General features: G+C 36.2%; 5 protein-coding genes across 11 annotated transcripts in view; 3 read left to right on the top strand and 2 right to left on the bottom strand.

Moving 5' to 3' along the window:
- Window positions 1-13,968, top strand: part of sh3pxd2ab (SH3 and PX domains 2Ab) — a 118,509-nt gene extending 104,541 nt beyond the window's left edge. For 3 of the 4 annotated variants that reach the window (XM_073928449.1, XM_073928448.1, XM_003200342.7), the window contains 5 exons: window positions 3,765-3,882; window positions 6,809-7,305; window positions 8,450-8,499; window positions 8,626-8,745; window positions 9,985-13,968. In XM_073928449.1, the coding sequence (XP_073784550.1) occupies window positions 3,765-3,882; window positions 6,809-7,305; window positions 8,450-8,499; window positions 8,626-8,745; window positions 9,985-11,499 (2,300 nt within the window). In that variant the 3' untranslated portion in view covers window positions 11,500-13,968. The remainder of the gene's footprint in view (window positions 1-3,764; window positions 3,883-6,808; window positions 7,306-8,449; window positions 8,500-8,625; window positions 8,746-9,984) is intronic. The other variant, XM_073928447.1, reaches the window with a different exon arrangement.
- A 1,716-nt stretch (window positions 13,969-15,684) lies between these two features.
- neurl1ab (neuralized E3 ubiquitin protein ligase 1Ab) lies at window positions 15,685-32,453 on the bottom strand. The gene is given in 6 exon segments (NM_001076708.1): window positions 15,685-16,691; window positions 16,775-16,930; window positions 18,941-19,561; window positions 27,118-27,439; window positions 28,357-28,565; window positions 32,274-32,453. Coding segments are annotated over 6 exon segments (1,566 nt in total). The 5' UTR covers window positions 32,305-32,453; the 3' UTR covers window positions 15,685-16,464.
- A 66,890-nt stretch (window positions 32,454-99,343) lies between these two features.
- On the top strand, window positions 99,344-208,998 carry sorcs3b (sortilin related VPS10 domain containing receptor 3b). 3 transcript variants are annotated; one of them, XM_679014.9, is made up of 27 exons: window positions 99,344-100,061; window positions 134,748-134,815; window positions 148,333-148,432; window positions 148,535-148,693; window positions 148,855-148,928; window positions 151,693-151,757; window positions 157,574-157,692; window positions 164,747-164,836; window positions 164,921-165,100; window positions 167,592-167,738; window positions 168,739-168,841; window positions 171,567-171,643; window positions 171,711-171,802; window positions 180,261-180,368; window positions 180,633-180,750; window positions 184,852-184,985; window positions 187,126-187,239; window positions 187,421-187,592; window positions 189,082-189,268; window positions 189,499-189,632; window positions 195,769-195,892; window positions 196,003-196,115; window positions 196,824-196,955; window positions 199,330-199,429; window positions 201,724-201,829; window positions 202,013-202,248; window positions 204,472-208,998. In XM_679014.9, exons 1-27 carry the CDS (start codon window positions 99,477-99,479, stop codon window positions 204,531-204,533), a joined length of 3,699 nt encoding a protein of 1,232 aa, XP_684106.5. In that variant the 5' UTR covers window positions 99,344-99,476; the 3' UTR covers window positions 204,534-208,998. The 3 variants fall into 3 exon arrangements, 2 of the variants coding, with proteins under 2 accessions (XP_684106.5, XP_073784542.1); XM_073928441.1 differs by lacking the exon at window positions 151,693-151,757; XR_012393343.1 differs by lacking the exons at window positions 171,567-171,643; window positions 171,711-171,802; window positions 180,261-180,368; ... (11 more) ...; window positions 202,013-202,248; window positions 204,472-208,998 and adding an exon at window positions 170,133-171,453 and having other exon boundaries at window positions 168,739-169,932.
- LOC141378468 (uncharacterized) lies at window positions 122,212-134,545 on the bottom strand. Its single transcript, XM_073927895.1, is given in 2 exon segments — window positions 122,212-122,825; window positions 134,515-134,545. Coding segments are annotated over 2 exon segments (645 nt in total).
- A 31,824-nt stretch (window positions 208,999-240,822) lies between the features above and the next one.
- The window catches only part of add3b (adducin 3 (gamma) b), a 31,149-nt gene continuing 21,971 nt past the window's right edge, over window positions 240,823-250,000 (top strand). The window contains exons 1-4 of one of the 2 annotated variants that reach the window (XM_005158673.6): window positions 240,823-241,018; window positions 243,618-243,855; window positions 246,460-246,592; window positions 249,257-249,408. In XM_005158673.6, coding sequence (XP_005158730.2) covers window positions 243,634-243,855; window positions 246,460-246,592; window positions 249,257-249,408 — 507 coding nt within the window. In that variant the 5' untranslated portion in view covers window positions 240,823-241,018; window positions 243,618-243,633. 2 annotated transcript variants of the gene reach the window in all.

Below are 250,000 nucleotides of genomic sequence, written 5' to 3'. Positions count from 1 at the left end.
TGTGCCACAAAAAGATTGTGCTTGTCTCCAGTGAATAAAGATATTTAAGCTTATTAAAAAAGGATGTAAAAGTATTAAAAGTTTTCCCAAAATATAAAAGAAATCAAAATAAAACAGAAACGTGACAGAATTTGTGGTAGAATTTACGATGCGATGCTAAATTAACATCTGTGTTGATCCTGGAACATAATTTTTGTTGGAAAATGTAATTCATACCAATTCCCTACACCAAAACCCAACCATAACTGTAAATGTTTCTTAAAATCAAAGGGGAATAATAGTTGGATAACATTCATGTAGCGGATAAACCTAACCGTAAGCCTAAATTTAATATATAAACGGTAAGCGTATGCCTTAATTCTGATTGGCTGATTAAAATATTATTCCAGAATCAACATAGATGTTAACCCAGGAACATGTCCTCCTTGGTGAAATTAGGTTGGCAGAATTTGATCATTGGTGAATCGGTCATCTCGAAGCTGCTTGAAATATTTTAATCATTGAGGTAAACACATTCTTTTAAGGATTTATATTCACTGGTAAAATATGGAATTGAGTTCTTGTTCATATAGACAGTATTCTAGTTTCTATCAAATAGACATTCAGGTGCCTCATTAGTGGCTGTTTCTAAAAAAACACACTGTTAACAATTTTCAGTAGAATCTATAGAATCTACATTTTGCCAGTAACTTACTGTAAATTAATTACAGCAAAAATACTGAACTTACATTTACAGCACCATTTATTTTGCTGTATATGCATTTAGAGGTCTATGTATATCTCTACTGTAAAATATACAATAATTTTTATAATGCAACTTGAAAATTCAGTAACATACCACATAAATGTCTTACAGTAAAATACAGTTCTTGTTACATTTAAATACTGTGTTCTTTGCAAAAATCGTTATTAGTGTAGGGATGCACCAATAGGACAGTTTTTTTTGGCCAATACCGATTTAAACAAGCAAAAAAAAAAAAAAAATCCCCTACATAAATTAATTTTACTGAATATAGATTAGATCCATTCAACAGTCAACTGTTTACCATTTTAAGAGAACTTACAATATGACAGTGATTTTGCTATTCAATATTTTCTTAACCACAGAAACTTTTTATTTGAGATATACTAAAACATATTTATTTAATAAACTTAACAATTAAAGAGTGTTTCTATAATATATGTACATTATGAATTGTGTTGCTCCAGAAAAATATTCACTCACTAAACTGCAGGCAGTTTCTGTTATTTTCCGAGATGTTTTAGCCCAAACTTAGTGTTTTGTGCCAGCTCTTGAGCATGCCAACTGCACACCAGCTGCTTTCCTGATGCACATCTGACATTTTGCACATCTACAGTTTCTTTTTTGCTCTGAGAAAATGCTGCATTATTCAAAAGACAATATTTTACAACAAGACAACACACTGCCTCTGTGTAATTATTTACCATCAGTATCAGCCTTTTTATCACTTTATTGCTGAGGCAGATAGCTTTAAATTTATCCAGTATTGGACGAAAAATATCGGAGGCCGATACATCGGCGTATCCCTAACATAAACATAAGCCATTTTAGAACAGACAAAGCTGATCTGTGATCAATTTGAGAGCAAGTTGATTGTGCATCTAACCAACCACAATTTTTGTATGTATGAACACGTGTGACTTCTGCAGAAATTATTTAGTTTAATACACAACACAATACATAGCCTAACGCAACATTAATTTTCATACTGTAGTTTACATGCAACCAAATAATCTGCTAGTAACAGAATTGACAGTAATTTCAATTTGAACTAGAAGGTACTGCATGTGTAATGACATACAGTTGAAATGGTGTAATGACGTGAAATTTGGAATGAGCTGTTGTTTTGTAGAATAAAGTGTTAAAAATGACTGCCGTGATACTCTAAAACTGTCCTTCTGCTTGTGAAGCAAAACAACATCTGATTAGTGCTCTTAGCCACAAACGGCTTGTTTTGGCCACAGGAATAGCAGTTTTATTGCTTGCAACACAGCATAAAGCTTCATATGCTCATCATGTCCTAATTAGAGCCCAAAATAGATAAGTTCTGATCTTTAAAATAAAATACATTAATGTTAGTGAATAATACATGTAAACAGCACAAAAAAATGACCATGTAAGAACATGTGAATGCAGCCTTAAAGAACAAAATATCAATACATTTTTAAGACTAAAATATAGCACACTGATGTTTTCAAAAAAGTTCAAAATGAAAGCAAAAGTTCCTGGTTGTCTGACATCAGTGAAGCATGTTCATAATTGTTATGATGAACCTCACAGTGTAAATCAACTTCATCCACTGACCTCAGAGCAGCTGGTTAATAGTAATCTTGAAATGATATCACAATGTAGCCTCTTTTAAAAACTCAACACTTAACCTAAAAAAGTGGAACACTTTAGTGTGGAAGGACTAAAGTGGAACACTTTAGTTCTCTAACTAACTTTTTTCACCAAATTTATTTCCACTCCTGTATTAATGTTATTTACAAATTTGCCAGATTGATTTGAATTAAAGAAGACCTACTGTATTATGCAAAAATCACCTTTGTAAGGGGTTTGAACAGTTGTGTGGTGACAATCTGTAAATATAACCACCTTCTTAGGGTAAAAAAGTAATAATTATTATTTCTTTATAATTACACTTCATAAATAGTCTACAGAAACACTTTGTTTGTCATTCTTCATGTCATTGGAGGGGAAAAGCCCCACCTATTATTAGTGATGATCTCTCCCTCATTAGCATGCTTTGTATTTAAATCTGCCACTATGCTGCAACAGGGGCATTTGTAGCTCCGCCCTCTTTTGAAAAGTGGACTAAGAGCACAATCTCATTTGAATTTGAAAGGGACAGTCGTCAAAAAGGCACAATTAGGATCAAAGCCTAAAAGAAGCCGGTTTCCAAGAGTTATTAAACATTATATGTGGGGTATTTTGAGCTGAAACGTCAAGTACACACACAAGGGCAGGAGTGCCCAAACTTTTTTGTATGAAGAGCCAAAGACCAAATATCATTTAGATCCATAGGAAAAACATAACTGTACAAAACTATCTTACATTAAATATTTCAAAACAAATAGAAATATTACTTAAAATAATATTATCTAATGCAGGCTAACTTTTAAAATGATAACTTATAACAATATAACACATTGGAGTTTAATGCTGAATACACAGGTCAAGCAGAATCTGCCTTTGCCTTGATTTGCCTACCAAAGTGCATTGTCGGGTGACAGTACATTTAAACAAAATCTGATTAATGTACACCAGTTCATTGAAGCATTACATTTCAGTTAGCTTTTTCACAATAAAACAAACAAACAAAGGGAACATTAAATTTGAATTTACAGTCTCTGAACTATCCCCATTATTCTCAGATAGGATGGCGGGACAAATCAAAGGTTACCACGGACAACTTTGGCCTTAGTTTGGGCATCTCTGCTCAAGGGACATCAGAAACTTATTTTACATCTTGTAAAAAAGGGCATAATAGGTCTCCTTTAATGCTGAATTAGTGCATTATTATAATGCAATGACTCAAAGTGTTAATGTCAAGAAAAAGTGCATGTAACAGATGAAACGTCTTTGATATTTGCATAAACTCAATTAAAATGATAAATGTGACAGCATTTAAATCTATTTAGATATTTCTAGACATATTTAGAGTTGTGCTAACTTTATTTTTCTAAGTCTTCATATTCCATTTGTGTGTCTACTGTTATTGACGTGCCTTATTTCTTTGCAGCAGAGTGGTATATTACAGTGCAGCCGTTCAGCAGCTCGAGTCAGGATGAGCTTGGCTTCGAGAGCGGCGTCATTGTTGAGGTCATTCAGAGGAATCTGGAGGGCTGGTGGTTCATACGGTAAACTCTTCCTCCACATGTTTATTCTTCACGATGAGCTCCTTTAACACGCTTTGCTGGAATTTACTCAGTATTTAATGGGTTTTGCAGGAATAAAAGCGATTTAAAGCTTTGTTAAATAAACAGTCAGCGAAGTAAATGGCTGGAAAGGCACTCATTTTCACTTAATGTTATGGTCATTTGTTTTAGCTCTTTTTAAACCTCTTTCATCCTTAGAGGATAGAAAATATTGTACTAGGCAAATGCAAGATGAATTCTGATTTTTTTTTTTTTGTATTTTGGAATCAATTTGGTTTTAACTGTGAATAAATAGTTAGTTAAATAAAATACGTTAAAAAACCCAATGATAGACTCATATTTTTGGGTTTCTCAGCAGAGGAAATCATCATAGTTGGGTAAACCTAGAGAGCAGAGAATGGGAGAGTATCACGGATAGATTTTTGCATTCAAATCTGCTAAAAAGACTAAAGAAAGACTGCCTGATGATGTTATCATAACTTTAAAAAAGTCTGAAAAAGTGTGAGACTAATAACGGCAGATAGAAGTAAGAACAATATCAAATTTACTTTCCCACCTATACACTGAATTAAAAACACCTCGCATAACCGGGAACTAGTGATTTAGTAACTTGATGCAAAGATGATATAATTTAGCATATGCGTTAAATGTACATATATTTAATAAAAAATCTAAATATCAGATATGTTTCAATCCTGATTTTGCACCTTTTATTACACTATTACACTATTATTACACTAACTTTCCGTTAGGTGGATCTCGGCCTTGTATATAGTTCAAAATCTAAAATCTTCAATTGAAAAAAATCTAAATATTTAAAAGTTTAAAGGATTTAAGATGCTGATGACCATTAAAACAACACCAAATTGTGAAAAGGGCCCATAACAGTTTTGAAAATTACTATTTACACTACACTCATTCATTCATTCATTCATTTCTCCTTCAGCTTAGTCCCTTTATTCATCAGGGGTCGCCACAGCAGAATTAATCACCAACTTATCCAGAATATGTTTTACACAGCGGATGCCCTTCCAGCTGCAACCCAGTACAGTGAAACACTATACACACACATACACTATGACCAATTTCATCTCATCTCATTTTCGTCAGCTTATCGTGGGGGCAGCAGTCTTAGGAAAGAACTCCAGACTTTCCTTTCCCCAGACACTTCCTCCAGCTCCTACGGGGGGATCCGAGGCCTTCCCAGGCCAGCCGAGAGGCATGGTACCTCCACCGTGTTCTGGGTCTTTCCCGAGGCCTCCTCACGGTGGGTCAGGCCTGGAACACCACATCCAAAACAGATGCCTGAGCCACCTCAGCTGACTTCTCAAAATATGGAGGAGCAGCAGCTCTACTCCGAGCTCCTCCCGGGTAACAGAGCTCCATCTATAAGGGTGCACCCTGCCACCCTGCAAAAGAAACTCATTTCGGTCGCTTGTATCTGAGATCTTGTCCTTTTGGTCATGACTCATAGCTCATGACCATAGGTAAGAGTAGGAATGTAGATTGACTGGTAAATCTAGAGCTTTGCCTTTTGGCACAGCTCCTTCTTCACCACATTGCACCGATACATTACTGCTGCCGCTGCACCAATCCGCCTGTCAATCTCACGTTCCATCCTTCCCTTACTCATGAACAAACCCCAAGATTCTTGAACTCCTCCATCTGGCATAAGGACTTTCCTCCAACCTGGAGATGGCAAACCATTTTTTTCTGGAGGAGCGCCATGGCCTAATACTTGGAGGTGCTGATTCTCATCCCAGCCATTTCACACTCGGGAGCAAACCGCCGAAGTGCATGCTGAAGGTCCATGTTCGATCACGCCATCAGAACAACATCGTCTGTAAATAACAGATGAGATTCAGTGGTCCCCCTCCAGCCCAAGGCTGTACTTTGAAATTCTGTCCATAAAAATTATGAACAGAATTGGTGACAAAGGGCAGCCTTGCCAGGCTTTCTTTAATTAGTTCATGCAATTCACCCATAGCGCATGTTTTTGGCCTGTATGGGAAACTGGAGTACCTGAGGAAACCCACACCAACACAGGGAAAACAAGCAAACTCCATACAGAAATGCTTACTGACCCAGCTGGAACTCGAACCAGCGACCTTCTTGCTGTGAGGCACCAGTGCTAACCACTGAGCCACCTCTCTCACTCTCACTCTCTCTCTCTCTCCCTCTCCCACACACACATACACACACACACACACACACACACACACACACACACACACACACACACACACACACGCACACACACACACACACAAATAGTTATTATGCTATTATTATTAAGGAATGACATTCAAGAAAGTTTTGAACTTATGGAATTAAGCTAAACTTGAATTTATAGAATGAATGTCTGAATATATGAAATACAAATTTGTATATACGGATTGAAACTTGAATATAATGAAAATTTGAATATATGGAATGAAATTCTGAGTTCATCAGTGCATAGAGTTAATAGAATTCTTTTATTTTATTTAAAAAGACAATACAATTAGCAATGTTATGAAATAATATTAAAGGCAAGCGTGAATTTTCCATACACATTACTCTTCAGTGTCAGATCATTCTGGTCTATGAATAAAACATTTAAAACAAAAAACTTTAAAACATCACAGATGTCTTTACAGTTACTATGACCATTTATGTGAGGCTGCTTTGATACAATCTACATTGTAAAAGCGCTATACAAAAAAAGCTGGATTGAATTGAAAAATTACAGTCATTTTGACCAATTCAATGCATCATTGTATAATAAAAATGTTACATTTTTCAAACAATCAGTAATTCAAAGCAAACGAATGAATTAATCAATCTTACTGACCCCAAAACTTTTGAACAATAGAAAAACAAATCTGCTTGCTTACCTGAAGAATGATGTGTATCATCTGTGTTGTAGTTATGGCGGTAAGGAAGGATGGGCTCCTGCTGCCTACCTAAAGAAAATCCAAGATGGCGTCACAGCCAGTAACCAGCCAGCAGAGTCAAATAAAGCATCTGTTCAGGGCCAGGTGGAAATCATCGGGAACCTGATGGAGATCAGCAACCTCCTGAATAAGAAACCAGCTAATGAACGCCATTCACACACACAAACTGACAGCCACTCAGCAAACACATACAGAAACTCACAGACGGACTCGTACACTCAGTACAGCGGTGATGAAGATCAGACTGAAGTCAACACAGAGAGAGACTCTGAGGATCAGATCAAGACACACATTGAAACCAGTGTCTCAGACAGCAGCGGGTCTGTGTCTGTGTCAGACGCTTGTGTTTCTGCTGTAGCAACTGAGCTCTGTGTTTCTTCAACTGTGTCCTCATTTAAGGCCAAAACTGTCCCTGCGTCCCCTGCTATTGCACGAGTCGCCCCGCAGAGATTCCACAGCGTCGAGAACAGTGAGAGTCAACACTACTTTCATTCCATATATGCAGTTTTGGATTTGTTTATTTAAATTTCTCTTGTAATTTTTTGATTTATTATTCCCTTTTTTGTCTTGGGGTGGGGGTGGATTAGTTTTTGTTTGTTCCATTTTTATTATTATTATTTATTTATTTTTTACTTTTTGTCATTTACATTTTTTCTTTCATTTTACTTTTCATTTATTTTTTTATCTTTTTTGCTATGGTGGGGGTGAAGTAGTTTTTGTTTCCCCATTTTTGCTAACTATTTTTTCTTCCTTTTTAAATTTTTATTTAACTTTTTAAATGTTCTTTCTATTTACTTTTAATTTCTTTTTTCCTTGTTTTGTTGTGGTAGGGCTGAAGTAGTTTTTGTTTTCCCACAGTGTTTATTTACATTTCTTCTTTCTTTTTACTTTTTCATTTATTTTTTCCCTTTTTTGGTGGGATGGGGGTGAAGTAGTTTTTGTTTCTGTTTTTTCCCTCCTTTTTTCATTTTATCTTATATTTCTTTTTTCCTTATTTTGATGTGGTGCGGGTGGATTCGTTTTTGTTTTCCCCATTGTTCCTTATTTTTTTTTCTTTTTCTATTTTCATTTAATATTTGTATTTTAATTTCTTTAGTTTTTCCTGTTTTTGTTATTTTTTCCACTTTTACTTTTCTATTTCTTTTTAAAATGTATTTTTTCAGTTGTGTTTCTTTTTAATTCCTTTCTCCTCATTTGTCATTTTTGTTCTTTCTCTTTTTATTTACATTTTCATTTCTTTTTCTTTAAAGTCAGTTTTTGCTCTTTCTTTTTTATTGACATTATTTATTTTTTCTTCTATTTAGTTTCATCTTCATTAATATACACCTTTTTTATTTTTAAATGTTTTTCTTTTCTTTTCTGAGTTTCTTTAGTTTAATTCTCAGTTTTTATTTCTCACTACTTTTTTGTTTTCCATTTTTAATTTCTTACTTTTCTGATTTTTTTTCTTTTTATTGAATTTTAGTTTTAGTTTTCCCCTTTCTCCTTCTTTTAGTTTCATCTCTTGTACATGTCCTTTCTATTTTTTCTCTTATTTTGTTTCTTGTTTGACTCTTCTTCCTTATGTAAAGCAATTAAACATTATTTTTCAATTTGTTTCCCCTTCAATCCAGAACCACCATCAAACAATCTTAAACCGCCTCCCCGTCGTGAAAACAGCCTGGTCAGTGCGTCCTTCTCATTTTCTCCTTTCTCTGAATTTCTCTCTCTCCATCACAAACACACAAATAGGTCAGTCTGTGGTTTGTAATAGTGCTGAGCTGCATATTTATCTGCTGTTGTGCTTCAGGGTTTTCAGCTGCCGCAGCCGCCGGATCCCCCTACTGTTGAAGCGGAGTATTACACCATCGCGGAGTTTCGCTCCTGCCTGACCGACGGCATCAGCTTCAGCGGAGGACAGAGAGCAGACGTACAGCACCTCATTCATTTAACATTATTTAAATGATAGTTTAATACTCTGCGGTACAAAAGTCTGGGTTTAGTTGTCTAAAAATTGACCTACTTACTGAATACTAAATCCTTTTGTTCTGCGAGGTTTTAGTAAAGGTTTAATTCTATTCTATTAATTCTTCTTTACTTTGTATCAAATAATTCTGTAAAAAACATAAATTTTCCACAAATATATTGAATAGTGCAACAATTTTTGACTGACAATTATAAGAAAATAATTATATTAGAAGTAAAAAATTACTATTTTATGGCATTTCTATATTCTTAATTAATTAAATGCAGACTTGGTGAGCATTTGGACTACATCACATTTACTCATGGTATTGTAGAAATGTTGGTAGAGATAATTGGCATTTTTAAAAAATAAAAATTTTATTATAAATTTATATTATAAATTTTATTATAATTAAAAATATTTGCTCTTTTTTGAACTTCAAATACATGTTTATAACATTAAGATCAGTGTTGGATTTCACATGCATGAATAAAGAAGGATTCCATCAACATTAATACGAATGAAAACCTATTTAGACTACAGGTCAAAAATTTGGCATCATTTTTTAACTATTAATTTTATTTAATGGTTTAAAGAAAATTATTCTGTTGACCAAGGCAGCATTTATTAAAAATAAAAAATGTTAAATTGTTTAACACTAATTTATTTAATTTTTATTTGTTACTTATTGTATGTAGTTCCAAATGAAATTATTACTCTAGTCATTATTTCTTTTATTATTATTATCAATGATAATAATAATAATAATAATAATAATAATAATAATTCATATTCGAGTGATTTCTGAAGGATTATGTGACTCTTAAGACTAGAGTAATGAAGCTGAAAATTCATCATTAAAATCACTTGAATAAATTACTCAATTAAATGATAAACTAATTTTGAACAGTTATTTTTATAGTGCAATAACATTTCCCAATTACAATTTGTTCTGTATTTTTGATAAAATAAACGCAGCCTTGGTGAGCAGGAAAAGCTTATTTTAAAACATCAAAAAATCCAACTGACCCCAGACTTTTGACAGGTATTGTATATATCACCACAGATTAACCAGTATTTATAACAACCTGGAATGTAGTACAATTGTTATACAGAAATATTGTGATAAATAAGTGTGATAACTAAATTTTTAGATGCAAACAACACTTGCAAGCTTGACCTAAACACTGTATATGTTCACAGGTCATTGAGAAGAACTCTGGGGGCTGGTGGTACGTCCAGATTGGTGAGAAGGAGGGTTGGGCTCCGTGTTCATATATAGACAAACGCAAGAAGCCCACCTTGAACCGTCAAACCAGCACACTGACCCGGCCCAAGGTCCCACCTCCTGCTCCTCCAATCAAAAAGCAGAACTCGCTTCCATGTGTTGAGTCCGAAATCATGACCACAACATATCCTCGAGTGTATGAAGAGCCAGAATATGACGTGCCAACAATAGGCTTTGAGTTTGACCCTGATCTGGATTTTTTCCCAAGCGACGCACCGACTAAAGCGACTCCACCTTTGTGTCAGCGTACAGTTTCCTTTACACTGGGCGATGAAGAGGATGATGAGGGTGTATATGCTAATGGTGGCTTCAGAGCTGTACCTCATTGTAAGGATAACCACTCTCCCTCTTCGGCTCACCGGGCATCTATGTGGGATCCACCAGAATATGACGCCCCAACGATCGAACCCAGTTTCGAAACCAATACAACTCTCTACGCACAATCAAACCAACCTAAACTCAAACAGCAGGCTGATGAGTCAAAATCCAAACCATCCGTACGTCCAAAACCCACAAACCAAGACTGTAGTTCTCTCAGAAAACCTCAAAACCAGGAACAGCCAAGTCACATGCAATTCAGGACCTCCCGAACATCAGAAGAGTCTGATACTGGTTTGTCGGATGACTTCCAGAGCTGCTTGTCAGATTCGTCTTCATTCCTGTACCGTACTACAGCAGCGTACCAGCAAGAAGAGCCGTGTGAGCTCAGCTTTCCAGCAGGAGTGCAGGTGGAGGTCGTGGAGAAGAAGGAGAGCGGCTGGTGGTTTGTCCGCTGGGGGAATGAGGAGGGCTGGGCTCCCACTTACTACCTACAGCCAATCAAAAGCAGCTCTGAAACAAGCAGCCTAGAAGCCAAGACCACAGAGAAGATCAATTCAGAGTTATCTTGGTCTGCTTCTCCGGAATTGGAGATTTCGGTGCAGGTAGATAGTGGGAAAATGGGTAAATCTGTAAGTCTGGAGAAAAATGAGCAGCGTGTAAACCAAAGCTTGAAGGGTGGACTTCGATCTAACTCAAGGGTCGGAGTGAAGCAGCTTGCCGTCAGGCCTCAGAACGTCCTTAAAGACAACACTAATGCACATGCAGCCCCCGCGGGACGGAGGAACGACACACTGCCTAGTCATTCTTCACTCGTCAGCTACAATGATCAAAGCTCTTCTTCTCATGCAGGTAATACTGAGAGCATGAGGCGGAAGGTTCCGGTCTCAATGGTGAAGCCCAAACCTCATTTGATCCACAACAACTTGCGTGAGGAGTACGTTTCTATTGCCGATTATCGAGGCGATGCGGAGACCATGAGCTTCCCTGCTGGTACAAGGCTGGAGGTCTTAGAGAGAAACCCTAATGGATGGTGGTATTGCCGTGTGCTTGACACAACTAAAACACGCAAAGGATGGGTGCCATCCAACTTTCTAGAGAGGAAGAGTTAGTGCCATCTGAAACCAAAAAAAGGTGCTAGAACTAGTTATCCAACCACAGTCTGTCTTGAGCTTGACGCCAATAAAAACATCAAGATTCATGTGAGATATCTTGCTTCAAGCTGTCAAAGGGAACACAAATAGAGGGTTTTCACACTGAGCATGTTTATTGCTGTTCAAGTGCAGTAGTTCCTGGTGCCTGCTACAATATCGGTGTGGTTTCACTTTAACTTGGTGCATTTGCATTCATTTGTTTATCAACTTGAAACATGCTTGCTGCATGATAGGAATCTTTTGGGTGATTATTTTGTGTTTTTTATTGTTATTCAATTCATTTGGTGCTATCATGTGCAGAAAATCTGCAACAATTGCCTTTACAACAACACAGCAACAATTAGAACAATTTTAGTTCTAGGAACACTTCTTTGGGGGGAACTAAATTCACTCCTACAGAGTATAACTACCAGTGACATAAGTTTATGTTGACTGGCCAAATGCACCCCATATGAAACAACGGCAAAACTGTTATTTGTTTTGCAGTGCAAGATCCCAGCAAACGATTTTGTGTTTAAAAGACATCTAAATGTAGACAGCTTGGCTAAAACAAGACAGATTAGACAGACTTTATATGTGTAGTCATTCATTCCTGTTCATTTGATGACTAGTCTAGTTTTGGCCTATTCTTAGACGTCTATTCGATTTTCACTGACAGCCCAAATTTAGCCTTGTTTTAGTTATGTTTAGACATCTATTAGACATCCGTTAGACATCTTTTTAAAACAAAAAAATGCTTGCTGGGATGTCACTGTCAGCTGACTTGTCACTTTTCAGAGTTTATAGTGATGGTAAATACAACCAGGAAAATGGTCAGGGGAAAAATAGTTCTCAGGGAACCGGAACTGGTGGCTAGTCCCTATGACCAAGTTCCTATAAATGTCTTCTGGTAAAAGCCCCCATATATGTGCATTACATGTACAGAGGCTCACAACCTTTTTTTTGGTTTGCAAGCTTCTAATTTACAACTCTTACTGTGTGTTCACAACGAAGGCGGCGAGAGGGTCAAAATAGCTTGAAGTCATTTATTTTCAATGGGAGCTGACAACGAAAGTGGAGCATCTTTGCCAGTGTGTCCATCGAGGAGAGTTGTAATCAAGTAAATTTTATGGTAATGAGAAGGGGCCAGACGGAATCTGCAGACATTTTTTATGCTAATTTTTTTGCTAACTAACAACAGTACAAAACAATATTGCTGCTTCAGAATATTTCAGACATATGGACATATTGGATATGTGGAACAAAGCCACACCACACGCAACAACTTGATGTTCCATAGTTAAATGAATTTGATAAAAGGCGAGCGACATTGTCACACTATAAAGCACATTTTTAAGTGGAAATGTAAGTGATTTGCTGATATGCTGCAACAACCCCTTTAAATACGAGATCAATGTAGCGAATTTTGATGCAGTCAAAGTTCGCTCTGACCGCCCTGGTGACAACGCTGTCTGCTTTCACAGCTCCGGCAGCAAGAGTGTCAATATTTGGTGTGAACGCACAGTGAAAGGGATAGTTCACCCAAAAATAAAAATGCTGCAATCATTTACTCACCCTTCACTTGTTCAAAACCTATTTGAACACAATGGATATTTTGAAGATTTCTGGTTGCTAACACCCATTGAATTCTACTATGGAAGTCAATAGCTGTCAGCAACCAGCATTCTTCAAAATAACATTTGTGTTCAATAGAAAAAAACTTAAAGTTCATCCATTTTTGGGTGAACTATCCCTTTAATGCAAACACTCTGCAAGCTCACCCATGCTTGTATTCAAGATTAAACGTTCCCTACACGTGTCTTAATGAACAAATGATATCATAATTGGCTAAAACGCATGCACAGGGTAATTTATTTCCCTGACAGGTGTGCAGCCATTTGGATCAGGCCATAGTGCAACCAAACTCAGACCACCTTCCACAGGGTCTGCTATCTCAGTGTGCTCCTGGATCCTCATGACTGTATTCACATAATTACTTTTTCCATGTACGCCACAGCATTTCTAACTAAACTGCCAGTGTTAAAGCACCTTAGGTGACAAGTGCATTTTCTTGTTGATTGACACCGTGTTAATATGCTGTATACTCCTGCTTGTGCTGGATGATGTGATGTTATTGTCACTGAACACTGTTTTTAGTTGTTGTGCTTAGATGCTCTTAATATGCAGCATCACTTTTCTTATAAAATGACTGTTTTTACTCAAATATATCAAGGTTTGTTTACTGACTAGATGCACTTTTATCTATCTATCTATCTATCTATCTATCTATCTATCTATCTATCTATCTATCTATCTATCTATCTATCTATCTATCTATCTATCTATCTATCTATCTATCTATCTATCTATCTATCTATCTATCTATCTATCTATCTATCTATCTATCAGGTAATTTCTTTGTGTAATTAAAGTGAAATTCTGAATATACCAAGACTCAAGTGTATATTTGTATTGTACATTATACTGAATTATATACAGCTTGATCCATAAATATTTGGACATTGACACAATTCTAACATTTTTGGCTCTAAACACCAACACAATGTATTTGAAATGAAACGAACAAGATGTACTTTAACTGCAGACTGTCAGCTTTAATCTGAGGGTATTCGTTTAATTTCAAATCAATTGTGTTGGTGTAAAGAGGCAAAAATGTTAGAATTGTGTCAATGTCCAAATATTTATGGATCTAACTGTATATGAGCAATATCACACGAGTAGCAGTGCAATATGGCTGTATATCGGCACTGGTGGGAGCGTGTGTTGGCTTGATGCCGCAGACTGAGAGCCTTAGTGTTCCACCAGACACTATACAGCCATTTCACTCTGCTACGAGTGTGATATTGTGCTTACACAACAGTTCGACGGCATAATCGTGTATATAAAAAGAAAATCAAATGCAAAGAGTCTTAAAAACCCTTTTGTACAAGAAACTACTTTCTTCCTTCACATCTGCAGCTGACAGTCAGAACAGCAGAAACCATTGGCAATGTCTAAAGAGATGACAAAACAGGTCATTTTTGCTCACATTTTAAGAATATAAGGCTGAACGGCATGAAATACCATCAATCTACAGAGATTTCACAGTATTTCTCTGTTGCAATCACAAACACAACCAGTTCCAGTGGCATAAATACAGCACTAAAAAAACACAAAAGAGAGAGCTCAACTTAGAATGTCACTTACCTGATTTATAATGATTAGTTTAGCTGTAGTTGGAAATTTACGCAGAGAAAATGCTGTTTTTCTTCCCTAAAGACTTATTATGCTGTCTCTGTCGCCATCTTGTGGTGAAATGTCAACTGTCACTTTTATTTCTGCTCAGACAAGCTGATGGCGGCCGATGTGCTGAACTTAATGCTCCACAATTATAAATATTTTAAAATAGGCACTATCTTATATATAACCGTATATGCAATCTAAACAACTACATTCATAACTAAAAAAGCTTCGAAAGTACATTATGTTGCCCAACAGCAGCAATATTTGTAGACTGTAGAGTGTCCTCAGCTTGTTGTGCTGTATGTGTGTGTAGTAACACACAAAGGTGAAGAGGCTGTAGGAGTGCTGTTACTTGCAGAATATTGCATGGCTATCGCACACCTATCAGCCAATCAGATTCAAGAACCATATATGCATATACTTAATGGAGAGAAGATTTTTCCATTTCCAAACATAATAGTTTTAATAACTCATTTCTAATAACCGATTTATTTTATCTTTCCCATGATGACAGTAAATAATATTTTACTAGATATTTTTCAAGACACTTCTATACAGCTTACAGTGACATTTGAAGGCTTAACTAGGTTAATTAGGTTAACTAGGCAGGTTAGGGTAATTAGGCAAGTTATTAAATATTAATCACAAATATGTATAACTTAAAGGAGCAATTATTTTTGACCCTAAAATGATAATTAGAAAATTAAAATTGCTTTTATTTTAGCTGAATTAAAACAAATAAGACTTTTCCACAGTATATTTATTTAAAAAAAGAAGAAAAAAAATCAAAGGGGGACTAAGAATTCTGACTTCAACTGTATATATATAGGCTGTCACTAAAGCTTTTTTCCTACAAATTACAAATGCCAATTAAAATGTGAATATACATGTACATAGTCACAAAAATAACTAGAAGCTCTGTGATGGGTATCATTATAATTACAGCTTTATTCCACATAGTTAAACAAAAGTTACTGACACTTACAGTACAATGTTGCGGATATAATGTAGGTGTGTAAAAGCAAATTTGTGTTTTTTTCAGTGTTTTGTTTTGCAAAAAACTGCAAATATTTGGCAACACATCAAACCCACAATGCATTCTGACTTCAGATTGCTATACAAGTGAAAGAAACTAATTTTCGTTTAAATGTTATTAGATGGTGGAACAGTTCTGTAAGAAGTTACAAAAAAAACCCTGAAATCATTCATTTTACTTCAGTTTAGTCCCTTATTTAACAGGGATCACCACAGCAGAATGAACACACTCTATCATTCACACATACACTCATTTACTATGGCCAATTTTATTTATCCAATTTACCTATATTGCATGTCTGGACTGTGGGGGAAACTGTAGCAAACTGAAATCAGTATTAGTGTAACAGTAATACCAGATTTCCCATTATTCACATCTAGTCATATCTTAATACATATTTACAGAATCAGATATTAAAGTCATGACATATACAGTATTAACATAGTGCCATAAGCACATCATATCATATGAACACAGTCACTCCCAAGTTTTTTCAGCATTTTTGGTCAGATGCTTAGTAAATAAAACAGTCCTTTAACGCCTCTTGCTGAGCTCAAGCAGCTTTTTAATGGACTTGGAAACATCTCTCAACCAGGACACTGACCTTTGCCTCCTTAGAACCTTCCAGATTTAGTAAGCAGTATTTTGGAGTGATGCCTGCCAGGTCACATGCTGCGGTATATTTTAATGATGTCTCTGATAGGGCTGCGACACACAGGGCAGGATGGGTTGGACGTTTCCGTCAGCTTCACACCACAGTCGGAGCACACACACATGTGTCCGCACGCATACAGCACTGAGTCCACCGGCCTATCACAGCAAATCAAACACTCCTCTCCAGTCAAAGCACAGCAGGATGGAGACTCTGAGGATAGTGAACCAAATGCTGTTCCTGGAGATCAAAGAAAACAGAAAAGATGTTTTTAGTTGAAGAATTTGGTGAATAAAATATCAGAATGAGAGACAGAAGCATACCCAAAGAACTACTGAGGCTGTGTGGGCGGGGCTGAGAGCTGTCTGTACATCTCCTGATGGCTGTACTGTGAATCTGATTGGCAGAGAGGTGACTGGCATCACTAAAGATGGACCTCTGTGTTTCTGAACAGGAGGGAGAGTAACCACGGGAAGTGCCTGAAGACAAACACACAAACAAAAGATTATAAAAAGAAATGTATGTGTGCTCCTGCAATGCTTTCTATTGTTATGAAATGTCATGAAATAAAAATAATTCATTTTCATTTAATAATTCATTTTTTACTGTTGCAAACATATTGATTTTAATGACATTTGTACATCTAAATTACAGTTTAAATTATTTATAGAATTTAATATCTTTACTATTTGATTTGTTTACCCTATTCTTGCAATGTTTTCTATTTCTATTGTTGCAGTGTCATACTTTTAAAAATAAATGTACATATATTTTATTACTTAATTGAATTCAATCAAATGCTAATTTCTTCATTTTATTATATTATTTCAATTCAATTCTTGTTTATTTGTATAGCGCAGTGGTGCCCAAACTCGGTCCTGGAGGGCTGGTGTCCTGCAAAGTTAAGATCCAACCTCAATCAAAAACACCTGGGCTAGCGAATCAAGCTCTTACTAGGCTTTTTAGAAAGTTGGAGCTAAAATCTGCAGGACAACGGCCCTCAAGGACAGAGTTTGATCACCCCTGGAATAGCACTTTTCACAGTAATTATTGTTTCAAAGCTTCTTTACAAAAGGTGCCCATTATAGCATTACTATTGAATTTAGAACAGTTATTAGATATCATAACTTTATTAGTTACTAACTTTAACTAATTAACTAGTAACTAGATAGTTATTATATATAAACAGTGGTGTAAAGGAACAAATTATTGAGTAGTGTTTCTAGGAATTGTAATTAACTAAGCAGTTTTAAAAATGTGTACTTTTACTTTTCCTTAAGAACATTTTTAGTGCAGTATTGGTACTTTTACACCACTATTATCCTTCAGCCTGCAGTCACTACTTTATTTTTCTTGTCTATGGGGATTAGAAAATGTCCAACCTAAAATCAACCAAATAACCACGTCTAACATTACATCTTGACATTGTATGGAGGTTACACTATGACGTCTATCAGAAGTTGGTTTTTAGTTGCTATACCTGACGAATAAATGTCAGTATTTGATGTCAATATGACATTTGTCTAAGATGTTGCCTTGACGCTGGATTTTGGTCCATTTCCAAAACAACCTAAAATCAACCAAATATCAACGTCTAATGATGTTACAGCTTGACGTTGTGTGGATGTTAAACTATGATGTCTATCAAATGTTGGATTTTGGTTGCCATACTTAATGAATCAGTGTCAGTATTTGACGTTAATATGACATTGGTTTAAAATGTTGGCTCGACGTTGGATTTTGGTTACTTTCTAACACAACCTAAAATCAACCAAATATCAAAGTAATTTCACGTTGTTATTGGACATCAACATAATATTGTCCTTAGACACTGGTTAGACATTTTTGAGAGATTTAGTCACCTGACAACACAACCTAAGTCTAATCTAATATTAACGTCTTATGACATTGTGTGCCTGCTGAGCAATAACTAAATGCACTACAGAATTTTACGTTTACACATATCAACAAATGACAGGTAAATTCATCAGCTTTTCACAGCGTAATACTCACTACTCACCACTCTTGAGTACTTTTGAAAGGGCTACATTTTACTCATAAGTTGAGTAATAGTTACAACAGGTACTTTTACTCTTCTAGCACTACATTTTTAGGCAAGTAATGGTATTTTTTCTTATAATTTTTCTGTACTCTTTTTACCACTGTATATAAACATCAGTTATATTACATATTAATGTGCTGTTTGTTGTGGGGACACACAGCAGTAGTCGAAGCTTTAGGTTATTATTATTATTTTTTATTTTTTTTCATGATTAATTTACTTATAAATAAATTATATTTCTATGTTATTGAGTGTGTTATCTCTATGTTGTTGAGTGTGACTCGTTGCTGTTAACTGTCAGTTATTGCTGTAAACCTAATTGCCCTTCGGGGACCATACAGACGTTCTAATCTAATCTAATTTTATTAAATCAAAAAGGTAAAGTAAAATATGATACTTTATTATAATATTTAATAATTGTTTTTACCCAGTATGCTGATTTGCATGATGTGTGTCTGCAAGTGAAAGATCATCCAAAGAGGAGCTGAATTATCCACACACATCTCTCTACGAGCTCTGCCTCCATTATGACTCACAAGCACCTCCCCCTCCGCTGTTGCCCGGAAACCGATGATGTCTCCGCCGACAAGTGCTGAGGTCATGCTGCTAAAAGCCCAAAACTCCTTCCGGTCCAGCAGTTCATCCGGATCCACCGGCAGGTGCTTTGAGTTTACATGAGCTGGATTGCAAGAAGTGAATCCATAAGACAAAAATCCTGACGACCTGAGCGAGACCTTCAGGAACACACACTCTCCGCAGCGCAGTGGCCGGTGTGTGAACACCAAAGCGCAGGCCTCGCGTCTGTTGTAGTAACGCACAGCAATGTGTTCGGTCAGCAGACGCAGAGCACTGCCGTGGACGCTGTGGAAATGTAGGTCATCGCTGAGCTGATGAGACAGCAGCAAGTTTAGGGCGTTTGGAGAGCTGGAGAAAGATGGCAGATCCTCCTGGAGGTCAAACTCTGAGCAGCCGCTGGACAGATGCCAGTCATCCATGCCTTCGTGAGTCACTGCAGGACTGAGATATTCAGCTGGCAGCATCTTACAGTCTGGAAAACAAACACACAGTGTTTCAAATTACAATCATGTTGCTTTTCTGAATTTATGTGATTACTTACAATTTTTTGCTTTGCAGATAGTAAATTTTAGAAGGAGAGAATTATAACCATAGAGAGATGGAGGACTAAGCTACCTTAGGAAAACCCTTTTAATCACAACAATATGATTCTTGTTCAAGAGCATTCTCATTTTCCCAATTTTTCCAAGCTGTACATAGGATTTTTGTTTGTTTGTTTGCGTTTAAAAATGTTGGTCCCACTTTTTGAACATAAATGACACGTTTATCTTCAAGATTGCCAAATCGCAACACTTTTGTGCACAGATTTAAACTTGGTCTTACAGAAGATCAGTTTAAAGGTGAAATGAAGAAAGTGCAAAAATAATATAAGTTATGTGTTAAATAAAAATAATAAAACTATAAATTACTATTTATACATTACATAAAAATGATGTATTTTACCAAACATTTTTTATTCTTACATTGAGAAAATGCAAATATATAAGTTATATTCCAAATTTGAAGTTATCTCAAAAGCAAAATGTCTACAGTAATATTTTGTTTGGATGTAAAGACATCACCATTCAGTTTGCATTGGTGACCGTATAAGGGTGTCCTTTATTTCTGTGTAGGGTTTGAGCAATATGAACTAAAATATTTCATATTACTAGATTTCAATTGTAAATATAATTTTTTATGTATTTTTTTAAATAATCAGTTATCAGTGTTTAATAATCTTTCAAATATTAAAAAGTTTATATAAATATATATAATATAAAACATTTTATTACAAATATTGAAAATTGTAATACTGACAATTACAAGTTTTAACCCCACCAGACTGAATTTATAACTCATGATTGCTAAAAAAAAATTTCTAACATCCCTTCTAAAAAAGAACCACTCAAACCACATGACAAAATAAATCTAAAAACAAAAACTCCAAAAATACAGTGATTCTGCACATACCAAATGAGTCATGGCACACAATGCAAATCCCAAAACATCTCACAGCAACTCTATTAGCAATTATATTAGCAACAATTTGACTTTAGAGGCTTATTAATATAAATTTGTACAATCTTACATAAACATCCTGGTATGATGTTTTCATGATGCCCCCGTGATGCTGATGATTAGTTGTGGAATTGGGGGGGTCTTTAACAAAAAAACAACAACTCACATTTGATTACAAATGTCATGCAACATTATTGTACTTGCATAGCAACGCCCTGGCTACCATCCACAACACATTCAATGTGGCTGAGAGTTTTGCAAGAGTAAGCACCACTCATATTTCCTCCCCAGAATCTATTGCTCATGTAAGCCTGCAATCAGCAGCACCAATATAATTGCGCTGGGTGGTTTTTCATGTTGACCTCAGTCAGGAAAAATTCTGCAAATGGCCGTTAGCAGTGGACAGACGCTGATGAGAACACCAGAGCTTCCACTATGGAAATAACTAGTCTGCTATAACTTTCAGTCCAGCCGCATCAGCAGAAACAAATGCGGTAGATGTTCCTCTCTGAGTTGTTTTTAGTTTCCGGGCTTGACATCAATGCTTTCCACTCAACTTTAGCTGACGCTGACTGTTCTGATCAGGAACTATGGAGACATTAAGGCTTCAGTGACACTGGGGTCATGAATTAGACAACTAAAATGAAGGTACTTTTTCAGCATTTTTTATGGATGTTTAGACTATAAAAATACTTCATCCACACACAGGATGATTTTTGTTTAACCAAACAATGTACACCAATCACTGTTGGGTAAGTTACTTCAAAACAATTACTAATTACAAATTACATAATTACTTTTTTAATTACTTTGTCTGAAGAGTAATGTTATGTAATGTTTTTTTATATAGCGCATTTATTGGGTATGGCCATACACCCAATGTGCTTCACAATCATGAGGCGGGGTCTCTCCACACCACCACCAGTGTGCAGCATCCATTTGGATGATACGACAGCAGCCACAGGACAACAGCGCCAGTGCACTCACCACACACCAGCTATTGGTGGAGTGGTGAGACAGTGATAGAGCTAATTTGGTGGATGGGGATGATGGAAAGGCCATGATTGAGGGCCGATGGAGAGAATTTGGCCAGGACACCGGGGTTACACCCCTACTCTTTACAAGAGGAGCCATGGGATTTTTAATGACCACACAGAGTCAGGACCTTGATTTAACACAGGGGTGGGCAAACTCTGTCCTGGAGGGCACAGTTTAGCTCCAACTCTAATCAAACACACCTGCTTATAGATTTCTAGTGATTTTGGAAACACTGATTACCATGTTCAGGTGTGTTTGATTAGTGTTGAAGCAAAACTTTGCAGGACATCGGCCCTCCAGGACCGAGTTTGCCCACCCCTGGTTTAACATCTCCTCCAAAAGACAGCACTCATTGACAGTATAGTGTCCTCTTCACTATACTGAGGCATTAGGACTCACACAGACTGCATGTTGAGCGCCCCCTGCTGGCCTCACTAACACCTCTTCAAACAGCAAGCTAGTTTTCTCATGTGGTCTCCCATCCAGGTAATGACCAGGCTCAGTCTTGCTTAGCTTCAGTGAGTAACCGCTCTTGGGCTGCGGGGTGAAATGGCTGTGGCTAGTTCTCAATAATATAGTTACTCAATAAGCAATGTAATAACTTTTCTCAATTTTATTTTAAAACCCAATACATCTTTTAAACTATTTGCTTGCACATTTATAGAGGCAGTTCTTCTGTTGACATCAAGAAAAGGGCTTCCATAGCAACTACATATTAATACCCTCTCTCACCATTAGTTTGCTATGAGTGAATGATGCCCAAAAGAAAGCTTGATTGCTTGATGCCCCCTGAAGGACATCAAAATAAAATACAAGTTTAATAGGTAATAGATAACTTCAATATACATTTGACCACCCCATAATGGTTCATACCTTTGTGAATGCATGTTTAAAACCGGCAAACCTAGAGCACCTAGATCCTGCACATTGGTGGTGGACGAGGAGATTCTCCCCAAAAATGTGTAAAGTGTCCAGCAAAGCGATATTTAAACGTAAGGAATAATTATCAGGGCTTGACATTAACACCCGCGAACCCGCCAAATACAGGTAGACATGCACACAGCTAATGTGATGTACGCGAGTGTTTTAAAAGCTTACACGCTCTCATTTCCTTCCGCTAAGCAACCGTTGCAAAAATGCAACTGGTTTTCTTTGAAATAGACTGGAAAAAATGCAATGCGTGTGCACCCACAGTCCTGCTACTTTCGAGAGCTAGAGATTGTTTGTAAACTTTGTGCTTTCGCTTTAACAGGTTATTAATAGGCCAAAGGATAACCATGTGCGCGCGACCATCAATGTTAAAATAAAAAAGTGTATGTATACAGCTATATTTTGTTTGTTTTGACCCATTTAAAATTTGTGGCAAGGAAATAATTAGTTTGATGTGGCCAGAGAGAGAGAAAAAAGATGAATCCTTAGTGTTGAGCTCTGAAAATTCATGAAAAATTTAAATAATTGCAATGCGACACTTTGAAAACACAACCCATTTGCTCATGCTAATTGAGCAAGGTCTTACATGACACACAACAAAGTTGGTAGCACTTTATTTTGATGGTCCACTTGAGTATTAGTGGGCTGTCTGCTTAATATCTGTTGATACTTCTCCTTCAACAGCATTTAACTGACTATAAGACTGATTGCAAGCACATCACAACTTACACTAACCCCAACCTAACAGTCTAATCATAATCTAATGAGAATTAGTTGGCATGTAGATGCAATGTAACTTAAATTCAACAAACGTACCATCAAAATAAAATGTGACCAAAAAGTTGAACGAGGAGGCATGTGGACATAACACAAAATTGAAATCAAGTAATTTTAGCATCCCAAAGTCAAATTCATGCATATAAAACATATTTTCCCAACAACAAAATTGTGGCTAGTGAAAATGGCAAATGGCTAGTAACATTGGAAAACTATTAGCCATGGTGGCTGGTGATCAAAAAAGTTAAAGTCAAGCCCTGATTATTATTATTATTATAAATCTACATGTCTTCAGATGAAAAATAGAATTATTCTGCAAAATAAATCTGTATAACAAATAAAAATACAACAATACCATACTCTACTTCTCTGAACTGATTCATACAGAAATGTTGAATGAAGGCTATTTTAGGTAAGTACATTAAAAGTGTAATTGGATAACCTAAAAATGTAACCCCTTACTTTACATTTCAGTGAATAAGTAATTTAATTACAGTAATCAGTTATTTTGTACAACAGTGACACCAGCCCTATGACACAGTGCCAGATGTGATCGACATTAATGAGCACAGGAGGTTATTTCAGGCGTGACATCTGGCCATCTGACTATAAAGATGTTTTGGAAGTGGCAAAGGTAACGTGAGAGATCACAGCGTGTGCAGATCACTCGTGGCATGATTAGTGTTCATCTATAAACCAGCCATCCATGTTTATACAGAGGCAAAGTGCAACTGAAAATAAGCTTGAACATAAAATAGCCAGTAAATAATGGCAGGCTACTGTAACAGGAGTAAAATTTGATGGGGTGTGTGTGCACTCTGTATTTGTGTCTAGTCGGTTTGGAAACTTGAGATCTAGTTATATAATGAAGGTTAAATTAGTCAAACTGTCCCATGGGTTAAATGATGTTACACTCATACTGACCACAGATATCAGTACTACACACACACACACACACATGCTGTCTAGGCTTGTCAACACACCCACATCCCACTGATGAGACATACTGCCTGCTACCTGACTCTGTGGAAACATTGACTATTTTTACTCAAACACGAGAGAGAGGAGAGAATATATAGAGAATGGGAATGTGCTATTACAGTGCAAAGCATTCTGGGAATTTGGGACATAGGAATCTGGATGCAGTTGATTTCTATAGGTTTATTGCATCATATATATATACACTGACTAAGCGCTCACACTACGAATAAAAAGAAGAAAAGCATATATGGAAATGTTTTCTTTGATACTCTGTCACTTTCGTACAAGCTGGTTCATTTATTTGATCTGCTCCCTGTACATCTGTGGTCAGCTTCTCTAGCTTCTGGAATATTATGGAATGCCTATTTTCAGTTTGTCAGACACATAACGGGTTTATAAAGGTGTCTACATGTTAGTTAATTTCATTTAGAGTGTTTTTAAGATGTCTTTCAAATGGTGTTAATATAAAATGTTCATCTTTTCTGTGGAGATTTCAAATACGTAACTGGAGGTATAGCTGCCCGTTTTTGCCTTTTCAAATCCACCAGAGGCCACTATGTACGCTTTTTATTGGTCTTAAATTTATCTTGTACGGCCTCTTCTCGCATAAATCCATCAGAGGACGCAATAAACACTACAGGTGACCAGGCCAGCTTACTGTTAACTGACTGACTGACCCACCCAACCTTGTCTCTAAACCCAACCAATAGTGTTTTCAAAAGCAATCTAGAAAAAGAAAATCAGTAGCGGGTGTGTGATTTTACCATGTTTTCAGCCTGTTGTTTATTTATTGATTTTTTTTGCTTTTGTTTTAACTGGTTTCTGGAACCATTCTTCACCAGACTCTAACCTTGTCTTTATGGTCAATTTAGCTCTGTGTCTTAAGTCCATCAGCATATGCAGTGAACTACTGGTCAAACTGGTAATACAGGAAAAGCCGTCCCTATGGAGGTAAGTGGTCAGCCGTTATCGCTGAAAGGAACAGAAGCCGTTGGCAGAAGCATTTTATACCGCCTTGTACAGTTCATTTTAAATTCGTAATGCAGCCATTTGTAACTCTTGCTATATAATTTGCGTTTTCCAGTAATGCCAATAAGGCTATGTATCTACAATGAGCATGTGTTGGATGATTTGTATTGATTTAAATTGTGCGCTCCTGATCATTGCCAAAAAAATGCAGAAGATTCCCATTCTCAGTATTATACCCTACCGGTCAAATCCTTGGGGTTAGCAGAATTTTTAAATGTTTTAAAATAAGCTTATCCTTGTGGATGGTAATTGTAATAGCAATAAAAACAATAATGATTGGAGTAATAATTTCATTTAAAATGACATACAATAAGTAATAAATAAATACTGAACAATTTAACAATTTCTTTACATTTATTAAATGCCGCCTTGATGAACAGAACAATTTTTCTTTAACAAAAAAACGTGAAAAAAAAAATCTGACCCCAAACTTTTATCCGGTAGTGTACGTATGCATTTACTAAGATGTATTTCATTTACACACAATGTATTATTCTTATACCTCAGCTTAGTTTTATGTATTTATTAGGAGAGTGTTGAAGAGTGACTAAGAAGTACATTTTTTAGCTTTGCAACAGTAGCGTTCTTTCAAAACAATGTTGCTTTTCTAGCAATAAGCTACCTTTTCCAAAGAAACAGCAATGTGGCAAAACAATTGTGCATTCTTTGTTCATACAAAAGCTGAAACAACTGCTATATTAATCAAAACTTTACCCCTAAGTATCAGTAAAATAAATATTAATTTGATTCTTTGTTTGTTTGATTTTATAAAAATATTAAGCAGCACATTCTGTTTTCAACATATTGATAATAATAATAGTGTTTCTTGGTCACCAAATCAGCATTTTAGAATGATTTCTGAAGAAGGATGGGGTGTTAAAAACTGCAGTAATGGCGACAGAAAATTCACCTTCAACCTTACAATTACATTTTATAATAGATTTAAATGCAAAATAGTTAAATTCCTTATTATATTTTACTTAAAAATGAAAAACATATTTATCTCTCAAAATAAATCATCTTTTTGTAGCCGCATTTTTATTCATTTAGTATATCTACTTTAACAAAGTTTCTAAAGTTTCTTGTTAAATTCTGTAAACTGTTGACATTACGGCAACCAATCAGAAAACTGATGAATAATAACAACAAACATCAAAAGTAATTTGAGTCTGTATATGTTTACAAATGCTTTAAATATCTAAAAGTAAAACACAACTTCTTTCCATGTGGAAATGCATAAGTAGCTTAATGAAACCTGAAGTTGGTCTTGACAAAATTATGAATGGAACTTCGAGTTTATTAACAACAATTTGTTTTTCTCACTTTGCCCATCTGGAATTCCCCAGCATACCTTTTCCATTGTAAAAGTGAACTTGTTGCTAAGCAATTTTTCCAATCTCTCCCATCTTTTTTCCATTGGGCAGTTTTGTAATTAGGATAAGAGGGTATAAATCTACAATTCTATTTTTAAATGCTGTGCGTTTAAATTGTTTAAACATGCTCTGCACGGCGAAAACAAACTGACCTCAGTGAACTCTACAACTCTTCAAGCGGTCAGCACGTGTTCAGGGAAGCACAGCTCAGATACTGGCCTACATTACACACCGGCCTAGAGCGAAAACAATTCCACTTGCAGCAAACTCTGAATGGCACAACATCTGATGTGCGCAGAGACTTACTTCAACAACACGTCCAGGCAAACCAGCTTTAGGCCGTTGAGTGCTTCTTGGTGTAGAACATGAAGCGACATTATAAATTAATAAAATGTGAACTCACCGAGTAGATGTACACCACGTGTCAGCCCGTAAATGTCAATGATGCCCCACACTGGTTCTCCAGCTGGTACACCACTAAAGAAGAAGATCGGAGAGCCGCCGTTCACCCTGTAAAACACTCGGCCTATGTTATCCAGCCAGAACGACAGAATAGTTCCTTCTTCACAATGTTCCTCAGGAAGCGCTCTGCCCCAAAATCCCTGCTCGCTGACTAGATCTGGGCAAGCGAACCGCGGCAGCCATGCTGAACTTATATTAGATGGGTCCACAATACTGAAACCCACCCGCAGGGCACCGCTCCAACATCCCTGTGTCTTTGTGATCTAAAGGAAGACACAACAAGTGAAAGAGTTGACACATACACCTTATAAGCATTTTGTCATTATGGTCAAAAGTAAACAACACTAAATGCAGGTGTTACAGCAACTAAAATTTCTGCCCTCGCCTGATGATGCTAGCAGTTACAAAGTCTTTTCTCTCGTTTTACTCTTGAACAACTAAATCACGGGTGGCCAACCCTGTTCCTGGAAAGCCACCTTCCTGCAGATTTCAGTAGCAACCCATATCAAACACACCTGCCTGTAATTATCACATGGTGTTCAGGTCCTAATTAATTGGTTCAGGTGTGCTTGATATAGCAACTGAAATCTGCAGGAAGGTGGCTCTCCAGGAACAGGGTTGGCCACCCCTGAACTAAATTAATACTTAAGTCTATTTAACTGAAGGTATTGTAATTACAATACAAAATAGATGCTGTAAAAACAACCCTGTGAATTGAAAATAGCCACATGAAGCTTTTACCAAACGTTTATTGTTGACTAGCTATTCATAGAGCCCATTCACCTATCGAACATGTCTTTGGATAGTTAGGGAAACCGAAGCACCCAGAGAAGACCCATGCAAACACAGGGAGAACATGCAAACTCCACACAGAAATGCCAACTGACCCAGCTAGGACTCAAAACGAATGACCTTCTTGCTGTGAGGTGACAGTGCTAACTACTGAGCCACATTGCTTCAGATTAATCTGCTTTTGCAAAACTTCTTTATTAGTATGCAAAGCATATCACACTCGAGAAGAAGTTTGGTTTATATATATATATATATATATATATATATATATATATATATATATATATATATATATATATATATATCCCCTTAAGCAATACAAATACAATTGTTTAATGAAATAAATATGTTACTTTCTTCATTTTTCTACATTTTTATGTTACCATACCTTCAGCCGGACCTGCTCGTAAACCCCAACTGGGCGGCTGGTGAAGGTGATGGCATTGCAGAAGCTGGCAATTCGCCGCACACTGCGCTGTGTCTTGTCCATCACAATCTGAGAGCCTTTCGTGTTGGCATGGAAACAGAGAGGCAGGGGGGCTGGCAGCTGTGGGCACATGTTCGCCTTCAAGGGATGGCAGTGAAGGGTCCCTGTGTCTAACAAATGGACAAAAAATTAGCTGCTATGTATATTCAACAGGCACTCACAACCAATTCTGACAAGTGCTGTTATTCTTTCTAAGAGCTTTGTGCTGTGTTTACAGAACAGAGGGAGAGCAGTGGCAACCATCTCTGAATGAAAATCTTTATCAAGAAGAGTGAAACAACAAAGGAGAAAGAGATAGACAGATGGAGACAGAATGCATGTTTCTGTTATTCAGGATGCCAAAAATGAGGTTATGTCTCCACATGCACAAATGTTTTGCTAAGTCAACGTGTCTATTCAACAGCAGACAACACTTGTTGATCATACAGTTTAAATGTGTTTATTCATATATATTCACAAGGGTAAAGTGAGCTAGCTAAATTAGGTTTAATGAAGTATGTTTATTAATATAGCATTGCAGTATAATTTGCAAACATTGCTGGAAGATTTAACACTTCAAATTAAGTTTATAATATTTATTGTTCCAAAGCAGCTTCATAATAGGTGCACATCATTACATTGGAGTCAAAATCAGAAAAGTTAAGGAGTTGTTTATACGGTGAGCAGAATATAGACACAGTATATGCTGTCCTTCCAAAATAAATTATATTTACATGTAATAATAGTACAAGTTTAATGAAGTGTATTAATTTGTGATGCAAGTGAAATATGCCAAAACATTTTTAAGCTGAGCCAGTAATAAACTTTAAATACTAATTAGGTCAGAACACAACCTAAAATCAACCAAACATTAATGTCTAATCATGTTAAAGCTTGACATTGTGTGGACGCTACCACTATGACATGTATCAGATGTTGGATTTGGGTCACTTTCTATCAATCAAATATCAATGTAATTTGACGTTGTTGTTGGACGTGAAATTAACGTTGTCCTTAGACGCTGGCTAGACATTAAATTTTGGTCACCTGACGTCCATCAACCAAATATCAACAAAATTGACGTTAATATTGTACGTCAAAAAAACGTTGTCCTTTAATGCTGGCTAGACATTAAATTTTATTTATTAACACAAACAAACTATTAGTAAATATAATAACTAATTAACAAATCAACCTTAACTGGGCCACAAGTCTTTGGCATAATCAGGTGAAAGGGACAAGAGGATGATGAAAAACAGTGCCTGTTTAGAGAATGACATGGCTGTAATAAACAACAGAACTAACCTGCTATGATTAGAATTGCAATACGGTCAACTACCTTACAACTGTGCAATTACTATATATATAGTGCTCAGTATATACGAGTACACCCCTACAAATCTCTCATGTAAATTAATATTTTCTATTGGATGCTTTACAATATTATATTTGTGCATATACATTAGATTAGTCACTCAGTACTGAAGCCAAATCTGGAGTTTATCTAACAAAATAACTTACATTAATGGTTAAAAAATTGGTAGCCAATTTTTTATGTTAGCTAAAAATATTAAATAAAATTTTTAAAAATCAATGGAAATAAAATATATAAAAATGTGTTAAAATGTTATTGTTTGTAATTTTTTTTTGCATGAATTTAATTGTATTATCTTTTCATTTCTAAAGGTGTTTTGTGACTAAAATGTTATTTTATTAAATATATCTGTTTAATAAATCTGTTTTGTTCAAATGCACCACTATACATTACCCATATTAACAGAGAAATAAATAAAAATATTCATTTTTAAAATGGGGTGTACTCATATATGCTGAGCACTGTATATATAAACAAACTAGAATGTCTATGAACCAATCAGAATTATGCATTGCAGATTTTACATTGCTTTAAATGTGTAGCATAGATGAGTTAAAAAAGTCAGTGCTAATGACAATTAGAAAATAAATAATTAGAAAGCAAAGACATAAACAGCCATTAAAGAATACCAAAGCTAATGCAGATTCTCACAGATGAAACTGGCTCATGATCAATCTCGTACTCCTTTACTCCCTTTCATATTTTCCCAGACCTCTACAAAGCATTAAGTCAAGGACACTGCCTTATTTCAGAATTTTCCTCTTTAATTAACTGCTGTTGACATTTTATTGGGTGTGTATCAACTATTGATTCTCTCACTTTTAGTTACACAAGCACGAGATTCTGCATACTTTCGCCCACTTTATCTGCGCAAGTTCTGTGTGGGCAAATGAGGACATTCAGTTGCAGGTGTGAGTGTATTTGTGTACTGTATGTGTTTAAAAGGGAATCTGTTTACACACACACACACAGCCAAGTGGAACATAATATTCCAACCATAAACACCATGTCCTCTGTCTGATGACAATACAATAGAACTTATAAATGTGTTTTCACTGCTATATTATTCTTTTTTATGTATCTAATTATATATTCTATGTTAAACCCTAAACATAATAAATTAAGAAATAAATATTTTTTATGTTTTCCTTAAAACATTTAAGTGATGGTTGACTGGTACTTAAAAAAACTGCCAGACACAAACAAAAATAGCATGACAGATATCTATATTTCTTATTTTTTTATCTTGCTTTAAAGAGATTTTATAGGGGTGTTCTCTTAATAATGATAATGTCATATTCCTTTATATGTGTGTAACATCTCTCTCTCTCTTTCTCTCTCTCTCTTACTCTCCTGTAGGCAAATGCTGGCCTAAGTGTCAGATTGACTTAGTGTCAGCTTCGTTTACTAAGAGAGTATAAATCTGCAATGGTTTATTCAGCCTACTTTTCTTATTTAAAGGGTGAATAAACCTATAAAATGTGCAGGGGACATACTATTGGGCAAAATTGCTCAAAATTATTGTAAATCGGGTTTCAAAGCTGTTATGCTTGCAATTGTTTTAAAATAGCTTAATTGTTTTTAAAAATTAACTAGGTAGGTATATACAGTGCTCAGCTTATATGTAAGTACACCCCTCACAAATCTATTTTTTTAATTTATATTTTTAATAGGAAGCTTTAAAATATTATATTTGTGCATATATATTAGATTAGTCAGTACTGAGGCTACATCTGCAGCTTTTTTAACAAAATAACTTACGATAATGGTACAAAAACTAGTACACTCAAATTTATTTGTTATGGAAACTTTAAAATACAATTTTTTTATTTTTTAAAAAGCAAAAATCAAGAGAAGCAAAACAAGAGAGAAACAAATTAGTTGAATTTTTAAAAGTATTTTGCTTGAATTTAATTGTATTATCTTTCAATTTCTAAAGATTTTCTGTGACTAAAATATAACTTAGATAAACATATCTGTTTAATAAATCTGTTTTTTTTGAATGCACCAAAATACATTGCATATATTCACTGAGAAATTGATAAAAATATTCATTTTTAAAATGGGGTGTACGTAATTATACTGAGCATTGTATACACTATGTCAATATTTTCAACAACAAAGGTGTGTTAAGAATATATAAGTCTAGTTTTATATAAATCTTTGAGAGACAAATTGTTCACCTGCTCATCAACGGTACAGACAGTTGTCAGAAACACAATATTAGGCCGTCTGAAATGCATTTATTTTGTAGCTACAAAGAAATACGTTTTAAAGTCGTGTGTTAGGCAACAGGTAGGCTATGTTTAGAGCACGTTTTTCCAGTTATTCCAGCTCAGTAAGACGGCTCATTTTATTTAGAAATCTATTAAGCTAATTATTAAGCTAAACACAAATGTATATATTCATGTAATTTACGTTTATATATTAGCTGCTACTTTGACATTTTAGAATCATCACTTACCTGAAGTGGAGCGGGTTACCTGTCCACCCATTTCAGCACAGTAGCGTTCACAGCATAAAATCCTGCAGAAATGTTTTAATGCTGGTCTTCAGAAGCTTTTAACTCCAAAACAGAAAGTAGCTTTCAATGTGTGTTGCCAGTGAAGTGGTGTGTGGCAGCGCAGCGGCTGTACATACTGATAAACACGCACACTCGCCCCCATTCACACAGACCCTCACAGAGGATTCTCATTAGCATATGAGGCGGGGCTTTGGGGATTTACTTGCCAAGGATTGGCTCATGAAGAGAAAAGTTTTTTTTCTCTTCGTTTTTAAAACTAATTTTCCGCGGGTCTTTGTATACATGTGCAGCATTTCCGAATGTCCATTGCCAATCTTAGCCAATCATATTCGTTTGTTTTGGGTCAATTTTGAAATCCCACAACCACCACACTAAATAAGAGTCTCGGGGATCGAGAGAGGCTGGCTGGATTAACCTCCCCCAGATCCAGAGAAACTAGTTTCATTGATTGACTGGACGCTATCGGTAGTTACAAAGACCTGATTAATATCACTGAGTGTTCAGTTTCGCACCGTGAGCCGAACGTTTATCTGAGATCACAGTAGAGACTCACATCGCTGAGCTGTCACTGTCGGTTCTGAAGAAACTTTAATCGAGCAAAGTGGAAACTATGATACTGTGGCAATTGTTCCTATCTCTCATAACAGATAGAGCAGGCTATAGCCTACTTTAGGACGTCATTTTTTTCTTTATATATTTTTATTTACTATTATTATTATTATCTAATTAACATTTGTTGATATACAGTTCAGACACACAAAAAAAAAAAACTTTATGTTGAGTTATTTCACTTTAAAGACCAGGAAAATAACTTTGCCATAAAAGTGCTCGTTTTAGATTTTTTTAAACACTTTATTTGTTGGCTGTTTGTTGCAATCACGTTGTGTTCAAGCTGACATGTCGTGATCAAATCATCTTCACTTAAAACAATTATCTTATTGATAATCTCAAGATTTCGGACGACGGCCCATTCTGCGCGCGCGTGTGTAGCTACACATAACCATACCTGCAAGCGCCTTCTTTGTTTCATTAATGTATAGCCTATCATATTTCTTTCTCAACGGCTATGCTATTTTTTTCAAGGGTCAATAGCTTAAAAGTTCTTTGCAAAATAAAAAGTGTATCGACATGGAACGAACCAGTTTCAAATCAATGCAGACATGAAAACTGTAGCGAGCTAGATGTTGATTCAGAAAACGCTCCACACGTTTCAGGGAAGGATCATCATCATGAGGCCTATTGAGATCAATGGTCGCCCATTAGCGCTGAATAGTTTCGATTCTCTCCAGACAGTTCACAAGAATCATTTGTTAGCGATTTTAGCGAACTGCTAGTTGGTTTTGATTCACAATAAATAAATAGAAATAAAAATATATCAAATTAAAAACTTTATCAGCCCAAATTAGACATTTAGCAGCAGTTATGTTTTTTTTTCCCGTAAATCTTCATAGTCATTTGATTAGTGCCATCACTGATTTATTTAATGAATAACAAGCACAGCTGAACAAAACACATCCAGTATCTGTTATGGTCTTTTTTTTTTTAGTTATAATGGGAATTGTATTTCTTTAATGGAAACATATCTTAGTGTACTGGTAATTTGTTCTATTGGTACTGTGGCATGTCAAAAACATCTAAATCATAATGAAAAAAATGTCCCACATGGATTAATGATTAACAGGGGTTTGAAATTATTTTATTTTTATTTGATCATTTAGTTTAGATGATTGTAGTTCTGTCATGTGTTTTACTCGGGTAGCATTAACTCAGATTTAACTAAATAAATGCTTGTGGCTTTTTATTAAACACTGAGATTTAATGGAGCAAAAATATCAGTCAGTGTTGTTACTATTTAGGCTACAACATCTTTAAAATTATAGTTTACCCAAAAATGACAATTCTGTTATAATTTGCTCACCCTTTACATTACCTGGACCAGTTTGTTCTGTTGAACACAAAAGATACTCTGACAAATGTTGTAATTTTTTCCCAACATTTCAATATTTCACGCTAAAGAATGAGTAAATTATGATTGTAGGCAATCTTATTTTGGGGCGAGATAGCCTATCCCTACTGTAAGTTATGAACTATCCCTAATTACATCTTGTAAATTTCTTACCATTGCACATTTACTTCTATATACCTTATGGAAGTTGCAGGATTTAACTAAAGAAAAAATATATAGCTTAAAGGTGCTAATAATCTTAGTCTTAAAATGAAGTTTGAAAAAATAATAACTGCTTAACCAGAATAAAACAAATAAAACTTTCTCAAATAAAAAAATTATAAGACATACTGTGAAACTTTCCTTACTCTGTTAAACATCATTTGGGAAATATTTTTAAAAAGAAGAAAACTAATTTTAAAGAGGGTCTAATAATTCTGACTTCAACTATACATCTGTTAATACTGTCATTAATGAAACGGCAGAGTTTTTTATACAATCTGAATTGTTTCCAGGTTTACCAGTTAAGATTCCTGCACATTTGACTCCCGCAAATCCTGTATATTTAAACCAATCAGAGAACGACTAAGAATCTGCCAAAGTGTTTCCGGGAAAGTGTGCCATATGCACCAGATATTTAGCCACCGATCTGTGGGTGGTGCTTGGCATGAGTGCTGAGGTTGATACTGTATGTCATTACATGTATCAAGACACTAGGTTCTCATATATAGGATTTTGTCAAAGCTGTGCATTGCTTTAGTCTAAGATACATTATTTTTTATTATAATAACTCAAAATATAAAACCCTGGAACACATCATAGATTTTTAATTTTATTTTATATGGCAAATTGTTTATACACGTTGACTTCATTGGACATGGACCTTCAGCATGCACTGGAGCGGTTTGTTGCAGAGTGTGACACAGCTGGCATGAGAATCAGCACCTCCAAGTCTAAGTCCATGGTGCTCCACCGGAAAAAGGTGGCTTGCCACCTTCAGGTTGGAGGAAGGTCTTTACCCCAGGTGGAGGAGTTCAAGGACCTTGGGGTTTTGTTCATGAGTGAGGGAAGGATGGAAGAATGTGAGACTGACAATCTATGTTCTTACTCTCACCTATGGTCATGAGCTTTGGGTCAAGACCAAAAAGACAAGATCTCAGATACAAGCGGCTAAAATGAGTTTCCTTCGCAGGGTGCACTCTTACAGATGGAACAAGGAGCTCTGTCACCTAGAACGAGCTCGGAGTAAAGTTGTTGCTTCTTCACATCGAGAGAAGTCAACTGAGGTGGCTCGAGAATCTGTTTTGGATGCCGCCTGGACGCCTACTTAGGGAAGTGTACTAAGCATGTTCCACCAGAGAAGACCTTGGGAAAGTGTCTGGGGAGAGAGAAGTCTGGGGTTATCCTCCCATGACCAGACCCCGGAAAAGCGGATGAAAATGAATAAATGAATTGCTCATTCACAAACAGAAATTAGTTACCTATCATTTTCTCATTTTAGAAATAAATTAAACTAATTCCTAACACTTCATCTCAAACAAAATAAAAAATATATATATTTTTGAGCGCGGCATGGTGGCTCAGTGGTTAGCAGTGTCACCTCACAGCAAGAAAATTGCTGGTTCAAGTATCAACTTGGCCAGTTGGCATTTCTGTGTGGAGTTAGCATGTTGTCCCCGTGTTCACGTAGGTTTCTGCAGGTGTCCGAATTGGCCGTTGTGTATGAGTATGAGTGTGTATAGGTGTTTTCTAGGGATGTAACGGTATCAGAATTTCACAGTACGATAATACTTCGGTATGAATGGAACGGTACAGTATTTATTGAATAATTTAGAGGAAAAACAAAACTAATGAAAAGACTCAAAAAAAGTGCCAAAAGTGTTTATTTACCTTAGCACAGAACATAACATATCAATGACATACAAATTAGCCATCTATCTGTAAGTTTTGAAACAGGAACTTCATTTTTTCAATTTTAATAACAAAAAAATATTAAACCATATATATAAAAAAATAAAGTTTCAATTTAGTATTGTTGAAAACTCATCACATTCAACATTTAATCACTCACTCACTTAGATAGAGATGGGTTTTTAAAGGAAAATCATCATATAACTATAATCTGGTAAAAGCTGGGATCTCTGGGCACGTCCCCTGCAACAGAAAAAAAACCCTCTCATTTGGGACTGAGGTTTCTGGGACAGAGAGATATGATTTAGCCAAGGTTGACAGCAGTGGGTAATATTGTGCATTGTCTTTCCACCACTTGAGAGGACAAGCCATGAGTGAGACAGAGGTCTCTTTGCGGTACAAGTCAGTAGCCCCTTTCACACATACAGACCTTCCGGATATTTACCGATATCACTGTGTGAAAGGGACTAATGTCTGCATCAATCTAACAAGTGTGCTGTGTTCTGCAGTCCGCATGACTGTTTTTAGTCGTATTCCCCGACTTATATTTCACCACAGTCTGGCAGTGCCTGCATATTGTTTTTTTCTTTGTCTGTCACCTTTTCTCCTTTTTCGTATCTTTTTTTAGAGAGAAACTGAAATGCTTCCACACATCCGATTTAAAACCCGCTTTAGGTTCGATCATTTCCAGCTCTTTTTCTTCCCCGCTACTAGCAACACACTCCATTTCCGCATTACTGGATAGTAACAACAGAACGCAAAGGATGATGGCCATGCCTAGGCTTATGGGAATTGTAGATCCTGCTACCTCCTGTTCGCTTCATTCGCCTAAGCAAACTTTTCTCAGAAATATAGTTTTATTGAGTCATGAGCCTACTGTAATATTGAAAAAAATTACTACTGCGTTATGACGATATTTACAATATTGTTACATCCCTGGTGTTTTCCAGTACTGGGTTGCAGCTGGAAGGGCATCCGCTGCATAAAACATATGCTGCATTAAGCATATGCTGTGGCGACCTTTGAAATAGAGACTAAGCCCAAGGAAAATAAACAATTGCTTAAATATTAATATAAAGAGGTATTCAAAGGAAATCCATGACTGTTTGTTTAGTTGTCATTGTAATTTTATTCATTTGTTTTACACTGTCTGTTTAAAATGAATTTTATTTTTATTATTATTTTCATTATATTATTCTGTCTAGGCATATATTATTTGTATGTGTGTGTATGATTATAGTTTTTCTCATGACTGTATGTTATTGACCTTTTTTATGGATCTGTGTGTGATCGCTTGGGTTTTGTTGTTGAATAACTTCACCAAATAATCTACTTTAACGTCCTTTTAATAAAAAACTATCTAGCCCAATGGTGAGTAATATCCCTTTAATATGAGTGCATAAAGAATCATTATTTCCTCTTAGACACGGCAGTGCAGTTTCTCCTTCGTCCACTGAAGGGTGCACTTCCCTCACTAAACAATTGATGAGGCGTTAACATTTCAGTCTCACCCATCACATTTACGTTGTGCATAAATATTCAATGTATTCTATGGATCGTTATCACCCACAGCAGCGGCAGACGCTTGTTTCTACCAAGGACAAACTTTAGCAAAGGATCAGAATGTTACTGATGTAGCTGCTATATCTGATGCTTCATTATAGGTGTGCATAGAGTGTGTGCGTGTCCTCTGGTGATGTTCTGCCCCGTGTTTCCCCCCAGCACCCTCTCAGACACAGTCTAATTCTGTGTCCAGCAGTTTCAACAATTTCCTCAGCAGGGAAACAAAAGACACATATACGTGTGAGTGTGTGTGAGTATGTGTGTGTGTAAACTAATATGTCCACAGCTGGAGGCTCTGGTGAAGGCCGTTCTGACACTGATTAAGCCTCTCGAGGCCTTGACAGATTCAGAAGCTTAAGAGTGAGGGAGGCCAGAGAAAGACCAAATAAGTAAAAGGAATGAAAGTCAGACGGAGAGGAAAAGGAGAGAAAGACAGCGATGAGAAGTTGCAGGAGAAGGAGGTGATAGTGGAGACTACAGTCCAGACTAGTCTTGTCTTGTGGCTGACCTGAATGCATTGTGGAATGAAGCAACTTATGTTTTGGATTGTAAGGAGATTTTATCCACAATAACTACAGACCAATGACTGATGCAGTTTTCAATTTCAGATGATGCACTTTGAATGCTGTTTATACACACACACACAAACACACACACACAAACACACAAACACAAACACAAACACACACACACACACACACACACACACACACACACACACACACACACACACACACACACACACACACACACACACACACACACACACACACACACACACACACTATATTGACTTTTAGTTGAACTAGAATGCAAATACACTACCTGACAAAAGTCTCGTCATCAATCCCAGTTATAGAGCAATAAACTATAACTTTACTTCTTCAGACTTGATCATTTGAAAAGTGGCAGAAGGTAGATTTTTTCAGATAAATCGTTTGTTAAACTGCATCCCAATCATCACAAATACTGCAAGAGACCTATTGGAACCCTCATGACCCAAGATTCCCAGAATTATCAGTCAAGTTTGGTTAAGGAAAAATCATGGTTTGGGATTACATTCAGTATGGGGGCATGCGAGAGATCTGCAGAGTGGATGGCAACATCAACAGCCTGAGGTATTAAGACATTTGTGCTGCCCATTACATTACAAACCACAGGAGAGGGCAAAATCTTCTGCAGGATAGTGCTCCTTCTCATACTCCAGCCTTCACATAAAAGTATGAATATATATATATATATATATATATTATATTATTATTAATATATATATATATATATATATATATATATATATATATATATATATATATATATATATATATATATATATATATATATATATATATTGTTAGATGATTGTAAGCATACTATTATAAACTTTTACAATATGTTCTGTACAGTAATTTATTGCAAACACAATAGTCATACTTTAAAATAATAACAAACAATAAAAAAATAATAAACCTACTAATACTTTGCAGTTTAAACACATAATAATAATAATAATGATAATAATAATAATAATAATAATAATAATAATAATAATAATAATAATATCTGATGATACATATCAGACTCACATGTTAATTTGTTTTATTATTTACTATTATATACATATTATGAGTACTATTAGTATAAAGGTGTATTACTGATTTACTTTTAGAATCATTATTAAAGTTATTTTTTTTTTGTGTCTTGAGGGGTGAAGTTATGGCAATACTCATTCTCAAATTGTAGAGTAAATCTGAAATATAAATCATGCAGATTAATGTCTGGTCTCCACTGCAGCACCCGCATTTGATCTTTTACAGACAATTTAGACACATTTCCGCTTCTCTCCCTCTCTCTCCCTCTCTCTCTCTCTCTCTTTCTCTCTCAGCAAATAACAGTTTAACTATCTGACAGCAAGCGAAGTGAAAAGAGCATGGGTCAAAAACTCTACGATAAAAAGCCAGAGTTTGATTTTTACAAGTCTAAATGTCACCACCAACAAGCTCCACGAGACTCTCTACGAGACCATAACGTGACTCTGAACAGAACTCCAGGATCCACGCATAACATCAAAATCTTTCAAGAATACAAAATTTATTGCATTTTATCTACAAAAAACACTTCAGGACAACCCTCCAAATCTCTTAAAGTGTAAGAATTGTCCAAGGATGAAGACTAACATTTAATTGTAATGCTGAATAGCGCAGTGTGGGCTGTATTACAAGAAAAGGCAAATTATTCTTCTCTTAGAAATAGCTAAATTATATATAATTTGTGTTATTAAGGATGTGGATTAGAGAGGACTCTCTCTCTATCAATCTATGTGTGTGTGTGTGTGTGTGTGTGTGTATGTTTGTGTGGCCAATATGACCTTATTAGCAGTTTAGAGAGATGCATGCACTATGTCTTAGAAGACCACCTACAGTGAAGCCATCAGAGCCCCGCAATCAATATAGACACACACACACACACACACACAGCTCTCATGCAGAGTGCCGATTGCACTCTTTCATCAGTGTACGTCATAAATATCAAAGTTGTCAGTCTAAAGCGGTTATGACAGCATTGGATGCATATACCCACCCTGCCACTTTAACATGAAGAGTGAGGCCATGCCCTTACGATGCACACATCAAGGCCTTTTAATAGATTTCTTCTCTCTTTTATATCTGATAATTGCCATTTGTAAGCTTGTGGTTCACAAACGGTGGATCCAAGTCCTAAAAAAGTCCTAAACTTTTTATTTATGCACATTTTCAAAATGTATTCACATCTTGGCATTTCCATTAAGCATTTTTAATGCAATATTCAAATATACAGTAGCTGAATGGAAAATACACAGAAAAGTAAAGTTTCATAAACTAATTTCGAGAGTAGCACGTGATATGATTGAGCACCGCTGGCCACTCATCCGTAATCAGTAATAATCCAATCAGAGTGATCCTAGCTTAATATAAATGGATCACTTTCTCCTTATTGCTCTATCTTCGTTTTGGAAAAATCCCCCCTTCCACCCCATCTCCTCCTTTTTCTCCCCTTTCTAAAGGGGGAGCTATCGAGACCTACCTGATCTTGGATTCCCTGATATGCTTATTGACCGGGCGGGAGCCCTGGGCTCAAATATCTCTGAGCTCAGGGTTCTCTCCCGGGACAGCATGCCAAACCTGCTATAAATGCCAAGCATATCTAAGTGGGAACTCTTGAAAGAAATTTTTGCTGCTTGTTCTGACTATTTACTTAAAATGAGCTGAATTGTCAAATTTCTTGAGGTCTTTAAGAGGGTTGAACACTGGATGTGCCGCTCGGTGACGCGCAGCAATGCGCCACGCATTTTAGAATTCTAAACATAGATTTCAAGCTATGACTACGACTCAAGCCACCTTTCCACTGTACACGACATTTGAAAATGACTGTCGAAATACGCCCCCTTGTGGCAGTCGCACAGAATTTTCAGTGTTGTCATGCACCATGGGAGAGAAGCTGATTCTCGTGGTTTGCGAAATAAAGTGCAAAAAAAAACCTGTATTCTCTGTCCGTTTATCATGGTTGAATGAATGAATACTAGAAATTCATAAACAGAAATTTTTTTTTTTCATATAGACTTTTTTCTGATTAAAAAAATAACGAAAAAACCCTATTTCTCATTTTGCATGCACGGACCTGCTTGGACAACGCTGGAAAACATTACATCCGTTTGGCCGGTCACATGGGGTCTAGTCGCAGGAGTTACAATATTTCAACAAATCCGCAGTTCAAATCGGATCAGAATTTTCCGCACATGGAGATAACCAGAAATCCATGCAGTTCCCGGACTACTCTGTATTGGAAATTAATGACTTCCGGTCTGACGCTTGTCATATGCAGTGGAAAGGCGGCTTCAGGACACTGTTTACATTTCTGCCGTGCCACAGAGTGCCATCTGAATAATTAAATTATTTTTAAATAGCATGCGAATGTTTTAATTTTAAATAGCATGCGAATGTACTTGTGTGGTGTGCGATACTTCCAACTGTCATGTGCGTGCCGTGTTGCGGTGCTGAGCGGCACATCCGGTGCGTGATGCCCTTTAGGGACAACTTAATTGTTTTTTGTTCAGTCCACACAGCAGAATGAACTGCCGACTTATCCAGCATATGTTTAATGCAGCGGATGCCCTTCCAACTGTAACCCGTCACTGGGAAACACCCATATACACTCATTCACACACATACACTATGGACAATTTTAGCTCACCCAATTCACCTGTACGGCATGTCTTTGGACTGTGGGGGAAACCGGAGCACCCGGAGGAAACGCATGTGAACTCGGGGAGAACATGCAAACTCTACACTGAAACGTCAACTGATACAGCCGAGGCTCGAACCAGAGACCTTCTTGCTGTGAGGCGACAGCACTACCTACTGCGCCACCGCGTCACCTGTTTAGTCCACATAAATAAAAAAAAAACAATTAGGTTTACTTAATGGGTTTGTGTTGGGGCAACATGAAGGTATTGTGTGGAACCCAGATTTTTTTACAGTGTAGCTAGAGATCACAAAAACAGGGATCTATTAAACAGGTCTTTAATGAAGATTTAAAATTCAATTAAAATATCCCCCGCAACACAGGAATGTCACATTATACAACAGTCACATTATACAACAACAAAGCTATTTCTTCAACTGACCATTTGCATTACAAACAGTTTCTAAACCAGACTAAACCCTTCCCCAAGAGCATCCCGTCTCTATACACCTCCTCTGTTCTCAGCACTATATATTCCCTAAACGCCCCCCTGGGGTCACATCAACACTGTTACTGTGTGCCAGAGCCCCATCCGACTGCTCCACTGCACATTCTGTTCATAAACCTCATACATAAACAACATCAGTCCGCGCTTCTGATGGACCACAAGGCACATGTTTGTTGTGTTCGTGGGCTGGATGAGTTTCTTAACATCAGAGACGAGACGCTTCCAAATGCACACTGTGTCACATTGTCTGCTCTCATAATGTTGTGTTGAATTTTTTAATGCTAAGTGCCTCTCTAGGGTGCAAGTGTTTACTCTCAGGGGAAGACCTTTCACTCTCTGGGTTTGAAGTATAAGCTCTGTGTCAGTGATAGAAGAGTAATGTGAAAGCTTCTAATAGTCTTATAAAAGTCTCGAAACACAACCGTATATAATTCCTTTGGGCAAAGTTCCTATTTAGCAGCTCAGAAGTCACAATGTGTTGTGTGTGTGATTTTGGTTGAAATTAAATTGACTTGAAGGCTATTCTCATATTTCTCCTTTAATAAATTTTTCACTTCTATAAAAAAATGTGGACTTTAGTGGTTATGCTGCAAGAATGCATGTTAAATTAACATCAAATTCTGTATATTTTATATCAAGCTTATTATCAATGAGTTGCTACAGATAAGGATGGGAAATGTTTTGGTCACACAAGCCATAACCAGCCAAATACACACTTTCATTTAGAAACAGTTTTTTTTTTTAAATCTATGATTGGTCCATGGTGAAACAATAGCGTCTTTCACACAGTGATATTGGTAAATATCTAGAAAATTTCTGGCATGAACAGTAGATTCAAATATGCACTGTTCACACAGGCAAGGACCTTCTGGAATTTTTCTGGAAAGAACCATTTACACATCCATTCTAAAACATGGGTATATTCTGACTTCATTAACGAAAATTTAGATCTAATTGCACATTTCCACTTAGTGGTTCTGTATGGTATGGCCGTTTCCACTGTCAAAAGGAACTAAGTGAACCGTACCATACCACTTTTTGGGTACCTTTTTCAAAGGGTACCTAGCACAACAAAAGGGTACCAAAAGGCACGGCTGAACGCTGTTGGTTTACAGAGATACGTCACTAGCTCGCACAAGGGAGAATGAAAAATAAGAATATGTCACATTTGTTGATTGTCAGAGTGTGCAATTACTTTGGAAAAACAGTTTTTCTAATTATTCTGCAAAAAAAAAAAAAAAGCAAAATAAATCATTTGTTGATATGATGGTGATAAACTTTTTTTCCAATTTTGTTAATTTTATTATTTTAAATGGTAAATTCCTTTTCCAACAAATGTAGACTTTCAAAATCCCCTCCTTTGTACAAAGTTTTTTTCAATGAACTTATTCTGTTAATGAAGTTCATAAAGCTGTTAAAAATGTAAAACCAGTGAAGCACAAAAAACAAAGAAGAAAATGATTCTTTCAGCAACCTAAAACAAGAAAAAACTGCTACCATTACTGATGAAACTCGGAATGATAAAATTACTTTCTAACAAGAGGTTGCATGTGCTGGTGAAGATTAAAAATGCAGATGAGAAGTTTGTTCTGAGTGTAGGCCAGAGATGGGCAAACTTGATCCTCGAGGGCCGGTGTCCCTGCAGAGTTTTATTCCAACTCAAACTCAAACACACCTGCTTGTAGATTTCTAGTGATCTTGAAGACACTGATCAGCTTGTTCAGGTGTGCTTGATTAGTGTTGGAGCTAAACTGTGCAGGACACTGGCCCTCCAGGACCGAGTTTGCCCATCCCTGGTGTAGGCTATATGTTGCGTGCTGTTTACTCAAATAAGGACTAAATGGATATTGTGTGTAGAGTTTCTGTAATTGGTAAAATATCAGAGACTGTAAGGGGCTGTATGTGTTCATATATGCTGCATTTATTTATTTTATGTAATAGCTAGTAGGCTATCATTGATCTGCAGTTATAATCAAATTTAGTTTATAATGAACATTTATACACCAATATTTATGTGTATAAAGCATGTATTTTGTGAGAAGTGTTTCTCATATGATATGTAAACATCCCATACAGCTTTACTCTAGACATTTCCTTGAGTGAGAATGACGTTGACTGAATTTTACTGTCAAACACTATGCCCACCAAAAGGATACCATACTCTTTAGGCAGTGTGAAACTCAAACCTGATAAAGGTGACCCATACCGTACCGTACTGTACCACTCGGTGGAAACAAGCCATAAATGACCGCGCTTGAATTAAGCATGAAGGAGTACTTCTTTTTCACTTTTATTTAAAACATTGGCATTCATGTAGCTGCTTTTGTCTCAGAGACAGACCAAATAATAGATGTTGTGAACAACATCAATGAAAACATATAGACGAATACCATTGCATAACGAGATGTACACTTTAGTTTGTGCTGCAGCTTGTGAGATACTTTTTAAAATATAAGACTCCCGGTGTTGTAAGCTACCTAGATATCACTCACAGGAATTCTTCCCATACACGCACGTCATGCAGCTAAACACAGGTAAAGTCACAGCAGTTTATCTATTTTATCGATCATTTTTTTCCACTGAAAAGGAACATTGAAACTGACTCCCAAGCAGCAGCTAAATTAATCTGGAGAAAGATTTAAAGCCTTATATTTTCATAAACAGTATAGATGTGAATGCGTCTGAAGGTTCTACTTGGTCGGAGTGGACGTCCATGTCAGTGCATTCTAAACAAGAACGTGCTCTTTCCGGCAATTTTTCTTCTAAGGGTTACACCGAGCAGCGTTCTGGGAAATTTCCGTTAATGTTACAAATTTTCTTTTCGGAAAATTGCTGGAAAGAATAAATAGGTAAAAAGGGGTTAATGTATTTGTTCAAGTGGTTTAAAATGTTTTCCAAAGTTTATTTGGTTACATTATTAAAAAAGTGGACTATAAAAAAATTATGGACTAAAAACATTTTTAGTTATGTGATGCAGCAAGACGGTTGGTTGCTGTGCCAGTGTTGTTTTGCTCTCCAGTTTGCTAGTGTTGTTAAAAATTAAAGTTAGTTTGTACATAATTCAGATTGCATTTCTTTAACAGAGGCAGAATATTTACTCACAGATGCAATATAAATGCACAGTTGTTTCCCATTTTTGGGAAATGCTTAAACTATGGTGTGAACGGGGAGTGGTTTTCAAATGTATCTTGATTATAGTGTTGATGTAAAGCTTAAGAGGCAAGGTCAATAAAATCAAAAGAATTTGGGCAAAACTTAAAATGGTGACAAATTCTCACTTTAATGCAGTGAATTGTTTATTAATTGAGGCAAATGACAGTTAAAAGCAAATTGGTGTGACCCATACTAAAGTCTTCTTTAACAAATAAATAAATGTGACAAAAAGTCAACAATATTTAACTAATCAAAATAAAAATATAAAAATGAAAATCAATTCCAAATAGTAATACAGTACAATGGTATCTCTTTGACACTAAATTAACACTGCAGAGTGTTATCCAGCAAGTATTCTCCCAAAAGTTTCATCAATAGTACACAAACTAAACTCTACAATAAATTAGTTTAACTCTTCTACCTAAAACCAGGGAGGGCACGGTGTGTGGAGTTTGCATGTTCTCCCTGTGTTTGCATGGGTTTCCCCCGGTGCTTGGGTTTCCCCAACAGTCCAAAGACATGCGCTATAGGTGAATTGGGTAAACCAAATTGACCATAGTGTATAAGTGCGCGTATAAATACGAGAGCATGTGGCTGTTTCCCAGTACTGGGTTGCAGCTGAAAGGGTATCCACTGCGTAAAACATATGCCAAAATAGTTATGGTTTTTTCAGCTTTGGTGACCTCTGATAAATTAGAGACTAAACCAAAGGCAGTGCTTCCACCCAGTTTCACAAAATAGAACTTGTTTACACCAGGTCACTTCATGCATGTTCTTTACTTTGATCACATAAATGTGTCTGCTAACTGGATATAAATCCAGTTATCAAATAACTATATGCAAATTTAACTAGTTATATTTTTTACTCAGTTTTTTTCAAAGAAATTTAAGCAATATATTGTATTCGGGATACAAATAAATGTACTTGTAGCCTGCAGAAGTACCTCACTCATGTTCCAGTAAAGCATCACCACAAGTGCACAAAGCTCCTCCATTACTATCATAATTGAATCATCTATCATAGAGATATGCGAAATACATGATTCCAACTTGTAAAGGGTTTACTTTAATGTCTAGATTACTCACTAAAACAAAATATTGTGTCTTTCAAATGAAATGCTATTTTCTTGTGCACAGTCAATTAGGTCATGTTTACATAAAGTACTTGACATGTGATATCAAGCTTTGTTCATACTTTTGATGCACCAATATGCACTAATCACATAAAGAAAGCTTGGGCTATGGATTTGAATGAAGAAGTGGCTGATGAGATCTGGGAAGAAGTCCTGTCGAGAATAAAGAGAGGTACAATAAATTTGAGACATAAATGAATCCGATTTAAAGTTTTATATCGTTATCACTTCTCTAAAACCAGATTAAGTAAAATATTTTCCTCTGTATCTCCTACATGTGGCAGATGAGGTGGGGCAGAAGGGATTTGGGCTCATTTATTTTGATTTTGTCTTGTTCTTCATGAATTTTGGTTCAACATTTTTAAATTGTTTTCCAGTGCTTCTGGAATCAATTTCCAACCTGACTACAATTTGGCCCTTTTTGGATACTCTAATATACTGGACACCTTTTGGTTAGCCTAACAGCAAGCCCTAATGGTTAGCATGATTACAGCTAAAAAGATGATCTTACTTAATTGGAAATCTCCAAAGGCTCCCTATTATCGGAAATAATTGCTTTAAGTCATTCAAATAGGACAACTATGTCTTAAAATTTTACAAAAAAAAGAAAAAAAAAAGAAGAAGCTGAAATCACATGGGAACTTATCCTAAGACTCTTGTGAATCCAGCATTTTACGTTTGTAAATTCTACGTTTATAATTTCTTTCTAACCTATATATTCATGTCATTGGCTTTGTAAAATGTGAGTATTGTTATCTCGTTAATGTTTATGTAACCCTGCCGGTCCTGCGCCACCCAACCCGCTCCGAGCTTGTATCTAACCGGCGACCTTCCGCATGGGAACCGGTTGCTCTACCAAGGAGGCTAAAGACCATAGCCTCTAGCGTCTGTCGCTAGAGCACGTTTAGAGGTCAGGGGAGTGAGGTTTTACCTGCACAGTACTTACTAGCTGGTCTCCGTTACACTCACCCCCATAAACCTCACTCCAATCTGGGTCACGGCACCAATGTAACCCTACCGGTCCTACGCCACCCAACCCGCTCCAAGCTGGTTTCAAACTGGCGACCTTCCGCATGGGAATCGGTTGCTCTACCAAGGAGGCTAAAGACCATGGCCTCTAGCGTCTGTCGCTAGAGCACCTTTAGAGGTCAGAGGAGTGAGGTTTTACCTGCACAGCTCTTACTAGCTTGCATCCGTTACATTTACTATATATGCTTCATACTGTATGTTGTGTATATATGTGTGTATATACACAGTACATGTATAGTAACAGTGGGCCCACAGCCAAAGGGGGTTTAGGTGATTCGGAAAACCCACCCCTCACTGATAAAGGTCCAGATTTGTCCCATATATGAGCTCACTTGTCCTATTATGACTGCTATGCCATCAAATAAAAATAACTCATCGAAAAAGGCTTTAAGACCAACCAGAATCCTCTGTTGGCTGTCACTTTGGTGTGACTTCAGCTAATGATATTTGGCCAATGCTAACAAATATTTTCATTTTACAGTCTGACATGAGAGAAGTCATTGCTCGCTACTGCGTTGTCTTTAGGAAATAATTTTGGTACATTAGAAAGGGTGGTTATGGTGACCATCTGACAAGCAGCTAAAATAGAGCTTAAAATGTCACTAAAATGCAGCATTTAAATCTTATAATTTAAAAGAAAACAAGGCTTATAGCTGCAAAAAGATCTATTTTTTTGAGAAAAAAGAACCACCCCTTTTGCAAGGCTGGCTATGAGCCTGAACAGAAACAATCCCTGTCGTCGTCTTCCACTTTATTGGTATTGTTTTTTAAAATATTGTGCAAATGTTAAATAAAATATTAGAAAAAATAAATGAAAACATTTTTACTAAAAATGGATTAAAAAAAAAGATAAAAAAAAAAGTTTCATAAAAAAGCAAAAATGTTTTGCACAGAATAAGCCAAAACTACTAAAATGCTTTATTTTGGACACCAGCCCTTCTTAGACTGAACAAAAAACCATGCAAACATTTTCATAAAACTAGGTTTTTAGTTTAATAGTGTTATTTTCAATAACCTGCATTACAAACTCCCAAAATAATCTTCTTTTTGGTCCAAAGTCTGCCTCAAAACGCTTGTGCCAGTATTTTCTTGTTATTTTTCCCCAAAAGCTTTTATGCAAAGAAACTTTCATTCAAGGTTCATACATTCGATCAATATTCATGTTCCCTGGGAATCAATCCCACGACCTTGTTGCTAATGCCATGCCCTACCAGTTGAACAACACAAACAATAATCATTTTTTATTTAATGGCATGGAATGGAAATTTCTACCACTGATATTGATCCAGCAGCATCTGACTGAATCATAATGAAAACACAACTCTAAAAAACAACTTAATTTTCATGTTTTGAGGTGTTGTGATGCCACGACAGAGGCACACGGGTAAATAAAAATAAACAAACACAACGTGCCGCGGGAGTGCGAGACAGCAATCTTGAGGAAAAATAACCATGGATATGCATGCTCCCTTTCTCCCAAAGCTGGCCGGCCAACTGGTGTTTTAAAACCTTGCCTGCGCACCAAAACAGCTGTCAGTAATTGGCAGTGGTAATGACAGACTCTCTCTCATTGGTGGAGATGGCAGAGTGTGGCCAGGCCAATTAGAGAGTTATCAGCTCCTTCATTGCCCATTGGACACACTCCCAGCTTTCTCTCCTGCGGCACATGGAGCAGCGAAAACACAAAACAATGCTTCAGAATAATGCACTGCTATTCTACAAGCCTTGCTTTGCAAATATATGCCTAGAATGACATTTATTAAAATGTGAAGTGTACATATAACCAGGGCATATAATCAAAATGCTCATCCAAATATCTCCTTCGTTATTTATGTTATACTCAGTATATTAAACATGTATGTAATAAGGTCATACTAACATGGTAGGGTTTGAAATGTACTTTGGGTAGCATCGCTGCATAATGTAAACTGTTTTAATTAATTTACAATATTTATAAGCATTGACTGTTAAATATCCAATTAGATACTGAAGAAACAGACCACTGGACATTCATTCCTTGTGTATATATATATTTCATGAACACTGTAGCACACTTTTTTCTTCTCAACTAATCTACATAAAATGCCATAAAAATGACCTTAACCAGCACTAAAATGAGAGGCAGAACTGTTTTATACTTTCTTGGGGGAATAAAAATTTTCTAAGAGTAATTCAATTAAAAACTAAAAATTACACACACACACACACACACACACACACGCACGCACGCACGCACGCACACGCACACGCACACGCACACACACACACACATACAGTCACATATAAACAGCAAGAAAATGCTGTGACGATAATGCTGATCATATGAGTGACAGCAGGTAAAGGGCATCTGTGTCTCAGCATCACAGGAAATGCATTTGAGACTTTCTATCTGTAATTTGCAGGAATAACATGACATGCTGGTTACAGAACTGTGGTTGTGTGAATGGAAACTATTTTGGTTAAAATAAATCCTTCAAAAAATGGCTCACTGAGTAAAATGACAGGGTCAAACACATTTGTAGTTGGTAGGATTTTTAAAAATGTTTTTAAAGCAGGTCTATTATTGTAAGTGTAAGGACGCTGACAACGAAGTTGAGGATCCATGTAGTGACGTGACGTTGTGGTGTACAGTAACAAACTATACTCAACCTGTAATTGAGTAGTTCTTCTCAGAAATTGTAATTTATCAAGTCGTTTTATAAATGTGTACTTTCCCTTGAGTACATTTTTAGTGCAGTATTGGTACTTTTACTCCACTACTTTCCTTCAATCTGCAGCCACTACTATATTTTTGTCTTGTCTATGGGGATTAGAAAAATCAGTCCTGTGATTCCTGTCCAATCAAATTGCACATAGAAAGTTTTGAAGCATTAAAAGTGTCCAAGAAGACATCAAAAATCTTTACACGCATTGACCCAGAGACAGTTTAGATGCATGTCACTGATTAGAAGTTAACAGATGTCTATTGTATGATGACCAAAATGGCCTTAAACACCCAGCAGGTGTTTTGTTGGACATCACAACTCAACCTCAGGCTGACGTCAGTGTTTGGGTCACATTCTAACAATCTAAAATCTACCAAATATCATTGTCATTTGATGTCGTTATTGGACATCAAAATAATGTTGTCTTTAGAGGATGGCTAGACATTGAATTTTGGTCACCTGATGTCACAACCTAACCTATTAGCATCTTATGATGTTGTGTACCTGCTGCGGATAACTAAATGCACTACAGAATGTTACATTTACACATATCCACAAATGTCATGTAAATGCATCAGCTTTTAACAACGTAATACTGACTACTCTAGAGTAATTTGAAAAGGTCTACTTTTTACTCAATACTTTTACTCTACCTGCACTACATTTTTATGCAAGTAATGGTACTTTTACTTAAGTATGATTTTTTAGTACTCTTTCCACCACTGGATGTGACGATGTGAACCGAGGCTTCGAAGCATGCATCAAGAAGAAGAAGAAGAAGAAAAAAAAGATGCTTCGAATTTTGATTCAAATGGTTTAAACACCCTTGTTTGTTAGTAAAGTGTATAGCAAGAGATTAGGCATAGATTACATACATTGCTACTGTTTCAGAACACTCCACCGGTCTCATGCACCAGTAATTCAACTAATATATAATAGTAATTTATTGTAAAAAGCTTTTCAACCGTACCAAAATGTATTATTTACAATTTTTTAAAAGGCCACTAAATATTGTAGCATATAGTGTAACGTCCTATGCAGGGATCAGTCTTGAGTAGCTACCAGCTGTATGTGTGTAATCAATGGAGAACAGGTGTGTGTGTTGTGCCCGAAGGGAGTTGTAGTTCATATGGTGGCAGAACTGTTGTCAAGGTGAAAGTGAATGTTCTCCAACAATCTATAAGGGTTAGATTGCTGGTGATCATGACAATTATGCTCAGGAAGTATAGTTGGAATGTGCAGACAGATACAATACAATAGTAAGGTAGCATGGATGGGTGTATGGATAAATACTGTAAAGTGACTAATTGACACACACTGAAAAAAATGATTCAAATGTGATTCTTTGGATTTACTACTTTTTTAAGGTAAGTGGTTGTAAACAATATATATGGGCTGAATTTAAACAAACAAATTAAGTAACTTAACTTATATGGCTAACTTATGAAATCATGGCATAACTGAAAATTATAAGTGAATGCACATAAAGTGAGAATAATGAAATGTGAATTTATATATGTAGTTAACTTTTTTGAATGTATTTGTGTGTGAGTGACCCATCTGTCATTTTGTTAATGGTGCATTTCTATTATTATAAGGGCTGGGTTTTGTTTAGTTTGCAACCCTGAACCCTGTCTTGTAGTTGTTTCCTTTATGTGTGTTTTTTCTTTTACTCTTTTTGTATTTTCCCAAATCATGCCTTCTACATTTTTGGTAAAACCCTGACAGGAGGGTAGATGGGTGAATGAATGAATGAATCCATCCCTGTGGTTAGGTAGACAGATGAATAAACAACAAAATGAGACTGTCCCTTTAATTGCATTAAACTAATACAGTAGAATTTTTTCAGGTTTTACATAAAAATACAACAATGAAAACGAGAGCGCTGTGTGTATTTTGAGTATTGTGTGTGTGTTGTCTTATTAGCATTTGTTCAATGCTATAATCCCTTCAAAGCTGTTAAGGCAGCTCTGAATGTCATGTCTGGTTTGTGTGTGCGGGTGATTTGGGTGGTGTGGTGTCAGTGCTCGAACTGTTTCTGGCAGGTGACGCACCCTTTAGGGATTCCTCCTGAAGAGCTTGTTTGATGTTGTGGCGTATGAAATGTTGGCATTTTACCTGTAAGCCTTTTCTCACCCTGTCTTTAAAGTTTCAAGGTAAAAGAACCATAAGTAGAGAAGACAGAAAGACTAAGAGAGAGAGCTGTCAAAAGAATTACGAGATAAACTATAATCAATCACAACCACTAACCGTCTTGTCCGCAGAGCCAAGGTTGGCTCATAAAATATAGGTTTCATAACTGCAGACAGCGAGTGTGATTCCGTTTTATGGAGAACAAAATGTAAAGGAAATTTTACTGGCGCATTTATGCATTAGGACATCAGTCTTTTATTTACACTCTTCACTTCAAGGCATCGTCAAAAACTGGCAGGAAATTTGGGTCAATATAAAGCAATGCAACTTTTAAAGGATTTAAGTGTCGAGTACTCAAACACACACACACACACCCAGACACACACACACATATTCAGCTTATCTGAAAATACAGAGCAGAGAAATGTTCCATTAGGAAAAATAAACATGTCAGATTTGTACATGAGGCAACACGTACAACAGAATACAAAAAAAAAAGTGTGTGTGTACACTAATGTGTGTGTGTAAGATTATCTCTGTCAGTTCTTTTATCTCAAAGCCCACAATGCTCCTCTAAACTGAGTTTTACAGAACAGACAGGTCTGATCCGAGTGAAGGCATGACGGGAATATTCCTACAAACTCTTTTAATATGGGATAAACCTCTCATTTTACATGACATAAAACCTTTTTGTCATCTCTTCCTTTATTTTTGTACTCTCTCTCATAAGCGAAGAGAGCAGGGGGCGGATGCGAATTTAGATTTTCTTGTTAAGATCGGCTTGTTTGCGGCTCACTGATTTCTCTGGTGGAGGAAATGAGAATGAGCTCGGCTGAGAGATGACGGGATGGACATGAGCATAAACACAGACGCCCGAGAAGTAAAAACAAGCAGACGAGAAACAATTACGCACAGTGAGCGATACGCCGGTAAGCCGTCAGGACGGACAGATGGACAGGTGAAATGCACAGTTTAAGAAAGGGCAGAAATACGAGGGCCTGCTCTGACAGGAGAGAGTAATTGTCTTGGAAAAAGAGAGTAAAGAGCGAGGGGAAAAGCACGAAAGGGTGGGATTGAATGGATGGAGAAAGCGTTTCTGTAATTCAGAGATGAGATCAGACCCCTGGACCTTAAGCACACACGTGGACACACACACCTGGAAACCTCACTCAACCTGACGGAGAGTTTTAAGCACACAGCTCTGAGACTGGACACACGCCAACCTCATTACAAACACAGCCCCTCCACCAGCTCCATCTCTCTCCCTCTCTTGTCTCTCTCTATCTGCTTTTAACAGGTTACACCCTCTCTCTGCAGAAGGAACCTTTGGCCTCCACCACGATGAGTTCTGTAATGGATAAAGCTGGGCTTACACACACACACACACACTTAGATGATCCAATGAAACCAAAGGGAATCATGGTCTTGAAATACTGTTGGATGTCCCCATGTCCCTGAGGCCCTGATGGACACAGAACACAAAAAGATAGATAGATATATGAATTGATGGATGGATGGATAGATGGATGGATGAACAGTTAGACAGACAGTCGGCCAGATGGATGGATAGATAAACAGTAAGATGAATGAGACAGATGAATAAAAACAAATGGGTAGGGAGGTAGGATCTCATTATGAAAGTATTAATGACAATAACTGCTACCATTTTATTGAATAATTGGCACAATGTCTTTTTTTTATTTAACTCTGCAGTTCAAATGTGAATGAGTCTCCGTGGTCTGGATCTGAACATGTGTACATCACATTATAGCCAACAAAAACTATTCATGATGTAAATTATAAAGGATTTACAAAGCATAAATAGTCTTCACTTTAGATTTGGTCACAAAACTGGATGAAGTTTTGAACAAACAATGTAACTATTAATATATGCTGAAATGATAAGATATATAAATGGTAATTTAAATAGTTTAACTGCTTGCGAACATCTATTAATTAATGCTGAACAGATAATGAATTAACTCTTTGCTATTTGCTTAATAAATGAGTCAAAGTGTGTAGTTATTAAGTGTTACCAAATAACTTATCTCATAGCTGAGGTACTATTGTATTTATATCTTAAATAACCAATGAAATGGGTAGGGAGGGGCGGTGGGATCTTATTATGAAGATATTAATGATCAAAATTGCTACAAATTTATTTAAAACTTTTCACAATATCTTTTCCAAATGTAATAGCTCTGGGTGTTTTCTTATAATGTCAGATGAGACTTGAGAAATGTCCTTTTGAAGAGTTTTCTTCAGATTCTCTGGTTCACATGGGTCCACTCTTCTTCTCAGTTCACCCATTCATTCTCCATAGGGTTCGGGTCAGGGGACTGGGATGGTGTTTCTGTTTAATGGCCCATTTTTGTATTAATTTTTATGTTTGTGTTGAATCATTGTCATGATGGAAGATCTAACCATTGCCCATTATATATCCAGCAGAGGCAGTCAGGTTTGGTATGTTGGTATTTGATAGAATACACAATGGCATGTATCTGAAGAGGATGTCCAGGAGTTCTGACAGAATAACAGACTGAAAAAATAAAAAATTCAGCAGTATATTTAAACATAGACACATAGCATTTTATTTTTTTATCCTTTAGTGCACAAAACCCATCTGTGTTTTCTGGTAAAACACTTCTTTAATTTTATTTTTTAGCTGATCCCACAGTATAGAGAATAGCCAATGAACAGAATTTTTTAACATGTTAGCAGTGTTTCCTTCTTTTTCTGAAAACATTCACAAAGATCTCTGGTGATGTACAGTTGGTTTATTTTTTTTACAGATTTTCCTCAAATTTTTTAAGGAGGCCATTAGTTATGACCACACTTAATAAAAATTGCTAATTACCCAGTCTTCTATGGCTTGTGATTTATTTGTGTTTTAAGTTAACTTCATTTATGCTTTCAAATTATTTTATGAGATCTTTTAATTTAACTTTAAATAAATAAAAAAAATTAATAAACACTATTCAATAAAGCACAAGAACACTTATTCACTTTTCTTTGGCTTTTTCCCTGTTTTAACTACAGGACAGATTCATTCATTCATTTTCCTGCAACTTAGTCATATATTTATCATGCGGAATGATCCACTAACTATTCTGGCATATATTTTATGTTGCAGATGCCCTTTCAGCCGCAACCCAGTACTGGGAAACACCCATACACTCTCACATTCAAACACGCACTTATACACTACGTCTAATTTACTCAATTCACCTATAGCGCATTTCTTTAGACACTCGAACACAGGAGAGCCTGCAAACTTCACACAAAAATGCCAACTGGCCCATTCTGGACTCAAACCAGCGACCTTCTTGGTGAGGCTAATTGAGTCACCATGCCGCCTACAAGAAGAGATTGTGGTAATTTAAAAAAGCTTAATTCAAATGCAAATGTGTCTCTGTGGTCTGCATCTGAACGATTGTTCATCACATTATAGCAAAGTATTCATGATGTCCCAGTCAAAATGGTACATTTTCATGTTACAAATTTACATTTATCATTATTATTCAAGAATATAAAAATAGAACATGCCTTCCTGTAGTAAACTTATTTATAAGCCTTTATTGTTGCACACTGTGAACTGCTTTGCATGCAATTAAAATGCAGTATGCAGTAGGCAGTGTGCATAATAAACTGCGCAGTAAGCAATATGCCGGTTTTCCTTTCGGAACAGCCCAAATGTGTTATTAACTGCAGGCTTGTTGATCTCTATCATAATATAAAACTGCATGTCTTTTGTCTCTGCAGCTCTGACTGCTGTTAATGACATAATGATAGCGAAGGAAAGTGAAGGGTTGTTTCTTCTGTGTATACTCTCAAAGAGCGATAATCTCCATCCCCTGCTGTCTTTCTCCATGCAAACTTGTGTATATTGTGCTGCTCGTTCATGATGCGCTGTGAGAGTGCACCATTTCATCTGCTTTCTTTTTTGACATCCATTTAAACATCGCTTGCCAAATGGAAAACACACACATACACGCACAGACAGACTCAAAAATATAAACACTCATAAAACATCTTTTCATTCATAGCAGCATCTCAGAAAAGAGGAACACAACAACAGTGTATTGTATCCAAGGCTGCAAGAAGCCTCCTGTATTAGAAGCAGTATTTGAAGAACAAAAAACTCTGGGAAGTCTATATAAAAGCTCTCCGGTTCTGAGGGAAAAGAAAAAAAACTCAATTTTAACCCTTATAAAGCATTTGAGATAAAAAAAAATAAACAATCACTGACCTAAAGAATCCTTATTTTATAACTTGTTTAATATTTTTTTTTGTTAAAACTGTTGTTTTTTTTTGACACTAGCTTAAATTACTCAGTTAAAGAGCCCCTATTATGGGGTCTTCAAAATTACCATCTATGCAGTGTGCAACTTCATACACTAAGTGAATGAAAACATCCAGCTGAGGTTTAAATCTGAAAGTGCACAGTGTTTATTGATTCTTTGATGAAAAAGTCGAATAAATGAATGGTGTTGGGTTCAGATCTTTTACTTGAACATGTCAACGTCGACACAGTACATCACAAAATATGAAGTACCTTATCTGGTAAAATGTGAAGCATGCCTCTTCCTTTACTGATTTAAATGCGTTTCTGAACTCGTGATCCTCTGCCATTTGTCTTTGCTATGGCACCATCAGCTGTTCCATCCACACGCGCAACGCGATCAATTTTCAAAATAGTTCAACTTTTGCCACTGTGTGGATGTGGATTAATACTGAATGTGCGTCATTTACGTTATTTGGGGTAAGGGTTAAGAGTAGAGTATTTTGCTGGTGTTTAACTGTTATTGCTTTATTGCATTCTTGCATTGGGCTCTCACATGCTCTGTGCTACTTCATAGCTGAGGTGGTCGTTTCTCTCTGCCTCTTGTTGAACCCAGTCGACCATTCACAACAGACTGGGTCATCGGACCAATCACAGAAGATTAGCCTCACGCAAAGGAGGGGTTTGAGAACAAATGAATCGCTGAACAAATCATATGGGAGTCGTTGGGATAATTTGGTAAAAAAAGATGCATATTATAAGACAATGAAAGAGTTTTTTTTTACCTTGCATGAATATAAGCCTGTATTGGAGACCCCCAAAACCAAAATATGACCTTTTATATTGCAAAATAGGGACTCTTTAAAATGGCTCAAACATAAAATATGCACAAGTTCTTTACTAAAAACTATGTAAAAAAAACAAAAACAAAAAACAATCACTGGCCTAAACCATCTATATTTTATATAACAGTCGAAGTTTAATTAAAATAGCTCAAACATTGAAATGGGCAGAGGTCCCTTTCTAAAAACTTTTTTTTTTCACCTTTTATTGTATAAACATATTAAAATATTGATTAAAAATTTACTTTAAAATCAGCAGGTCAGCAAACAGGAAAAAAAATTTAAGTATTAGACAACCAAATGATCAATATTCAGTATTCACATTCAATACTCAAATGTTTAAATATAAATGATCAAAAAGTAAAAACAATACTGTAAAATACAAATACTATATTTAAAGGAGCCATATAATGAAAACTGTATATACTGGCATAGTTAATTTATAAGAGTTCAGTATGGAAATGTAATACATTATTGTTTTCTTCTTATGTAAATCTTGTTTGAACAAAAGATCACTGAAAGTCAGGTGAATCAGCACATAACACTGACTGCCATGACTCATGATCATTAAAATGATGAAAATAAATAAATAAATGTCCAAAGACCCCTTCAAGGGTATTCTGTAGTCTTTCATTACACCCCTAGCAGCATTTGATTCTGAAGACAGGTTAAATTCCCTACTACACAACCCACTACCAGAAAACAGTAATTATTTGAACCATTTCTTGTCTGTTGAATCAATTTCTGGTTCAATTGAATGCTGAAATTACAAGATGAATGCTAATTTACCCTGTGTTGTTAACCTTAGCTAATCAGCAAACTCCAACTATCTGTCATATCATGACAACACATTTATGTGAAGATTAATATTCCTGCCTGTGTATTCATATTGTGGATCAAGTCACTGCACGAATAGGTTTTATTTTCAACTATGATGTTATTATTCATTCATTTTCTTTTTGGCTTAGTCCCTTTATTACGGTGGACGGGAAGTGCAAAACAACATTACAAGTGTGAAACACTTTTACAAAGCTCGAGACAAATTTACATTTTGAAAAACATTTTTACTTATCATCAGACACAATTACATAGAAAAAAAAAATACCAAGGACAAAACAAATTTACATTTTAGAAAAAAAATTAACAAGACGCAAAACACTTTTACAAATCCCGAAACAAATTTACAACTACAGATTCCCTATGGAAAGGGCATGTACCACACACCAGAAGTGACATGAATGTACCACACCGGGAGTGACGCGGGGGAAATTTGTTGTTGTTGTTGGTGAGCGCGGTGTTTTGCGTCTTGTAAATTGTTTTTCTAAAATATAAATTTTTCTCGAGCTTTGTAAAATCGTTTCACTCTTTGTAATGTTGTTTTGCACTTCCCGGCCACCGTACCTTATTAATCTGGGGTCGCCACAGAGGAATGGACCACTGTTTAAGAGAAATTAACCTTCTGTGGAAAAAATGGTTGCCAGGCAATATCACAAATAGACACGCTCTATTTGCATGACTCGGCTATCTAATGCTATCGTCACCTTAGAATTATATGGTTCTATGTGTCAAAATTGAGTTATCAACATATTCTCATTAAATGACATCTTATTTACATTTTAAGACTTTTTATTTACAGTAATAACTAATGTTACACACATACTGTTTGCTATATATGGAATGCAAAAACTGTGAAGCTTATTTTCTCAAAATCATTTGAAATGCAAATAGAACCTTATAATTCCAAGGTGACAGTATATCAAATATGATTATCTAAATGAAAATTCCAGACAACTTTCATTTAGTAGTTTTTGGCGTAACATTAAAATTATTTGGACTCAAAAAAATTTGGCTACTGCTAAAAATATACCCATGCTACATAAGACGTTTCCGAGGTTTTGTTGTCCAGGGTTACCATTTTCTGTTATAGGACACATCTTAAAATACTAAACTAAAATTCAGTGGTGTAAAGTAACAAATTACAAATACTCAAGTTTTTAGTGCAGTATCTGTACTTTAACTCCATATTTTCCTTCAATTTCCTTCATTTTCCACAGCGTAATACACTACTCACTACTCTTGAGTACTTTTAAAAGGGCCACTTTTTACTCATATTTTAAGTAACATTTAAAACAGACACTTTTACTCTTCTTGAACTACATTTTTACATCAAGTAATGGGACATTTACTTGATTATGATTTTTTAGTACTCTTCCATCACTGCTAAAATGTAGAAAGCATACAAAAGATCTGTATTTCTCTCTTTTCTAATAAATTATTGCTACTTCAACATTGAAACGGCATTGAAATGCCCTTTTTTTAAATGTTCAGAAAGTGGTATCTTCAGAAGACACGTAATTACAATGCCTTCCTTTTGGATGTAAAAAGTTGAATCTTCGCAACAGAAGAACATCTATGAATCCTAAAGAAGCAGCATGTGAGAGAGAGACAGGGAGAGATCAATAAGGTATGATGGTGTTAAGCCCTTTCAAACATTTACACCAGGGTAGCTGGATGAAACATAGAAGCTAAATCTTTCTACATTACAAGTCATTTAATTAAAAAAGCAGCACAATACTGTCAACATTGTCCACTGTGGATGACAAGAGCTGCAATAGAAAAGCATCTGAGAGACATGCAATTAAGCAAATTAAATACTATATGGTGTGACTACACCAATCCATATGTGTCAAAGCAAGCCCATTTGAAATTCATACTTTTTAGCCGCTGTCACAGTTTTTTGATATATACCTTTGGTTCACTGCTCACAGGGTGAGAATTTGCCACATAAATATATTTGTATATTGTTATTTTCCCCCTTTCCGGAGATGAATGATGTGTGAGATGAATTCTAAGAATGAGGTGATGAAACGATTCAAGGATGAGAGAACAGAGTGATACAGAGAGAGCGAGAGCCGATGGAGAGGTGTGAGGAATTTCGGCATCGCAGAAATCAGACTTGTGTGTGTTTATTTACAGTCATCGTGATTAGAGTTTCTAATAGCAGCTCAAATATCAAGGTTCGACTCGACGAGATTGAAATGTGTTAGTACTGATACTGACTCAAAATTGATCAACAAATCTCTTTTTGGGTTTCTTGCATCAATAAAACACACACGTACAGCCGCAGGTACACAGGCAAGCAGACAGACAGACCGGCTGATGCACAGGTACAAAGATTCGCATTCGGGGGTACACAGGCTGGCTAGCAATTAAAAGTGTGCTTTATACACGACAGCCGTCCGAAACTTGTGTTTGGAGGTTATGAGCTAATTGATTTTAGTTTTTTTTCCATGAGTACATGAGAGATATTGCGATTCACAGAATGTGAGCTATCTTATCGGCTTCACCGCAGGTCAGCCCGAGGCGATCGTCTGCCTCTAATTTATGCTTCAGTCATATTGCAGATCCATCAGTATACAATTGCTGCAAAGCCAGCCGACCAGAGAAAGTCGAAATTCCTAGGATAAATTAAACCTGTGATCAGGGAGTCCTAGAAAATCAAAGGCTCCAGTAATGCTGACCGAGGGTCTATTGCGAAAATGGGTCTCTCTCATACGCACACACTTAGAGATGTAAGTCAGATGAGGGTTTAATTGGCTCTGTCGAATTAATTACATATTTGAGTGCTGCCGAAGTACATCAGTCAGAATTAGCGACGGCGTGAGGGGCTTAAACACCCGGCGAGGACCAGCCGAGCATGTGGACTCACGTTCCAGATGTATAAAGACAACAAGGGGAAAACAAATAAACATTAGCGCACTTTATTGCCCTCAAACTCACCTGAACCAGGCAATTATGGGGAGCTGAGAAATTGTAACACTGAGCTAAGGTAATTTGATGGAGTCATTATGGAGATAAAACTACGGGAGCATTTCAAACAACACCCAGGGGACGGAGTTTAATATTCAGTAGACATTTAAAGGAAAAACTCCCCCTTCGCATTCACTAACCAGTCTTCAGCGCTGGTCATTTTTCCGCTTGGTTTGGAGTTTGTTAATTAGGTGTAATCCTGGGGCAGGTTTACTATAACGAGCTCCCGCAAGGGCTCTAAACGAGACCTTAACGAGAACCCTTGATTAAAGTTCCCTCATTAGCATATGAAGAGCTGTTCAAAGACACTATGAGCCTCCTAAAGCTACGAAATACCTCTAGCTTTAAGGAACCGCAGTTTTCTGAGCCTCCCGTTGATGTGTTTCGCAGGTTTAACACATCTACTCACACACACATTTAAAGAAAGAAACTGTGCATAAAAACAGGGAGTTTCCAAATGCCTTGAGCAGAGTAAGACATTATTCTATGTTAATATCTACTACATATTTCATCCGTAACTTCATTTGTTAAATTATCATCAAATTAGTTAAGTAATCCTAATGAGTGGCGATACTCTGCAGATGGGTGTTTAATGAGTGGGTAAGCTTCTCCATCCCCTCAGGCTCCGAGAGATCAAGACTTTAATGTTTATATCAAAGAGCGAAGAACTGCGATTTGCGCATAATCCCATGGAATTCATTCTGGATGGCAAAAGAGAGGAATCCTGAAATTATGTAGCTGCACACGGCTCTGTCTCGACAGTGTGTGGATAAGAGTGAATGATTTCTTTCTTTCTTGGCTGACTTGAAGGATAGGTCATAATATCATTCCCTCTCATTCACACAGCGAAAGATCAATGGAACCCACTTGCTTTCATTTCTTTCTGGATCTTTCAGCGCAGACCTCGACTAAACGGCAGACCTCAATTTGTTTTGTGCCCGAATTGAACATGTGACATTTTCAGCAAGGGGAGCTGTGAGTGTTAGCTGGTGAGCTAAAGGCCAGGCTTCTCGCTCATTAGATGCATTCACAGGGCCCTGGAAGCTTTAACAATGCTGTTCCGGATATCGTAACCTATACCTCACAATCCAAAATGATAGTTTAGCTCTAAATGAATGTGAAAGCAGTTCAAGTGAATGAAGACTGAAGTTTAAGGCTGTAACACACCAAGCCATCTACAAACTAGTATAGATTGAAATTCTACACTTGAACACCCCAAAAGGACAAATGCAAACACCAAACTATCATGTTGTACCTGCATGTAAAGTTCATTTCTACATCAGTAGATGTCATGTGGAAACACTCTATTAAATTCTAGTTGATACATATCAGGACATAAAACTCATCCAATCTATGGTAAGTATTACAACTTGGGCAATAAAACCACAGGGAAATTTAACAACAACAGACTGTTACTAATAATTAAATGCCTTAAATGATTATCATTTGTCTACTCTACTCTGTCTTTAGGTGTGATTTAACACAAGGCCAATCTGACAGCTAAAGCTAAGCTAAAATTGGGTCATGCAACAACACAAAGAGTTTTCACGTTTACATGGACACCAATATTTCGATTTTAATACGATCAAGACAATACTCTGATTAAGAGTCCCCCATGTCAACAGTGATTTTTGATGACCTTATGCTAACTAAAATCATAATCAAACTAAACAGAAATCAAATTAAGAAATGTAGACTATTCCTGTTTTAGTCACATCATTGAAGTGCGGAGGTTTTTTCTTTCCATTAGGCTTATGGTATCAAATTCGATTAAAACAACACTCTCCCACTAGATCCTACTCTATACTCACAACCAATACCTCAAAATAAAAAAAATCAAAACCCAAAATTACATGAAACTTGGGAGGAAATGATTTATAGCATGGTGATGCAATGATGTTAATCTATCTACAGTTAGGTCCATAAATATTTGGACATCGACACAATTCTAACAGTTTTGGCTCTGTACACCAACACAATAGATTTGACTGCAAATTGTCAGCTTTAATTTGAGGGTATTTACAGCCAAATCAGGTGAACACTGTTGGAATTACAACAGTTTGCATATGTGCCTCCCACTTGTTAAGGGTCCAAAAGTAATTGGACAGAATAATAATATAATCAAACTTTCACTTTTTAATACTTAGTCGCAAATCCTTTGCAGTCAATTTCAGCCTTAAGTCGGGAATGCATAAACATCACTAGAGCGCTGGGTTTCATTGCTGGTGATGCTCTGCCAGGCCTCTACAGCAACTGTCTTCAGTTCCTGCTTGTTCTTAGAGCATTTTTTCTTCAGTTTTATTTTCAGCAAGTGAAATGCATGCTCAATCGAATTCAGTTCAGGTGACTGACTTGGCCATTCCATAACATTCCACTTCTTTCCCCTAAAAAAACTCTTTGGTTGCTTTCGCAGTATGCTTTAAGTCATTCTCTATCTCCACTGTGAAGCACTATCCAATTAGTTCTGAAGTATTTGGCTTAATATGAGCAGAAAATATTGGCTGAAACACTTCAGAATTCATCCTGCTGCTTTTGTCAGCAGTCACATAATCAATAAATACAAGAGAACCAGTTCCATTGATAGCCATACAAGCAGTAGCCAACATAGCCATGCCACTACTACCACCATGCTTCACTGCTTAGGACCATGAGCAGTTCTTTTCTTTCTCCTTACTCTTCTCTTCCCATCACTCTGGTATAAGTTGATCTTGATCTTGATCTGTCCATAGGATATTGTTCCAGCATTGTTATGGCTTTTTAGAACTCTAATCTGGCCTTCCAGTTTTTGATGCTTACCAATGGTTTACATATTGTGGTGTACCCTCTGTACACACATACACCTACCTCCTGGAGAGTGTCCTTGATCTTGCCAACTGTTGTGAAGAGTGTTTTCTTTACCAGCAAAATATTTTTTTGTTCATCCACCACAGTTGTTTTTGTGGTTTTTGGTTTTTTTTTGGTGTTGCTGAGCTCACAGGTGCTCTCTCTCTTTTTTAAGAAGTTCCAAACAGTTGTTTTGGCCATGTCTAATGTTTTTGCGATCTCTCTGAGGGGTTTGTTTTGTTTTTTTAGCTTAATGATGGCTTGCTTGACTGATAGTGACAGCTCATTGGATCTTATCTTGAGAGTTGACAGTAACAGATTCCAAATGCAAATAGCACACTTGAAATGAACTCTGGACCTCATCTGCTCATTGTAATTGGAGTAATGGGGGAATAGTACACACCTGGCCATAGAACAGCTTAGAAGCCAATTGTCCAATTACTTTTGGACCCTTAAAAAGTGGGAGGAACATATGCAAACTGTTGTAAAGCTGCGGTCACACTGGGCTTTTCCTCCCATAGACTTCCATTCATACGCACACGAATGCGTCAGACTGGAAACGCAGGGTCATGCTTAAGGTTTTGCAGGTTCAAGCTTGATGAACTCTAACCTGCAAAATCTTATCACTTGACTGCATGAGACCAACCGATGATCTAAACATGACCTCTCTGGACAGAAATTTAAAACATGGAGCAATTGCTCACTTTTTTAATGCCTAACAATCTTGTTTAATCCCGCCCCTTTTCGCAACGCCGTACGACAGAATTTCGCACACACAAACTCTAGTGTGACCGTAGCTTAATTCCTACAGCGTTCACCTGATTATTAAATGCCCTCAAATTAAAGCAGACAGTCTTCAGTTAAAGTACATCTTGTTCGTTTAATTTTAAATCGATTGTGTAGGTGTATACAGCCAAAAATTTCAGAATTGTGTCGATGTCCAAATATTTTTGGACCGAACTGTATTTAACTGCTGTAACATGCAAAACAGAATCATGAAAAACCTTCAAAAACCAACTCATGTAAATGTATTTAAATGCTCAGGTAAGATGTAATAACATTACAACAGGCCTCTATCTTTGCTGTCTTAAAGCTTTCATCATTTTTGCATTCAGTGCTGTGACATATTCGCTAAACTGCCCATTCAATCACAGTGATTTTTGTCATTGATTGCCCCGATGCCAATTACCCTAACCCTAACCTAACATGCTGAATTATTGGCATGAGTGTGAGTAGATCTGACTGTAAAAACTAGATAGATACTGTATATGCTTACTGGTATTGGCCCAAAGCTGTTTATCGGCTGACCGGCAGATTAGTGTGTCATGGCCCTTACATGCTTCAAAAAAGAATGCAAAAGCAGCAGCAGCAACAAAAAAGCACATATTTCTTCTGAAGTAATTCAGTAACTGGGTTAGAGATCTGTAAAACTGAAGTGAGACAGAAGCACACTGAAAAGGGACAGACAAAAGATCAGAGATACGAAAGGGATGATGAGAGTGGGACAAACATTAAAGCAGGAAGAAGTGTAACTTATTTTAGAGTGAACAAGACAGAATATTGCAGGACTGAAAAAGTGTTCCGGCACAGATATCTATTTTGTGTGATAAAAGACGGCTTTTGTCAACCAAAATAAACATTCGCTAGATCTGATTCAAAAGAATGAATTTTGAATGAACACTAAAGGCTATTTTTTGTGAACCAAATCAAAAGTTGATTGAAAAGATTTATTTAATTTTAAAATGTGACTGGTTTTGTATGTCGATTCAAAGATTCATTGAAAAGATTCAAATCAAAAGAATTCAGACTGGTTTTGTAAACCAAATCAAAGATTCATTAAAAAGACCTGACTTAAAAGAATGATTTCTGAATAATTTATACAGGGTGATTTTCTGGACAAAATCAAGGATTAATTGAAAAGATCCAACTTAAAAGGATTTAGATTTGAATCAAAAGACTCAGCTGGCATCATTTGGTCCCAAACTGATCTGATTAATCCAGCAAAGACATCATTCGTCACATCATTCTATGATCATACTATGGAAGACTTACAGAGCATGCTGTCTAATACAGTCCATGTTCATTATAGTGCATGGAAAATAATATATATATTTATTTTTTTTATTCACTATTTTTTAAAAGAAAAAGAACAACAAATGATTTGGAACAATGAACAAAATCCTCATTTATTACATTTAGCAAATATTTACCCTACCCTAAGTCTTGTTGTTGATTCCAGTTGTAAGAGCAACACATAATAACTTGACTTCTAGTTGATCATTTGGAAAGTGGCAGAAGGTACATTTTTCTGATGAATCATCTGTTGAACTGCATCTCAAATTCCCAATTATCACAAACACTGCAGAAGACCTATCAAAAAATCATGATTTGGATTTACATTCAGAATGGGGGTAGATGGCAACATCAACAGCCTGAGGTATTAAGACATTTGTGTTGCCCATTACATTACAAATCACAGGAAAGGGCAAACTCTTCAGAAAGATAGCACTCCTTCCCATACTTCAGCCTCCACATCAAAGTTCCTGAACGCAATGAAGGTCGAGGTCAAGGATTGATCAGCCCAGTCACCAGACATGAACATTATTGAGCATGTCTGGGATAAGATGGACTAGGTAATTGAAGATGAATCCAAAGAATTTTGATGAACTCTGGAAGTCCTGGGGTAACGTCATTGCAGAGATGTATGGATGCAGTCCTCCAAGCATATGGGAGTCATACACATTATATAAATTCTTTTTCTACTGCACCATGACTTTATATTCCATACTGTACATCATTTCTGTTAAGTGACAAGACTTTTGTCTAAATAAAGTCAGATCTTACTGTCCTAATTAAATAATTTAAAATTATAACATGATCATATTTTATTTTGGTAAAATAAGCGTAATGTAGAGGCCTTTGCCTTTCCACTTCTGATACAAAAAATAATCAACTAGAAGTCAAGTTATTATTTGTTGTTCCTAAAACTTGGATAGGCGACATGGACTTTTGTCAGATACTTTTAGCAAAAGCACCACTATCTAGATAACAACCTGAGAAATCAAAGCCTGTTTTTTTTTTGTACAGTTGTGATGTAACAGTTATTATCGCATTCTAAGAATTTATCTGCGTTTCTGTGGAATTTTTGTCAAATTGGCATCATAATGAGTCTGTTATTGATCCGACCAACAGACATCTCACATTCCTAGATCAGAGCGTCTCTCTCGCTGCCCTCAGAGACATATAAAGAGATTCATTTTCACCAGCGTTTGATCTCCCAGATCCACTCAGAGACTGAACGACAGGAGCCGACCAGCGCACGCACACATGCACACTCATTTTCTGTCTGTCTCTCACAAGCTCTCCATACTTTCATTCTCTCCTCCAGGGCTGTGAACTTCCATCAGAACTACTTCCTCTCTGATTTTCTGTGTTTCCTGTACAAGAGTCTGATATTTCTCATGTCCAGCGGCGCACCGCAGGTTGAAATTGTTGTCAAAAGTCGCACAAGAAAGAGAAGAAGAAAGATAAGGGGGGAAAAGAAGATCAAAGTCTGCTCTTTATTTTACTGCCTTTGGACTGGATTTGCTGCTTATCAGGTCTACAATGTATGCGTAGAATATGAGAGATTACTTAAAGGTTTGAGATGTTTTTAATAAATCATTGAATCATGAGTGAGCTGTCATATAGACAACCTGAAAACAGGAATGAGAGAGAAAGAGAGAGAGAGAGAGGCTACAAAATACACAATAGCTCACTGCATCAGATAGCCTGTTAAAGTCTGAATGCTGCACTCATGTGTTATTAGATTTCTGTTTCCCAGTCAGAAATCGGATATAAATGGCCTCTTAAGTTATATTCAGTGCTGATACCGGACTTTTGATACCTTGTATCAAATAAATTCCATACCTTACATTCTGAGCCATAAACTTTAAACATGAGAACAATTCCTGCATGTGACTAGTAGTTATTAGTATTTTTTTTTTCACAACAGCAACATCACCTCGCTTTATCACTAATATAATAGATATTTACATAAATAAATTATCTTTTGAATCATATTTTGTTTTGTAACATTTGTGAAATGTAAATGTATTTGACAGAAATTCCATAATCATCAGCTGACCAACTAGATGAATGTGGTCAAAGTTAATGAATGGGATGCTGCCTACTTTTATCCATAACTCAGTATTTGTATAGATCTTGCCTTTTATAAGATTTCCCTGTGTATCCCTTCCTTTATTATCCACTGCGTAAAAACATGCTGGATAAGTTGGTGGTTCATTCCGCTGTGGCGACCCCAGATAAATAAAGGGACTAAGCCAAAAAGAAAATGAATGAAGATTTCCATAAGAAATAGGCAGGATTAAACTTGGTGTCCATACATAATTGCTTTACTGTCTGACAACAAAACACTTGAATGCGACAAATGGGAAATATGAAATTTGCAATAAAATATGAAGGCAGCATGAAAATCATTATATACGCCAAAACATAAGAAACTAAGAGTCATTAGGAACCTGTGGGAACATTTTTACAAAGAGCAGTGCAGTGTGTTTCCAGTGTAAAAAAAGTAACAATATATCTCATTTAAAACATGCTATCTACACTAAACCCAAGCAAGAATGTCAACTAATGACCAATATTCAATTTAATTTTATTTATCTTTATTTCTGTAGCACTTTTAGAATATAAATGGTGTCAAAGCAGCTCAACAAAGAAGATCTAGTCAATTGAAACTGTGTCAGTCCAGTTTTCAGAGTTGAAGTTCAGTTTACTAATCACATTTGCTGTAGAAACAATGCCATTTTGGCTTACTATTACCATAAATTTAAGAGAAAGGTCTGGCTGCAGATGCGGGCTGAGCTGCATGCAGGGCTTTTAATGTGCACGGCTAACCCTGCCGCTAATCCTACTTCTAACTGTGATGCCACTTGCTCCCTTGAGTGCATTTAGTCTGAGATTGTCTGAGTCTCAGCTTGCATATGCAGGTCTGCAGTCAATAAAGATGAAAAAGATAAAAGAAAAAAGATAACCACATTTTAGAAACAAATTTCACGCAAAAATTGCTAATCATTTTCATAAATAACTACAAGTTACAAACTGAACAAAACATGAGATTTTAACATAATAAATGTGTAAACAGGTGACGCAGTGGCGCAGTAGGTAGTGCTATCGCCTCACAGCAAGAAGGTCGCTGGTTCGAGCCTCGGCTGGGTCAGTTGGCATTTCTGTGTGGAGTTTGCATGTTCTCCCTGTGTTCGTGTGGGTTTCCCCCACAGTCCAAAGACATGAGATACATGTGAATTGGGTAGGCTAAATTGTCTGTAGGGTATGAGTGTGAATGAGTGTGTGTGGATGTTTCCCAAAGATGGGTTGCGGCTGGAAGGGCATCTGCTGCGTAAAACATATGGTGGATAAGTTGGTGGTTCATTCCGCTGGGGCGACCCCCGGATTAATAAAAGGACTAAGCCGAAAAGAAAATAAATGAATGAATGTGAAAACAAAATTATGATGCAAACATGAAATTGTATTTGTTAAAACTCATGATAAAAGTGAGGTCATAAATATATTGTGCATGGAATTCTGTGAAAAAAGTCTTTTATTAATGATTTTAAAGCAGCAGCACACTGGCTGCCTTAAATTTTAAGTTGAATCAAATAAACCTCATGGGTCATTTGAATTTATATTTTATTAAACTGACTTAAAATAACTTGCGTAATTAAGTTAGGACATGATTAACTTAGTTTAATAAATTACAATTAACTAAAAACATGTGTTGTCATGGCTTATTGATCATATAATTTTTTACAATGTATGCATGTTTTTCTTAAATTATATAACTGGAAATGAACTTTTAACCAGATTAATTCTGTTGCTGTGGCTACCAGGTCTTGTCACAAGCAATCACGCTTGCAACTTTGGGTTAGTGACCTGTTATCTTAATAATAATAATTTTAATAATTTATTTTATTATTATTATTATTATTATTATTTAGCAAATTTAAGCACGTTGAAGCATTTATTTATTGTTTTGTTGTGAAAACATACACACATTTAAAAATCTTAATTATTCATAAATGTTTTACCTTTATTGATACTGGAAATTCAGCAATCGCTAGAAATCCTGGTGTATCTGATATGCAGAAATCCTTGTTCTTTTAATGTTACATCTACAATTGTGTTTATCAATCACAAGTGGAAGCCACAATAGAAAGTTGCATTGTCTTGCTTTAAATTCTGCCTCATAAATCATATTTTAAGCATACCTGCAAACACTCCCGTTTTTCTTGGAAGACTCCTGAAGTTCACAACCATCTCCCACCACCCTCACATTTTGTTATTTCTTCGGGAGAGCTAACATAATTCCACCCCACACACCATCTTTTTGTTACAGTCTCCAACCCCCACCCCTGGTCTGTAACTTTGGCATAGTTTTGCCATTGCTCGCCAGAACCCAGTCCTTGGTGCAGTTACCGATACCACAAAACCCCTGTCTTCCAGAAATTCACAGACAAATGTTGGCAGAATATAAAGTGTTGGTACTTACTGTACTGTACAGAAGCTGCCATAAACTGTATGTAGATGTATTTGTAGTTCGTTTTGAACTGCTCAGGATTTTATAAATACGTTTTGGTCAGTCAGTCTACCAATGGTTAATTTATAGTGGACTCTGTATGTTTGAGATGGAATATTATGAGGAAAAAATTGCATATTTTCAAATACTACACCACATCACCCACCTACCATCATTTTCTGAACCATAGACATATTCTTAATGGAACCTATCAGGAAGGTATTGTGCAATGAAAAAAGCCTGAAAGCAATTAAACAGAATAAGACTAAAATCAGGCTATTAGAAGGAGAGTTTCTGACAGCGTGATTTTCTTTGGATAATAGTATTCCTTTTCGTTCAGAGCTACATAATTCAATCTACGACAGTCTGAAGACAACAGCCAAGCCTTCAAACACTCTCCCTCTATCAGCCAGTTCTGAGGCCAATTAAACCAGCCGTACCAGAAATGTAGTTTAATAAAGCATTTTCTGAAGTCCTCAACTATTTTAGAACAGAAAGAACAAAGAGATAGACAGATTAAAGGAGATTGATAAATACTGCAAATTCATCAGGCACATACACATGCAGGCACATTTGTTCTTTCTTCATGTTGCGGACTTTTCACTGTTTTTTATGTGAAGCTAGTGATATTTTTTTTATTATTCTAAATCTAACCCTTACAGATCCACTCTATTCTCAGTCAAGCCTAAGAAAGATTTTCTCAGAACTCTGGAAAACATTTTCTTATATAATGTTGGCAGGATCAATAGTTAAAAAGCAATTAATTAGTTAGCAGTTTCAGTTCCATAAAAGCACGCTGGCTGGAGCATTGTTGGTCACTTCAAGTTGTGTTGCGGGGACAGACAGTGTTGTTTTAGAACCACTGAGAAGTAGTTGTTAAATGCTAAGTGAGACTTTTAAAATTGTTAACTAAACCATACAACTTCATGTATTTTAAATATTACATAATATTACATAAAACTATTAAGTATTATATTTTAATATATGAAATAATATGTGACCCTGGGCCACGAAAACATTTATAAGTGTCAATAATATTGATACATCATCTGAAACTGTGTTCGGAATGGTCGGAAAAAGAGAAAATATCCAGTGAGCAGCAGTTCTGTGGGTGAAAATTGTTCATGTCAGAGGTCAGGGGAGAATGGCCAGATTTCTGGTTTGAGTAGATAGAAAGGCAACAGTAACTCAAATAACCACTCCTTACAAACGAGGTATGCATCTCTGAGCACACAAAATGTCGAACCTTGAGCCGGATGGGCAACAGCAGCAGAAGACCACACTGGGTGCCAATTCTGCCAGCTAAATACAGAAAACTGAGGCTACAATTCACACACACTCATCAAAATTGGACAACATTTCTGCTGCAACATTCTAATGGTGTGATCAGACTTTGGCATCAACAACATAAAAAAGCATGGATCCATCCTGCCTTGTGTCAACAGTTCAGGCTGGTGGTGGTGTAATGGTTTGGGGGATTTTACTTTGCACACTTTTAGCCCATTAGTACCAATTTGAGCATTGTGTCAACACCTCAGCCTACCTGAGTATTGTTGCTGACCATGTCCATCCCTTTATGACCACAGTGTACCCATCTTCTAATGGCTACTTCCAGCAGGATAACGTTAAATGTCATAAAGCATGAATCATCTCAGACTGGTTTCTTGAACATCACAATGAGTTCACTGTACTCAAATGGCCCCCACAGTCACCAAAACTCAATCCAATAGAGCACCTTTGGGATGTGGTGGAACGAGAGATTTGCATCATGGATGTGAAGCCGACAAATCTGCAACAACTGTGTGATGCTATCATGTCAATTCAGACCATCTCTGATCTCTGATGTATATTTCCAATACCTTGTTGAATCCTTGTTGAATCTATGCCACCAATGTTTAAGGCAGTTCTGAAGGCAACAGGGGGGCCAACCCAGTACTATTGAGGTGTACCTAATAAAGTGGCCGGTTTACACATGGAAATTTACTAAATGTCTTCATAGAACACGATCTTTACTTAATATTCTAAAGATTTTTGAGATAAAAGAAATAAGCACCAATTTTCATTGATGCAACTTATTTACGGTTATTGCTGCCAGGAGACTTTGGATTTGTTCTTCAGGTTCACATATTAGTATGATTCTAAACAGAAATTTAGTGATTATTTCAAAATTAAATTAAATTAAAGCTTTTTTTTATTCAGAAAATATTAAACTGGGAATTAGAATATAACCGTAGCAATTAACTCCAATGAGCGCACACTACAAATGACTAAAACCATTTAAATTCTTAGAAAGAAAGTTAAAACTTAAAAACACTGGTTAATTTTACATTTATCATAGCCTCATACATCATATCAATTAATCATGACATTTTTACATGGATCTGTGGTACGTCGCTTAATGTCCTGACTCATGTCTACAGCGAGTTCACATAAGGTATTTCTGAGAGGACTAAGTGTGTGCGGTCGCATGTCAACTCAGATGAGTGTCAAACTGCACTTGAACAGTTGGTCATTTAAATAAGGGTAATTATATATGATCTGACCCAAATATAAGGACTACACGTACTCTTATGCGCGTGTGACTGCATGTAATTATGTATGAGGAGGCTCATCTGCCCCTAAAAGCATTTACACGTCAATTTTTCCTCGGAAGATTCACACACATACAGTAGGTATATCTAAATCTGGTATCACGGGCATATTAAAACCTGGAAAATAGCCCAGCAGTACATAACAAAAGGGTCACAGTAAACATTACAATACAATAATAAACAAGAAAATCCACAATAAAATGTTGGCATATTAGAAATAAACAAATCTTGACCCAAATACTACAGCCTGTGCAAAACAAAAAAAAAACTCCCAGATAAAAATTCACACACACACGGAATGCTCTCATATCAGCTTGTTATCATTCACATATTCACATGAGTGAGAGAAAGAGACATAAAGTCAGAGGATGAAAATGAAAGAGAATTATTCCCGCACAAGACATTCTCTCATATAGCTGTTGTAATATTTCAGACATCCTCGAGCAGAAGCACGTCAATCCCCTTTACGCGGATAGAAACGCAGAGTGAAGGGAAGGGAAAAGGGAGAGAAAGAGAGTAGTATAAGGTGTTTTGGGAATTTAGACGTGAGAACATAACAGCACTCTGCTCCATCTGTTATTCATGTTACTGTCTAATGTTGTCTGTCTGAGGCCGCTATTACACATGCCCTGAACTAACGCGGCATCTTGCCAGCAGTCGACTTATATAATGCTGTACGTCCACATCGGAGAAGTTCAGAAGAACTGGCTGGACAAAGACGTGGCCATCTGTGGGATAGTGCTTTTGCTGGATTTAATGTGGCACCTGCAGCGCTGCTTACAAGACACTTACACCAGTTTCAGTCTTCTCGGATGAATCCTGGTGGAAAGGAAGAGGGGATCTGAATCATCATGCACATAGGCTGTCTGACTTGGTGCGATACTGCTTTAACAGCTGTAGGAGACACACCCTTTTCCTCTTCATATGCACCAAACACTTTCTAATAAAAATTTCATTTTTCTGGAAACCACTGTAGTTCTGAGTGTACCTCATGCAGGTGAGTGGGTTTGACATACCACATGTGAAATACCCTCTCCTCTCCATTTGCACCATATTTTTTTAATCAACACTCTGGGGGCCTATCATACACCCAGCACAATAAGGCGCAAGACGTGTTTGCCATGATTTGATGTTATTTTCAGACCAGCGCAACCCTAATTTTCATGTTTTGCGCCACAATGTTTAAATAGAAAATAAATTTGCACCACTCTGTTTACTCATAGCCATGCTGGTCTAAAAGGGGGGTGTGTTACAGCCAAATGTTGATGCATTGCTATTTTGAAGAAATTACATAGACCATGCCATTGACCAACTAAAAGCTGCTCTAAACTCCAGCACAGAGCGCATTAGTTATGTGACTGTGCGGGTCAAAACGCTAATGCTGTGTTCACACCAGACGTGGAACGCACAAATAAATCGCAATATTCGCGCGGAAATAGCCACATGAACATTTGAGTTTACTCGCTTCATTCGCGCGTCAAACCCCGCTTTATTCGCACGTCAAATTCACTTCAGAACAAACGCGGATTTACGTGATGGGCAGGGGTTCTGTCTGCCCTGTGACTCTAGCTTCATTGCTAAATGGCAAACATGGATTTTATTAAGAAAATAACAGTGTTTATGTGCTTTATGAAGGCTGAAAAACAGCGTTGATATGTTTAGGCAGTGTCTGAGTCCACTAGATCCTTTCAGAGGTGCATCCAGCTCTGTGAGCTCAAAAACTCCTCCAGAAACTTAACCTGGATAATGGAGGCTTTCAGCGGTGCTTCTGACTGAGCCGAGCCCAGTTTGATGAACTGTTGTCGGTGTCAGCTGGAGGATTTCCCTGAGACACCAACAGGCGTACATCACAATCACACCAACCACAAGAGCAAGCCCCTGATTGGTTTACGTAGCGCGAATGTCCGCTTTGGTTTAGATTTTTAAACTCTTCCACGTATTGCGCCGCAAGATATCTATTTGCGCATAAGCATTGACTTAACATGTAAATCACTCGCTTTTGACGCTCCTTCCGCGTCTGTTGTGAACACAGCATTACACATTGGTTAATACACACAGGATGTACAGCAATACACAAATATCTTTACATATGAAAAAAATTAAAGGATTAAAATGTTTTTTTATTTTATTATCTACAGAAATAAAATAAAAAAACACTGTCTCTATGCCTTCTTCATCTCAGGGGGCTTTTTTCAGTTTATTCATGACAATTTGCTTTTGTATAATGTTATTATGAATTGGATAGGCTAAATTAGTGTCAACGTAGTGTATGAGTGTGAATGAGTGTGTATAGATGTTTCCCAGAGATGGGTTTCAGCTGGAATAGGACGTGTGTTTGCATATAACTCAGTTTTTGACCACACTTATTATTGTTCATTTATATGTTTGAGGGAAATTAGAACTGAATTTAAAAATAGTTTTGAACCAAACCTTTGTGCTTAACAAGCTAAATGAAATATGTAGGCGAATGGATGTCTTCAGTGGAGTGAGTACAACACCGTTTCCTTATCCACGAAAGTAAAGGAGTAAAGAGTAAAAGGAAAGTACAGAGACAGTAAAGAGGATAAGGCTTATTCTTTATCCTTCCTGCAGATGGACTGTTTAACTATTTTCTCACTAGTGAAGTGTGAACAAAGTCCGCCATGTAAATAGTTAAAGCATCATGGTGAGACACAACTGATTCTTAAAGGGAATAGAAGATGAGCCTCTGATTGGTTAAATGCATGTTATGCTCAAAACACACCCATAACTCATTAAGAGAAAAGGTACAACCCTGTTAGACAATGGCGCAAACTATTTTTCTATGCTTAAAAAAGCAAAAGTTAATTGGGACATGCCCTTAAAGGATCACAAAACATCAAAACAAATTTTTTGAGATGTTGACAGTCATATATGTGTCCTACGCTGCTATAAACCCTTTTAGGGCACATGTATTTTCACAGAAAATGTGAAAATTGGTTGCCACGTCACAGCGATTAGATCCTTTTGTGGATGTCTGTACCGGCTAGTACATCATGACGTCTCTGAGTGTGTAGCATTAATTTATGAGAAATACTTGGTTCAAACTAATAAGCATTCTCTTCTGTGAATAAGGTGCAACTTTATTAATATCCTGATATATTAATATACCTGTTACAGTGTTCAGATGGCGGAGAGACGTCAAAACAAGTTTGTGTTGCCAAAACAAGTGGAAGAACAAGAATTGCTTGGATACATGGGTCGTCAGTGTTGTGTTTATAAATGTGCTGCAACGAAGGTTTGTTTTCATTTCCCGCTATGGGAGTGCAGCTGGACTCATGTGTGGACTACAGTGCAGGCCACAGAAAAGCGTTTGTAAGGAACAGTTTTACTTGATCAATCAATGATCTTTTTTGTTTGTTCAGATGGCAAAGTAAGTTGATATTGTCAGCCGTACTCTTTCAGTGATTAAAGAAATACCTTAGGCAAAATGATTACTAGGTTTACAGTACGTTGGCATATAACATAGTTAACATCACTACAATTTTATGGACAGAAAGATCCGCTGTAAATGCTGCTCTCCAAGTGTAAACATGTAAACGGCTTAATCAAACTATTACCGCCATGCAGGATTTTTGGCACATTTTGTGACAGGATAGTCTATGGGCAAGTAATACGATTACTGATGTCCATGTAAACACAGTCACTGTCTTTCTCCCCTGCGGGCTTGTTTTTCCAACTGTGAAAATCAGTACGTGTCCAAACGGGAACTCCCATTTTTATTCAAAAACTTCCCTCTTTCCCCTTTCCCAACACTCCCACCTAAACAGAGCTAGACACACCTGACTTTTGCCACACTAGAGGTGTGAAAACACCCTGCTAAGAAAGGGGGGTTTCGTGCTTTTGAGCCATGCGCTATAGATTTTGCGACTAGCGCAATAAAAAAGATCCCTCCATTATTCTGTGGTTTATGAGGACATCATATACCTCATGTCTTTGAACTTTGGAAGAAACCTAAGCAAACACAGGGAGAACATGCAATCTCCACACAGAAACTCTACCAGGGACTCAAACTTGCGGCCATTTTGTTGTGATGCAACAGTACTAACCACTGAGCAACTGCAAGCACTACTAATGTAAATACATATAAAAATAAACGAAATTATAAGATTTATTCTTTATTTTAATGAAAATAGAGTAAATTTTGATTTCACTTCGACGTTAAGAAGTAACATTAATTTAAGCTAAATCTGCAGCCTTGTTACCAACTATTCTGCTCTCTAAAAGCATCTACACATGAATAATTACTTTAAGAGACAAAACTAACACACATTCACTTGCATGTATGCACACACAGACATACATGCATATACACAAGTAAGTAGAGGGTCTGTTATCTCAGGCATATTAAATCCCGACTGAGCGATAGCCCTGCGGAAAATGGCACAGGGTCACAGTAAACATTACAACAACATGAGCTGAAATAAAAAGCCCACAGTGAAATATTGTGAGATTTCAAATCAACAGATCTTGACCCGCATGTAATATGGTCTGTGCAAAATAAATGATCTCCCCCACAGCACACACACACACATAAGGCACTCTCATATTCACTTGTTATCATTCACATATTCACAGGAGCGAGAAAAAGATACAACGTTGAAAAGGAAAATGAAAGAGAATTATTGCTGTGCAAGACGTCTCTCTATAGCTGTTGTAAGACCTCAGACATCCTCAAGCAGATCTCAGATCTCCTCAGAAACCCTGTTACCCATTCTGGAGAATATATATATATATATATATATAAACTGTAATACCTGTAAAGCATGTCCCTAACAAATGCAAATAAATAGAAAGTAAAATGCATCGCAAAACATTTTCCGTAGGTTATGCATTTGCTTGTTGGCCATTTGTTGTATTATTTTAAGACCCATACACCTCACTTTGAGCCATATTTGGGGAAATTATTCATAAAAGAATTCAGGAACTTCCTGTTTTCGGCTAATGCGTAGCCTGTACATCATCGCAAGCTTTCTAATGGACCAGACAGCATTTCAAAATTAATTACTTTGTTATGATTTGCACTGAATATTGCTGCTTGTTTCTGACAGTTTGATAGCTCGCCTGGTTGTGGCATCTCTTTTAAGACAGCAATTTTAAAAAATCAGGCAATAAAGTAAACTCATAATGCATGATAATAAAAAACCCAACTAATACCCCTGGCTTTCAAATGTATTCCTTATTTTTGTCCTCCTCATTAAGGCAAAGTAAAAAGTACAGTATAATATAATGAAGCTCTATGAGAAAGGTTTCTGTCTTGAGTGAGACAAAATAATCTTCCAAGCAACTTCTGAGTGTACATGACCCGCATTAGCATTGAGTTTTTGCTGTATCTGCTTTAAAAACAGTTTTTTGACTCAACTTCAAGTCTTAAAACAGGATTAAACTGATTCCAAGACTGGATTACACTGATTAAGGAGTGACGCAACACAGACGGGTCTGCCTTTTCAACACCCTGTTGTTTTAAAAATCATTAGTTATTTTATCAGCCTCTCGGGCCCTGTGAACTTAAAAGACTCTCTTTGCTCTGATATCTAGAGTGGAAAACAGGGACTTAGAGACTGACATTTGCTCTGTCCTATCTCTTTTTCTTTCTCCATGCACTGGTTTAAACTGATCTGGACTCTAGGGTCTGAGTTTATCGATTTTTTTCTCAGTTTTTTTTTCTCAGAGAAGGTAGGAAGAGGACTTGTATCAGGACACATTACATGTCCAGGAGCTTCTCCAAAAGATCTGGTGCAGTTCTTCTTTGTGTGTTGTGCGACAACAACATTTCATCACTTCTTTGCAATCGTGTGCATTTGAAAAACTGATTCAAACTGATCCAAGTTCTTTCCATTGTAAAGAATTGTTATTTGTCCATACAATGAAAGTCATTTGGGTCTAAAGTTGTTTAGATTGTATTCTTTATATATACTTTTGCAAAATAAAGGCACCAAATCTTTTGATGGGGCGATTAAAATTATTTTTTAATGTTTACGTTTTAATACTACTCAAAGTCTATTCTAGTATTAATACTATTCTAGTAGGAATACTACTCAAGATCTATCTATCTATCTATCTATCTATCTATCTATCTATCTATCTATCTATCTATCTATCTATCTATCTATCTATCTATCTATCTATCTATCTATCTATCTATCTATCTATCTATCTATCTATCTATCTATCTATCATTACATAATAATAATCTATCATTACATAATAATATTATGAGTAAAGTAACACATTACTTTAAAAACTTAAGTAATAATATTTGAGTTGTAACGGGATTGTCACCGACTCGGTCCCAGTCATTCCCCTCGCTGGCCAGCAGAGGTCATCATCACCGGACTTCTAACATTACGTCATCCACTTACACTGATAGCATGCACACCTGCAGCTTATCCAGCTGATGACCCACGCTCACACATATAAGCAGCACACACACACTCACTCATTGCGAAGTCTAGTTCTGCCCCGGCTAACACTACTGAGCGTTTCTCATCCTCGCCTGCTTCCCCGTTGGTACTTTGCTTTGATTACCGACGTTGTCCAGCCTGCCGCCTGCCTTGTACTTTGCCTGAACCCCGACTCTGATCCACGCCACCTGCCTTGTACTCTAGCCTGCACACCGACTCTGATATCAGCTGCCTGCCTTGACCCATGCATGCATACTCATCCTGTGTTTCCCTGCTGCCAGCCCTACGACCATATACTACTGTGTTTGATGCGAGTTTGCACACGCATTACATCTGTGTGCTATTTGTTATTAAACTGTGTTTAATAAAAATACTGCAAATGGATCCCTCTGTGTCAGCCACTTCGTTACAGCGACGTAACAAGTTACTTTTTTGTTTTAAATAATTAGTTTTCAAAGTAAATTCCTGAATTAAAATTGAGATGAGAGAATGCGTGCATTATTTTGAACACATGGAAAAAAAGAAATTGTGCATAGAAGTATAAAAGCAGCAAACGCATTGCTGTAAACTTTCATTAATCTGTGTATATGGCATGCAGAGCTCAGGGCTCAGGAAGTTCTCAGAAGATAACATTATTCTACATTATTATTTTTCTGTGTTTTTTAGGGTAAATAAAGGTGTAGGTTTAACGGTTTGTTGTTAATTTCAGAGCTTCTATATTAAAAAAAACCCTAAAAAATTCTGACAGAGATTAAGCCTCAGCCAGGACAGAAAAAGTAAAGCAAAAGTAACTCAAAAGTATTGTAATGCATTTCTTACGATAAAAAGTCAATAGGAGAGTAACTCTATTGTAATGTTTACTTTCAAAAGTATCTTTCCACAACACTGTGTGTGTGTGTGTGTGTGTGTGTGTGTGTGTGTGTGTGTGTGTGTGTGTGTGTGTGTGTGTGTGTGTGTGTGTGTGTGTGTGTGTGTGTGTCTAAATGGTAGTTATTATTTAAAAATGAAGCAGTAAAGTCAAAACAAAAATGATTGCTCTGCTGTATAGTTTGAATAGTACAACAAATCTAATCGAGATGAAAACTCATATACAAAAAGAGCACAAATGCAAACTATAAAAGGACTATAAAATATTGCAAAATGTTTTTTAAAAATTGTTTGAAAAACTACAGAATTTAAATTAAAAAGAAATGTTCTGCCTAATACTGCACACACAAAACAGCTGTAGAATTTTAAACACTTCAAATATATATTACATTTTTTTTTTGTAAATGCAGGGTTGCTTCCCTAAGAACAGTTTGTTTTTTTTCCCAGGCAGTGTGTATCTTGGTGTGTTAGAGCACATCTCCACAAAAGCTCAATGTACTTTACTTAGCCGATCACTTTGACATGAAAAAATAAACATGACTGCAGGTTGAAGTAAAACAGTACAGCAAAAATACCAGTACATCCCAAAAATTGTCCTTAAGTAAAAGTACACCTTTTAAAAACCACTTAGTAAAGAACAAATCCTCAGGAAAACTACTCAATTACAGTAATCAGAGTATTTGTAATTTGTTACATTAAACCACTATTCCCCCATGAAATCCCTTTATTTCTGAGAGTGTGCAAAGAGAACACACAGTTGGAAGAATTGAAACAACATGAGGGCGAGTAAATGAAGACAGATGTAAATAATTTGACATAGGTTATTTATACTAAGTGTAAATAGTAGGCCTTGGACATCAGCCTTTAGACTCCTAAACATTTTAAAACAGTGGGAGATTTTTAAAACAATAATCATTAAAATGGACACACTGGATATTCCGTTTGTAGGAACACACACCTAAACAGTTTCACAGTGGCAATTCCACAGACAAATCAAATGACCCCAGAGAAAACTCTGGGGAGGTGGTTTTAAACTCAGCACGTGTGAGTCAAAAGTAACAAGACATTCTTCCATGAACACTTTTGTATTTCAGCTCTATTTTTCGAGTCCAGTTGCAGTTATAAAGTTGGATTTGTGCCATTTAGCATCAGACCGGTGTATGTGATAGAAACTGTGCAGGAGGTCAAGTCAGATATTAAAGTTGTATGTATATATAGCTTTGTGAACAAAAAAAGAAATTATGAAATAAAACGTAACATTTTTTCAAAAGTGCTATCTCTCATATAATCACAGAATCAGTGTTTCAGCCATGGAATAAAACATCAGGAAAGCCATTCAGAATCCAAAACTCAAAATGGAAAAATAATCTAAAAAGAAGCATTTTGCCAAGTATATAAATTTTTTATAGAAGAATGTATGAATAAACCAACTTGAAAACAAGTTGTTCATGATAGCTACTGTTTAAATGTTTACATTTCAGCAAACTAGAGTAGAAACTTAATTAGTTAATTAATATTTAACATCATAATGTTTTATTATTAAGGGTGTGTGGTCCCGTATTCCACTCTCTGAATCCTGGTCACCCTTTAGTCAAATAGTCACTGAGCCAAAACACTGTCTGCCTTCCTTTTCTGTGGAATCTTGCTTCTGCCAGTGTAAGAAATATTTAAAAGGTCAGTGTGACTTGTTATCTTGCTATACTGACCTTTTTCTCAGAATTAAACAATACTTTAAGCACTTTATTGCCACTATTACATTACCTCTAGACCCTTTATTTCCACTTTTGGAACATTTTCTTCATTTTTTTTAAATGAAACTTGATACAATGAACAGATATACAATGAATAAACTAGGAAGAAAAATGACTTAGAAAAAACATAATAATAATAATAATAATAATAATAATAATAATAATAATAATAATAATATTAATAATAATAATAATAATAGCGACACGGTGGCGCAGTGGGTAGACATGTCGCCTCACAGCAAGAAAGTCACTGGTTTGAGCCCCGGCTGGGTCAGTTGGCATTTCTGTGTAGAGTTTGCATGTTCTCCTCGTGTTCATGTGGGTTGCCTCCGGGTGCTCCGGTTTCTCCCGGAAGTCCAAAGACATGTGCTATAGGTGAATCAAATAAACTAAATTGGCCACAGTTTATGAGTAAGAATTTGCGATTATATGGGTGTTTCCCAATGCTGGGTTGCAGCTGGAAGGTCATCCACAGCGTAAAACGGATCATTCCGCTGTGGCCACCCCTGATTAATAAAGGGACTAAGCCAAAAAGAAAATGAATAGAATGAATGAATGAATTCATTAATAATAATAATAATAATAATAATAATAATAATAGCATGCCTCACTTTTTATGCTATGAATGTGTGTTTCCACCAATGAATACATTTTTTTTTTTTTATTAAAAGGTAGTTATGTCACAATGCTGACTTTTTTCCTCAGGCTACAACTTTGTATCTTGAAATATTTCAAGTCATAAACTCTTAGAACAATAATACTCCAAAAAAATTTATTAAGATTAAGATAAAGATAAAGATGAATTCTGAAATAAAACATGACAATTACTACACTATTGCTCATACTCAAGTATGGAATACTTCTGCAAATACTGTAAATAAACATTATACCCCAGACATATTAACAGCACAAAACCTCACAAGATTGTCTGTAATTCAGATATGCAGAGAAACTTTAGTTCTGAAAAGGTGTGGACACAGTGTTTATTTGCAACTGACCTTATTGCATATGCATTTGTAGGGGTTTCCCTTTCAGACACACAATGTATAATGTGTTTTTTACATCCACACCCTCTTTTCCGGTTTCACACCCTTCTTATTAACGTACTAGTTTTGATTACTGTCTCCACCCATTATCACAAGTTCCCCATTTGTCTTTCTGTATTTAAGCTCCTTTGTTTCAGTTGTTTGTTGTTCATTTGTTGTAATAAGAGGGCTAATTCCCTTTTTATTTTTGTTCAGTAAAAAAAATTATAAATACATCATTTGGCTGAGCGTTTGCTACTTTTTCTGACATCATGTTATGGTGTTTTAAATGAATCACACAGTGTGATTTAAGCTGGCAGCAGTCAGTTTACTGTTTTTTGCACCATTATATAGCTCCCACAAAGTATGTTTTCATCCATTTTGTTGTTGTTAGTACATGCACCTTTCACCAGCAACTCTGCTTGTTTCTGACTAGATTTGCACGTTTATGCATTGAAAATTATTGAAATAAGCTGGTGTTCTTTAATATACACATTGAGAGCATACAGTATATCACTTGCATATCCTCTCCTATATCAGCAATAATTATGGGATTTTTATAGGATACTGTGTATAAATCTGGCACTATGTTAAATTTGTGAGTGAACTATCCCCTTTATAGCTTCATATTCACACTATTTAATCAGTAACTATCCGAGTTGGGCCATAGCGTCACTACAATTAGTTTAACTACATTTCTGAGTAGTGAGCTGTACTTTATTGATGAAGCAGCGGGGCACTGCTGACAAATATAGCGCTGCATTTTCCCTGACAATATTTCAGCAATAAAGTTGCTTGTCCAGGATTTTCCGTCAGCTATTTTGAATCAGATCGAGCAAATGTGAATCATTCCGACAGCTCACACTCACAGTAATGGCATACAGCATGAGGTGTATATTTCCAGATATACAATCCACAGAATGCTGCAAAGGCATGCTATCATTAGACAGAGCTTGAGGTGATCTTCATTAGTTTCGACACCTGCATGTGCCGCTCGCAAAGAACAGAAAGGCAAGTAAAGCATTTTTCCACAAATCCAAAACAAAAAGAGCTACATTGTGCTCTATACACTACCTGACAAAAGTCTTGGCATCGATCTCAGTTGTAAGAAATAATAATAATGTAACGGAAATAATAATTTGACTTCTAGTTGATCTTTGTGAAAAGTAACAGAAGGTTGAATATTTGACTAGATATTTTTCAAGACACTTCAACACAGCTTAAAGTGACATTTAAAGGCTTAACTAGGTGAATTAGGTTAACTGGGCAGGTTAGGGTAATTAGGCAAGTTAATGTATAACGAAGGTTTGTTCTGTAGACTATTAAAAAATGTATAGCTTAAATAGGCTAATAATATTGACCTTAAAATGTTTTTTTTTTCTTTTTTTAAACTGCTTTTATTCTAGGCGAAATAAAAAAAATAAGACTTTCTCCAGAAGAAAAATATATGATCAGACATACTGTGAAAACGTCTTTGCTCTGTTAAACATCATTTGTGAAATATTTTTAAAAAATTCAAAATGGGGGCTAATAATTCTGACTTCAACTATATATATATATATATATATATATATATATATATATATATATATATATATATATATATATATATATATATATATATATACATATATATATATATATATATATATATATATATATATATATATATATATATATATATATGTTTGAATTTTTCTTATTATTCAAATGGTCTAATTCTGAGTTTTGAGTTCAGGAGGACACAAGATCGCTGAAGAACACATATTGAGAAACAGCCCTTATTCTTGTAACTTCTTACCTGAATGCAGCAACAGCCTCTCACATGACTTCAGGGAAAGGCTCAGCCTATCACACTGTTCATATGTGTTTGGGGACAGTACGACTTAAGAGACAAGATTTAACCCTTTCTTAAACATGTCTATGTTAATATTGACAACATATTTTTTTTAAGTGAATTAAAAGATTGGAGGGGACATTGCAATAGTTGGCGGATATTAGTGGGGATGCGTGCCCTCTGTCCAAGCTAAATCTATGCCTCTGATCTATTGGAACCATCGTGGACCTAAGACTCTAACACAAATCAGTTTGGTAAAGGAAAATTCATGGTTTGGGGTTTCATTCAGTATGTCGAGAGATCTGAAGAGAGGATGGCAAGATCAACAGACTTAAGTATCAAGACATTTGTGCTGCCCATTACATTACAAACCACAGGAGAGGGCCACCATTTAAGAAGAATTGCACTCCTTTTCATACTTCAGCCTTCACATCCTATCACATTACATTATCTTATATTGTTCCTGAAAGCAAAGAAGGTCAAGGTGCTCCAAGATTGGCCAGCCCAGTCACCACACATGAACATTATTAAGCATGAATGGGGTAAGATAAAGGAGGAGGCATTGAAGATGAATCAAAAAAATCTTGATGAACTCCATTCCAGATGACTTTATTAATAAGTTATTTGAGTCATTGCAGAGATGTATGAATGCAGTCCTCCAAGCCCATGGGAGTCATACACAATATTGATTCTTTTTCCACTGCTTTTTTTCTATACAGTACATTATTTCTGTTAAGTGACAAGCCTTTGGTCTAAGCAAAGTCAGACTTTACCCTTCTAATTAAATTATTAAAAATCAAGACATTATCATATTTTATTTTGGTAAAATAAGCGTGATGTAGAGGCCTTTGCCTTTCAAATAAGCCACTTCTGATATCAAATCATTAACGAGAAGTCAAGTTATTATTGCTGGTTCTAAAACTTGGACAGGCAAAAGGATTTTTGTCAGGTAGTGTAGAGAGCCGCACATCTGGCTTCAGCATTTAATATCCTCACTGCACTATATGCTACTGGCACAGTTGACTGCTTTCTGTAAAACTACTGCTGGGTTTTATGAATGTATTTTTTTAGTTATGGTTTGTCTTTGACAGCATGCATCTGGTTCATTTTTAATCACTCATCTATCCTCATTAACACACGCATCAAAAACCAACACAGTGAAAATGATTTCTGCACCAAACTTAATTTTAGTTTCATTTCATTAGTAGCTTAGCAAGTAATATTTTGAGTAACCCTGTTGACTAAGAACTACATAACCTAAGGGCAAAACCAGCATCCAATAAAGCCTTTTCTTTTTTATTGATTGTCATTATTTAAATATATGGTTATTGCGTGAGGCTAATAATTCTTACTCATATCGTTCTAGCCATTCAATAACAGAAAGGTAGACATCACTCTTCTCTTCTCTCTCTCTCTCTCTCTCTCTTTTAATCCATTGCACATCTCATAGGCTCTTCTTTTGATTTATGTCTATTAAGGGACTCATATAGAAAACAACTTATTTATTGATTTGTTTTCCCAAAGAGCCAAAGTCAATCTGATAGTATTGATTTATGCCATGCCTTGGAAAAACATTAGACGGCACAAACTGATTCACTACTTTCTATGTATGTGAAGAAGAATAGTATTCTTTTCTGTCCCAAATGGCACACTTATGAACTTCTGTCTGTCTGGAGCGTGTGCTGGTGTAAAACTAAGAGGGAGTGCATGAAACTAAGTGGGTCAGAGAGTTTGTTCATTAACAGATGGTGTTTGCTTTCCAGTGGCAATAAACAAATGCACTCGGCAGAGCCATAAAGACCTGTGAATATTTGTGAGCGCGCATGTGTTTGTATTGGTAATATGCATGGATGCTTGTATATAAATGAATAGGCTGCTCTCTGATTAAGATTTTGAATGGCGAAGCTGCGGCAGTAATTGGAGAGCGAGGAAAAGCAGAGAGAGAGAGAGAGTGAGAGTAAACATTAAAACACAGAGAGAATGAATCCAAAACCCCATTAAAGACGAAACACGTCTTATGTGTGCTGGTCTTCATTATCCATTAATAGTTAATTTGCCAGTGTAATTGTAACTGATAGTCCGGTCTGAGACTGATTGTGTTTATTGCCCTCAAGACGTCTGTCACTGTTTCGATATTCAACATTAAATTTGTTGTAAGAGGTACTCTTATTCCTAATCTTGTCGACTACAGTTTTGTTACGTAATAGACATTTTATCAATTGCTTCGCCTAACTGTTATGACAATGGGTCAATACAGCGGGCGCAATCACTGAAAGAATGTGTAAATGATGAAACCGAAATAAACATCAGAATAAAACTGATCACAGTGTTGGAGTAATTTAGTCCTGGGATGCAATTTAAAATGGCTTTACCTTTTGCATTTCAGATTGAACGCTTAAACTGTGAATAAGTTGAGTGCTAATTAAAGTAAATTCCATTGATCTCTATTAAGCGCTTTTACAATGTGCACTCATTGGTCACTTTATTAGGTACACCTTACTAGTGGCCCCAAAGGTGCTCTATTGGAATGAGATCTGGTGAATGTGGAGGCTATTTGAGTACAGTGAACTCATTGTCATGTTCAAGAAACCAGTCTGAGACGATTCATGCTTGATGACATGGCGTGTTATCCTACTAGAAGTTGCCATCAGAAAATGGGTACACTGTGGTCATAAAGGGATGGACATGGTCAGCAACAGTACTCAGGTAGGCTGTGGCGTTGACACAGTGCTCGATTGGTACTAATGGGCCCAAAGTTTGCCAATAAAATATCAACCCCACCATTACACCACCTCCACCAACCTGAACCGTTGATACAAGGCAGGATGGATCCATGCTTTCATGTTGTTGATGCCAAATTCTCACCCTACCATTCAAAAGTCGCAGCCAAAATTGAGACTCATTAGACCAGGCAACATCCTTCCAATCTTCTATTGTCCAATTTTGGTGAACCTGTGCGAATTGTAGCCTCAGTTTCCTGTTCTTAGCTGACAGAAGTGGCATCCAGTGTGGTCTTCTGCTGCTGTAGCTCATCTGCCTCAAGGTTGGATGTGTTCAGACATGCTTTTTCTGTATATCTTTGTTATAACGAGTGGTTATTTAAGTTACTGTTGCTTTTCTATTAGCTCATACCAGCCAGGCCATTCTTACAAAAAATTACAAAAAACACCAGCAAATGAAGAAGTGATCTTCATCAATTTGACAACACATGTGCTGAAAATTGGTCACAACACAAATAACTGATTTCCCAGAGATATGTTGCGGCTGGAAGGGCATCTGCTGCGTAAAAACTTGCTGGATAAGTTGGCGGTTCATTCCACTGTGACAACCCCAGATTAATAAAGGGACTAAGCCAACAAGAAAATGAATGAATGAATGAATGAAATAACTGAAGGAACGCGCAGCAAATCGGTCACATCACTTACAAATATGTAGTAACTCAAAAGAAATGTTTTTAGGAGACCCAAAACCATGATGGACCCTGCTGAGATATGGATGTATTATGCCGTGACTGTTGGTCAGTGAAGTGATTGGTGGTCTTGGAAAAGTGATTCATTTATTTTAATTTCCTGATTACACAACATAAAAAAAAAAAAAACACATCCACATCTCAGCAGGGTCTGTCATGCTTTTGGGTCCTCTTGAAACATTTCCATTGTGTTACGTCCATATTTGCAAGTGTTGTGACCAATTTGCTGCACGTTTCTTCAGTTGTTTGTGTTGTGAGAATTTGCAACACGTGTGCTGTCAAATGGATGAAGATCATTTCTTTATTTGCTGGTGTTTTTGTAATTGCATGTGCTTTCTTAAAATGCAGCACGTAAAGCTCTCTCGGCCACCGTACAATTGTATAGAAACCTCTAACTCACTGTCTGACAGAACACTTCTCAATCGAAATTATAGAAATAAAGTTCTTTTATTAGGTATTTCATCAAAATTGGCAATTCTGCCATCACTTAATCATCTTTCTAAAAACAGGGTTCATGCCGAAATCTGATATATGGGCATATATGAACATACACAAATGCTGGGTAGTTGTAATCCAACGTCAGGTCAAATATGCATAAACACAACTTTGGGTTAATTTTTTTTTCAATTAAATTGAAGTGACATAGGAGCCCAATCGCTGAGAAGGGTCTGGATGCAGACTTGATGCAGTTGCAAGCTGAGATGCATACAATGTTTTTTAATGCCCACACCTAACCCAACCCCTCACAGTGACATAACTAACTCAATTGAGTACATTGTGTTTGACATTGAATGTCTAAGATATGCAGACTCAGCTTGAAAATCCAAATCTGCATCCAGACACTATTGCAATCGTTGAGTATGTCCATATTTGACAAAATGTTGGGTTGCAAAACCCCCGCATATTTTAGTGTGTACTGTATACAGAATTATAGCTAATATATGTAAACATATATGTACACATTTGTAATTCTAATGGTTGAATAACATATGTAAAGGGTAATTTGTGCAATATTTTAAAAACATTTATATATAAAGCATATATTACATAGTGTATACCTTTATCTGTAAAATCCATACACAAAAGTCTATGACATAAATATGTAACTTACATATATAGGTTTCTGAAATAATTTTTTTTATGGGACAAAAAGTGATGCCAGAAAAGAAACAATTTTAGCTCCCCAAGGAAACTTTAAATGAATAGTTTCTCAATGTAAAAATTTTAATCCCCTAAAGCATCTTTTTTCCACTGTAAAGAACCTCATGTGCAATAAAAAGTTACTAGGGAATGTTTAAGGGTTCATGGAACCACAGATGCCAATAAATAACCTTTATTTTGAGTGTTGTTCCGAATCAGATTGGCTTTCAGCTGTGGAGAGTAAAGCAGACTCTTCTGAAGCTGTCTTTTTGATTCATTATTAAAATCATTATTCACTGAAACATCCCTCTCAGCATATTAAAACCACATCACAATTGGTTACATAATCATAACTGACGTCAAACATGAATAAAAATTTTAGAAATTCAGGTTGGAAGATTTTCAACAAATGGCATTGTCATTTTTTGATCCGTTTATCATAAATATGACATCATATGGCTTCAGAACACTTGGAATTTATCCCATATGTACTGTGTACAAATATTTATCATGCATATTAGAGATTGATAAAATCCCCCTTTTTTGCATCGTATGAAAAAGAACAGCATGAACATGTCTCAAAACTGCTTTTGTGTATAGTGGAAGAAAAAAGTAATACGGCTGGAATGACACGACAGTGAGTAAATAATGGCAGGTGGTTAAACTAACACTTTAAGCTTCAAACTTTCACTTGAGCCCAATCACAACAGCCAAGAGGAAAAAAAAAAACTGCTCTTAAAAGTTCAGTCTATAATGTTGCCACTGACAAGCTATTTTCAGTTCTGCAACAACAAAGGCTGATCAGGGAAGACCTTTACTGACCTTGCAGGAGACTCATGCCAACGTGTTTACCATCAAAATCCAAGCTTAAAATGCACTTTAAGACTGTCTTTGGATTGTTTTTCGAAATCCAGAGATTTCTTCTGACTGTGAACATTGCACAGATAATGAACCGTAATGAACAGAACGAAAAAAACATTGGGCAGATAATGAGCCGTAATGAACAAAAGAACATTGTCTTCGTAGAAACAATTAATCTAATATGGATTATTCAGTTTCAGGACAGTCAGGAATTTCATTGCTATTCTTTCCCTTCCCTTTGTTCAATTTTGTTTTAAATATATCCAACCAGTGTGAGTGTAGCTGCTTCATTATGTCAGTTTCTGGTCTCTTTCTCTCTCTCTCTCGTTTTCTCAGTTGACTGTTTCTGCGCAACAGAGAAGCCCATCCACTAGGACCAATGAAAGTACGTGTGTGTGTGTGTTTTCTACTACACACAATGGCAACTGCAGTGATAAAAGCTCTGCAGCACTCTCTTTCACATGTCTGCATAAGTGTGTGTGTGTGTGTGTGTGTGTGTGTGTGTGTGTGTGTGTGTGTGTGTGTGTGTGTGTGTGTGTGTGTGTGTGTGTGCGTGTGTGTGTGTGCAGGAGGAGGCCATTTCAGTGTCTGTCAGATCTCGTACAGGAGTGTCAGAGCTAACAAGCTCCTGCATGGACTGAGAACACTACAAATGGGACACTGCCTGCAGGCTGCGAGTCTTTGCATGTGTTTGAATGTGCATGAACATACGTCAGTCTGAAGAATGTGACATTAAGTGTCTATATTTTGCAGCAGTACTTCGTAAAAAGCTCAGAAGACTGTTTGTGTTTGAATATGACAGATGCGTGATATACTACAGTACAGGATTTGAGTGGACTAGGACCAATGAGCTGCACATATTATATAAAACCAGTGGAGCTGGGAATGCTGGAATTATAGGGAAATCCTGACAGAGACTGCCCTAAAGTAAAAATGTCACAGAGGAAGAGGTTATTGATTTATTTCCCTCGAATCTGTCAGAAAATCTGACAAAGCATTGACACAGCAAAAAGTGATTAGTGAAATGCCAATTATCCAATACATGCAAAACATTCCCGTCAGTCACCTTCACATCGCCGCTACACCAGGCGCTCCGCCAGGAAAGAGCTTCCTTTCAAAACACAAACAAATGATTTATGGAGACAACAAGGGCAAGGAATCCCATTGAAATACAGTATGATGCTGCAATTAGTCATGTGAAATGACACACCTTTAGTGCATTTAAAAGGTTTTGTTTTAGACGGATGATTGTCTTTGTTTAGGAGTACACAGCCATATTTCGATGCATTCATATGCAGAAATGCCTTATAAACACAGAGAATATGGCTTTCCTTTGCATAGTTTTAATACGTAGACAAACAGAAAGTCCCATTTGCTCCCCAGGGCTGAATTATTGTATACAGAATTTACAAAATCTATATTACTGGGAAATCATTTTGCAATTTAAATGTTTTTAAAGCATTTTTAAAGTTCAATGGCTAGGAAACATTTTATAAGAGATGAAATGTAAAAAAATTAAAAATAAATAAAAAATAATTACAACAAATGTTAAATAAAATATTTAACGCAGTGATGATTATCATTTAAAATATTTGGATAATATATATTTTTAAGTTTAAAAATACACTTTTTATAAAGCAAGAAAAAGCCAAAGAGCTGGAGGAAGTGTCTGGGGATAGGGAAGTCTGGGGTTCTCTCCTAAGACTGCTGCCCCCGCGACCCGGCCCCGGAAAAGCAGCAGAAGATGAATGAATGAATGAATGAATGAATGAATGAATGAATGAATGAATGAAAAAGCCAAAGAGGCCAAACGTCTTATATAGTTGCTGTAAGCATCCATTTTTCCTTTTTGAATATTTCCCAAATTATCTTTAACAGAGCAAGGAAATTTTTACAGTATTTTTGATCATATTTTTTACTTCTAGAGAAAGTCTTATTTGTTTTATTTAGGCTAGAATAAAAGAAGTTATTTATTTTTAAAAAAACATTTTAAGGTCAACATTTTTAGCCATTTTTAAGTTGTATTTTTCCGCCTGTCTACAAAACACACCATCGTTATACAATAAATTGACTAATTACCCTAACCTAATTAACCTAGTTAAGCCTTTAAATGTCACTTTAAGCTGTATAAAAGTGTCTTGAAAAAGATCTAATCAAATATTATTTACTGTCATTATGACAAAGATAAAATAAATCAGTTATTAAAAATGAGTTATTAAAACTATTATGTTTAAAAATTTGCTAAAAAAATATTTTCTCCGTTAAACAAAAATTGGGGAAAAAATAAACGGGGCTAATAATTCAGGGTTTGGGGGCTAATAATTGGGGGGGGGGGGCTAATAATTTTGCCTTCAACTGTATATATTTAATTTATAATATATATGAATACAGTTTTACAAGATGGACTGAATAGCTCTATTCCAGGGGTGGCCAACCCTGTTCCTGGAGAGCCACCTTCCTGCAGATTTTAGTTGCTACCCATATCAAACACACCTGAACCAATTAATTAGGAGCTGAACACCACTTGATAATTACAGGCAGGTGTGTTTGATATGGGTTGCAACTAAAATCTTCAGGAAGGTGGCTCTCCAGGAACAGGGTTGGCCACCCCTGCTCTACTTGATGCTTTTCCGGGGAGTCTCAAAATGCAAATTTTTTTAACAAATATCTAAAACTTCTCACAGGAAGTAAAAATATTGTTTTATTTTCACCTTTACATGAAATAAGTCAAAATTAAGAGTTATTCCTTAAAACAAGCAAAAGTATCTGCCAATGGGTTAGGTAAAATAGTCTTATTTTTTTGCTTTAAAAAGTATAATTGGTAAAAACAAGACAAAAAATCCAAGTAACTTTAATCAATCTTTTTTACACCTCCAAGTATCATAATGTTTTAAACTCTTTTAAAATGCACAGTAATGGTCCATAAAAACACATGCAAATGGTAAACTCACTCTGTTATGGTTAAGGTTAGCAGTGACTCTAGAAATCACATCAGCTCCTGGTCAATAATTCAGACTCAACGTTAGATATACTGTAATGTGACTATTGTGGATGCACACACTGCAATATCGATGCTGAAACAATATACTGTTTTGAGCTGCCTGATGCAGTATATATATATATATATATATATATATATATATATATATATATATATATATATAACAGAGCAAGAACATTTTCACAGTATTTCTTATTATATTTTTGTTCTGAAGAGTGTATTATTTCTTTTAGTTTGGCTGGGAAATTCTTTTAATTTTTTAAAATGATTTTAGGACAATATTATAACCCTTAAGCTTTTTATTGGCAGAACAGAACAAATAGAATAAACCTCTGTTCATTACATTAGTTTCAAGAGTTATTAAAACTATCATGTTTTAAAAAGTGTTGAAAACATATTCCCTCCATTAAACAGCACTCTGGAAATATAAAAAAAGAATAATAAAAATTTCCAAGGTGGGCTAATAATGTCACCTTCAACTTTATATCATTTATTATCACACATTACCAAATATCACTGCCAATCCATCGCACAAAGTGAATTCATTTTGAATGCACCAACAAATTAAATCAAGTTGATCAAATTGGTCAGTTGATGAGTTAAGACAGTGACTACAATGCAGTTCAATAAATCATTCTTGCTGTTAGAAAAGGTTAGAGTTCAGCTGAAAGTGTTGGAAATAAAGTAGAGCTTATGTAAATCCTTTGGGTTTTCAGTGACAGACAGAGCTAGGGTAATTTTCAGTACACCTTAATTGTGGCAAAAGAAAAAAGCATGGGATATTTCTGACCTTCTTTATGTCAGACTGAACATGCATGTGTTTGTCTGTGTGCGAAATGTTCCAGTTCATTCAAAGAGCCAGTTGTAATTGTGCATATTTTAACTGAGCTGCATAAAGAGCTTTTCCTTACCTCCTCCTGCTTCAAACAGCAGCCACTTCCTTCCCAAAGGAGAGCAAAGACATCTCTTGCCCTCTCTCTCTCTCTCTCTCTCTCTCTCTCTTTCTCTCATCCGTAATGTCTGTTACTCTCTCTAATCATGCTATCGACAGGTTGTTTTTAAATTAATCATGTATGCAAATGTTCTTCATGCTTGCCTTTTATAACCTTTCTCAAATTGCAGTTCACCAAAGAGACGTTCAATGTGTTTATACTGAGAATCAAGATGCTTTTAACTTATGTAGGTTACAGTTTATTGTGTCTTGCAGCGGTTCAATGCTAAACCTCTTTGTTTCAGTATAGAAGTCAGTTTGAGTGCAAAAGAAATCTATATCAACTTTAAAATGAAAGAAATAGCTTGTAAGAAAATGAAAATTCTGACATTATGATGTTATTTTAAAAATTTGACATCTTAGAAACGTCTTGAGGATTGAAGTCCAATGTAATGGACTTTTCTGTATTGATTTTTTTACATGGCGTTTGATCCATATTTTGAATTGTTTATTGTATCGTGTTAAAGGGTTAAAGGAAATGTCAGTAAATGGATAATATCCATAATATATTCAATCTTCAAATTCCTCAAAGTTGTGGCATTATGTCATACTTCTTCACATTTATATCTACCAGTGATGTTGTTTCTTCTTAGTGTTATTATCATTAGTTTTGTTCCCATATGGTGCAGTCTATAACATGTTTATAACCATTATTTTTTCACATCAACACAGACTGATGTAAAAGATTTTTTTTTGTTAGTTAGTCAGTAAGTTTGTTTGACCAAATATCCCTCTTTATATTACATGGTCTTAATATTTACTTATATTTCTGTGTGGCGTTTACACATTCTCCCAGTGTGGGCGTAGGTTTCCTCCGGGTGCTCCGGTTTCCCCCACAAGCCCAAAGACATGCACTAAGGTGAATTGGGTGAGCTAAATTGTCTGTAGTGTATGTGTGTGAATGAAAGTGAATGGGTGTTTAATGATGAGTTGCAGCTGGAGGGGCATCAGCTGAGTAAAACATATTCCTGGATAAGTTGGCGGTTCATTCCGCTGTGGTGACTCCTGATTAATAAAGGGACTAAGCTGAAAAGAAAATAAATGAATGATTTTTTTATACAAATTTAGGATTGAACATAAATAAAGTTGACCCAAAAAACTTATAGTTTAAAGTCATTTTTTGAGTACTTATTTTGTTTATATTGTATTGAGGTGGGACATGGGTAAAATTGGGGACAGGCTTGTTGGTATGTATAAGTTTAAGGGTGGGTTGAGGTGTAAGGGTTGGGCCAACAGCAGTGTTGGGGACTTTTGTAATGCATTACAATTTTGAGCTACTTCTCAAAATAATAACTAGTTGTATTACTTAAGTTACCTTTTTACGGTAAGTAAGCATTACGTTACTTTTGAGTAACTTTTTCATACCTGCCTGAGTCTTGATCTCGTTCAGAACTTTTCTTTTTTTTTTTTTAAACAGAGGAGCTCTGCATTTAACAGCACACTGTATAACCTTCATTCACCTTAAAAAAAACTTAGAAAAATTAGAATAATGTTACTTTATGAGAACTTCCTGATGCTATACATTACATGCCATAAATACAGATTAATGAAAGTTGAAAGCAATGTGTTTGCTACTTTTGTATTTTTGTCTTATTAGTTCAGTAAAATCACTGTTTATTGAGACTACCCCCTTTTCTTCCATGTGTTCAAATAATGAGAATACTTCCATTACAGAAATGATGGCTCTGCCATCTTGTTTTTTGTCTGTTCCCGCGAAGAGCTCGTTTTCACTTTGAGCATAATTCAACATGATTAAGCTCATTTTAATTCAGCAAACTATTTTTAAAAGCACATAAATTAATCTAAAAAGTAACTTGAGTTACATTTTTAAAAAAGTAACTCAAATAGTATTACTTAATTTATGTAGGTAATTCATTACTTTACTTGTTAATAAGAAAATTCATATTATTACGTACTTGTGTTACTTGTAATGCGTTACACCAGCACTGGCCAACAGTGTAATTATATTGTATATTTAATTACAGAAATTAATTACAGATGAATTTACATGCAGATATCTTTTTAAAGATAATTACGCATGAAATGTACCGTACATGTATGTACATAATAAGAACAGTGTACCAAATAAATTATTTAAATATAATTAAACAGTATTTAAAGGGATAGTTCAGCCAAAATTAACATTCTGTAATCATTTACTTACCCTTCATTTGTTTTGAACATTTCTTTTTTTCTGCTAAACACAAAAGAAGATATTCTGATGAAAGCTGAAAACATGTAACCATTGACTTTCATAAGAAAAACCCACAATATGGAAATCAATGGTTACAGGTTTTAGCTTACTTCAAAATGTAATCTTTTTTGTTCAGAAGAAAAAAAAAAAAAACTCAGAAAGATAATCAGTGTAGGGTGAGTAAAGATTTTTTTTTTAAATTTTGGGTGAACTACCCCGTTAAAGTCTACTTAAGGACCAAAAACTCCATAAAACTTGTCCACACTTCTTACATATTCTGACATAATTTAATTTAACTTCCTAGAATCTTAAAGCGATAGTTCACTGAAAATGTAAAATTACTAATTATTTTCTGACCATCAAGGGACTTCCTTTTCATTCACCATCACTTCCTTTTCATTCATTCATTTTCTTTTCGGCTTAGTCTCTTTATTAATCTGGGGTCGCCACAGCGACATGAACCGCCAACTTATCCAGCATACAGTATGTTTTACGCAGCGGATGCCCTTCCAGCCGCAACTTATCACTGGGAAACATCAATACACACTCACTCATTCACACACACACTATGGTCAAAATTAGCTTACCCAAATCACCAATACCACATGTCTTTTTGGACTTGTGAGGGAAACCGGAGCACCTGGAGGAAACCCATGCCAACACAGGGAGAACATGCAAACTTCACACAGAAAAGCCAACTGACCCAGCAGAGGCTCGAACCAGCGACCTTCTTGCTGAGGCAAACGTGCTTCCCACTGCGCTACCGCGTCACTAGCTCCTTTCTTCGGTTGAATAAAACATAAGATATTTTGAAGAAAGCTGGAAACCTATAACCATTGACTTTCATAGGAAAAACACTACACTACGAAAATTAATGGTTAGATTTCTTCAAAATATATTTCTTTTTGTTCAGAAGAAAAAATAAATAAATATAAACACTTGAGGGAGAGTGGGTAAATTTTCATTTTTGGCTGAACTATGCCTTTAAGACTACTTAAGAGCCACAAGCTCTATAAAACTAGTCCACACTACTTACATATTCTGACATAATTTATTTTAACTTCCTAGAACCTTAAAGCCACTGTTCACTAAAACTGAAAATGTACTCACTGTTTTCTCACCAGCATGTGGTTCCAAACGTTTATGAGCTTTTATTTCTGCTGAACAAAAAGATAAAGATTAAACCATTGACTTCCATAGTAGAAACTAGCAAATGTCTTTTAACAAACTAAAATTGGAGCAATGGTGATTAAACATACTGCAACAATTATTAACACAATATTGCAGTAGAACACAATACGCAATTCACTGTCAAAACCTTTTTAGTATCATTTTTATTAATCTTTCTATTATTTGTAAAAAATTATACATTTCTGTCAGTTTAAGAGAATAATAAATAAAAATGTTATATTATTTTCAATAAACTAATAGTTCAGCCAAAAATGAAAGTTATTGCAAGCGTTTTTACTACTATGGAAGTCAAAGTCTGTCTGGTTGTCAATGCTGAAAATACCTCCTTGTCTGTTTGAGAGTAATACTGGTTTGAAACAACATGAAGGTGAGTTTAGAACATGTAGATTTGCTGCTATCCCTTTATTCAATTTTAATATTCTAAATGTATAACAGAGATCATTAAAAAAAACTTTGAGATAATAATCTGTGTGTGATTTACATCAGTTACCTTCATCTTCAGCAGCTCATTTGAAGACATCTTAATTAAAACAGCTCCATATTTTTTTTTTAAAAAGGACATAAGGTACAAAAGATCTAAACCAATGCAATGAGTTCAGTTTTCACTTTTAATGAGAATAGCTGATGGTATCCCTAAGGTTTAGAAGGACATGAGTGTGCATAAAGGACAAAAGTTCTCTTATAACAACTGTTAGTCGCTGTAAACCTAATTCGTTTCTACTTTTAAAATGAAGCCTTACCAGCGGTTATCACTTGCTGTTTCTGTATTTAAAATCATCCTCGCATTGATGTGACAGCAGACGAGGTTATCTGTTTTCCGGCATACATATTAATATGAAAAGATGCAGTCTCTCCTGCTCCAGATGTCTGTGCTCGCGGAGACCCTCGGGGCCGTCGCTACACCCCGCGCGCGCACCTGTCACACACTCTGCTCCCGGTCTCCATCCAAGCCGGAGCGAGCGAGCGAGTGAGTGAACGCGTGTCAGTCAGCAGCTCCACCCCTCCGGTAACTACACCCGCTCAGAACCGACCGAACCCGCACATCAGGCGCACCCACGGTCATACAGGTATCCCCGCAACGTCACTGCCGTGGCCAAAAGTTATTCTAGGTGTCTATGCTAGGATTTTAAGAGAACTTTAGTGGACTTGGCAGGGTATAAAAGGCGAAAGGATGATTAATAAGAAGGATGCTTTGTGGTTCGAGTCAAGCCGGACGTACTGGACGCTGTTTTGTCTCTGCGTTCTCGTGCCTCTCCCAGCGCGCGCAGAAATCACTTGCGCCTCGTGTTTCGCACCAATACGGAGGAACGAAGAAGCGCTCGTGGAGGCAAAAGTCAAGCCAAGCAGTGACTTTGGAAGCGTACCGGATGACAGCACTGATAAAAACTGGATACAGGCACTTGATGGAGCTCAACTTACTTCTAAAGCGCACAGAAAGTCTTCTTCAGTGTCTTGGAGAGAGAAGCTTGAGAACGCACCCAAATCCAGTGCGGAACAGACTGGAGAAAAAGGCGGAAAAGTTTATCCAACGTGGTCTTCAGAGGAAATAAAAGTAAACAGGAGAGAAAAGCGCAGTATGTTTCCGCCTGACCACTCGCCCGGGTCTCGGTTCGAGTTCAGGCGTACCGGAGGAGTTGACGGGATCGGGAAGAGTCCGAGGCAGAATGAACCACACCTGATCACGTCCACCTTTGCGCTGTCCGGAGATTCGGCTCACAATCAGGCCATGGTGCTCTGGTCCGGACACAACAGCAGCGTGAGTGTAAACTTCATCCAATGTGTTTTGCTTTATGATAGCACAGTAACTGCTATCATAAACATGTGGGAAGTTCAAATGGAATTTCATCTATTGTTTTGTGTTGTGATGGTTTTGATATTCTGGAGTAGTTCTCAAAGAGGACTGGTGCGCGAGCAGCTGCAAATCCACCAGGCGCGCGCGCGTCACCTTTTTAATGGAGAAAATTCGTTTTATGTGCCTGTGAACAGAGGAAATGCAACCAGGGCGTATCATCCAAAGTGTCACTAAAAAGTGCACAAATTCCCAGCGAGATCATATAAAAGAGCACGAATTAGTATTCAGCACAAATTCAAGCAAGTCACCCTAATTTCCCTTACTCTGATTTATTAAACGAATGTCTAATTTCCATAAAGGATTGTTCTGATTATTTGCAGCCACTCTTTCTTATTTATCACATAGTCGTTCATATTTCCATAACTCTGATTAATTCAAAGCGTGATCATAAAAGCCTCTCATTTAGCTTGTTTATAGTTTGTGCTTGTACTTTCTCTGAAACACATTAATTATATGAGATATTTGAAGTTATGGATTTATTGAAGATTTTTAGAGATGCATTCCACATCCACAGTGTTGTTTATTTGATTTATCTGTAGTTTTACAAGAGCTTGAGATTTCATGTTTAATCCTCTTTAGTCTCCCACAACTCAACTCTAAATATGTGTTTGCATAAATCATTATTCCTTACCTCAAACTATGCATAAGGAGTAGCATGTCAGATTGTTTGTATCATTTGTGAAACTGGAGATCAGCAACACCAGGATGACCTATACTGCATCTGCCTAGATACCGAGGAGCAGAGCTTGTGGACAGTTTTCTGTCCCATAAGACCATCAGAGCAGAAGAAAGTATAAAATATAACTAAATTTCTGGTAGTTTTCCGCTGAGAGCTTTATGTTCATATTTATCCCCTTATTAATTCAGTTCTTACAGGTCAAAAGGCAATGTCAACATGGCGGATGAAGAATGGATACGTAGTTTGGTCTTTATTGAATGCAAATAAAAGTCAAGGATTTCAGATTCAAATCTCATTTTCTATCACCTTTGTTTAGGTCATCTTTAGGATGCAGATGTTTCCTATGAACCTGGCAGTAAGAAATCAACACACTGCACAAATTGATATTACTTTAATATGACTTCCAATTATCTGCCTGCACCACTTTACTTTATTAACAATCAATTTCTTTCATCAATAATCTACTTGCTGCATCTGCTAGATGCACCGCCATCTCTAGCCCCCTGGATTCCCTCTGTATTTCTCTACATTCTGCTGTGTTTTGAGTGTCAATGGCACCTATTTTTTGTAACCCAAACTCATTCCTTTTCCTTCACAATTTCTGTGCCTCATCTGAAATATAAATGACTGACTCTGTCAGCAGAGTTTTAGATTGGCAGGGTAATACCTGCAGAATTTATGTGTGTGTGTGTAGGTGTGTGTGTGTGTGTGTGTGTGTATGTGTGTTTCTGCAGTGCTGCTGATGCCATCGGTGAATCTTTTACCAAACCGCATGAGTGATGTTTTGCGAAGGCACAGATGCAAACTGAACGTCAGAGAACAGATAGCATCCGCATAAACCTTTTTCTGCCAGTGTGTCTCTATCTTGCCTTGACATACACGCATTAGACAGCCGCCCTATTGATTTGCCACATTTGACACTGCTATACATAATGAACCACCAATTTGTTTAAAGAATTTCACACTCGACAATCTATTAAAAAAAAAAAAAACATCACACACAAGCATGATGTTAAATGAAAAATGAGGCCCATATGGTATTTTCAAAATATCCGTTTAGAAAATGATGTTAGCATGAGAAGAGATGACACCGGTAGCCTCTCAGCGGCAAGCAACAAATGAAGCCCTCTGTCATGCCAGCTTTCATCAAATGTGAAACCTTTCCTGTTGCTTCCTGTACACACTCTGTCTTATTACCACACAAGTGATAAAGCTAATGTCTGGCCTTTCACACCTCTGTTGTATCTCACTCAATCACTCAAACACACACATGCAGTGCAGTATACACACTAAGACACATAGGCAATAATAATGTTGTTAATTGTTACTGTTAAAGTGCAGTCAGCCTAAAATTCCCTGGTTTGCTCCAGAAGGTGAGACCAGATGGACAGATACCTGTAGAGTTACCAAATACCGGGATATAGCTACACTCAAAAGTGTCATAGAGAGCGCGCCGCAGGAGTGCGTGTGTGTGATGACATCACGGAAGAATTGGTGACAAGGTGTGTTCCAATTGAGCCGAAGTGCCCTGAGAAGTGGACTTCACAAGGTGTTTCACCCAAGGTTATTATACAGTTGAAGTCAGAAATATTAACCCCCCTGAATTATTAGCCCCCCTGTTTATTTTTTCCCAAATTTCTGTTTAACGGAGAGAAGATTTTTGTCAATACATTTCTAAACATAATAGTTTTAATAACTCATCTCTAATAACTGATTTGTTTTATCTTTGCCATGATGACAGTAAATAATATTTTACTAGATATTTTTTAACACACTTCTATACAGCTTACAGTGACATTTAAAGGCTTAATTTGGGTAATTAGGCAGGTTAGAGTAATTAGGCAAGTTATTGTATAACAATGGTTTATTCTCTAGACCAGTGGTTCCCAACCTTTTTATCACCGTGGACCAGTCAACGGTTGTCAATTTCACAACGGACCGGTGTGGGCCGGTAGGGGGGGTCTTTATGGTTACAACAGCTGCTGCGCTCGTCCAGGTTAATCATGAACAACTCAGTGCGCATGCGCTAGTTGCACTATCCCGGTCTGATTATGTTTCAATCAAGGTTTATATGCATCTAATACATAACATCTGTGCCAAACATTTCAACTGACGAACATTTTAACAATAATACAACCGTATAGCCGAATTAAATGTATGCATTGGCATGTTACAGCCCTAATGAGTATGATTATGTGAAACTCCATATAGATACATATTGCAATGACTTTGGGTACTTACTTAGTGATGCACGCACACATATATGCACAATCCTTAAATGCTCTGCTGATTTGGACTCTATAATACCTGTTTTATAACTTGAAACTATCATCAACCACCACTGAGCTATATTCTAGCGATTGTTCTTCTCGCTCCATGGTGGATTTTGGCACAGTCCATTTCACGTGATATAGCGGGGGTGAGTGGAAGAAACCAAGTCGCGGAGGATAATATTTTCTACAGAAATAATTTATGATTTCTTATGTGGCCCGGTACCAATTGTTCCACGGACCGGTACCGGTCCGCGGCCCGGTGGTTGGGGACCACTGCTCTAGACTATTGAAAAATATGGCTTATAGGGGCTAATAACTTTGATTTTAAAATTAAAAACTTTTATTCTATCTGAAATAAAACAAATCAGATTTCTTCCAGAAGAAAAAACATTATCAGACATACTGTGAAAATTTCCTTGCTCTGTTAAACATCATTTGGGAAATATTTAAAAAAGAGAAGAAGAAAAAATCAAAGGGGGGCTAATAATTCTGTAGTTAACGAAAATGAACAAAAAACAGAAACTAGAATTGAAAAAACATTTTTGTTAATTGAAATAAAAATAAAAACGAGAGTTTTAAAAAAGCTAGGACTAACTAAAAATGTATTGTGTACATAAAAACCAACCGAAACTAATAAAAGATTATAGCAAAAAACAACCTTCGATTTTGTCTTTGTACATGTATTTAATACATACTTTAAGCCTTTTAGAAGTAAATCTATTCACTTCAGGCTTCCAGGTGATCCGTACGGCAGCTCCCGTCATTCTCGCTCTTGCTCCAATGACAAAAACAATGGCTTTATATCACAGAAAACAATAAATAACACTTAAAAGTGTTCATTAACACATTTGTGTCCAATAATGGGTTTTATTTCTGTATTAGTGATTGCGATTGTGAACGAAACATTCTTTTCAAATATTCAAATAAGTGAATTATGCTTCAGTTGGACTGCAAAACTTAATTGTAAGAAACTTTTTAGATCATGGTGATGTTTTAACTGACATAATTATTTGATGAATCAAATTATGATAAGAAATTGTGATTGCTATTACATATTTTTGATATGTTGAATCCAAACTTGGGAAGATTGTGACAAAAGATCTGGTTCACTAAAGTACACTGCTGTGTATTTAACCTCAGAAGCAGCCTTGCACATATATTTTACCTAAGGCTGCTATCTTGTGGCTGTTGTATTTTATTTGTTGGCTAGAATTAGCCAAGAATGGCTATTTTTCATCCGTAGACCCCTTTCAGAATATTAAAAAGCCACACCTAAAATAGAAGCACAACATTGAACATTAAATACACTTTCATATATAAAATAAAGTTAAAAAAAAGTAAAAAAAAAAAAAAAAAAAAAAAAAAAACAAGAACAGAATGATGGCAGCAGAAGAGGACAAAAAGCCAAAGACAACAGTACAAATGTGTCAAGAATACAGTACTAATGCTGACAATGCTGATTTGCCAATAACCAATTTTTAACATGAGATAGTAGTATTCGTGTGTCAAAAAAAGCCTATCTTTGGTTGAGTTTTTATTATACAATATTTATTATGATGACTTTGAATCTTGCACCTAACAAATATCCTATTTTACAATGAAAACAACAACAAAAAAATTACTAATACTGAAACTATTTAAAAAATTAAACTAATTTTTAAATTATAAAAAAAACTAGTAAATCTACCACTAAAAACTAATTAAAACTTACTGAATTTAACTTACTGAAGACAAAAAGTTAAAATAAAACAAAAACTAAAACTAATGTAAAAATCCAAAACTATTATAACCTTGGTTCTGCTAAAGTAACAGTTCACCTCTAAATGAAAACTCTGCCATTTGATTTCACACCCTGATTTACTGTTTATTTTTAAGGTTTTTATTCCACGAACCTGAGAAGTTTTTGTCTATCCATTGAAAATCCAGGTAACTAAAAACTTATTAAAGTCTTAAAGTCATTAAAGTTGAATAAATATTTTATGATTACTTGTTTTAGGATGTCAAAAATGAGCTGAAGTATACTTCAGTGTCACAAAAATTAATCATTACAGATGAGTATCAGGAGAAAAGACTATATTTCAATATAAACATTGATTTTTAGGGTTTTGATTAAAACCCTTTAAAAGTACAGTAACTTTAATAGATATATTGAAAAAAAACTATTTTGTTAAGTAACTTGTTAAAACACTGTCAGTGAATCATTTCTTTAAGAGAGTCATACAAAACATCTAAATGACCCTGTAATTAAACAAGTGAAGTCTTCATGGTTCAGTCATTAAATCAAATGTATTCAGTAAAGTTCATTTAAAATTTTCCTATAGCATATCTTCTATTGTGCTATTTTTGCTGCACTATATTGTTCCAGCACTGATAACGCAATGTGCAAATCTGCAATGTGCAGAATCTGCAATGTTAAGTTGGGCTTAGTTGAGCAAGAGCTACAGTTCAGAACACATGCGATTTGTAGAGGTCACTGCTCTGTTTAACCATAATGGAGTAAACGTTTACTATTTTGCATGTTTTTAAGGCCAGTGATTGTGTGAGCATTTCAAGACAGTTTAAAGCATTTAGGCACAATAAATTATACTATTTGTAACTCTAATAAAGATTAATTCTATTGAATTATTCATGCAATCAAGACTATACAGTGTTATTTTACATTCAATTTTTACATTTCTGTATCTGAACACAGTTTCACTTGTCACTGCCAGTAATTTGTTTATTACATTTCATGGATGAGTCAGTCCCCTACAAAATTACCCCAATCAATCTAAAATGTTTATTTCTAAATAAAACTATTCAAGTCATTTGATGAAATTGCATTTGAATCACAATACATATATGGCTACTGAGAATGCGCGAGTGATTTAAAGAAATATCGCACGGCTCCACAGTTAACCACAGTAAAGCAGAACGTGGTCTTACACAAGAAATACTGTACATGGCCAGGAGGAGACAGTTACAGTATTTAACATAGTGAGCAAATGAACTGATATACTGGTCACACTTTACAATAAGGTTCATTAGTTAATGTAATTAATGAATTTACTAACATGAACAAACAACGAACAATACATTTACTACAGTATTTATTCATGTTAATAAACGTTAGTTAATGAAAATACAGTTGTTCATTGTTAGTTCATGTTCACTAATGTTAACAAGCATGGACTTGGATGTTAATAATGCATTAGTAAATGTTCAATTATGATTATTAAATGCTGTACAAGTGTTTTTCATGATTAGTTCATGTTAGTAAATGCATTAACTAATGAACCTTATTGTAAAGTGTTACCGATATCAGCCAGAGCACGAGAGCTAAGCAGTGTGGAAAGCGGCATTCTTTCTTGTGCTTTTTTTAATAACAATTTAATAGGCCTAAGTGATCAACTGTGTATTTTTTAGCCTATTTATTTAAGCAGCTGTGTGTGTTATCTTATGCTATATAGTTTAACTAACTGTCAGCCTATTTGAAACAAGGAGCTATCAGTTGCAAACTTGCAGCACATCAAGGTACTTTCCCGCATAAAACATACTTTTTAGTGTGAAAATGTTGCGCACTTCTTATCAAATTCATTTACCAATAAATGTGGCTTTGCTTCACATTCTAATTATCCAAAATGTCCATATGTCTGAAATATCCTCAAGCAGTAATACTGTTTTGTACTGTCGCATATGATTCCCACTTTTTTAAAGAAAAAAAACAACAACATTAATGCACATCAGTAACTCGCCAGTTACTTTTTAAATGTATGTCCATGTTAGAAAACATTGTAAATAATTGGAAATCCTTTGACCGCAATAATCAAGCCTGTGGAAACAACTGTGGTCGGAACCAAAGTTCACAGTAACTGTGTTCTCTGAACTCCTCTCAAGCGGTGGACTTCTTCATTCTGATTGCTTGCCGCCGAACCGCGTCATAGCTCATTACCATAAAGTTAACTTGATTTTAACTCTCTTCGACACCCACACTGGCGAAGACGCGCCACGCTGCTCCTCGCTGCTTATCGCCGCCGGCTTTCATTGAAAATTAATGACTTGACTTCCGGCTACTTTGACGCTCTCGCTGATTTTGGAATGTACGTTCAGGCGAGGGAATGCGGCATTTAAAAATATACATATCACAGAAAAACAAAATATCACCATGTTCGATTTTACCAACATTGTGCAGCCTAATCTTATATTATTTTAAATAAGTTTGAACAAATACCATAAGGCAACGCAGTGGCGCAGTCATTTCTGTGTGGAGTTGCATGTTCTCGTGTTTGCATGGGTTTCCTCCAGATGCTCCGGTTTCCCCCGAAAGTCCAAAAACATTTGATATAGGTGAATTGGGTATGCTAAAATTGACCATAGTGTATGTGTGTGAATGAGTGTGTATGGATGTTTCCCAGTGATGGGTTGCAGCTGGAAGGGCATCCGCTGCGTAAAACATAAGCTTGTGGTTCATTCCACTGGACTTATGGGGGAAACCAGAGCACCTGGTGGAAACCCATGCAAAAACGAGGAGAACATTCAACTCCACACAGAAATGCCAACTGACCAAGCCGAGGCTCGAACCAGAGACCTTCTTGCTGTGAGGTGACAGCGCTCCCAGATAAATAAAAAGACTAAGCCGAAAAGAAAATGAAAGAATGAAGAATTACATTGCAAGAAAAAATACCCCAGAAAAGTATGAAAAACGTTTGCACAATTAGCATAAGAATGTTCACTTTCACCATGAAGCTAACATTGGAAATGTATTGCATTTTCTTCAATTGTTTAGCAAAATTGAAAATATTGAATTTTGAATATTCGTAATTTTAAATATTAAATATGATGTTGGCGAGGCAGTGGTGCAGTAGGTAGTGCTGTCGCCTCACAGCAAGAAGGTCGCTGTGTCGCTGGTTCTAACCTCGGCTCAGATGGTGTTTCTGTGTGGAGTTTGCATGTTCTCCCTGCCTTCGCGTGGGTTTCCTCCGTGTGCTCCGGTTTCACCCACAGACCAAAGACATGCGGTATAGGTCAATTGGGTAGGCTAAATTGTCCGTAGTGTATGAGTGTGTGTGTGAATGTGTGGATGTTTCCCAGAGATAGGTTGCGGCTGGAAGGGTATCTGCTGCGTTAAAACTTGCTGGATAAGTTGGCGGTTCATTCTGCTGTGGTGACCCTGGATTAATAAAGGGACTAAGCTGACAAGAAAATGAATGAATGAATGAATATGATGTTTTTTTAGGTGGTTATTGATACATTTTGTATCAATAATACAAATGTATTGATACATTTTGCTTAACTTCACTATTGTGTAGTCTCGTGATGAGCTGGATTCAGTGAACTCTACATAGGGACCCTTCCGATTGGAACACATCTACAGTTTGCATTTTATGTTGGCACTCATTTGGCTATTTTGAACTATACGGCTTTCAAATAGAGTAACATTTGAAGCATTTTCTATATTTTGATGTTAGTGGCTTTGGCGACCAAATTGATCTGTAACGTTCAGCAGTTTTCCTGAAGTGGAGTGAGAGTGTGTGTGTATGTATGTGTGTGTAAGAGAGAGAGAGAGCTTGTGCGTTCTGCTGAAAGCATACTCTCTTAGGCCTAATGTCACTGAAAGCTGAAAGCTTTCACTTTTGATTCACGGCAATGGAGAGGCTGTTTGGCCGCTTTCTCAATTGTAAAAACAATCAATGAAAATCCATAAAGATGATGGAAATGCAAGAGAATCATTTTGCGGCCCCTGCTACGCCTGCCCTTGGGTCCTGATCCATAGTTTGCCCTCCAAAGTCCATGCTGACATTTTCTCTGAGAGGAGCCCCGCAGAGCAAGAAATCATTGTGAAGGTGGGGTTTGTGTATTTTGTTGTCTAGACAAAACAGATCTTATGCAAATTTGGCTAAGGAAGCACATCTCCAGGGGAAGTCTCACCACGGGTGTTTGATTGTGATCAAGCAGTGATTTTAGTGTTCAAAAAACTCCACCGACCTGCTGGGAGAGAATCGCAGATTATGGCTGTACAATCATAGGTTGCACTGGGTTTATTTTGTTTGCCTGTCTGTTGCGCTGGAGTCTCATGTTGATGCTCTGTTGATGCCCTACAGAAAGACGGCAGTCAACTGCGTCCAAGTCCAATAAAGTTTGGGCTCTTGCGTGCGCTCATGTGAAACTTTGCTGGAGTGTGTGTGTGTGTGTGTGTGTGCATGTGTTCATGTGGGTTCGCATGGCCTGCGGAGAGCATGAGCGATGTCCTTGAAGAGTTTGGCTGTCCGTCCAAATGTCTACACATCCTCCAACAGATTCACTCTGGAGTGACAGCCAAAGTGGTTGTGTGTGTGCAAGGCCCATGTATCTGTGTGTTCATTTGTGTGTGCTCACTTGTGTGTGCGAGGCCTGTGTGTCTATGAGTGTGTGTCCTCTCTATCTCAGGGCAGCAGAGTGGCTGTGCTTGTAGCTGTAAATACTCTGACTCTGGGACACATCAAGCCTGGTTAGTTTTAAAGGACTTTTCGATATTAGGATGGTTTGAGAGCAACCCTGTGTTTTAGTTTTACTGCAGGACTTTATTTAAAGAGTATGTATGGTCATTTTTTGTCTGTTATGAGGAGCATTACCTTAGAAAGACTGGATATATTTGAATAAAAAGGCAATATTGAGAAATAATATCACAATTTTTAATAAGTTATTTCTGTCGTAAGAGTATCGTGATCCTTCAGTACTCATTTTTAATAGGCTGATGTGTACTCAGGTAATATTTGAGTTGATGAAATTAGTTCAAAAGAACAGCGTTCATTTGAAATAGGTGTATTTGTAACATTGTAAAAGGCTTCTACTACCACATTTGATCAATTTAAAAAGCTCTTGTGAGTGTAAGTTGTAATCTTACTGAAACTTTGAATGGTATATTAATATTTCTTTTTGTTCTTTTGTTATTTTCTTTTTCTTTCATACTGTATGTTCAAAGGTGATGAAAGATGTAAGAGCTGCTACAAACTTTGCTTTAATAATAGTGTAATGAACTACCATGTAATCTTGCCTCCTTTGATATCTGCCTGTTTTTTCTGAACTAACTTCTTAAAACTTAGAGTCGTCCAGAATAAAGTATTAAGCACACAACATGTACGAGTTTTATATGATAGAACTTTAAAAGTCGTAATTTGAATCATTTTTATTAATAAGGTATTAAATCACATAATTATTACTTAGTCATGATTCCAATTAATTTAGTTTTAGTAAGTCACAATTTTGACCTTGTTCTTACTAAGGTAATAATAATGAATTCACAGGCTTTTTTGTTTGTAGTTTTTGTGCTGAAATTTTTGTGCACAGAGCTCAATCAGACAGGCCTTAGGCAGAAATCGTGTTCATGGATGTGGTACTGAATTAAAGTTTTATAAACATTGCAATGCAGTTTGATCCTCACATTATTAACATCATTTCATTTCACTCTAATTAAACAGTCAGAAGTAACTATGTTAAATGCAAATGCACTACTCATGCAGGTTAGAACTATCGCACTAAGGTCGCTGGTTCGAGTTCCTGCTGGGTCAGTTGGCATTTCTGTATAGAATTTGCATGTTTTCCCAGTGTACGTGTGGGTTTCCTTAAGGTGCTCCGGTTCCCCCACAGTCTAAAGACATGCAGTATAGGTGAATTGGGTAAAGAAAATTGGCCCTAGGTTATAAATGTGTGTTTAAATGAGAGTGTTTATAGGTGTTTCCCAGAACTGGGTTGCAGCTAGAAGAGCATATGCTGTGTAAAACATATGCTAGAATAGTTGGTGGTTCATTTCGCTGTGGCAACCCCTGATAAATAAAGGACTAAGCTGTATGAAAATGAATGTATGTGTTAGCTCAGATTGCAGATTGCAGTAAGCTAGATCAACATCAGCATATCTATCTAATAAAACCCATGCACACTAATATTAATCCTAATTTTCCACTCCATATGTCCCAAAATCTTCTTTGAATTAGCCTTATGCGTCCACTTTATAGTGACAGAATATGAAGTAAGACCATCATCCAATAGTGGTAACTAGTAATCTAAAGATTCACAGTAAGTCAGTTGAAAATCCATTGAAATACTGTATGTGACTATTCAAACCAGTAGAAATGTTGAACGAACCATGATACAATTTTTGAACAGAGGGGGCGCTGTATTTACAGTTGCAATCTCGCTTTACCTGCACATCAGCAGCGAGCAAGAGGTGGAGCCCCTGGGTAAAACGACAGTGATGAGGTGCGCCAAACAAACAAATCAGCGGCGGACATTGTAAATGTAGTTGTGGAAGAAAATATATTATATTTTGCAAAAAAGTGCAGCATTTAAGATAAAAAATTAAAGGGCTTTCAAATAATTTCAAAAATTTCCAACGTTTCAAATAATTTTGTTAAAAAATTGTAAAGTTAGTATCATGAATCGAATCGTAAGTCAGGTGAATAGTTCCATCCCTAGTGGTAACCAAATACTATGCCACTAACAGGCAACACAATGACACAGACTGTTAAAACTGCTGAATTTTGAACATTTTCAACTGGAATTATATGGGATAATGCAAGGTCACACATCATCATCGTTATGGTGTTTATTGGTTATTGGAATGAAAAGATCTGGCATATTGTGCCTCCAAAGCTGCAGCCCCTCTTTTTAGGTCAGCAAATCCAATTCATTTACCTGTATTACTCTACAGAATTAGATGAACAAGTGAATCCGTGCACTTTTGTCTCCTATAATCTGTCACCTAATGTGCAGAGCTGCTTGCATAACCTCGGGATTTATTCTCTCAAACTCCGAAATCTCATCATCGTTATTAGAATCTACCAGAGCAATGTGAATATATTTTTGTTAAACTCCATGGTTTACAGAATCATGTATTATGCCACTAACTAATCATTTTAAAATCATATGATTTATGAGACACAGACATTCTCAAACAAAAAAAAAGTATAATATCCAGCACCAATATAAGTTTAAAACTGAAATAATTTGTCATTTGCTCATCACAGAGATTTATGCACAAAGCCGAGGGGAAATGAAATAAACAGCCTTACTCTTTACACTTTCAGAGCAGAGGATTACAAATATCTGGAATTAAAAAATCCTTCTCTTGTCATTGTAAAAACAAAATGTTGATGTAAAGCTTAGCAATCTTTTAATATTACAGGATTACATGCACAAATCTAGTAGTGGTTCCTTAATGTCATACTTAAACCTAAATAATTAGACTTGTGATACTTCTGATCTTCTTTTCCAGTTATCCTGCTAAATGCACACATTTTTAAAGCTCCTTCACTCAGATATTTGCTGAAACTGACAAATCTGCTGGAGATAATACTGTAAGTTGAGTCAAGTTCAGATTTCAGACTGTCACTTTGTAAAGGACACTGCAGTTTAGCAATTTAGTCAGTAGAATAATTTTTATGTGAATGTTGATTCTGAAAGAGAGTGACCAATAGAGGATTTTACTAACACAGAGATAAAAAAAATCTTTTTTTTTTTTTTTTATTTATCATTTGACAGTTTTTAAAATCCCTATACTGAACATGCTAAAAATGTCCTTGTTTTTATTTTAAAAAGCCCTTTATGCCTGTGGCAGGCCATCTGAATGCTTAGGTGCAATTTATTGGTGTAAAAATCTTCTGCCCATAATGCAGAAAGGTCATGTAAAACCCCTCTTTCAGTTTGAGTCTGCCTCTGAATTTATTTTAAAAATGCTTCATGATGGGCGTAGATCGCTGTGAGCAGAGTGAGTAGTGGGCGTGGTCGGCAGAGCAGGGGAAAAGGTGGAGAGCAAACAACTGTCAGTTGGCACACAAAATTATACTGAAAAACAATCTGACACAAAACATGAGATGACACATGATTTTATAGTTTACGAAGTTACAATGCAAAGAAATAAACAGTAAGTAATTTAAAGCACTTCTACATATACGATACGTTATTCGTAATTTCATATAATATATACACATAAATGGGGACCTCTGAAATGGAGACTAAGCCGAAGAAAAGTGAATGAACGAATGAATGAATATGCACATAACCATAATTTGTTATATTATTATAAATACAATCATGTTTATATAAACACTATAAATGAAGAGGACATCTCTCCTCCTGAATCCCTAGGTCTGAATGCAGACAAAGTGGATAAAAGTGCAGCAGGTCTCTTGCCCTATCTATTTCAACCATTAACCCTGTCGATAATCTGGAGGATTTTAAACATAGGCAAACACAGCAGTGTGGATATTGGCGATATGTCTGAATGGTAACAAACTCAACTGATAAAAGACAAAGTCTGCCATTCTCCAACTCTTAAATAGCTCTCCCGACAAAAATGCTTGCTACAAACCAACAACTTTGCTGTATAGGCTCTGACAGCATCATGGGGAAAAACATACAACAAACCCTGTGGATCATGCAAACATACACATATGACCCTTCACAAACACCTAAATACTGCGTGCTGTGCTCAGCCGCGGTCTTACAGCTTGGCAGGTCTGTCTTCGAAAAAAAGCCTGTGCTGTCTTGAAAAATTAAGAAGCAGGGTCTTCTTATAGGACAAGAAAACTCTAATAATAATCAGAAATCGACACTCTGTCATCTCTGGACAGGCAGATTAGCGCTATGTCACTGATTTTGATCCTACCACAAAAATGATTTTTAAACCAGAAGATGAAATTAGCTGACAAAAGCTCAAAATTATCGAGAGGGTGCTCGCTGCAGAGCCATTTGTGGAGAGGTGAGCTCCAGAGAGGGGGAGCATGAGCTGTCGCTCCTCCTCCTGTAAGCTGTTTTAATGCGTACACCAACCCCACCCCTAACCCTACCCCCAGTGACATCACTCGTAGAAGAAGTGCAAAAAAGGTGGAGCTCAAGCTTAAGCTCCCCCTCTCTGGAGCTCACCTCTCCTCAAATGGCTCTGCAGCGAGCACCACTTGAAATTATCCAAGTTTATCTACAATTAAAGCTAACAAGTGCTAACGTTCACAGCAAAATCCTCGGAGTAAAATTTACTCAGTTCAGAGAATATTTGGCCCCTCTCTAAATTGAGTAAAATGTACTCAACAGCAGAGTTAAAGTTAATGAGACATTGAAGGGGTTAATTAAGTGATAATTGAGCACTGATGTCGAACAACTGCTGTTAATAAGCAGAAACAGAAGTGAAGCAGCAGCAGCTTTGCTCATTGCTTACCTGTTTGACTTTATTTCTGTCAGATGTTCACAAAAGTCCATATGAGATGTTTTGGTTATTTACATTTTACAAAAAACAACTAAATATTTTTCCCTGTCACCATCAAGGTGAAAAGTTTGCCCTTTACTTGGGCTCTTGACTCGAATTCTATTGTTGATTTTTCTTTGCTTTTTATGACATGTATAATAGAGAGTAAATATGATCTGGTTGGCTGATTCTGTTTTGATTCCTACTCTTATAAGGAATGTAAGAGATTATATTTGACTGTGGAAATTATATTTAAATGATGGTTTATCATTTTAGAAACAAAATTCAGTGTTTTTCAAGAGAATGGACCTCAGCGGTTGTTTTTATAAATTTTTAAAACACATTGAGCATCACTTTAGAGACACAGACATCAATAATCAGCATGTCTATCTCAACAGTGGTAAGAGATTTTTATTTTTTTATTTTTTAGCTGCAGTGTATGGTAAAAAATCATACAATATTCATCCATAGTTCCCAGCAGTTAGAAAAAAAAAAAACTTGTTTTGTATTCTGATAACAGTATTGCTGAGTTCCATTTTCTTGATACAGGGCTATTTTTGGGGTAAAACATCATTTAAACTTAATAGGTCAAAATCAGTTTTACTCATTTGACCAGAATCAGTTAACCAGAGCACAATTGCATTCTTTATACAATATTTGCCACAATACACTATTTGGCAAACAAGAGAAACATCATTAGAAATTGAGTCAAAGTAAAAGCAAGTAAAGCAACTACTGTTCTCCTCAATGGTGACAGCTTAAAACACAAAAAGTGGTTCTTAATATTATCACTATATGGAATTTGCGAGCTTGACAGAAATAAAGCCAAACAGGTTGTTAATAAGTAAAGCTGCTGTTTGTGGAGATACTTAATGATCCTGTGCTGAGATTTTGAGAGATTTGACGTGTTTTATTTCACTTTATTTCATCTATGGCTGTGATCGATGTCAGTTGTAATTTTGTGTTTCCCTTCTCTGTTTCTGCTTATTAACAGCAGTTGTTCGTTCAATCAGAACAGAATCAGAGCTCAATTATCACTTAATTAACCCCTTCATTGTCTCATTAACTTTAACTCTGCTGTTGAGTAAATTTTACTCAATTTAGAGAGGGACCAAATAAACTCTGAACAGAGTAAATTTTACTCTGAGGATTTAGCTGTGTTGTCTTAACTGATGCTCAACACACACAAATCTAAAAAAATCTAAAAAAAAAAAAAATTTAAAAAAGTACTTAAAGTTTTCTTGAACCATTAACTGACAAATAACAACTTTTAATCTCTGTCAACATATAAGCAACTCACTGGAGATATAAATCATGTAGATGCTTAATTAAATAACATTTCTGTATTAATAATTACGCAATACTAATGATATTACACTATAAAGTTTGATGGAAATTTATGTTCTACATGTAATATTTATGATTAATTTTCCCCGAGATGAAGTTGTATGTGCTGATGGTGCACATTTCCATATACTCATATTTTTGTTGGCATGCTCTGAGTTTTAATTTAGAGCACTTGGTAATTACATAATATCCTTTCAAACTGTGAAAAATAAGAATATATACTACATCGTATGAATGAAGATGCATTTTCATTAATATGAGTGGGTAATTCTGACTATGTCCAAAACTGTTTGAAAATACATTATGTAGTGTTGTTTTTATAGTTTAAAAGTTCAGACTTTTACTAAAAATATGGGTTTGTATGTGTTCATATATGTGACATTTATTTATTTATAGTAATCGCAGATTTTACAGTAGGCTATTTCACACTATCATTGATCTGCAGTTATAATCAAATCATGTTCACAGAAAAGTCAGTAATGGTCATTTATGCTCAAGTATGTGTTTAAAGCAGTGGGGGCAAACTTGGTCCTGGAGGGCCGGTGTCTAATCAAACACACCTGAACATGCCATTTAGAGTCTTCAAGATCACTATATCCATAAGCAGGTGCGTTTGATTAGAGTTGGAGCTAAACTGTGCAGGAGTTTGCCCACTCCTGGTATAAAACATCTGTTTTGTGAGAAGTGCTTCTTATATGATATGTGAACGACCCGTACAGGTACATTTCCTCGAATGACGTCATCTGAGAATAACGTCGTCTTTCTGACGTCGTTTCTGTCGTACACCACACCCACCAAAAGGGTACCATTAGTACCCTTTTGGCAGTGGAAATGCAAGCCTGATAAAGGTGGCCCATACCGTACTGTGCTGTACCACTCAGTGGAAACAGACCAAAAATCCACTACAGAATGTTACGTTTTCACATCGCTACACAAATACACCTTTTACAGTGTAATACTCACTACTCATTAGTACTTATACTCATATTTTAAGTAATATTTACAACATACACCTTTATTGTACTTGTACAACATTTTTGGGAAAGGAAGGGTGCTTTTTCGGCTTTTTATGATTTACCATTTGTACTCTTTCCACCACTGGCCGTAGGTCACGCCGATTACTCGATGCAGTATAAACCAGCCCTGGGCCACAGGAAAATTAATTAATTTTAATACAAAATTGTGACATTTGATGTATTAAAATGCTGCAATTTCTTTTAAAATATAACTTACATGTTATTTATGTCAAAGACACCTTTAAAATGATATTAATGAAAACCTCGAGGCAATAAAACCATGATCTTTACTGGGGACAGAAAAGGCACCAAAATCCCAATGATGACACAAATAATGCCACAATGTAAATGATGTGCTGTGTTTTGAGCCACTGTATATGTCTCAATAATGAAACGCTCTCAATAATAATAAGATCCGTGAGTGCAGCCGTGTACCCTTCACATTCAAATGTATGCAGACCAGTGACCTGTTTTTCCTTCCAGTGGGATTCGCGGTGACGGATTTATTCATTATGAGCTGCTATCCATGTGTTGTCACAGTACTGAATATTAATGAGCATGCAGATTAATTGTGGTTATTGTACACTTTCCAGGGATGTAGAGAGCAAGTGTCAGAAGTGACCCAGAGATGAGAGATGAGAGCATTTGTCATTGGTCTTTAGAGAGAGAGAGAGCGCGCGTGTATGTGTGTGAATGTCTTTGAGACCTGTGTGTGTCCGTGTGTGTCTCTAATTATTGGTCTGTAGAGAGTCAGCTTGTCTCTCTGTCTTTTTAATTAAAGGCAGAAGCAGCGGAGGTCGAGTGGGTATCCAGACTCTAGAGAACGGCGGTGAAAGACATAGAGAGCAGCAAAGCCGGGGAACAAGAAACAAAGGAAGTGAGATCAAACTAAAAAACCATAACATAGAGGTCACGGAAAATTTATAGAGCAAGCTATTATAGCACAGTTCTGCCGCCAAAAGGAAGTGACATCACAGAAAGCGTGTTTAGAGGGAGCAGGGATGCATGCGTATAAGTCAGAGATAAAACCCCTGAGTGCCTTTAACGCTAATGATGCAACCTTTTTTGTTTAAGCCCGAGTCTCTTTATTTTGACTTTGATGCCTCTGTTCAATCTATTTTTACCTCAATAGCAAAACTTTTGCTCATCATTCTAGCCCTTTAACCCATGTGACAGCTTGTGCTAATGTTCAGTGGCAAGTCGGAAAAATAAATCTCCTCTAAAAGGCTCCGTCCTTTTAAAAGTGACTAACACCTCTGTTTAACATTGTGTGGAAAGGGCCTATGAATATTTACAGCTTTGCACAGGCTTATAATCTCACAGTGGGTTTTCAAGGAGCTAAAGAGCTCATTGTTCATCTGATACTTGTAACAACTATATTTTTTATCAGGCATCTGAGGAACAAAGCGCTATTCCTTTTTCTTCATACTTGTTTTTGCTGGATCTTTACACAGTATGTGCTTCTATTATCAGCTTCTCCTTAATGGGCATTAAGAATAAAACATTTTTCTTTCTCTACTTATTATTGTGGTTTCAAACTAAATTACAGACAATTTTGCAGTCTGTTACACTAGTTAACACAGCCATTAGGGGGTATCATTTCCCTTGAATTTCCCTAATTTAGTTGATCAGAAAAAAAACATAAGTCTACAATTATTCATTTATTCATTTTCGTTTCGGCTTAGTCCCTTTATTTATCAAGAGTTGCCACAGCGGAATGAACCGCCAACTTATCCAGCATATGTTTTACACAGTGTATGCTCTTCCGGCTACAATCCATCACTGGGAAACACCCATACACTCTCATTCACACATTTAAACTATGGACAATTTAGCTTACCCAATCTATAGCGTATATCTTTGGACTGTGGGGGAAACTGGAGCACCTGGAGGAAACCCACACAAACACGGGAAGAACATGCAAACTCCAATTACAAGTAGTTTAAAATAAAAAAACGATAGCTTAACTGAGATGTAGCCAGTAAAAATTGGTTTCTATTATACTGTATTCACAGAGTAAACATTAGTATATAATATAAATTAGATTAAAACTTGCATTCAGTTTGCATACGTATTATTAATACATAGTTCTGGCAAGGAACTCTAATAACTGCTTATTTATTCATTCATTTTCCTTCGGCTTAGTCCCTTTTTTCATCAGGGGTTACCACAGCATAACTATTCTAGCATATGTTTTACACAGTGGATGCCCTTCCAGCTGCAATCCAGTCCTGGGAAAACCCATACACACTACTATAGCCTACTCATACTACTATTTGCAATATATACAGTTTTTTACACTATATACTGTACTGCATCTGCAACAACTCCTTGCCAAGTGCCCTTAAGTGTAATTGTAATGTTTAGATTTTTTTATTTTTACTTATATTTTATATTATATTATATGTGTTATTGTATTTATTCTACATTTTGTATTAATATTATATGTTAGGCAGGTCTAAGAGTAACACAATTTCGATTCTCTGTATGTCCTGTACATGTGGTATTGTAAAATGGTATTTGTGTTTGTGACTGTGATTTCAGTACAAGTCAGATTGTTACGCCTTTAAGCAAAGCCTATCAGATTAAAAGGGGAACAAGGACTTTATCTTTACTTTTAACAAGATGCAACTAATGTTGCAATGGAGAAATATACAATAAATATATCTAAGAAGGATTGCTTACCACAGCAGATGCTCATTCATTCATTTTCCTTTGGCTTAGTCCCTTTATTTATCAGGGGTTGCCATATCCAGCATGCCCTTTCAGCTTCAAGTACTGGGAAAAACCCCAAACACTCTCGCATTCCACAGCAGATGTTTTAAAAATACTTTTTTTACTGTGAAAACCATGAGGAGACCAGCCCAATCTCACAAGAAAGCATAACTATTTGACATATTATCAAAAAAAGTGGCTAATTTACACATATCAAAGCATATCGTCACCTTGGCATTATAAGGTTTTATCTGCGTTCTGAATGATTTTGAGATATTGAGCTTCAAAGTTTTTGCATTCCATAGCAAACAGTATGTCTGTAACATTTGTTTTTAAAGAAAAAAGTCTTAAAATGTAAACAACTTATGAAAAAAAAATCCCATAATGTAAATAAGTTGTCATTTAATAAGAATATGTAAATAACTAAATTTTGACAAAAATGTCAGATAGAACCTTAGAATTCTAAGGTGACGATATTTTAAATTCAAATTTTAAAAGGAGGCCTAAATTTAATGGGGATAAGCAAGTTGTACTAAATTGTCATCAATCATACAAATTTATGCAAATTACTAAATAACTAAATTAAAAAGTTACAAATTGTTGTAAGATTGTGTTGAATGAGATGTTTCTTTTTATGTATGCAATACAATAAACTCCACATTTCTGGGTTACTAGTTCTAAAGGGATGATTTCGAATTAGCAATGAAGGCTTTTGCTCAGCTGTTAAAACTATTTTTGATTTAAGTCCTTGGTGTATGTATAGAGGGGTTTTTAAAAACAACCAGTGGTTGTTTCATGTTATTTACACACTTTTTCCAACAAAACAATATTATACTGTATCAATCCATCAGGTTTGAAGGCAGCACCACCTACACTACATGTGAGACAGTAGAGCACTGGATTTATTTGGGTGAAGAGTTTAGATTTGTATCTCCATTCTTCAGTGGTTTTATTGTCTTTGAGGTGGCCTGGACTCAGAGGACTGACAGTCCTATTCTTATGAGCAAAGAAACACTGAAAGGACATTGATTTTGTGAAGGTGAAAAGGCTTCTTTCTTTTAAGTCAGATTCTATTTACTGCTTTTTTGACATACGGATACACACACATGCATCACATGTACACCCGTGGTCCCTGAAGGCATTAGTCTAAGCTTGTTTACTTACTGCTGAGTAGAATCTTAGAAAATGCTTGACACACACAAAAAAACTCAGCAGGACTGAAAAGGAGAGGTTTTAGGAAAACAAAAGCATACTTAAAGTCATAATAACACGTCAATGCAAAGTACTAAAGGGTTTTAAATCAGAAATATGAATTATCAAAAATGTTAGAGCAGTTACATATGTAATATTTCAAAACAATATGATGAAACGTACACATTTAATTGTATATAATGTTCCTAATTAAATTGCAAAGCTACATAACTTTTGAATTTGAGCTCCATTGGTGCATTTGAATAAAATGAAACACTAAATAAATGTCTTTCTTAATTCTTGTCAGTAACGTGTTTTTAAACCGAGAGATTTTTAATAGCTGTAATATTTTGGGAGGCATTAGTCAACACCTTTTCACTACTATATCATGTATGTTCAGCTAAATTGTACATAATTATGAAAACCTCCATCTGTTAGTGTAAAAAATATCCATAGCCAAACATTTTTAAAAACATGGAACTGCTTGAACTGCTTTTTTTCCATTTTATAATCTCAGAGGCCTATAATTTCAGCAAAATTTGTACATCCAGAACATCATTATTTAGATGCGATGTTCTTTTCCCATCAAATTTGTCCTTTGAAACACTTTTGATAGGCATGCTTCTTTCAGTTTCAATCAGGTTAATGCCACTGCTGTAATTGGGCAGCAGTTTTGGATATTAAAATAATATATAAAAACAACATTTTCATGTACTCTGAAAAGAGAATAAATTTTGGCTTAAACCTTATTGAGGTCATTTTAAACAGAATGTACCAGACTAAGCAATCAACAAATAATGAAATGAGTCATTTTGGAAAAGCTGGTTTTAGCATAATAAGCAGGTTTTGAATTCTGGAACATAAAATGTGTTTTTATGCTCACAATGGCCACAAAAGGTCAGGGAAATTGTGATTTCTTAATTCATGACCTCTTTGGGACTTTAGCTATAGCCTATTTATGGATGTTTTTTTTAAGAGCAATAAAATGAAGGCATACAGTGCATCCGGAAAGTATAAGGCTTTACTTTTTTCACATATATATATATATATATATATATATATATATATATATATATATATATATATATATATATATATATATATATATATATATATATATATATTTTATGTTACAGTCTTATTCCAAAATTAATTAAACTCATTTATTTCCTCAAAATTCTACACACAATACCCCATAATGACAATACGAAAAAGGATTTTTTGATATTTTTGCAAATTTATTAAAAATAAAAAAGCTGAAAAATCACATGTACAAAGGTATTCACAGCCTTTGCTCAATACTTTGTTGATGCACCTTTGGCAGCAATTACAGCCTCAAGTCTTTTTGAATATGATGCCACAAGCTTGGCACACCAATCTTTGGGAATTTTTGCCCATTCCTCTATGCAGTACCTCTAAAGCTCTATCAGGTTGGATGGGAAGCGACAGTGTACAGCCATTTTCAGATCAAATAGTTCAATAGGATTCAGATCAGGGCTCTTCCTGGGCCACAAAAGGACATTCTCTAAGTTGTTGTGAAGCCACTCCATTGATATTTTGGCGGTGTGCTTTGGGTCATTGTCTTGCTGGAAGATGAACCGTAGCCCAAGTCTGAGATCAAGAGCTCGGAAGCAGGTTTTCATCCAGGATGTCTCTGTACATTGCTGCATTCATCTTCTCCTCTATCCTGACTAGTCTTCCAGTTCCTAGTGCTGAAAAACATCCCCACAGCATGATGCTGCCACCACCATGCTTCACTGTAGGGATGGTATTAGCCTGGTGATGAGCAGTGCCTGGTTTTCTCCAAACGTAATGTCTGGCATTCACTCCAAAGAGTTCAATTTTAGTCTCATCAGACCAGAGAATTTTTTCTCCGTCTGGCCACTCTACCATACAGGCCTGATTGGTGGATTGCTGCACAGATGGTTGTCCTACTGTAAGGTTCTCCTCTCTCTACAGAAGAACGCTGGAGCTTAGACAGAGTGACCAACCGGTTATTGATCATCTCCCTGACTAAGACCCTTCTCCCCTGATTACCCAGTTTAGATGGATGGCCAGCTATAGGAAGAGTCTCGGTGGTTCCAAACATCTTCCACTTATGTATGATGGAGGCCACTGTGCTCATTGGAACTTTCAGAGCAGCAGAATTTTTTCTGTAACCTTCCCCAGCCTTGTGCCTCGAGACAATCCTTTTTCGGAAGTCTTCAGACAATCCTTTGCCTTTGGTTTGTGCTTTGACATGCACTGCCAACCCTGGGACCGTATATAGACAGGTGTATGCCTTTTCAAATCATGTTAAATCAACTGAATTTATCACAGGCGAAATCCAATTAAGCTGCTGAAACATCTCATGCATGATCAGTGGAAACAGAATGTACCTGAGCTCAATTAAGAACTTCACGGCAAAGACTGTATACTTATGTACATGTGATTTTTCAGCTTTTTTATTTGTAATAAATTTGCAACAATTTCAACAAATCTTTTTTTACATTATCATTATAGGGTATTGTGTGTAAAATTTTGTGAAAATAAAATGAACTTAATCAATTTTGGAATAAGGGTGTAACAAAAAATGTGCTATGAACACTTTCCAGATACACTGTACATGAAGGCATTCGGGGCCTTTCTTTCAGAAGAGTTGCCCTCGCAGATTTAGCAAAACAAGTACCCATAACACTAAGTGACTTGTTTATGGTTTTTATATATATATATATATATATATATATATATATATATATATATATATATATATATATATATATATATATATATATATATACTGTATGTATATGTATATGTTGGGAGAATCTCATGTGTCAATGCTCTGTGAGAAACTGCAGGAAGGAACATAACTAAAGATTCAAGAAGTTTTGCCACCAGAACTTTGGAATTCTTGGCCAGTTTTCTAAGCAGTAGAAAATCTAGAGGAAGACTCAAAATAAACAAAACAAACAGCAAAACATGGAAACGCACAAGAATACAATATGAAACCATATAGCAAAAAAAAAAAGAAAGAACGTGTAATGCCTTAAGTTTGATAACACACACATATTTCAATGTGTGTGTTTATGTGTATGCTTACATGAAGGTTTCTTTTTATATCATGCAGTAAAATAAACCTCCCAGCTGTTGGTAGCGTTATGAAGGCTGCTGCTCTCAGCAGAAACTTTATGCACAGCATGTGTATGTGTGTTGGGTATGAATGCCTGCGCGTATGTGCACCTGCTTTTGCGCTCTAACTGAGGATGATCTCAGAGTGATGTCGATGAAGGTCATTTATATTCATACATGTATATTCATATGCAGATGTGCACTTGAGGATGATGTTTAAGGAGCTGGATAATGTACAGAGCTTTTATTATGACCCTGTGTGGCCTCCAGGCCTTCTGTTAAATAAACACAGAATAAGTGTGTGAAAATGATTGAAATTTCCAGCAAGGCAGAATCGAGCAATGCAATGATTTGTGGATTTTCCTAAGGCAAAGCAGTGAGCATTAATAAAACATAAATATGAATAAGTATTTTCCTTTTCTAGGTGTGTGTGTGTGTGTGTGTGTGTGTGTGTTTGAGCGCACATCTTTTCTTATTTGACTGATGAAAAAAAAACGTATCTTGCCCCAAAGCACAAACTCATTCTTGAATTCATCTATTGTGTGCATTATCCCTATAAACTCTATTTCATGCTATGAGTGTCTGCATTTCAGATCAGCCGCAAAGAGTAAACACACCCCATCTTTCATTTACCTTCACAGTTTATCATTAGAGTGTGAGCGATACAATACCCCACAGCCCCAAATCAACCACCGGATGGACACAAACATGGACATTCAGAAGTACAAATGTAGCTGAGATTTGATTGTGATATTAAATAGTTAAAGTCAGAATTATTAGCCCTCCTGAATTTTTAGCCCCCTGTACCTTTTTTTTCAATCCAATTTCTGTTTAAGGGAAATAATATTTTTTCAGCACATTTTAAGTTTATTTATAAACTAATTTCGAGAAGATCACATGCTTATGATTGATCATCACAGTCATCTTCATCTTGAAGAAACCCCTCCATCATCCCCTATTCCTCCCCCTTTTTTCCTAGATTTGGCAGCATGGTGGTCTACTGGTTAGCACTGTTGCCACACAGCAGGAATGTCACTAGTTTCAGTCCTTGCTGGGTCAGTTGCCGTTTCTGTGTGGAGTTTGCATGTTCTCCCCATGTTTGCTTGGGTTTCCCCCAGGTTCCCTGGTTTCCTCCTAACATCCGAAGACTTGTGTCATAAGTAGGGCCAAACTGAATCTGCAGGCATTTTTTGAAATAAATATTGAAATAAACACTGCGATCAGTAAATATCAGCATGTAGGAGTTTTCGCCATATTTTCCTACAAGATCTACACACAAGGCTGTTAGTAAAGGACCGCACACACGAACACACACACACTTCGCGAAACGCATACATTTTTTTTTCCATTTGGCGTACATTATTAAATTCCATAACACCCTCACCAGTCCTTACTCCTTATTTGCGTCTAATACCCCAGTTTCTCACGGCGGCATGAATGAAATGTTCATCAATAAATTGAAACTGCCGAACTGCAGATAAAGTCAGGCATCCTGCTGATTTGATTCAGAAGGGCACTTTTTTGTCAGACGGCTCATCGGTCAAGTATACATCCGCGCTAAAATATCAAGGTGAAAGTCATAATAGCTTGCATAGAATAGACCTAGCTCCCAACCCAACTTTGAGAATAGATTAAAGGCGATGTTTTTTTTATTGTGCGATAAGAGTCTCACGTTAATGCAAATAACAGCCCACCACTATATATATATATGTATATATATCCATATTAAATTACCAGAAAATGATTAAAATTTGTATAAATTGTTAAAATATTGGTGTTTCTGATGCAGCAAGTCTAAAGACTGTGGAATACACCATGATTTTATATAAAATTCACTTTAATGTAAGATATGACTAAAAAGTGGTCATTAACAAACATTTTCTCAATTCAGATGAGTAGCCATTACGTCATGACTTACCAAAGTGGATATAATGTTTTACTAAATATTATTTCACAATGCTAGTATTCAGCATAAATGCAATTTAAAGCATTAACTAGGTTAATTAGGCAAGTTAGGGTAATTAGGCAAATCATTGCATAATGAAGGTTTGTTCTGTAGACATAAATAAAAAAATATATAGCTTAAGCGGGTTAATAATATTGACCTTAAAATGTTTTTAATGCTTTTATCATAGCCAAAATAAAAAAATTAAAATAAATAAGCCTTTCTCCACAAGAAAAAAAATTTAAGGAAATACTGTAAAAAATTCCTTGTTCTGTTAAACATCATTTAGGAAATATTTAAAAAAGAAAGAAAAAATTCAAAGGAGGGATAATGATTTTGACTTCAACTGTATATTCAGCCCTTCAATTCAGCACCCTGAGGTTTTTACCCCATCATATTTAAATATGTGAAGCGTACAGTAACACAGTTGTCTTTTATTAAAATAAATCACTTTAAAAAAATCAATTCTACTTCTTCGTCCCATCCCCTCCCTCCTTTTTAAAAACATATTTTAATGCCTTGAGGTTTATTGATTCATACGGCAGCATCTAAACCTGATACTCGGAGAGCTCTAGAAGACAGATTGAGGAGGAAACACTATAAAAGGCAATGAAAAGAGAGAGGAAAATGAAAAAGTGAGGAATGTCGGATTGATATTCCACACACTCCAAGCACGCATCGAAACTGATTGTTTCAATTCCACTAGAGTTAAACTGATATATTATGCCCAGTCTGTTCATGATCACTGGATTTATGAGAGAATAAAGATTCCTCCGTCCTTTGTATTTTATTCAAATTGCTAGCATAAATTTGAGTTTGGGGCTAACTCAGGGGCTGTATTACAGTACACAGAAACAAATTAGTGCCAGAAATACTGAGATATGAGCTGCGAAGTCCACCGGAGAGAAACAAAAGTCTCAATGTGCTGCATGGCTCCTCAGAGAGCAGAATCGCAATGAATGCTTTGGAAATTCAGTGTTGTGTAGAACATTCAGTGCTTTACTTTGCCAGCATTTTTTTTTCCTCTTTGCTGTTGCCATTGGAAGAATGAGCAGGTAGTTCCATTTCATTTCACCATTTTAATTGAATTCATCTGAGTGTTTGAAAACAACGTCTCTGACCGAAAACCGACAACAGAACATATAGACTTTTTAATCACCTACCCGTGTTAATGTGATTTGGTTGTTTAGGGGTTCGGAAACGGTTTTAATTATGGGCTTCATCATTTGCAGTGAAATTAGCACTTAAAATGGCTCTTCTTGTTTACTTGATTGTTTACGCATGTGCTCCCGGATTGCAACTGTTTTCTTTCAGGTATACGCGTGTGGTACTGCTGGGTTATTTTTACCTCAAACATCCTGCTGCATGGTGAATCATAAGTCCCTAGTCTGTTTTACTCTCTCAAGGGTTGATTGGTACACCAGCTCTAAAAAATAAAATAAAAAAGCAATTTAGCTAAATGTTGTTACCTTCTTAATCCATAATGGTTAGCACAGTTAAAGACTGCGCAATATTGGAAAAAAATGACTTTGCAATATTTTATTTTTCTGCAATATTAAGTATAATTTTAACAGAAGAAATTAATAGCTCTATTTGAATGGAATTAATAAATTTAGAAAAACTTTGGATGATAATAGGATGATTTTATAGTGGAGCGTGTCGGCATTAAACCAAATCACAGGCAATGATAAATATTAAAGCAAGTTATGAATGAATTAAATGCGTTAAAGTTTGTCTGGGAGACTAAACAGTATTCAGGTACACAAATTAAGTAATTAAATGTAAAGTAAATAACACTGTAATCTTAATGGGCTGTATAGTGTTTTTCAGCAAATAATGAACTTCCACTGAAAGGTTTATGTGACTATTTTTAATTTCATAAGGTTCCTTTTACAACACTGATGTTGAAATGATATTCAAATACAACCAGTCAAACAGATGTAAGCATCCATTTGGTTTTAAAAGCATAAAAAACGACGAAAGACCATTTAAATGCAAACGTCATCATTAGCTGCAGGCCAGCGCAGAAATTTTATTGAAAATACTGGGGTAAAATTAATTTCTAGATTTTAAAGACATGGCATGGAAAAATATAATCTAATGCAGCGCTTCTTGTTTGGTCTGATACCCACTTTATATCGTATAACAGCCAGGCAGTGAAGATCGCTGTTTTTTAAAGAAATCACATCTTAAACATGCCGATTTTGTATTGGATGACTATTAACCGGAAGCCTTGAGGCAGGCTGACTGAAATTAAAAGTCCATGTGCATATACCTCATTGAATATATACTTTACATAAATGCAATTAATGTTTCTTGAAGTTACTTAAATTCTCATTTCCCTGTGCCTGAATGTGTATACGGTCTGTGTATATGGTAACTTTATAATTAAACTTTGCAATTACTCAACTCCTACTTAACTATAATCCTGATGCGACATTGCAGATCCTGAAATGTGCCTGTTGGGAATGTGCACATTGCAATATCGATGCTGAAACAATATGTTGTGCAACCCTAGCGCAGTTTAACAATTTTTGACTTGAAGAACAATCGTGAACATGCCGATAAGAGAGAATTATTAAATATTTTGTTCTTTAATGTGTCCATCTTTATTTTTTGATATGATTGCTGATTAATTTTAAACTTTAAATATCTATAAATGATTAGCAGAAGTCTTTTGCACTCTTTTTTATGGTGGAACTGAATTGTCATCAAAACTCAATTATAAAATGTCACATTTTGAATGTTCAATAATAAAACAATTTTCTAAGTTAAAAAATAATGACTTACTCAAGAAACCTAATAAAATCGGTTGTAAATAAGTTGAATTATTTACTTACTACAGTTTTTAAAACATTGTGTATTTTGAGACTAAAATGCTTGATTTTTATTTTACCTGTTATATGCATTAGAGAAACCAAATCCAACACTTATAAAAAAATGTTTTTCACTTCTTTTAATATAATAACTTTTTTAGTTAAGTAGTTGTTAATGAAAATTTAAGAAATGAAGAGATTCACTATAAACAGTGTTGGGTAAGTTACTTTAAAAAAAAAGCAATAAGTTACAAATTACTGACTACTACTGGAAAATTGTAATCTGATTAGATTACTAATTACCTAATGTAAAAAAGTAATCGGGTTACTAATTAGTTTACTGTGAAGTTACTTTAAAAACATATAAAATATACCTATAAAAATACAAAATAAACTGCAGCTCTTCTGTAATTTAATATTGACTGAAAAACATTACAATGGGTTGATCACAGCAGCTTGACATATTCAACACACTTGGAGTTCACCCAAAACTTAAAATTCTCCCATCATTCACTTGGTCCTGTTTGGCTTTTTTCTTTTTTTTTTTTGGAACACAAAAGAAGAAAACTTGATACCTGTAACCACTGACATCCAAACTATGAAAAAGCACTGCAGTGTTTGGGCGTTCTGTGTTTGTCTTAGGCAATTAGATTCCTAAATGTGTATATTTCATACAAAGTATTAAGCTGATAGGTAATTTCTTGTCACGTGTCTTGCAAATTTTAACTGGGAGCGCCTGGGAAATGTGAGCATGCACGCAAAAGATGCGAAATGTGAACAGCCCCATAAGCAGCTACGCTTCTCTTCACTCCAGATCCTGCACAAAAATCTAATTTGCCTGTTTAAGCTGAGTTGGTCAACCGTGCTTTTTTAATGCCAGTATTCTTCTTGGTGATGAGTATTGTCATAGAATGCTTTCTATTCAAGTTGAACAAGTTGTTGGTCGAGTCAAAAGCAGTAGAATGTTCTTTAGAGACTGGCATTTCACAGCAATATTTTTGTTTTTACGCTCAATGAAATCAAAGTAATATCTGTATTTACAATTGAAGAAGCAACCACTCTTGACAGTAACTATTTTAGATCGTCTTCTCCTGCAATTTAAAAGTGCATGCTTATGAAGTGATGTTGCAGCAGAAAACATTATTTAAAAGAAACCTTTATTTCTTCTAATAACTATATTTGTAACTCAGGTAATGGAATTAAATTGACTTTAGTAACTGTAATCAAACTACACACATTGAAAATGTAATCCGTTACATTACTGCGTTCTTTAAAAATGTAATTAGAATACAATACCGCATTAATGTGGAACGCGTTACACCTAACTCTGATCATAAATTATTGACACTGGATGCCACAAATGTTTGAGTTTGAATCTATTTGACAGTCCAAGTTTGGTTTCGTATGACTGGTTGCCTAAGGCTGTTATTTGTTGCTTGAGATGTTGGTTTAGTTGAGGTGCCAGAGGCTGCTATTAGACTTCAGCCAAAATATTGTTATTGATGCAGCAATACTACCCGGTTCATGTAGATAAATCATAGTCTGTGTGTTAATATATCGTATGTTCTGTGGCTGGAGACTAGAAAATCTCATAGACCTTATTCTTCTCTTAGGACAACAGTAAGAATGCCACATAATGGATATAAAAGAGAGATGGAGAAAGTAAGACTTTCAGTCAACAAATTGATTTAAAATGTCAACCTGTCCCACTCTATATATTATTTCATTTTTTAAAAAGTTAAAAGCTGAAGTTTACAAGTGTATCATGATTTCCCACGAGTGGATTTTAAAAGGCTTATGGACCACTTTGAGAATAGCCTTGAGTCGTCTTCAAAATGTCATGATCCACAGCAACATAAATAAAACAGAATAACTTTAGTAGGGAAGGCTCTTGGAAAACAGTAATCCAGGAGGGAAAAACTCTTTTATTATTGCTGCTGAGTTGCTTTCAAAGGTGCTTGCTTTGAATAATAAGAATATTATAATATTATTGTGTATCTCTGAGTCAAACCTGCAAACATTTTTCATATTTTCCATACTTATGAGAGGTTAAATATTATAATTGCAGAGCTCTAATGAGTTTATTAAAATATTGCAAAACATGTTAAATTGAGCTTAGAGGACTGCACTTTTATTGTTTTCTAAAAGCATTAATCAAATTCTTTAATAACTAAGCCTGCAATTTATATGTTATTCTGCAAAGGCTTCTGCAGGCACTTGTTCTTTACTGATTTACTTCTGATTAAAAAGACTAATAAGACTCAAAAAAGTAAGCATCATTGTTATTCAGGCCACTGGCTACATTCTATTTTAGCTACAATAAATGAAAAGGACTTAAACTGAATTGATTTCAGATTTTATTAGATACGGCTAGAACACACACATGCATTAGTTGTTAAATATTCAGTTAAATGTTGTTGCATAATGATTAAATCCAATAATAGAATTAAAATGTTTTTTTTTTCAATACAGGCCACCAGAATAAAGTGTTATAGACATAATAGGCACACTACATGTGTGATTTTAAAGAGATAGCTCAACCAAAATATTAAAATTAGCTGTAATCTACTCACCCTGAGGCCATCCAAGATGTAGATGACATTTTTTTTTTCAGTAGAAGATTAAAGAAGATATTTAAATGAAATTGTAAATGTTTCACTTTATGCAAGTCTATAGCTACCGGTACTTTGAGAGTGGAAAAAAGCATATCAGGGAATGCTAAATAAAAATAATCCTAATGATATATTGAGGGCAAAGGAAGTGAAATGACATTAGGCCCAATTACAATTCTACCCTTAGCTCTTTTCCTTACCCAATTGTCCCAATTCTCTTTAGCTTAAAGGTGTAGGGCTAAGGGGAAGGGCTAGATTGTTGATCATGTTTTATAGTGCTTTTATTGAAAGTGTTGCAACATTTTGTGTAATCTGTTGGTATGGAAATGCCTCTGAAGCCCAGAAGAGGTCACTGGGGAAGGTGATAACAACAGCCAGTAAGTTGTTGGGAATAAAACTAAAGAGCATTGATAGTATATATAAAGAAAGAGTACTTAAGAAAGCTATCATGATTGTCAATGATGAGAGACATCCTATCAAGCACCGTCCAATTGTTACCATCAGGTCGTCGATATTGTTTTCCCAGATGTGTAAGGAAAAAAAATATCCTTTATCCCTCAAGCAATTAAGTTTTTAAATTCCTCCTCCCTTAGTAGCAGTTGATGGCCAGTAGATTGAATATTTAGAGTAGGGGAAACATGTTTTTAAATTATTTATTTATATACACCAAATGTGAAATGTCAGAAGTCACTGTGAGTGTATGCTGTAAATGAAACTTCCCTATGGGGACAAATAAAGTTAACTTATTAACTAACTAACTAACTAGCTAACTAACTAGATAGCCTTAAAACAGAGATTTTCCATGACCACACTAGAAACCAAGGGGTACAAACAATTTCTCAGAATACACCAGCTACAATGGCAACATGGCTGCATATGCAAGTCTGGAGATGCACAAATTGATATATTTTTTGGCATTATTAAGAATTATTACAACAAACAAGCATGTAATCCTTATAGCCACTGATAAATGGGGAACTTCTATTCTTTTCTGCAAACTGATATTTTTTGTAGAGATTTTTTTCCACCTAATCTGAATAAGAAAATAATTTGATTAAGGTGTTTACAGAAGTTGCTTAATCGGATTAATCAGAAATTGCTGTTTAATTCAATTTAATTGACCTTTATTTGTATAGCGCTTTTACAATGTAGATTGCGTCAAAGCAGCTTTACATAAAAGATCATAGTAAATTGAAACAGTGTAGTTCAGTTTTTAGTGTTTAAGTTCAGTTTAGTTTAGCTCAGTTCAGTGTGGTTTAATAGTCACTACTGAGGGCCTAAACACTGAACAGCAAATCAATCGATGCATAGCTTTACTGATCCCAAACCGTGCAAGCTAGTGGTGACAGCGGCGAGTGAAAAAAAAAAAAAAAAAAAAACCTTAACCAATTGGAGTATATTGACATTGTAGACTCTTGATTCTCTTGAGGATATTGTCTTAATCATATTAAAATCGGGTTATTGGTGTCCATGTAAACATACTCAGTATCTTCCAGGTTTTTCTCATTAGTGCATGCCTAGTTGTAAATAAAGTTAAATTTCTTACACAGACTTATCGTGTGGTTTTATAAAACCTAAATGCATTGTCAGAATCATGGTATTATTCGATTGTTTTTGTCTGTATGTATTATGTATTTTGTTACTCTCAATTTCAGTAGCCATTGACTTCAAGGGGTTTAGGGGTAGGGGTGCAGGAGAGCTATCCTAAAAACAAAGAATTACAACAATCAATTTCAAAGCCAAAAAAAGTGGTTTATATTGAGTTGAGGACAAAAAACTAACTCATGCTGTTCTCAACATGTTGTTTTTGCGATATGAAAATATACACACATGCAGTTCATTTCTGAGTGATTCCCACTGCTTTCGAATGCTCTTAGGCAACAGAGTAAACATCAGTTCAGAAAAAACGAGTTCCTAAAGTGATGCGTCTTGCCGTTTCAGTCTCAGGAGCTGTAAAAAGTATTGTCAGCTTCCTGTGGAAGAAACATCAGCTGTGTTAGTAGTACTACGCCATCTGTTCTTACTGCGCTTATTGTTTTTGATTTCACTGCTACTTGTTGTCACTGTCAAGTGAGCAGCCTTCAGTGGATAATGATTGGTCCTAGCTGGAGTTGTTTCCATGGCATCACGCAGAGCACAACAAAATGGCCATACACGACACTTCACGCTGCAATTTAGATAATCATATTTCATAAGCAAATGCAATAAAGCAAATGAAATAGATATGGGAATTACGTAAATGTGAGATTCAGCATGTACTACGGATTTTACAACACGCCAGCTGCGGCCCAAAACGACAGGAATGTCGAGTCTTCAACAATGTTGACATGTTTCGCATGTAATGAAACATTTATTTGAGAGAGAACAAAAGATAGAGGAACAAAAAGATGAGTGTAATGGTGAAGCTTTTTCATGTATTTGAGGTTAGGAGAATAAAGCGGCTGAACAGACCTCGCCGCGTCCACTGTAATATGACACAGTAAGTCATTCATGTTTCAACTGAATCTGATCTTAGCTTGAACATGAACTGATCAAACCCAGCATTCATATGCAAATGTAATTAGATCTGCATAACATCCCTGCACATATTATTGACCTCATAGAAACGGACAATAGAAACCTCCGCTTTGATATTAATATTCATTTTCAGCCCCATGGACACTGCTCTCTCGCTCTCTCCCTTTTGCTCCTGCTTTCAGGAGATGTAATTAGTTCCAGTATCGCGGTGGTTTTGCTGGTTCAGGAAGCTGAGTGAGTTTGACTGGGGTCCTGCTCTTTCAGATATGCTGTATTTGGATATGCTAATAGTTTGTCCTCTTCTGATTGGTTAATTAACCCGAGATGAAGCCGTCCCGTCACAGGTGGAGCCGTGAGAAGTGAAGGTTGCACACATGCACGCACACACATAAAGCAAACACAAGACCCGGTAAAGTCAGCGACTGCTGATGGGTTTTCCTATTACAGCTGTGTTTGCGTCCGCCTGTGCCTGTTTTCTGATTTCTTTTTAGGTTAATGACGACACTCCTGTTGACTGAACTCTCATTAGGGAACAATCATGAAGTGTGAAATGAAATATTAGACCTTTTAGACTAATATTCATTAGTGTGTGGACGCGATACTGAAGACTGTGTTCTTCTCACACAGACACGGACGCAAAGGGACCACTTACTGTCTGCTTTTGATTCAAAGTCTCTCTTTATCCCTCGTCTTTTTTTTTTCCTGGTAAAAACTCACAGTGGAAAGACAGATGCTCGTTTGTTCGCTGTTGTTTATGAGAGTGTGCTCCGAATGTTTTGTCAGGTGGGAAGAGCAAAACGTTTTACCTGTCACGTTTTCAGCGTGACATTTGACAGCTTGAGCGCGCTTGTGTTTTAGGGTATGTGTGTATGCCGTTGCATGTTTTTTTTTTCTGTTTCCCCCCTCTCTTCCTCTCTTCTCTTCCCCCTGATCATCATTACCTCCATCAGGCTGTCCGGGCTCTGAGTGCATTGCCTCTTATTCTGCTGTCATCTCAAGATAATAAAATTCACACCTGATATTTACTCTCATCCATCACTGCGAGGCTGCCTGACAGACATTTTATCATTTAGCGTAGCACATTAAGAGCGCTGTAGCTGGGGAAATGTGTAAATGGAGATTGCTGGGTGATTTGTTAAATGTCTGCGTGTTTTTGTTTTTTTTTTTCTTTCAGGTGATCCTGATTCTGACAAAACTGTTCGACTTTAACTTGGGAACCGTGACTGAGAGTTCACTCTGGAGGTAAAGACACTTCTCTGAATGAAAACACTGAGTTGAGTCTTTGGGCACCAGTGCTTGTGATAAAAATGAAGTGCACTTTAACACAAAGTTTCCCAACCCTGTTCTTGAAGGCATACCATATTTTGGATGTCTCCTGACCCACTCATTTGAGGTTTTGGAATCTCCTCTAATTCCTTGATTCCGGAGTTTTTGATTAGAAAGAGGTTGAAAATGTGTACTGTTAGTGTGTCTTCTGGAACAGGGCTGGGAAACACTGCTTTAAATACTACTTTAAAAATATAAATTAATATGATAGTTGACATGAAACAAATTTAGAGATTTAATGTGATTGTCCTGCCAATAAACACTATCAGACAAGAAAGAATTGTCAAAGGTTGCAAGGACATATGAATTAAAAAAAATTCAAAATGTTCACAGTTTAATTATTCAAAAAAAAAAAAAATTCAACAATTTAATTCTATGATGACAGATGATTTAAGTTCAGACTGCACGATTTTCAAAAAAACTGTCACAGATCTTTTCACACTGCATGACTATCTGGGGTAGTGTTTCATCGCTGCTCTGTTTACACTGCACGAAAGGGGGTTTTCACACTGCATGGCTTAAACACAGGAGGAATCGCCCACAACTTTGTCTCTGTCCACAAACTACATCTCACAACCAACACATGCGAGAGGTGACATGGAAACAAGGCGAGGTCACATAGTATATCTTTTGTTATTAATTGCATAATAAGAACAAATCCTTTAGTGGGGTAGAAAATGTACTTAATTTGCTCACCTGGCCTTTGAAGGGAGTTTATAATAACCTCAAAATCCTCACCTTTTTCTTCTTTAGCCGGTTGTGGTATTGCTCAGATGACATGTCAAACAGACATGGGTGCTCCTGCCAAATTTCAAATAGACTGAAAAGAAGCCCTTTTAACTTCTTCCCAACCTCCCGCTGGCCGCTCATTGGCTGTACTGTAGGTGATCGCCGATGTTATTTTTAATCTGCACATTTCACATGGCATGAATTTGATTTCAGATTTTTGAACATGCCAAATATTTTACAGGCATCAGCGACTCATTGGCCATCCTCTCAGATCATGTCTTAGATAGTTCATACTGTGTGATTGTTACTCACGTGAACTAGCATCGATTTGGCTGTGACTTCAGGCTTCTGTCTGCAAGTCAAAATCGGGGCTAAAATCATGCAGTCTGAACTCGGCACTAGATTTCAGACACTTGGTTGTACATTATGTACAAAATATATGAACATCTAAAGGTTTCAAAACATGACATTTTATATCAAATACAATTAAACACACTTGAAAGGTGTTTTAAACCAAGTAGGAATTACACCTTTATATGAATTTCAGTTAAAGTGTACTGAATGTATTGCCAAGCATGTATACATATACTTAAATCATGTAATTTTCGTCAAAATATTTTGTGCATTTACATATATTTAAAATTGCTAATTTGTAATGATAATTTTATCATTACAAATGTGCCTTTAATTTTTTTATACATATCAGTATTATACATACATGTATTATACATAATCTTAATTATACATACAATTGTATGAAAAATATTTGAATTGTGTCACTTTATTTTGATGGTCCTTTTGTTAAATGTTAGTTACATTGCATCTACATTCTCATTAGATTATAAGTAGACTGTTGGGTTGGGGTTAGGGTTAGTGTAAGTTGACATGTTCTTGCAAAGTTTCTTATAGTCAGTTGAACGTCTGTTAAAGGAGCAGTATAAACATAATAAGCACAGAGTCTACACAATACTCAAATGGACCGTCAAAATAAAGTGTTATCTTGAATTGTTATTAACACTTTACAGTACAGTTCATTGGTTATTGAATTAACTAGCAATGCATTTTATGTAATAAGCATTTATTAATCTTTGTTAATGTTAGTTAATGAACATGCAAGGTTAGATCATGCTAGTAGTAGATCAGTTAATATTTACTTATATATTATTGCAATCGAAAGTTTTATTATATTAACTTAGCAGTTAATAAATGCTTAAAACGTATTTTCAGAAGTAAATATATTTACGTGATGTTAACCAAAAGAACCTTATTGTAAAGTTCTGCTGAATTCTATATTGTTATGGTGCACTTTTTAAAAATGTACAGTACTGTATTTAGAAATGACTAAGAAAATGTACTCTTTAAGTGCACTTAAAGAGGTGCCCTTTTATATCATTAATATATCATCTGCAAGCACAGTTTCATATCCTTTTATAACTTGAAGTACACTACAAGTGGACACTGAATAGAATTAAGCATCATAGATTGATCATAAATTCATTTATGCCAAATGTACAGTATGTAAGGTTTACCGTCCCTCAATGGCTATCCGATAAGAACTCAATATTTTTTACTCAGTAGTTTATAGTGGTAAGACAGGAACAATTTTCTAACAGCAGCAGGAAAAGGGCAGAGACATAAAGCTTGCCTTCCTCCAGTTGTAACTAGTGTGAACCTTTAACTGCTGACCCAGCCTGAATGAAATGATCTGATAACACTGAGATATTATAGCTACGCTTCCAGCTCATTACAAATCAACACACATTCTTACATTAGCCACAAGTGCGTTTGTGGCGGGTACAGCCGACTATATAAATGGCAAAGATCTGGGCTGAAATTCAGCTGGGAAGCACTTTCACTGACCACTGCTGATATGCCCCATGGTGAAGTAGTTAATCCCTGTCTTCTCCTGGGACGTTCTGTACTCTGACCTGACTCTCTCTTTCTCTCTCTCTCTCTCTCTCTCTCTCTCTCTCTCTCTCTCTCTCTCTCTCTCTTTCTCTCTCTCTCTCTCTCTCTTTCTCTCTCTCTCTTAGTGCATAGACAATAGAAAGAAAAGGACTGCAAGGTAGCTGTGTAAGTCAGGCTTATACATAGAGAAAGAAAGCACTGACTGTACATTCTGTCACCCCACTTTCTGATTTTCTATCGAAATTTGTATGTCATGAACTATTTACATATATTTCATATTACACAGTTATATATATAGCAATACACTGAAAAAGTAAACTGAATTCAGTTCTCACACGCTGTCCTGCTTTTTTACATTTTATTTTGCTGCTCTAACATGCATTATGAGTACTGTGCTGCAGGGATATATTTACAGGTGAGCTTGGTAGAAAATGTTTATTGACTGATATTATCATATTGTCCAATGCTGCTGGCGTACCCTGGACAGAACCCCCCTACACTTTGAAAGCCCCTGTCCTAAAGCATGAAAACTGGGCAGACTTCATAGTCCCAAGACATTGCCATATTTTGAAATAACACCACTTTATTGGCGCTTTAACACTTATAAGACATCTATGTAAATGTACAGCTTGGGAAAGAATTGAGCTGAACCTGATCAGTTAACCTGTTTGGTACCTGATCCAGCCTAATACCAAATCTGAATAAGCGGGGGGAAATGAATACGTATACTCAATACGTTGCATTGAAATTCATACAAATTTTTTACCCTCAAACTGGTACCTGACACTGCTATAAATCACATATTCCCTGGTTTATCAGGGGTTGCCACAATGGAATTAGCCACCAATTATTCTGGCAATTGTTTTACATTCCAGCCACAACAAACCCCAGCATTCACCCATTCACCCAACACCCAGCATTCACACAGTACACCTAATTTACTTTATCTAATCCACCTATATTGTGTCTTTGGACTGTGGGAAAGAGTTTTCTATAGATGTTTTCTTTATAAAATATTATAAATATTATTTGTAAAAATGTGTAAACATACAACATAATATGAGGTGACATGGTGGCGCAGTGAGTAGCATGTTCGCCTCACAGCAAGAAGGTCGCTGTTTCGAGCCTCGGCTGGGTCAGTTGGCATTTATGTGTGGAGTTTGCATGTTCCTCGAGTGCTGCGGTTTCCACCACTATTCCAAACACATGTGGTATAAGTGAACTGGGTAAGCTAAATTGTCCATAGTGTGAATGAGTGTGTATGGATGTTTCCCATAATGGATTACAGCTGAAAAGAAAATTAATGAATGAACATAAAATGGTGTCTTATTAACTATTAAACATGATGGATTTGATTAACTATTAAACTATTTTTATTAACTATTAAACTAATAAACATGATGACAACCTGATGGATTACAGCATGATGGATACAACATGATGGATTACTTATTTGGAGTGGTAGAGTATATACTTATACTTACTTATTTGGAGTGGTAGAGCAGCTTTATTTGTAAAATCTAATTTCAGTAGAAAATTTTAATAAATAAATAAATAAATAAATAAATACAAATATATTGATAAGTATATAAAATATAAAATCACATCCTTTTTCTGGGTTATGAAATAGATATGACATGATTCATGATATTTAATATGCTGCAGCATTTATTAACAAAGAGAGACTAAATACATGCAGTAAGCCTATAGCTACTCTATAATATGGTTAAAACACTATAGTATTTTCTTTTACTATGTTTATGTTATTTTAACATGTTTTAATGTTTAGCATTATTGGCAGAATTCACAGATGATTGATGTCTTAATATTTAGCAAAAAAAAAAAAAAAAAAGTTGATGAGTAAAACTTTCCTTCAGATTTTTCTCCAGCTTCCTAGACTCTTGCTTGTCATCCTCCAAAAAAACCCTCTAAAGGACTTTATTTTATTTTGGGAAAATTCCAATGAGGTTTATATCATTAGCTGTTAAACAATCAGATTTCTGTATGCTATCTAATAACCAAATTGTTTAACGGCATATCAGCCATAAAATTAACTTAAAATAAGCTGGTTACCGTGACACACATTGATCTATAAAACAAAATAACGGAAATTTTGTTGTTAAAGCATAAAAATCTACACAAAGTCGCAGCTCTCCTGTTGTTCCAGGGACTGACTTGACTTTCCCTCATGTGAGGAGATATTTAAGTCTGTTTACCATCTCTAATGGTAGGAAAACAATTTATTAACATAATGAGATGAAAATCAGGAGGTGTTATGTACCTAAAGTAAACCCAAAAAAGATTCTTTGCTTAAAATAATAAGGTAGTGTTAATAAAATCATTAATTTCAGTATTTGTCATGTTATAAATGTAAACTTAGAGCTGTATCCCACAATATAGATATTTAATCTTACATTTATAAACAGAAATAGCATATTTTTGTCTTTTTTATGGCTAAAACTTTAATGCTCTTGCCCTCTATAATAGATTATGTGACTTAAGAATTTCACAGAGAGGGTTACAAATATAGCAAAATGTATTGGCATTTCAACATAATATCAAATAAATCGCATATTTAATCAGTTACAGGTATTTATAAACTATTTTAGGCAAGTACGTTATGTAAGACATCACATTAAAATAAGTGTACACTAAACAAATCATTTTTAAACCAATTATTAGAAATGACTTTCAAACTTTTAATTTCCCCATCAATTTTGACTCCTCATCAAAAAGTACAATCATTTAGTCATTTATAAACCTTCGCTATTCACAAAACACTTTTTTTCTGTCTTTTACAAGCTGCTGGAAGCTGGTCGTAGTACTTGAGTATGCTTTTTTAAGTCTGAGATTAGACTGCTGCGGTGAATTTCTCTCTGGCTGTCTGAGAGGGCCTGTTTAAAAATTCCTTGCTCAACTGGGCCGTTTCTCACTTGAGCATTTCCAAACTATTTTATCCATTAAAATGGCTCCCAGTGAAATGTGCAGTTCACTGCGATTAAAGTACCCTTTAATTAAATTTAAAAACCCGAGACTCTCAATTTTTTAGTGGCTAACTGGTCCTTCCTCAGTTAATGTGCTCCCTTTAGCTGCGTGAAGACTGCAAAAATAAATTCAATTTTAAACAGGCTTGTTGCGATTAATGATTAATTGTGTGATGCTGGTTGATTATTTTTTAATCACAATTATTTAATGCAATCACAGTAATTGTGTGGTTTATAATATTGCTATCCAAATAAGCAAGATTCAAAATAGAATAGAATAAAAATTCAAACATTTTGACTATGAATATATATTATACAGGGTGGGCCATTTATATGGACGCACTTTGATGAAATGGGATGTTCTGTTTGTGGCATATTAGGATATGTGAGGGGGCAAACTTTTCAAGATGGGTGGTGTCCATGGTGGCCATTTTGAAGTTGGCTATCTTGGATCCAGCTTTTGTTTTTTCAAGAGGATGAGGGTCATTTGACACATCAAACTTTTTGGGAATTTCACAAGAAAAACAATGGTGTGCTTGGTTTTAACGTAACTTTATTCTTTCATGAGTTATTTACAAGTTTCTGACCACATATAAAATGTGTTCAATGTGCTGCCCATTGTGTTGGATTGTCAATGCAACCCTCTTCTCCCACTCTTCACACACTGATAGCAACACCGCAGGAGAAATGCCAGCACAGGCTTCCAGTATCTGTAGTTTCAAGAGCAGCACATCTTGTATCTTCACAGACAACAACATTAACATTGCTTTTTTGTCCTTAATTTAATTTTAATAATAATTATTAAAGTTTTTTGGGACAAAACTGTAATAATTACAACTTATTTCAATGAATAATAAAACAACATGTTGTTCTCAGTTTATTTTCAGCGTAATAACTATAATTGTTTTAATTTAGTGGGTGCCGCTATGATCATTATCCACTTCCTAAAGCTGTGATTTACACACACAAAAACTCTGAGGTTTACCTGAAGGTAAACAGAAGTGAAGGAAAGAGTAATTGCAGCCATGAGCACAAAGCGATCATCATCAGTGCAGCTGATATTTGGATGGACTTTTGTCCATTTTAATTAAAAGATTAATGAAAACAACGTTGCAATAATTAAACAGAATCTGGGAGATATGTAATATGACATCATCCTTTATCAACATGCCATCACTGCAAACATTCACACAAACACGCACACACACACGCTCTCACTGCAATCACCTTGAAGGAAGGCTTTGTTTAATTTCTTTTTGGCTGCGAGCCCTGATGAGATTTCCTCTCCTGGTGTGTGTCACTCAGAGAGGGAGGTGAGCTGGGGGGGTTTACAGAAGGGGGAAAAAAAATAAAAAAATAAAACAGAAAGCCATTATCAAAGTTCCACAAACAGAAATGGCATAAACAGGAAATGAGGAAGAGGAAAGTGGAGGAATGGAAGAACTGATGAGCGAGAAAGAAGGTGGAACAAAGAGAAAGGCTGAGAGAGAGACAGTAGTTGGGGGAGGGATTGGCATCGTGTTATTAAAAGAGGTGAATGTTAAAGCTCAGCTTGCAGGCTGTAGTAAATGATGTCGGTAATAACAGTATGAATGATTAATGAATGTTGCTGTCGGCGGCATAAAAGGAGAAAAAAAATATGAAGACAGATCACGGCTCATTCAGAGGAGCCAGTTAATCACGCTCTCCTGTGTTTTAAAATAAAGATACATGCTCTAAAAAGTATCCAGTCTGCCCGTGCAATTGTTCAATCGCACTACACACACATACCCAGGTGGATTAGTCCTGCAAGGAGGAGTAATGTCCTCTCGAGTACAGTGCAGGCCTGGAGAGAAAGAGTGGAGGGCTGACCGGACCAGAAACGTCAGGAGCTTTTTAGGGCAGCCACTCAGCGAGGGTTCGAGGGTTCTCAGAAAACTCTCTTCCTCTTCAGCGGCTTACGCAACCCAAATAACCTCAACAGCTCGCAACGGCCGTGTAATTGTATCCAGTGGTAAAAGTGTCAGAGTACGAGCACTCTTGGCGCATTCGGTGGAGGAGATAATGCTTCAGACGACACATACACGTGTGCCTCTCCGGCGGCTCATGGCATAACTGTCTGCCTTAAAACCATTAGCGTTATTATACTTGTAAGAGTTCGGCAGACTCTCCTGTTTGCTGTCGTACCTCTCCAGAAGAGACGGTGTTAATGAGTTATGTTGGAAAGGAGACATGCGCATACACAACAGCTTCAGTTAATTATGCCAACAAGTTGTGGAAATCTCAGATGTGGCGCGGCGAGCTCCTGACACATCGTGTTCTAGCGCTCCTGTGGGCGATGCAGGTTCTAACACAACCCTGTCAACCCTCTATTGTAGATGTCTAATGAAAATGGCAAAGGCTGTGTCCACATGTCTGAGTTATTTTGTGTTTTCGTCCAAGCAAGCTGTGGACGATCTACTAGATATTTTGTACACTTGGTTTTTGTTTGTGTTCTGCTGTCCTAATCTATTCACCCTCAAGCTATCCTCGGTGTCTATGACTTCTTTCTTTAACTTCTTTCAGTCGGAGCTGTTTTAAAATTTATCCTGGGTCTTCCATGCTGTATATAGTGCTGTTGGATAGTGACTTTTATTTTGAAGCTTCTAAAAGTGCTCAAATCCATCGTAAAAATCACCCATATGCCACTAGGGGGTTGACAAATGTCTTGTGAAGTAGATCGAAGTGTTTGTTGTAAGAGAAGTATGTCAAATGACTTCTGGTGGCTGTCGAATGAATGTTAGTTTGCGTCTGATGAATACGATGTAAGACCGGAAGAAATATGTTCGAGGAGTTGTAAGTAATATACTGTATAATGTAATATGTTAACGCCAACCCAAGTTTACGTGTTTGTCATTAACTTCAGTGATAAACAAACTAAGTGGTTTGTGTTTCCTTTGAGGCATGTCAATTCCTGGAGCTTCAACTACAAATGTCATACATATCAGTGATTCACAGTGGAATGAACAACCAACTTATCCAGCATATTTTTTATGCAGCAGATGCCTTTACAGCCACAACCCAGTACTGGGAAACACCCATACACTCTCACATACAATACGACCAATTTAGTACATTCAATTCACTTATACTGCATGTTGTTGGGCTGTGGGGTAAACTGAAGCACCCGGATGAAACCCACGCCAACATGGGGAAAACATGCAAACTCCACACATAAATGCCAACTGATCCAGTCGGGGCTCAAGCTAGTGACTTTCTTGCTGTGAGGCGACAGTGCTAACCACTGATACACCATGCCTCCTATGTCAGTGATTGGAGTTTATAATAAAAAAAAAATAAAACATATTTTGTTACAAAAGCACATCAGTCTGCTTCATAAGACATGCATTAGCCCCCTGCCGGTGTATGGGTGAGTTTGACTAATTTATACTCTTTTGGAAACTTCAAAATAAAAGCTACTAACCATTATACAGCATGTGGAAGAGCCAGAATAAAATTAAAAAGTACTTAGGAGTTGGACTGCCAAAAAAAGTAATAGACACATAGGATGGCTTGAGGGTGAGTAAATTATGAGGTAATTTTAATTTTTGGGTTAACTATTGCTAGGATAGGCAGCTACTGCTTTGCAAGGGGAATTTACACTTAGCAGGGTTGGTCTGATTAAAAATAAATATTTAAAGAATTATTTTGGTTAATTTGAATAAGTGTTAACACTCTTGTGCAGTTTAACCAAAATATCAACACACCACAGACCAAAGATGACTAATTACACCAAAAACAGGACATGATATAACAAGATTTGATGGTAAAAAGGACAGAATTATTAAACGCATATGTGTTATCTTGTCATAATAGTGATGCTGTTCATTACAGGGTATTGCATCTTCTAGCTAATTTCATTTGTCTGTGACTCAAAAATTCTGGACACGGTTTTGTTTACAACTGATAAATATGTTTGTATTTATTGGCTGCACAATATATAGTTTCACCATCGATATTGCAATGCGATCATTCACAGTCGCAGATTGCATCGCACTGCAAGATCTGCAAAGTTGAGTTTGTATTATAACTTTTCTTTTTTTTACTTAGGCATAATAAATTGTACCATTTGTAGCTTTAATAACAATTAACTTTATATAGACTAAATACTGACAGACTCAGAAAATGATAACATTACATTTACTTCTAAACTTTATTTCAATTTTATTTGTTTCTTTATTGTATTTATAGATTTTTATTAGAATTTATGCAAATGCACTCCTACTGCAGAATCCTCCCAAATCAATCTAAAATGATCTACTCTTTACTCTTAGAATTTTCCAGTATCATGCAGCCCTAGTTTGTATGCACATGCTATGGCTTATGTAAACATATCACTTGGTTTATTGGTTTGCTAGGCACACAGCATTAATCTGAATGTTCAGTAATAATAGGTAACAAAATATATGTCATAAATCAGTATGATCTGTATGTTATCAATTATTGTTGTGTCTTTAAGTTCAAGTCTTAAAAATGACAGTGAGTGATCATGGAGTGAACCAACTCTAAATACATCATATTCTTATCCAAAATCAAACAAAAAGTGCTTAGAGGTAGCTTAAATAATGTATCGGTGCTCTTTGGGTAAAGGATTCATCAGAATAAACAGCAAAAATCAGTCCAAGGCATTTGGAAAATGTGGAAAAATTATTAAAAAGCCATGTCAATAAAGGCTTTTTAAATTTTTCAAGTGCCTTGAACTGATTTTTGCGGTTTATTTCATATTCTTGTTTGGTCTGAAGTGTGAACACACCCTGAAATATTAAAGATGTTGTATAACAAAATCACTAGTAACCGTGCTATTTCTAATCACTCAGAGAAAAAGTTTAAAAGCAACAGAAATACTGTTTTATAATTTTCTCTGATGGTCCACTATGTTAAGTGAATCCTCTGAGCCCCTAAAAGAACAGAGCAGATGCAGAGAGAGACCTGCGGCAGGAGAGCAAGACCTCGCTCTCATAGGGCAGTACCGCAGAGTCCTGGAAACTAGATGTGTCCAAGAAAATTGCTAGATTTATTGGGGGTAAAAAATATGTATAAAATGTATATGAAGATGCATAAAAGTCACTAAGTGAAGTTTCATAAACTAATTTCGAAAGGAGCATGTGATATGATTGAGCACGACTGGGTGCTCATCTGTAATCAGTTATAAGCCAGTAATAAGCCAATAATCAGAGTTATCCAAGCTTACAATAAATGGATTGTTTTTCCCTACTGCTCTATCTTTAATTTGGAGGAATCCCCCCTTCCACCCCCTCTCCTCCTTTTCCTCCCCTTTCTAAGGGTAACTCTCAAGACCTACCTGATCTTGGATCATAGTGAACAGGCTCTCCTGGAAGGAGACCGATTTAAAATGTTTGTGCAAAATGCTGCTCCTCTTATCTGTATATTCAGCATTGCATATTTCAGCATCATAATATTCATTTTGCAGTTTGCACAGATATTTTTCACTATTGTGTTTCACCTGGTTGAGATGTGCAGCACATCTTAAAAAAATTAAATAAAAAAAACCTCAGGTCTTTTTTTGTGTTTTCTCAACACATGCAGTTTTATTCTTTGTTTAAATTAAGTATATTTGTGTTTTTATTAAAGTTATGTATTTTTACTACTTTTAAATAATTTATAAAAATCAGTGACTTTAATCTACCATTTGTTTTAAATGTTAAAAGAATCCCTGGTCTAGGGCAGAACTGGATTGTAAGTAATAAATTAAGAGTGTGGGAAAAAATGCAATTGGGAAGGAAAAGGCAAATTTGTGTGTGTGTGTGTGTGTGTGTGTGTGTGTGTGTGTGTGTGTGTGTGTGTGTGTGTGTGTGTGTGTGTGTGTGTGTGTGTGTGTGTGTGTGTGTGTGTGTGCGTGTGTGTGTGTGTGTGTGTGTGTGGCTATTAAAGGCTATTGGGTACAGATTTGTAGGACATTAAATCTTGTATTTAATCAAAGATATGACTTCTACTATCTTAAATTTTTTGTTAGGTCTTGCTGATAATAATTTGAACTTTCTTATCTATGCTACCCGTAAGAGTATATTTCTTAAATGGATATCTGATAAACCACCGACAGTATCAGAATAGCATAATGTAATATTTGATCGTTTGTCATTAGAATATATTTTCCCGCTGGATATGAACTCATTTTCTTCAGTATATAGGTCCCATGGTCTTTGTGGTTGCTAGATCGGATATGGTTGCGGCCAGAAGTTAACAAGAATTATTGATATTATTTATTAAATTTCCCATTTATTGTATTTGATTAATGTCTACCCCCACCCCAACCCTAAACTCAATCATCACAGTAACATAAAAACAGTATTTGTACCTTGTATTATTTATGCTATCTATTAAATTACCCAATAAATTGTATTTTTTAATGTATAACCCCAGCCCAACCCTAAATCCAACCATACGGAGTCATAAACAATGCTGCTATAATTAATGTGGGGGTAACGCGGTAGTGCAGTTGGCATTTCTGTGTGGAGTTTGCATTCTCCCCACGTTTGCGTGGGTTTCCTCCGGGTGCTCCGGTTTCCCTCACAGTCCAAAGACATACAGGTGCAGGTGAATTGGGTAGCTAAATTGTATGAGTGTATGAGTGTGAATGAGTGTGTATGGATGTTTCCCAGAGATGGGTTGCAGCTGGAAGGGCATCTGCTGTGTAAAACATATGCTGGATAAGTTGGCGGTTCGTTCTGCTGTGACAACCCCAGACTAATAAAGGGACTAAGACGAAAAGAAAATGTATTAATTAATAAATTTATAATTAATGTGCATATCGCACCTCCGGCCGGCTGCATCCTATCTGGACTTTACCCAGGATCTTAGGTACTTTTTTGCTAAGCCTTAGATCAACATTAACCTTGATTAATTTATGTATTCTTCTATTTTTTATTTGCTTGTATATGTATATTTGCTTTTTTATCTTCATTATGTGCTGTGATGTTGAGAAATATGTTGGTTGTAATCTGTGGTTATTGTTCTGTTGTTTTGTTGAAATAGATGCAACAAAAAAAAAAAAAAATGGAGATGAGTCAGTAGCTACATTTCCATGCGCATTTTGGATATGAACATAAAAATGGTTGATGGAAACGACAAATGCGTATAAATTTTTAAAATGCGCATAAAATCTGAGCAGGATACTTTTTATTCAATAAGAAAAGATGCGCATAAACTATGAGGAAAACACTTTTACCGAACAAATTTCAGTATGCTCATTAAAAAAAAAGTAATGTGATTTTGTTAGAAGAGAACATATGATGAAAAAAATGTGTGGGAATGGATAAACCAGCAGGCTGAGCACACTGTAAAACATCTGAAATGTTGTTTTGGTCATTCTAAAACGCCTAAACTGTTTCAGTATTTGTGTTATTATTTTATTAATGACCTCCATAATCAATTAAGAGCTTCTGTGCTCTGCATCTCAAGCCTTCAAACGCCACCGCATGTTCAATGTGTGTCAGGATTTCCTTCTGAGGCGCAGGTCATTTATCAAATGAAGAAAAGATTCACGCAGCTTCTCCTACCACAGCAAATTCCATTTTAACTGTTCATATTTGGCGCCAGATAATCAGAAAGTGACGTTTTTGTTCACTTTGACTTGTTGGATGGAAACGCTGCTTTGTTCGCACCTCTTTTAATCGATATTCCAATTTTGCGCATTAAGTTAATTCACGTTTTTGGATGGAAACAGCTAGAGAGACACCAAAAGTGCCATCAAAACCTGAGTTAGGGTTAACTGAATTATTTAAGCAACAATTCACAATAAAACATTTCATGGCTGACCTTTGTATGAATTCGTAGGTCGGTCGATTTCGGCACGACGTACGAGAAGCTGACAGATAAAGTGATGATCAGAACGATGCTGAGCTATCTGTACGTCTGTCCGACCAATAAGAGAAAGGTGAGTGTCTTTAAAACGCATGAAAGATATGGACATATTAAGCTGTCAGAGAGCAAATATCCAGCTAATAAAACTCATGCTCCCACTCTTTCTTGTCCTCAGATCCTGATTTTATCCGATCCAGAGGTGGAGAGTAGTTTACTTATCAGTTCTGACGAAGGAGCCTCGTTTCAAAAGTTCAATATTAACTTCTACATCATGAGTCTTCTGTTTCACCCTACGCAGGAGAATTGGATACTGGCCTATAGCCACGATCAGAGGGTATACACACACACACAGACATGCTCGCACAGCCTCAAGAGGGCCTGCTGAACAATTAAAAGCAGATAATGTGGATAATTAAGTGCGAGCGAGATAATTACCTTTGTTGGCTGTAGTTAGGGATCTTAAAGTGAATGTGTCTGTTTCTCTTTTGGCTGTAGCTCTACAGCTCTGTGGACTTCGGGAAGAAGTGGATTCTTGTTCACGAGCGAGTAACTCCAGGGCGATTTTACTGGTACGACACACATACATACACAATCTTTTTTTTTTTACTGATCATCAATCTCATATAACACGCCTACAGTGCAATTTCACACTGAAAATTAATCTGACTGCAAGAATACACCTGCACACACACACTCACGCACAATCACATACTGAAAATTAATCCAATATTAAACCCACTCTCTACATCCACTGACACTGATAAACTTACACACACACACAAACACACACACACTGTATATGTCTCTTTCCCTTCTTTCTTTCTATCTATCTATCTCGCTGTCATGTCACTTCTCTCTCCCCTGTGCTTCATATTCCCGTACGTGTGGAATTTTGATCAGGTTTTATATTTTAATCCCATCAGTGTGAGTTTGTGTGTTTGTGTGTGGGGTGCATCAGAATAACTGGTTGCCTGTCACATGCTCGATGAGCTGTGGAGACAACACGTCTTCACCTCTGGGTTTAACATCCTTGTGCACACACACATTTTTCTATATCCCTTCAAATATATGTATAATACATCTTTGCTTTGCTGCTTTATACAGCAACACACACACACACATACACTATTCTGTTTGTGCCACTGAAGCCCTGCTGTGTCAGGGACGGTGAGTACAGAAGGAGAAAATGGAAAAGTTTAACCTTAAACTGTAATAGGTCTCTCAGGCCGGGTTTGAGATGAACGTTTAACCCTCTTCAATTATTTAGGCCTGATCCGAACGTCTGACGGATTGAGAGATGTTTTAATCTCAGACAGACAATTGAAGGAGATTTAAACAAGTGGTTTCGTCTTGGACTGAGATAGATGTTTAAAAAGGTCTTGAACTGCTTATTTTCCTTTTACATTTTCTACTGTCCTTTGAACTCCACTTATTCTTTGACGCACACTCTTACATACTTATTAAGAGTTTTACGTCAATAAAATCATCATTTAGAAGTAATGGATTATTTTCTGTCCTGCTCTGACCTCCTCATCACAATTCAGTTCATTAGTTGTAGTGGATTGTAAAATGCTTCTAAATGTTCTCATGTTTGAAAGGACAGTGTTGTGCAAACCGACGTAAGGTTAAAAATACCTAATTGTTACCTTACTGTGTACTTAAGTAACAATCTGTTATAGCAGACAAAACAATAGTGTTCAAACAATGAAAACAATTTTTAATTTGTGTGCTGTCAGATTCAAAACATTAAGAACAGCATCATCCTTTCATTACAATGTTTGTGAAAATCTTGGGAATTGTGACTTGTTTTTAAATTAATCAGCGTTAAATTAAGTTAACAGTTGACCAAGTTCTTCAGTGAGAACTTAGTCAACACATATGTGTGTGTGTGTGTGTGTGTGTGTGTGTGTGTGTGTGTGTGTGTGTGTGTGTGTGTGTGTGTGTGTGTGTGTGTGTGTGTGTGTGTTCAATTATTGAAAATAGAGCTTAAGTATTCAAAATACAGCAGAAAACTCAATTTAATATAAATATTCTTTTTAAATGTTTCAACATGATTACTCCCATCTTTAGTGTCACATGATCCTTCAGAAAGCATTTTCATAGGCCAATTAGTGCTTAATAAACATTTATTATAATGTTGAAAACAGTCAAGCTGTTCGGTATTGCTGAAGAAACCCTGATACATATTTAATGCGCAAGGGTTTCCACCAGATGGTTTTTATCCATGATGAATTTTAATGAAATACAAAAAAAGAAGGAGTATTTTAGATAGAAACTAAGTTTTTAACTTTATAAGTGTTTGTTTTTTTTGTCACTTTTGTCCAAATCAACATAAATAAAGTATAATGTTACAATGTAAATTAGTGAATTACATCAGGAACTCACTCCAGCTGGTATAACTCAATGTCTATCAGTGATGGACCACATCCAGATCACTGTTTGACACTGAGATTGAAGCTATATCCTTATCTTTAATTTCATTGCCTGTCAACTCAAGGGACATCAAAGTCTACAGTTTGCTGCCGGCCATAAAAATGGTGACCGACATGCAGTTTTCAAAGTCCAGATCATGAGAAAATGTGTGATGAGATCAGAAGAAAACTACGCAGCAATCTGAAAAATAAATAAATAAGCGATTTAATCTCAGACTGGAGTCTCAGAGACATTGGAGCTTTAAAATAAGACATGCAATGAAAATGATTCACTTCTCAGTTTGAGATTAATATTAATCTGAGACTGTTAATAGGGCTTAATATCAATCTAGCCCTCTGTAGAGGTGGAATATCAGATTTGAGCTGAAAGGTTTCATTTTGGATTGTGAAAAGGATTTTAATATCAGATTGTGAACGTGTTCAAACTGACTCAGAAGAAAATATGGATAACAAAAGACAAGACGTTAAGATGATTAAAAACTTCAGAAAGAGGATATGATGGTAAATGTGTGTGTGCGATGCAGGTGAAAATAGGCAGGTAAGAAATGAAAGTGTGTGTGCGATGGAAGATGGTTTGTGAGAGTGAAATGTGTGTGTGTGTGTGTTTTTGTGTGTGATTAATTGCTATCAGAGCAACAATAAGGATTCACTGGAGACAGACTGTCTCCTACTGGAGCGGTGGAATTATGCTGTCCATCACTTCCCCTCCATCCTTTCCCTCTTCTCTTCCATCACTCCATCACTCTCATGCTATTACCGTACTCATCCGTCCGTCCCCTGCTGGCACCTCCTTCTCTTTCCTTCCTTCTTCATCTCCTCTCCACTGGAGCCCTTCCTGATTGTTTTCCTCTCTTCTGTTCTTTTTTTTGTGTTTTCTGTCTTTTTCTTGTTTCATTTTCAGGGCGCTGAGTGGTCTGGATAAAGAGGCAGACCTGGTGCACATCGAGGCTCGAACTGACAGCGGACGTTAGTCTCTTTCCTTTCCTCTGTTTGCCCCTCGGATTTCATCTTTCTTTCTTCTGCTTTTTTCGGTTTCTCTCTTCCTCCCTCCCTGGCTCTCTCTCTCTCCCTGTCTTTCTTACTTTCTCCTCAGCCCCCTGTGCTTTTTTCCCCCCTTGTGTCGCAGTGAAAAATGAACAGATGAATTGTGGACAACAGTAAATTCGATAGTAAATGGTTCTGGCTTGGTTCTGGCGCTTGTGTTTTATCCTTGTGGGACAGTGTTGTGCATTAAGCGCTATTGATATGAGCCTGACACAACACAACAGGCCCTGAGCTACAGACAGTCTAACAACAACAATACATATAAATGTGTTATGAGTGATGCGGTGGTTACACCAAGCTGAGTTTCAAGCGCAGGCAAATGGTGGAGGCGGCAAAAGCTTCTTTAGTTTTTCAGACTGTCAAATCTGGAAGAAGGATTTGGAGCAGATCTATCAGTCTGTTCTTCTTAGAGCAGCCATGTGGATTCAGCAAATTTCAGAACTGAAGAACTGGCTCCTTTTCAATTGCAGAATAAATTAAATTGGCCACACCCCAAATGAAGAGGAATCAGAATGACAGGAAGAGGAACTTAGTGATGTTCACATGAGAAGTGCATTCTGGGAATTGAAGTGCTCCTCCATTCTAATGAATGAAATACAGTATTCCACATGATTTTTGGTTTCGACCAATGTATCTAAGGGGGCCAAACTACAAGTTAGGGCTGGGCCGACAAACAATGAAGACTTTTTTTTTATTCTATATTGGGTAACACTTTATTTTGAAGGTCCATATGAGTATTGATACTGCTCCTTCAACAGACATTCAACTCACTATAAGAAACTTACAGTACATGTCTACTTACACTAACCCTAACCCAACCTAACTGTCTACTTATAATCAAATAAGAATTAGTTGACATGTAGATGCAATGTAACTTAAGTTCAACAAACAGACCATCAAAATAAAGTGTCACCCTATATTGATCAAAGATTCAATCACAGAGCAGAAATGTGCAACAATGGGAATCTAAAAGTGTGTTGATATGAGATATGTATTGAATTTTCGGCTACCAAAAACGTATCGGCCGAAAATGTTAATGAACCGTCTAATTTTTGTGGCTTCAGTCATTTTTGGGATAATATTTTAAATCTGGAAGCATTAACATATCGAAATAAATATTGTTATCTTTCAATATGAAAAATAAATATCGAGATTACTGTCACAAAATACTGTCTTGAACAGAGATGCCCAAACTAGGTTGGCCAATGGTAACCTTTGATTCGGCCCGCCATCCTATCTGAGAAAAAAGAGACAATAATGGTGAGGGTTGGGGCAAATGCCTTTAAAAGAAATCGTATTTGACGATGAAATGAATCAGATTTTTATTGAAGTTTATTTTTAAACTAATTTTGAGAGGATCACGGGCTCATGATTGACCACAGCTGGTCCCGCATTAGCTAACATATGATTCAGATGATTATTAACTCATTACAAATAACCAGAGTTTATTATCTCAATATCATCGTCTTGAAGAATTCCCCTTCCCTCCCCAAACTCCCCCTCCTTTCTAGACTGAGCAACACAGCAGCGATTAGCACTGTGGCCTTACAGCAAGAATGTCACTGGTTAAAGTCCTGACTGAACAAGTCAACATTTCTGTGCAGAGTTTTCTTCTCCTCGTGCTCGGGTGGGTTACCCTCGGGTTCCCCGGTTTCCTCCCACAATCCAAAAAACACGCAACCTTAGTAAATTGAACAAGCCAAATTGGCATCATAGACTACGTTTACATGGACATCAGTAATCAATTTTTTTGCCTTAATCTAATTAAGAGAATAATAAGACTAAGGTGTTTACAAGAGCTGCTGTTTGAATGTACCTTTCATGATCCCGTTTAACATGTTATAGCACATAATTCGATTAATGTCATCGCGTCATCGCGCTATTCACATTTCCTCTGGACTTTCATATAATTTCGGGTGCTTCGATTTTAATTTGTTGACTTTAACTGCAGTTTGACACTTTTATTTTTACTGGATGAACTGCTGGAAGTGTGTGTTTGTGTGTGGGTTTGGGGGGTCTGTGTGTGGACTATCCTGTCGCAAAACGTGGTGAAAAGTCCTATCACGACGGTAGTAGTTCGGTTGTTGTGTTTACATGTCTGTACTGCACTTCAATAATGCGCCATTCTCCACATGTCGATTTCTCTTTAGTTTGATTATGGCCTTAAACTGATTAAATTAATCAAAAATTGCTGTTTACATGGTCAACTACTAATCAGAGTATTGTCATAATCACATTAAAATCAAACTATTGATGTCCATGTAAACAGACTAATAGTCAAGCTCTTGTAAGTCGTATATCTCTTTCTAGCAATCCAGGTATCTGTCATTAGCCAGAAATAAGTCGGGGAGTTCATCGAGATCTACCTGAGCTTAAACACCCCTCTCGCCCTGCTAACAGAGCCCCAGGGCAAATCAAGGCAAAAGCAGCTTTACTAGTGTAACTCCATTCTGCTACAATGGGATTGTTTTTATTTTTACTGTAACACACACACACACACACACACACACACACACACACATATATATATATATATATATATATATGCATTAGTTAATAAGAGTTTGATATATTTACCTATGGCCCACCACCCTAAATTAAGTTTGTTTTTTTGCTCTTCATAAGAAAAAGTCTGGGCACCCCTGGTCTAGAAAATGCTTGTGCATGTGAAAATTCCTGCAATTTCCTGTCTAGAAAATTCATGTTATTTAGATTTGACATTTTCGAGTAACCTCTGTGTTAAATACAAACCAAGGAATTTTCTAGTTTACTGAACTGGAAAACCAAACCCAGAACTAATGAAGAGAAATATAGCACAATTAAATTTGGTTTAGACTAAACGTTCCACATCTGAGATGTTTTCATTGTTAATTTGGTCACATGAGTGAATTCATCAAAAGTTGGAATACTGTAATTATTTACTCTCAGGCTGCTTGGGATTTCATAGAACACAAGAAGAAATGTTTCCTAATAGCCACACATTCCTTTAATCAGTGGAAACAGAGAGCACTGTCAAGCTCCAAAAATGAAAAAAGCAACTTCAATTTAGTCCAAATTATCAAACATTTTCTTATTAAACATTTTACACCACAATTCAAATCCACAGTAAGAGTGATACGGGTTTTTTTTTAGATCACATAATTAGGGCATAATTAGGGCCGCATGATATTGAAAAAATCTGACATTTTGATATTTTTTTCTGTGATATATATATATATATATATATATATATATATATATATATATATATATATATATATATATATATATATATATATATATATACTGTATATATATATATATATATATATATATATATATATATATATATATATATATATATATATATATTGTGATATACTGTATCTATACAATTCCATTATATGATTATATAGCGCTATTTGAAAAGAATTTTGGTCACACTTTATTTAAAGGTTCAATTCTCACTCTTAGCAAACCATTATGACTTTAGCATCAATGAACTCCTTATTTTAGCCCTTATTAATAGTTATTAAGGTAGTTTAGGTATTGGGTAGGACTAGGGATGTACACTACCTGACAAAATCTTGTCGTCAATCTAAGTTGTAGGAACAACAAATAGTAACTTGACTTCTATTTGATAATTTAAAGTAATTTTTTTAGATGAATCATCTGTTGAACTGCATCCCAATCATCACAAAGGCTGTAGCAGACCTATTGGAACCCACATGAACCCAAGATTCACAGAAAAATCTGTTAAGTTCGGTGAAGGAAAAAAATCATGGTTTGGGGTTAGAGATCTGCAGAGTGAAAGGCAACATCAACAAACTGATGGTCCATTACATTACAACCCACAGAAGAGGGCAAATTCTTCAGCAGGATAGCGCTCCTTCTCATACTTCTGGCTCCACATCAAAGTTCCTAAAGACAAGGAAGGTCAAGGTGCTCCAGAAATGGCCAACCCAGTCACCAGACATGAACATTATTGAGCATGTCTGGGGTAAGATGACTTTGCCATTCTTCACCATTCCAGATGATTTTATTAATGAGTTATTTTAGTCATTGCAGAGATGTATGACTACAGTCTCGTGGGAGTCATACACAATATTAATTGTTTTTCCACTGCACCATGACTTTATATTCTATACTGTACATTATTTCTGTTAAGTGACAAGAATATTGTCTAAGTAAAGTCAAACCTTACTCTCCTAATAAAATAATTAAATAAACAAAACATGATCATAATTTATTTTGGTAAAATATACACAATCTAGAGCCCTTTGCCTTTCATATAAGACACTTCTGATACAAAATGATCAACTAGAAGTCAAGTTTTTATTTGTTGTTCCTAAAACTTGGATAGGCAACAAGACTCTTGTTAGCAGGTGTAGAATAAGATCATACAGAATATGTGCTTTATGAGTACAAATAAGCAGCCAATATCTCAATAACCTAGCAACTATGTAATACTGAGAATTGGTCCTTGCGTTACCAAATGTATTCATTTAGGTTGATTGGGATGATTCTGTAGTGCAATGAATCATGTATAAAATGTAATAAACAAATTACAAGCATAAATAAATGCAAAACTGCAAAGATAAAAGTGAAATAAACCATGCATGCTTTATCGTTTGGTATATGTAAATGTAAAAATTACACTGCAATGTGAACTCGGCATTGCAGATCTACAGTTGAAGTCAGAATTATTAGCCCCCCTGAATTATCAGGCTCCCTGTTTATTTTTTACCCGATTTCTGTTTAACGGAGAGAAGTTTTTTTTTTTTTAACACATTTCTAATCATAATAGTTTCAATAACTCATCTCTAAAACTGATTTATTTCATCTTTGCCATGATGACAGTAATTTGACTAGATATTTTTCAAGATACTTCTATACAGCTAAAATTACATCTAAATGCTTAACTAGGATAATTAGGTTAACTAGGCAGGATAGGGTAATTAGGCAAGGTATTGTAAAACGATGGATTATTCTGTAGACTTTCAAAAAAATATTGCTTAAAAGGGCTAATAATTTTGATCTAAAAATTCTGACTTCAACTGTATGTGCGGATGTGCACACATTGCGATATAGATGCTGAAACAACATATGCACAACATATAAACAACCTTACACGTAATGCATATCATGAACATGAAAGGAATATAATGAACTATTCAGTGAAGTGATTTTGAACACGTTAAAATTCTTTTCCAACATTGTAAACAATAGTTCACAAAAAACTAAATCCAGTTTTAATTAACATAATGACAATGCTAGTTCAATCCTTTAAGGAAAATCTCCCTCTCCAAACACAGAAAAACTAAAAACAATAGCTTTATCCCATTTCTAAAAGACTTTTTATCTCCTCCCGCTCTTTATTAGAGAAAAGTCCACAGATAAAACAGGTATAAATCCTAATCTGTTGTTTATGTCTCGGCCTCTTATTTTCTTCTCCTCCTTGCTCTCTCTCTACATCTTTCTCTGTGCTTTTCCTCCCACCCCCTCTTTTCTTTCTCTTCTGAGTGAGGATGGATGGCCAGTAGAGAGACTGATAATGGAGAGCACTGATTAATTTGGCTAGACATAGAGATGTGTGGGAAGTTTGTGTGTATGCTCTAGATTGTGTTTGTTGTGTGGGTGTGTGTGTGCCAGTGAGAGTGAGAGATATTGATCATCTGTTTTTTGTTTGGTGTAGATCAAGGCGTTCCTGTGCACAAGCGTATCCTGCGTTGATAAATCTATGTGTGTGTGTCTCACAGAAATGCAGTATATTACCTGCCGAGCACAAAAGTGTTCAGAGGAGGGTAGGCAGTATCCATTCATTGGCCGAATTGACACCAACTCACTTGTGGTGCAGGACCAATACATCTTCTTACAGGTACAGATATGTGTATGTGTGTGTGTGTGTGTGTGTGTGTGTGTGTGTTTTATGAAGTACATAAGCGTGTGTGATTTGGGCTGGGAGAAACCAAATGTGTGTGATGGTAATCTCTGCCTGACTCTTTTTATAGCTCTCCTTTTATCTCTGTCAGTGGCGTGTAAGTGAGTGATAACCATTGAAACCAGCCTCTCCATCTTTAAAAAGCGGTTCAGGGGAGGACAGGATGGGGTTTTGAGCGAGAATCCCAAAACCCGGACCCTCCTATGCCAATAAAAGCCGACTTTCTTTTGACTTTTGTGGTTTGAAGCCGTTGGATTTGAGTTGACAGAGAATAATGAGGTTATCGATTCAAAAAGCGGAGGAACAAGAGACTGTCTGACACCCCACATCTCTTGCAGGAAAAACACAGTGTTGCTCCATCCTCACCCTGTAAAAGTGGACACACACAAACACACACACACATTTACACACTCTGGACATCTAAGCTCTATTGACACTGGATCAATCGGAGCATTAGAGCCTTAATGCTCTATAGTTACAGCCTAATAGCTACAATCTACTTGATAAGAGTGTTGACAACATGTGCTTTTCTGTACGCTTCAGATTTGGGCAACATTTAGTACATTTACACACACACTAAACGTTCAATATCAGTCTGACCAAAACAACACTTTGTTATCAAAGAGCGTTTTATTTTTGTTAAGTCAGACTAATACGATAGTAAAATCATAAAAACAAGCAATGGTTGCTTATTTAGCATCAGCATTTTTTCTTTAAAGGGCACCTATGGCGATAAATCTGTTTGGACAGACATGTGTGTAAGTTTAGTGTATAGACCGTCATTTTGGGGTGATATAAACACACACAGTCCTTTTTTTTTTCAATTTAACAACATAAAAACGGTGGACCAATTGGAGCGGTTTTCAGACTGACTGCAACTTTACGTAGGAGAGCGGTCCCCCCGCCCACCAATATTGATTGACAGCCTCGCGTCACGATCATATCCTCAGTTTCTTGTTGCACGTCCACCATTTTCAGCATGTGAGTCAAAGCCATATCACTAAAGAAACATGCATGCTCTATTTTTTGATGAAAAGCTCATTGGGCTCAACACAAGATCAATATTCTCCACATTATTGCTGTAATCGGAATTATTGCTTGTACCTTTTGTGTGGTGTGGCGCTGTGCATTTCGAAGTTCTGTGCGTGGGTTTCTGTCTGGGTGCATGCGGCGGAGCTTCGGGTCAGCGGCTTGGTGGCCGTGGCGCCGTTGTGTTTGCCCTGGTGGAAGCTTGTGTTTGGAGTTCTGGAATGCGTGGCGCGACGATTCAGGACACTTCATGTTTCTGCCGCGTCACTGAGTGTCTGGTGTGCCGTGTCATGGCGCATTCGGTGCCTTAGTCAAAGTTAATTCAGTGTCTGTGGTTATTAGTCTCAGAGAACACGCTCGGAACTTGTACACCAAGACTATACAAAGACACAAATTATTTTGTACTCTCTGCTTTGTCTGTGTTCGAGTCATACATGTATGGCTGAATGCTCATCCTAGCTTAGCTTAGCTTCTCTCTCTCTCTCTGTCAGCCTGTCTGTTGCAAACACAGAGCGTGGGAGCCCCTTGTTATGTTGGGCAGGAAGCCGAAACTGTGAAGCAACATGCCCTTAAAACAGCAAACTGTGTAAATGCCCCCAACATGACACTTTTTAACACATTATAATAAAAACATCTGAACTGTGTGTTGAACTGAACCTAAACTGGCACACTCAGAAGAACCATAATATTAATATTAAATCATAAAAAAGGGGTAAACTATGTGCCCTTTAATGTAATAACATATATAATAGTACCATTTCAGATGTACACACTGGCAACTAGTGCGTGTTTGTGTCTTTGTGAAATAGATGAAGGGTTGAAGGTATTATCTAGTGAAACAGAAAGCATTTATTATTAAAAAAAACAAAAAAAAAACATATTTAGTTATTTATTTACTCGACCAAAATGTTTTTTTCCTTGTTCAACTTCCTATATCATGCTATTTTAGCACACTGCCTGACTGTATACATGAGGTAATTTGCTTTCACATACTCATTGCTACAGGTTCGGTGTGTTTTTTCCACACAAAAGGGTTTTATGTGTCCCCAATATGCAGAGAGTGATTAGATAAGAAGATATAAACTGCATATTCTTGATTACGTGTGAAGTAGTGGACGTGTGTGTCACAGCACATAGTATACCTTGTATTTTAATGCTGGATCGATTAAAATAGTTATCAATGTGGCCAGACGGAATCCCCAGACATTGTTTTGTTATTTCTTTGCAGAATTTAGCTAAATAAATCTGTGAATTTATGCGGAATGATTTTGGGAGTATCAATTAAATTCTTTATTTCTGTAGCACTCTTGCAATGTAGATTGCGTCAAAGCAGCTCAACATAAAAGTTCTAGTAAATTAAAACTTTCTCAGTCCAGTTTTCAGTGTTTAAGTTCAGTTTACAGTAGGTCGGATTAAATTTAGTTTAGTTAGAATTAAATTTCACTGCTTAAAGTCCAAATTAAATATTCATCAAAGGTAGCAACACCAAAGCTACATAAATACAAATTTATTAAATTAAAAAGACTGACACAAAGCGTGTAACGTTTCGAGCCATACGGCTCTTCATCAGACAGTGTTCATCACAATCAGGTGCTCCTTTTTGTACTGTTCCGAAACTTTTTACAAAAAGGAGCACCTGATTTTTGATCAAACCGCGTGGCTTGAAACGTTACACGCTTTATGTCAGTATTTTTAATTTAATAAATTTGTATTTTTGGAGCTTTGGTGTTTCCGCCTTTGATAAATGTTTAATTAGCATCTTTTGCATTTTTTTGGGCTGAGCACCCAGTTAAGAGGGATATGCGTCCTTTTGTACAGTTTTTCACTGCTTAAAGTCCAAACAATGAAGAGCAAATCCATCGATGTGCAGCTCCACAAGACCCAAACCAAGCGAGCCAGTAGTGACAGTGGCAAGGAACGAACTTTACCAATTAATAAAAGTAAAGAAAAAAAACCTTGAGAGAAACCAGGCTCAATTGGACACAACTATTTCTCCTCTGGCTAAGTTGCAGTCTAGGCACCTAGTATCATAGTATCATAACTAAAAAATTTGCATTTGAAATAAAAAATAATACATGTTTAACTTTAACATTTAAAATCTGTGCACACAGATCGGCAATTAATCAATCATCAAGTAATCATTTGCATCCCTTGTATTGAGTATACCTCATTTGGTAATATTATACACAGTAGACTTACCTGACACAAAGAACAAACAAACTGCACAAAGTCAGTTCTTATTTAAGAAAGAAACAATTGACAGAATTACAATACACAAGGCACAGATACAAACTGTATCTACATGCTCAATTTGGGTGCTGTTGCAATGGCAGATAAACAGCAGAAGGGTATATTAGGCTGCTGGCACTTGCAGATCAATACACTGTTTCCAATGTTTCAAACTGTTTTTCCCCCAAATGGTTTGACATTTTGCCAATCATATGCACAGAGACTTACAGTGAGACTGACTTACTGAATTTACTTCTCTGCAGTATATTTTAAATACATATTTTTAGTACTATCAAGCATATCATAAGGTGCGTCCCAAATCGCACACTTATGCACTATTCTACGCCATTTTGTAGTATAAATAGTGTAAGTAATGCAGTCACACTGAAAACTCAAAAAAAATAATAAGTGCACTTTAAATAACCAGATAATGCACTTATATTTAACCAGTAAAAGGAAGTGTGGAATGATGGACACTTCACGCACACAACAACCACTGCTTTGCTCACGTATTGGAAGGGGCGGAGCTATCGGGCCCACATGCTGGATTACTGTATTTATTTTGTATTGTGAAAGCAAAATTCTCCTACGAGAGTGATTATACCGCTTCCCGATGGTGAATGCAGTTATACTCATGGCAGTTGTTATTTGGTAGTTTGGTCATTTATTTAATAATTTGGCAACCATGAAATGTCATTAGAGAAATGGTTTGAATTTCCGCTTAGTAAAACTACATACATATACTTTGCTGTTGAGTGTGTAAGTGCATAGTGCATAAGTGTATATAGTCTGCCACTTGGGACGCAACTATACTTTTTTTTTTTGGTACTGACCACATATTTTACAAGTTATTAAATGTGTCTAACACTCAGGATCTGTTAGCCGATGCAGTGGTGGCAATTAGTGTAGCTAAGCATTGTGTAACCTTTAACCCCAACTACTGTTCCCCTTTCAAAATGATCCAAGACATTTTTAAAAAGAAACCAACATAATTAAAAAGAAGATTGGTCAGAGGAGAAATGGTCGTGCTCAACTGAGCCAGATTTCTCTCTAGGTTTTTTTTTTTCACTTTTGTCAATTGGTTAAGTTTGTTCTTTGCCACTGACTTGATTGGTTTGGGACATGTGGAGGTGCGCATCGAGCGAGTTCCACTTCAATGTTTCAGTAGGGAAAATTAAACTACACTGAATGGAATTAACAGTAAATTTTCCATCTCAAATGGCACCCTGGACGAACCACCTCATATACCCCCCTCAATTCTCCTACAAATAGTTGCAGGGTTACATCTAGTTATGAAAAAAGAAACTTCTAAAAATGTTTGTTGTTTTAACCCAATTTTGGGTAAAGTAGGGGCAAAATCACAATTGGGATTATTAAAAATATTTTTATTCAATATAAATACCATTTTTCTAAATAAATTACAAAAAACAATCCTAAATGTAACAGGAAAACCATGTAAATAATAAACTGGTGTGATATGCTAAGATCACTTAAGAAACATTTAGCATAAATATTATGACAATTCTATAAAACACAAAAAATATATGTTTTATAGAATTATCTGTTCATCTTAGACCCGACTCAAGGCCGAGAATTGTTATTAATTGTTACTAATTGTTATTATTCTTATTAAGTCTTACCTCCCTGACTCAATATCCCTCCTTTCTGCTTCATAACAATGCTTAGTCAAAATTCGATCATCATCATATCATATACACTTATTCTGGAATCACCACTCTAAATTAATATATTGATTTTTACCGGGGCATGTTTTATTTATTTATTTTTTTTCCTCAGCAAGATGCCACCCTAGGCAATCCCATATTGCCCATGCCTAAAACCACTGCTAAGAATTAAACTGAACTTGACTCTGAAAACTGCACTGACACAGATTCAATTTACTTGAACTTCTATGTTAATCTGCTTTGTCACAATCTACATTGTAAAAGCTCTAGAGAAATAAAGATGGATTAATAACATGTGTATCAGCCAGACCTGCTGTGTTAACAAACTTGTGCATTATTTTGCCACTCACTCTGGAGTTTTTGTTTTTTGTCAGTGACTAATGTCCAATGTAAATTTACTTTGCCAAAATATTAGTTTATTTTAGTGGTTCCCAAACTTTTTGCTGTGTGCACCCCTTTCTAATATTTGACACTTGTCCTGCAACCCTTTCTCCACTAAACTCCACATTTTTACTACAATAACTAAATACACATATTTTGTGTGTACGTGATTAAAATAAAAATAATAAAATGAGTGAATTTAATATATTAGCTTTTACGAATTTGATAATTTTCACAGCGCCATTAAGTGCAGATAAAAGTTAATCTGGCATGTTTTACATCGCTAGAGCTTCTTGGTGGATGCTGTAGTGTACCCAGGAAACCCATGGTGCAACTTTTCAGATGAAGGCTACTGCTGCTTTTTGCCTCCTATTTACTTCTTCTGCAATTTCTCCAATCTTCCATGAAAAAAAAAAAAAACGTACAGGCTCGTCTTGTAAGTGGCCGTGTCTTATTTGTAAGTGCCGGACCATAAATGAGGGCTTAACACTGCTATTAACTAAAACCTCACCACAGACTACAGATTGCACATTTGGATTTTTCGGCATCTCCAATCCATGTAAACCTGAAACCAATGAAACTCTTGCTATATTGGCATTTCTTACTTGACATTTTCTCACTCTCTAGCTTAGGCCTAATTCTCTTCATTAGTACATCTCTGCTGGATTTCTCTGTTTCCGCCTGAGCCCCTTCAACTCGTTCGCTATCCTCCAAGTCTATATATTCAAGGCTGCTGCACGTCTCCATAGAAGAGGCTGATGTAGATGGTTTATCCCTACTGTCACTTGACTTCTTTAAAGTGCCAGTTTTTAACCAGGTGTCCATTCGGATGAATATAGTCAATGGAAAAAAAATCTTAATGTACTATAAGTTAGTGCCTAATGTGAAAGGGTGGGGCTTTTGTGACGCAGACGTGAAACCGTGAGATGAGTATGCATAGGTTGTAAATAACAATTTGTAATGTGATTTTTTTCTCTCTCAGTGAATTTCTTTTCTCTCAAAAATATGACATGTGGAGTTTACCCAAGATAAATGCATGAAAATAATAAAAGAAAAGTTTCTGCCATTACAAACATTCTCTCACGCACCCCTGGTGGTCAGACTGCGCACCCCAGTTTGGGACCGCTGGTTTAGTTGATAATTAGAAGACAGCTCTTGTAACTTCTCTAACATATTTTTTATGTTGCATTATATTTGTTATTATATCTAAAATCTGTTTCACTACATGTGTCAATTCTTTTATTACTAGTGTAAAAACAGACGATAATGTCTTCACTGTCAACACAAACACACTGGTTTAAATTTGACAGAAAACTGCAGTTTCTGCGAGAACAGGTTTACAGTTGTGTGCCAACATAAATCTAGTGACATGTCATAATATTCTGCAGAAATGTAAAAAATTGTATAAATGCCAGACACTGCTTTCCCAAACACTTGCAGTACATGTAGAAACAGTTTGCTGAATTCTTGTGAAGCAAGCACGCCTGAAATGCTGAAAACACCAAATCAGGAGCAATAGGACGTGTCTTCGATGATAGACAGGCAAACATTAGTCCTGACTGGGGTGAAGTGCTGATCTGTTGTAAGTACTTGTAAGTGCTTTCTCTGACGGTTTCGTGTGTGTGTGTGTGTGTGTGTGTGTGTGTGTGTCTGCTTTTGTGTCTCAGCTAACTACAGCAGGAAGAACTACATACTTTGTGTCCTATCAACGAGGGCCCTTTAGGACCATACAGCTCCCTAAATACTGTCTGCCCAAAGTAAGATACATGACGCAGCAGGAGCTGTCACAAAAAGGTTGTCAGATGAGATGTATGTGGCTCTAACAGCTGTTCTCCATACAGGACATGCACATTGTCAGTACAGATGAGGGCCAAGTGTTGGCAGCCGTGCAGGAGTGGAACGAAAATGACACCTACAGTCTGTACATCTCTGACACACCTGGTGTCTACTTCACCCGCTCGCTCCCAAACCTCAGAACATCCCGCGGCCTCGCAGGAAACCTCATCGTAGATGTCTACAAGGTCTGCCATTTTCACTGCATAGCCTGATTTAAGCTTAAGGATAGGAGCACCATCGATTCGTTCTGTGCAATTAGGAAAACTTTGATAATTAGCATGGCTTTCTCCAGAAATACGTGAAAAGTAGAACAGGGTATAGTGCAATGCAGCATAAAACAGCTGTGTTTGAAGTTCTACCATTAAACATTATGAATACAAAGAGAAGAAGAAAAATCTGATAATGAGAGCAACCGAAAATATCCAGAAACTGAGGTGTAAGCAGAAATGCAAAGAGAAATGAATGTTTCTGCAATAATATACAACCTGATATCTTCTCGTCCTTACAACCAAACAACACAAACTAGTATCTGTAACACTAGTTATCTGTAATACACACACAGACAAGGATGATATATTTGAAATATTTGTTTAAAAGTGCTGTATGTACGTTTTTGACTCTTCTAAAGTATAAAAATATCATAATACGTTTGCAGATATTTAAGAAACATGCCAAGTGAACATTCTTGTTTATCTGAAAAACAACCAACACAGGCTGATTCTGAAAACGCAGTCCCGAGGATGTTTCTGGAGATCGCAAATTATGTAACACCGAGGCGGTATAACGCTGCTCCTTTTGGCTGATTCAAAAAACGTAGTCCCGAGGATGTTTCTGGAGACCGCAAATTACTTAGCACGGACGTACCTATGGCTGCATTTAATTTTTTTAAGTGAACACTACAAGGCGGTATGACGCCATTCCTTTCGGCGCTTACCAGCTGACTGCTTACCTCCATGTGGAGGGCTTTTCCACCGCAACCAGTTTGTCCAGTTAGCTCGTCGTGTACGTCAGCGGATTTGAGGTGCAGAGAGAAGTTGACCAAGATGACGACGATGACCGGGATCGAGTTCCGGGAACAGCGGTTCCAGAAATAAGATAAGACAAAAACAGAATCCAAAAACTAAAAAGAACGAGTGAACAACAGGGTGAGAATGTGGTAAATCTGAAAACATGGTAAAAATCAGACGAGGGCTTTTCTTTTTCTGGATGGCTTTTGTAAACCGTAGGTTGGGTTTAGGGAAGTAAGCGGGCAGGCAGGTCAATCTTTAAAATTGGTTATGTTTAGGAAAGGAGGAGGGTGGGTCTGTCGATTGGCCAGTCGCCCAATCAATCATTCAGTCATTCAGTCGGTCGACAGTGGCCTCTAATGGGTTTACGCGAGAACAGCACAGGCGTGAACGGCACTTGCGAGAGACATTTGAGATGCAAAAAAGTGCACAGAGCACCCTCTTGCATTTTCGTGAAAACAAATACTGCAAAAATACATACCTCCCGGGACGTATTTTGCGGGCTCCAGAAACGTCCACAGGACTACGTTTTTAGAATGAGCCTGTGTTGGAAACAATGCTGAAGTCAGATATTCTGCTTTGAAAATGCCTGTTATGTGCCAGAACACCTGTCATTGTTTTGGTTCTTTTAACCCAACTTAAGCCAATTTAGCGTATTTTTTTTTCAGCTCCCTGGGTTGCTTTAGAGGAAAACCCCGTATTTCATTCATTCATTCAGAAAGGCTCTCAAAGCATGCACCAGTGACCGAAATGCGACCTCCAAGCCGAATTCAAAATAAGACGCAGATTCAGAGCTCCACATGAGGTTATAAATTAGCAAATAATATAAATATTACGAACGTAAACATTAGACGAGCAAACTACATTGTAACCTCATATGCACTCACTCACAAAATGGTAAGATGTATAACAGCACTATTCCATTGGCAGCCCACGGGTCGAACTAGGCCCTCGAGGCAATTTGCTCCAATAGTGTGACGAAGACATCAAAAATAAATTTAGTTTAGTCGAAAAACTGCCACAACAGTTATGAAGAGATGTGCGTCTGTTTAATACAGCACGAGCTGTAGTTGAAGGCTACACAGAGCGAGTGTCACCAGACATTAAGCGAGTGATGCGAGCAGCCGAAAACATTTCGGTCTTTAACAGTCTTTAGTAAGTAATTTACTAACATGTTCATGATCTATTACTAATGTATTAGGTATAGTTATAAATCATAAAAAACAGTTAACAAGTCAATTTTAACTTGTTAACTAACAGCTTATAAATTATCTGTTGGCTATCTATAAGGCACAGTTATAAATAATTAACAAACTATTAACTTTTAAGTCAGTTATAACTCATTAACTAACAGTTTATTAATGATCTTATAACTAGTTATAATGGATATTTATTCTAAAGTGTTACCAATAATTCTCTTCTATCTTCCCAATAGTAATCCAGAATAATCCCCATAATCTTCCAAAATAATTCCAATCAGTCAAATTAAATGAATTGTTTACAAATAGAGCTATTCAAGAAATCTGGTGAAATTGCATTCACATCGCAAAATAAATTGTAGCAAAACAAAGTATTGAATGTCAATTTATTCCAATGTCATGCAGCTTTAATTTGTACATTATTAAAAATCCAAATATTTTGGTTCAGATCATTGTTTCCTGTTCTGTAGGTTTCCGGCATAAGTGGGATGATAATAGCCAATAAGAAAGAAGATGCACAGATGAGAACATATATCACCTACAACAAAGGCCAGACATGGAGTTTACTACAGCCTCCAGCCAAAGACACTACAGGACATGACGTCAACTGCAACCTGGTGAGACCATTTTAGACCAGTCATGAAGACACTGCCAAAAAGTCATAAATAACCAACATAATAATTATAATAAAATAACGTTGATACTAATACAGTAACATACCTACTTTTATTAAAAATAGCAAGCCCATCATACACAACCACTATATCCATTACATTATAGTCTCTCTCACACACACACACTTGACTAGTGTGATGAAAACAAGACATTACAGTATTGACACAGTTTCCCCTTTCACACGTTTTACAGTGAAGCTCTGCAGAGAGGATTTCCTAACACAATAGCTCTGAATTCAGTGCTTTCTGATGGTTTGATTAAGACATACTACCTGCTCTGTATCTTTGTAATGACTTTCACTGATGTTTTACACTGTTCTGGAAGATTGGTGATTTCAATTAAGACACACATTGAACAACTTGAGTTCATTTATCGGTAAATCTCGGAAAATCTTAATTACTTTTTTCCCCGCTGCACCAAAAGACAGTGGCTTCCGTGTTTGCACATGTGTTGTGATTCTTTAGAAAGACAAGATGAAAGTTTTTTTTCCCCCTCAGTCCTTGTGGTTTGGGTATTTTGGGACTTATTACTAACTTTAAACAACCGCTGGTACAAGAATTCAAAAGCTTGTTGCCTTGTGAAAACAAGTTTACCGCTTGCTTGCATACGTAATTAGTTTTGAATCACTAGGTGGTTGATTGCGTTTGTTTAACTGCACTGATTTTTGACATGGTGACTTGATGCTGAATTCTAATTGGGGTAATTACATTATGAGTTTTTGAAGCTCTGAAATCGACTATTTGACTTTTGTTGGTTTTCAGAAAAAGAACTGGGTCACGCTAATTGTAAGGGATACTAAAAATATGGACAGAATCCGAAACGGATTAATTTGCACAGCTTTTGAAAGCAGATGCTACAGTCTATTGATGCAGGGGAGATTATGGAGATCAATGTAAATGCATTGAAATATGAGTTAATACTGTGTAATGTTCTGATTTCCAGCCGTCGTGCTCCCTGCACCTTCACCTGCAGATGTCTGAAAACCCCTATACACCTGACACTATCTCCACCAAACAATCCGCTCCAGGGATTATAGTGGCCACAGGTGTGTGTAACTGTGCCACTTTCTTTATTTGTTTTTATGCCTCTGGCATCTCGAGCGCGTTCCCTCAGGAGTCTCTGATAAATTACAGTGTAAACGTGCATGCTTTTAAATGCAGATGGAATTTTGGTAGCCACATCATGGCTTTCAAGTTGCTACATCCTTCTGCTTTTCAACCGCAGAGTTTGGCACGATTGGAGGAAAAACTCATTTCACACTGTTCTTTTGCTTGTCAGACTCATTATAAAGTTATCTTCAAAACTCAAGCTCAAATAGCTTCCTGCGTGAGTCTAGATAGATGCACGCTCAAAAAGTTAGCCATGCAGAGCACGCAGAAAATATGACCGGTGTCTTCCACATTCATAATTGCCTGTCATGTCCGACAGCTGTTCCGCAATCACTTTCCCATGCTCAGAGTGTATAAATATGGGATTTGAAAAAATATGTTTTTTTTGTCACTGCAGGCAGCTTTACCAAACATTCTCCATCAGGTGTCATGATGATTGTGGTTTTGAGGGCACTCAAACCCATCTGACATTAACCCCAGCAGACAATGTTTACCAGGAATTCATAGGGGAAATCATATAAAATACAGTATGTATTTACAAGTATACTGATGTGCATTGGCAAAATGTAACACAGTCGGGTTAATCTAAATGACTAATCTCAGACTAGGGGCTTTCAAATAGTGTCCAGAAAAAGAGTGTATTTACATAACATGTATTTTTATCACTTAAGATATTAATAAAATACATAATGATTTTTTACAAAATTTATTTAAGACTGTTTAGAAATTATGAGATTGCTAGTTATTATTCTGTCAGTTTTGTACAAAACAAAAATTTTTTAAGAGAAAGAAACTATGCATATGCTTAAAAAATAGGGTTTCTCTCATACATGCTGTAATGTATTATGTGGGTGTCATGGTGGCGCAGTGGGAAGCACGATCGCATCACAGTAAGAAGGCTGCTGGTTGTCATTTCTGTTTGGAGTTTGCATGTTCTCCCTGTGTCTACATGGGGGTTTCTTCGGTTTTCCCCACTGTCCAAAAACATGTGTCGTAGGTGAATTGAATAGACTAAATTGGCCGTAGAGCACAGGTGTCAAACTCAGTTCCAAAAGGGCCGCAGCTCTGCACAGTTTAGTTCCAACCCTAATTAAACACACCTGATCAAACTAATTGAGTCCTTCAGGCTTGTTTGAAACCTACAGGTAAGTGTGTTGGAGCAGGGTTGGAACTAAACTGTGCAGGGCTTCGGCCCTCCAGGAATTGAGTTTGACACCCCTGCCGTAGAGTATCAGTGTGTGTAAACAATTGTGTTGGGTGTTTCCCAGTACTGAGTTGCAGCTGGAAGGGCATCCAAAGCGTAAAACATATGGAATAGTTGCTGATTCATTCTGCTGTGGCGACCTCTAAAATAGAGACTAATGAATGAATGAACTTTTTTTGTTGTTGTTAGAGTCTTCGCATTAAGGAGTTTGAAAACCTCTGCTTTAGCTGTAACCGACAAGTATGGCTCATCTAACATCACTTTAAAAAAAAAAAAAAAAAAAAACATGTCTATTAACAATTATAATTTACTAGTTTTGCCTTTTAATTCTATATAGGTCTTTAAAGTATAATAGGGATAATTTACCCACAATTAACATTCTGTCATCATTTACTTACCATTGAGTGGTTATAAACCTTATAAGTTTCTTTCTTTTGTTGAACACGAAAGAAGATATTATGAAGAAAGCTTTAAACCTGTAACAATTGACATCCATAGTAAGAAAAACAAATACTATGGAAGTCAATGGTTACACATTTTCAGCTTCTTTCAGAATATATATTTTTGTGTTCAACAGAATTAAGAAACCCGTAAGTTTTGAACAAGTAAAGGGTGAGTAAATAATAAAAGAATGTTCAGTTTTGGGTAAACATCTCTTTGATTCTGTAAATGTTCTTGTTTGTATGTTCAAAATTACCCAAATTCATTTAATACATCTGACTTTCTCAGAGACCTCTGACTTCTGCTCTCTTCTATTTTGTTTTCATTTTTCTTTTAGCGTTAGAATTTCTGTTATAATCTAATGAACTGATTTAAATCATCTCATCCAATCTTCTAATATACAGTTGAAGTCAGAATTATTAGTCCCCTTGAATTATTACCCCCCTGTTTATTTTTTCCCCAATTTCTGTTTAAAGGAAAGAAGGTTTTTTAAACACATTTCTAAAAATAATAGTTTTAATAACTCATTTCTAACAACTGATTTATTTTGTCTTTGCCATGATGACAGTAAATAATATTTTCCTAGATATTTTTCAAGACCCTTCTATACAGCTTAAAGTGACATTTAAAGGCTTAACTAGATTAAGTAGATTAATTAGACAGGTTAGGGTAATTAGGCAGGTTATTGTATACTGATGGTTTGTTCTGTAGAATATCAAAAAAAATACATAATAATAAAAAATAAAATATTAATTTTGACCTTAAAATGTTTTTTAAAAATTGAAAACAGCTTTTATTCTAGCCGAAATAAAACAAAAAAGACTTTCTCCAGAAGAAAAAAAACATTATCAGACATACTGTGAAAATTTTCTTGCTCTGTTAAAAATTATTTGGGAATTATTTAAAAAAGAAAAAAAAAAAAGGGGGGGGGGGGCTATTAATTCTGACCTCAACTGTACTGTATACAGGTATCTAACAATGTATGGTTAATAATAATCCAAGATTTTTCCTCCCAGGTAACATTGGACCTGAGCTTTCCTTCTCTAATACAGCTATGTTTATCTCCTCTGATGCCGGAAACACATGGAGACAGGTAAAGCCCTCACCTGCTTGAGTGCTTACTGTATTGCATTTATACTCACTGTAAACACTGTCTTTAGATTTTTGAAGAAGAGCACAGCGTCTGGTTTTTGGACCATGGAGGGGCTTTATTAGCTGTTACACAGTCTGCTGTACCCACACGCTATTTATGGTAAGACGTTTCATACACATTTTTTTCATACAAACACATATTTGGAAGACAATATTTTACACTGTGTGAACTTAAATTGTTGGTGCAAAATGACTAGTCTGGATAGAAAAGAAAATTAACTTACAAATTAGGGCTGTCAATTTAGCGCATTAATTATATCAAAGAGTTACAGGGGAAAAATTATGTTTAAATTTTTAATGGATTTAATTAATTCAAGATACTGAGGCATTTTTGAAGTATTTCCTCACATTTGTAACATTTGATAGATTTAAGCAATATCACACAAGGGCTGTTTTATCCTGAATAGCACAAGTGCAAATGTGACATTGATTCTGTACAACAGTAAATAAGTTTACATTGAGTTATAATTTTTACACAATATTGTTTGTGTGTGTGTGTGTGTGTGTGTGTGTGTGTGTGTGTGTGTGTGTGTGTGTGTGTGTGTGTGTGTGTGTGTGTGTATATATATATATATATATAAATATATATATATATATATATATATATATATATATATATATATATATATATATATATATATATATATATATCAAATGAGGGGCGGCATAGTGGCTCAGTGGTTAGCACGGTCATCTCATTTCTGTGTGGAGTTTGCATGTTCTCCCCGTGCTGAGTTTCCTCAGGGTGCTCCGGTTTCCCCCGCAGTTCAACACATTCATTAAATTAATTAATGAACCTACGAATCAACACCTTGTGTGAATGAGCTTTGTTTGGTAGCTTGTTTCAAAGTTAAAATAAAGCAGAAAATTTCAATTTTGTGTCTTAAATGTAACTTGTCAAATATGAACCGCTTGTTTATATAAAATCAGGGTCATATTTGAAATTGTACTGACACAATTTACTTGTTACATCCTGCTGCAATGTTACTTAAATGTACATCACAATCAATTTAGCAGCTCAACAGTTTATCTAAGTATGTTTTCCTCTGAGAGTTTTTGTTTGCTATATGTATTGATTCAGGCCCATTGCCAGGGAGGGTTTGGGTGGCATGAAAGACCCACCCCTGACTGATAAAGGTCCAGACCAAGCAGGATTCTATGTTGGCTGTTGGTACAGAGTTTGGGATGTAAAATTTGGCACAGCATGACTTCCCGCTCTAAAATCACATCATGCCAAATTCGGCATCCCAAACTTTGACTCAGGAAAGCTAAATTTGCTGGTCAGTTTGTTGTCCTAATAAATGACACTAGGCTATAGTTTTTAATTTAAAACTTTACAGATTCCTTTTTTTTCCCCCTAATGATATATGATGTATTACATTTGTATTTTAGGCAAGGCAAGTTTATTTATTTCATATTATTTTATTCTAAATCTTTGGGAAATGTTTTTGGTACATCAAAAAGTATGGTTGTAATGACCACCTAACAAGCTAATTCAGCAAAAAAAAAAATGCTTAAAATGTCACTAAAATGCTGCATTTAAATCTCATAATGAAATAAAAATTAAGCGAATAACAGGAAAAAGGTCAATTTTTTGAGAAAAAAAAACAACCCTTTTACCAGGCTGGCTACGGGCCTGTGATTTGCACACAAGCTTCAGTTGTGTCTCAGACAAGTGAATCTCACTCTCTGCAAAGCTCTAAAAAATAATACGTACTTTTAACCCTACTGAATTATTAGCCCCCCTGTATTTTTACCCCCAATTTCTGTTTAAACAGAGAGAAGAATTTTTCAACACATATTTAAACATAATACTTTTAGTAACTAATTTAGGCAAGTCATTGTATAACAGCGGTTTGTTCTGTGGAATATGAAAAACAATATTGCTTAGGGGGGCTAATAATATTGACCTTTGAATGGTTTTTATAATATTAAAAATGACTTTTGTTCTAGCTGAAATAAAACAAATAAGACCTTCTCCAGAAGAAAAATATATTATAGGAAATACTGTGAAAAATTTCTAGCTCTGTTAAACATTATTTGGGAAATGTGTGAAAAAAAAAAAGGATCACAGGAGGGCTAACAGTATATGATAGAGAACACTAGAGAGTTCATTACAGTTCATCTCTAACTTTTTGGGATTTTTATTTTTTATTCAGACTACATTTTTGAAGTTCCCACATGCTTTAACATCAGCTTTGATTTGAGGACTGGCAGATAGAAACAGCAGGCAATAGGTCTTATCATATCAAACATTTGGAATCCTTTCAGCAGAAAGTGCCTGTCATGGCTTTGTAGTGCAGGTGCCAGTGTTTGTCAGGGCTTTTATGCTCATGTTGGGAGGGTTAAGGTTTGAAACAGAGGTGGGATTCGGTGGGCTTCCGTTCACATGTTGTTCCTGCCACGTCACACATGCGGCTTTGATGTGCTAAGCTCTGAAACGTTGTCAGGATCAATTAGACTGCAGCGGATAATTTGTATCCTCCTGTGGGTTGCTGATGCTAGAGCAGGAGTGTGATGTGTGTGTGTGCGGGTGTTCAGCCATCAGATCGCATGAGTTTGACCCATATCTTCAGTGACAAAAACTCATTCCTTTCTTCATGAAAAAAGGACATAAAAAGATTGTTAGAAACAATAGAATGTAGAGAACCGTAAGCTCGTGAAAGCTTATAAGTGGATGTTCAAGAGACATTATTGAAAGCACTTTAACATGATCTTTCAAAAACAATTTGGGCCTAAAGAAAAATGGAAAACAGTTGCTGCTTGTGGATACTGTGGTGTTAGATTTTTTTCCAGCATTTTTTATGAAGTGAAGTTTATTCATAAACTAATTTCGAGAGGATCACGTGCTTAGGATTTATCACGGCCGGTCTCGCATTTGCTAATCACTATCTTCCAATGATATGAGCCCTAAGCTACTATAAATAGCCACAGTTTTCAGTTCACTTTATCTTCGTTTGGAATAAACCCCCCTCTTCCCCTATTCTCCTCCTTTACCTGTGATTGGGCAGCACGGCGGCCCAGTGGTTAGCACTGTGAGCCCCACAGCAAGAACACTGCCAGCTCTGGTTCCACAGGACCGGTGGGTGCTTCTGTGAGGAGTTTGTATGTTCTCCCCGTGTCTGCGTTGGTTTTCCCCGGGTTCTCCGGTTTCCTCCCACCATCCAAAGACATTCAACATACATAATAATCAAGCTTTGTTTAACCCCTTGTGTTCCCTTAGCTACCGCAGCAGGGGAGTTCTGAGATCCACCGAGCTCAGGCTCCCCTCTTGCTCTGCCAACGGGAGGAAGCCCCGGGCTCGAGGAGTGCTTGAGCTCGGGACTCTCTCCCGGGACAGCATGCCAAACAACCTTTTAGAAATCCTCAGCTAAGTGTGAACTCTTGAATAGAAATTTAAAAAGGCCCACATTTATCACACCTTTCATCAATTTAATCTTGATACGTTCAGATTTTTATGTCTAATTTAATGATTGTACAAACTGTGCTAAATTATTTAAAGCAATATTTCTACTTTGGCCAATAAATATGCCAGGACAATGCTTTTTTTCTTTTATAGGGATGCTATGCAGACTGGGGTAGTTCCAAATGCAACTTTGTTTTGAGAATGTTCAGACAGTCAGGGGTCAAAAACCAGCTTAAACAGTATAGTAGACAATCCAAAAGCGTAATCCAAAAACAGGTGAGACGTTCAGGGCACGCGCAGTGTTTGCGTGCGTGCTGCGTAAGTGTGTGCGTGCATGTCCAAATCACTATCAGCTGTGGCAGGTGTGATTGGTGCTTTTGGGATATGTAGTTCAGTAGGAAGTGATTTCCAATGGAGAAAACAGCTGATGATTACAACAAACTAAAGGAAGAAATCTCCAGCTGAGCACGAACATTCTTGTCCAGGAAAATGTCATTTAATAACACAATTACAAAAGTACCAATTCTCACTATTAACTAATGGCTTGTTCACTTTATTCTTCACAAAGACTCCCAGTTTCATTTACGTCTATTCGTTTTTAGAAGTAAATAAAAGCTTGTTGTGCTGCTTGATGTTGCAGACTTATGTTTTTTTATTATATAATTTTACATGGTCTGTACAGTCATGCAAACACTTGTTTGTAAAGCAAGTAGTTTGACTGTTTTCTGCGGTTTATTATTATTATTATGCGGTTCATCTCTCTCATAGACGACTGAATCGAAAGTTCGCAAAACGATCACAAAAATGAGCGTACTTCTGCATTGAAGAACAAGGTCAATTTCTGCCTATTATCAAGATATTGGTGCAATGGGTAGCACAATCGCCTCACAGCAAGAAGGTCGCTGGTTTGAGCCCAGGCTGGCTCAGTTGGCATTTCTGTGTAGAGTTTGCATGTTGTTCACTTGGGTTTCCTCCAGGTACTCCGGTTTCCCCCACAAGTCCAAAAACATGTGGTATATAAATGAGCAATATCACACGAGCCATATCGCAGCAATTTTGCACTGCTACGAGTGTGATATTGCGTTTATACAACAGTTTGATGGCATAATTGTGTATATAAAAACAAAATCAAACATGGAGAGTCTCAAAAACCGCTTTGTATGAGGAACTACTTTCTTCCGGATTCAAATCATAAGCTGACAGTTAAACAGTTGAGTGTGCATCTTTTAAAATTTAGATCTGTAGTGTCTGCTTTTTACTGGTTGTATGTGGGCGGAGTAATACACAAAGGGTAAAGAGACTGTAGGAGTTCTGATATTGCAGAATATCGCACGGCTATTAGCCAATCAGATTTGAGAACCAGGCAAATCTCGAAAAATGTAAAACTGCTCTTAACAGTCTTTCATTTATTTTGTTTTTGGCTTAGTCCTTTTATTAATACAGGGTCACAGGTTTATTAATACAGGGGATGCCCTTACAGCCGCAACCCAACACTGGGAGACATCCATACACACTCGTTCACACACATACACTACAGCCAAAACTTATTCACTTATTTAGTTATAAACTAATTTCGAGAAGATCACGTGATTATGGTTGAACACGGCTGGTTCTGCATTAACTATGTATGATCCACCAATCAGACGATTTCTAACCCACTATAAAAAGCCAGGGTTTTTTCACTACAGTCATCTTCGATTTGAAGAATCCCCCCTTCCACCCCTACTCCTCCACCTTTCCCTTCATAGGGCAGCACGGTGGCCCAGTGGTTAGCACTGTTGCCTCACAGCAAGAACGTCACTGGTTCTAGTCCTTTGAAAGGCTGGCTGTCTGTTCTGTGCAAAGTTTGCATGTTCCTCCCGTGCTCACGTGGGTTTCCCCTGGGTTCTCGGGTTTCCTCCCACTTTCCAAAAACATGCAGTACAAGTGAATTGATTAATCTAAGTTTAGCACTACAGTCAAACTCTCATCCAGCAGCATATCTCTTCACAGCATTCATTTTAGTCATCAGCTTTTGTCAAAAAGGACCTTTTGAGCTCAGGGCTTTCTCCCGGGACAGCATGCCAAACTTGCTTATAATCAATCATCAGCTAAGTGTGAACTATTGAAACGTATAGCGCATGTGAAACCGGAGCACCCAGAGAAAACCCACGCCAACACGGGGAGAACATGCAAACTTCACACAGAAATGCAACTGGCCCAGCCGGGGCTCGACCCAGCGACCTTTTTGCTGTGAGGCGATCGTGGTACTTACTGTGCCACCATGACACCTGCTCCTAACATTCAACTCAAAAAATGTAATTTGTTCTTTGTTCAAATTACTTATGTAACATGAGGTGAAACAACACAATTCTTGAGGTTTTTTTTGAACAATTTAATTGTTCAATCCACTTAAATTTGTTAAAGCTAATAAGTTAACTTAAGTCTTTCATGCTGTCCCAAAACAAATCGATTGTGTGCAACTCAGCATTTTTACAGTGTAGATCAAAACACAAAACAATAACTCAAAATATTGGCAAGATAACAACAAATGCAAATGAAGGTCAGCAAAAGAATATTCTAAAGAACATTCAATCATTCGTTTTCTTTCGGTTTAGTTTCTGATTTATCAGAGGTCGCCATAGCGGTATGAACCATCAACTACAAGCATATGTTTTATGCAGCAGATGCCCTTCCATCAGCAGCAGCCCAGTACTGTGAAACCCCCATGCACTCTCACATTGACACGCACACTCATACAATACGACCAATTTAGTTTATTCAATTCACCTATAGCGCATGTCTTTAAACAGTGTGGGAAACTGGAGCACCCGGAGGCAACCCACATGAACACAGGAAACATGCAAACTCCACACAAAAATGCCAACTGGCCCAGCCAGGACTCAAACCAGCGACCTTCTTGCTGTGAGGCGACAGTGCTTACCACTGAGCCACCGTGTCACCAATCTAAAGAGCGAAATTATGAAAATTAATTGGGGCAACATTTCGAGGAATTCTGTTGGTTTTCGTAGTTTCAAGAAGAGGATTTCTTAGTATTCGAGACTCAAAAGGTTTCATAAAATATGTAGTTACTTTTTTTTAAACTGAAAAGTATCTTAATGACTCCAAACTTCTGAACAAGGCAGTGTGTAAAGTCTATAAATGATAGATGTTTTTTTGCTATTAAAAGCAAACCCAGTTGATTTATGTATAATTCTGTAGAATCAGCTAGTGAAAGTACAGTATAAGAACAAATGGCAAACTGTGCTTTAAATCCAATAAAGGTCCTGAAGAACACAAGTTGACTTTGAAAATACGACTATGAAAATAAGTTCAGCTTAAACATTCAACACTCATGTCAATATGCAACAATAACCGGCTGTTTCCATCTCATGTTGTGAAATTAAATTTTATGAAAAAAGTCAGAAATTTGGCATAATACATGATAAGAATCTTTACTGTTAAGTGAGTTAAAGAAAACTAAACTGTAAATATCACACAGACAAACAGAAGTTGTTTCAATAGGAGAAGCCATGTTACAGCTGATATGTTAGCTTGTGTTTGTAAGTCTAATGTTTGATTACACAGTCTAGTAAGATTCTAGGAGATAATTATATCAAATTATTTTGATGATAGACTTTGACTCACAAAATAACATGAAGTAATTAATCCACTTGTTAAACAATCACATCATCTGTTAAAGCAAAGTCATCTGCTTCGAATGTTATCACTGGATTGAATAGGTGTTATCAGTGGTTATCAGCTGATAGATATGGGTCAGTATAGAGGCCTTCTGCACCTACTGGTAGGCTTAGAATACAATATTCTGGGAAGATAGAAGAACACATTTTCTGTCCCAGCAGACCTGAGATCTTTCTCATCTCATCTTACTCATAAACTCCTGTAAATGGTGGACATCATATATAAACCATATATACAAGCTGCGATGACGGCCCTTTCCGTCCTCTTCCGCCTCAAAATCTATTTAAAGTTGGGAGAACTTTTTTTTCGCAGAGCTAAAAGCACGACAATTTCTTCTATCGTGGCTAGTGTGGGACAGATGCTAAAGCCCGCCCTCCTAAATGTGCGACTTCGTAAATTCTATGGCAAGTGTAAACACATGAATCGGACATTGGTCACAATTAAAAGAACAGGACAGGCAAAAAAATCTGATATAGGCAACAAATCAAAATTGAGCATCAAGACCTGACAGTGTAAATAAGGCCATAGAGAATACTCCAGATCTGTTTTAACATAACTGTGACAGTTGGGTTTAGGGTTAGAGTAGCGATAGACATTAATAAAATACAATTAATCGTAAATGTAATAAATATTACACATAATTCTAGTTAACTTCTGGCCGCAGCCGTATGCAATCTATAGCTGATTAGCTATGTGGAAGGTTGATTACAGCCTTCTCAGCCTACCAGTAGACACAGAGGCCCCTACTGGCCCATATCTATCAACTGATAACCACTAATAACGGCCATTCAATCGAGTGATAACATTGGTATCAGCTAGCAAAGTCATATATTTGTGTTGTGGATTAACAACTTTATTCAATAAATGTATTTTTGTGGTGATTTATAAGCATATAGCGCATACATTTTTATATTTTCAAATGTATGCTCATATTGGCATTTCCATTCAGCATTTATATATCTCAAAATTTGCATACAAATAGGTAAATGTAAACAAACGCAAGAGACACAACTACCTTCAAAATACAAGACAAGATTGAAGTAAAAAAACACACTGAAAAGAATAAACCACACATAAGACGGAAAGGAAGTAGAATAAAGAGATGCGACACAAAAGCACAACGAAATGCAAAATAGATTGAATGTATAATGAGACTTCATCTGCATTTTACATGACTAATAATGATTAGAGGCTAATGTAAACACAACTGGGGTATGGTGAATAATTTTGTCCTGCTATTTTTCAACGAGCATATCTTAGATTTGATTTTAATGTAATTATGCAGATGCAGCCCACATTAAATGTTAATGCGGTGACTCCGCAACGACTTGTTTTTGTGCATCTGCAAAATATTCTCAGATGACTGAACAAATGCATCTTCTATTTTTATGTCTTTGTCAAATGTGCACAGTACAGTATATGAATCAGACGAGTGCTTTGCCAGTGATATGATTTGTGTATGTGTGTGTAGGATTAGTCTGGATGAAGGCCGCCATTGGGACAAACTCAGCTTTTCGTCGACACCCTTATTTGTCGACGGGGTTTTGATGACTCCAGAGACTGAGAATCGCATCATTACGTAAGAATCATCTTCTCTGCCACACTGATCTCAATGGTCCAGAAGGGGTCAGTAATGAACCTTCACCTACTGGGATCATTATTATCAGATTAAGTGTTTGCATTTGCATGTCTGGATGATGATCATTAGCACTGCTGTTTTACTAACACTTCCTTCTTATTAGTTCTTTATGGATTTTATAGAGCTAGAAGTCACTTTGTCAACTGTAAAGAATAAAAGTAAACAGATCCTGTTGTTTTCAAGCATCTCTGTCTGTCCTCGTAGATTCTTCGGGCACTTTAGTTACCACTCCGACTGGCAGCTGATAAAGATTGACTACAGCTCCCTGTTTGGGCGGAAATGCACAGACGGAGACTTTCAGACATGGCACCTCCATAACAAGGTTGTCACCTCACATTTTTCAGTAGCGCCTTACTGTTCGCTCTCAACAGCAATGCACTAATTCACTCACTCAACATTCAACATGAGTTTCTTTTGGCACTGGGTTCGTTAGTAATTAGGGCGGCGAGGGAGATTATTTTCACCTCCGGGGTAACATGCCCAAGCAGAATGGATATTAATGGAGTCGTAATGGATTTTTGCAACAGATCTTAGCGCGTAATATTGGTGACATGTTGTCCATCAGCCTTGAGTCATTCGTGGTTTTAAGAAGTCAGCGTTTATAGCTTGTTTAATCAGTTTCCTGGCAAGCATGATATGCTTTCTATAATTCAGATTAGACAAAAAGATTTGTTTCTTTTATTCTGTGCTTCAGGGTAAAAATAAGGGTGAAATACTGTTAGTTAACAACCTAACATTAAGAAGTACTAAGGAAGTCTCTGGAGCTAAAATTTAGATATTGTTACGAGTGTTTCATTTTAGGCTTGCTTTAACTGGTTGACCAAGTTTAGAAAAGAGCAGATCCTTGAACAAATTGTTTCAGACATTGAGGTGAAAAGAGGTGATGGTGCAGTGTGTATTGTGAGAAGAGTTGTTTGACCTCAGGTGTATGTAGTCCTATTGTAGCAGACCTCCAGAACATAATGAGGAAAAAACACTCCAAAAAAGTAATAAAGGGAACTTTAAGGCACTTTAAAGCTTTACAGTATTAAACATGAAAAAAACAGTCCAATGTATCTTTCAGTTAGAATTACAACTTCAAAGAGCTCCTTCATAGCTAAACCTGCTGTGTTCAAGTTTTTCTTTAAATCTGACCTCGACATACTGACCAGAATAAATGAACTGAAGAAGATTTCCACATGCAGAGCCACACCTACCTACAGTATCACAGGAAAAACTTTATTTTGATGGTCCATTTGAGTATCAGTAGACTGTCTACTTAATATCTGTTGATACTGCTCCTTCAACAGACATTTAACTGACTATTGCAAGTACATATCAACTTACACTAACCCTAACCCCAACCTAACAGTATACTTATAATCTAATGAGAATTGTTTGTAATGTAACTTAAATTCAACAAACGGACCATGAAAATAAAGTGTAACCGTATCACATAATTGGTATAGACCAACGGTAGTCAAAAGGCATTTATTAGCCAGATGAAACGTTTCTGGATAGCTTCAGGATTGTTTCATGAAACGTTTTAAAATGAATTTTAACAATATATTTTATTAAAGCTCCCATTCATATCTTAGTGTGCACCATATAAATAAACCAACGCCTTTAAAAAGTGGGTCTTGGTCTACTTCCAAATGAACTCTGGTTCAATTTGAATGAAAATGAACTCAACGAGGACCAAAAAAAAAAAAAAAAAGAACATTACAAAATGTGGCCATATAAAGGACAAAATGGTAAAGCACATCTGTTTCCTTGTCATTGTCTTGATGCTACCCATTACAGTTCAATACAAGTATTAGAATCACATGTCCTTGCAGCAGATATTCATTTGTGTGTTTGATGGAGAAGTCTCTGACACTGAGTGCCTTTACATGTACAAAATAAGCAGAGAACTATCAAAATTCTGATTGTTTCAGATAGTGTTTTTATGCGTTTACATGCTAATCAGTTAACCAGCCACACACAAAGACACTTTTAGGAGATTTTAGGTTTTGCCAAATTTCGAACCAGTAAAGATGTCATATCCCAAACATCAACGTCAGTAGCTCAAAAATGTCAGCGAGACTTCTGTTAGAAGCGGTTATCATGTTATCACTTATTTACACTACCTGCGAATGCAGCACATTATTATTTTGGGGGAAGGGGATGATTCTGCATCAACAGTGTGAGTCGATGAGACAATTTTGTGCTTTATTAAGATAAGAAAGCATCAAAGTGTATGAAATATTACCACCACCCCTGTCTAGAATTGCCTGCTCAAGCTGGAAACGTGTTTGTAGGAAGGATTAATAAATTGTTAGAACCAAAAAACCATTTGCTCCTATCTTATTTTGTTGAAGAAAGATGTATTTGACATTTAACTGAGAAAAGAAATCTTGGTAATGCGTTTACATGACATTACTCATTTATTTATAAACATGCATGCTTTGTTTTGACTCACATCTTGAATAAGGATAGGAAAACCTTCACATATATTTAGGGATGTAACGATTTAACCAATTTCACTATAAACCGTGCTTTAATTCTTCACGGTTAATTAATCGTAAAGGCTTCTAAACACTGTGTTTCTGCATAAAACAAAACTGCTGCAACTAAACAAAGTTATGCTAGTTTAAAGTTCCGAGCTTGAACCCCGACGCTAATACGCACAAACATTGGATTAAAGGCAGAAGCAACCCACTCGTGAAAAACATTCACTTAGGCCTCGTTTACTCTAATATGTTTTAGTTTTAAAATGGCATTTTAGAATGAAAACGACCCATGTCCACACTGGCATTTCATCTAGCACACAATACCACTGAAAACGCACATCAAGTGACCACACATACTCACAAACACAAACACTCTGTCATGCGCAGCAACATCTGAGCTTTAGCAGTCAGCAGGTCCTTTGAGCACAAAACCTCAGAGAGCATTGCAGGTCGGACAGTTTATCAAGGATGTACAGCTGGATTGCATCTCACTATAGTTGTTAAATGTGATATTTAATTCATCTGCTCTCTATCTAACGACTCTTCGGTCGTCAGGTAACATATCACTCCATTAGAACACTGATTCAATCTTTCGCTTTCATGCATGTACTTTCTAAATTTAGCGAAAGCTTCAGATACTGTTGGTTAGTTCCTGTTGGTTGTGCAACTTTTGACGCAATTATAACAACACAGATTACTCTGCCTGTTCATGTCACAGTCTAAGCAGAAAATGTGATTGACAAGTGGCAATTTGTGTGCAACTTAGCTTTATTTATTTATGATTTGGTTATGGGTAAAACAAAGACCATGCGGGTCAGGTAGTTGAAACGGTAGGCTACAAATAATTAATTCACTACAAATTAATTAATTATTTATAAATAATTAATTCACCGCTGCCAATGATGACGATGCCATCGTCCATCATGATGTTTCACATTAGACTTCGTACGATGCCAAATTGGTCGACATCACCCAACCCTAGCCTTTATCTTAGATTTATATAAGACAAAAATTATTCGTAGTTTTATTTATTTATTTATTCATTCATTGTTTTGTGAATATTTTCATTGTCAAGTGATTACTTGTGTTCAAATGCCAAAAAAATGCTTTAATTATTTTTAAGTCAAAAAAGAGAAATTCACGATTGTTCTTTTTTATTATTATTATTTTGTGCTGCATTAACTGGTCAGTGCGCAGCAATAAATAACACTTTCATGTCATTTTCTAAACTATTTGTTTGAAATTACTGAATGCATAATAATCATGATAACCGGGATTATTCCTCAGACTATAATTGTACAACCAAAATCTATAATCGTTGCATCCCTACATACATTTAAAGTGAGAGTTATTAGCTCCCCTGAATTAAAAGCCCCCATAAACAAAAAGATTTTTTCAACACATTTTTAAGCATAGTAGTTTTAATAACTAAATTTTAATAACTGATTTATTTTATCTTTGCCATGATGACAGTAAATTTTATTTTACTAGTTATAAGTGCAATTTAAAGACTTTATTAGGTTAATTGGGTAAGTTAAGGTTATTAGCCAAATCATTGTATAACAGTGGTCTGTTCTGTAGACAATCGATAAAAAATATTGCTAATAATATTGACCTTAAAGTTTTTTCTAATTAAAAAATAAAAAATATTATAGCAAATACAGTGAAAAATTCCTTGCTCTGTTCAAAGATCATTTGGGAAATATTTGAAAAAGAAATTTAAATTCACAGGAGAGCTAATCATTTTGACTTTATCTGTATTTGCTCCCATTTGCACATATTTACTCAAACTCCAATTAAACTGTTTTTGGCCGTACCTTGCTGAAAATGAGTCCACATATTTCACTTGAGGAACATTGGAGCCTTAAGTAAAAAAAAAATCTAGTTCTAATAAGTTGGGAAATCCTACGACTGTGTCCGTATGTGAGTGTCTGCATATTTTTGCATTTCAGGGTGAGGTGTGTGTGATGGGAGAGAGACAGGTGTATATGAAGAGGAAGCCGGGCACGCGTTGCACTCTGGGTCGGGAGTATTCTCGAGTCGTTTCAGCTGAGCCCTGCATCTGCACCCTCTATGACTTTGAGTGGTGAGTCCCACACATGCGAAAACACACAGCAGCTGCTTTTCCAATGGAGCAAATGAGTGACAGTAACTCTTGCAGATCAAAGGACTCAGTGTTGCATGCAGAGAACAAAAGCTGCAGGGATCCAACCAATTATACAGATTAATTAAGTGGCATCTGAATATGAAAAAAGACAAGTTTTTTCACCTCATCTGTTGCTTTTTTTAATGTCTGCTCAACGCAGCTTATGATTCTGTTGCAGTTGCTACATTAAATTAGCAAGGTAAAAGCCTGGTTTTACATCCGCCAGCTGTAATCATTTCGCCATACTGATGGAGATGTCTTTACAAGCCCACCACGATGCACATGGAGACACACTCCTGCGCTGATCATAACGACGACATAAATCTCCCTTGTACCGCACACAGGCTCCATTAGAGTCGTCTGCTCTTAGGCAAATTACACGTATGAATGAGAGGCGCGCAGAATTAGCATAATGTCAAATGATTAATTATCTCCAAATGAATAAGTAATGAATATTTAAATGGATGATAAATGTGGCAGTGATCTGATTAGCCTGGAGGAGCTGGTGTTACTGAGTTTAGCCCTGATCCCTTACAGTCATTTTTACCTTGGAAATGCACAAACCGATCACAACTCAAGATTACCGGGCTGCTTGAAATGTTTGCTCACCAGGGTTCCATCCAGATGAGTTTAAGTGTTATAGACTTGAAGCTGACTTCTGCCATTAAAACAGCTTTGTTTATCGCTGCAGTACATTTCCCATGCTCTACACTACATTTACTATAATAGCTCCAGTTAATACCAAAACTGTTTAACAGCCCGATTCAGCATGGTTATTTGGAACTATAACCAAGACTATTAAACTGTTGAACTTTTAAACTGTTTTTGTAAATTGAAATATAGCTGAAATAAAATATATTGTAACTGCTTGATAGAAAAATGTCAATGTAAAAAAAACTGATTGATAATAAATGTTGCCTTTGCAATGAATGGGGAAAATGGGGTTTTTAGAGACATTGGGCTTTATCATACACCTGTCACAATAAGGCACATACGTGTATGGCATGATTTGTTGCTATTTTCAGACTAGCGCAACCCTAATTTTCACATTTTGCATCTTGCTGTTTGAATGGCAAATCCATTTGCACCACTTTGTGAACTCAATATTTTTTCAACACATTTCTAAACATAATAGTTTTAATAACTCATCTCTAATAACTGATTTATTTGATCTTTGTCATGATGACAGTAAAAAATATTTTACTAGATATTTTTCAAGACACTTCCATACAGTTTAAAGTGACATAAGGAAATACTCTTTAAAATCAATCATCATTAGATTATTAAAAATAACAACTAAAAATTGGGCTGCACAATTTATCTTTTCAGCAATAGTATCGCAATGGGTGTGTCCACAACAGTCACATGAAAAAATATGCAATTTTGAGGGATTATAGTTGATCAGCACAGCAATTGAGAATACATTAGACATTGCAATGTATAACCATAAGAGAGTGAAACGTTCACAGTTGCATGTGTTTTAAAGGACATTTCAAGAAAGTTAAAAGCACTCGGGCACAATAAAGATGTTGTAACTTTAATGGACAATAATTTTACTAAATTATTAATACAACAAAGACTATACAGTGGTATTTTACATTTCATTATTCAATATCTGTACCTGAATACTGTTTGACTCTCTGGAAAACCAGTACAGCTTATTTCACTATTTCTTTGCTCTGTTGTGATTACTTATGCTTGAAATCTTCAAGCAAGATTTACAGCCCAATTCTCACACAAAATCACCCCAATCAATCTGAATTCAAGACTTTTTTCCCAAATAGAGCTATTCAAGTCAGCTGATTAAATTGTATTCATATCGCAATATATATAGCAAAAAACAAAATATCGCAATGTCAGATTTTTCCAATATCGTGCAGCCCTATCTGAAAATACAGAGATTGAAAATACATATTTAATATCCTAAAATGCATTGAGAAAAGTATTGAAGACGCTCTTTTTAAAGATGCTTTCTATATAGTATATATGCAAGTCACTTCTCTCTACAGCCTGCTGAGGCATCCTAGAGAAAACCTTAACCAAACTGAATAATTGATGTGTTTTCTTGATTTCCTTCCAGTGATTATGGGTTTGAGAGACAGACCAGTGGAAAATGTGCACCTGCATTTTGGTATGATGTCAATTTACCGGCACACACCTGCAGTTATGGACAGCGCTACCGCAACAGTACAGGGTAACACACACACACACACACACACTGCAGTACGATTCATATATGCAATAGAAGACTTATTGAGATGAAAATATCTAGCTTGTACAAGAGCGTTTGAGTAAGCATCTTTTGTATATGAAGTGCATGTCCCTTTTTGTCTTACATAGAGTGTTTTCTAAAGCATCCGTATCTGTTTGTGCAGGTACAGGAGAGTGATGTTGAATAACTGTAGAGAGGGTCTGAAGGATACACTGAGTCCCAGAATGCAACAGTGTAAACCCATAGCACCCAGTGGCCTTCAACTGAGCACTATTAACACACAACTCACTGCTGTACTGGGAACCAACATCACCTTCAGAGTCGCATTGCAAAATGTGAGTTAGCAAAACACCAACTTGACCAAATTTCAATGGTGTAAATGCTGATCAATGTTTGAGGCCAGGACACACCAAGCTGACTGTTGGCTGTTGAGTAGCATCAAAGCCATTGGTTAGCATCTATCAAGCTAGTTTGTTTGGTGGGTTTTACACTTCCTCTTGTCAGGCTCACATCATAGGGAGTTTGCCAGATTCAGCATGTAGAATCGATGTCGGCATCCAAAAAATTGAGCGATGTGATTGGCTGATTAGCTATGAATTTAAAGCGATAGAACAAACACTAAAGTGACGAAACCAAGCAAATGATACAAGTCATGAGGAAACACAATGAACCCAGCTGTTCTTTATTTTGTTTTGTTTTTTTAAATATTTTCAAACAATATGGACTGTCAGGTTATCAGACAAATTTGCAAGATCGAATCTCTCTCTGGTGAGCGAGAAGCAGTGTGAATTAATTAATAAAGCATTTATTAATATTCAAAGTAACTATTACTACAGTATATGCCTGAATAAGAGGATATATATAACTTTTAATTTTAATAGTTTATTATTCATTGAGGGCAACACAGTGGCGCAGTGGGTGGCATGTTTGCCTCACAGCAAGAAGGTCGCTGGGTCGATCCTCGGCTCAGTTGGCGTTTCTGTGTGGAGTTTGCATGATCTCCCTGCGTTTGCGTGGGTTTCCTCCGGGTGCTCCGGTTTCCCCCACAGTCCAAAGACATGCGGTACAGGTGAATTGGGTAGGCTAAATTGTCCGTTGTGTGTGTGTGTGTATGGATGTTTCTTAGAGATGGGTTGCAGCTGGAAGGGCATCCGCTGCGTAAAAACTTGCTGGATAAGTTGGTGCTTCATTCCGCTGTGGCGACCCCGGATTAATAAAGGGACTAATCAAACAAGAAAATGAATGAATGAATTATTCATTGACTAACGAATTCTGACTGATCAGTAAAAATACCAACACACTTCTTCAATAACTGCTTTGTAAATAATGTGATACTTAATTGAAAAATGAATCATTAAAGTATGAAAACACAATCAATAAGAACATTACACATGCACTTATAAGTCAAGAATACAGCATTTGTAGTTATACTCATAAACTGCTTACTAACATCTATTAATGTAGAAATAATGCTTAGCAAATGATGAATGAACTATTTACTAATGCTTAATAAATGATTCATAGTGTGTAACTAGAAAGTGTTCTCAAAAAATCTTACTGATCCCAAACCTTTAACTGATTGTTGTTTTAATATAAATGACTATATTAAAATATTCATAATTAGTATTATAATAATACAATTAATTTAGAGTTCGTACCTCTGATCATTTTATCATTCTTATTTTCTTTTTAATCAGATTCCCATCTCCAGTCAGCCACAGTTTGAACTGCTGTAAATCACCCTTCAGTTTCCCAAAGCCTTTACATGCAAAACCATACAATACATCAGTCCTTTATCTCTCTCTGTTATTGTTTTCTCTGCAGGGTGACTCACTGTCGACCAGTCTCCATGTGGACTTTGGAGATGGCATCTCGGTGTCATACTCCAACATAAGCCGCCTTGGTGACAGCATCACACACACATACAGGGTCGCTGGGATATTCAGGGTCAGCGCACGTGCTCAGAACAGCCAGGGCTCTGACAGCAGCTCGCTCTATCTGCACATCACCAGTACGTACATAAGCACACACTTATTCCAATTCTCCATAAGAATCCACCATACAAAAAGCTCTTTCCTGTCACAGCAAATTACCTCTATACAACTGACTGCACATCGAGACAATCTATTTCTGAAGCAGCTCTCAATAAACAACATAGGAAAAGAAATCGCTGCTCAATGTGATCGTTATTGACTTCATATTGCGTCTGATAAGATCTCACGTCCGATGTGTTGTTGTTAGGTCCTGTGGAGCGTATCTTTCTTTCGGCACCGGTGGTCGTGGCCAGAGGAAGAGAAGCCAACCTGACAGCAGTGTTGTGGCCCAGTCAGCCCAGGACGGCCACCTTCTACTGGTGGTTCAATAACAACACTGAGGTTCGAACATTTATACGCATGCGGCCCAGAGGCCCACATCAGTTAGCCAGCTATTCCAGTATTACTTCTGACCTGCAACAAAACAAGGGCTCGGCCAAAGATATTGTGCTTGCCAAGGCCAGAAAGGTAAACCTGTTATTAGGATGGATTGGAATTGGGGTCAAGTAAGTAAAAAGCTCGATGTTTGGGCCGGGGCGATACTGTGACACTGTGGGTTTTTTTCGCTTTGCAGTATGAAACTTGCTGCCAAAATAAAAAGAATAACTGAATTTCAACTCTGTCAGAATAGCTTTTGTTGAATGACAGGCATAGCTGGGAAAATGCATTGGGGAAAGTGCTTCCAGCTCAGAGATCTGGAATAGATTAAAAGCCCACATAGAATTTTAATTGTAGATTGCTTGTCAAAAGGCAAGATTTGATTGGGCATTTAGCCTACTTTTCACAAGTTTGGTCACACTGTTTTTTTAAATGACTTTTATTATGGCTGCTTAGCATAATTAAGTAATGAAAATTGATATTTTTATCAATTTCTCCATGAAAATAGGCAATGTATTTTGGTGCATTTAAACAAAACAGATTTATTAAGCAGATATATTTATTAAAATAATATTTTAGTCACCAAACATACTTAGAAATTGGAAGATAATACACTTAAATTCTAGCAAAATATTGCAAAACATAATTACAACCTACAAAATTTCAACTAAATTATTCAGTTTTTCTGCTTCTCTTGATTTTTCCTCTTTTTAAAATTTGTATTTAATTTTTTTCTATAACATATAGGTTTGTGTGTACTCCTTTTTAGACCGTTATCGTAAGTTAATTTGTTACATAAGCTCCAGTTTTGGCTTAAGTACTGACTAATCTAATGTATATGCACAAAACCTTGGTAGTGGCTAAATGGGGATCCTGATAAATAAATAAATAAATAAATAAATAATAAAAAATATTTTAAAAAATAAATAAAGATGATATTGAATAACTTCCTATTAAAAACTAAGCACTGTATGTCATTACAGTGACGATACTGAAATGTGTGCATTTGCAATAGTCACATCGCAGCATCTGCGTTGGGATGATTTTAGTTGATCAGCAATAAAGAATGTACAGTGTTATTTTACATTACATTTGATTATTTAATAACAGGGCCAGGACAAAATATTGATTCTGATTTATTGTGATAATTCCACTTGGGATACATTATTGATGTAGCCAAGTATCAATATTTATTTAAAAGTACAAAAAAATCTGAACTAATTCATCAGCCTTGCACTGCTACTGTATCATTTAACATTAACAACAATACATGGGGGCGCTTCTCGCAGTGTGGGATTGAACACATATCAATGTTGCAATTCTACAAAATATATGTGCTGTTAATAAAATATATCTTTTTGATGCGTTTTCCCCCTTCATTTAAAAACATCATGATATATTGTGGATGGTTTTCTTGTGATATATCGCTGATATTAAGACTACATGATTGGGGGCAAAATATAATGGTAATATCATATCGTATTGTATCATATTGTATCGTATACTGTACCTAAATATCTGATTACTTAATTTACTTTTATCTTTGCTCTTATCTTATTTATTTACACTTAGAATTTATTTTATTAACTCCTTTACACGATTATTCCAATTAAAGTTAATGATTTCATTCCAAATTAAGCAAAATTGTATTCATATCGCAATATATAATCGCAGAAAAATAAAATGTCGCAATGTCATATTTTTCCAGTATCATGCAGCTCTAGCTTTTATAATATTATAACAGGGTATCTACAGAAACTTAAAAAGTCTGAAAATGTCTTAAGTTTTAAAAAACAAATTTTAGGCCTTAAAAAGTCTCAAATCCATGGACATATTGTCTTGTAGGTCTTAAATCATTTTAAACGAGTCCATGTAAAGCTATACTTAATTGAGCCAACACTCGTCCAATGACTAACACTATATTTCAATATAAGTTAAGAAACATTTATTTATTAACTCTGTTGACTTTTTAATATGGTTTAATTACCTTCCTTACAACAACATTTGTTTTTAATGTTTAAGGTTTTAACTTGGCCATTAAATCTTTAGGGTTTAGCCTTGTGTAAGTCTGAAATTTCATGAAACCTGTAGAAACCCTGTATAAAAAAAAGTAAGATTTCTGTCTCAAAAGATCTAAACAACTGTTATTTTTAACTTAACTTAAAAATATTTTTGCAGTTTCCACACTGTAAAATGAACAAGCATTTTCAACTGTAAAAATAAAAAGAATAACTGATTTTTAACTCTGTCAGAATAGCTTTTGTTGAATGAAAGGCGTAGTTGGAAAAATGCATTGGGCAAAGTGCTTCCAGCTCAGAGATTGGCTTAGATTAAACGCCCATATAGAATTTTAATTGTAGATTGCTTGTCAAAAGGTACAATTAGAATGGGCTTTTAGCCTACTTTTTCACACTGATTTTTTTAAATGACTTTTGTAATGTTATAAATAGGGCTGCACGATTAATCGAAAAAAGATTGTGTTCTCAATTCGACCCCATAGATGATCTTAATCTAGCATTTCTACGAATTAGCCTATCATATTTTCAAGTTCAAGATGGAAGCATAAAAGCAGTCGCCCAAGTATCGACAGGAAAAACTTAAAGTCCATTCAAGTCCACCGTTCAAACCGTTTGCATGATAACTAACTGTAGAGCTACACACAGGTCTAATATTATTATTGTTTATCTACCATGTTTGAGTAAATAACAATAATAATAGCCTACTCATATTAACCTTTATTTTATATCTACAAAATCGTGAGAAAATCGTGATCTTTATCTTAAGCAAAAAAAAAAGAAAAAATCGCGATTCTCATTTTAGCCAGAATCGTGCAGTAAGAAGTAAGAAATGTAAGATTTCAGTCTCAAAAGATCTAAATCAGTGTTTCTCAACCATGTTCCTGGATGACCACCAACACCGCATGTTTTGGATGCTTCCTTTGTCTTTTACACCCATTACAGGTCTTTCAGTCTCTGCTAATGAGCTGATGATCTGAATCATTTTTTCAGTTTCCACACTGAATTAAGATGAATAAGCATTTTCAACTGTAAAAATAACACAAGCGGCAAATTAAGTGGAGTAGAGACTGCTGAAAATTAAGTTTTCCATCATATTAATTAATTACACTTTTAATCATATTAAAATAGAGAATGTTTTTTAAAGGATAATATTCTTTCACAACACTACTGTCTTTTTGATCAAATAACTGTGACCATGGTTAGCATAAAACTGTTCTCAGAAAATTAAGCAGTTGCTGTAGGTTCATTTAATTAAAGATCATTTTGCTGACACTTTGTTTTTCATTTTGACATCATTATATTGGCTTCTTATCTCATTTGGTATTAGGACAGATTTAACCTACAGTTATAATAGGCAGATGAATCACTGTTTTATGATGCTTTCAAACATCACTGAATGTTGTTCCTAATCGCACCATGAGATCATTCAGTTCAGATCTGCTTTTCTGAGGTGAAACACATAAAAAGAGAAAGAGCAGCTTTTAATGATTATGCATTTAAGTTCTAGAGTGCTTTCCTCTGGAAACCTGCCACAGAGCTGAGCAGTTTAAAAGCATTTAAAAGCTCACTTGTACAGAAGCTTTGTTTTGTCATTTAGTATAATTTGGACATTTCGAAATATATGCCTATATGCTCCGATATGCACTCACCGGCCACTTTATTAGGTACATCTGTCCAACTACTCGTTAACGCAAATTTCTAATCAGCCAATCATATGGCAGCATGTAGACATGGTCAAGTCGATCTGCTGCAGTTCAAACTGAGCATCAGAATGGGGAACAGAGGTAATTTAAGTGAATCTGAACTTGGCATGGTTGTTGGTGCCAGACAGGCTGGTCTGAGTATTTGAGAAACTCCTTGGATTTTCACGGAGAACCATCTTTAGGGTTTACAGAGGATGTTCAGAAAAAGAGAAAATAACCAGTGAGCGGCAGCTCTGTGGGCGCAAATGCCTTGTTGATGCTAGAGGTCAGAGGAGAATGGCCAAACTGGTTCTAGCTGATAGAAAGGCAACAGTTACTCAAATACTATCGTTACTATCTCTGAATGCACAACACGTCCATCTTTGAGGCAGATGGGCCACAGCAGCAGAAGACCACACTGGGTGCCACTCCTGTCAGACAATAACAGGAAACTGAGGCTACAATTCACACAGGCACCAAAATGGGTCTGATGAGTCTCCATTTCTGCTAAGATGGTAGGGTCAGAATTTGGCATCAACAATATAAAAGCATGGATCCATCCTGCCTCATATCAATGGTTCAGGCTGCTGGTGGTGTTGTAATGGTGTGTGGGATTAGTACCAATGGTGTGCCCATTAATACTAACTGAGCATCGTGTCAACGCCACAGCCTACCTGAGTATTGTTGCTGACCATGTCCATCCCTTTATGACCACAGAGTACCCATCTTCTGATCCAGCAGAATAACGCGCCATCTTATAAAGAGTGAATCATCTCAGACTGGTTTCTTGAACATGACAATGAGTTCACTGTACTCAAATGGCGGGAGGTTCACATCATATATATGCAGCGGACAAATCTGCTGCAACTGCGTGATTGTAACTGGGAGACTGACACGGAGGGATCCATTATGCAGTATTTATTAGTCACACTTTCACTCAAACAATCCACACGCACCAAGGTGCGAACACACAACAACAATAGTAATAAAGGTCTTAAGGCTGGTGGCTGACAGACACAGAGTGATTTACCAGGCATGGATCAGAGGCAGGCGGCGTGATTCAGAGTCCGTGTATCAGGCTTGGGTCAAGGGCAGGCAGCGAGTATCAGAGTCTGTGTAACAGGCTTGGGTCGATGGCAGGCAGAAGGCAAAGCAGAGTCAGAAACGGGCTGGAGTAATACACAGGAGATCAGGCAGGATATAACGCTCAGTAATGATGGCCGGGGCTGAACAAGAATTCGCAAAGACTGAGTGTTTAAGTGCGTTTTATAAAGGGTACGTGGGTCATTAACGGGATTCAGTTCAGGTGTGCTAGATCAGTGTAAGTGGATGATGTAATGCTTAGAAGTCCGGAGATGGTGGCCTCTGCTGGCCAGCGAGGGGAGTGACTGGGACCGAGTCGGTGACAGTGATGCTATCATGTCAATATGAAGCAAAATCTCTGACGAATATTTCCAGTACCTTTTTTAGTCTATGCCACCAATGATTAAGGCCAACCCGGTAGTAGTAAGGTGTACCAAATAAAGTGGCAGGTGAATGTATAATACAGGCATTCAGGCTATTGGGAACATGCGAATATTATACAGTCCTCTTGAAAAGCAATGATTTCCCAGTGCTGGGTTGCGACCAGCAGGGCATCCACCGCATAAAACTTATACCAGAGTAACTGGCGGTTTATTCCCCTGTCGGACTAAGCTGAAGGATAGTGAGTGAGTGAGTGAGTGAGTGAGTGAGTGAGTGAGTGAGTGAGTGAGTGAGTGAGTGAAAAACAAAAAGAAAATTGCAGTTTTGTATTTTTATGTGGTTGCTTTTAATGTTTAATAAAGTAATAATCTACAGCAAAGAGTGCAGCCAGGCAAAACCCAGACCCTCCGGTGTGTTAGCAATATTAGAAAATCTGCTTGTAAATAATTTAGGTGAAGTAAATGCATCAACTTAACCCATTATACACTGAAAGTACCTTTTCCTATTCACTATTGCCATTACACAGGAAAACAAGACAGCATTAAAGAGCAACTGTGTTGTTTTGAATGAATACGAATGTTAAAATGCCATTCATAAATGCCAGTCTATTTGAGTGCTCCCGCCCAACATCATGTGCTGCAACCAGACAAAAAGACCCCAAAAATGAGATCAGCAAAGCCCATAAATTACACAGAGAGTGGCTTGTTAAGGAATACTAGTGAAAAAGCAGGAAGATCTGCAAGACCAATATATCTACGACAAGTCCTAAGATCAAAAGCACGACAACTGAACCGTGAAACGCAGCGGGAGTTTGGCCATATAGGGCTGTAAATGGTTTCTGCTATAAATGATTCTGCCACTCACATATCAGTCAGAGTTAGGATTTGCTTTCCCGTTTCTCCGTGCTGCTACATCTGAATTGCATGTGTTTTTCAGCCCCTGATCACACTGGAAGGAAGCGTTTCACACACGTTCACGCGAGAGGGACTGAACCCTGTCACAGTACAGGTGTCGGCGGGAGGTACAGTCCTACAGGATGTGAAAATCATCACCGTCAAAGGTGAAGACCTCCCGTAGACATGAAAATTGCTGTGCTTTTTGATATAGAGAATGTGATATTTTTAGCTTCGCTGAAAATTAAGACGTTTCTCTGTCTTCTCTGGTTTCCAGATGTCTTTCGTTCTTTGCTTCTGTCGTTTTCTCCAAACCTGGAAGAGCACAACCCGTCTGTTGCCGAGTGGAGACAGGACGTGGGGCGTGTTGTCAGGGCAACGCTCGCTCAGGTACACCGCGCTTAAAGTCCATCATCAGCTACCGCTGGAGTGCTCTGTTCATGCCGGTGAACTGCTGAAAAGAACTCCTGAAATTTCTTGAAAGGCCGCTGATAGCTCACCACGCTTCCTCTCTCTTCAGCTATTCTCTTTCCTCTCTCTCAAACGCTGCTGGTTTAAAGCCTGATGGCTCTTTCTGGGCTCTCCGGCGAGGTTCTGTGTTCGGCTGAGAGGCTCTACGCGCTCTCACGCATCCATCTGATTTCCCCTCAGTCTGAGCGCGAGAGATAGGGTAATGTAGTGCTATTGGCGAGAGTGAATCACTGGAGTTCAGAGTGAATATTGATGCGGCAACAGAGAGACTCTAAAGCCAGTCAGCCAATTAAAGAACAGAGCCAAAGAACTGCTCCACAGAACTCCATTACAATGAGTCGCTCAAGCACAAATATAATGGCCTCCCAATACCTCTGGATTTTCGATGTGAACTGAGTGCTTTCAATGCGCTTACGCAACATCATATCGAAAATATCTCCAGATTCTCCGGAATGGCTTATTATGCTTCGCAAACATTAATGGAGATTTTTATTAATGTGCAAACGGCTGTGAAATGATTGACTAGCGTTTATGCATGAATACAGTCTGTCATGAATGTTGCATGCTGATAAAATTGCCTTAATTTAATGTTTAGTGGCGTGTGTTTATTTGTGTGCTTTTCGGCAGGTCTGCAGCTTCCCTGAGGACCAGTTGTTGGTGTCTGTGTTTCCTGGATCTCCAACAGCTGCTGAGCTCTTTATCCTACCCGAGACCAACCAGTCAGCATTCAGATCACACACAGAGGAACAACTTAATAAGGCAAGAACCATACACGCACATAAACACACACACACACACACACACACACACACACACACACACAATGGAATAAAGTGATTCTCCCAAATGACAAGGTCTTATGATTGATACAATCTGTTAAAATAACCGATTATTATGTTCTGATGGCTAAATAAATTATAGCGGCGATAAAAGTTGGCTTTATTGCTAGTGAATAAACCTGCTGAAAAATACATGCACTTACTTTTAAAATGTCATGGGCTGAATTTGTAATGCCCGGCAACCACAAAAGGAAATTAAATCTGTCAAATTTATTAATGACAATAATTCAGATTTATGTTAAAACCAGCAGTATTTTTTTGACTGCATTCTCTATTTATATAGGGTGATGATCTAGAGTTTTCCAAAAATGGAAAATTTTATTAAGATGATTTTAAATGGCTTACGCAAGATTTATGTTCAAAATCACTATTCAAATAAAGCCTTTTTGCAGACCATTTTTTTAAAGTTCATCAAAAAATCTGAGAAAGAAAAAAAAATAATAACAATAAAAGCTTTTTAGTAGGGCTGCATGATATTGCAAAAATCATCATATGTCATCGTGATCTCTTCATATCAGATCAGACGATCGCGACTGCTGCAGTTACTTCAGTTGTGTTATTTTTTGGTATTTGTCTTTATATCATGTTATCATAATGATCTAATGTGCCAATAAGATCATAACTGTACTGTGCATTTACACAGTGGCCATATTCATCTATGTAAACACACAAAAAACAACATTAACATTATAGCAGACACTGTAAAAAGCTCATTCCCAGCCACTAGACTTTTCTGACATGGTATTCGAGTGTCATCGAGTGTCAGAATGTTTTGGGACTGCTATACAGGAGTTATGATTATGGATTATAAATTGCGAAATTTTGCGGTTTTTATTTTAGTGTTTTTTTTTTAAAGCATGACGGTAAAACAGAAACGCCGTGATGAATATATTAAAACATGTGCTTGTTTGTTGTAAAAATTTCGTAATAATGACAAAAAAACTAATTTCTGGATCTCCTTACCCGGACGTGCTGCGATCCTGCTGTTGTGAATGGTGTATTCTGGCAAATTTTCTTACCCCTTGGTTTTAAGTGAGGTCCTTAAAAAATCTTAGTTCGAATGGGTAAATAGCAATTCCCCTTAGCCCTACGCTTTCAAGCTAAACAGAATCAAGGTAAAGGGAAGGGCTAAGGGGAAGAATTGCGGTTGGGCCTAACTGTATTCATGTACAGCAATTGAATAAAAAGTAATTAAATAAAATTCACCTTTATTAAATTTACAAACAGAACAATTTTTTATTCCTTAAAATATGCTTTTAAAATCATGTAACATCCATAACGAAGCCTTTTCCTCATAAATACAAAAATATTAAATAAAATAAAATCAATAATTTTTGTTTTATAGAAAGCCAACTCTTTTCCTTATGATTATCTTTTTGTTTCTTTTGGGTTGTGCAGTTTAATTCACAGAAATTCTACAAAGCATGTTGTACACTGCAGACTCGCAGACTTTTTTCATGACATCCATAACGCATGTTCATTTTTCTCATTTAAATTATAAAAAATGCTTACAGTTTGATATTTTTTTGATCCCATACAGTAACTCTGTGGTCAGTTGTTTCAGAAAATATAAACAAATGTTTCAATGTAAAGTTAAGATAAACTTTCTCTGTGAATTTATGTTTTAAGATTTTACTCCAAATGTCACATCCATACCGCTGGAATTGCTCATTCACATTAATTTTTTAGGTTAGAACTAGGTTAGATTTATCATAATATTATTGCCAGAAGACGAGTTAATTTAATTAAGCTTATTTATTTATTAATTTAATGATTCGTTTACTCATTGAGTAAACTCATTGTTTTTATCTGAGCATTTGTTTTTTTACTAGCTTTTATTTTTATGTGAAATGATGTGCATAAAATCTGATTTTTTAATTGAAGTTTTAATCCTTGAAGGCAAGCCTGTAGATTTCACACACTTTGCAAACTTTGCACGAGAGTCATGGCAGTTAAGGAGCCTCTAACCACAGTCAATTATTCACAACAAAATCTGACAAAAAAATGATGGTGCTTTTGCAGTCTGTCGCCGCATTACCTCCACATATTGAATGAAAAGAGCTGAATCTACGTTTAAGGCATATATATCACCTTGATATTATAAAATGCATTAGCTATTGCCATTATTTCTGACACAAGCATTTTAAGAACGAAACTTGAATACTGCAAGTGAAATAACTGACTGTCAGAGATGGGGCATTATTTTAAATGATCCAACTCCCCAAATTCAGTTGAACCTTTAGAAATATAGCAGGTTTCCCTTGCTCTTCATCATCATCTTCCTCTTGTTTCAGATGTCGGAGGTCTTCATGAACGCTTTAAATCAGAACCTGATCCAGTTTGATCTGAAGCCTGACACGCGGGTCACTGTGTCTTTGTCTCAGCTCACATTGGGTAAGACCCGAACACTAGTTTCTGTTATTAAGGCTTTAACAGGACAATTCTTGTTCTCTGATGACCCTTCCCGAAGACCACAAATGTCTATCGCATTGAGTTCTGGTTTAATTGCACCCTCACTGTAGTAAAATACAGGGCTGTCAAGTGATTATGTGAGGTGACTTTACTCCTGTGTAGTTATATAAGATACACGACCTAATCACATTGGTGACGATTCGTTGTGGCAAATCTTTCAACCCTCTCTTGGTGCTAAAAATCATAGAGAACAGGTACTCCACCTTGGACTTTAGATTAATATTGATAATGCGGAGCCTGTCTGAGCATGACCAATATAGTGAGTTGGAAATGACATTACGGGATCATAAAGAGTGTCTCTCTGCCACATATAATTCTACCCTTTTCAGACACGGCCATTTGTCTTCATTGCTCCGAACAGGAAAAGGTTCAGATTGCCTCCTGCATTCTGCCGAAAGGTCACAATCATCATGCGTCAACCCTCAAAGGGCTGAAGGATGAACTGCAGTGTGTTTGTGTGTGTCTGTGTGTGTGTTTGAGAGAGAGAGAGAGAGGAGCAACTGAGACAGTTTTTTTGTATTACTAAAATGGATATGCTTTTCATACTACCATACATGCTCTGAAAAACAGCACAGTGTGTGTGTGTGTGTGTGTGTGTGTGTGTGTGTGTGTGTGTGTATGTGTGTGTGTGTGTGTGTGTGTGTGTGTGTGTGTGTGTGTGTGTGTGTGTGTGTGTGTGTGTGTGTGTGTGTTTGTGTGTGTTTCAGTTGATATACCAAACTATATACATAGTCTTCCTTTATTTCTACTTAACCAAAGATTTTCAGCAAAAATAGTTTAAATCATTGGTTAATTTGAGCTAGATCTTTCCAGATCATGTTCCGAAAAATGTCTGATATTCCTGTTTGCGTTTGAACACCGAAAATAAATAATGGCATAGTGGCCAACCTAAATAATATTTGTATTTCAAAATGGCAAAGAGGCAGTCAAGCATATTTTCATTTTTTTTAAACCATGAGTAAATATGATATGACCTGCTCAAATGAGATCTTGAGAAGATGAAATTGTGCGAATGGATCAGGGTAGCAGGAGACAGAAGCAAAGCGATCTCAAGTTAATCAGAAAACATGACAGAAGAGCTAACTGTGGGCTCTTCTTGAAAATTAGACTGAGTGAGTCTTTTAATTGTTATTTCACTTGGCACATAACACTGAAATCAACTGAAAAGTCAATGTTTATACGATTTATGTTTGTAGCTACATGTCTTTATTATTTATGACTGGCCTACATTGTTGTATATGGCACAAAATAATTAAAGACCGTTCAGAAATGTGAAGCTCTTTTTTAATGACATCATGTTCCGGGAAAAATGAAATTCGGTCATGGTAACTTAAATTTTCTGGTTTTGTTCTGTGAATTATTCATTTACAAATTAAGCACTGTTTAAAAACAATTGTTTAATTGACATTTTGAGGGAGTAAAATTATTTTACTAAAGATATTTACCTTAACTACTTGCTAAATACTAGCTATACTACTTATTAAAACTATTTTTCAATGCATTTCAAGTCTTTGAAGATTTGTTTGTGCTATGTAGCTGTTGAATTAATCTACTCGGTAAGTTATTTAATAATAAGTTGTTATTTATTATACTGAAAAACCACACTAACATTTTTTTGTAAAATATTGTTCGGTTGTGAAATTTTCAATTTTAAATATTAGATTTTAGTCTTACTTTAGGTCTCATTTTACTTTGTGGTAGTTAAAAAAAGTGCACGCAATGTGGTCATTTAGGAAATTACAGTACATTAAAAGTTTTAAAGTTATAGACTAAACATATTTAAGGAAAGTTTTGATTATGATGACGAATACTTAAAAACAGTTTATTTAAAAATGGTTAAAATCAATGACATGCAAACTCCACACAAAAACGCAAACTGAATCAGCCGAGGCTCGAACCAGCGACCTTCTTGCTGTGAGGCGACAGCACTACCTACTGCACCACTGTGTCACCACATCATTGACTTAAATACATATAGTAGTTTTATAAGGTGTATGCATGAATGTACAATTTATTACATTGATTAATGAAATGACCAATATATATTATATAATGTTTGTATTTATAAACATTTTATATAATGCATATAAGGTAAATAATGTATGATACATTCAAAATGCACACATTACATTATATATATGCATATATATAGTCTATCAGGACATGTGATGAGACATTGAGTTTAACTGGTTCTGCATATGTATCATTGCCTGCAGCACCTCTGGTGGACTCCAGTGTTTTGCCCAGTGGCTCTGCCATGCTCTTACTGGTTTCTCTGGGCCTGCTGGGATTGGCCATTCTCTTCATCTACAAGTTCAAACGGTAAACCTCAACAAATCCCACCTAATTATGCACAGTCATTTTGATATGGCAGCCGATCTTGACAAATGCTGCACACGCTTACTCTTACTGACATCGGTTTCCTCGTGATAGTCTACTTGGACTAGAATGAATAAATGCATCAGTTTTTTCTCCTCAAGCCTAGTTTTGCTTCTGTCTGCTCAGTAAGATTCCTTGGATCCACGTTGAGACAGAAGACAGCCATGAGAAAGAGCCTGAGATGATCAGCGCTGTCGGACAGGAGAAGAACGGCACACGTACAACAGCCACTTCCTTCACGTCTTGCAGTGCACACAACACACACACACCGTGTCCATTAAACACAGGAACACACAACAGCTTCAGCCATCTGCCACCACCAAGAGAACTGATGGAGAAAGAGCTGGAGGCTCACAGCACAGGTCAGACCCCTGGTCACACCATACACTCTCTAAATATTTGTTGAGTCTTTGATAAATCTGATTAACAACTTACTGTAGTTCCAATAAATACTGTTTTAGAAGTGCTTTAGTATAATTAAGTGAACTTACACAAAGTTTAAATGTTTAAAGCTCAAAGGGTGATATTTGACACTGGATAAATAAAAAAATATGTGCTTCAGCCTACATTTTTGCAAAATCACAATATAATACCCTTGAACATAAATATCATACCCTTTATCATCCTTAAAGATATATTTGACTGCACTTTCTTAACAAAATAAACGCTATGATATTTACAGGGACATCTAGCCAAATAAAGGATTAATTTCAAGCAGTACTTTGCACAACACCAAATAAACACAAAATGTCCAATACATTTAACTCGCCCATATATCTCCATATGTACAACTCTTGTTTGGGCTCGGGTTTGCGTCCAGTCAATCAAATTTCCACAAAAGAGGACAAGGCAATATAAAATCAAGGTGAAACTATATGCAAATGCTCTACATGCACTTTTCTCTTCTGTTTGCTTTTGAAAACACTATTGGTTGGATTTAGGGAAAGGTTTAGGTCAGTGGTTCGCTAGATGATCTGTACGACAAGCCCAGCCTTGTGGACATGTACAAAAAGTACGAAATGCACCCTAAAGCCTCCTTTCCACTGCATGTGACAAACGACAAGCGTCAAACCAGAAGTCATTAATTTCCAATGGAGAGTAGTACGGTAGCTGCGTGGAGTACTGATCACGTCTGTATCCGGAAAATTTGAATCGGAACTGAACTGCGGATATTTTGAATTATTTGAACTACTTCAAATAGACCGTATGCGACAGTATGCCTGTCCAAGCAGGTCTGTGCGCACAAGATGAGAAATATTTTTGTTATTTCTTTTGTTTATCAAAAAAAAGTCTATATTGAAAAAAAAAACATTTCTATTTATAAACGAGTAATAATAAATATTATTTTTTTATGTTGTCTCCACATTCCCTCCAAAATTTGTTGAGGTCTATGAGTTTCTAGTATTCATTCATTCTACCATGGTGAATGCACAGAGAATTAAGGCTCTATCTTTTGCACTCCTTTATTTCAAGCAGCTTCTCTCCCATGGTGCACGACAATACTGAAAATTCTATGCGACTGCCACAAAAGGGCGTATTCAGTCAATCATGTCTAAATGTCATGTGCAGTGAAAAGTAGCTTAAGAATCAGGTTTAAAAAAAATTCATGTAAACAGCGCCATCTAGTGGATTTGTAATCTGAAATGTGCAACAAAACATAACTGGAGTATTTTACCTTTCGTTAAAAGGTACATATTTCCAATATGTAATATGGGACATATTAATGTCCCTAGGTTGAACAACTTCTATTCCAGAATTTGCTCTTTATAGCCTACAAAATACGGCTAGTATGGACTACAATGAAGATTACTTCTTTCTGAATTTGAGACATCACAAAACCAAGCATTTACATAACCCCAGATGCCCGGGTGTAACATTTCCTTTCAAAGGGCACTAGACATTTAGCAGATCAAAACACAATTTAATACTACTTCAATCTTCTTACTACTGTGTTTAATTCAGTATTAATTCTGTGTTTTGCTGGCCAATTCTTTTTAATTAATCTTGATATTTACAATACAATACAATATTTGTGTAAAAATTAGTTCTTTAAGTGTATTGTCAATCAACGTCATCCCTTTAAATACAATTAAGTGACTTTTTATCATTTCACATCAATAATGTGTTACATAAAAGTACATATTTAAAAATATATATTTTTAGAAGTGAAAGTAAAGTACAAATGTTCATTTCATACAATTAAGTGTTCTTTCTTTTCTGTCAGTTCTTTTCTGTCGGCTTTATGTTTATAAAGATGCAATTTGTGCTCAAGGAGCAGAACGAGAGACGTGCTTGTTTTAGTGTGTATCTGTTGTTGTTCCTATACGTGAGGTCAGTGGATGGACCCCAATTCATTCATTCTACTTTTATTACTCCGCTGTCAGAGAAGGTGATTGTCTTCTGAGTGTCCCAGGACTTTTTGATTCACAGTAATCAAGGACTGATCCCATGACACTGAAGTGGAAAGCATTGATCACAGACTTGCCCTTGCTTGTTGGTTGCAATTACAGTGATTTTCTGCTTTTCTGTGTTTCTCTGTGTGTTTGTGTGTGTGTGGGGGGGTGGTGTGTCGGTGTGTGTTTTAGGCGGCCTTGGGGCTGGAGAACGCTTAAGGACCAGACAAATTCCAAACTGCACCAATGTCTGAAATGATGAAGGTTTGATGATGAAACATCAATTGTATTAGATGTATAATTATAAAGTTTTTTATGAAGGGATAGTACACCCAAAGATTTATTCATCCTCAGGCCATCTAAGGTAGAACACGAGAGAAGATTTTTAGCTGTAGCTACAGTTCTTGATAATTCATAAAATGCAAGTCAACTGTTACTGACAATCTAAGAGTATGAAAACATATACAGGTAAAACAAAACTCATACACGTGGCTCCTGGTGATACATTGAGCTCTTATTAAGCAAAACTGAGCATTATTTGTAGCTTTATTATCTTTAACCCGCATCGTCTGCAAACAAAATGCATGAGGCTGAAAAGATAAAAGATAATACTGTCAATAATGTTTAGTTTCAGTTCAGACTGCATGATTTTAGCCCTGACTTTGACTCGCTGACAGATTTTGAGAAATCGCAGACAAATGCCTGAAATCACAGCCAAATTGGTGTTGTTCAGGTGAGTAACAACTATCAAAGACACGATCTGAGAATCGCTGATGAGTCGCTGACACCCGTCAGATATTTGTCATGCTAAATATCTGAAGCTGTCTGCGATTTAAATTATGTTGTGTGAATGTGTTCAGATTTTTAAAAAAAACAACTTGATTACCTACAGCCAATCAGAGAGCAGCATCTATTAGTGTGGGTATCTGCAGGCCAGTGGGAGGATAGTGGAAAAGTTAAAAGTGCTTCTTTTTAGTCTATTGGACCCAAAAAAGGGTCATGTAAATGTCATGTAAGCAATACCACAACTTCAACCGGGTCAAAAAAGAAAATAGTTGAAGAGAAATTCAATTCCCTTCAAAACCCAGATGAGCAAAATGAGTACATTTTCTATCCCTCTAAAGGCTTCTTTCTCATTATTTAGTTAATAACAAAAGATTTACGACCTGAGCTCGCATTGTTTCCTTGTCACTTCTCGTGTGTGTTTGGTTGTGAGATGTAGTTTGCAGACCGGACAAAGTTGTTGGCGATACTCCTGTTGTAAAGTCATACAGCGTGAAACCCTCTGCCAATTCATCTTGCAGTGTCAACACAGCAATGACGGAACAATACCCCAGATAGTCATACAGTGTGAAAACATCTTTGACACGATTACATTGAAAATCATGCCGTCTGAACTCAGCATTGCACAGACTGATAAAAAGACCTTCATTAGCCATTGGTGTTAATTTTGTTTTGCCTACATTTTTTTCTCTCTTATGTTCAACTAAAAAAAATAAGATCTTGGTTGGCCTGAGGTAAGTAAATTAACAGCATTTTTTTCATTTTGGAGTGAACTATCCCTTTAGATATTTCTGTAATGTGGTACTTATGCCTTTATATTATTGTGGTGTTTTACATTTGCGCTCTTTAAATGAACAATTCCTTAAGTGTTAATGAAGGTATTATTGATTACGGGTGTAAATTAATTTCTATCAGAAACTGTAAGATTATATCATATTAGCACTTAAGGAGTATTTATTTTTCACCTGTAATCTTTCCTAAAGGAATAGTCCAAAATGTAAAAATTTGCTCAAATATTTTGCTATCTTGTGTATAGATTCACTAAAACACTGTGTGTGAGGGAAACAAATTAAACACAGCGGGTTTAAAAAAAAATAAACACAGGCCCATTCTGAAAACGTAGCCCTATATACATTTCTGGGGATCGCAAATTATGTCGCCAGAAGTACATATGTATGCATTTTGTCTTTAATACGAATGGTACAGGGCGGTATAATGCCACTCCTTTTCATGCTATCACTGGTTTTCTTGCTGCTACCTGTTTGTCCAGTTAGCTCGCCATATACATCGGTGGACTTGAGACTCAGAGAAGTTGACCACCACAATGGGGTTCGAGTCCGGCAAAGAACGGTTCCAGCAAGCAGTTAAGACAAAAATTAGAATTCAAAAAATAAAGTAAACAAGTAAGTAACAGGGTGACAATTTGGTAAAATCTGTAAACAGGGTAAAAATCAGGTGAGGCCTTTTCTTTTTCTGGATTGCTTTTTAAACTGTGGGTTGGGTTTAGGGAAGTTGTGGGCGATGGTCAATCAGTGCTTTTGAAAACACTATTGGTTCGGTTTATTAAAGAAGGAAGGTTGATCAGTCATTCAGTCAGTCAGCCGACAGCAGCCTCTCGTGGATTTACGTGAAAACAGCAAGCACGAATGGCACTCATGGGAGTAATTTGAGAAGTGTACACAGCGGCCTTTGGTGGATTCGCAAAAACAAAAACTGCAAAAAAAACTACCGGCTGGGACATATTTGGCGCTCTCTAGAAATGTGTATATCCATCATTTTCAGAATGAGCCTGGGTTGAAAAAAAATTAACCCATTGGTGACCACTTTGACATCTGTGTCAAATACACAAAACCTTGACATCAATTTGACATCCACACTAGGGCTGAACAATATATCATTTGAGCATCGATATTGCAATGTGGGCATTTGCAATAGTCATATCGCCGGATTAGATTATTTATTAAAGATTAAATGATAAAGATATTATTAATTTTTTGTATTTTTTTATTATTTACACAACAATAACCATGTTATTTTACATTTGATTGTTCAATTTCTGTGCATAACTACAGAAAGCCATAAAACACTGTTTGTATGTTTATTTATTATTGCTAGTAATTTATTATATTTTTTGCAGATGCACTGCAATAGAAAAAAGACTTGTTCATCCCAGTCGATATAAATTAATGAAATATTTCCAAATAGAGTTGTTCAAATTATCTGGTCAAATTTTATTCATAATAAATCGCATATATTGCAATATATTTCAGATTATTAAAATATCGTGCAACCCTAATGACCATCAAAATCGCAACACAAAAAGTATCAAGATATAACAAATTGAATTAATCTAAAACATTGGCTCCCGAAGTGGGGGAATGTAGAATGACCATATTTTATCCATAACCTACTGAAGATAAAAATATTAGTTTTTTGTTACAACTTTTTTTTCAAAGGATTGCGTCCCTTAAGGTAGTTACATTATATTATAGACACAGCAATAGCATCAGATGCAGCAGATTGATTTTGTGGCACAAGGTTAACCATTCTGGCACATTAACAGTACTCACATACATAAAAAAACTAACAAAGAATAGACATTGGCCTATTGGTGTGTGTGTGCCATTGCATGCAAGGTTTCTATATTTATAACCACCTCAGATGATATTGCGGTCACGAGTCACTGGTATTAGGGCTGAGCGATTAATCGGAAAGTAATCAAAATCGACATTCAAAAACTATAATTAATCTAATTTTTCCAGGTACATTTTTCAAAAACTTTACCTACCGTGTGTGTAGTCACGTGACTCCGCTTTGTTAAGGCTAATTTATACTTATTATATTTTTCTGATATTATACTTCACATACCAGCACACCTCTCAAAAAAATGAAACTACACATCACAATGACACGTAGCACAAGCGTTGTGATTGGTCTGTTTTAGGCAATGATTGTTTTAATTTCACACTACATTAAAAAATCTCTCACTTATAATATGTGAGCATATTTACTGTACAAAACTTGTCATTGAACTATGAAGGCAAAAACATAAAATAAATAAACAAAATAATCATTTATTCATCGAAATCGAAATAAAATGTTCAATAATCGCCCAACCCTGGTACTGTTATTGTGGGGTCACGGGCTGAAAAGTTTGGGAACCCCTGATCTAAAAGTTTAAAATCCAAATTAACCCTGGATTTTGTATCCCTACAATGCATGAAAACTACCTTGATGTCAAAATGACATTTAATTTCTGCGTCAAAAATGAATTATAGAACAGAAACTTCAGAATCTGCTCTGATCAGAATCTGCTCTGATAAAGGAAGGTATGAAAATTTTGAGCAAATTTAAACTTTTGGGTGAACTATTCCTTTAAAGTGATCAGCCAAACTGACTTATACTTTCTTAGCAAGGCACCAAATTCTTTTTGTAAAAGTACGAGATCATTCTCTGCATGCTAACTTGTAGATATTTCAAGGTTAATTGCCTCACATTTGTATAAAAGCTCACTTTTAGAGATCAACAAACATGTTACGCTCTCATACGCAATCGATATTTAATCTTTTGAAATCTGCTTATAGCTTTATGTATGTTTATATTGATGCTTACCTCATCTTAATTAACGTCAAGAGGTCGTAAGGAGCATGATTTTAGGATCGAGTAGACGTACATGGCACAAATAGAGGTTGGTAACTTCATCTGTGTAGAAGCCTCATCTGCTGAACGTGTCCATTTGTGCCTTGGCAATGTGTGTTTCTATAGTAAGACGGCAAACATATGACATTTAATTTGGTTAGTATTCACAATACTGTACTCCTGGAAGTATACTCATTTAGAGCGCATGTTTCATCACTGCTAATAGCTGACAGCCAGTTTTATATTTGACTGTGAACTGAAAGTCACTTTAATCTGAATAAATGTATTTTTACATTAGTGACTGCCCACTGATTCTTTACAATGGCATTTCTGCAACAGCCGAATGGCCTGTGTGTCCCAATTTCTCAAAGCAATTTCCAAACACCCATCATCTTTTCATTTCTCCAGTAAATAGCGTACAGCAGATGACCTGTGACACTGAGAAATCTTTAATAGGATCACATTAAATGAAAGGATACAAAAGAGCTGCTCTGCTCAAATGAAAGTAAACACTGGGACCAGACATAATCTGCATTTTTCACCATTCCAGCTATATTTTATATTCACTTTTATTTTTACTTTACTCTGTTTTTTCAAGTAATGAAACATGGTTTGCTTCTTGCAGGGTATATGTACAAGAATCAGAATAAAATTCAATTAAATTTTTTAAGACTCTTTCCATACATTTTAAGACCTCCTTGCTGATATTTTAACTTACATATTCACTAAATACTGATAGTAAGAAACTAATCCTAAACTAAAACATTTATTCATATACTGAATAAAAATGCTAATCCAGCAGGTAGCACCTATAGTACAGCAGGAATAACAGTGAGTACATTTACATCGGCACCAAAAATCTGATTTTAACACGATTAAGATTGAGGGCTCTATTTTGACAGTCCATGCGCAAAACGGAAAGCGCAGGACGCCAAAGCTTTCAGGGCATGTCAGAATCCATATTTGGTAATTTAAGGACGGGAAAATCAGCTTTGCGTTGTGGCGCATGGTCTAAAAGGGTTGAGTTTATTTTCATAATGAGTTATAGGTGTGTTTTGAGAATAAACCAATCAGAGTCTCATCTCCCTTTCCCTTTAAGAGCCAGCTGCGTCGCGCCATAAGTGCATTTGCTATTTACAGGACGTAAAGTAAGTGAAAGTGTAAAAACTGAGCATTTCACAAGCAAACAGTTAACAGTTTTTTTTTTTTTTTAACAGAAAACAGTTAAACAGAGCATCTACCGCGCAAGAAAGAGATAATCGCTCTACTTTCACTTTCGGTCTAGGATAGGGAAACCTTTACACACAGACATCAATTAGCCTATAAATAATTAATTTTTGTTTGTTAAGCGCAAATATTTGCTTCAAAACTATTTCTAAATTCAGTTCTAATTTCCAGCAAACGAATAAATGAACAATAATAACGAAGTATGTTCAAAAACCTGAGTTATATCCTAAAACACATGCTGTGCCCCATATGGTCTAAAACCTGACAGGTGGGCAAGTCTAAGCTTGTTTTTAATAAAACAAATATAAATATGAATATAATAAATAATACTGCTAATAAAAATAACATTATACAAAAGCAAATTGTTATGAATGAACTGAAAAAGCCTCCCGAGATAAAGAAGGCAAAAAACTGTGGTTTTTCATATTTATGTAGGCTAGAAAATAATATGTTTTGTAATATTTTAATCTTTTATATTTATATCCTATATATATTCTCATTATATCCTACATATAGGCCTATCTTTAATATTAAAATTTTTTCATATGTAAAGATGTTTGCGTATTGCTGTACATCTTCTGTGTAGGCTATTAAGCAGTGTGTAAGCGAGGCACAACTCTGCGCTGTAGTTTAGACTGGGTTTGTTTTGGTCTAATGAAAAATCTATTATAGTTTCTCAAAATAGCAACGCGCCAGCAGTGCGCCTCCGAATGTCTTCCTTTTTAGACCAGAATGCCTATGGGCGCACATATGAGCGCAAATGCATTTGCTATTTAAAGAGCGTGGCGCAACGCCTCGAAACGACTCTTGCGCCAAGCTGAAACCAGCAAACAAGTATTGCACCGCGCCTTGCGCCACATTGCGCCAAGTGTATGATAGGGCCCTAACACTCTCATTAAGAGTCTACCATGTAAACAGCAATTTTTTTACTAATTTATTCCGATTGAGGTCATAATCGAAATAAACAGAAATCGAAATATTTTCACCTTATTGAAGTGCAACACAGACATGTAAACACCTTAATCAAACTATTACCGTCATGTAGGACTTGTCGCTGCATTTTGTGACAGGATAGTCTATACACACAAGTTTGTTTGACCCAACATTATGAAGCTGCACCTACTGAGTCAGTGAAAGTCCACAGACATAGCGAAATGCAGAGGTTTTTTTCTTTCCATTGGGAGTGCGGAAGGGTTGGGCTGATAAACGATGACATCGTCCATTGCCGATGGCTGACAGACACCACGATGCTGAGCTGGCATCGCGACCCTCTGCCCCGCCCTCGTTGCAAATCTGCTCATGAAAAATACCCACTCAGGCCTCATTTACACTTATAGGTCTTAGTTTTTAAAAGGCCTTTTAAAACGAAAATGATCCACATCCACACTGGCAATTAGTATTTCTGAGCAGCCCTCCTTCCACACTACCGCTGAAAACGCACATCACGTGACCACACACACACAGGCACATACAGACGCACACACACTGTCATGCGCTCAAGGCAGCGGGTCCAGGCATTCAGCGGGTCAGTAGACTGCTTCAATCTTTCACTTTCACACTTGTTCTTTGTAATTTTAGCGAACACCTCAGATACTGTTGGCTGGTTCCTGTTGGTTGTGTACCTTTTTTATCGACGCCATTAAAACGACATAGATCACTCTGCCTATTCATGCCTATTCAAAAAGTGATTGACAGGTGATAATTATGTGTGTAACATCTTTATTCATTTACTGTATAATTTGTTTATGGGTAAAACAAAGACCATGCGGGTCAGGTAGTTAAAACGGTAGGCTACAAATAATTGATTCGTTATGAATTAATTAATTATTTATAATTATGACGATGATGCCGACGATGCCATCGTCCATTGTGATGTTTCATATTAGACATCGTATACGATGCCAAATTGGTTGACATCACCCAAACCTAGCGTGCGGTATCAAATTCCATTAAAACAACATCCATTAAAACTGCCGGACTGCAGTTAAAGTCGAAAAATATATAATGAAACACCTAAAATTACATGAAACTCCAGAGAAAACGTGGATATCTTGGTATCTTGGCAATGATATTCATCGAATTATGTGTTATAACATGCAAAACGAGATCATGAAAGGAACATTCAAAAAGCAACCCATGTAAACACCTTATTATCGTCTTATTTAGATTAAGGCAAATAATTTGATTACTGATGTCCATGTAAACATAGTCAGTGTTTCCCTGGTTACTGCAGTAAACAAAGCAGCATGATGTCAAATCTAGCAGGATTTAATCAATTTCCGAAAAACTACACAACATCCCAATATTCAAAGAATAATTTTAGGCAAATTGTAGCATACTGATACAAAATGTTATACCTTGTAAAATAGCATATAATACTTTTTAATACTTTTCAAGGCATTAAATTTCTCTAAATTGATTTATCAACTTTTAATACTTTTTAAGACCCTGTGGACACCCTGTTGCCAGTCATTGTCAGGTGGTAAAGCACTCTCATTTTAGAAAACGTCTGATTCTGATTGCACAAAAACTTGTAGTCTTGCATGATCAGACAACAACATTCTGTTTTGAATTTTCCACAGACAAAAACTTTTTTGATAAAAGTGAAGTTGGTCAGTTTTTAAACCCAGCGGGCACCTGATGTCAAAACAACATAAAAAAAAGTTTAGAAATGCAAATCAATTTGTTGTCAAAACCTTATTATGCATTTGATATACACACATTGATGCCATTTTGAACACTAAAATAATGACAGGAAAAGTATTATAATATAGGATGTAGGAGCCATACATTGTATATTGGCGATTGGCCACAAGGTGTCAGTACGACACTATATAACTGTGGCTTCACTGCATGGAGGAAGACAGTGTTGGTAGGAAGCACACAGTTTTTGACCGTATCGTATGGTATCATCTCGTAATTGAAGGTAACAGAGAAGTGTGCTTTTAGATAAAGGAAAGCGATTGAGTAATTCTGTTGATTGGAAGTTGATTGGACAATAAATATGTTTTTATTTGCATCTATTTGCTTACGGACTCTGACTTTTTACGCGTTAAAAACTTGCTCACTCTACCAACAATAGCGGCATTGGTAAGCCGCTACATAGGAAATGTTATTATTCTAAAAGCTTCGATTTCAAATTTACGCTAGATTTTGTATCCCTACAATACATGTAAACTACCTTGATGTCAAAATGAAATCTTACTGACATCTAATATTGCTATGAAAAATCAATTACCAGACAGTCATGTAATTTATTTTTGAAGGGTTTTTGATGTTGTTTTGACATCAATGTAGTTAATTTACATCAAATCTATTAGCATTTTTGACATTTTTTGATGTCGTTTTGACATCAAGGTGCCCTAAGGGAAAGCATACAAAGTTGAATGAATAAATACTTTCATTCCATAGGGATGCATTAAATGAATTAAAAGTGACAGTATAAAGACTTTTGAATAAATACCTTTCTTTTGAACTTTCTATTTACACACACAAACACAAAAATATTTCCTATGTTCCACACAAATATTACACAGCAAATCAATTTAATTTAGCACTATTTAGTAGTAAGAATTACTATTTTACACAATACTGATTGCAAATTTATCATTGATAAAAATGTTTTAACACAATACTACCCCATTTACCCCTTTTGGATTGATTAACATATATATATATATATATATATATATATATATATATATATATATATATATATATATATATATATATACATAAATATATACATAAATATACACACACACACACACACACAATTTAAATCACAATTATTAGCCCGCCTTTGAATTTATTTTTCTTTTTTACTTTTTTCCATACAATGTTTAACAGATTAAGGAAATTTTCACAGTATGCCTGATAATATTTTTTCTTCTAGAGAAAGTCTTATTTGTTTTATTTCAGCCAGAATAAAAGTAGTTTTTACATTTTTTAAGGTAAAAATTATTAGCCCCTTTAAGCTAGAATTTTTTCTCAAATGTCTACAGAACAAACCTTCATTATACAATAACTTGCCTAATTACCCTAAACTGCCTAGTTAACCTAATTAACATAGTTTAGCCTTTATGTTGCACTTTAAGCTAAATACTTGTATCTTGAAAAATATCTAGTAAAATAATATTTACTGTTATCATGGCAAAGATAAAATTAATCAGTTGTTAGAAATGAGTTATTAAAACTATTATGTTTAGAAATGTGTTGAAGAAAATCTTCTCTCCGTTATACCGAAACTGGGGAAAATTAATCAAGGGGCTAGTAATTCATGGGAGCTAATAATTCTGACTTCAACTGTTTACGTTTTATATTAGCCATGTGGATAAATCCCAAAAAAATGACATTAAAATAACAAACTTTCAGAAATCACAAAAATACTAAATTAATTTGACAACATTTTTCCGACATTAATGTAACTTCAATAATTAATTTTACAAAACAAAATGGTTACTACATGCCTGCCTGCCCTGGTCCAAAATGATCTGTACACAAACATTTAACATTATAAGCAAAAAATATATATTTTAAGGGGTTTAAAGCACTTGTAAAGTTTTATTCCTTTACTAAAATAAATCAAAGTATCTCCTACAAGTGAATATGAACCCAAATAAATTATTTAATTAAGCAAACACCCACAGATCAGCATTTTTTAACAGAAAACTCTAAATGAATCCAAAATAGCTCAGTATTTTAAGAAGGGACACCAAAAGTGCATCTGGTGAACAAAACAGGAAATAAATAAAAGTCTTCAGTACTGTATGTAAGGGTTTTGTGACTGCGGGATCTGCTGAAGCTGTTCAAAGACTCGGTACACAAAGGAAATGCAAACAGGCCTCTATTCAATATCCACCCATAAATGTGCAGACTGCTGGTCTGGACAAAGGCTGTCTAAATATCCTGCACCCAGCAGCCTTTAGAATGTCATATTTTTCATCATTTTAGCTCTCTCTCTCTCTCTCGTGCACACAGGTACAATCACAGACTCGCACATATCCAGCGGTTTCCATAGCTCTAAGCATTTTTCAAAGTTTCCAAGACTGCATTTGAAGATTAAAGTTCAGCAACACGGACAAAAGAGCACTCCACATGAAACAAAGTTAGCTTTATGTCTTCCAAGAAGCTCTAGTGGTCATGTTTGCGATAAGAGAGAGTAGAGAAGATGAGAGCTTGAGTGATTTTATGGTAAAGCTTTTCCTCCGAGGATGGTCTTTGGAATCTCATTTACCGTTATGAAAAAACATACAGCAAAGAAAACATTTGGACGCTCTCTAAGTGTTTAGCATTTTGTTGCGATGGGCCTGCTTTAAATTCAGAAGATATTCACATGTGACCGGCATAATTGCAAGTTAATGAGAGTGTACGCAAACTGTAAAACTACATATCCCATGACACGCCGCTTCACATTATTGTGCAAACTTGTTTTGCAAATGTTTGATTAAAAACGCCCCGCTCCGCTCAACTTTAGCTAATGTATTTGCCAATTTAATGGATTTGTGTGAACATAAATAGCTAAAAAATTAATAACCCATTATTGTAATATACTGTCAGGCAGGAAACATCAGCGTAAAAACCTCAGGTTTCAGACTTTCTGCAGTTAATGCATTTCAACTTGCAGTTTTGGGGAAAAGACAGACAGCTGTCACTATAAAGTCTGAAAAATGAATCTATGCTGGAGTGATTGAGCTTCTGCTGTCAGCGGACGAGTGTGTGTGTGAATGCATGCGTGTACTTCCAGTAGCTGACGGACTGTTTAGGTTTCAACCTTTCCTGCCAGACTCATCACTGCGGCGCGTGAAAAAGATTTAACATTTTCCAAAGGTCATCCCGAGCTTTCAGAGATGGAGAAACATTGATAAAGTCAGAAGGATTATTTAATGTCTGATGAATTATTAAAAAGGCCTGTTTTGGTTTGAGCACTTCCGTCTGTCATGACTTACGGAGTTCACCTCACACATGACACATTCATCAAGCCCGTTTCACTTCAGTGCCATTCTGACTGGCGCAATTGTTGGAAAAACAATCATGTTTGGTTTTTTATGCGCAATCATTATTCATGACCTTTATATAAAAAAAAAATGATGAAAAAAAATACAATGAAATGAGATGTTGTCACGGAGTTGTCAAAACATATCATTAGAGCAGCAGGAGACTTTGCGCTGCCTGAAAATATGACTTTTATATATAAATATAACGTAGCAGGCATTAATATATAAAGTGAAAGATATTCACTATGCCAAATATAACTGCCAGGCTTCAAATCTGGACGCCAACTCGCCTCCCAACTGGATACGATCCAAGCGAGAGACTGATATAGGAAATATCCTTTTCCATGGTGACCTTCCAATAGTGAGACTTTATGAAACGCCATTTTGTTTTATGTGCTTCATTAAAGCGTATTAAACGAGATGGCTGTCCTTAGTGATATCAAACTAATGATTCTGCTTATATTTGCAGGAACCCTCTCTCCCCTCAGACGTTACTGAATGCCTTTTTATTTGTTTTGTGCTAATGCGACCATGTTTCACCTTTATTGCATGTTAATTTATGTAAATAGAGAGTTGTGGTGTGATTCTATATTCTAGAGTTCATATCTGGATTTTTGCTACTAGGCAACTTGTGGAACGACATGACTCGAAACCGTTCATTTTTAATGGAAAAAATAAATCAGAAAAACAATCTTGTTGTTTACATTTGGTATATTTATGAGATATTTATGAAATGTGAGAACTAATATTAATTACATTTTCTGAATTAAATGTGTGCATGTTTTATATTTGTCACCTCAGTGCAGTACAGTGATGACCAGGGTGGTTTATAGGGCGTTGCAATGGGAATTTGGTAGGGATGGGAAGATTAACCGATATGTATCGATACGCGGTCATGCGCGTGCACGATGCGAGTGCATCGGTTGAGCAGCAGAGGATGAATGAAATTTTGGAAGTAAATCGAGATGCATCGGTTTTTGCGAGATGCATCGATTTTTCCGAGATACAGCTTATATTTTTAATATAGAATGTATTTTTTATTTATTAACAAGTGTTGTCAACCTGTTTTTGGCGCATAATTTAATCGACCTACATAAAGTAAGCCTTAGCAACGGATTTGCGGATGTGCACACACTACAACTCAGTGTATCAGGTGTGCGGATGAAGCTAGTGGAGCGCCCTCAGAAAGCGCGAGAAGCAAAACAAACATTTTATTCCCCACTGAGTTTTAAATTTAAAGTATGGCAAGCAACATTATGGATTTAAGGATGGACGACATGACAGGACAGATGCAATTTGCAAAATGTGCCGCGCATCTGTAAAATACGCGGGCAGTACCAGTAATCTGATATCTCACTTGAAGCGGCGCCACGGTGTTGTTGTGAAAGCATCTTCCAGTGTTTCTGCATCCCCGGCTTTCGTACTGCTTCAACCAGCTCCAAAAGTGGTGAGAAAAGCATTGCAAGTTTTTTTCCATGCGCAACAGTTCTGCTCGCTCTACGCCAATAACGAATGCTATTGCATTGTTCATCTGCAAAGATATTCAGCCTAGTGTCACGGAGAACGAAGGTTTTAAACACCTCCTCCTGTTAATTTTTATTTAATAATAATAATAATATTAATAATAATAATGATAAAAATAATTGGGTGTCACGGTGGCACAGTGGGTAGTTTGACCACCTCACAGCAAGAAGATTGCTGGTTTGTTATATTTTTATTAGCCTGTTGTTTACAGTGACAGTGATGTTTCAAAGCAGCATAACACTGCTAGTTCACCTTAAGTTTTGAATAATCAGTGGCAAAATATATCTTTGTAAAACTTGTTTTCATAGTTGAAAAGTTAAATCACAATTCTTGTTGTGCAATGCTAAATTTATTTATGTTGAAAGAGTGCAAATATATACATATTTTTTAATATATATTGCACTTATACATTCTGTTTATCTTGAAAATACTTAAATAATATGTGCTATATTATCTAAAATGGCCCTCTACTGTAAACTGACACTCTGGCTCTGAGAGAAGAGCCAGTTTGTAAAAAAAAGTCTTGGTTTTGCTTGGTTTATAAATAATCAAACTCATTCAATGGCACAGCATCCTCTTTCACATCATCTCATAAACTTGATCTAATTAGTTAGTGCTGAATTATCGCATCGTATCGTGATATGGGTGTGAATCGTATCGTGTTGCATCGCAATATGTCACAAATGTATCGCTAATATATCGGATCGTATTCTTTGAATCGAGATGCGTATCGGATCGGCATTATAGCTTAGATGCCCAACCCTAGAATTTGGAAGTTGCTCGGTTGTGATTTTTTCTGAGACGTCAACAGAATGTAAAAATCTTAATGGTTCTGTGAGTCTCATTTACCAAATCTAATCTCTAATCTGTATATTCTATTGAATTTAAGTCAGGTAATTGGCTGGGCCATTCTACAGCTTGATTTTCTTCTTCTGAAAGCATTTAATTAGCTGTGTTTTGGATCATTGTCTTGCTGAAATGTCCCCCCAGGTTTTATCTTCCTCATCCTGCTAATGTAGATGATGAACTGAAGAAGCTAATATTAATGTTACAATGAGAAAGGGCAGCAGGTTGCTGAATAAATACTGAGAGATTACAGCTGCTGTCTGGGCTTTCACTGCCTTTCTACACCTCCCTTTCTTCATGTGTTCAATACTTTTTCCCTGCATCATTTCATGATATTACACATAATAACTTAATTTCTAAACTGAATAGTTTTGTTTTCTTTACATACATGGATTTCTTTGGTTGTTACCAACATCTGGTGAAAATTTCAAGTCAACGTCAACTTTTAAAATATGTTTTCAGAGAAAAATGGTGACGTGTTCAATATTTATTTTTCCCACTGTTTATTGAAAACAAGATGTTAAGTTTATTTTTAAAAATGTGGGTTTGTAGTAAGTGACTAGATAAGAATATTGGAAGAGTAAGTGTGTGTAGTTTATCTTAGGGCGGGGCAATTCATCGAAAAGTAATCAACATTCAGAACCCATCAACAATTTAATTTTTCCAGGTAAATTTTTTAAATTACTTTCCCTACCACATGTGGAGTCATGTGACCCCGCTCTGTTAGGGCTGATTTATACTTCTGCACTGAATGTATGTGCGCATGGTCCAATGCAGCCTTTGAATGGTTGCGTATCCGCAAACCCTTCAAAAAATTTAACAACACATTGAACGTTTGCACTACATTGACGATGATTGGACGCTGCGTCAGAGATGCCTTGAGAAATTATTTACATTAAAAATTTGTTTACAGAAGATTCAAGAAATGCAGTGTTTAAAATATTATTTACAGGATATACAAAAGTTTTTTAATTATTTAAAGAAGATACTGCTTATTTTCTACTTGTACTATGAAAAAAATTGAAAATAATTAATTTGGTTTCAAAAAGTTCACATCATTTATTTTCACTTAAAAAAATAAGACTGTTGGTTTCAGACAGAGTGTGTTTTAATTTTAATTGTTCAACGTTGATGTTCAGTAAATAATCATAGATAGTAGATAGTGTGTGTGTTTCCTTTAATTATTTTAAAATCAAGTAATGCACCTTTCATTCAGAAATCTTTGACTTGTAATATGTGAGCATATTTATTGTACAAAACTTGGTGAACTATAAGGGCAAAAAATGAATATATATAATAAATGAATAAAATAAATGAATAAAATAATCATTCATTAATCGTAATCGCGTTGAAATGCTTAATTAATCGAGATTTTAATTTAAGGCCAAATCGCCCAGCCTATCTTGTAGAGAAAGTACATTGCTTATCAGAACTTATTTTACTCCAAAATTTAAAAAAAAAAAAAAAAACTATAGGTAAATCTTGAGGAAACCAGTAGGAATTGATCTGTCAGGTTTGGACATGATCTCTGCATTACTCTATTACTGAGTGCATCTTCAATTAAAGTCAAAATCTATGCAAATCGCTTTCACACAAAACTACACCTGCTATCATTTCATCCGTCTTACCTTCCTTTAATTCACACTTTCATGTAATCTCTGTGCGTTTAGAGACTTGCTTGATTCTCATCTGGAATTGATAATGGAGAGATTACAAATATTGACTTCCGATACTAAGAGATGCAATAATAAGTGCAAACATTCAGCTTCAGTTTCCCTGTGTGCAGTTTATATTTGATATTCATGCTGCGCAGGTTTGATCCCCCAATCACTTGTGTATTACTGCTGTTAATAAAATATACTGTGATTGTATTTGCCGTCGTTGTAAATTATGCACTGAATTATGCATTGTGTTTGAACATGATAAAGGCAGTACTGGCTGAGGTGTAGAGCCAGCTGCATCAAAGGAAAAAGTCACTATGCTTAGCAAGTTTTCAAAAGCGCATACACACACACATACACAATATTTAATCAGGGAAAAGGCAAATGTGACTATACTACTATTTGTATTCACTTTGTCACATTTAGAAATGTAGAAATTCATTCATTCAATCATTCATTTTCTTTTCGGTTTAGTCTCTTTATTAATCAGGGGTCACCACTGTGCAATAAACCTCCAACTTATCCAGCATATGTTTTACACAAGGGATGCCCTTCCAGCTGCAACGCAGTACTGGGAAACACCCATACACTCTCATTCGCACACATACACAACAGACAATTTAGCATACACAATTCACCTGTACCGCATGTCTTTGGACTTTTGGGGGAAACCGGAGCACCCGGAGGAAACCCACATGATAACGGGAAGAACATGCAAACTCCACATAGAAATGCCAACTGACCCAGTTGGGGCTTGAACCAGCAACCTTCTTGCTATGAGGTGATCATGCTACCTACTGCCCCACCATGATGCCCCGACCACCAAAATAACAACACAAAAAGTATCATATAAGAAAAGTTTTTTTTGAAAGCTTCAAATACAAATTACAGATTTAGTATCCCTACACTAAACTACGGGCGACGCAATGTCGCTGGTTCAAGCCTTAACTGGGTCACTTGGCATTTCTGTGTTTGCATGTCCTCCCCGTGTTAATCAGGGCTCAACCTGATTATACCAATCCCCCTACTCAACTGCCCTCCTCCGCCTTCCGCTGTTCATTCTTCCATGACTCTCCATCCCTCTTCACTTTCGTCTGCAACAACAACCCCTCGCTCTTCACTTTTGTCCTTTGTCTGTGACACCCCTCCACCATCCAACACCAAATTAAGTCCTGCAACTGAGTGATTGAATGTGTATGGATGTTTCCCAGTAATAGGTTGCAACTGGAAGGGTGTCTGCTGTACAAAACATATAATGTATAAGTTGCTGGTTAATTCTGCTGTGGCGACCCCAGATTAATAAAGGGACTAAACCAAAAAGAAAATGAATGAATGAATACACACTAAACTAAATTGATGTCAAAATGACAACAAACCGACATCTAAAACGGCATCAAAAATTGATAACAGGACAGTCCTCTAGTCTAATCGATGCTTGATGCCAATGTTAGATGTCAATTGGATGTAATTTTGACATCAATGTAGTCAATTCACGTCAAATCGATTTTGCATTCTTGACGCCAATGTTAGATATCAATTAGATGTCATTTTGTAGTCAAATGACATCAAATCAATTGCATTTTTTATGTGTTTTTTATGCCATTTCGACATTGAGGTGCCTACAGGGAAATCTGGTTTTTACCCTGTATCTCATTACCTTACAACTAGGGTGCGAATTACAGGGGGGGTTGAGGGACATTTTATTTGACTCTTCTAAATAAGGCTGAAGTCATCCCCCCTAAAGGATGTCAAAACAAGATGTGTGGGGAAACAGTCCTTAGAAAATAAGAAAAAAGTTCACTCTGATCTGTAATTTTAATAGACATCCATTTGACCACCTTTATAACGGTTCATACCATTGTGAAAGCATAATCGCACCAATCAGTTCATGCGAGAAAAAAGATATAGCAATAATAGACACCGTAAAAGTTCACAAGACAAGGAGAAAACCATGTTTTCTCATTAGGTGTTTGTTTCTACATATTGCCTAAAAGTAATGTCAAATTAGAGGCATTGTTTGCATAGTTTGTCCTAAAGTAATCTGAAATAGCTAATCAGTTCAGAATACACTAAATAGCCTATCCCAGTGATTCCCAACATAAGGGGGCCTCAGCGAGCTTTGTGGGATGTTGCATCATATTTTAAACATTTCTTAGCAGTGGATAATTAGGAGAAGTATTATGTTGCCTTAGTTCATTTTATCCCCAAGCTCAATGGTTCTCAACCATCGGTCCGTGGATCAATTGGTAACGAGCCACACAAGAAATCATTATTTATTTGCATTTTATTTATTATCTGAGTATGAACGACCTTTTATTTTGAAAAATCATTGTACTCTCTCACTTACGTCTCGATCACTTGAGCGACCAAATTGAACCCACAAGTAGCAAAATGAGTAAGAAACAGACGTCTTAGGAAAATGTCTTTGCTAAGGGGAAAAGAACCAGTGAACGACCCACGAACTGCAAAGGAATAGATCCGCAACCCAGTTGTCAACAAATCAGGTGAATCCAGCATGGCTCTGCAAGAAGATCAACTGTTGGAGATTGCAAATGATGGCAGCCTTTTAGGTGCCGTTCTCATTTTGTGTCTTTCTGGAGTTTGCACAAGTTTGTTGTTTTCAATGGGTAGCGCGGCGTGACGCGCTCGTGCCAAATGACACCCGTGAGCTCACCGCAAAGCACATGACAAGAATTTACCAATTAGCTTCAGCTTGTATGGAATATTCATAGTTCAGTAGGATTAGTTATCTCAGACAAACACAGAACACCCAAACATTGCAGTGCTCTGTAATTTTCTCCATAAATAAAACTTGTGTCAGAGTGACAGCAATGTTTTGTCAGCTTATCATCCACTAGGAAAACTGTTGATGGGTCGCATAGCAACCTACAACCTACGAAACAACGAAACATCGTCAATTGTCCACGGTGATAAAAAAGTTGCCCTAGCTGACCAAAAATGGACAAATTTGTAAAAAATGGTTATATTTGCAATACATTCTCCACAAAAATGACAGTTTCACAGATTCGCCTCGCAGCAATCATCACATTAATTGATTGAGCATAACAAAAAACATGCAAGTACTAAAATGTAATGGCCTATATAATTTTCCCCCTTATACACCAGTGTAATTACTGATATTTTTGTTATTGAACTTCAAATAGGGTCAATTTAAAGGCCAAAGACTTATGTTTTTCAGTTACAAATGGCCTACTGATGTCTTGCTTTTATGCTTTACATTAGGCTATTATTTGTCCATAAACATATCTAGATATAGTAATAAACAAATTGTTTGTTTGAAAACAAACTTTTTTGTTATCATTACTACAAACGGATATGAGCGATAATATCATTAAATGTGGAGGGAGCCTTACAATATTTTCCAGAGGAAAAGGGGGTCTCACGCAAAAACAAAAGTTGGGAACCACTGGCCTATCCCACAAAACACTGTAAATTTAAATATATTTTAAGAATAAATAAAATGTAATTTAAATAAACATACATTTGATTCACTGAAGCATGTATTACACAAACTAACATTAAACATACCAATAGACAGGCAATGAAGTACAGCCAACAGCAAAAGCAATACTTCCCTTAAGAAGCATCACTAACAATCTCAAGTGTCCTAATCTACATTTACTGACCTGGAAACAGTTTAAAGACTCAAATCAGGACCTGTGAGTCCAGATGCATCAGAGCCATCAGGTCCTACCAGGAGCCCTGGGAAATAAACAGCGGCCCTCCGTGCTCTTTTATCATCATTTCCATTACATCAAGCAGCTCGTTATCCGCAGTGTTTTTATTAAGTCTGCGCTTAATGTTGAGCGTCCGCTAAGTGAAACGACTCTGTGATTAATGCAGTGGAGCACTATTTTCCGATCTGCGGACTAAGTCACAAAAGCGCAGTACAAACAGGGACGCAGAGGTGTGAATCAATCCTCACTAGTGCACATTTTCTCTACTGACTCCCTAGTGTGTGAGTGTTAGGGAGGAGTCCGGTCTGACTAATGACTGTCTCCAGTGTCCTATACAGGGACTCTACACACACACATAAAGCGTCACAGCGGACACATCTCCTCACGCACACATGTTAACTCCGAGTCTGTGACTAATGATGGTGTCTTATGGCCCATACAAGGGTCAGTAAATCAATTACACATTCTAATAAAGAAGCAGACACATCTCTCTCAGCCTGTCACCACTGATATATTACACATACTATGAGCGAGATTGTGCGTGCGTGTATGTGTGTATATGTGTGTTAACGCTTCACTGAGGCCTTTCAGACTCCCACACCACACCATGGACTGTGATGGAATTATACTGAATAATAATGACAACTAACTACCAACCTAAATCACGTCAATGCCATCAAACTGCAAAGCTAACATCTGCTCATTGTTTCTTCTACCGCTATAAATCATCTTTAATTAGAGCTGAAAGATGATGTACATTTCATGTGTTCATTTAGATGAATTTCATCTATGCAAGCGTAAAGACAAACGTCTGCTGCTGCTTTCTCACCACATAATTGATAGTAATTGCACCATGATAGCTTTTATATTATAATAGCAGGGTGACTTACTGAGAGCTGATGATGTGTCCAACCAGGGTTTTCACCAAAAATGTCCAAAACCTATAAAAAGAGAGCATGTTAGAGCCTTATAGTTGAAATAAGAAACAGTTCTGTTTACCCAAGAGTGAAATTTAGTGTTGATTGAAATTTTTTTCATCGATTAAACTTTTAAGGGGACCTATGATGAAAATCAACTTTTGTAGGTATAGTGTGTCCACTGTCATATTAGAGTGATAGAAACACAACAAGTATCTTTTTCAAAATTTACTGACGTCAAATTAGGACCTAGTGATTTTGAGGCCCACCACAATGTGATGTAGGAGTGCAGTTTTCCCCACCCACCGAATTAATAGACAGGTGCCATGTCTCCTTAATAACATGTATACACATGTCCACAGAACATTTTTTTCAAAGAAACTGGGATTAAAACATGTCACAACTCTCTGTGTTCAGCTGTTTAAAACGTTTTTGAAACAAAGCATGTTTATAATAAAGAGAGTAAAATCGCTGTAATTCTTTACCACTATAATCACCACGGCCACATGGTGTCAGTAATCACACACATATGTATGCTGTTCATTTGTGTAAGACTCGTCATTTCAGAAAGGCTTGAATTAACTCCACTGCAAATACATCAGGTAAACTTCCTTTTTATTCTTGACTTGTGACCTTATTTCAGCTTCATCCGGGTCTGTCTCTATCACTGACTGCTGTTTATCTGACATGACGCATGATAGGCAGACATGCACATTGGAGAAGTGGGAGGGGAAAAGCAGTTCATTTGCATTTAAAGCCACAGGCTACAAAAACAGCTACATTGTTATCAGACATCAAAATTAGCAGATTCTGCATTACGTAATAAATAAACTGATGGGTATTTTAAGCTGAAACTTTACAGACGCATTCTGGAGACACCAAAGTCTTATCTTACAATCTTACATCCTGTAAAAGAGGTAAAATAGTTGCCCTTTAAAGGATTTTCGGCCAATTATTTGGTTTTGGTGATTCATTACATGCAATGTATTGTCATGAGCCACAAATATTTGTTTTGTTTTGTCTATATAGTTTTTTTTTTCCTGAATCTCAATGTGCTGGCAGCCCTTTACTTACATTTTATAAATCTCCAAAAACCACAGTTTCAGCTAAATATCTTCTTTAATGTTCAGCTGAAAAAAAGTCACTTACTGTCATCACTTTGGGCCAGAAGAGAAATGGCCATGCCCAACTGAGCCTGGTTTCTCTCGAGGTTTTTTTCCTTCACTTTCGTCAATTGGTAAAGTTTGTTCCTAGCCACTGTCGCCAATGACTTGCTTGGTTTGGGACTTGTGGAGATGTGAATCGATTGATTTGCTCTAAACTGAACTTAAGCTCTGGACTGACACAGTTTCAATTTACTAGAACTTCTATGTTAAGCTTCTTTGACACAACCTACATTGTAAAAGCGCTATAGAAATAAAGGTGAACTGAGTTGAATTGAACATCTTGGCCGACAATTTTTCCACCACAATAACCTACATTTTAGGCTAAAGCAAGTCTTTAAGTGGACACTTTTTTTCTCAATTAATTTCTTGAATTTAACAAATGTATGCTTTTTTTTATTATTACTCTAATTAAAAATGTTTTTTATTTTTTTATTTTATTTAATTATTTGTTTATTTATTTACTTTTTAACTACCATTTAGGTGAAAATCATGATTAATGAAAAGTTCAATAAAACTATTTTCAAATGTTATAAACTCGAACCAGCGACCTTTTTGCTGCGAGGTGACAGTGCTGACCACTGAGCCACCGTGTCGCCCAGTTTTCAATGTCTATCAAAAGAAAAAATTCTATACTGAAACAATTTTTACTCAGACAATTTATTTATTTATTTATTCAAAAATAATTCAAGTTCAGTTTGAAACATTTATTTTATTAATTATTAGTTTGCCACCCTCATAGAAAGACTCAACTTGCTAAATACATAAGTTTGCCAGCTTTTTTAATGTTTTTTTTTTTTTTTTTTTTGCAAAACATAAATGTTTCCAACTTTTCACATCAGACAATTTGCTTTGTACTAAAAACAATTCCAGTTTCTGGAGCTGCCAATGTTTTCTGGAAGCAATAAAAAAATTATATTGGTTTTAAAACTATTAATGTGTTAAGCAGCATACAACGGCATCTCCTTTAATCATGTTTGACTAAGTCACATCAAATTTAAGGAACTGAATGAACATGCAGTGACATCTAGTGACACAGCATTATATCCTAAAGTGAATATGCCTACATAAACCATTTTACAGACTGTTGACATGGTTTCAGGAATAGTAGGCCTAAAGATTAATTAAAACTAAGTAAACAATACCTCCATTATATATTCTCCACAGATTAAACCCCTGCAAAAGCCATAAACTGTGTCTAGTTATCTGCGCTGATTTACACCTGCAAGCCTTGTAAACAATTCTCCATTCATTTGTTTGCATATTCACAAATCATAGCCATCGGAGAGGTCATTAACCTCTTCTGGTGTCGAACTTTAATAGCGGTTTGTCAGCAACAACACTGCTTACTCAAAACATCGCTTTAGGGCAATTTCCCCCCCATTCTGAACTGCTGCAATTCGTGTATGACTAATACGCTATGGGTCATGACTGCAATGTGGAGTAATGAGCTGCCAACCCCTGTAGACTGTGTTATCCATAAACAGTCACAAGCCAAAACATGTTAGTTTAAAGGCAGTGCAGCTGAGGGCAGCGGGTATAGCGAGAGGGAATGAGAAATCTTGGTTTTCTAGGGAACGAGAATTACAGTAAGGTCGCAGAAGTCGCAATGTGCCCAGAGCTCGAATAAACTACTAACCTATTTAAATCCAAGCGCTTGATGCATTACAACAATGTAACCAGGCTCCAGACAGCAGGCTACAGTCCAGACAACAAGTGAAACATGGGCTGAGGTTTCAACAAGTTACTGTTTTAGTACACAGGTGTTGAGTTATTAATGACAGAAAATATCATTTGTGAATCATTTAGTATTTATGATCAATTAACATGCATTGCTTGTCAATTACATGTTGCGTTATGGCTAAAATGTATGCAAATTGCTTGTTCAAATTGCTTATTGAAAATGAGCTGAATAGCAACAAAATTATTGAGATTTTTTGAGAGACAAATTAATTGTTTTACATTTAATTGGTTAAGTTAATTTAATCAATTTGTGTTGGGACAACATTAATTGTGTGGAACCCTGCATTTTTTACAGTACAGGAGAATTTTACCTTTTTCCAGAGAAGTCAGAAGGTGATCGGGAGAAAAAGTCTTTAATTTTATGTAAAATTTGATACACTTTGTTATCATATTGTTTTTTTTTTTCAGCATGTAACATTTCTATGATCAATGCAACTGTGGAAATCAATCAAGGCCAAAAGTCTTTGAACGAAATATGTGAAATTTGATCTTGTCAATGCATCCAGAAGCACATCAGCCAATGATTTGCTTACTAAACATGAGAATAATATGTTATTGGTGAAGGATAGCACAATAGTAAAATGTGTATGCTAACATCAGACATTATAGCTATTTCCATAAAAATGGCCAAACTGTGCACGTCAATGCATACAAACGAAAATCAAAAGCGAGTTGGCTGTGCGTCTGCAACGGTAGCTACTTATGTATGAGAATATCTATCTGAAAAATATTTATGCCAATGATTCTGCCAAACATAAAACAACAAGACAAAGATGGCACACGGCTGCTAATACAACATTAAAAAGGTACCATCATTTAAAAATCTTTAACCAGTATTTAGTTAAAGGCATAGTTCTCACATAAATTCTGTCATCTTTTACTCATCCTCCTCTTGTTCCAAGCCTGTTTTGAGTTTCTTTATGCACACATTAAAAACAGTTCAAATGCACTCCATGTCATATCTAAAGCACAAAGCAAGATATACTGAAGAATGTTGGCGGAAAGCAGTCATTCACGTTTGGTTGGTTGGTTGGTTGGTTTGTTTGGGTTAAGTTGAGTTGTGGGATGTAAATGTTTTTTTTTTCTCCAACATTCTTCAGAATATCTTGTTTTGAGAAGAAGTTCATCCACTTGAGTGTGAGTAAATGGGGAGGAACATTTTGGAAGAACTATACCTTTAGTTCCTACAACCCAGATTCATACATTTTAACCTGCAGAACTTTATCCCAGATCTTTGGCAATTCAATTTATTGGCATGTTTTTACAACCAGAGCCTATGCAATGTTGTGTAATCTTATAAAAAATCACAGAATTATTTGTGTGAGTTATGTTTGTATACTTATATATCAATGTACCATTACATCACTTATGCAAATATTATCTCAAACACAGCAGTTCTGGCTTTTGTATGCTTTGACAGTCAAATTATATGGCATTCACACTGAAAAAAATATTTCTGCAAAATTGTTGCTAACAATTTTTATGGGTTGAATTTTTAAAAAAAAAATTTAGTAATGTTCAACTTAAATTGTTTAAATTCAGCCCAAAAAAATTTTTACAAACACTTAACCTAAAAAAATATTAAATCCAAGGAATCATTTTTTTCAGTGCATTTAAAAATGTTTGGTCCTGATTGGAGTGCATACCACTCAGGATTTCACAAACTAAATGTGACCTCAAACCATTCCTTAAATCATATCACAGACACCAGAAATTGGCACTATCACTCAACAAGAACATGAACTTCTTTTTCCAAATACGGCATAAACAAAGTCATAAACCCAAAATTCAAGACATAAACAGAATTAGAGGTATGTTTGTAAATTGTTTAAACATGTCATGTTGTAATTATAATTATAAATAGAAATGTACAACTTGGAGATGTTCATGTTTTTAAATTCAGAATTTAATGCCAAATATTAAGCTGTATGATCTGATTTATCAGTAAACAGTGCCACAACACAGGCAACAGTTGTCGTGCAAATCTGATATTAATAAATATCGCTAAATTATATACATTTACCTGTGTTTACCAGTTTACTGATTCAACATATTACAAGTTAGAAACTTGTAATTACGCAATCTTGACAATGCCGCGATCTTTGAAACTATCAAATATTGCTTCTCAGTAATATCTCAATGCTCACACTCCAACTGAAAAAATAACTACATTGATTACCATTAACTGGCCTACAAATTAACAATAATGTTCTGTTTATGGGCGACACTGTGGCTCAGTGGTTAGCACTGCCCTCACAGCAAGAAAATCACTGATTCGAGTCCCGGCTGGGTCAGTTGGCATTTCTGTGTGGAGTTTGCATGTTCTCCCTGTGTTCGCATGATGGGTTTCCTCCGGGTACTCTGGTTTCCCTCACAGTCCAAAGACATGCACTATAGTCGAAATAAGTAAACTAAATTGGCCGCAGTGTGTGTGTGTGTGTGTGTGTGTGTGTGTGTGTGTGTGTGTGTTTGTGTGTGTGTGTGTGTGTGTTTGTGTGTGTGTGTGTGTGTGTGTGTGTGTGTGTGTGTGTGTGTGTGAAATTTCACTTTAGTGAGTTTTTCTTTTTAAGAGATTTTCGTGGTCATTGTAGTGCAATCATATTCACTGGAACAGAAATTAACTGATTCAGATGTTTATCTGAACCGTCGGAAAACGTGCAATACAATAAAAGGCACCAATTCTACACAGTTTTGCCGGCTTAATGCAGACTGTTAAAATGAAACTAAAATAAAGTGGTCAATTGGTTAATTGCCAGCACAAATGAGTGAGCATTTTAGTGACTTTGTCACATGCAACATTAACTACTGTAAAAACGTTAATGACAATACTACAGTTTCTAAACTACAGTGGCACTAGGCATGGGACGATAACCATTTTCAAGGTATATCGCGGTTTGGAAAAGTCGAGGTTTTAAAACTGTCAAAATTTTCTGCAATACTGTTCCTAAGGTATGTGTATGATTTTTTATTTACGTTTTTTTATTGTATTTTTTAGGACAACAGTATCTGCAGCAGAAAAGATTTTAAATTGTAAAAAATAAATAAATTAATTAAACTAAAGACAGCAAAATTTAATAATTCATTCAGCCTGACACGTTTACAGCTCAAAAATATGTTTCTCAAAATAAAATATACTGTGTTCAAAAGGGAAAAAATATTTAGTTTTTTACTCAGACATTTTAAAAGAATATATTTTAGAGCATTAATCACAACATCGTGACACCATGAAACCGTGATATTTTTATCCAAGGTTATCATACCGTCAGAATCTTATACCGGCCCATGCCTAAGTGACACCGCTAGTATTTTGGAGTATCGCTGTGCTACCGAAGTACCGGTAAACAGCACAACCCTAGTTCTTACACAAAATGATTTCAACATAATAATTCTTCTGTGTCCTTATCCTTATAATTGTGATGTGTGGACGTTCCTATTCTAATAAACCCAAATAAAACTTATTATCCATTATTTGGTTTTAACAGGCATCCAGAGAGCCATTCCAGTCATTATCTTCAATTTGGAGACATGAAAGTTCCTCGTTCCAAACATTTCTGAAATACACCATTATAACTGACGTGAGCGCAGCCGATTAGCCACGATTTATCACAAGGTCTACAAATCCCCAGCCTTGACCTCTCACCCCCTTTTTATAGCGCATGTACCAAAGCACCAAAGGCAAGTGAAACACATTTATACTTAGAGCTGGAGTTGAAAAAGCAGGTGTAAATAATCTGCACCAAACAATCGGAGGGCATCTGTCACATCAATCTGAGCAGGAATTGGGAAAAGACAGAATAGATGGCTGTGGATGGAGGATGTTTTATTCTTTTTGTTCTTGTGCTGAAGAGCGGCCTTGAATTATTATGAGATATGAGCACATAAGAGCATGCTTGAAAGTATGAATACACACACACACACACACACACATCTGTATTTGACACAAAATAGGGTGATGTGAATATGATTGTGTGAGTGTGGGTTCAGCTTGGACTGCGATTGGGGGGACAAATGTCATCAACGAATGTTAAAACGTTAATTATGCTAAAGAATGTTTTATGTTAATATGCTAAATGGTTTCTGTTAAAGGGTATGATCGAGGCAATGCGTGAACTAAAGACAAAGGTGGGACAGACAATGCTGTAACTAATATAACACAGGTAACTCACAACAGGACAAAGAGAGAGCGTGGGAGAGATTGATTTGATGCCCCAGGCATTGTCCTGCTTTCATTTGTTGGTTTCAGGGTTCAGATGATTCAAGAGTGGGCCAGCGGCTGCAGGGACTGGAAGTAATTGAACAAGCTGAACTCTTACACCTCTCTAAGTGATTACCTTTAAATCCTTACACATCTAATTCTGCCTGGGTTTGAGGTTTGGCCACTGAAATGTTAATAATAGGACATCCAAAAAACAACACTGAGTATATTCACTGAGTATAATCTTGAGCATCCATTCAGTCAAGTTTAATTAATAGATAGCATTCATTAGAGAAGATTTTGTAACTAAAGCAACAACAGGCTCATTAAACAGCATCTTATCAAGTCTCTACTGCCACCTAGTGTCTCGAATAAACGTTGCATGCATAATAGCATTAGTAGGCCTAATGTTTTTGTTTTTTTTAATAATTATTGTCAGCGATTCTGCGAGACCTTTACGCTATTATTGACAGTTTCGACACCCACGCTACCTCTCAGCTAAGAATACCAATCAAAATGTTTTCTCTTGATGATAACTTTCAGAGAAGAACTTATATTTCCTACAGTCGCAATAATCTTGATATGGTATTTGGTTTATTTTATTTAATTTTTTTTATTTTTTTTGGCAATACTCTACAGCAGAGGTGTCCAAACTAGGGCCCGCGGGCCAAAGTTGGCTGATGTTAATTTGATTTGGCCCACCATGCCTGAGAAGAGAGTGATAATGATGGGAAAAGTTGGGGCGAATGCCTTTAACAGAGATCGTCGTTTCAATTTTATGTGAACTTTTTTTTAAAGCAAACTGAAATGAAATGGTTTAATTAAATGTTGTAAATGAATCTGCTTTTTAAAAATATAAATACTGTCACTCGACGCATAAAGAACAATACAGAAAATATCGGTGAGCGAAGGCAAAAACAGGTGCAGCTCGACTAGTGTAAACCTATTCTGTTATAAATGGGATTGTTTTTAACTGTATAAAGTTCATTATAAAGTTTAAAAGTTATATAGGCTGTTGCGTGAGTTAATATTTTTGTTTTTGTAATTATTTTTTTAAATATAATTTTTAAATATATAATAAATGAGGAAATTACCCATGTCAATCTTATTGTAAAAGATTTGGGTATATTTACCTTCTGCTCTCCACACTCAATCAAGATTGGTTTTTAGCCTTTCATGAGAAAAAGTTTGAGCACCCCTGCTTTACAGCGAGGTAAGACTTTCCTACACCCCTGCTTTACACCCCTGCTTTACAGTGAGGTAAGACTTTCCTACTACGTCTTATCAAGGCCATAACCAGTGTGTTTGCCTTGTAAAGAAACAGAACAGTGAGAAATGGGAAATTCTGTCTAGTTCTAATCAGAAGTAATCATTTTGAACTATTTGCAAGTAGTTAATGTTTTAAAATATGCATAAATTCGCAGTTTTTGTAACGTTATAGGCCTGTAACGTTAGGTCGTTCGTTACTTTCGTTTTAAAAAGACGAAATTTTAGGAAAAACGTTTAATATATTGCATTACTGTATATTTTTGTTAGCTTGTTTTACACTTTAATTAAATAAAAATTGGATAAATATTAAATGTTTGGTTACTTCACTCTTCCCGCGTTTTCCTTAGACTTTTCCTCTTCTGTGGCTTGAACAATAAACCCTGCCTACTTTATTTTGATTGGCCCCGCTTAATCATTTTGGCACGGCCTTAGAAGGAGGTGCAGTCGTATGGGTGCAGTGCAAGAATTTCATATAGCCTAGGCCCATGATTGGTGTAAATTGGGCCGCTTTTTTATAAATAAGGCTTATGTGCTATTGTCATATATGTCATGTCAATGCCGAAATCTGAAACTTAAAATGTGTATAAACTATTATTGATCATAATTTTATGAATTAATGAAATAATTAATTCTGTATAAAAATGCATTATTTGCTAGCGATGCCTATGTTGTTGTTTATTTTTTATTTATATAATATGGGAATACAGAGTTATACATGAATCAGTGTAAAAGTAAATTAGCAATAACAATGAAATGTATGCAACTCAATCATGGCATATATTAAAACAGTTTCCAACTGCTTCCACAGAAAATCTTTTCATGTCCCACAATTTGTGACATCTCACTCAAAATGCAAAACTAAACCTCAACTCTCCAAAACCATAAGCCATTTTCTTGGTCTTGAACTCGGTTTTCAATTGCATAAAACACTTTTTTTTAACACTAATTCTTTACCTAAAACAAAAACATCTGACAGGAAGCTACTTGCATTACTTTTCCAAACACAACCACTCAACAAATTGCTACACTTATCCACCAGATCACACACACTCCTCAAATGTGCAAACACTAAATTTTTTACTGATCACTAACTAAACACTGCACTGAATGGAGTATAAGGTGATGGGCCACTGGGCTGTTCTGGTCCAACAAAAACTGGCTTTGTTGTGGTTTTGTACATACCACATTGCCACCATTTCTAAATCCTAAATGATAAATTCCTATATATATTTAAAAAAAAAAGAATAGAGAAATTCTTATGAGCCTAGTGCTCTAAAGGATATGATGGCCAAGCCACGACGCTTCTCCAGGAAATAGACGCTTTTGCCCCCAAGAGCCCTCACACACAACTGTGTTCTTTACTGTATTCTAAAGAATATACTTTTGCTTTAATTTTTTTTTTCATTTATTTATTATTATTATTTTTTTTACATTTTTACATACAGTATGTTTATCTTTTTTCCATGCTAAATACACCGATAATGTTTGGCCTAATAAATATTTTCTGTTTCTTCATTACATTGGTGTGTGTATCTGTTCTCCCTCTCAGCAGATTACTCCCACTGTAGACCATTGTATTGAAATAGATATAAGCCTATAAAGAGCAAATTGCTTTAGATTTAGAACAACAATGTTGACATGCTACTGTATATCCAAAAGTGTTATATTATTAAAGACCTGTTTGATGCAAATGCTTCATTCTGACATGTGATCATGCCATTTTGAACGCAGTGTTACTTTGAAGGAAATGTGAGGCATTTTGCATTTTATGTGTGCAGTTTTGAGAATTGCATGTAGAGTTTTGAAAAAAGGGGACACAGTTTTGAAAAAAAAACTGTAAATAAAAAAAAAAAATTGTAAATAAAAAAAAAAATCAACCCAGTAGTTGGTTTAGACCTTGTTACACCCAGAATTGGGTTGAAATAACCTAGCATTTTTAATACTGTTTTTTTTGTTTTGTATCAATATAATATAGGAATATAATTTGAGTTATGCATAAATCAGTGTAAAAGTAAATTAGCAATAAAAATGAATCTATATAACTCAATTAGGATATATATATATATATATATATATATATATATATATATATATATATATATATATATATATATATATATATGAATGATGCCAATATTGTTGTTCGTGGTGCCTTTTTGTTTTGTGGTAAATTATGTAAATGCTGAAGAGAATTTTCCCTTTTTAAGACCTTCTTCCAGTCTTTTTTCTCTCTGTAGTTCAACAAACATCCACCAGAGAACAGCATGACTCCATGCTGAGTAGATACACATTTCATATTCCAATAAAAACAATTCAGTAAGCAGTGGAAGCTGATCTAATATCGGCGTGAGATCATGCATTCTCATTCCATTTTTTACTAGTTTATGAGATTTTGAATTATCTGAAACAAACAACAAGACTTTTATTTTACTTATACACATAGACATATTAAAATCAGTCCACATACACTCCATATCATATCTAAAAAGATTCCTTTCTCTTTTTCTAGGAAATGTTCTCCCTCTTGTTCTGTCTCGCAGATAGTGAGTCAGGCTGTATGGAGTGAGTGTAGGCGGAGGTGAGAGCGGATTGTAAAAGGAGAGACACTGCAAAAGCTCACTATGCACTGTATGCAGCATGAACAGACATTCATTAACAATACAACACGGTTACCAATATTACTACAGCTGTGATGAAGCTTAAAAAATTCATGCACAATCTCAACTTAATGTTTGAACCAAAAGGCATACAAAATATCTTGATTTTATGAGAGTCTTCAGTGTGTCACAGGCTATTTATGTGCACAATAACACTCACGCAAAATAGTAGGCTACTACAACCAACGTTGACAGCTGCAACAACACAAAAATCGACTGACTGTGGTGATAGTACTGATGCAAAAAATGTAAATGATAACTTTGCCTGCCAAAAAAAACACTGAAATACACAGAAATGCCAAGATCTGTAATGCACAGGAAAACAACATTAGAAAGTGTCATTGAAAATTTGAGCAGAGCTTAACTGCAGTCATAAGATGTCATGATGATATTAAAACCATCTCCAAAACAGATCAACTGAATTACACTGAAATAAATGGGAAGACTGGAGTCAACACTGTGTGTGTGCCTCAAGAATAAACAGCCCAGCGGTTATGCAAGATCCTCATGGGAAATTGGCCAGATGTGCCTAACTTGAGACATGAGACTTTTACTCTCTCTCTTCTGTCTTTTAAAATGTACACTTTGGTTATTTACTGTTCTGTGACATCTGGAAACTTTAAGATATTGAAGCAGCCCCCCTCCAGATCTATTCAACAAATGTTAAACACACATATATAGAGCAGCAATAATGATAGGAGTTCAGGACTGAGGTCATGCGTGTAATGGTACACAAAATAGTTGTGGCTAAATTGTATTTGCCATTTTCAAAAGGTCAGAGGTGGAACGATATGCACATGGGACTGACTATAAAGTCAGTCTACTTTTTTACTTAAAACCATATTGTGCAATTGGGTTTTTGCATTCATGTATTACTGCACACAATTTTAAACCAATGTCAATATTAAAATTAAAATTTTCTGGTGAAATGTTTACAGGTACACTACCGTTCAAAAGTCCAAGAGTATCGGGTCGGTGAGATTTTTGAATATTTTAAAATAAGATTCTTCTGCTCACCAAGGCTGCATTTATTTAATCAAAAACACAAAACAAGTTGTAAAATTTTGAATTGTTATTGCACCTTAAAATAACTGTTCAAAAGTAGTTTATAATTTAATTCAATCATTTATTCCAGGGATTTTAAAGATGATTTTTCAGCTTCTTTACTATAGTCTTTAGAGTCGCATAATCCTTCAAAAATCACACTTATATTAACTATTATTATCAATATTATTAACATTTATACAAGCAATGACTTTTTAAAACTGCTTACACATGTTTTCAAAACAGAGTCCCTTTTTTCCCAACTTTACACACAATTCTCAAAACTGCACACACAAAATGCAGAATACCTCACATTTCCTTCAAAATGTAGCACTGTGTTCAGAATGCCATAAACACACGTCAGAAAGAAACATTTGCATTAAATAGCAAACACAACTTTCAGAATATAAGACTTTTGGATAAAGCATGCCAACACTGCTGTTCTAAACCTAAAGCTCTTTGCTCTTTAGTCTTATATGTTCATTTCAATACAATGTTCTACAGCAGGGGTCACCAAGTCCTGGAGGGCCGGTGTCCCTGCAGGGTTTAGCTCCAACCTGCCTCAACATACCTGTCTGGATGTTTCAAGTATACCTAGTAAGACCTTGATTAGCTTGTTCAGGTGTGTTTGATTAGAGTTGGAGCTAAAATCTGTAGGGCACCGGCCCTCCAGGAACAAGTTTGGTGACCACTGTTCAACAGTGACTGTAATCTGCTGAGAGGGGAAACAGGTGTAAACACCAATGCAATGAAGAAACAGAAATTATTTATTAGGCCAAACATTACAGTTGCATACAGTAGCATACAACAAACCCATAAACATACTGTATGTAAAAATGTAAAAGGAAAACAGATTTAAAGCAAAGGTATGTTCTCCAGAATACAGTAAAGAAATTGTGTGTGTGGGGTCTCAGGGGGGAGAAGCATCCATTTCTTGGAGAAGTGCCATGTGGGTGTAGGATTGGTTATCATACACTTTACAAAGCCAGATTCCTTTTCTAAGGGAATTTAGCATTTAGAAAAGGTGAATATGAGGGCAGGTGAAAGCTACAAATTGTGGATGGGTAGCAAACTAGATTCTTTTGGACCTATCTGAACACCTATTTGTCCTATTTACAGGCCTATACTACAGTAAATCAGTGATTGGTTAGTGATAAGTTAAGAATTTAGCATTTGCAGATGTGAGAAGTGTGTGGTCTGGTGGATGAGTATAGCATTTTGATTGATTGTGTTTGGAAAAAGTAATACAAGTAGCTTCCTGTTAGATGTTTGTGTTTAAGGTAGAGAAATGTGTGTAGTGTTTTGAAAAAAAGTATTATTTTCAATTGAAAGATTAATTTTGCATGTTGAATGAGATGTTTCAGAAATTGTGTGAAAAAAAAAAGATTTTGTGTGTATGCTGTTGGAAAAAACTGTCACACATAACAGAAACATTTTCTTTAAAAAAAAATGAATTAAAAAAATAAAACTGACCCCAAACCTTTGACCGGTAATGTATATCCGTCACCCTAAAAACACAACACTAAATTCGAAATGAGGGGAGAACCCCCAAGTTGTGCTCACTGCAGAGCTACTTGGACAGAGCTGAGCTCCAGCAAGGAGGAGCTTAAGCTCCAGCTCCTCCTTCCTTGCACTTCTTCTACAAGTGATGTCACTGGGGTTTGGGATTAGTGGTGGGGTGGGTGTATGCATTAAAACAGCTTAAAGGAGGAGGAGTTAGAGCTCAAACTCCCCCTAGCTGGAGCTCAAATGGCTCTGCAGCTAGCAGTGTCTTGGAAAACGTGTAGGTGAAAAAAACAATAAGGAAAAAAGAATTTAAAAAATTACATAATATGTTTTGAATGTTCAAGTTGCACCTTATTCATAATCATATTTCAGTCTTCAGCAGAATTATTCTTACATTGAAATCATCCATTCATTCATTTTCTTTTTGGCTTAGTCCCTTCATTAATCTGGGGTCGCCACAGCAGAATGAATCGCCATCCTATCCAGCATATGTTTTATGCAGCGGATGCCCTTCCAGCTGCAACCCAATACTGGGAAACATCCATACACACACACTCACTCACACACATACACTGTGGACAATTTAGCTTACCCAATTCACCTATACCACATCTTTGGACTTCACCCAGAGGAAACCCATGCAACCACAGGGAGAACATGCAAACTCCACACAGAAACGGCAACTGGGCCAGCCGTGGCTTGAACCAGCGACCTTCTTGCTGTGGGGCGACATCGCTAACCACTGCACCACCGCGTCACCAAAAGCATTGCTGAATTTCAAACTGCGCATAAAGATAAGAAAGAAATGAGATTTAGGTGGCCTTGAACATGGCATGGTTGGTGGTCCTGACTATGATGAGAGATGTTCGGATGAGTTCTAGATCCCAGATTGTAGGGTAAGAATTTATTGTAAAGTTATAAATAGATTTTTTTAAATTTAAATTTAAATTTTTTAAATAATCATATTTTTTTGTAAATCTCATAAAGCATGAGTTAATCCTGCATTATTTTGACAGTTTAGGTTGGCTATGGTGTGATGGATATGTTCTAGTCACACTTTTGGGAGACAACTGAGCATTGTTTATATTCCACAGCCTGTCTGAGAATTATTGCTGGCCCTGTACATCCCTTTAGGACTAGTGAACCCTTCTTGTCATGGTTTCTTCCAGAGGGAATTACTCACATCACCAACCTCAAATCATCAGATTGGTTTCTTAAACATGACAGTCAGTTCACTAAACTCAAATGTCCTCCACATTTACCAGATCTCAATCCAAAACCAAAACAATTGTTTCCCAAGTAGTGCATGTTAAAGGGTTAAAAATAGCTCAAAAATAGTTTATCTAGGATAACTTCAAATAAAACTAAGGGACTTTAAACTGTACGACACATAGTAGACATTCATGATATTATCAGACCTTTGAGTTTAAGTAAAATACAGATGTTTTTAAACTTTTATTTGATAAAATCACGTTGGACCAACTCAATTGCATTTAATTGTGTAAATAGTTTTTCTTTTAGTTGGTGCTAAAATTCATTGGTTGTAAAACCTGCCCTTAATTAAATTGAGTTCATCCAATGAGTTCTTTTTTGAGTGAAGAAAACCAAACAGATGCTAGGAACATTTCTCAAAGATTTCGATCCAAAAATATTTTTAAAGAATATTTCATAATTTATTTTAGAGCAAATCTAAAGATAACTGCCAAACATATGATCGCATAAGACTTTTTTACTGTACACATAAAAGTAGATATTTTCTTTATGCATCTTTTTGGGACATTATTGAACACAATATTTAAATTTAATCTAACACTCTTGTATCTGCCAAGAAAAACCGACATTTGTATGTGAGATGTAATTTGAAGAATAATCATTCATTTTTATGCTTGTTCAAATACAGGTACTAAAGTAATTAGAGTAATTATCCTCATTCAAACACAAAAAAGGGTCAGGATGGTCACAGAGCGTTGGTGTACAAAGGGTTAAATGGTTTACTGTTAGAACAATGCATGCTGGATGAAAAAGAACAGAACCAGTCATTAGATGTCAGAATCAGAAGGCTAAACTCAAGTTCACAGCAGTTTGACTAAGATATGTGCGTGTGTGTGTGGGGGGGGGGTCTTCTCTTTTTATTCTTCTCTCTTATACATTTATGTTAGATCAAAAGTAGTTTCAGTACAATGTTGACTATTTTTACTATTTAACTATATTTTACTTTAATTGATTGAAGATTTCAATCAACTACCTGTGCATAGTTTACCCGTAGCGATTGATGTAAATATTCATTAAATATTCACTCACACTCAAAAATATGCAATCAGTCTCGTAAATAAAACCAAACCCCCACGACCAGTGCAAATGTGCGACATAAATATAATAGGCTTTTAATGGGCAGTATGAAATATTAGATATACATGTCCGTTATTTATAGATGTTTAAGTGTAAAGCTGCAATAAAATGGCCAAACAACCCAGCATCAATGTGTTTGATGTCTAACATCTGGCTCGTATCTTGGCGTTTGTATAAACTCTCTCCGTGTATTTGGAAGATATAGGCTCAGGGAGGTCGTGCTGGTCCTGCCAAGGCGCAAGCATTAGTGGGCGGACAGCACTGGTCACGTGATCTCCCTCCAAGTTCCCACGCAAAACACTCATCACACATCCACGCGCGCTCCCGCTTTCGCTGCGCGCTCACGTCCCTGATACTTGCTATCCAGAGTGTTGGGTCTCTAAAACCAAGAAACTGTGACTTGAGGGAAAATAATCTTGCATGCATCTGATGTGCTGTTAAGTTGTCCTTTGTGAAGCTGATGCGGAGAGTTATGTTTTCTGCTGCAGTTTGGAAAATAAACTTAAGCTGAGGAAGAGAAAAGTGAGTAACCTATATTTATTTGCTTTTTTATCCTAAACTACTAGACTGTTTCTTTCTAAATGTTATTTTAAAGGGACGCAAAATGTTTGGTAAAGTGAAACAACGTAGACGTTTTTCAATTATTAATGACTATAAAATGTATCAAAAATGGTAAACAAAAGTGTATTGGAGAATTCTTATCTTTAAGGATGGGGAGTTGGTGAGTTAAATGTTTAACGTTGCATAACGTAGCAGCAGCACAATGTTTGTAGCCTACATCAAAATCTGGTGAGATCCCAAACACCATTTCGGGGAGTTTAATGCATGCGCAGTTTTTGCAAACTAATATGGAGCGAGCCTAAATGCGCGCAATGAAAAAACTCGTGCGTCTTTTAAGCCCAAACATTATTCGTGCGCCCGTTTATATTCCAAAATTATGCGCGCAGAAATATGATGCTGCGCGAACCAATTGTGCCTATAAATTCTCTCTAGATTGACAACTTGTTTTATAACAGCAAATACTTGAGTACGCGCAATGTTCACAAGATGCGCAATAAAGAGGGAAACTAACACGCTAATTTTAATGCAAAAGATTTAACTCACTTGAATTCAATACGTGCAGTATTTGTGTTATTATGTGAAATCTATAAGCAATTATTAAATGTAAATTATTTTATACGTATTTCCAGTGTAAAGCCATAAGGAGGTTCATTTACTTCAGTTGGATTGTTTAGACACTTAAGGGGAGAGTTCACCCAAAAATTCTGTCATCATTTACTCACTCTTTACTTGTTCCAAACCTGTTTGATTTTCTTCTGTTGAACACAAAAAAAAAGATATTTTGAAGAATATTAACCATTGACTTCCATAGCATTTATGTATATGTTTTTTTTGTGTGTGTGTTCAAAATGTCAAAGAAACTAATAAAAAATTATACCCACTTGAAAGAGAGAGTAAATAGAGAGTAAATTTTCATTTTAGGTGAATTGTTCCTTTACAGACATAAGCCCCTTTCACACATGCAGACCTTTCCTGAAAATTACCGGCAATTTTCCAGAAAGGGATCATGTACGAACAGGCCCTTTTAGAAAATACAGTAAACTCGTTCCGGCAATTTTCCGGAAAGAAAAGTTGTTACATTACCGTTAATTTGGTGGAGTGCTGCACAGTGTGAACGCAGAAGGAAAATCAGAACACGCTGACGTGATGTAAGAAATCTAGCTACTCCAGCAAATCAGAACATTCAGACAAATTCACATCCACACTTTTTATGAAAATAAAAGCCTTTGAATATTTTTCCATACACATTTAGCTGCTAGATGTTAGTCAAATTACGTTTCTATGTTCGTTCTTAATGCCAACTGTGAATAAAATTATTGATAAAATGCTTATTATTATATTATTATTATTAATATGCTTATAAACCGATGTTTGTTTACCTTCAAGCTCTGCTTCAGTTGCTTGATTCGTGCATGTGAAGCAGCCGGTGAGCGGCAGCACACACATATTATGTAATGTTACCATCATCAACCATCAACAAAAGCCCGACCCCTTACGTTTACAAATACAGGCGCAGCTGTTTAGAGGTCATTTTTGGTTAATGATGTCAAAATTTACCGGTATTTTGGAATGAATGCATGAATGGTCTTTTCTGGAAAAAATTCCAGAATGTTCATGCCTGTGTGAACAGAGCTTTTTTGAATTTACCAGTAAAGTAGTTGCAGTAATTTTCCAGATATTTACCGGTATCGCTGTGTGAAAGGGGCTATTGACATAGATTCAAAACAATAAATATACCATTAAGTCATCCATCATATTGAAATAGGCAAAGTCAGTCCACTGACACTAGAGAATTATTTTCTGTAAATCTGCAACCTACAAAGCTCAGCTGTTGACTTTGTAAAGCTAGCAACCATACAGTTCAAATTGAAGGTGTTGGTTAACAAAACATAAAAACAAAAATGTTTAGAGGTGTACAAAAAAACACAAACCAACTCATTCTCTCATGTAAAGGACTGTCCAGTTCATTTGGGAATTTAACTCATCCTGGTGTCACAACCAGCATGTTGTATAATCCTGGAAACCTGCATTTTACAGCGAGTGGCAATGTTGACTGTTTCAGGATGGCAGACACATCGACATGACTGAAGAATTTGAACATGTCATCTACAATTTTAATCGTTAATTTATAATTAACTGGCTAGATTGTAATGTACCTTTGCCATCTGGGTGCCACTCTTGCAGATGTTACAAAATGTTCTAGAGGTCTAAGCTCAGTTAAAACCTATTGAGATATAAAAAGATGAGATGTTGGGGGTGGTGGAGTGATTTAGGGGCCATCAGGGTAAAAAAGGTGAGAATTGTTCTCTGCAGGGTGCGTGCAGATATGCATGAGTTACATAGGATGTCAGCTGGAGAGCAGACATGCAGGTGTGCGAGATAGTTTATGTATGTGTGTGTTTACAGAATTCATTTGTAATCCAAAGTGCCCTGACCTTTTTGTATTCAAGCAGTAATTGTGAACACAGCTTCAAGTGGATCCGAAAAACGCTCAGCCCACCCCTCTTTTCTCTCTCTCTCGCTCTCTCTCTCTCTCTCTCTCTCTCTCTCTCTAAGGCAGAAGGTTGTGTTTATGTATGAGTAAAACTGAGATTGTTAAGATGAACACAATCGATGAAGAGGGTGGTTTTCGAACCCGCCCCCCATCCAGTCTAAATGTGCAGAAGTTCTACAGCGAAAACGCAGAAGAGGTCCAGTCCCCGGAGTCTTTGAGGGGCTGCGCTTTGTCACCCGACCTGAGGCAGGACTTCAACATGATGGAGCAGAGAAAGAGAGTCACACAGATTCTGCAGAGTCCAGTAAGACGTCACTCCCACACACACTCGCACTAAAGTGAGAACTCACATGCTCTCTCTTTTTCTCTCTCTCTATCTCTCTCTATCTCTGTGCATTTAAAGAGGAGCCCACGCTTGTGTTTGATTGCATAACAGCCGACAAGTAGAGATCCGTTGCCATTAGTAACCAGATCAGAACTGGTGGAAATAAGGGAATGAATGTGAAAAATTCAAAGTTATTTTTGTGTATCATGTTTCTCATGCTTTAGATGAAGCTTAGTCTCTTATCTGATTGTAGCTTCATCTATTTTTAATGTTCATATTATTTGCAAAATTCAGAGCTAAATAATCAACAAAACAGCATGACGTCCATGGCCTGGTTTTAGCTAAATACACAGAAAAAGCTTTCATAGTTTGCAGGCCTCGAGGCTTCGAGGTTGAAGCGCACAGAATATGACGTTAAAGTATAACATAAGATGGATTTGTTTTTAGATTGTAATGTATATAAAGTGCATGTTTACTGGGACACATTTATATGATCAAGTACAGATATTCAATACAGTTAAAAGTTATAAGGACCGTAAAACTCGAATTGCATGTATGATGGTTTAAAAAAAAATCAAATGCTGGTTAATATACTGTAGATAAAGTATAGCATGCTTCACCGCAGGACATGTCACTTTCCGGAACGATTTCACATCAAAGGCAGACATGACTGGACCTTTGTTTACTGAAATTGTTATTTAAAGCCTGATTATTCAGTACCATGAAAGAATGAGCTATGAGCAAATCAGAAATGTCCTATATTTAAGAACAGAATTTTCACACATGAACTCAATTTGACTCTTTTCATGGAGTTGTTAGGTTTATTTGAAAGCCTCTTTTGTTCATCAAGTGTGAGTGCATTTTTAAAAATGCAGAAAAAGTATTGGAATTTTAAAAAGCAGATTTTACACAGTTTTATGTTATGGCATAGCAGATTTTTCAGCGTCATTACTCAGTTTTCAGTGTCTCTTGATCCTTGAAAAATTGTTATGCTGTAAGGCTTGAAGAAAGACTTGCTTTTAATATTATTTTAATATTTCAAACCTAACATTGATGTGTTGTTCGGGATGTTTTCATCCACTTTTGAGTGATTTTGAGTTTTAATTTGGCCACAACTTTCTCTTTGCTTCAGCAAATAGAATGAAATTTGGTGACAAATCTTATTTTGACATATCTTTTAAAAAAATGGGTTACAGTGTTTTTTGTAAATATTCAACAATACACTCTGGGCCGATTTACTTCCCTTTCATTATGTTCATGGCTGTTTTTGCCCCATTGACTTCCATTATAATTATTATTTTTTAATTGCAAAGCCATGACACCATATAATCATGCATTGTTAATTGTTGCTAGTTTTCTCTGTTGTGAAGAGGTCAAATTTGAATTTTTTTTACTTTTGATCATCAATAGCAGTGCAATGAAAGCCTAGTTTCTGGCTTAAAATTATATAATTATATGGTATATAGTGTGTGTGAGAGAGTGTGAAAGAGACCTTTGCGCACTTACCTTGATATGTTTGAGAAAATAAAAAATAAGCAGCTCAGCTTTCACAATATAGTAAACATAGTGAGTGTATTTATGCACACACACTGTAATTTGTTGTTTTACTCCAAAGAGCTCCATTTGCACAGGCCTATCTAAAGAGAGTACATTTAACAAGTTGTTAATTTTAGTCACTATAAAGTACCTATGTGTCTTGTAATAAACAGTGTGTTGACAGAATAATTGATAATAACAAGGTGTTGAGTTATTAGAGATTAATTGTGGTGATGTCAATATATTTAAATTTAATTTAATCTATGGGATGGAAAGTAAGAGAGAGAATATGTATACAGTTGAAATCAGAATTATTATCCCCCCTTTAATTTTGCTTTTCTTTTCTAAATATTTCCCAAATGATGTTTAACAGAGCAAGGACATTTTACAGTATGTCTGATAATAGTTTTTCTTTTGAAGAAAAGTCTTATTTGTTTTATTTTAACTAGAATAAAAGCAGTTTTTATAAAAAAACAAACAAACAAAAAAAAAATTTTTAAGGTCAAAACTAATAGCCTCGTTTGTTTCTTTTGCTGTTGTAAGCAGCAAGATCCTGCAAGAACCCAAATAATTAGACAAACGTGATATAGAAGTGTAATGTCATCAAACCTGTTTGTACTACCCTGAAAATGACTGCATTCCTTACTTTGGTTGTTTACCAGTCAGAATCGAAATCATTAAACAAACAGCCCTGTAGTATAATTCAGAAAAGAACCCTGACATTTCCTTTTGTGAAATATTTTGCATGCAAAACAATAATGTGTTTCAAATGTATTCCACTTGATATTCTTATAACTAATGCACATATTTTATCAGAATATATTTTAGCTCAAAGTAGATATTAAAGGTGCACACAGCGACATTTGCCAAACAATGTTGTCATTTGAAAGCACTAAAACAAACACACCCATAACCCAACAAGACCACACCTCTTTCTATTGCTGATTTTGGGACTCTGTGGTCAAAAACAGCTTCAAATATTTCTAAGTGCACCTTTAAATTGTGTGCGTGTGTGTGTGTGTGTGTGTGTGTGTTTGTTTGTTGCAGGATTTTAAGGAGGAGCTGGAGTGTATGGTAAAGGAGCAGAGCTCTAAAGGCAGCAACTCTAGTGGTTTACTCGGTCACATCGCACACATCATCAGCAACACACTCAGCAACACTGGAGTGCACAGTCCCAGCAGTAAGTGCACATACACACACTTGTACAGCTATCTTAATAACTATCTTTATTCCCTTACTAGGGCTGCACATTATATCGTTTCAGCATCAATATCGCAAAGTTGACATCACATCACAGGATCTGCAACAACAGTTCAGTTCAACAAGTTCAGTTCAGTTTTAGTTTAGTCGTCCATTAGGATATTTGAGTGAGGATTATAGTTGACTAGGAATCACACTGTAATGGTAATAGAGTAAAAGTTTTTTTTTTTTTTTTCAAAAAATAACTGCAGTAAACTGAAGTAAAACTGTAGTACAACAGCAGTATATAATACAATGAAGTATAAACACAATACAATACAATGAAGTATAAACACAGTTGAAATACAGTACAATAAAGTTCAACAGCAGTAAACTTTTTGGATTTAAGTAATTTTCTAATTTAAATTAAAAATAAACAAATATTTAAAAAAAATAACTGCAGTAAACTGAACAGTACAACAGCAGTACACTATACAAGGATAACTGTGGTACAGTATATTTAATTCAACTGCAAAATTGCAGTATAGTGAAGTATAAACAAAGTTCAACTACAATGCAATAAAGTACAACGGCAGTAAGCACAACTTAAGTAACATTAAATAAACTGAGCGGGCAATATAGTGATATGTTATATATTGCACTTAGGTACATATGTATTAAAAGTGCACATTAGCTTTATTAGGCTGTGAAAGCCAGACTACTGAAATCCTTTTTAAACTTATTATTATTTTTACTTATTTATTTACCTATTTATTCTTCTTCTTCTGTGACTAAATTTGCAACTCTATCTCCTCCTAGAGCTTTCAAGCTATGACCACCAAACTTGGTCCAGACCTTCAAACTGGTCTGACTCAGTTTACCATATCTTTTCAGACTGATCCGGGAAAACATCCGGGGACTGTCGGAAAAATCCCATAGACTTAACATTAGATTAAACATTGTGACCTCATAACTCTGCATCAGACTGTCACACAGACTTCCTTTATCTAACTTGCCAACGACTGATCACCTTTAAACTTTCTAGCCACTTGCCCTAGCAACCACTTTTTGGACCATAGAAACTGTCCCATAGACTTCCATAGCAAAAGACTCTCATTAACTTTACATTGGGTCAAACTTTGTAAGCTCGTAACTTTCCATCAGACTGTCATACAGACTAATGGCTGAGCTCATTTAACTCAGAATACCAAACTGCCAATAACTGATGAGCTTTTAATTTTCTAGCCAGACCCTAACTACCAGAAACTGCACCCTAGCAACTGTCCCATAGACTTCCAATGCAAAAGACTGTCATTGACTTAACATTGGATCATACTTTGTGATGTCATGACTCTGCATCAGACTGTCATATTGACTAATGGTCTTCTATCTATCTATCTATCTATCTATCTATCTATCTATCTATCTATCTATCTATCTATCTATCTATCTGTCTGTCTGTCTGTCTGTCTGTCTGTCTGTCTGTCTGTCTGTCTGTCTGTCTGTCTGTCTGTCTGTCTGTCTGTCTGTCTGTCTGTCTGTCTGTCTATCTGTCTATCTCTCTCTATCCATCCATCCATCCATCCATCTACACTTTTTTAAACTGTTTTAAACTAAATAAACTATTACCAACAGGATTTCTCAAACCAGCCTCAAAATTTGTCTCGACAAACTGTAATAATCTAGTTATGTCTTATTATCTCATTTGGAAACTATTGTCCACCAAGCAGGAAAAGTAGTAGTTGTACTGCAGTTGTATTGTAGAAGTACTTTAGTTGTATTGCAGTAGCAGTACTGCATTATAGTGGTAGTGTCACTTCTGTACTATTGCAGTAGTTGTACTGTAGTAGTAATTCAGTTGTATTGCAGTAGATGTACAGCAGTTAGTTGTAGTGTAGTACTTCAGTTGTGTTGCAGTAATACTGCAATATACTTGAATAATGCAGTTTTTTGTGTCCAAAAAAAACTGCACTTATCAGAAGTTGACTAAAACTGCAGGATTCCTTTAAAAAAAACTGCAGTATATTTTTTGTAGAGGATGACTGTCAGATTTCTGTGTATTCAATCCATTTGTGTTTAAATATGTATAACATTTGTACTATTTAATCAAAGATGAATTGTAGTTATTTTTTAGACAATGAAGATCCCTTTCTGTTTGATTTATGCAGATTATCTGTTCTACGAAATCATCCCAATTCATATAAATTATGAACTCTTTCCAAATTGAGCTTTTCAAAAAATATCATGACATTATATTCATATTGCAAAAAACAAAACATCACAATGTCAGTTTTTTCAAATATGTGCAGCCCTAACTCCTACCCTAAACCAAAACTGTTACATTTTCTAAATACTTAATTCTGTGTGATTTATGAGCCATTTTCCTCATGGGGACCAAAAATAATGTCCCCACAAGGTCAAAATATATAGTTATTACTATACTAGTGGTGACATTTGGAGCCAGTAACATAAGAAACACAAAAATATAACACATACGCATGCACAAGCACACACTCATTGACACTTTATTCATTCACACTGCAGATTATTTGTTGTCGTGTTCAACAGATGGTAGGCATGTAATTCTGAATAGATATCAGCTAGAAACAAAGATAAAGTCGCATATTTGTTTTTGTTGAGTGTGTTGCTGTATGCATGTTTCCAGATACAGGGTCAATTAGTCCGGTGAATGATCTGTGTGGCATGGAGTGGTTTAACTGTTCCAAAGCTGAAAGGCAGGGCCGCTGTAAACTGGCCTGTTTGTACCGTCTGCTGGACCTCTACGGACACACACACCTCCCAAATACATATATAACCGTGAGTACTGACATTCACTGCACACACACTGTTTTTCAGAACTGATCTAGGACTGACTGTGCTCGCTGTTATTATGCATGTAATAAAATCGAATGCCTTTGTTCGGAAAACATTGGTTGCCATAGTAATAGGCTTAAGTGACAGAACAATACAGAGACTACATAGCAGATATTTGGGGGGCAAATCCAGGGAAAAATTCGACTTCTGTTCGGGCCTATCATGACTTCTTTTGGTTTTTATCCTAATGTGAAGTGAAACCTTTTAAAGTTCTCAAAAAATAAAATATCATAAATGCAAATTAGGTCAATTTCCATCAAGTGGAAGAGCAATGATTGTATATTTAGCAATGACATCGCTAAAAACCAATGCTCAATCAAAACTTTTTAAAATCCTGAATAAATATTGGAGCTACTTTTGCATGCTAGAGGAGGGACAATACCATGGTTGTATTTCTTTTAGACAGGTAATGTAATGTTTTAGAAGTATTTTAGTCGCACAAAGCTGATGTAGATTCTGTTGTTACGAATGGGCTAACTTATATGCACAGAAGTGTTGTTCAGCAGCTGAAATTTTCCGGCAAAAAATTGATGTG

This window comes from Danio rerio, chromosome 17 (genome assembly GCF_049306965.1).
Source record: "Danio rerio strain Tuebingen ecotype United States chromosome 17, GRCz12tu, whole genome shotgun sequence".
Taxonomy (NCBI): domain Eukaryota; kingdom Metazoa; phylum Chordata; class Actinopteri; order Cypriniformes; family Danionidae; genus Danio; species Danio rerio.
Note: the sequence above shows the minus strand (reverse complement) of the source record. Positions and strands in the feature narration are given on the sequence as shown.

Bases quoted from the DNA above. Each gene is read 5' to 3' on its own strand.
- sorcs3b (XM_679014.9), top strand. From the start codon at position 99,477: ATGATTAATAAGAAGGATGCTTTGTGGTTCGAGTCAAGCCGGACGTAC. The intron at 189,269-189,498 runs GTACGTACATAA...TGTTGTTGTTAG, and splicing joins GCTCTATCTGCACATCACCA to GTCCTGTGGAGCGTATCTTT. The intron at 199,430-201,723 runs GTAAGACCCGAA...CATTGCCTGCAG, and splicing joins TTTGTCTCAGCTCACATTGG to CACCTCTGGTGGACTCCAGT.